This window comes from Callospermophilus lateralis, unplaced genomic scaffold, assembly GCF_048772815.1.
Source record: "Callospermophilus lateralis isolate mCalLat2 unplaced genomic scaffold, mCalLat2.hap1 Scaffold_96, whole genome shotgun sequence".
NCBI lineage: Eukaryota > Metazoa > Chordata > Mammalia > Rodentia > Sciuridae > Callospermophilus > Callospermophilus lateralis.
In genome coordinates this window covers 3,521,916-3,810,273 of record NW_027517776.1, presented here as the reverse complement: position 1 = coordinate 3,810,273, position 288,358 = coordinate 3,521,916, and the positions used below count along the sequence as shown (strand labels likewise).

Genomic DNA, 288,358 nt, shown 5'->3' with positions numbered 1-288,358 from the left:
TTATTTCTGGTCACTGATCTTAATACTGTGAATGTAGAAAGTGGAATAATAAGATTGAACAACCTAATTTTTCTCCTGTCTTGGTTTCTTAAATCTTTCTCAAGGAGAACTCACCTTCAAGTGAAAATATCTTTCAAAAAGTAGGAATCCCAATGGAGTGTTTGGGTTAGCTATGATATAAGGAAATAATTGTAAATTATTATCTTAAAACCCCTCTTGCTCAACAGTCATTTAAAATATTCAGACACATGCACACATACAAAAACAGGCCATTTTCAAAAGGAACATTATTTTGGAATAAATAAAGAACTAGTCAAAATATTGTTCAATAAAGAATTGTTTTCATGTCATATGACATTGATCAGAAAGAAAAATGGAGTAGGGTGAAGGGATGAATTACATGCAAACTATACCATTTGGATGCCACAGGTTCTCTATCCTGAGAGAGGGGGGAAAGAGAAAAAGTAAAAGCAATCTCATATCTCAGCTATACATACAGCACACCCATAGACTCTTATTTTAGAGTAAATCTAAGTTACATGTGATGTGAATAGCCATATGTAAAAGAGAAAGCAGACTCTCCTCATAAAAATGATAACAGAAAATAGGATAGAAGAAGGCACTTTCTCAACTATGGTACAGGAAGTTATACAGCTTTTGATGTAGAAGTTAATCTGAAGCCTGGAGTGGAAGACCCACATGCTGTGAGTAAAATGCACCTCTCAGTAGGCTCCTGAACCTAGGAAAAAATGCATGGTTAAATTAAGCTCTGATTTGTACCACACCTAATGGGAAAATCTAAGGTTAGATTAAGAAGTGTTTGATAACAGTTAACATTCAGGCAAAGGTTAACATAAGCAATGGGCAACATTGCCTGTAGTTTATATAATAATGAGTGATTTGAAGATTTTATCATTATCATGTGGGTGACCGCGCACGCGCGTGCGCACACACACACACACACACACACACACACATACACCATAAATAACCTAAAATATCTCAAGTCCAAGCTTACTCATATATTTAAAAATTAAAACATTGTTAATTAAGTCACTATTTTAACATTAATAGATCATCTAAAAATATTTGATAGTATTCAAGGTTGCTTAGATTATGGGAAAACATACAGTATCCTACACTTTTCTATTTTAAAATTCCCTTTAGAATTAGAGAGTATGATCAGTATTGGTAGCTCTCACAGTCTCTCATCTCTACTTCCCCCTATTATGAGAATGCTTTATATTTCAATGTACTTATTAAAGTACACTGCCAATTAGAAAATATAGAACATGTATATTATTTTGTTTTGCTCATTTATTAATGAAGAAATATTTATTTATTAATGCATAATAATAATTTTAAAATTCTCTTTTCTATTTTAAGCCCGAATAACCAACGATATGTGTTTAAACTGTTCAATCAGTAATTATCATCTATCACATGATTCTTAATTGATTTATGTCCTGGTATTAATTCCCTAAGGCTGCTGTGAAACAAACAGAAAACCAAACAAAAACAAAAAACTTATTGTTTTGGTACATTAAAAACAGGATTGTATTGTCCCATTGTTCTGAAAGCAAAAATTCTGTGTCTCCCTCTTTTTTCTTTTTTGGTACCAGGGATTGAATTCAGGAGCACTTGACCACTGTGCCACATCCACAGCCCTATTTTGTATTTTATTTAGAGACAGTGTCTCACTGAGTTGCTTAGTGCCTCCCTTTTGCTGAGGCTGGCTTTGGGCTCGCAATTCTATGATCTTAGCCTCCCAAACTGCTGGGATTACAGGTGTGTGCCATCATGCTGGCCTGTGCCTCCCTCTTAATTTGGCTCACAGATAGTGTTATCTGCCTGTTTGCATTGTCTTTTCTGTGTTTCTGTGTTTACCCTTTTTCTTTTACATAAGGATATCTGTTACACTGTATTAGGGCCAAGCCTAATAATCTGATCTTAATTTGAGCATCTTCAAAACTATTTCCAACTAATGTTATGTTCATAGGTATGGGGAACTGACACTTCAATAACTATATGTGGGATACATTTTAAACTGTAACAGTCCCTAAATTCAGGAGGAAAAAGACACTCCTATAAATGGCATCACTTACATCAAGTATTTTTTATTGAGGGAGTGGAAAATGGTAGGGAGTGGAAAGTTTTCCAAGATGAAAAAGAAACAGTAGCTGATATGTGAAGTTTGGAAAGAATGGCCTAGGTTGTAAGAAACCACAATACTGGCTAACAAGTTCCCTCACCTTTTGAATCACAGACAAATAGGGGATCCCATTCCTATTTTCGGATGGGAGATGCCTAATATATAATGATAGTGTATTTTGAGGAAAAGAATTACCATAACTAGCCTGTAATAGTCTAGAATTACAAGTGTTAATTCTATGAATTGGTGGCAAAAAAATTCCTAGCATTTTATTAAGCTGACTGAATCATACCATTTATCTATTTCATTAATTTATTTTGAGATCATATCCAGGATATCAGGTACAAGACACAAGGGCACAAAGACAAGTTAACCACCTTCTGTTCCCTCAAAAAGACTGTAATTGAGGTGACAGCCTTACCAGAACACCCATAGAGAGGAAGAATGGCAAAACAAAATGTCATCTTTGTGATGTAAAACATGGTATACTCTATATGGAAAAGGATCTAAGTTTAAAATGTATGTAGTAATAGTATTCTTTAATTTGCATGAACAACAGAGGTCACTTTAAGCAATAGCTCTGAAACTACTTTCCACTTGGGCACATATGCAAGATGCTTGTAGCATGCACAAAATATTCTTATGGACAAAGAAAACTTGTTAACAAAATTTTTTAAAATTATGGTAAAGATACTAAATAATTCAAAATCATTGCTGTATTAACATTCCTCAATGTCTCTGTACCAATTAAGTATAATGTCTCTTCTTCTCCCATAAAATAATATGTGAGTAATGTTACAGAAATAATGTTGACTTTACAATATCTTACAAAAAATTACTCATAAACTTTAATAATGTTCTATTTAGTATACATTGATTTTAGTGCAACTGACATAGACAAAGAGGAACATAAAGATGTCAGATGAGCTTCTCTGGCTTAGAGAGTATGAGCACTATTGATAGCTCTCAGTCTCTCATCTTTACCTCCCCCTTTTATGAGAATGCTTTATATTTCAATGTATTTATTAAAGTACACTGCCAATTAGAAAGTATAGAACATGTGTATTATTTTGTTTTGCTCATTCATAAATGAAGGAATATTTATTTATTAATGACTATATTCTGGATATTTAGTACATGCCCTTGAAGAATTACATGTTAGGGATAATAACAGAAGACAATTAGACAAACAGATGATAAAGATAATCTTGATTAGTATTAAAAGCTGTGGGAAAAAAAGAAAGAAATGAGATACAAAGAGTGAATAGTGGAGCAGATGGAAAGCTCTTTTAGAATGGAATCAAGGAAGGTATTGCTGAGAACATTTCGCCATGCTGCATCTGTGACAGAGCAACAAGAGAAGAAAACAGCCACAGCAAGCACAAATGGTATGAGGAAGTCAGGGATGGTGGCAAAACAAAGTATTCCAGATTCTTACCACATTTATAAGTAGAAAATGTATTTTTAAGAGGCACTTCCCCCTCATTTTTCCTTTTATTTAATTATATGCTGGATTATAAGATTTAATAACCATAAAGCACAGCCCATTAGTAACTGCTATAAAGGTTCAAACTCTAAGAATGAGCAAGTAAAAGAGCAATATTTTTAATATCATATTTAATTCAAAATACATGCTTATTTTGCCAGAAACACTTAATTGTGTTTACAGCTGTTAAATGGTACATCATCAGACGGCCAAATAGATGCTGTTTAGGGAAAACTTTAAACAAAATTATTTCCTAATGAAAAATTAGAACTCCTTTCCTAATGTGGTGAAATACTTAGAAGTAAAATTTTCCTAATTTTAAAGTGCTAGCCTGCATGAGGTCCTGGGTTCAATTCCCAGCACTGCAAAAGAAGAGGAGTTCTCATTTATTTTTCTGATTTTAAATGACACATTGAAATAAATAATTGGTGAGAGAAAATGTGTGTGTGTGTGTGTGTGTGTGTGTGTGTGTGTGTGTGCGCTCGCGCACGAGTGTGTGTGTATGAGCTGCTATAACCAAGTACCATAGACTGGGTGGTTTATAAATAACAGAAATTTATGTCTCACATTTCTGGCAAGTGGAATCCTGAGACAAGCATGCTAGTGTAGCTACAGGTTATGGTAGGGTTCTTTTATGGTTTGGGGGCTGATGATTTCTCCTATGTCCAAATATGGTGGAAACAGAATGACAGAGCTTTAGGTATCCTTTTATTACAGGTACTAATCTTATAATTAGGGCTCCACTTTCATGACCTCCCAACACCTTACATTCTAATACCATCACACTGGGGTTATGATTTCAACATACAAATTTGGGGGATACAAACATTCAGTACATTGCGGGGTTTGTGCGTGTGTATGTGTGTAAGTGAAAGTATGATTGTGGGGTTTATGTACTCATAAAAATTCAGCTGCCTTTGTTTTCAGGCATGGTATATTTCTTTTTACATGCAAGCTATTAATAGTGAGAATGCATATACCCATATTCTAGGTGCGTCTGGTAAAGGCATTTATTCATGTCTAACTTTCTGGCTTTTTATTCTTGTGGCTTTATTTCAAACCTGTAACCTCTATTATCAGTGTCTTGCTCCCTGCCTTGTCTCTCTCTTAGCTTCGTACTCTTGACTTCCAAAGTTGCCCATAACATCAGGCTTTCACAGCTTCCTCTGGTCTTGAAGGAGGAAACACTCAAATTTCTTTATCCACCACGGATTTCACTATGGACACTACAGAAATATATAAGATAATTAGAAACTATTTTGAAAATTTGTAATCTAGTAAAATAGAAAATATTGAAGACATTGACAAATTACTAGAGTCATAGGATTTACCCAAACTGAAGCAGGACTATATATACAAGTTAAGTAGCAGTTTCAAGGAATGAAATCAAAGATGCCATCAAAAGCCTACCAACCAAGAAAAGCCCAGGATCAGATGGATTCACAGCTGAGTTCTACAAGACATTTGAAGAAGAATACCAATATTTCTCAAATTATTCAATGAAACAGAAAAGAAGGGAACACTTCCAAACTTATTCTATGAGGCCAATCATCCTGATTCCAAAACCAGATGAAGACACATCAAGGAAAGAAAACTTCAGACCAATATCTCTAATGAACGTAAAAGCAAAAATTCTCACTAAAATTCTGGCAAACCGAATACAAAAACATATTAAAAATAGAGTAAACCATGATCAAGTGGGGTTCATCCCAGAGATGCAAGGTCAGGTTCAACATACGGGAATCATAAATGTAATTTATTACATGATTGGACTTAAAGATAAGAATCTCATGATCATATCAATAGATGCAGAAAAAGCATTCAACAAAATACATCACTCCTTCATGTTCAAAACACTAGAAAAACTAGGGATAATAGGAACATATCTCAACATTGTAAAAGCTATCTATGCTAAGCCCAAGGCCAACATTTTTCTAAATGGAGAAAAATTGAAAGCATTCCCTCTAAACACTAGAATAAGACAGGGATGCCCTCTTTCACCATTCTATTTAACAGTCTTTGAAACTCTAGCCAGAGCAATTAGACAGTTGAAAGAAATTAAAGGAATATGAATAGAAAAAAATAAACTATCACTATTTGCCAATGACACAGTTCTATACTTAGAGAATCCTTAATGTTTCAACAGAAAACTTCTAGAACTAATAAATGAATTCAGCAAAGTAGCAGGATATAAAATCAACACCCATAAATTAAAGGCATTTCTTTATATTAGTGACGAATCCTCTGAAAGAGAAATTAGGAAATTTACCCCATTCACAATAGCCTCAAAAACAAAACAAAACAAAAAAAAACCCCAAAAAACAAAAAACAAAATACTTGGGAATCAATGAAAGAAGTAAAAGACTTCTACAATGAAAAGTACATAACACTAAAGAAAGAAATTAAAGTAGAACTTAGAAGACAGAAAGATCTACCATGTTCTTGGATAGGCAGAATAAATATTGTCAAAATGACCATAGTACCAGAAGAACTATACAGATTTTTTGAAATTCCAAACAAAATCCCAATTATATTGCTCACAGCAATAGAAAAAACAGTAATTCATTTGGAAAAATAAGAGACCCAGAATAACTACAGCAATCCTTTACAAGAAGAGTGAAGCAGGTGGCATTACTATTCCAGACTTTATACTACAGAGCAATAGTAACAAATACAGCATGGTATTGGCACCAAAATAGACTTGTAGACCAATGGTACAGAATAGAAGACTCAGAGACAAATCCACATATATAAAGTTATCTCATACTAGACAAAGGCACCAAAAACCTACATTGGAGAAAAGATAGCCTCTTCACCAAATAGTGCTGGGCAAACTGGAAATTCATGTGCAGCAAAATGAAAGTAAGTCCTTGTCTCTCACCATGCACAAAACTCAACTCAAATTGGATTAAGGACCTAGGAATTAAACCAGAAATTCTGCACCTAATAGAAGAAAAAGTAGGTCCAATTCTTCATCATGTTGGATTAGGTCCTCAATTCCTTAACAAGACACCCAAAGCACATGAAATTAATTCAAGAATCAATAAATGGAATGGATTCAAACTGAAAAGTTTCTTCTTAGTAAAATAAACAATCAGTGAGGTGGACAGAGCCTACAGAACGGAGCAAATTTTTACCACATGCACATCAGATAAAGCACTGATCTCCAAGATATATAAAGAACTCAAAAAACTTAACACCAATAAAACAAGTAACCAATCAATAAATGGGCTAAAGAACTGAACAGACACTTCTCAGAAGAAGATATTCATTCAACCAACAATAATAAAAAAAAATGTTCAACATCTCCAGTAATCATGAAATAAACATCAAGAGTAGAGTAAGATTTCATTTCACTCCAATAAGAATGGCAGTTATTAACAATATAAGCAACAATAAGTGTTAAGGAGGATGTGGGGGGGAAAGACACACTCTTACATGGCTGGTGTGGCTGAAAATTGGTGCAACCAATCTGGAAAGCAGTATGGAGATTCCTTAGAAAACTTGGATTGGAAATGCCATTTGATCTAGCTATCCCACTCCTCAGTGTATACCCAAAGGACTGAAAAACAGTATACTATAATGATACAGCCACATCAATGTTTATAGCAGCTCAATTCACAATAGCTAAACTGTGGAACCAACCTAGATGCCCTTCTATAGATAAATGATGAAGAAAGTGGGGTATATATACACAATGGTATATTACTCAGCATTAAAAGAGAATAAAATCACGTCATTTGCAAGTTAATAAATGGATTTGGAGAATATCATGCTAAGTGAAGTAAGCCAATCTCAAAAAACCATTGGCCAGATGTTTTCTCTGATAAATGGATGCTGATTCTTAATGGGAGGAGGAGTGGGGGAGAGTGGAGAAGAGTTTGGGAGGAATGGAGAAACTTTGGATAGGCGAAGAGAAGGGAGGGAGCAAGGGCGCAGGGAAGATGGTAGAAAGATATGGACATCATTACCTTAGGTACACGTATGAAGACCCTAATGGTGTGACTCTGCTTTGAAATGAAAAATTGTGCTTTATTTGTGTACTATGAATAGAAATGCATTCTATCATGTATAACAAATTAGATCTAATAAATAAATTTTGAAAAAAATTCTTAACTCACTTAATACTTCTGTTGATCTTCTCTATTGTATACCAACCCTTTCTTCCTTTTTTTTCTTAAGGTTTTCATTTTTTATTTTGTTTATGTTTCCCCCACCCCCCCATCAGCTCATAAATCACTTGGATACAATTCTTATGCTGTTAAAAGAATTAAAAAGTAATAGTTTCTCTTTATCCCTTACTCTTAAACGAACTGGTGCATATTTACATATTGCTGTAAGCTTTCTTTTCTCATGGAACCCATTTCCCTTGTTATAGGAATGATTGTCTCAAAGACAGCTTTAACTAGATGAGTTTTCAGTGTTATGCTTTGTCTTCAGTCTATTTAACCTCATTGCTTCTCCAAAATCTGTGGTCACACTGACCTCCCTGGGTTTGCTTATGGTGCTATACTTGGGTTCTCTCACTTTCTCTTTTTGCTCCCTTTCCTCTCTCATCCATTGCTTCTCTTCTGTATATATTAAGTTTTCCTGGATAATTTCAGTTTTTCTTCACCACCTAGAGCCTTCTGATTTCAAACTTCATACTTTAACTAGACTTTCTTTTCAGCATCAAATATAAAGGTTCATCTTTCATTTACCAACTTTGATTTTTATATCTATATTTAATGAAAATGCCCATGATGGAAAATTTTAGGACTTTCACCTAAATCTGAAGCTTCTTAGACCATAAACTAGGCATTAGTGACCTCTGTATTTCTAATACAAAACAATACTATCTACTTCACAGTAAAGACTAAATGAATATTTGAACAAATTTAATATTCAACTCATAATATGTTGTGAATTTTAAAATGTAAAATATGCTATTTAGATTTTTGCTTAAGCCAGAAGGACACCGGTAGGCAGCATAAACTAAATAATAAACACTGAAAATTACATTTTTTACTGGAGGTAAATAAGAGAGAAAAAATTAGGATTCATGAATCCCAACAATGCCATTTGATCTAGCTATCCCACTCCTCAGTTTATACCCAGATTTCTGTAAAGACAAACTTCCCCTAATCATCTATTAAGTTATTAAAACTGGTCTCTGCTTATGTATTCTGTCTGCTTCTTCAGATCAATCCAAATTATCACAAAGATTCTTCTCTTTGAAATTATCCCTGAATAGGTTCTGACAACTATTACTCTGGTTTGGGTACAATCGCGAAAACATTTAGAACTCAGACATAGAAAAACTTGACTTTCACTTTAACTTCAGTAAAGCAAAAAAATAAAAACTTATACTTGTAGGTAAGTAATGGATATCCTAAAATCTCCATCATCGCTAAATTAACTCACTGTGTATTTACTGTGCAAAGAAAACCTCAGCTTGAGGCAGCTTGCTATAAAATGCAGGAAAAGTTAGTAGCCATAGACATCTGTTTTGAAAAGATATACCTCTGCTTCTTTTGAGTCTTACCAACAGAACTCATCCCATCTGGATCTAGTATGTCTTCTACAAGACTTCTGAAAATATTTTATAAACCTCTTCTGTTCGCTGAGGTCCCTAAAACCTAGAAATTCCAGGACGTTTGTCCTATTTTATAACTGAACTCAATAGTGAAAATGACTTTTAGATAGTCGACTGCATTAAAAAAGTTTTTTTAATTCATATGTTGTGCAATCTCTGTACCTAGTTTTCAAGAAAAAATATGGGCATTTTGGGGATTGCTTTGTAAATGTTGTATTTTCTTCTGTGAAAGTTCTGTAAAGGAGATTCTGTTGGGAGAAGAGAAGTTCCCAGAAAATGAAACAATGTCAAATACTTCTGTAAGCCTATGGTACATGGAAAAAGATTCTGGATTGGAAGTAACTGACAAAGAATTAAATAGAAAAATAAATGTTACATATATATATATATATATATATATATATATATATACACACACACACACACACACACACCCTTGATATTATTTATGTGAACTATAAATTTCTAAAAGATACTTCATTCATTTATTAGACAAATATTTATTGAACACCTACTCTGGGTTCCTAGAACCTCAAATGAAGGTAGTTACAAAAAATAGCAGTTACAAACTTAGATTTAAAGCTCTTTTTAGGCATGTTCCTCAATTATTAATAATTAGATGAGCATTCTGAACATCTGTATTCCTTATGTATTGTTATTTTCATATGAATTTTAAACAGTCAATATGATTTTACAAAAATTAAAAAGAAAACTTTACAAAGTCACTAAAAATAAACCATTTCAGATTTTCTGAATAAAATAGAAGGTAACCATACAAAACTAAAATGAAAATGTTGGCCCACGTGACACATAAACTCATTTATTGTGACAACAAAGGTATAGATTCCACACTTTGGGAAACACCTGTGACATGTAGCACTGCCTTGAAATGGTTTAATTTCCCAATCTTAACTGTTAGACTCTAAGCATCTTGATTTCAGAAATCATGTCTAATAATTTTTAAATTCACTTCTTAATAAAAAATGGATAATCAATAGCTTGAATTACAGAATATACATGCACAGATCCCTTCAGTTATACATACTCAAATTTTCTTTGAAGAGTAATTGCATCTTACTATGAAGAGATGATTTTAAATGAAAATCATCTAACATTTTATTTTTTAAAACCATGTATTCTAGGGGCTGGGGATGTGGCTCAAGCGGTAGCACGCTCGCCTGGCATGCATGCGGCCCTGGTTCGATCCTCAGCACCACATACAAAGAAAGATGTTGTGTCGGCCGAAAACTAAAAAAAATAAAACATTAAAAAAAATTCTCTGTCTCTCACTTTCTCTTTAAAACCATGTATTCTAAAGAAAGACTTTGCTTTTGATTTGGTAACATGCATATTTCATGGGCTGTACTTTGAACATTTAACCAAGAGATTCGATGTGATTACTTCAGTAACAATTCAATTTGAAATGTCAACTATGTTCAGCATTTAAAAATTAATAGCTAAATTCCTTTAAGGATCAGGGAAATTTTGTTCTGACTTAGAATAATTTTATAGCCTATGAATCTCCTTGTAGATTGTTTGCATGTTTTAAGCTATTCTGAATAATGTACTCTCTGTAAGGGCCCATTACTTCAAAGAATTTTGACAGCCATAGCTCAAGGTATTAATTTTCATACTAGATATATATTTCTATTGGCAGCATGTTTGTCAAGACAAAAATACACTTCACCCAAATTTTGAGCATGTACATTTTGAATAGGTTACAGTGGTATATAAATATTTTTCAAATGAGAATTTAATCAAGGCTTCATCCCCCCTCCCTTTTATTTGATTTCTGAGAAGAGAATGAGTCAGTGAAGTCAGAAATCTGAAGTAGCAGGCTTCAAACCAAAGTGGCTGGAAAAGGAGTCCAGGCAATGCTGTAGTTTTCTCCAGAAGCAAAGAAAAATTATAGCATTTCTGAGCAAAAGGGTGGGGAGCTTCATATGTAATATGAAAGTGTAAATAGGAAATCCACTGATAACATACTTGTTGGTATCAGAAGCACTTCTTACCTAAATGAGGTTGATGGAAACGTTATTACCTCTCAGTGGCATCAAGAAGAACAGTCAGAAATTCCCCTGGACTGTCACTACCATCTTAGCAAAACCTGAGATGATATGTTCAGTTATTCATCTGAGAAACTTTTCTTTAATATATTATTATTGACATACTACTCTGGGCTAGAAATTGGTGAAGTACTCAGAAAATAACATGGGGTAAACAGTTCCTATCCATGGGAAGCTTGCAGCTAAGTGGGCAATACAGACTCAATCAAACACTACTGCCCATTAATATGTACTTAGAGAATGAGATAAATGGTAGGAAGGGGAAACAGCTTTGAAAGAATATTTTGCAAGACAGAAATCCTGCAAGGATTGTTGAATGAGAGTTAGCTTCTCTGAAAATTTGACAGTACCACACCTTTAACATTTTATCATTTTATTTATAGTACTTACCATGACCTAGGTCACAGTAAAATCTGAAATTCATATTGCCACACATGGTTCTAAGGAACTGAGGATTCTGTATGAATTGATATTTAAAGGAAAACATAGTTAACTCCATAAACTCTCTTCCCAAGTTTTCTTCTCTATATAGTTCCAGAGTATATGCACAAAAAATAGCAGTTGAATATATATTTTCATAGGTGTTAGATACAGAGCCAATATCCTTTCACACATTAGAGAATATGGACTACGCTGTTTCTGAAGTCCTTGCCCCTTCCATATGTCTGTAAGCACCTAACTGCCTTTTTTCCTCCTACCCCATTTAAAATACCTCCAAGTACCCTGTAATCCATTTTGACAGTCATCAATTTATGAGCCCTCAACTCTAAACCCATCCTTTAATACTTGCTTTGTGAAAATAAAGCTGGTTTCCTTTTTCCTTGCCAGTTTGTGTAATGTTAAATTGTGTCAGCAGAGGGCGGTGGAAGGACACTGGAGGAGAAGGGTTTCTTTCTGGATTGGTGTTCTGGGCTCCTCCTTCAAAGTATGTAGCCTGTTCACTCCTGCTCTGTTTCCAGAATTTGATTCCGGAGGAGCAAGTGGCTAGTTCTGCAACATTCAGAGCTTTTTCAACACTTGGTTCCTATAGTACACAATCGTCAATAGCACCCAGCGTCTCCCTCATACTTCTTTCTGTAGTTACTTATCTCTTTGAAATTGGAGGGCCAATTTCTAGCAATTTACTGAGGGTAAATTTCTGGTCAGTTCCACTGTGTTAGCACCTCAGAAACTTCTGCCAGGCATTGATCATGAGCAAGACCTCTCCAGCAAGATCTAGATCTCAGCCCTGCTAGAATGGGGGATGAGATATGTCTTGGTCCTAGGCTTAGTGGCTGTGCTTTCTGCTAATACTTTTTCCTCTACAATTCTTTTAATACTTGGAAACACTCACCTTAATGATGTGTTGTTAAAGTCAAAATTCTTTATATTAACTTTTCACTGTCCATTGTACTGAGGAATCTTTGTTTCCTTATCAGATCTTGACTGATACAGCCATTAATGATATTTTAAATCCCAAACAAGGGCAGTGATATCACAACTATGGGATGTTTCATGTGCCACTTATATACTGGTATAGTTTCTGTTCAGTCTTTATGACATAACCAAGTCACTGGGATTCTTAATCCAGGTCTGGTCCTTGGAGAGTCCTCTCCACTCTCCAAGGACCAGACCTGAACTAGTGTTCTTTCTTCTCATTTTCATCCCAGTACAGTTTTGTCATGTTCTTACAATTTTCACATAATTGTTGCTTTACTCATTTACCTCCCAACCACAATAGGAGGCTCTTTAAGGTATATACACCCAGCACAGCATATATTTATAATGAGCATTTTAAAAATTGTTAAATAAATGAATGCTTGAGTGAATTAATGATCACTCTTTTCCTTCCTACTCCCTGTCTAATCTGGTCTCCTTTCAGGGTCTTGTCCTCTCATTTGACTTTCAGAGGCAGGGTATCCAAAGCTCATTCTTATTTCTTTTCTCCTTTCTCATCTCCCTGTTCTTCTCCCAGCTTTCTTTTTTCAATTCCCTCTTCCCATATAATGGTAGTTTTATTTCCATTTAAAACTAACTGTATAATGTGTTACAAGCATGTAATTCAATTATATCAGCATCCTAGAAACCAAGGGATGATCAGCTCTCTAGAATGTATGCATGTGTGTGTGTGGGGAGTGGTAAAGAAAATGGACCTACTAAAATAAGAGAATTTTTTTTTTCAGATTTGGATATGACAATTTGCTATGGCAGTATCATCTGTATCTGGCTCTCCAGTTCAATTCTTGCTCCTATTTCTTGCCATCCATCTCTATATCAAAAGATCTTTGTTCTGGGCTGAGAAAGGAATTTATATAGTTCCCACTCCTGCTCAATTCCTGTTTGATAGTTTCTACCTACCTCTTGTCATAGAGACAACATACCATATCCAATTCCTGTTATCACATTTCTTGATATTTAGATCTTATGATAAAAACTTTAGCTATTTATTCACCTAATTTTATAATTTCTAAGATTTTTGCATGTCTTCTCTTAATTGAAATTCCTATCTACCCCAGCCATCATTATCTACTTCTCTAATACAGGGTTTCTATTTTTGTGTTCATCAGCTAGGTTCTTGAGCTGGATGTTAGCCGCTTTAATAATGATGAATATTAATTAATGAATAATTTTGAATACATAATTCTCTATTAAAAGAAAATCTATTAATTAAAGAAGAAATTCATTGGACTTTATTCACCTGATATATGTGTTATATAGATCACTCACAAAATGAGCTTTTCAAATTCTAGTGCAACAGCACAATGTTAAATATCAGTTCTTATTTTACATCCATTTGATAAAATGATGAAATTATGTCACACATATAAATTCTGTTATCCTTGTTTCCTAAAATTATAGCCATGGAAGAAAATAAGGTGCTTAAGTTCATTAATTCTAATTGTAGGATCTATACCATACTGGTTATTTAATCTCAGATTTTTTTTTGTCTATAATAGGAGGATAACATCTAGTAGATGATTAAATTATACAATGAAAGTACTGAATTTAATGTTTTTGTTTTTACAGAAGAAGTGTTCAATGAATATTATTTCCTATTTTACTGTCAATACATTAAAAACTTTATGGTGTTTGAAAAATGAATTTCAACAATTATGCCTATTACTATCTAATTTTTTCATAAATTATTCTTAGGTACTTTTTTAATGAATCTAGGGCTGTATTCTTGGTCAGGAATAAATTCAACAATAAAGTCATTTGTGTGGAAATATGAGCCTATTTGTGATGACCTGATTGTTTTATTTTTCTCACAAATGCATGAGGTAAGAAATGAAAATCTTTCTTTGTTCCCACATAACAATATTCTTGATCAGGATATGAATGAAGTAATTTATTCAATTTAGAGCCTGAGAACATAAAGCCCTATAGTAGTGAAGCAACCTGTAGGAATTGCAAGGTGTTACACTTACCAAAATCTAGAACAATTATCTTGCCCATGAGAGAGGATTGTCCTAAGGGCGCTGAGGTTTGCTTTCCAATGAAAGCATTTAGAATGCAAGAGAAAGAAATGTGTGTTTCCTATGAGATAGCCGCTTTTATCTTGCATAGGCTATTATTATAAAGTCATTGGAGAAAAAAATTTGATTCTCAGATCAGGCTCAATGACTCTGAAAATTAGATACTTAGAGGTATATCTTTGCTTTCCTTTCTTCTAGGGTTTGACTCTTTGCTCCTACAGCCATGAAAACAATAGTTTTTTTTTTTTTTTTAATTCTCCTTTCACTATGCTTTTGTATATTTTATTTAAGACTTGTCTTTGTCCTTATCTCCTAGTCTTAGTGTTTGATCTAAAGACTCCACTGTTCAGGCAGAGATAATCCACCCCCACAACCCACCACCCCAGTCACAGAATGAAAAGCACAAGCTGTTGAGGTTAGCTTTCAGTTGAGATCAGAAAGACATTTTCCCTCCAGCATTATTCTGAGGCTTTTGTGTTTTTGAGAAATTGCTTCACATATGAAAATACGAAAATAATCTTACTCACAAAAGTCATAAGAAGACTTGCTCAAGAAACCTCAGTTAGATCACTCTTTAATTATTAGAATTGATTCACAGATCTCTAAATGATTTTTAAAAGTCCAGCTGCAGGCTAAAAATGATGAAGGGAAAATTCATTGTGATTTATTTGGCCCTTTATGAAGAGAAACTTAAGTTACTGTTTAATTAAAAATTATTTCTGAATATTTGAATACCTATATTGAAAATCATATACAATATACTCATACAAGTAACTAGTAGAAATTTTTTACTCTTACTCAGATTATATTCATATTTAATGTCTCAAGTAAAAGGCACATGTGAGTTTAATATATATGCTATATATTCATATATATGATATGTAAAAGTATGGATACCTTTATGTATGTATATGTATACAGCAATGTCTTTAAAAATAAAATCTATTTAATTTTGGAATAGCATTGATTGCCAATATCTTCTGCAATGTAACTGAATACTATAAATTATTTTCATTGCTTAGAACTAAAATGTGATGAAAATATTGTTTAAATTAAAATAGGAAATCTATGGAAAAGTCAAAATTATATTAATTTAGGAAAAATGAGAATGCAACATATAATAAGCCCAAGAAAAGTAAAAAACTAGGTAATTCATCTTCTTTTTGTATAGAAATAGAAACTTTAGTGCTTACCAATGATAAAGAAATAGTCTAAATTAAGGCTTCATTGCAAGAGGGCTCAATTCTCCTGTCTAGTCTAAGAAATAAGATAGGAAGTTCTTTCATGTCTGAAGTATACTAAGAAATTAAATATAACTCAACTACGTACAGCATTGAAAGTATCCTATTGTTACACATAGATTAGAAGTATGTCCCTTCTTAAAAAAAATAATAATAAACTGAAAGTTTTGGTAGGTGCTCCTATCAATGACTCTCAATTATCAATTCTCCTGATACTCTGATCTGTTTTCCTCTTGTTCAGTGACTCTGGGCTTGGTCAGATGGTTTTCTTTTACCAATGTGACATTATCCTTCATGACCTAAGAAGAGGCTTGAGTGACCTTTCACACTGGGGCATGCCCTCTTGAAATAAAATCACCACCTCGTAAAATCTCCTTGAGGAAAAATGAGATGCAGCCCTGGAGATCCCAGGCTCCCCAGCTGGGTACAACTCCCTTCAAGGCAACCTGCAGCTATGTGCAGCCACCTAATTGAGCCCTGTGAGAATAGCGACAGGCGGGGGACACAAGAGACTTCTCCTACCACCTCCTTCATTAGGTGGATAAGTTTAGTTATCAAAGGTTTCACTTTTAAACATGGGTATGTATCTGTAGAGCAAGATTAGGTGGGAAGACCGTTCAATGCATTTGTGATGAAGTATCCTTGGCTTCCACTATAAAGCAGAATCATACTTACATGACTATTCTTTTTCCTTTTTATTTATTTCTGGCCAATACGAGAGTACATTTGTTGACTGGTAACAGGAATGGGTCACATAACTTCCTGCAATTTCTTGGCAACAGACAAGGATGGTGATCACATATATCCTGTCTTTACACTATTTTCTCACATTTTCCCATTAGAAGTGTATAATTTATCTGAACCAAGCATGGTAGGACATGCCTGAAATTGCAGCTGAGGCATAAGGAATGCCAGGTTCAAGACCAGCTGAGGCATGAGGCTGAGGCATGAGGAATGCCAGGTTCAAGACCAGCCTCAGCTTTGTGAGACCCCATCTCAAAATAAAATTTTTTAAAAATGTGCTGGTAGTGTGGCTCACTAGTAGAGGGCCTCTAAGTTCAAACCATAGTACCAGCTACCCACAAAAAGTATATAATTTATCTATAAGAAGCGAGAGCATTGGTAGCAATAATTGTGGTAGTTGTAGTATCAGTCAAAAATAGCAGGTACTGTGTGTAATGTACTGTGATAAACTTCTTACTTTAATCATACTTTACAAATGTATGAAGAATTGAGGACTTTTAATATACCCATTTTTTTGGAAAAATTTAAACTCAAATGAGGATCCTGGGCTATAAACTAGGTCTGTTTAACTCTCCAGGCTAAGATCTCACCCACTGTCCTAAATACTTACACTATTTGATATTCATCTACACTACTGAAGCAGCACTCTGAAAGGCCGGGTCCAGCCCCAAGCAGTACTCTCTTTGTCAAGATATTAGAAGCAAAGTTTTATCTAGATGTGTTTCCACTTCTAGGAAAGGGCTACACAAAACAATTGTCAGAGCCCACAAGATGTAATGAGACTTATGACCACAAACATTTCCTGGAAGAGAGGGTCAAACTGGAAGAAACATTCCTCTCCTCTCTCATAACAGTGCTTCTCCTGCTCATGAGATGGGGAAGAAAGACATGGTTTGTAACAAAAATAAAAAAGGGCTGGGGATATAGCCTAGTAGTAAGAGCCCCTGAGTATATCCCCAGTATCTATGTATCTATCCATCGTTCCCTACCCTCTCCCTCTCCCTCTCTTTCTCTCTCTCTCTCTCTCTCTCTCTCTCTCTCCCTCTATCTCTCTCTCTCTCTCTTTCACACACACACACACACACACACACACACACACACACACACAATATTGGAATGCTGTACTGTTTACTCATTTAGTGAAATGAGTCATCATGAGATGAATGGCATTTCCTATAATTCTGGGTAAATCAGTGATCTTGATTTTCTATAAATAAGTATTAGAAAAACAATATTATGGATACAATAATATGAAATATCTTTTGCAGAAGAAAGTGTTAACAATAATAGGCAAATAATAACTACAGACTATGTAATGATAGAACATATTTTAAGTTGCAGAGAAAATTAAATAAATTTACAAATTAAAATACCATATTTTATTAAGGCAGATAAAAAATTTCCCAAATTAGAAATGTAAGACTGAATTTTCTATAGTAGCTTATACTTGCCTTTGGAAATAATTATATATATAATGTATATATTAACTATTCATAATAAATAATACATTAGACACATGTATATATGTCTAATATATAATATGTATACAATAGATGTATTATATATAATACATACATATACATATATACATGTAATACACACACACACACACACACATTTAAGAATAAATCAGGGCTAGGTAGTTGGCTCAGTGGTAGATAATTTGCCTAGTTTGCACAGGGCACTGGGTTCAACCCCCAGCAGTGCAAGCAATTAATAAATAATAAATAATAGGTGTGCTGAAGGAAAAATATAACTATTTATTCAAAAAAGTACATACATGATTTACCATTAGAAAAAAAATCATTTCCAAGTACTTTATAAGGAAATAGATGCCTGGAGGACAGTTTTTCCCCAACATTGCATTTTATCTAACAACCGCTCTGTTTTCTTAATGTCTCTTACCACACTCATGAACTCAGCTGTTCATTTTAGTGTCATTCAGCAAGCCCTTGTGTATTTCCAGATGAATCTAATTCCTGAAAGAGCATAAACCTTTCTAAAAATTAATGACCCAGGAAGAAGTCTTTCTATAAACAAACCATTTCTCCTCATGAATCTTAATTAGAAGAGGTTTTTAAGCTAAGATTTCCCAAGTTCCCTCTATGGATGAGGGATGTTCATTTATTCCTTGCTACTGTATCATAATACATTTGCAGCACTCTCAGGACTTAAATCAGGTAGGCTATATATAAGCTGCATTCTCAAACTTTGACGTGAATGAGAATCACTTTAGAAGTTTGTTATAAATTCATATCTCCAGTATGTATCTTCAGAGGCTCAGGTTCAGTATGTTTGGCTAAGGCAACACAGATCTCTCTGGCGCACATTATCCTTGAGTAATTTTCTGATTTGGTGCCTTTTAAGAGCAAGTCTGTAATAGTTTGTATGAGGGAAGTAAGTTAAATGTGTTGGTCAGTTCCCATTCAACTACTTAGAATCACATTAGTATATGTGATTCAGAGTAAGGTTTTGAAAAATACAACTAAGAAAAATCATCCTCATTATTTCCCACACAGGGAAAAAAAAGTAACCAAAATGAAGAAAAATGGAGAGAACAAAGAGATTTCCTTTGATATATAAAAACATATGGTCATAATGAGACTACTAAAAACAAATATTAGAGAATAGAACATTGCATTTCATCTGGCAAAGGGAGACACTTATTTCACTTTCATTTATTTTCCTTTTAAGAAATTTTATTAAGTTCACCATTATGGAATGATGTAAACTAGGACAATATAGTCACTGAACTGATTTAAATATCTTTTTAAATAAAAATAATCAATATTTACTTGTAAAGTCATTCTGTTAACTGGCACCAAGAGTTAATTTTTTTATTTTGAAAAATACACTGAATATGTCAATAAAAATCAATGAAAGAAATACTTCTTCTAATTAGTGTTTTTAAAAAAGCTGTTATTAAGAAAAAAGGAAATTCATGTCTGATTTTTGTCTGATACTCAGAATATTATTTAACCTATTTTATATGATACTGTTGATTTTATATATACTTAAAAATTTTAAATTTCATAATTGAGTAGATACTTTTATGTTTTTTTCCTATTATAATTTTGGACCGACCCATCAAGTTCCATCTAACCTAGTGAAACACAAGGACAGATCCAACTTTCTTTGGGTTCAAGATAAAGAGCTTTAAATGGGATTCAGGAAAATGAGGTGCCCTGAAGCTTAAGTTTGTGTCCCACAAGATAAATTTAACTTTGGAGTGATAGTGTTACCCCCACCCCATTCTAATAAATGTAAAATGTAAGGCACACTGTCTTACACTATTAGATTAGTGTAAGGTGTATAAATTTAAAGACATATGTGGAGGTGCACTGAGGTTCTTACAAATGCAGATTGTACAGGAAACACTGGTTCCTATTAAGACTGACTTTTGCCAGTATACCAATTCCAGGCTGCTAGGGACCTTATATTCTTGTATTACCCTTCTGGGCTCCTGGTTCCTCTCTGTAGTCTCCCTAGATTCCAAGTTTTTGGACTGCTTGGTCATCTACTTTAGTCAACTGATTTTGATCCTCTCCTTTAAGTCTTGCTGATTCTGGCTCACTCACTGGCTCAAAGTGCCAGACATGCTCCTGTTCATTGCTTTTGGTCACACAGTGATGTACAATTTCAACCTCCAAAACAAGTATCCAAGTGTCTACTCTGTTAGGAATCTGCACTTCACTGCAGTGCTCCACCCTTCATTTGTGCTCTGTATCCCATGACATTTACTCCCCAAAGAAGATGTTAACTTTCACAGATTCAACTTTAAAAGGCTTCATGATAGGGCTGGGGATGTGGCTCAAGTGGTGGGGTGTTCGCCTGGCATGCGTGCGGCCTGGGTTCGATCCTCAGCACCACATACAAACAAAGATGTGTCCGCCGAAAACTAAAAAAAAAAATTAAAAATTCTCTCTCTCTCTCTTAAAAAAAGGGGGGTACTTCCTGTGCTTTCAAACTTAAAGAAAAAAGGCGTCATGATAAAAAACTTTATTGCTTCATTCAGGGGCTACTGCAATACCCTACATAAGGTTCCGAATTAATCCCTTTGTTTTTAACTTTTTCATTATTATGGAAGGGTCAGGTAATACTTGATGCATTGTGGGTCATGTGTCTCTCTCTTTTGCAATTATTTCTGCTCTTGTAGTGCATCCTAAAGAATCTTAAGCAATACTTAGATGCATAAGTATGATTGTGTTCCAATAAAACATTATTTATCGTCATTTAAACTTTGTACAATTTCCATGTATTATTTTACCCAAACATTTAAAAAATGAATAAATCATTTATAGCTCTCCACTTTGTCAACCTTTGCTCCATACTCTCTTGTCCCCTACCACCAGGTTCACATTTCAAAATATTGTTTTCATTATAACCAAGAATTTGAGGCACTTCTCATTACTACTCATTACCCACCATGAAACAAATGGACCTTTTTCCTGGACAGTTTCCCTGGTTTCCATTCTAAATTATTATTATTTCTTTTGCAACATGTACCCTATGTTTCTGGTTTTTGCACTTGAAACTAATTTTACATTTACTTACTTCTTAGATCTGTCCTTATATCCAGCCCGCACAACAGTTTGCAGTGTATCCAGGTGGGCCTCCCTGGATAGAGATGACACTGTAGTGAATGTAATTTATAGGATTGCCCAGGCACTCTCCTAGGGTTTATTAAGTTTCTACTGGTGGAAACAAGATGCATTACTTGAAACCTTCTATAATTCCCCATTATTTTCAAATGAAATTCAAATAACAGACAGGAATTAAAGGAGTTTAATAATGGCTTCTGACACATTTTTTACTTTACCTTTTAATCAACCAATTCGATTAGCTTACTTAAAAGACCAAAACACCCATGTTCTTTCATCATTGACTATATTCAGTGATACATTATTTCACTTTACTCATTTAGTCAACTGATACTGAGTGGCCACTAACTTCCAGATTAAGACAGCTACAAAAAACACATTATAGGCTCTTTCCTCCAAGAACACATACACTATTGTGAGTCATACACTAAAAGAAAACACAAAAAGTCTTTGACAACTGCTACAAAGGAAGCTAAATTCTCAGAGTAAAGAGGCATGGAGGACTTTCTGTAGGATCATAACAGAAAATGGGCAAAATTTACCAGGCAAGAGATTGAAAAGAGGTATGTCAAGGCATTGTGAACACAAGATAGTTCAATGACATGAAGGAAGCATGTGGGGCAGGTATAGAAGACATGTAATTAACACAGTGTTAAAAGTGTACATTCTAGAGCCAGAGTGCTTGGATTCAAATGCCAATTTTGTCACTTAATTAGCTGTGCAGCATTAGGCAAGTCACTTTAGTTTAGTTTTCATCTGTATTAAATGGGAAGAATAATCACACTTATCCTGAAAGGTTCATGAGGATTCAATACATGTACACTTAGCACATAATAAAAAAATAAACATTGCATTATTTTAATTGCAATACTTCTCATCATCATGTTGGGCATTTCAAATAGATCAGCATGGCTAGTAGAGAATTAGATGGGGGAGCATTATGAATGGTCTTATAAATGGACTATCTGTTTGAAATATATCATCTAATGAGTTTGGGTATGAATGCCCCAGGAATCAGGGTGTATTCTGGAAAAGTTTTAACAGAATCTCTAAGGATGAGATCTAGGCATCATTAAAGCATTCCAATCAATGTTAACATTAAGTCCACAGTGAGAACCACTGAAGTAACTGGAAATGGTCTTTCTCCTGGAAGCTATTGTAGCACTTTTTGCATAACTTTGGGATATGATGTCAAATACTGAATAAGCTTTAAAAATACACATACCTGAATTCCATTCCTTGACTCTGGATTGTATAGAGTCAAGGGATATCAATTTTTACAAAGTATTCCAGGTTATTCTCATATAAGTGATATGCATATGAGCCTTTATATAAACATTGTGCATCACACATGACACATATAGTATCTTGCATTTTAATTTTTATGCAAAGTTTTATCTCCTCTGAAAAATAGCAAATTTCTCGCCACAGGAGTCAGGAATTAAGCACCAAAAAAATCCAAGCCAACCATAAACATATATACTACAATTCCTTACAGAGGAGAATTAATAGATATTTTTTTGTTCAATTTATTAAGGGAAAAAAGGGAGCTCTCTAATGACACTTTTCAAACTTTACATGTTCCAGTAGTTGCTTGTAAGATATTTTGTGAGCAAAAATAAAACCATTAAAACTACTTAGTAATAAATGGAAGAGTGATACACAGCTTATTAATCGGTTCACAAATTGCCTCTAGTAGGTATTGCCATTCTCAATTTTTACAATTCTCTGAGGGTCCTGACAAGCCTGTCTAAAATGGTATCATAGGACATGTTTCCTGGATAAACTTATGTGCTCTGACAAGATCCATATTTTCAATCAATAGAAGCCTCATTCACAAAGATTCTTCATACTAGGGCTAAGTAAATTCAAGTTCTATATTAGTACATAAATTTATTGAGTGAATTCCAAGGTTATGCTAAGAATCACATTTTTTTAAGTCTACTTCATTTTTAAAAAATCAGGCAGATATGTAACATTGATGTTTTCCTTGTAAAGTCTTCCACACAGGCAGTACTCAACAAAAGAGCAGCAATTCTTTAATTTTTTAAGTCTATGAGAAGTTATAAATAAGCAAACAAATAAATAAGGGAGTATATAAAAGGAAGCAGCTATCACAGGCAATATTTGTGCTCAATATAAGAAGCAGCAATCTCATAGTCATATCTTTTAGAATTGTGGAGCAATACAGAAATCATTAACTCTATTTCTTTACCCTTGCTTAAATCTCTACTTTAAAAAAAATCTTTTTTTTTTTGTGGAGACCTCTCCATTTTAGCTTACAAGTAATTTTTAATGTTTCTAAAGGCAATGCACACTCCGTTATGGGGAAACAGATTTCCTAGTATGCAAATGAAATTTTAACTTCCATGGTCTCTTGTAGGCTTAATGCTGACTGTGCCTTTTAACCTTCTGACACACATCTCAGCCCAAGAGTCACAAAGAGTCAAAGGGCCTATAGAAAGCTCCTGTCTGTGTACTAATTAGTAGACAGATTAGTTCTGGCATGTTTGCTTCTCATCTTTTGCTTCAAATTTCCTCCCTAGTCAAGACTACTATAACATGGATATTTGCATTTGTATCCAGAGTCTCTCTCCCCAGGTCTCATTTGGTTCTAACACTTATTTAGATGATTCTCACCCTGAATCTCTCACTGATGCTAGTGCCCAAACCTGAAGCAGGCTGCTTGGACATAATACCTGGTCAGTGTCCAGTGCCCGGGGCACTTCTCAACAAAAGGAAGATAAGCAATAGAATTATCTATTTTGTCTTCCAAAAATGTTCCAAGTATTTAAGGAAAGTTTATATATATATATATATATAAATTTTTTTTACCTCAACACTTTTAATTCCTGTGATGTTTTTAATAGTTTTTCACTAAGCACATTTTCCAAATAATGTGTACGCTATTCCATGAGGTCTGAATGCTGATGACTTGTAAACCTAATTACTAAATCTACTTAAAAATACTCTTTGTACTTAAAATTTAACGTGACCCCCAGCATTATTATCCTCACCTTATGGTTATATCACTTGTTTTCCATTATCTCTCTATTCAGGATTCATCAAATTAGCAGCAATACTTGCTCTAGGATAACGTTTTACTGCCCCCAGATACTTGCTCTAGTAACCTCCTAGCCATTTCCCTATCTTTACTTTGCTCCTTTGAAACTATTTTCAACATAGCAGTCACAGAGATCCTGTGAACATCCAAGTCAGATCACTACACTTCTTTGACACCTTCTCTCAATCACATATAAAAACCAAAGCCCTGGCACTGGGCTTACACAGGAGACTCTCCAGTTCTTCAGTGACCTTTTATCCCACCAACTCAATCCCCCAGCCCCACTGGTCCTGAACTTCTTCAACACGCTTCTGCTTCAGACATCTGTTTCTGATATTCCTTCTATCAGGAAAATCTTTCCAAGATACCTGGATACTGACTCTCTCAGCGCCCTCTCCTGTTCATTCAATTAACACAGTCAGCCCTTTTCTGGTCACTTTATCTAAAGTTGCACATTCCTAGGACCACACAAACACTTTCTTCACTTTTTCACTATTTGGGTCTCTCAATAGCATTTATTTTCTGACTTATTTTAAAATTGTATTTGTGGTTTCTGTCCACTATTCCTCTCTCCTTCCCACTATAAACAAGATTTTAAAAAACAGTGATATTTGCTTGATTTTCATCACTGTTTTATCTCTCATATATTTCAATCAATGAATATTCATCCAGTGATTTCCACATGTTCAAATATTGAAATTCTAATGATGTGATACGTCAGTTTTGCTTTCATCAATCCCACCTATTCCTAATGCCACAGCTCAGAATGATTTGATCTTTGCATGGGATTACCATCTTCCTCATCAAGTCTCTAATTCATTACATGATACATCCTGCTCCAAGAATAATCTTTACATTCAATTATGTACAATGTCATTGGTTAGAAAATAAAACCCAAACTCTTGAAGATGACATTCCAAATTATTTTAATGTGATTCCCAAGGTTCTGTGAAGGTCTCATGATTTCTCACCTCTGTGCTTTGCTCACATGCAGTTTTATTCACCTGCACTGACTCTCACTCCAGTCCCTGCTTATTAAGACCTATCCTTCCCTCAAGCCACTACTCAACTAGTATATTCTTAGTAAATTATTCCCCCAGCCAAAAATAAATTTATTCTCTCAACAGATTTGACCACAGCATAATTAGATATGCTTATCATAGATTTCTCATTAGTTTATGAGCTCATATCCTAGAATGTCAAAAAAATCTTCATCTTAGGCAGTCATTATACTTATTTTATTGAATTATTTATATGTCCCATATTTTCATTCTTCTTTATTTTAACAAAAATGCACTTTGTATCTTCATCAATGGTATTATTGATCAGAGAATTCCATTAAGTAGACATTGATTCAACAATACTGGACCTTCATTTGTAAATAGTGCCATCATAAATGATTATCAAATATCTCAGTGAAACTAACATGAACTATAGCATTTCTGCAGAAACTCATCAGATGGAAAATTTAGTTACTCAGATATGGTTCATTTTAAGTGAAATTATTTTCCCAGTAGTCATCATCTCTTTCAACTGAACTTATGAAAACCAAATACTTAATAATGCATCCTACTATTTTACAAATATTCAATTTCAAACACACTGCAATGCAGATTTAATTTCTGTAAGTAATCTGTACAGAGTTTTCCTATCTCTAGAATTCAGGCAAATGATATGTGCTACAAAATCCTTAAGTCATATTGTGGATGTTACTTTCACCTTTTTTCTGGTGTTTTATAACTTACAAATCTTCAGATATTAATTAAAATCAATATGATCAGTATTTTTCTTTGAAATTTGTCTAGGTCTCCTTTAAGAAATACATATGTGCCCTGTCATCATATCCTATGCAAATTAAAATCCAAGTCAATTAAAACCTACTATTAAAGTAATTTTACAATTGCTAATTTATCAATTTTTACAAGGCTTAAATATTCCTTTTTAATCAGAAAATAATTTGAGCATTTTTAAAATTTTATACTGGGTTTATCTATATTTTTGCCACTTATAACAATATTCTTTTGAGTATTTGACTAGCTTCTTTTCTAACTATAAAAAAAATCAAGAATGGTAAAGAAAAATGAAAATAAATGCAGGTCATAAGGCACAGTGCTGGTAGATAATTCCGAATCTATGGGCCTGGATAATGAAAATGAATCACAGAGAATACTGTTCTGAGTATTTATAAAAATTGTAACAAGGCAAAGTGATAGATATGTCAGTTTGATTGTGTTATTTATTTTGCATTGTATAATTAAATATCAAAACACCATCTTTTATACCCTACAAATACAAAATTTTTATTTGTGAATCATGTTTTAATATAGCTGGAATTTATTTTAGTTTTAAAAAGTAAGAGCTCTTATAGGTAAATGAACAAACAAATTTAGGTCAAAATGGATAAAACAAATTAGTGCTTTGAACCACTTACAAAAAGACTATCGGATAAATATTGACTGTGATTTTTGCTCTATGCTATTTATGGTAATTTGTCATTTTGTGATACTCCAAACCTTCCCCATCATATTGTAATTAGTTTTGGATGTAGCCATCTGGTAGGGAAATAATCTTAATTGAACTCCACAATATTACAAAATACCAGTATGTGATATTTTCTTTAAAATGATACATTTGAGAAAAGAACCTACATTGTTAACTACACAATGCTGAATATTATCATCAGTGCATGAGGCTTTATGGATCACTTGGAGTCATAGAAACAGTACAATATAATAAATTATTTGTATACACATTTAACTACAGAATTAAAACTGATTTATAGAATAGGAAATATTAATTTGTATCAATCACAACAGTTAGATTTCCACTGATTCAAAATGGATATAATTCTTCACAATAAAGGATTCTTCTGTATGTTTACTTATAGGAGAAAATTTCTTAGAATTTATAATGATTTGCCAATTTTTATGTTTACAAAGTTCTTAATACATGTTCTTTAATTTTTATAAAATATATGATATTTTGTATCCATGATCTTTATGTATAGGTTAATAATTATTTAAAAGTCAAGAGCTGTAAATCTGTTTAACACATGCATGTCCAGACTTTTTTCCCATCACAGAGTGTGTTTGGTTGTTAGATCCCCATTTTTTTATACTTTCTCCCTTCACACCTGCTTGCCTCCCTCCTTCCATCTTTTCTTCCTTCTTACTTTTATTCTTAAAAATTTATAATAGGCATCTTTATGTTAGAATGGGTTTCAAGGAACTGAGGTAATGGTAAGGACAGATACAAAACTATTCTTCATCACTTACCAGATGTTTCACCTTAACAAAGTTAAAGGATTAACCTTATCAGTTTTCTTCTGCAAAAATGGCTTTGAGATTACCTACCTTGCACAACTTGGAGGGTTAAATGCAATCATGTATGTAAAAATAAAAAGCACCATAATTGTCATATAAAATTTGATTAATCAAAAGTTAATTTCATATTCTTGCTCAGAGTTTTTGATTAATGACAATATAATTACATTCAACATGAAACATTACCAAGTCATGGTGTAAACAAAATGATGAATAAAGATAAAAAAAAGTAACTAAAGCTGTCTCTAAAGATAAGCCATGGATATTTGGCTGGAACCAAAAGGAAAATAGGACATTTCCAGATGAAAAAAAAAGGAAAGTATGACAGGTGTGGAAAGCAGAGTCTGCACTTGTGTGCAGCTGAAAACTCTACTGGAAAGAGTACATGATTGGAAGCTATGGTGCACTGGAGAAATAGGAAGAGATATTCTAGGAAAACAGTTTGTAAAGAACTATAAATGCCCTGTTAAGAAGCTTAGTTTTTGTTGAATATAAAGCTGAAATTTCCAATATCATATAGATTTTATAGCAAAAATGTTTGTTTTATACTCACTACATTTTAGATGTTTCTTATCTTAACTGGATATCAGAACATGCATTGGTTATTGAAGAGCTAGACAAGCAAAAAGGTCCTAACCAGAGTGTAGAAGTCATTCACAGTGGGAGGATGAAAAGTTAAGAAGGGATTCAGTTATGGAGCACTGTGCTGTACCTGCTGCTCTTTGGTACAAGTTAATATTTTCTTAATATTTGCTGAGAGTATCATTATGGAAATTCCACCATTCTCGTAAAAGTTTTCCAAGATTCCAGATACACAGAATAATCCATTTATGTTTTTCATGTACCATTATATTCCTTCTCTGGGATATACACGGCTTAACAAAGTTCCCAAAGGTGAGAACAGGCAACTTTGATTTGAGAATACCCAGCTGAAAGGCTGTCTCCACAAAGGGAGAGTCTGTCCACAGAGGCACTGCTCAAATATTACATCCACTCTCTAGTTCTGCATAGAATATAGGCCAGAACTAACTTGTATTTGGTTCACAAATTCCAGAAGATGATGAAACCACTGGGTCAATAAGACCATGGGGTTAATTCTATATAATTATGGATTTCAAAAACAAAGAATAACAGTACAGTCTTCTTTTCTTGGAGAAAAATAAGTTATAGCATTAAAAAAAAACAGAATACAAGATCACTGCCATGCTCATGTGACTGAGTAGTAGATGGGGGAAGTTGCTTCACTTTACCATTCTGCTGTTGCAGTTACCTTTCTGCTACCTCTGTCTGCTCTAAGCACTCACCTGCTGAGATCAAACTGGCAGATAGCTATTCTGCTAGGCTAAGTCTTCACACCAGGACCTAGACTGCCTGCTGCAGAGAATCTGAGTGGCAAGAGAGTTGTCGAGATTTTAGTTTGATCTGATTGTACACAGGGATGTATATCTGAACTTATTACTACAATTTGGATGTAGTTAAGTGTTCACCATTGTACTCAGAACATACTCTGAGATTCAAAAAGTGCAATGTCCCTGCTGCTGAGTAACTGCACCAGCTTCAAAGAGGAGGAAAGTATTTAATGCCAGAACCAAGGATATAGATCTACAAGGAGGCAAGCACGGAGGTGTGGCTTTCCAGCCTTGTGGAGCTCTGACACATGGAGATGTGTAATAAACATTAATAAGAGGCAAAATCTTCAATGGTGGGGCTGAGATAGTGTGAAATTTCAAGGAATGAGAGAGATTTAGATGAGAACTATACCGTGTTAGCTATTGTCACTATAAAAACAAAATCTGAGGTAAGAAAATACCTGAGTTAGCCAAATTATAAAGTGATAATGTTTATTTTGGCTCATAGTTTTGGAGTTTTTAGTCCACAATCCACTAGCTTCATCACTTTGGGCTTGTAGAGAGGCCACACATCCTAACAGGAGCACTAGTTGGAGCTAAACCACTCACCCCATGGCCAGGAAGCAAAAGAGAGCAAGGAGAGATCCCAGAATCTTCTTCAAGGGCACACAACCCAATGACTTAAAAGACCTCCCATGAGACCCCCCCTCTTCAAGGCTGTATCACCTGCCAAAAGCACAACCCTGGGTACCAAATCTTTAATACCTGGACAAGATCCAGACAGGAGCAAATATCAATTTAGTCAAAGAACTTAGACCTCTGATACTATACACCGGTTAACTATGACTTATCTATGGTTTCAAGGCCACTAAATTTGTCTCTCTGTTAGTAAGGAACCAACTCAGTGAATAAAAAGGCAAGCATCAGTACCAAAAGAGCAGTAATGGCTAATAGACTCCAACTTCTGAGTTTTCTACAAACCCTAGGCATTAAAACATAGAAATAAAGATGTGGAAGAATCAAGGAAGCTATTTGATTTCAAGTATTTAATGGTCAAGTGCCAAGTACACTACAAAAGCATGAGATGAATGCTGTAAAGAGAAGGGTATGTAATAAATATAAAACTACATGAGAACTGTGAGAAAGCTGGTCCAGTAGTCATTTCATCAACCTGGTTGTTTTTGACTTGGATTCTTGGTACAGAGGGAGGAAACAAAACTAAAGGTAGCATGCCAACACTTCTCAATCTTCTAAAGCAAAAATAGAAACAAGAAGCAATTGCCAAAGAAAGAAAAAGAGAAAATTATCTGAGTAAAGGTTGCTATAATTCCTGGGTGAACAAGTCCTTTTGTGTTACATTCCTCTCAAATGTGTCAGTCTTAAATTGTAAATACCATAGTTAACAATATATTTAGCAATGATATGAAGTTTTTTTGAATTCATAGGCACATATGAATCATAGGTAAGACAGAGAGAATGGTTAATGCAATTTCCCCACTTCATAGTAAACAACTGCATTGTTTCTTTGGTATTACTTATTATACAATAAATTCTTTCTTGAGGATTTGACATAGCCAAGGAACTAGATTATGTTTTTTTCAGGAATCATCTCGAGGGGTAATATGAATTCTTGGATCATTATAACTATGCTAAAATCAGTTTGGATTTATCAGAGAAAAGGAGTTGAAACAATAACATAAAAAACACTCCAAGGAGTTCAAATTCCTATAACATGAAGAATGTATAATAAGCTGTTCTATCCTTCAGAGCAATGGCCATGATAAATTAAAAATGGCTTAGGCACTTTAATCATAACCTATTTTCTTTTGTTTGTGTCTTACTTTAAGAGCCTATTTTGATGAAAATATTAGGTATAATGAGGTTCTTTTATTTTATGAAATATGATCTATATTTAGGATATTAAAGTCCATACAAAATTCCTATTGTAGATTTGCTTTCTGTATGAGTATATTTTCATTAATGTCTCTCTGTACTTGAGATGTGAATGGACAGTATCTGAAAATTACTTAAACTCAATAATGAGTTGAGAATGCTTAAATACACTACTTCAAGTACACATCAATAATTACGATAAATTTTTATCATTCTTAGAATCATAATTAGCAGATGTCCTACTGAAGTTATAGTTTGTCTAAAATAACAACCTGGTAGATCAAACTTTAGACTGCTTCATATTGTTTCTCTTTTCTGACTGTGTTTCTTCTTCATCTTCTTCTTTTCCTGAACATCATAGTAAAAGTTACCAGGGCTTCCGCTGAAACTGCAATTTGCTCAGTTCCCAATTACATTAGAAGGACTTCCTGCCTAACAGCTTGCTTCAAAGTATACCCTGGCTGCAATAAAACAGTCAAATCCAAAGTTGTAAACTTGTAGCAAACAGCTGCCTCATTTCTTCCTTAACTCTTTATACCACCTGTTACAAGTAAGTTTTACATAAACATGTATTTAAAATCCATCTAATCTCTTCAGGCTTATTGAAACTAAAAACTAAATGTAAAATACTAAAAACTGAGTAAATTTTGAAATGTAACAAAAATACACACACCATTAATAATAGTCAACTATTTCCAGTTCTTTAAAAAATGTTTTCATGACTCTCATATTCCATTCTAATTATTTCCCTTCTCCACAAATTCCATCTTCACTTCTTCATTCTTAAATCCATTTCAAACTGCTTGTGTCTCTACCACTCCACATATTTTATTTTAAGGTCATTTAATTCCTATAAATTTCAAATTCAATGATCTATTCCCAAACATTGTTTTAACAACATTATGCAGCATTCGATGTAGTAGAACATATGTAAGATTTTTTTTTCATTTTTCTCCATTCACCCTTTGACTCAGTTTGTCTCCTCCTCCTTCACTGACTCTTCCTTTTCATTCTTCTTCCTAAAGGCTTTTACTGGCCACCTTAAAGAAATATGTCTTAGGTAATTTTCTCTTTCTCCATACTCTCTCCCTAACTTTAGCACATTGATTTTCAAGTTTCAAAGATTATTTTTATGATGTTCACTCTTAGATAAATATTCTCAGTCCATCAACACAGTTATATACAACTCTTTTGAATGTCATAATACAATTTCACATCGAACATACCCACAATTAAATATTTTTTCTCCTAAAATCCGTTTTTTTTCACCAATTTTGCCATCATATCCTTGCTTTCTCCTTTTTTACTTGTGTTCAGTCCACCTCAGCACCCTGCTTTCTTCTACACACTTGATCATCTTCAAATACTCTTTCAGAAATATCTCTTCTCTTTATTGTCACTACCCTTGCTCTGTCCAATATGATCTCTCACCCAGTCTTTGACAATAATCTAACTTGTTTCCTTGTTTCCTTTTTTACTTCTGATAATTGATTTACTATCATCTCATCAGATCTCATTACTCCCAATTCCCTCCATTTAAAATCCTTCAGTGGTTTCTCATAGCAAGTAGAGCAAAATCCAAGTTCCCTAGTATGGCATATAATCAATTCTGTGTGCTCATACACTTTCTTGTCTTTCCAACTCCATCTCTTTCCACTTTCAACATGACTCATTGTTCTACTGGAACATTATTATATTGCAAAAGTCACATATAAAATTAAATGCAAAATATTAAATGAATAGTTCAGTGGAAAATTTCAGCAAATGGTTCAGTCCAGATTATAAATGTAAAACCACACTTTTTCTCAAGTTAATCCAGCTTTATGTTTACAAAGGGAATAAAATACAACTGAAAGATTTTTAAGTTGGGAGACAGAAACAAATGAGTTTTTTGCTAAAGATATATTTTGAAACTATATAATGAAATAACCATAAATATTAAAATGTGAAAATGCTCAAAACTCAGGAATTTTGTTTGTTGATTTTGTTATTATTTTTTTTTTTTCAGACAGAGTCTAAGTTGTTGAGGCTAGCATTGAAATTGTGATCCTTCTGCCTCAGCCTCCCAAGTTGCTGGGATTACAGGTGTGTACCACCACACCTGGTTTCAAAACTGAAGCTTTTAATGATTTTGCTGTATTAACTTTGACAAAATGACAATGAAATTAATAATAATGGAGATAATATTCGCTATTATCTATGTGGTGCTTATTATATGCTTGTCAATATGCTGAGTACTTTGAAAGCATTTTCATGTTTAACTCTCTTAATAACCTAGTAGAATAGACACTATTGTTATTTTATTTAAATAGATTAAAATGGTAAGCCATATCACTTTTGTCCTACCCAAGAACAAACAGCAAGTGAAATAATTGTATCAAACTAGGCCAGCCTAGTACTAGATTTTGTGTTATTATTTACTGTTACTGGTAAAATAAACTGATGTATTTCATTCTATACAAAATGATTTTATTGTAAGCTAAGTTTTTGAAAGAAAGAGAATAAAATCATCTCAATATCTCAGAAAATACTATGGTTTGAATGTTTACCTTCCAAAACTAAGGAGTTGCCAATGTGATAGAGTAAGAAGTGATTACACCCTGAGAGCACCTCCTTCACCAATGAGATTCAGGCCTATTAAAGAGAATTCAAGAATTGGAGGCTTGTTGCTTTCTGACTTCTACCTTTGGAGAGACAGGGTTCCTCCTTTCTAGAGGATGCACTCCTTATCAAACAACTCAAACTACTAGCAACCTGATTTTGAACTTCTCAGACCTTAGAACTGTAAAAATTTAATTTCTCTTCTTTATAAATTATCCAGTCTCCATTAAATTGTTATAGCAGCACAGACTAAGAAATAGATTTTTAAAATATTAATGATATAATTCACATTTTGATTTTTAAATTGCTCTAAAAATCTTTTGGGGTTATATTAACAAAATTATCATAAACTATATAGCTTACAAACAAAAGAAATTTGCTTTTCACATTTCTGGAATCTGAAGTTTCAAGATCAAAGTTCTAACAGATTTAGTGTATAAAGAGGACCTGTTTCCATGTTAATAGATGTCTATGTGCCTATAGTGTCTTCAAATGGCAGACAGTACAAAGGTACTGTCTGGGGTCTCTATTTTATTTTTATTTTTTATTATTAGTTTTACATGTTAGCAGAATGCATTTTGACATAGCATACATATATGGAGTATAATTTTTCATTCTTCTGGTTGTATATGATGTAGAATTACTTTGGTCCTGTAATTACAATCGTTGTGCAGTATGCCGATTTTAAGTCCTTCAGGTATAAACCAAGGAGTGGGATAGCTGGGTAAAATACTCTCTTTTATAAGAATACTAATCACACTCATGAAAAGTCTGTCTTCATCACCTTCATCACCTCCCAATACTACCACACTGAGAATGAAATTTCAAAATGAGGGAAAATGTTTGATTCCCAATATCCTAAAGAATGAAGTAAAAACAAGATTAAAACAAATATTATTCTATATTTCATTATAACAAATTAAAAAACAGTCTGATACATTATCCAGTGACCAAAGAATAAAACTGTTCATGTAACTCTAAAAGTTAATATCTGTCAACAAATATTCATCTTTATAGACAAGTGAAAATTTAAAGAAAATTATTTTAAAATATGGAATATGCCACAAAGAAATCTTGCTTTTTTAAAAAATACAACAGTCACTAGTGTGGCAATATGTAAAAACATGAATGTGTAACTGATGTGATTATGCAATCTGTATACAGGGTAAAAATGGGAGTTCATAACCCACTTAAATCAATGTATGAAATATGATATGTCAAGAGCTTTGTAATGTTTTGAACAACCAATAATAAAAAAATTAAATTAAAAAATTTAAAAAATTCTTTTTTTTTGTTCCAGGGATTGACCCAATGGGAGCCACATCCCTAGCCCATTTTTATTTTGAGATAGGTTTTTACTAAGTTGTTGAGGACCTCACTAAGTTGTAGTTACTTTTGAACTAGTGATCCTCCTCCCTCAGGCTCCCAAGTTGCTGAGATTATAGGCATGCATTGCCACATCCATTCTTGCAATTTTTATGGCTAAACTCTCAACTTTCCAAATAATGATAAAAATATCCTGTTTATAGCTCTAAGTCACAATTCATTTCTTTAAATCAATTCACTCTGTTTACAAAATGGGGTCTTGAGGGCTATAGTTACAAGGTATCTAGATACATGAGTCGAATATTGAATACCAAAGAATTTTTTAAAAAAGTAATACCTTTACTATAGAAGAACAGGAACATGCCCTATTTTGAAGTATACTTAGGGAGGTACAAAGAATAGAAACGATGAGAAAGGGGAGCCATGTACAAAGTCCAAATGTCTATAAGTTATGAATCAACAGAGATTGCGTTTCATCTGTGCATTTTTTACAAAAGAGAAATTTTATCTGCAAAGCCCCCTGGGATTGAATTGCTAAAAGGGTGCATGCCTTGGCACAAGAAAAAAGAAGAGGAAGGTAGTGAAAACCTGAGAGGAGCCAAAAATATCTAAAAATTATTGAATATTTGTGCCCTTCTTTAGGAGAAAACAGGGAAGCTTCTGACAAATAGAAGTTACCTTATATAAAGAATTATTTGCCTTATTTCTTTTTTAAAATATTTATTTTTAATTAGATGGACACAATATCTTTATTTTATTTTTATGTGGTGCTGAGGAACAAACCCAGTACCCCATGCATGCCAGGTGAGCACTCCACCACTGAGCCACATCCCCTACCCTATTTACCTTATTTATAATAGGATTCTGCTTTTTTCTAATATATGTTTATAAAAAAATCTCAAACTTAATTGAAAGGAAAATAAGGAATGGGGTGTTAAGTGAGTAGGATTTACATTTACTTTTAAATTGCTCTTAGAAATCTGGCATTATATTCTGAAAATATGATTGCATGTGAAAATATGGGTATAATTTTTATTTCTTTCAAAATAACCCTCAAACAGTACAATGGTAAAGGAAGTTTTTAAACTGTGGTTTGAGGAACCTTAGTTGCTTTGAAGTTTCAGAAAAGTTCAAAAGAAAATACAAAAGATCTTTCCATCTAATGGATTTACATATTCTAGTTACAGGAATAATTCAGTTAGAAATCTAAAATCAGTACTCAGTATGTGTGTGTGCATATTAGTTTTAGTAGACTGCCTTCAAAACAACTGGTATAGGCAGTCTACTAAAAATAATAGCTAAACCAGACAATTTTAAGCAATCAGCTAAAGAAAAAGACAAAAGAGCCATCTTCTCAGAAAGAACTATATTCTAAATGTTTTGAACAAAAATTATTGCTAGAAGTGACTTCAAGTAAGGATAATGCCTTTAAAACAACACATCTGATGATTCAGAATTTGAAAAAGATTTAATAGAAATTGAAATGTCATTTTAGAGAAAGGATAAATCAATTGGTCATTCCATATTAAATGATGTGCTCTTGGACAGTAAATGATTTTATATATTCATTCTCTAAATCAGGAAAATATTTAGGTTGTGATAAAGTACAGCAAAGGCACTGATGATTACAAATATTGTGAGGCTTCTCCCAAAAAACAAAAGCAGAGTTATTTTGCTCAGATCTGTCCACAATAAAACACCTCATTGAAGGTAAGAAAATGAAAAATTTATTGCTATAATCTCATGACATTTTTAACAGAAACACAAATTTAAAATTAAAAGATGGATTATAATTTTGGCAGTTGAGAAGAGAATGCTTAAATTAAAATTTGTTGAAAAGTATTTTGCTCCTAAAATGCCAATGTCTAAGAATCAGACTATAGATTTAGACTATAACCAGATTAAGGGATATAAAAAGGATTGTGGTCATCAGTAAGTTTAAAAATGAATTAAACAGACAAATAAACCCCTTGAAATCCAAAGTCTGAGTTCTTGTTTTTCTTTTGTTCAGAATAAAGCTTAGAAAGAATTATTTGATTTTTAAAACCATTATCAAGACAGAGATCTTTTTATAGAAAGATTTGAGATGAGCTCACATAGATTCTAAGTATAAGATGCCTTATCCTTTCCAAAGATGGCCTTGTTCAGAATGGCAGGAAAGTAGCAAATCCCGGAATGGTAGAGGGTAGATGAGACTCAGGGTGAACCAATGGGAGGTCACTTGAGGTGCTCCGATTCACAGGTATTGAGTTAGGTTACAGTAATATGTCCTACAGGTAAAGCTGATAACAATAATGATTCAAGTTAAATTTCTGCTCCTTAGCATAAATGTAGTCTAAGAGTAAATTTAGATTGAAAGGAGAAAAAAAAGAGATGTTATTGCACACTTTAATATTTGAACTAAAGTTTGATACCACCAAAGAATCCACTTTGAAATGAAGGTCTTCCTAAATATTGGTTTATATTATTTGGGGATATTCCAGTAGAATGTGTGTGTTCAAAAGTTTAGAAATTTTTGATGACCTTAGAAATGCACTGAAAATTGCTTATACAAAACTCTAATCAACTAATAACATTACCATCAGTAAACTTATATGATACCATTACTGCTATTCTTAGGTTATGGTTTATTATTTTTAAAAAATCTATTTGTTTAAAAACACAATCATTCCTTGTATTTCTTATATTTACTTGCTTCAAAACTCATGCAGTAAAATTATTGTTCATGTTCTTTTAAGTCAAATTTAATGAGATATGATTCATGTAAAATAAACTGCAGACAAATTAATCAGTGTAAATTTGATGAATTTTGATGAAAATATCATCACAATAGAGTTATAACATATTACCATCATCCTCAGGCATTTCTTTGCTTCTTTGCAATACATGCCTCCCAGCAGGCTCCACTCTAGGTAAACACTGGTCTCATTTCTATTAGAACACAATAGTTTGTTTACTAAAAATGATACATCAATTGGTATGTGTTCTTTTCTGCTTCATTATATATCCTTTTCTAGTTTCTCTCATTCAGCACCTTGATTTTTCAGAATTTAGTATCAGTATCTCTCATATAAATTATTTTAGCCCATTTTATTTTCTCATTTATCTTGAAATCAATTTAAAAATTGTCTTTAATAATATAAATTATTAAATATATCACATGGGATTTAAATTTCTATACAAATTAAGATTTTTTACTATATTAATAACTAAACAATGAGAGCTTATAAAAACAATAAAGAAAACACATTTTATTGAATTATCCATCACGTTTATATTATTTCAATATTTAACAAAGTAGATAAATATTTGTTGTATTTTCTTTCTACATTCAGTCAAAGTTGAAGTAGGATGCTTCATACATATTAAGGTTTTATTACTTTACAATTACTGGGTAAAACTGATGCAAATATTCACAACTAAAAAACAAATAAAAATGTTAAAATTTGTAAAGTAAAAAAATATAAAATTGATTTAGTTCTGTTATATCGCAACTAAAGTTATTTTATGAAATTGAGTTATATCATTTGTTTCTCACCTGTAAATATTTGCATCAATTTTATCCAATAGTTTAAAGGAAAAAAATATATTGGCTCAGACAAGCAAGCACTCACACTTAAGGACAAGGTTTCTATCAGTTCAAGAATTAAAATTATAAAAAAATGTGAAGTTCGTATTTAATTATGTTCTCTAATAATATAAGTAATTAATTGCTTGTGTGAATATCTGTAAGAAATATTATTTAATTAGTATTATTTTTAATAAAAAATTATTAGAATAATTTTTAATAAAAAATTATTGATCTTGAGTTCAAAGTCATCCTCAGCAACAGCAAGGCACTAAGCAACTTGGTGAGACCCTGTTTCTAGATAAAGTACAAAACAGGGCTGGGGATGTGTCTCAATGTTTGAGTGCCCCTGAGTTCAATTCCTGGTACCCCCCAAAAAGAAAAAAATATATTAGGAACTAAAATAAAATGGCATCTACATATAGCACATTCATAATTGTTTTTTTGGCTTTAATAAACTGAAAAATCATCATTTCATATTTTTAGCTCATTCATAAATAACATTTATTTAGGGTTTTAGTGTTCATGTTTTTTTTTCCCCTGCTGTTCTCAAATTCATGAGCTCAAGTTGTCCTTCTACCTCAGCCTCATAAGTAGCTGAGACTATAGGTATGTGCCATACTGCACTTTAGAAATGACTTTCACAAATATCAATGGCTTTTTTTTAACCAATAACAAACCTGCTGAGAAAGAAACTAGGAAAACAATTTCATTGACAATAGCTTAGAAAAAAATTAAGTAGCTAGGGATAAACTTAACTAAGAAAGTTAAAGAACTAAAGAGCCAGGCACAGTGGCACACTCCAGTAATCCCAGCAACCTGGGAGAATGAGGCAGTAGAGATCACAAATTTGAGAACAGCCCCAGTGATTTACCAAGGCCTGAGCAACTTAGTAAGACCCTGTCTCAAAATAAAAAATAAAATAAAAAGGGCTAGAGATATGGGTCATTGGTTAAGTACGCAGAGGTTCAATCTCCAGGACCCCCTCCCCAGAAAAAAAAAATGAAGGAAGAAACTGAAAAAGATACAAGAAAATGGAATCCAAAATCTAAAGGGCTTCAAAACTAATAGCATAAAAATGGTATATTACCAAAAGCAATCAACAAATTCAATGCAATTATTAGCAAGATACCAATGACATTATTCATAGAACTAGGAAAAAATAATTCTAAAATTCATATGGAAGCACAAAGGACCCAGAATAGCCAAACAATATTGAGCAAAAACAGCAATGTTGGAGGTATGACAATACTCAGTTTCAAAATAGATTACAGAGCCAAAGTAATAAAAATGGCATGGAACTGGCATAAAAACAGACATGCAAACCAATTGAATAGACTAGAAAGAAGAATCCACACAGTTATAGCCATCTGATTCTTGACAAACTAGCCGGAAACATGTTGGAGAAAAGATAGCCTACAAATTGTGATGAGAAAACTGGATATGCATATGTAGAAGACTGAAACTGAGGGCCTGGGGATGTGGCTCAGCTGTAGAGCACTCACCTAGCAGGTGCAGAGGTGCAGGGTACTGGATTCAATCCTCTGCACCACATAAAAATAAATAAATAAAATACTACATCCTTCTCTCTCACCATAAATTAAAATCAACTCAAAATGGATCAAAGGCCTAACTTTAAGATTGAAAATGTGAAACTGCTAGAACATGGAAGTACTTCCATATATTGACACAATGATCTCCTGAATAGGACTCCAATAGCTCAGGAAATAATAGCAAGAATTGACAAATTTAAAAAATTACACAGTAAACAACAGAGTGAAGAGACAGCCTACAAAAAGGGAGAGAAATCTCTGCTAGTTACTTTTATGGCAAAGGATTAGTTTCAAGAATGTAAAAAGGACTAAAAATATGAGCACCAAAAAGAAAAAAACAAACAAACAAACAAACAAAATACGAATAACCCAATCGATGAAAGGGCAAAGGAACTGAACAGACACTTCTCAAAAGAGGAAGCACAAATGTTCAATAACTTTAGCCATCACAGAGATGCAAGTCAAAACTACATTATCTTCCATCTCATCTAAGTCAGAATGGTGATCATCAGGAATACAAAAAAAAGAATAAATGCTGGAGAGGATGGCCAACAAAGGAACATTGTTGATAAGAATTCAAATTAGTACAGTCACTATGGAAATAAGTATGGAGAGTCCTCAAAAGCTAAAAATAGAACTACCATATGATCTACTTATATCTACTTATATCTCTCCTTCATACCTATCAAAGGAATTAAAGTCAGAACACCATTGAGACACCTACATACATACACATGTTTATTGCTTCACAATTCATAATAAACAAGTTATGAAATCAGTGTGTCTATTATGGTTTAGATATGAGGTGTCCCCCAAAAGCTCAGGGGTGAGAGAATGCAAGAAGATTTAAAGGTGAAGTTATTGGGTTATGAGAATTTTAACCTAATCACTGCATTAATCCTGATTGGCTTAACTTATAGGAAAGTATAAGTTAATAAAAAAGAAATAACATCATCTAGCCGTGTTGTTACAGAAATATAATCTGGTGTGTTTTCTGTTTGTTTATTTTTGCTTAGAGTGAAAAAGAAAGGATACTTGACAACCTTCTATTGTAGTATAATACAGATAATCTTTCTGAATGATTTAGGTAAGCACAATTGTACTTTTCTATTTTGATATTCATGGTTATCACACCACCTACTAAAGAAGGCTGATGGAAGAAGAGTATTTTTATTGAGGTCCTATTATTACCAGACACTATATACAGTATTTAATTTATATTGTTTTGTTTAATCCAATAGTCCTTTGGCAAGTATTATCTGCATCTGGCAAATGAGTAAACTGTTGTGTAAACTGGTTACGTTTTACAAATTCACCCATGGAATAAAATGCTGCAGTTTAGTTCTGCCCTCTTAGCTTTTACTTAATGACTAAACCAGTCTTCAGTTTTCCTCTTCCATGCAAATGAACCAGTTCCTTCAAATAATTTTTGATGGGTAAATCAAGCATTGTTATTCCTACCCTCAAATCCTATCTAACTTCTTTTTCCCCTCACTTTTAGAATAGCAAAATAAAACTAATCAAAGTTCCAAAATGATATTAAACACATTTAAAATGTTAGGCAGCAGAGAAGATTTAGCCAATGACAATTTTAATGGCAAAAATTCTAGACACCCAATTTTACTTCAGGATGTGGGAAACTGGAATAAGTGTGGAAAAAAAAATAAGACATTTGTGTCCATGTTGCAAATCATTCTTGATTAAGAACTATTAGAAACTGGTCATCAGCAAGATAAATTTTACTCCAACCACATACTAGGAGTTATAGTCACAAAGGGATGTTAATAAAAATAGACTTTCTTTAAAGGCGGTATACTTCTGGGACAGAATCTATATCCTCACAGTTCTAAGACAGGAACTGAGACCATTATAAAGCATTAGAAGGTTGGGTTTTGGTACATTAAACAAGTAACTGGATTCCTTTGTTTTCAGACAGAGGTTTCATTAACATGTTAATGTTTATTCATGCCAAATCTTAACAGAGTAAAAATAGCTAAAATTCTATTGAGAACAATATTCTTCAGGAAACATGAACATGGACACATGAAAAAAGGAGATATAAAGTTTTTCTATCCAGTTTCAAACCTCATATAAGAACTATATTTTTAATTAATTCTTCCATTAATCCCAAAACAAACTCCATTCCTCTTTTCCTCCTTTGTTGCACCCTTCCTCTGTCTTCTCTCTCTCTCTAGTAAAAATTTTAAGCTACTAGATTATAAAATTTGAAAAGAGTATAACATTTGGCATAACAATAGGGACTGCTTATAAAATCAAAGGTATTATGCTAAATCCTCTGTGTACATTACCTCATTTGTTCCTAATAACAACCTCAAGATTTATGTAATGGTATCTCCTCTTCATCATAGGGGCTGAACACTGCTCTATGAGTGGCAGAATTCAGCTTTGGATTCAGTCAACTTGTCTTCACAGCCTGCATACTTCCCCACCAAACTACACAACATCTTTTTAAAACTACTCATAGAGGCAGCCTTTCACACTATATCATAAATAACTCTTTAAATGGGTTTACTGTTTCACAAAATGCTTTCATTCTGCAGGGATTTAATAAACCAGAAATCTCATCACCAAATAGTGGCTTTGTGTTTGTTTTATTTTTAGGCAATATTTCAAATAAGACAAATTGGAATCAAGAGTCACTGAAAATATCTAACACTAAAATAGGAAGAAAAAATACCCTGGGAGCAATAAGACAGCAGCTTTGTGAATGTTAACTCTTGGTGGGCTGAGACTGTGCCAATGGGTTATCTTGGCTCATAGAAGATGCCAGTGAAATGAATCCTGTAAACATTCTTCTTGGTTTTCTGAGTTTGAAATTTTAAACTATATCTTCTATATTTAGATTCTAAATTTAGCTCCTCAAAGAAAAAAAAAAACAAATATCCATGTGTTCATTTCATGCATTGTTCAAACTCTCCATGTTTGAGATTGTAAAGTGTTCATCTTTAAGATTTTTTCCAAGTCAGTTAGATATAAAATATGCCAGGATTTTTGTGTCTGCTGTGAAAATAAAAAGTGATTTATTCAAATGCTTACAGCTGATAATCATTTAATGACAATTTTTTATATATGAAATCAAGCAAGCTGTAAAAGACCTTCTGATGACATGTTACCACCTCTTATCATAACTGAGAACAATAATTTATTTTGGTATCAGTGATCTCAAATAACTAATAATTTAAACATATAGCAAATACTTGTGTATTTTATCACTTGAAAGAAACCAGCATTAATTGAAAAATTAAGCTGTCTTCTCTAATCTAATGCTATTTCCACACTAGGTCTCAGAACAGTGAGATCAGCAGATGGGACCACAGATTATGTTTATTCCCATCTGGACTTTGATATGCAAATTATTGTTCTAAAAGAATGTGCAATAAACTGACCACCATATCTTCTCTTAAGAGACTTCTCTAAAAGATGGAAAGAAAGGACAGAGACTGAACTCTGAGAGGAATAAGCTTTGCCATTTTACTCTCTAATACAATGTACTAGAATGTAAAACATATCCTCCATTAAAATACATTTTAAAAATCAACTTCACGGTTTAAAGTATAAATGTTACAAAAATTCTGTGAAACTTACAGTTGATTGTCTACTCAGGGTGATATCTGATTGTATGCATAACAGAATTTTATAAAACTGTTCAAAAGAGAAAACAAAATTTCCCTATTTGAGGATTTGTATGTAAGTGAATACACATATACAATAAGTTTTTAAAAAACACTGTAAATTATTTTTAAGTCTAAAATTTTACTTCTAAAATTTACATAATATGAAATTGAAAAATATATTTTCCCTGACAATTGTTTTTTACTCTTATTAGCTTATATTATATCTAACATTTCACCACGTAAGTAGATACAGTAGTGATATCAGAATATGAAAAACAAATCATAAAAGACAAATTACAAAATGAAAGTAATATAAGAATGTAATGCCCAAAATCTAAATCAGGCTCTGGGAAATAAATTGTTAATTGAAAAAGTAGATATACAAGCATAACAAATTATAGTGTTGTCACCCATGTTGGCTCCTTCCTGTGATCCCAGCATTTTGGGAGTGAGGCAGGAAGGTCACAAGTTTGAGGCCAGCCTCATCAAATTTTGCAAGACCCTGTTTCAAAATAAAAAGTAAAAAAGGGGTAGGAATGTAACTCAGTGACAAATCTCTCCTGGGTTCAATCCCCACTACAAAAAAAAATGTGGAATTAGAACACTTAAAAAAATCAACATAGAAATTTTAAAAATTAAAGTTGTGAAAGGTATAAAATAGTAACAATAATTTAATCTCACAATATTTAAAAGTATGAATCATTTTACTAGCAAAATTAAAATAAAAAGGGTAAAAAGTAGAAAATGTTTTCATAAAAACACCCATTTTAGTTGAAATATGCACAACAATATATTGTGCTCTAACATAACAGCAATTTCAACAAACACCAAATTGAAGTTGATCATTTCTAGTAATCTACCAATTCACAAACTCCAATACCTGGGAAGAGATAACTTAAATTGTTCATCAAGTTTTGCCAGATTCAGTATCCCCAGTCAACAGAGCAATAAGGAACAATGAATGGACTTTGGAATAATGTGAGTACAATCTGGTGAAAGATCTTTGGAGTTGCCTAAAATGTCTGCCATAGTTTGGATATTGATGGTCCAAAGGCCTGTGTGTTAAAGGCTGAGTTGCTAGCTGTGGCACTACTGGGAGGTGGTAGAACCTTCAAAAGGCAGGGACTAGTGGAAAGAAGTTGGGTCATCTGGTGTGTGTCCTTGAAGGGCTCACTGGGCCTTGTCCCTAGCTCTTTTTGCTTTCTGGCTGCTATTAGGTGAACTGCCTCCTCTAACATGTACTACTGCCCATGTACTGTGCCACTACAAGTGCAAAGAAATGGCCAAAGGACCATGGATCAAACCTATAAAACAATGAGTGAAAATAAATCTTTCCTCATAACAAATCCATTATCTCAGGTAAATTAACACAATGTTTCCTTTGACTTGTTAAATTAGATTTCTCTTCTGAAACATTGATGGGTAAATGGACCAACTTATTGCTGCTTAGTCATGACACTGTTCAAAATAGATAGTTGGAAGTTCCCTTTATATCTATAAAGAAAATGAGCTCTGTGAGCACCCTGCCTTCCCACTGTATGCTGAATCAAGGCTATGAACTACCCTTGGGCCAGAAAGATAGGAATAAGGCTGAGGGGCTTAAGCTGACCTGCTAACATTCATTCAATCAGAAACCATTGGGAAAAGGTACCCCAGCAGCAGTATTTGTTGGATTTTAATGAAGAACAGAAAGATGAAATATATGGAGCTGAATTGTGACCTGCTTCTCCATGAAATGGGCACATCTTACATAATTCTCAGCAGAAAGCACATACACAAGATAATTAGGCACTGGAAGGTCAGGCAAATTGAGGACATCTGAAGTGATCATCAACTTGAGAAGCAGAAATAACCAGCAAAAAGACAACTGCAATCTCTCCGAATCAGTTCAAGACATTTGACCATTCCTGTCACATTAGAGAGGGAGCTGGCATAGAGGAGGCAGAGAAAAGAGATATCTCCAAGACCACCCATATCCAAGTACTCATGAAATTACAAGAGCTGTTATCACAGATGGGAAATGTCAAAAAAGCTTTGAGTAAAATTTGAAATTGACATTTTCAAATGAATAAGTAATAGAATAAACTAATAATGCCATAGCTGAAAAGTTGTGGCATTGGTCCAAGAAGAAGACAAGAAAGATGCTATTGAGGAAAAAGGGAAATCTCATAAGAACATAGCTGGGGCAATTATTGGAAAAATTTAAAATGCTATCCTATTAAAATAACAACATGTCATAATTCCTTAATACATCAGTTACTGTATTTTCTATACTCAGGATAACATTACTGTGTTCTGTCTTTCTGGATAATACCATGGAACAGAAAGCTCTGTTTTCTATTAAAGTCTGTGGCATACCCAGAAATGGTCATATCCATAAAGTAGCATATTGGACAACGCATTCATTCAAAACATGTTTTTCTCATTGCTTCATATGTGTCAAGCCCAATTCTGAGATAATAATCTTAATAATAGGCAAACAGAGTCAGACAGGTCCATGGTCCTGAAGAGCTACATAATTCTGGGAACAGACCATAGCTGAGGAAGAACTGTAGAAAGAGCTGTGTTATAAATAAGGTAAATAATGAAATGTTACGGGGTAGGTGGATCAATCTGTTCCAATAAATGCATGGAAAGCTCTTCTGGTAGTGACAGACGGAGAGAAGAACAAGTCAAGACAAGCTAAATTTCTTGAGACACAGATTCTGAACTGGCACACATTTATAACTTATATTCCATTTCATTTTCTGAAATACATAGGGGAGGCCAAAATCAAGGACTCAGGAAAAAAACTCCTGCCACTTCATGGAAAGGACTGCTAAGTTCAAAGGGAAACAATATAAACAACACAAAGAGGTTAATAACAGGGACCAAAAATTCAAATGAAGAATCCTGTATTCAAACATCTCTCCTATATTCAGACATCACACCAGTATTCACACATCCCTTAGACAATCACATGGGAACAAAGAAGGTCATTTCACTAAGAGAAAGTGATCAGTTCATCAAGAGAATGTGACAATCCTAAACATTTATGAACCTAACAACAGACTTTTCATAATACTATTGGGCTAAACACCAATCAGTGCCTAGGAAAGCTTGCAGAGTGACAAGAAGGTCTCTGAAAGACTGTGGTGATGAGGGAGATGTAGAAGGGTAGATAGCTGGCCACTTGGCTTATCTCCAGTCCCTGGGAGAGGCACTGAAGAGAGAGTGACCTTAGTTGTAAAGTAAAGGAATATGCTCATACAACATCTGAAGAAAGCCACCTGCACAGTGTGTATGCAACCTATCATATGAATACTCCCCCAGGTTGAAGGCAAGCATGGCCCCCCATTATATTCCAGCCCACCATCACCCAGGAGTGAGTAAGTAATGAAATGTCCAAGACCTTTTTGTTGAGTCCAACCAAGTTCTTTCTTTGGAATTTGAAAACAGTATCCTTGAAGCATTTGTAGCCTTTGGGTTGAACGATTACATGAAGCAAAAACAGAAATTCCAGCAAAGAGAATAGACTACCCAAAACTAACAAAAAACAGAACAAAATCAATCAGCTACTACCAGAAAAGTGATTCATAAAAGAAAAAAAGATCAATTAAAGGGATTCATTAAAATTAAGACTTGAAAATTTCTTAAGACAGGAAATAGAATGAGGAAAAATAAATTTAACTCCTAATTTTGATGAAGGAGTATGTCAAGAACTCTGAAATAATAATCATTCATATGTTTGTATAAATAAACTGAAAAAAAGTAATCAAAAATATTTAAAGGAACAACCCAATAAATATGACTAAAAAAAATTTAAAATGACCCTTTACCAAAAATGACAAATAAGCTCATGAAAATATATTTGACACCTTTAATCATTGGGGTAATTAAAATTGATAACATAATGAGAAGCCACTATAACCTTTCAGAATATTTAAAATAAAAAAGACAAACCACTGAGGATATGAATCCAATGAAACTCTCCTATTCTACTGATGAATATGTATAATGAACAATCACTAAAACAGTTTGGTATTTCCTTTAAAATGTAATTATACAAGGCTAGGGCTGTAGCTCAGTGGTAGCACACTTGGCCAGCATGTGTGAGGCCCTGGGTTCAATTCTTAGCACCACATATAAATAAATAAAATAAAGGTCTATCAACAACTTTAAAAAAAGTATTTAAAATGTAATTATACATTATAACCTATATGTTCAATTCTTTACCTGAAAGAAATCAAAATATATGTCCAATTGAAGAACTACATACAAATATCCTTAACAACCTTATTTGTAACAATCCCAAATGGAAAACTACCAAAATTTCCATCAACAAATAAACTGGTATCGAATCAATGTTCTATACTCAAATAAATAAAAATTGATTAATGAAATAAACAAACACATGAAAAATTTAAAAATAACTATGCTGAATCAAAGCAGTCGGGAAAAAGAGTATATAACCTTGTGATATAAGATTCTAGAAAATGTGAACCAATGTATAGACACTAATGTATAAAGCCACAGAGACTGACCATAGGGAATAGCAGGAGAAAGGAATTATTTGGGGACAACAAATATGTTCATCATCTCAATTGTGATAATGTGTTCAGAACTATAAACAAATGTTAGTGCTTATGAAATTACTACTTTAAAAGTACAGTTTAATTTATGTCATTATAATTTGCAGGGCCGTCATTAAAAAGCCTTAAATGTGTCTCAATTTTAACTAAATGTTTGGTACTTTAAAGAAAACAAATGTCTTATAATGTAAATAATTCTAGTAGAATTTTTGTAATCAGTTTAGTTCTTTTCTAAAATTGGGAAGTTCATATTAATTAGACAATTATCTCCTTGAGATGAAGAGTTTCTCTAAGAAAACTCAAGAAATTCTTGAACTGGGTATATAGCTCAGCGCTCAAGCACTTAGCTCTCCTTTGTTCATTTCCCAGCACCAAAACAAACAAAAGTACCTGGAGGTAAAATAGTTTTTATTCATTTAAAAAGTGGAGTGCCAAAAGAAAGCTCAAAAGGAAAATTCACTTCAATTGATAGAAATGAAATAGACTGGGAAGCTAATAACAATCTAAGAGGAATATTTTAAAGTATAGATTCTGTAGAAAATATGTATATTTAGAGAAAAGGCTTGGAATTCAATGTGAAAATTCAGATTTTTTAAAATTAAAACCATAAGTTCTGATTTAATATTGAAAGATATAGTACTTATTTGAAGTTATACTGAATTTTGCACAATTTGATTTCTATATAGATGACTATTTGACTATCTGAAGTATCAAATGTAAAAAGCCATATATAACGACAAAAGTGGGCAGAAATTATTAATGAGCCAGGTGCAAAAATTAAGACCCTTCACTTCTAAGATATTCTATTAAAAATTAGAAAATACAGCTATAAGATTTTACAACATATGTTTAATTATTTCTAATTCATTACTATTATACTATCACTTCATTAATGACCTCACAGGATTTCCTGTCCAATCACTGTGTTTATTAAATGAACCATCACAGGCAAAAACATCCTAGAGCACCAACACCTGCAATAAGCTGGTTAGTACAATACACATTCTCAATGTTTACTTCATTCACCATTTGGGGAATTATCATTGTACTTGAACAAAGTTGTTAGTTTTTCTTCAGAGAGAATGAACAATGGAAGAAAGAACAACCTGCATATCTGTGAAAAGCTTTAAGTATGCCAAGGAAAGGTAATAACTCAAGCCATTCTGAAATAAAACCTAACAGTGTTGAATTTCCTTAAATGTCTTCCCTTATTTGAAAAGTTTCACTTCCCACAGATTTTCTATCAGTGATGTTTTCCTGTTGCTAATAAAAATTTAAAACTACTGCTTTCTGTGAGATGGGTGAACATGGTAAAGGTCTTAGGGATTGGGGGTCACATGTAACTCCCGAGAAGCTGGGCTTCCTGGACACACGGCCATTCCCTCAAGCACCAACCTCACCAGTAGTGTCCTTTCCCGTCTGGAGCCCTTTCTATTCTACACCTAGTAACATACTTCTTTCAGTTATCACATATAAGCTCACAGGATTTCACACAGTTCATACTAATTAGTCATATATGAATATTTTTTAATATTAAATTGGAAGTGGTGGCATTTTTTCTTTTTTGCCTTTATAATAGTTTTGTAATTTTAAAAGCATCTTTATTTTGGCATTTGAAAAATGAACTAGATAGGTCCCAATGACTTTTTAAATTTAGAAGTGGAATTCCCAGTAATGCAAGCACTCCTGGATCCTTATATATTTGTTGGAAAAGATACAAATGTATATAATGTTTCTAAAGAAAAGTACCACTGTTGTTTTGTGGCCCTACTCAGAGAAAGAGTCGGAAAAATCATTTCAGGTTACTGCCTTAGCACTGATTTTTTCAATGCAGCATACATTTCCTTTGTTTTCTTTTAGTGAAGTTGTCAACTAATAAGACTTTCTTCTGATACCTTTGATGTATAATGCTAATTTCTTTTTTACATGAGCATTTGCTCCTAATTTTAATTAATAACTTCTTATGAAAAGGGAGTGAAAATGTTGACAAACATAAGTCAATAATTTGGTAATTTTTTTTATCTAATAACAAAATTTTTCTCAATAAACTTCAGTTTAATTATTTATCCTTGGAGAGTTCATGAGATCTACTAATGATATTGTATTAATTAGAATTAAATCTTTCATCTTGCTTATGAATATATATAAAAGGCAAATTCTGAAATGTTGACCATCTGGGAAAACAGTCAAGCTGCCACAAAAAAATTAAGATATTTTTCATGAAATACTACAATTCCATCGCCACTAGACAGTAAGTACACAAACACATTCATTGCTATTACATTAAGGAGAATTCTCTCAAAGTAGTACCACATTCTCCTTTCAGAATTCTTACATATTTTGGTCATTAGCCCTTTGAAGTAATATTCCTTTAAAAAGACATTCCAAATGTTGAACTCTCTTTAGCATTTCATTGTTGATATGATAATTATTAAATTATAAGCAGATCATTTAATTGTGTTTAGCATCTGTTTCAAAAATCATACTGCCTTCCAATGGAAGACAGATATCCATCATTAACATACATACACACACACACACACACACACACACACACAGACACACACACCAAAAAAAAAAAAGAAAGAAAGAAAGAAAAAAACCCTCAATGGAAGGAGGGATAAATCAAATAATCTACTCCATATCTATTAATATTTTGCATATGTATCCTAGGATATGTGGAATATTGGAAGAAAAGAAGAAAGAAAGGAGTTCTGTTTGAAGAACAAAGATTCAAATGGCAAATACCATAAGGTACACTTACACTTAGGAAGGAGATAATAATGTCCATAGTGAAATACTAAAAATTATTTTAAGATTAAATGTCAAATTAGTTTTCAAATCCTTAGTTATGATGAATTATTTGAATATCTGTATGTATATAATTTAATCATATATTTTATAATATATACATATAATATACATACATATTATATATTATATGTATAAATATATTCCTATAATAAAAGTAACTGCAAATTATTCAAATAGTATTGAATAGAATGGCATGTGTGTATTATTTTACAGGGACTATGTTAATTAGTAGTTTCCAGAGTATGATAAATATGCAATACATTTTTGCTACTTCTACGTCATACCTTAATAAACACTCTTTTTTACATTGCTGAAAGTTCAATATTATCTGAAGGTAGAAATAAAACCTGAAAACCTACTGAAAATCGAGTCTTTCGTTCACATAAATCCATTTTCTAGTAATTTTAAAGTAAAAGACAACCTAAATTTTAGTTATCATTTGCTTCTCTACATCCTTTATTACCAATTTTTAAGAAATGCATTTTTAGTGTTTAGCTTGGACAATAGTTAATATTTTGCTGAATGAAACAACAGCTAGTACTAAGGAGAATTTTCTGAAGTACTCCCTTAAGTCAGTAACACTATACCAACAACCCCCAAAGAAAAAATTTGTGCGCGTGCACACACACACACACACACACACATTTTAGATATATTTTATGAATATGTTCTTTTCTCTCAGATTCTCTTAATAGAATTTATCTTAAAAGATCAATATCTAATCCTTTATTAATTACTTTTGAAATTTTATTCCTTAAGCACAGATGCTTTAATAAAATGAATGAATAAAAAGATAGCTAACACCGAGGACAATATTTCCACTAGAGGTTTTATGCTATGTTTAATTGTTAAAAAAATAAAAAAAGTTACACATTAATACCTTCCTAAAACTAACACATTTGACCACCTCATTTGTATTTCCAGATACATAGCAAGAATCTGTAAGCGTATCTGTAAAGAAGCAGATAGCAAATATTTTATACTATGTTGGCCATAGAGTTTCCCACACAACTACTGAATTCTGCTATTTTATTTTCAAAGCCTGGAAAGATAACATGCAAACAAATGAACGTGGGTGTGTTCCCAAAAACCTTCACTTACAAAAATAGGCTGTGATTGGCAAGCAGGCTCTCAAAAGTTTCCTCTGATTGATCTTAATCCATAGTAAATACCTAGGTGATTGCTTCCTAATAAAACAAACAGATAAAGGATTAAATTTATGCCAACATTGTTTTATTATATTAGTAATGTTTCTTCTTGATTCTTTTAAGTTAATGTTTTGTCAGAGTTGTAAATGTCTATGAAAGCCTCAATTTGTATCCTACAAATCAGTATGTTGCCTCAGAGCTGTTTTACTGCAATGCTAAATCCTCTGTGGTATTTCTCTGCCTCTTAATAGATCCCTGAACTGCACTGGATACTAATATCCTACATTCTAAAGAAAGCTGCTTTAAACTATGAAGGCATCACCTCTGGGGCCCTACTAAGAGGTGGCAGCACTATCCCCACATCCAAATCACTATTGCTCCCCCAACCCAATCTTAATCTCTGTAAGTAGGATTCACTGAATTAATTAGCACATCTATTCTCTCTCCATTAATCATTGATCTCTATTTTACCATAGTTTAATTACTTCATATAATTTAACCTATTTTCCATTTCTACTTGGAACTATGAATATAGATTTCTCTTGAGGTGTTGATATTATACATTTCAAGTTTCCCTTGAATACATTTTAATTCAATTACTGAATTATTGTTCAGATATTTTTCCCTTTTTATTTTTCAACATTCTTCTACATTTCATTCCATTTTTATTTTGAATAAAATTTGGAGTCATTTCTGCTGATTTAGAAGCGGCAAAAACAGTAACAATTGAATGTGATTTGTTCATAACTCTCAATTAACATTTGTATCTTCCAAATATCTAAATTTCTCATCCAAGAACTCAATAACCTAATTATTTTACTCTTTTTTACATCACTAATAACAATTTTGTGATTCACTGCATTAGTTTGAATATGTTCATCCAGATTTTCTATAAAGAATATATATAATTTAACATTAAAGCAATATTTCATCAAGACCAAGTTATTCTATGAATCAAATATGGGTCAATTAAGAGAATACATTAATATATGACATATTCATGAATAGGTAAGTAGGGAAATTAAATGGTCATCTAAATAAAAATAAAGAAACTTATGATCAAATATGAAAACTATCAATAATTTGCCTCAGTAGTGTGTGTTATTTGCTATTTATTTTATAGGATAATTTTGAAAATTACATAATTAAATATAGAATTTCATATGCATGGCAAATTGGTTCACATTAACAATCTATAATTACATGGAATACACCTACATTCAATTAGACTTTAAAAAGAGTAGGCTCTTGGTCATAATGCAATTATTAAATTAATTGAGAATAAGCTCTTACATAATCCATTTATTGCAATTTCAAAGTTTAACAAATTAACTAATCTTTTTATACTTAATTGAATTAAAATAATTAGTCAACATTGATACAAAGAACATAGGCTTCTTTGGTTCATTTGGATACAAAATAGCCAATCCTGTATAGCAGCTAACTTCAGAGGAATATTAGAAGTAAGACAAAGAAATGAAGGGATATTAATCATTTTAAGAAAATGACCAAAAGTACTATGATTCTATTATAGAATTCTGTCCAAGACAATGGGTAATTATCTCTGTCCAACACAAAAGATTAACATCTTTCAAGAGATCTTCATGATTTTTTACTGTAGTTATTTTTAATATTATCAAATAATGGGAATTAATCATGCTTTTTCCTTGTCAACTGCTGAAGATAAAACAGATTTTATGCTCCCCAAGTTGCCATCAGTTGTTGCTATTCCATCCTTCTTTATGTGGTGATAGTCTTTGTAGAACAACAAGAAACTGGAAATCTCAATTCCTCTAAACTTATCACTGTACCATGGTTTTTCATGCTTTTAAAACTGAGATTACCTTTTCTAGTTATAGACTAACATTTGTAGTAATTCCATATTTATTGAGACTCATTCTCAAAACAGATGGTTTCTACTAAATTCAGATTGAAAATAGTAATCAGTTATCAAAATTTATTTTTCACACAAAATCATGATGGAAAATTATAAATAATAGTAAAAATTTTCCTTGTAAAGTACTACACACCAAAATAGAAGAAAAATCAAGTACAAAAATTTCTTCTTTAAAAGGCCACAGGCATAACTGAGAACACAAGAAATTTCTTAAAATTGTATTATGTCACTGTCTCAAAGAACTCTAAAATAAGAATCTCTCCCCATCACCATAATATATACTCTTATTTTATATACAATACATATTTATATATTTTATATGATATATATATATATGTATATATATATATATATACACACACACACACACACACACACACATATATTTACCTTCAGAATACTCTTCCAGAAAATAGTAGTAATTGTAGCTATAACCAAAATCAAAATGCTCTTTTTGCATAAAAGATACAATTTATCTTAAATAAACATTTAAAGTGTATTTATATCATATACCCTATTCTTAAACCCTGAACCACCTATCCCTTTTTCTCTATCAATTTTTACATTGGTTTTTATATACTCTATCACTGGAAATTTAAACTCTGTAGTTCTTCTAAGTATACTTCTATAGAGCTTAGATGTGAGAATATCCTAAAATAACTTATTCAATGTTCATATAGAATATATGCGAAGGCTCGCAAGGTTCCTGAGCAGAAACTTGAACAGGACGTTGGTGCCACGGCACCAGAGGAGCACAGCCTGGTCTCCCCAAGCCAATGTGATGACTTCCGAGGAAAAGTGGGTAGAGAAGGGAGCCGGCTTCCTGCTGGAGTGATTCAAGGATTCAGATTTCGCTAGCATCAAGAAACCTTCGGGAGGGGGTTGCTTTCCTGTTGCATCTTTGATATCGTTTCCTAGACTCTGCTCCATGATTTAACTTGAAATTCTGAAATGAAGATGGAAGAGGCAGTGGGAAAAGCTGAAGAACTCATTGAGTCTGAAGTCCCACCGAAAACATCTGAACAAGAGACAGCCAAGGAGGAAGATGGATCTGTAGAACTAGAATCTCAAGTTCAGAAAGATAGTGTAGCAGATTCTGCAGTTCTTTCTTCAATGCCTTGCTTGTTGATGGAACTGAGAAGAGACTCTTCTGAGTCTCAATTAGCATCCACAGAGAGTGACAAGCCGACAACTGGTCGAGTTTATGAGAGTGACTCCTCTAATCATTGCATGCTTTCCCCTTCCTCTAGTGGTCACCTGGCTGATTCAGATACATTGTCTTCTGCAGAAGAAAATGAACCCTCCCAGGCAGAAACAGCAGTGGAAGGAGACCCTTCTGGAGTGTCTGGTGCCACAGTTGGGCGTAAGTCTAAGCAATCCCGTTCTGAAAGTGAAACATCTACTATGGCTGCCAAGAAAAACCGGCAATCCAGTGATAAACAGAGTGGCGGAGTTGCCAAGGTTAAAGGTCATTGGAGCCAAAAGCATAAGGAGCGGTTCAGACTACTGAGGCAGAAACGGGAGGCTGCTGCGAGAAAGAAGTACAACTTGCTGCAGGACAGTAGTACCAGTGACAGTGACCTGACTTGTGACTCAAGTACAAGATGATGATGAAGAGGTTTCAGGGAGCAGCAAGACAATCACTGCAGAGATACCAGGTCACTTGGATCCAGGATTCCTAGCAAGTGACAAAACATCTGCTGGCAATGCACCACTTAATGAAGAAATTAATATTGCCTCTTCAGATAGTGAAGTAGAGATTGTGGGTGTTCAGGAACATGCGAGGTGTGTTCATCCTAGAGGGGGTGTGATTCAGAGTGTTTCTTCATGGAAACATGGCTCTGGCACACAGTATGTTAGCACCCGGCAAAAACAGTCATGGACTACTGTGACCCCCCCAGCAGACTTGGGCTTCACCAGCAGAAGTTGTTGATCTTACCTTGGATGAGGATAGCAGGCATAAATGCCTACTGTAATACAATGTCACTGTGTTTCCTCTGCACTGTTTCCTTCTACTTTCCACTTCCTCCTCTTCTTTGTGACACAGAAGTTCATTGTCATAGCTTCAGCTTCAGAAGCTGTTTGTGACATTTGTAGAATTGAAACTCATGGAAACCTCTCCACACCTTTTTTTTTTTAATTAAAAGAAGTCACTTAGGAAAATAACTAATCACAGAGAAAATAATTTCTTCTTTCCCTCAGTAGGAATATGAAAATGATGAATTTCATTAGATAACTTCATTTTACTTGGTGACTTTTAATCTTAGGAAAGTTGCTTTCCTTTTAGAATAATAGTTTAATTGCCAAGTAAAGTGTTTCAGTTTCTGAATCTTGTATTTATTTTTCTGTAAAATGAAATTAATATCTAGACTTGACCACTATCTGCCCACTTCATTGTCACTCCCACGTTAGGGCATTCGCACACGTATCACTCAGGTCCTTATTGGCACCTGATAGGGCATGTGTATTTTAAAATCTGTCCTTAAAAATAGAAGACAGAAGTATTACAAGTGTTTTGTTCTTTCAGCTTAAGTCTTCTGCCTTCTTTCCTGACTTTACTCCTGGTTGACTTCCTCACAATACAAATAATTGACATGCCCCTTTGTATTTCTAAATACTGTTAAGGTGACTTATTTAGTCTCCTTGCTGCAATAATTCATAATGTTCTAAAGAATGTCTCCTTTGGAGCAGAGGCATTGTGGATTGGTAACCATCAAGAGGTTTTCTGGGCATGTTGAGAGAGTATTGAGAGATCAGTGGGAAAGTCTTTTTTCTTTAACTTTTCCCCCTGATTTATTAAAATAATGGGAGAACTTAGAAAACTATTACCTAGAAAGTCTATGAAAAACTGTGGCTTCTGAGTCTTCAGGCGCTTGCAAGTCTTGAGAGAAAAGTACCTTCTTTCAAAGCTGATCTCTCCATAAGGCATGTATGACAACTGTTTCAGTACCTACGCTGAACTGGACCTGATATCATATTTGGGTTTTTTTTTCTCTACCTTCTAAAAAATATATATATATATCATAAGAAAAAACAAGACATAAGAAGTCAGTGCAAACCATATTAATGGCACTGTAAGTCTCACAGTATCAAAAAGTAATAATAGCAAAGGGTAGTTGAAACTTCAGGGAATTCAGGAAATGCCAGCATTGGAGTTTTGTGGCATTAGTTACTACCTTTTTTCCTATAACATGTAGATACTAGTGAATTATTTTAAAAGCAATACCTAGAGTTAGAACACTATGTATTGTGCACAGGGAGGTGTGAAGTAATATTGGCTCAGAAGACTTCACCTTTTGTTTTTCAGTGTTTTTGTTTGCTTCTTAAATTGTTTTTTGTTTCCATTGTTATGATATGAAGTTCCTATGCCCTTTGCTTTTTTCCCCAAATACCTTGGTAGCTCTTACTGATCATAAGACCATGAGATCTGCCATTTTCAGTTTCCATTCAGTGAACACACATTTACCAAGTGCCTGCTCTGCACCAAGCACTGTGCAGGGTGGGTGCATGGAAGCCCTGAGATGAATGAAGGCACGGCTTACATGTGCATGCATCATAGTCTGCCTGGCTCTACCTGCCTGGCCTTTTCTTCCTTTTTTTAAATATAAAGACAACTTTATTCCTTTACGCTACTTCCTGTTACTTGAGTTCTTCTGTATGCCCCTTTTTCTACAGAAATGTACTTCAGCATGTGTTCTTTGATTTTTCTATTAGCCTCTCATTTGATCTGGCCTCTGTTCTTCTCCAACTTTTGATTTTTTTCCAACCTACTTTTAATTGGTCAGGCCTTTAAGATCACGAACCTCCAATTCTAGCACCTCATGTATCATTCTTTCACATGGCTGTAATCCTATACAAAAACCAAAGACCCAGAGGCCAGAGCGAAACAGGACCTTCTGAAGATTTACTACTGGTGTATCCTTGGACCTTCACATCTTACTTTAGGATTAATTTATTGAATTTTACAGTTACACATTTTTTTTCTTGAATTAAAATACTAGACAAAGCAGAAATGTACAATTTCTGGTCTGTGTTTTCCAGGAAAATCATTGGGAAAAGAGTAGAGTGGAGTATATAACTTGAAGTTCTTGCAGCTTATTTTCCCCCCCAGTATCAGGTCACAGCCCCATTTTAAAGAATGTTTCTCGTATTATCTATTTTAATGTTAATAGTATGTTTTGTCCAGTTATTTCCCATGACACATTTTCTTTAGCCCCTAATAGTCATCCTCTAAGAAGAATACTTTCTGGTGTGCTTTGTGCACTGTGGATTGGGGAAGAAGTTGAACTGCAACCAAGCCCTTTTCTGACCTTTTGCTTTTACATTAGGTTGCAGTTTTTTCTCACTTGTTCTGTTTCCAGCTTCTTCATTACCTCTCCTGATCTACCAGAGCAGAGATTTAAGCATTAAGATGCAAAAAGGGAAAGGGAAGGGATGTTAGAGGCAGTGAGCTTTTCCCCCTACCTATTAGGTTGGGACTTTTCCACCTAACAACTAGAGGATGTTTCAGCTCTTCATTCATTGCTATTTCTAGAAGAGTGGAGATGTGGTTTCAGGCAAGGTATTAGTGATAAAATTCTTTGATACCCAACTCACGTTACATTTGAAATTTCTTTTAAAGGAATCATTTTCTTAACCAAACTTTTGCATTTGGTAATGTAAGTAGTTCTTTGTTCAAAGTAATATCTCTGTTACAGTCGTACAGCTGGGTCATAGATTGGCTGATCCCACCAACTTGGTTAAATTCTCTGCCCCTCCAATTTGAAAAAATAGACCAGCAATCTAGCTATTACATCATCATGACTGCCCTGTAATTTTAAATTGCTGCTTACCAGTAATTGTCTTTTCATTTTGATGGTGGGGCCAGACTGAGTGGACTTCAGTATTTACAATTGAGCATCCCATAAACTGTTTTTGTTGTTACCAGTTCCGAACACAAACCATATGATTTGATAATTTAGCCATTTGTTCATCTTTACTTTTGCAGATTAACACCATATATAACTTAAAATAATTGTGTTGCCTGCTTTTTTTATACCACGTACAAGGTTTTTGAAAAAGCTTGGGACACAGTTTTGTCTTTTAATCTTTTTGTTTTCATAAAGGCAAAGAACAGAGCCCCTAATCCCTGTTCTCCAGTATGTGTATATATAAAAATGATTGCACCCTAACCAAACTTCCTCATATTGTGCACTGTTTGTTTAAAATAATCACGTATTTTAGTCCAATGCTGTTGTAATTTTTCATTTTATTTAAAACACTACTTCTTATTATTTTAACAAATTTTAAAGGGTAGTGATCTTAAAAAAAATCACTGGATAACTAGGAAATATTTTTTTTGTTGTTTTATTTTAAAAAGAGTACAAGGTCATCGAACCTTTTACTCCCCTTACAGTGAACTCGAAATGTCAGCCATTGTATGGCTAGGAACCAATGCACTTAGCGATTAACAGATCTGATGTTGCTGGGGTGTGAGCATGGACTTGATGCAGTGACGACAAATCATTGTGTAGAAGTAATGTTTTCAAATGTGCAACTCTAGTTTTTAAAATAAAATTTGGTTCGTTACATTCATTATTTAGTTTTTGTTTCCATTTAGTATTTAATGGTTTTTGGAGAAAAAATAATAAAACAGTGTTATATATATATTTTTTGGTGCAAGATAAGATTTTCTGTTTTTTGAAATAAGTCTGTAGCATAAAGGTTAAACTATTTTAAGAGAAAATAAAATAGAGTGTATTTAAACAATGAAAAAAAAAGAATATATGCAATCCATCATACCACTGTAGTTTCAATGCTAGCTCTGAATATAGAGAAAAAACATATAACTTCAAATCAGCTCCTATATTTTATAATTATCATATTTTTTTAGTTATGTATGTGGGATTAGGCCCCAATTTCCTTAATAAGACTTCTTTGCCTCAAAAATTAAAAACAAGAATCAATAAATGGGATGGACTCACGAGAAAAAGTTTCTTCTCAACAACAAAAAAAAAAAACAATCTGTGGGGTGAATTGAGAACCTACATATTGGGAGCAAATATTTACCCCTCTCACATAAGATAGAGCACTAATCTCTAGGGTATATCAAGAACTCAAAAAACTAAACATAATAATAATAATAATAATAATAATAATAATAATAATAATAATAACTGAATAAATGGGTCAAGGACCTGAACAGACACTTACAAGAAGATGATATACAATCAGTCAACAAATATATGAAAAAAATGTTCATCATCACTAGAGAAATGCAAATCAAATCAAAACCACTCTTAAGATTTCATTTCACTCCAGTCAGAATGGCAGCTATTATGATGACAAACAACAATAAGTGTTGGCGAGAATGTGGGGTGGGGGAAAGGTACACTCATACACTGCAGGTGGGAGCAAATTGGTGCAGTCAACATGGAAAGCAGTATGGAGACTTCTTGGAAAATTGAGAATGGAACCAACATTTGACCGAGCTATCCCTCTCCTTGATCTGTTCCCAAAGGACTTAAAAACAGCATACTACAGGGACACAACCACACTAATGTTTATAGCAGCACAATTCACAATAGCTAAACTGTGGAACCAACCTAGATGCCCTTCAGTGGATGAATGGATAAAAAAGTGGCATATATACACAATGGAATATAACTCAGCAATAAAAGAGAATAAAATTATGGCATTTGCAGGTAAATGGATGGAGTTAGAGAAAATAAATCTAAGTGAATTAGCCAATCCCCCAAAAAACAAATGCTGAATGGTTTCTCTGATAAATAGAGGCTGATTCATAGTGGGGTAGGGAGAGGGAGAATGGGAGGAATAGACAAACTCTAGATAGGGAAGAGGGTGGGAGGGTATGGGAGGAGGTATGGGGTTAGAAATGATGGTGGATGTGATGGACATTATTATCCAAAGTACATGTATGAATGCATGAATTGGTGTAAATATACTTTGTTTACAACCAGAGATATGTGTAATAAGAATGGTAATGCATCCCACTGTCATATATAAATAAAAAAATTTAAAAAACTTTTTATATTAAATAAAATATTAAGAGAAAAAGGAACGTATAACTTCAAATCATCCCCTAAGTTTTATAATTATCATAATTTTATTAGTTATACAGGAATACATTATTAATTTTATTAGTATGATGATTATCATTTACTCTTTAATATGCACATATTTATTAAGTACAATATTTTACAATTATATTATACTGCATTTTTATAAAATTAAGACAGTTTTCTTTGGTAAAGGTTTGACATTAAACCTTCAATGCACAACAAAATATATTAGTGAGCAATTTACTCCAACTGTTCCCTGGTGCTATTTGTGGGTTGTACATGGAAATAATCACACTTTCTTCAAAAGACTTGAATCCTACTTATTGCTATGGAAAAGAGGTTAAATTTATAAAAATGACTTTTAATGTTTAATTAGGAATGTATATTCAATTCAGTTTGTGTTTTCATGGAACATTTATACATGTGTTAACTGCTTGTTGGATGATCAAAAAAGATAATTCTCTATTACCTGCACTGGATGGAGCTTAATATTGCTACTTGCACTCAGAACCTTTACCTTGTTAATTATATAACTTTTACAAGTGTGCTATCATGACTTTGTCAAGCTTATATAACACATGTATGCCAAGACTTTTAAGAAACAGTTGTGTCTTCTATGTGGTTATTTTAACATTCATTGGAAGGCCATAGATGATAATGGAGATAAAAAATGTATGCTTTGGAAACCAGGCACACCTGGAATTCTTATGTGAATGAAAAACAAACTTCTGTATATTAAGATTCTAGGATTTAGAATTTGATTTTGTTACCTGAGCTCTTAAGTAGTACCCTAACTCAAGTATTGAAAATACATATGGCTATGACCTTCAACTGACATGTAAAAAAAAACTTGAACTATGACATTAAGCTCAGTAATCAGGGGGCTAGCGATATAGTAAACTTAAGAGGAGGCTAAATAAATGCAAACCTCTATTATGTAATAATAATATTTTTGGAAAAATCTTGAGCTGGAAAGCAGGCTAAGAGTATGGTGTGTGTGTGTGTGTGTGTGTGTGTGTGTGTGTGTGTTTGTGTGTGTGTGTTTGTGTGTGTGTCTCTGTGTGTGTGTGTGTGTGTGTGTATAATGTTACTTGATATATGTTTAAGAAGATACTTTCAGGAAGAGAGGAGCCCAGGCAATAATTAGCTATGCTGCTAGTGGAAAGAAGAGCAAAAACAAAAACAAAAAAGGAAAACTGGAAAGAATTGAACATGAGTTGATTCAGGATGATAAAGAATGATTTTTTTTTTCAATATCAAACAGAAGAAAATAAGAAAAATAGTGTTTAAGATGACCCGAACTTAGCTGCATTAAGTTAAAGGAGGAGTTTGAGTAAAGCAGCAAATGGGTAAGTTAATAAATGGAGCACATCTAACAGCTATGGACTTGGTATGTGGATTCTGGCACATAGAATTGACAAATATATCAAAAGGATGCTATGAATTTTAGAAAATCTTACTGCCAACAAATCATGAGTCTAGACTAAAAGAGGCTACAGAGTAAAACAATTCGTGCATTCCAGAAATGGATGAGCATTACGATAAAAGCTGCTAGCCCTTCAATATATCAGAAATGGTTATGATGATTAAAAAAAAAAAAGCTCACAAAGTGGAGCCAGGAGACACTGAGGACAATGGATAATAGTGTACCACTGAATCAGCATTCAGAACCTCATAGTGCCTGCCCCATAGGGTCCATCATTTCTAAGGTGCAGTCACATCTGTGTGTTCCCCTTTTCCTCATTTGACTTATTTTTAATTCTACACATTTATGAGGTACAGTTTAATAGTTTAATACATGTATATATTATAAAATAATAAAATTAGGAAAATTAATATTTCCATCTCTATTAACATTTTTAAAAAAATTTAACATAATTTGGACATACTTGTGTAGCAAAATGTGATTATTTCAATACATTTAGTATGTACTGATCAAATCAATGTAATCAAGATTTCCATCTCCTTATCATTACTTTGTGTTTGAAGATATTGAGATCCACTCTAGTAGTTACACATAAAATATGTAAGTTTACTATGAATTGCAGACACCCCACTGTGCTGTAGAACATTAGAACTTCTTTCTAATTGTGTTTAGGTGCCTGTTACCAAAGTTTGCTTTATTCTTCTTCCCCCCATTCTTCCCTGCTTCTAGTAATCACTATTATATATTCCAAGTACTTTGTTTTTAAATATCCATATAGGAGAGAGAACATTGTGCGTTTACCTTCCTGTATCTCATTTAGTCACTTAACATAACCTCCAGCATTATTCCCCTTTCTTCCTGGGAATATTCTATTTTTTTTACACTATCATATATTTTATGTTAGTAATAGATGGCTTGTCATTTATTTGTGCATCCCCAGATGACAAGAAGACATATTTAAACCAGATAGATAAAACACTGCATTATCAGACATATGAAGATGAGTGTGTCCATTTTGTAAGAGAGTAGGCAGACTGCTTCAAAGATGAACAATTTTATAGAAAAATTTAGACTTTCTCATCCATGGTTGGAAACTATTGTTGAAAAGTGATAACTGAGCAGGGACATCATTTAAGAATATCCTACTCCCTATTTACAGCCAGGTTTGGTCATGTATTAATTCTTACTGTTGGTTTGTTATAGAAAGAAATCTGTATCTCTTCAAATACGAATTGATTAAAAGGAACGTGTGCTTCCTACAGTCTCTGAGCTGGACACAGACCACTTCCAAGCTCTCAGGGATAGCTGCTTTAAGAAATGCAAGAAGTCTGGTCCCCAAGTCACTGCATGAAGGGGAACTACCCACCTGTCAACCAGGATACTAATACAAATTCTTTGGTAAATTTCTTATGCCTCTTAAGTTTTTTCTGTATTTAAGGACTGGGCTGATGCAACTAATAAATCAACAAAGGAAAAGGAAAAAAAAGTAAAGAAAACAGAATGTGAAATTCCCAGACAAATTAGCCTATGTTAGAAATCCAAAGGACATTATAGACAAAAATGCTTAGAAATATGGTCAATATCCTCAATAAAAATGAGGAGATTAATTTTGACTCAAAATCTATTTCAATATGATTTGAAAATCTATCAGAAATAATATAAATCCATAAAAGAGAGAAAGGAATTACAAAACAGAGTATGCAGAGCAGAAACAATAAGAGAATCAAAAAAATTTAAAACCAATGAAGGTAAAAATGCCTCAATAGATACAATAAACTCTTATCTAGGTGCTGTCAAAAGTGAAAATTCATGAAAATTGGTACTGGGACTGAAATATTCAAAATAGAATTTCAAAGAGGATAGAGTGAAAGTGTTCAAAAAATCTTAATAAGAATTCTAGAAAAAACAGAAGAAAGCAATACCCCTCACACACACACACACACAAAAAAAAACCCACAATAAGCAGGAGGAAAAGTAAACACACATCTTGATAGATCATCCTGAAAATGAAGAACAGCAAATACAGATCCTACAGAAGATCTCAGGAGTAATAACTGTCAGGACAGCAGCACATCATTAAGCAGCACATTGTCATAGAAAAGGAGTACTTTTTTCAGAGTACTCAAGAAAAAACAATTCTAACCTAGTATTCTATGACCAAATAAGCAATCACTGAGCAGGGAAGGAAAACAAAGGGCTTTTTGTGCATGTGTTTTAGGAGGTGCAGATTGGATCCAGGGCCTAACAGGTGCTCCACCTCTGAGCTACACTCACAGCCCTAAAGATATTTTTAGATATCCATTAAAGAGCATATCCACTCATAGAATCCTGCCAAAAGAACTACCAAAGAATATACTTCAGTGAAAAGAAAAGGAGACATTCATAAAGGTGATGAGTTTAAAAAGTGTTAGTATGTCTTTGTGTAACTAAGTATTGACTCCACACAGCTAATAATGTGTGTGTGTGTGTGTGTGTGTGTGTTTTAAAGATAAAATAAAATTCTAGGCAATATTCACAAGGAAAGTCACAATTCCAGTGTGTTGCAAGGTAGTTCATGCTTGGAAAAAGAACAGATATTAGATCAATTTATCCCTTTCCAGAAATATATGTGCTCAAAATATTTTAAAATTTAAGCATAACCCCTATAAAACATAATTTATAGTTTTAAAGCCAGAAAAACAATATAGGGAGTAAAATTAATGTTAAATATTATTTAAATAAGTTCATAAATATTTTCATTTCAAGACAGTTTATATTTTGACCTATTTTTAAAATTGTGATAAAGAACAAAGAATAATGTAATTATTCACCTTTACTGTGTCTCACTTAGCAATAATTCCTTCTATTTTTAGATTCCTTTAAACTTCTTGATTTCATATTCTTCTCAAGTCAGAAGAAAGCCTGGAATTGCTTCATGACAAATCAGCTTTGTTTGGAATAGAAGTTCATATTGCAAGAGTTTATATTTACTATGTGAAAGCCTTTCGAAAACAAAAATACTATTTGGGCCAGTAAGTCTGCCCTTTTTTTTCTGATCCCAATCTCACCTTCCAGCTTTTCATCATATCCTCAAACCCCCTTATTTAATGCCAGCAAATCCTGGCCTCTCAAATGTCTTTATGCTTTCTGCTTCCACAGTCATCTTTGATAACATGATTAGACAGAAGATCATAAACTCAGAGTATAAATGTTTCTGAACTGCAGCAGAGGACTGTGCCACGAAGCCTTAATAACAACACTCTTCAGAAGATCAAATCAATAGCTAAGTCACTAAAGGCTTTGTATATCCCATTCACCTCTATGCACAATAATGCAATGGTCTGAAAAATGCCACCATCCTTTCCTCCTGAATTGTAAAGCAGCACTAGAAAGAAAATAAACAAATAAAAGCATGTTCTTCAAAAAAGCAAAGGTTTTGAAAAATTCTCAATGTCTTAGAACTATAATTTCCATAGCTAAATATTATTTAATCATATCATGTTATACTTAAAGAAAGTATACTTGTAGTATGTATGTATGCCCAACAGATATAAAACTCTAAACTTAAACTGACATTTCTTATTTAAAAAATTTTTTTTAGGTGATGCAGATAATTGTCAATTTTTATTTAACTCAAAGTAGAAATGCTACAACCTTAATGAGATTATCTTAAATTAATGTTCCAGAGGAGATTATTAGGGATTCATGTCACTTTAGGACTCAGAAAAGTGAACAAAAATTGCATTCAACTTTGCATGTCATATCCAGTCATTTCTTATATAGTCTTAAAATAATCTTAGATATGTAAAGTGAAAGACTATTTGATGTAAATTAGCATTTCCAATGCTAGTCCAATCAACTTCATTTTTAATTCAAATCCTTAACAAGAATTGACATTAAGTAAAATAAATAAGTTACAAATTATATGTCTAATATCAATATGCCCAGTATGACAGTTTCACTTAGGAACTTATGAAATAGAATTAAAATAGTTATCAAAAATAAATTGATTTGTAAGCCAAAATTATAATAATGCTTGTTAGGTACAATACAGTAACCTATATCCTTGCATTTTGTTTTAAATTTATCATATTTGCCATAATAAAGTTTCTATTTAAACTTGATTGATACTACAAGGATAAGAATACTTCTCATTTTGTGCTTCTAGAATTTGGATCTAGATGTGCCTTAATATTGGAGAAAGGCATCACTAATTCAAACATTCAGTGATATAATTCTTTAGGATACAATACAATAATGAATTATATAAACATGGTACTTATATATCATTCAGTAGATACAGATAATATAGATATATATGAATTTATTCAACTTTAAACCACCTTATTGTGTCTACTGCGTAGAGCTCTCAAATTAATTCAAGCAAATTATGAAAGTATACAAAGCTTCACTGTAAATTTTTTTATTTGTGATCTTTATCTGCAAAGTTCCACATAAATCTGTATTTTTTCCATTATTCTTGGTAGCCTAAATTTCAGAATGGATGTGTCAATTCTGTCCTAACAATAAGTATATTGGACTACAGAAAATAAACAACAGCTTGAAAGGGGTCTTAAATAATGTGTAACAGACCTCCATTATTTTGGGCTTGGCAGACAGGAAATACTAATACAAAGTAAGAGCACCACTGATTGGAAGAGAGAGGAAGAAAGGGAGAGAGGAAGGAAGGGGAGAATAGAGGAAAAAAGAAAGGAAAAACTCACAACAGCTCATAGGAGAAACATCTGAACTTCAATTCTCAGTCTAGGGTTGGTCACTACTGTAGGCCTCAGAAAAGGAAGCTCTGTTTTTTAGTAATTTAGTGCCCAGTCATAAAATGACAGATGACAGTACTTTCTAAGGCCTTCCAGATCTATAATACTGAAACCCTCCCTGAAAGGAGCTTTCTTGTTTCATAGATGAGGATAAACAGTGCAGGGAGCAGCTCCACCAGAAGCTAAACCTTTACTCAGGAGAGTCCACACTCAGTGCCACAGAAACATTCCCATCAACCAGTTTCCTACCCTTTATTACACAGGCAAGGTTGAAATACACCTCTTTTATCTGATAGCCAGGTTAAACAGGCAAATAAACAATTAGTAAAAACTATTAACATAGAGAAGAGAGCTGTTAACTCACTGAAAACCCAGACATAGGACATTTCTGCTACACTTCGGAGGATCAATAAAATGCCATTGCAGAAAAAGGAAGAAAAGGGCACCGAGCAGCTAAATAAAATATGAAAAAAAGGGACAGGAAAAGCACAGAAAAGTTTCAAAAATAATAAAAATAGAATAGCACACAGAATTATCCAAGGCTAGGAAAAGAACAGAACAGGGCCCAATTGTGAAGTCACTTGAATACTATTGGGAATAATCACTTTTAATATACATACCAATAAAGAAAAATACTAGAATAATTATCTGAAATAAAACACTCTAAAAGAGTATAATTAGGATGTAGACAGTAAGCAACCTTAGAACTTCAAAGATCCTAGATATAGAATTATAAGTGTATGAAGTCATTCTTAGACATCCAGCTCTGATAAATCTTCAAATAACTTTAGTTGTATTTAAGACCAAATAAGAACCACCCCATGAACCTAGTCCAGATATCCTGACTACAGAATTGTAAGCAAATAATTTGTACAGAACATAGGATGCTGTCACAAATAAAAAGTTTAAAAATGGGTCTCTATGTTAATCTCCAGGATATATTAAAAAAATTCAACACCAGAAAATAAATAACCTAATCAATAAATGTGCTAAGGAACTGAACAGACATTTCACAGAAGAAATACAATAGATCAACAACTATATGAAACAAAGTTTAACATCTCCAGGAATTAGAGAAATGCATATCAAAACTAAGATTTCATCTCACTCAAGTCAGAATGGCAATTATCAAGAACATGAGCAACAATAAATGTTGGCTAGGATGTGGGGGAAAAGGTAAACTCATACATTGCTCATGGGACTGCAAATAGTTGCAACCATAAAGAAAGCAGAAGGAGATTCCTCAGAAAACTTGAAATGGAACCTCCATTTGACTCAATTATCCCACTCCTTGGTTTATACCCAAAAGACTTAAAATCAGCATACTATACTGATGCAGCCACATCCATGTTTTTATCAGCTCAATTCACAATAGCTAAACTATGGAACCAACCTATATGACGTTCAACAGATGAATGGATAAAGAAAATATGGTATATATACACAATAGAATATTACAAAGCCTTAAGAATGAAATTATGGAATTTGTTGGTAAATGGATGGAGCTGGAGAATATCATGCTAAGTGAAGTAAGCCAATCCCAAAATACCAAAGGCCAAATGTTTTCTCTGATATGTGGATGCTAATTCACAATAAGGGGAATGGTGTGGTTAGGGCAAAATAGAGGTACTTTGGATTATGTAGAGAGGGAGTGAAGGGAGAAGGCGGGGTATAGATGTAGTAAGTATAGTAGAATGAATAAGACATCATTACTATATGTACATATATAATTACATGACCGGCATGATTCTACAACATGTACAACCAGAAGAATGAGAAATTACACTCCATTTATGCATTCTAACATCATGAGAAAGTAATTAGAACAAATAAAAAATTAGTCTCTGCATCCACTCAAATTCCCTTTTCTTTGCTAACAGCATGTCCTTATATTTAATTAAAACCATATGTGGTTATTTTCAGTCTTACAAAATAACAAATAGATACAAAAACTTATTTCAAACTTAGTAAGCCATGGACATAAAATTCAAGTTCAATCCTTATAGTTTCTGGCATATAGTACAAGAAGATGATGAACATTTATACTATCCCAACTCCCTCATATTTCTGAAACCAGGTAAATTAGAATAAAGATAACAAGACATGAAAATAGACATGCAGAAGCACTGGACAATCTGAGTATGTTTATCATTTGTCCAAAATCACCTTTGCCAGACAATAAAGAAATATTAGGGCATATACAAAGAATAAAATTTCACAAAACAAGCATGTCAAGTAAAAAGATATCTAGTCATCATGGTTGGTTACTTTAATCCTGTGGTCAATGCCATAAAAATACAAATATAGTAAAAGCTAATCACATAAATCCTTGGATTATTGAACAATTTTTAAAATATTTTTAAAATTTGATTATTTTTATCAATCAAAGCCTGTAACTTCTATGTACTTTAAAATGTGGCAAAACAGTATGGTTCCTTAGGTATATTTTATTCCAAGTTCTAATTGCCCTCCCATTCACTGAATAATTTTTCATATGTATAAAATATTTATTGTATTAAAAATATAGCAAAAAGTGTAAAGTATTTTATAAATCTATCCAAGATCATTTATGATTTATTTTTGCTCCATTATAAATCTTTGTTTTAGGTGAGTAAAAATTTTAGGTTCAATCTATATCGATAAATCTGAATGAAATATATTTGAGTGATTAAATAGTGGAAGAAGACTAGTTCATGCTTTATAAAATACACACTACTGACTTTTCATGCCAATATTAATGTTCTCCAACTATAAAACATGAGGATCACTGGAGCCTCTAGCAAACTTTTCAAGAATCAAGAACCCAAACATTTTATGAGTAGATAATTCCTTTGAAAGTTCATATATATTACCCATGACCCTTATATAAAAACAAGTATTTTTTTCCTTGTTTATTTTCTCTGAGTTTTTTAATGAATGTGAATATAGCATCAACCAAGATGTCAAAAAATTTAATATGGCACTGCCAGCAAACATCTGTATATAATTTATCTCTGAGAAGGAAATAACTCTAGTATGCTACAGTTTACCAAGAAAATAACTTTTTTTTCTATATATGTGTTTTGTTTTTGAGTACTACATACAAACATAATTGAATAGATGATCTTTATCAAGGGTATATAAAATCTTTATATAGATTCATTAATTAATAAACCCTCATAAGATATTTCATATAAAAAAGGAAAAATGTCTCTCTTTTAAAATTACAGGTCTTTCATTATCTAACCCTGTGTAATGCTAAACTTAACTAGCATTATGCAGTATTAATATATCCTAATACTTGGAACTTATACAAATACTGCTATTTTAATAAATAATTAATGTGTCATGTGGCTGGAAAGTGTACTTAATAATAACAAGGGATAAATTAATTTCTGAAAAGGTCAATACTCAACCTTCAACCTTCAAACACATAACACCTGTATAAACTAGCTTATTTTTTTAAAAAAAATAAAACATATGAATTACCCCTTTAAGTACACTTAAATACTATTCTTTTATTATAATTCAACATGAAAAATGCAATCATTTTTTAATGGTGTTTCAACATGACAGTGTCTCTAAACCACCAACACCGGGACATCAGGCAAATCCTATTTTGAATCCCCATTGGTTTTTATTACTGTGGTTGATTTTAGTATTCTTTATAAAAGTAGGTGAAAACCACAATACATAGTGTTTAACTCCTTTATCAAAATAAAAATGATATATTTTCCCAGGAAGAAAAAACAGATTATACATTTTTCAAATAGATAATAGGAGTCGATTTTTTCTGTAATTAGCTATTAGGAGCAGTATCAAAATGTTTACTATTTTCAAATTATTGTAGAACATGTTTACTTTTAAAAAATAATTAAATGCAAAATAAATTATTTAAATGTTCCTTACCATGGCAAGAACCCTCAATTTCTTCATATCCTGTACTGCAGATGCACCTTCCAAGAGGAACCAGTAAATCTCCATCTACTCCACAATATAGTTTAGGAGTATCACGCTTTTCAGCACTCTTCACACAAGAGCCCCGTACTTCGACCAAAGAGGAAGAGTCGACTCTTGGGATGGTATCAGGAAATATGGCCAAGTTTCGAACAGTGAAGGGACACTTTTTGTAGAAAACACGAACAGAGACCAGGGCAATGCATGCCCCAATGTCTTGAAATGACAGATAAAATCCCTTTCTTTCTATAGGCCCCACTTCACGAATTTCGGTGTTGAGTTTGAGGATGCGATCACCTAAATCCATCTGGGTAAATCAGCAGCAATTGTGTCAATCTTTATATACTGGCTTGGCTTTAATTTAATTGCATGGGACTCATCTGATTCCATATAATACAGATTAAAGGTTTCTTTGCAAGTCCCCAAGACCCAAGGGATGTTGTTACAATCCCTTAGTGTGAACTTCATTTCCACATAAATTTTCTGAGCTGCATCACGTGAGATCCAGTTTGTTCAAAGCCAGTTGTTTTGGTTTGGCTCCATTACATTGCAGACCTGGTAAGTATGAATAGGCCTATTGTGTTCATCCATTTCAGTGATGGCATCCCACTGTGAAAAGAAAAAAATTAAGTAATTATAAAATGATAATGGTGAAACGGAAACTTCCAAATGTTTTAACAAAAAGTGAATTGAAAGGATACAAATGAAGCTGTTCAAAGCAATAATGCAACAGCATTTTAATCATGAGCCTCTGGTTGAAAGGATGGTTTCTGCAATTGACCATCCCTGTATGAATCTTGCCTTCTTACATATTAACTGTATGACCTATAGCAACTTTATTTAATGTCTCTAATTTCCTTAAGTGTAAAATTAAACTTAATATTACCCATTTTATAGGACTGTTATAAAGTATATACTACTTAAATACATAAAGAGCAGTTTAATTATTTCCTGTAGCACTAAAGGAACATAAAGAAGCATTCATTATCTGATTAAAAAAAAAAGAAAAGAAAACAATGAGACCCACGATATATGCTCTCTGTTTTCCCCATCTGTCCTAATATCCAATTTGCCCCACATCACATCATGATGTTTTTTACAGTATTCAGTAAAATATTTACATGGTTCTTTGGGGTGATGTTTACATGGAGAAAAGGGCCAGAAAAATCACACAAGAAATATGAAACTACTCAAAGACAGTATATAATGATACTTAAAGTTGTGCATTATCCTTGATGTCAAATTTGTGAAAAAAAAAATGTTTCTTCAATCATTGACAGAAAAAAGATGAGGAGGAAGAGGAAAAAGAAAGGAAGAAAGAGAAATAAAGAAATTAGAATTGGACTCAATACCAAAGCAATTGATAAATTTCATCTTAACCAAGAAGAGAGAAAATACTTTTACATTAGATTTCTAAATTTGAATTTGATTTCCTAAAATAAGAAAATAAATTCAAGATTGGTACAACTGTAAAAGAATATGAAATTTACTAACATATCTGGAAATTGGGACCTGAGGCAAGAATATAAGTTTGAAGCCTTACATACAAAGTGTATAAATATTTTTAAATAGTAAATCATACTTTAAATAAGATGAAAATTTAAATTTTTATATTCTTACTTTGTAAAGACAACTTCCTAACAACCTCAGATACCAGGTAAATGCAAAATACTTGTATTTTTTAGAATAGCAAGGGAAGTATGTGGTGGTCCACAGAGGGCTTGCCTCTAATTTCAGTCAGTCCTACTGCTGTTCCATTCCTTGACTCTAGCTCCATACCAATCCATGAGGGCTTCACCATGTACATATGGTGGCCTATAAGCCTTCAGGTACAAGCTGTGCCCCTTTCCTGCTACCCAAAGCTGCCAACTTTGGTCTTCCATTCAGCTTGAGATGAGCAGAACAATGCACAGTATTTCCATTGGAGGATGGACCTCAAAAGGACATGGAGTTCCTGAATGAAACCTGAGCTTGAAAAAGAAATTATGGGGTCTTGACTATCTGTGGTCTTATGAAAGAGGATTTATGTGGCAAATCTCCTCATCCCTCAAGGTTAGAGCTTCATGAAGAGGAGTGAGGCCAGAGGAGAGAAAGGGCAAGATCATGAAAAGCTCTAGACACAGAGCATGGCCTTCCTTTTCTGGGTCTAAAGATGACAGGAAGATAAAGAGTACCCCAATTTGGAATTTGAAAATATTATAATTATTCTTTTTTAACATGCAGAGTTAAATATAATATTTAAAGAACCCAGTAGGTTCTTCCTCACTATTAGTCGGTTAATGTAAACATTTACTTCAAAACACTTTTAACTTCATAAAATATACTGTGAATTTTACAGGTCATGTGTTAATAATTAATAAATTTATTGTATGTGTCAAGTTCCATAAAAGTGTGAAAATGAGGATACAAGGCTTGTTCTCAGTGGAAATATTATTATATCTTTAAAATAAAAAAATAAGAAAATGTAACTGATAGCATAGGTTTGTTTATAAGTAACAATGGAATGGGATATATAATAAACATAGTATGTGCTCAAACGAGAACTTATTCATGAATTGGAGTGGTTTGGAAGGATTGGCAATGAAGAAGGCACTTGACATGCACCTTAAAGACTAAAACAATTCAGTAAGGCAGAGGGGAAGATGTTGAAGCTAATGTATAAAACTAATCTACATGCCTACACTTTGAGAAAACTTTAAGGTTGTACCACAGATATCTAATGGATTAAATTTCAAAATTTCATTCAAAACAAATACATAATTCATTTTCTATGTGTATAGATAAAGGTAGAAATTAGAGAAACATACAAATCAAACCACCATTAATTCTGTCATTAATTTGACAATTTTCTTCAGCTGCATTGAAGTCACTGAACCCAAAATATTCTAATTCCTTAATCTCCTGATACTAATTTTTTTTCAAATATATTTTATGTTGGAATAAAATAGTATACTCATTGGCTATAATTTGGATCTGAAATATCTCCACCATGTTAAAGACTTGATTGCTAATCTGTAGCACTTTGGGGAGACTGGCCTAATAGAAGGAAATTAGATCACTGGGAGAGTGTTCTGAAAGGAGATATTGGTTATACACACACACACACACATCCTCTCTTTTCCCTTCATGACTGCCATGAGGTGAGAAGCTCCTCTGCCACATGCTCATTCCATTATGTACTGTGCTGCCACAGACCCAAGGGCAATGATGTCAAGTGATCATGAACTGAAACCTCTGAAATAGTGAGCCAAAGTAAAACTTTCCTTCTTATAATTGGATTATCTCAGGTATTTGTCACAGTGAAAAAAAATCTAACACACCATTATATAAAAATTTGCTAAGATACAATGTAGAAAAAACTTAGTAAAGCAAACCATACATTTGCAAATCATTTCTGTTTTTATGGCCAACATAGGTAGAACAGAGATTCTTTTGTCTTGATTTTTTAAGCCCTTTCTTTAGATCACGTTGTGGATAGATGAATTATGAAGCGATAGAAAAGGTTAAAAACTTCAAATTTCATGATCAGTAAGAAGTTTTGCTTAAGCAAGAATTAGGTATAGTCCAAAGGACTATTTCTTTGGGCTACATGTTCATCTTGAATGTAATGACCTCTGAGGAAACTATACACTGAGTTTATACTCATTAAAGCTTTATACTCATTAAAGTAGCATAGAAAGGGCTGGGATGTAGCTCACTGGCAAAGCATTTGTCTTGTATTCACAAAGCCCTGGGTTCCACCCCCAGTTCCAAAAAAGACAAAAAAAAGTAGTAGTAGTAGTAGTAGCACAGATTTTCATACCTTAATGGTATTCATTTTCATGATATCAGTAAGGAATCCAAGGCTCCCAAGTTAAAGTAATTGCTCATTGCTGTACTTGTACTGACCATGAACTAGAACCAAGGCTTCTGGCTTGATTTTCCATAGTCTATGATGTTTTGGCATTTTATAAATCTTGCTGGAGAGAGTTGAGCAGATAAAAAAATTTCCCTCCCAGGGATAGATAATTCTTAGAGATTGCAAAGGACTGACCTGAAGTGAATCTTTTTTATGCCAAACAACCAACCCCAAGTCTAAATCCCCAAACACCCACTTATCTAACTCTCACACAGGCAGCCAATATTCCAATATTCCTCTTGTTCTAAATCATCCTAGGCTGGGTATGAGGCATTTAGAGACCGCTCTTAAAGTACAAATCCCACAGGAATTATTTAAACTAACCATGCTGAAGTGCCTACTATGCAGTACCTTACCTTGGAAATCTCATTAAAGACTTCTGGCCTGGAGTTTTGCCATCTACCATCTGACCAAAACCTCTATTGTCTTTCATGGCATGTACAGACTCCCTCTGTGGGACTCATGAGTATATAAATCTTCCAAAGCCATATTACTTTTCCTGCTATAGACACCGCAACTATATCATAACATATCCAACCGTAACTATATCATAACATATTCAACATACACATTCTTAAAATAAATAGTCATATGACTCTTAAAACATTCTTTCCCAGAAAGTCTCTGAAGGAAAACTCATTCTTGCTAAAGCAACAGTTTTCATTAAGGAAGATAGTTCACATGACAAAACTTGCACTCATCATTTATAATTCATATATCCACTCCTGTACCCAAAGAAAGCAACTCATAAAGAACTGCAAAAAAAAAAAAATTCTTTGTTCTACTTACACAGGCTGTAAGAATGAACATTGTTTACAAGATACTCTACTATGAAGAAGCTTCAATGACTTGGTTTTTTGGTTTTCTGAGCTTTTTTGTACATTATACGTTGGCTTATTGCTTTTATATTATGATATTGTTAGTCTTACATGAAAAATATGAAAAAAATTAAGAGCAAAAAGAATTCATGAAGGAGGAATCAGTAATCAGTATATTTTGCTTCAGTGCCTGCTATATAAAAGCAAACAGCTGATGGAATTGACCAATATAATAGCAGAACTAATGAGATGTTTGATTATTTTCATCCTATATTTTCAACATTTAGGCGGTTCATGTATATTTAAACAATTCACAGCTGGAAAATAAGTATATTTGTTTTACTAGGGGCAACAGCATTTACCCACTGGATACATACGACAGGGCATTTATCTTAGTGCTGAGCTTTGCCATTCCCATCTCAATTGAATATTTCTTAGAACTGACAGGAGTACAGAGTTCTAAATAGTCTGTAGTGCATTTATATCTGAGCGCTCTCTTTAAAAAAAAAATCTCTACCAACATATGAAGTTTTTGTTTCCATAACAAGTCAAATAAACTAGGCAAAAAACTGAATTACTTTTGAGAATAGAAAGTTAGAACAAGAAAATTAATATTTAAAGCAGAAATATCATTGAAGAATCAGACTGCTTTCTTTTCTCACAGATATTAAAATAAGTCAAACACATAGCCTTTGTAGGGAAGGAATGTTCAGATAATAAATTGATAAACTGGCCATATATCCAAGTCCTCATATAAATGTCTCAAATGTATATCTTCCTCCTTTTGAAAAATATTTAGAATGCAACAGGAATATAAATTTTATTCCATTGTAAACTTTGAAATTTTAAGATAAAAGCAGATAATTTCTCAAAATGAAATGAACTACTGCAAAGCTAATTAAATTTTCAAAGAAAGTGAAAGTCCTGAAAACTCACTTAAAGAACTAGCAAAGGAAAAGATCAATCACCCTCAGACTAATAGGTTTACCTCTGTATCCCTAGAAATACATGGTAGGGAGGAAAGTCATGCCCTGACTATCTGAGGACCATACACAGCTGCAGGGCTTGCTGATTCAAGGGAAATAAAAATAAAAATCTGTAAAAAGTAATGTTATATGTACTGATAGGAAGGAATGAGACAGAAAACACTCCAAAAACATTGGAGAAAGACATTGCTGTACAGAAGTACTTTGGTCTTTACCTCTGCCTCCTAAAGAATAAGTATTCAAATGTAGATCAAAACTTTTTTCTCCCTCTCCACTCTGTGCTTTAATAAAATTATTGATTCCTGAATTTATTTCTGCTGCAAACTGTAACAGATCCCAACTCATGCCAAAATGGAAAAAAAAAAGTTTGTGGAGAAATGTTTTTTTCTTATCTTTTTATTCCTCAAAATGTGGTTGTGATAAACATATAAAAGGGAAGCCATGCAGAGGAAAGACTACAACAAAGCACCATTTCAAAGATATGACTCCAAAAAAGTAAATGACCTTTCAAGTTGTCTAGTTTTACTGGCAGATGATTAATTAATAATGCAATAAAAGGAAATTATTCATTTTCCCCAATGAGCACTAATCTAAAGATAGGTTAAACTAAAACAAAACCAAACTCCTGATGAATCTTTAATTCCTTGTCAGGTTCCCTATGTAATTTTTTCCACAGTGTTTTGAGTCTATGACCTAACTAATTAGTCCCACAGATAACCAAGCTTATTAGAAAAAGGAGCAAGAGAGAAGTAAACCATCAAATTCATCCTAAGAAAAAGAATGGTTCAGAATGAAGAGAAGCTTTCATTTGGTAAAATGACGTCTATCTGATTTGTTCAGAACATTCTTCCTGCCCCTTGCATAAGAAAAATAAACTATAGTTATTGAACACACAGGCAGCTTATTATGTAACTCTGTGGTGGCTTAATTTTTTAAAGCATATACATCTAATATTTTCTATCAATGAAAAGCTTCTTAAAGGGCCTTCTTATTCTAATATGATATTTTCCTCACAACCACTTAAAAATTCATTTGAGACAATATACTGACATAAACTTAGAAAATTAGTGCCCTGAATACTGCTGCTAGGCACGTAGTTAATAACATAAATCTGTTTTTGCAGCAGAAAAGCGAAGGCTCTGCATTTAAATGATAACTAGTTTCAGAGAATAAAATGAGAAGCAAAATGTATCATGCGCAGATACATTTCTATTTCACTTTGGGCAAACATAAAACTTTTTTATTAGTACTACAAAGATATTTAATTTAAAAAGATATGAATTCGCTGGTATCTAGAAGACAACTGCTGAGACTGAGTAAGTTTTACAAATAAATTTATTACTTTTTGTGGATTATTCCTATTAATAGAACCAAAATATTATAGCAATGAGGATAATTTCCACTAAGAAGAAAAGATCATCCCATTAAAAACATCAAATATTCATGAAGATTAAATGTATGATAATAGAGTCCACCTTCTATATATCCAAAGATCTTAACTGGCATTATCAGAAGTCAAGAATTTACTGAACGAATGAATAAAAATTCTGCAAATACCATCTTTGAATATTTACAGCAATACTACAGTAAAGAGATGTCAAATATTCATCTAAATTATTCTGCCTTTATATTCAACAATACCTGAGGACCATGCTAGGTTTCATGGGACTTCAGAAATATAGAAAGCACAGAATAATTATCTCACAAGCCACATTTAATTTAATTCTTGAACTTATATACATTAGCATTTGTATGAAGCATTTTATCCTGGTTTTAGAGATGAAGTAACTTACCTGAAGAACGAATTAACTCACTTGAGATTTTAAAGAAAACACAAGACTAAACATCAAATGTATCTGAAAATTTATGCTGACCCATATGAAAGCTTTAAATTAAAATAAGTGTATGTAGAATGCTAGTTCTACAAAAGTAGAGACTTTGTGTTGTTCATCAATGCATCCCCATTACCAAGGGAATATTTACAAAGCTCACAGTAGGTTCTTAGTATTTGTTGAATATTCAGGTGAATAGCACGAGGCTTGAATTCTAAATTAATTCTCAATGCATCTACTAATGTGGAGACTTATTGTTTCTTAGGTCAAGATTCTAAATATCATACATGTAAAGAAATATGTAAGCTTTTAGCACTCTCCCAAACCAGAAATGTTATTTTAAAGATATCAGAATAATGTAACTGATTATAGATAATTCAGATGCCATGCCTTATCTGAAGCCTAGAAACAACAAATGGCTTTTGGGGCATTATGCTAATGCACAAGATTTTTAGTAGAAGAAAATTCAAGTTTAGAACTCTCCCTCTTTATATATCATATGTGTGTGTGTGTGTGTGTGTGTGTGTGTGTGTGTGTGTGTTTTCAAAATGGAGGTAAGCAAAGAAGGAGGACAGAAAAATTATTTTAGAACATATGTTTGCATTGGGAGAGATAGTGACCCGAGCAGGCCATATGCAATCAAGGCTGCTTGGCAAGTACCCTTTAATTGAGGACTATTTATAGATTCTGTCAAATCATCCATCTTTGCTCTAACTTTTAATTAAGTCCATCGTTCACAGCTGTAACTGTAATTAATTTTATATTTTAAGTAAAAGGTACAGTATTTAAATACATTAATTTATGAATTGTTAATTCTTGCAAATGTCAAGTATAAAATACTCAAACTGTACATATTAATGCAAATTGTGAGACACAAGTGTGATGTTCTATGCATGTTATAGAAGAAAATGATTACTAAAAGAGAAAATATTTAAATATATTAAATGCTGCTGAAAGGTGTAGTAAAATAAAGAGCTCAATGTATACTGCAATTATTAACAGAGAAGTTACTGGTGGCCAAGACAAGAAAACATTTGATGAAATGTTGCTATGGCATTCATCTTCATGCAGAAATCTGGAGAAGAGCTATTTCATATTGCAGACACATAATGAGTAAAATAATTAGTAGAGAATCTTTCAGGGTAAGATCATGATTCTCTATAAACCTTATTTGGTCAAATTTTGGGCCACTAATGTTGCCTTAACACTTCACAGTTATATTTTTTACTTGTTATTTTAAATACCTTAGATCTTCACAATTATATTAAAATTAAAACTTTAAGACTTCAGTCCCACTGGAATGACTTCTGGTAGGACAACCTTGTTCAACATTAGAATTCTACATATGAACTCTGTTTGTGATCACCTCAAACACAACAGAATGGTCAAATGGTAAAAGAGCAGCAATAATAAATAAAATTAAGCAAATGAGGATTTGCATAGAGCAGTGATGATAAAGAGGCACTGAACTGTCATTCAGAGGGGTATGTGATTAGGTCTCCAGACCTCAGGGGACACCTCTCTCCCAAAAGTGATAAGACTAACTAGATGTTACCTATTGGGCATGAATACATCCACTTAGATATTTGAAGATTTGGAAGCATACCACTTGAAATGACTATGCTTTCTTTATTCTCTGCAAACTGGGAAATGGGATTACGATATATGGGGATATGATGATATTGTTTTACCCAAAGCTAGAGTTGTATATATACTAATAACCAAAGATGTTACTGTTTATTTCATGGAAACACAGTAGGAAAGATCAGAGTAAATCATGTATTTTCCCACAACTTTTCATTTTGGCTTATCTGTTCACTTTTACATAATAGGTGGGAGAAAACAGAAAGAAACCCATTGTATGACATATAATTTTTCTGGAAATGAACTCAAGTTGCACTGTGTATACAGGAATACCCAAGCAGATCTGACAAACAGTCATACCCTGGAGAATTCTTTCCAATATATTTTGTTACAATTAATTGTAAATACTGGTAGAAAATTCCTCCAAAAAAAAAAGAAAGAAAAGAAGAAAACCTATTCCAGGAATGGGTTCTCAACAATGGAAAAGAGTAAGTCTTTACAAGCCCCAGAAATAGGTGAAGTTGGTAAAGATTTGTAGGAAATTAAAGCTTGTGCAAGAAAGGGAGTATCTGAGTTAAACTAATTTGACATATGCCTGTTGGTGTTTTATATGAGGATGATAAATTAATACAAGTATTACTAGATAAGTGCTTAACATATGAAGTATGTTATTAGGTTTTGCTCTTCTATTTCTAAGCAGCTTTCAGATTAGTCAAAAAAATTGCTTCTTAGTACTTAATCCTTTTTCATTGTCTTTGTTCTCTGACTTATCTTTTTTCTGTTCCTTTGTCTTGGTAAACCACTACTGGGAATGAAGTATTGCTAAATGGTGCTAAAGGTCACAAAGAGTTGGCTGGACAGTACTGTCTACCAGAAAGCACAGGCAAGGACAACCTTAACTCTCTCCGTACAAGGCTGTTTCTGTTTAGGTTAATGTGCTTTAGCTCAAACAGCATATTGAAGTCTGAATGACAGGGTGAAGATTTCCCATGACTCTTAATAAACAGAACAGAAAAAAAAGTAATCTGGGAATGTTTGCTTCCATTCTAAGTTCTCAGCTCTTCTGAGAATAAAATCTCTTTCATCTGAAATACTATTGTTGGTGTGTCCTCAGAATGCTAGTCTTCTGGAAGCTGCTTTAGCATTAGGACTGTGAGCAGGTCCCAGTCAGAACTAGAAATAGAAATAAGATCATCATGTTACGCCCTCTCCATTATACTATCTGGTAGTTGGCTTTTCTTTGCTGTGACTAAAATAACTGACAATAAAAACTCATAGAAGTTTATTTTGACTGATGGTTTTGGAGGTTTAGTCCATGGCTGGCTGATTTTGTTGCTCTGGGATTGAGATGAGGCAGAACAATATGGTGGAAGGGCATACCAAAAGAAAGCTGCAAAGCTCTTTGCAGCTGGAAAACAGAGTGTGTGTGTGAGCAAGCACAAGGAGCCAAGGACCTATTTCTTGCAGCCATGTCCTACCTGCCTGCAGTTCCCACTAGTAATGTATTATTCCACCAGAAGGATAAATCCTTTGATGAGGTTATAGTTTTCCTAATCTAACCATTTCACCTCTGACCTGTCCTCCATTGCCACATGAGTTTTTCAGGGAACTTTTTGTACACAAACCATAACACTACCCAATACTGTTCTCCAAACAGTCCTATAAACTACTTCAGTTTAATATTCCTAAGGCATAATTCTTAGCTAATCAAATTCTTTCTCTAAAGAAAATCAGGTTTACATATACTTCTTCAAATGGCATTTGATGCTGCATGAGCTGACTTCAGTTAAGTTTAATTTCACTTCTTCCATGAAGCAGATGCTGTCAGAGTTCTGCCCATTTCCTATAACTTTTCAGGATGTGCTAACATCAACTCTATGTATGAAGGCTGAACCCCTGAAAAACAAACAAAAAAAAAACTATAGAAGTTTTCTCCGTATACGTGACAGGTCAGCAGTGCTAAGAAATTAATACCCCTAGGGAAAAAATCATCAAAACATGATTAGTAGAATTTAGTGAATGAGACATGTTTTATACCATTTCCCTGAATGTCCTGGTGGAATTAAGCACCAATTATCTATGGTATCAAGCAGTTTTATAAAGTGCCCTTTAATGTTGACCTCATCTTCTTTCTGCATTACTTTCCTCCTCAATCCATGCCCCTAAATTTTCCAAACAAACTACCAAATTTTTGTTTCAGCACTAGCTTTTCAAGGACCTAGAACAAGACAGTGGGCATGAAAATGATTCCCAGAAGCAGGTACCCCAGTAACTGTATTACTCACTGTCCAAATGGCCAAGGACTCCACTGCTATGGAGTGGAATGAATGCTGCTATTCTGAAGCATCTCAACTGTCAACATTATTTCTGTGGTATAGTGGGATTTCATATAGGCAGAGGCTAACATTCGAGTAAGTAATATATTTAGGATTTGAGTGAGTTACACTCCAATAGCAAAGGTAATTTATAAGGACAATGGTCATTGTTAAGTGCTATCAATGCACTGAAGAAAGAACAACAACATACTCAACTGATCCAACCTCCAACTCGTGAAATATTCTGACACAGAAGGTGTTAATAATATCAGGTGGATATGCAGAACAAGATCAGGAGTTGACATCAATGAATCAAACTCTAGAGAAAGATGACTGTTTAGCCATGATGTATCTCCTGGAGTAAAGTCAGGATGGACAGGGAAGGATTTAAGTTCTAGATTGATTATAGATGGATACATTTGTATTTAAACACTGAGATTTTAGTGAAGTCTGTGTGTGTACAAATGTGACTCCCTCATTATTGCTAGACAATCAGCAGCCTTTCTTTGTCTGGGAGACATTCAAAAGCAACATCTCAGTCAGGTGTCTGGAAAAATGAAATATGCCCCATTAGAGCTGTCCCTTCCCTCCCAACTTAAGAGTTCAAAACCAATAATGAAGATCAATTTTGGGTATAAACCAAATATAGATATACACTGCCTTCATTGAAATGGAAGGGATTATTCATCTGAAGGACCAAAGGACCAAGACAATGTATTCAGGCAAGAACTGCAAAACCATGGATTTTAATGGATCTTGAGACTGTTGGGCAATAGAGGAAAGAAAGGCATATCACAGTGAGTTGAATGATATGTTACTATTCACTGAGGACTCTGGGTTAATGGAAGCTGGAGGTGGAGTTGGTATGATATACTATTTTATTAGGATACTTCTTCAAAGCATGTGGGAGGAGGAATGATGACCTAGAATCAAAAGGATAATATTTGTTCAAAGTTTAGATAAAGGGTTCAAAAGAGTCCAACAACAGAGTGCACAAGAGTGGGTTTATTACATAACACTAGGGAAGTGCCAGCTGACTATGTTCCTGTGCCTAACCCTTTCATAAAACAGGTAAGCCAGAGAAGGAAGAAAGGGAGGAAGGGAAGGAAGGAAAAGAAGGAAATAGGATATTGGGGGAGAAAAGTGCAAAGGAAAACACCTTCATCTTGAAAAACAGTCTTGGTTGTTCTTTACAGACCAGATTTGAAGGTTGTAGGGAGCGTTTGCTTATGAAAGTAGTTCCCCAGTGTCAATAGTAATGCTAGGATTTTGGAATATCAGAGGCCAGAAGGCAAGACTTAACCAGAAGAGGAAAGATGAGTGAAATTATTCTAAGTGCCAAAATAGGTGGCCAAGTTTCAGTGGCAAACTTAGGGATATGTGGCATTAGCTAATAGATTATTCTCAGGAATTAATCAGATGGGAAGCCAGAGAGGGTACTGCAGGACCTACAAAACCAAAGAATTTCAAGACTACATGCCATCACAGGCTGTCAGCTCTGACAATGAAAAAAATCACTATTCTAGACTACTTTCTGCAGTGCACCAGTTCTCATACCCCAAGCCCATTACCATAACACACACCTCAAAGTAGTCCTTCACCAAAAGACCCTAGGGGATTGGGTAACAATTATACTAGCTCACATGCCCTGAATGGCATAACTGAGACACCCCAAAGATATGATTGTCTTTGTGTCATTTTGTCAGTATCAGGTTCCAGGTTCTCTGCAAAGCATGTAACAGGGAAAAATGAAATCATCACTATAACATTTTTTGTTACTTTCTCTTTTTACCTATTCCTATAATTCTCTTACCCTAATATTTCTCTCTACATGTTCAAAGTTATTCACAGTTAAGGAAACTATATATAAAATAAAAACTTCCCTAATATTTCCAATCAAATATGAGTTTTGTTTGTGTGGATTTTTGGTTTCCCTTTCGATTTCCTGAGCAACATATTTATTACTGAAAAACATACTACATGGGACAACTGCACATCTACATGCAAAATATGAAGTCAAGACCTCTTTCTTATGTCATACACAAAAATTAATGCAAAGTGGTTTACAGACCTATGTGTAAAAGCCAAAACTATAAATATCTGAAAACACAGAAGTGAATCTTACTTTAGATTATTCAATGGTTTCTTAGTTATAAAACCAAAAAGAACTTAAAAAGAACAGATTAACTGTACTTCAAAATTAAAAACTTTTGTGCATTAAATGATACCCTACAGAAAGTAACAACCCAAAGCATTGGGGTACTATTTGTAAATTAAAGTTTGAGAATAAACTAGAAATTAAAATATGTAAGTGTCCTGTCAACTAAAAAACAAAAAGTAAATAAATTAAAAATGGGCCAAGTATTTGAATAGACATTTCTCCAAAGAAAATAGACAAATGGCTAATAAGCATATAAAAAGCTATCAGAATCATTTTCCATTAGAGAAGCCCAAACCAAAACTAAAGTATAAAACTACTCCAAACAAACTGGGATGCCTATAAACAAAATAACAGACAATAATATGTATTCATGAAAACATGGAGTAATGGGAACCCTCAAACATTACTATTGGGGATGTAAAGAGCCACAATCACTATAGAAAATGATCTGTCAGTTCTTTAAAAATGTTAAATATAATGTTACCATGTGACCCCTTAACTCCACTGCTAGGTATCTATACAAGAGAATTTAAAACATTTCCATATAAGAACTTATACATGAATATTTATAGCAGCATTCTTCATACTAGCCAAATGTTCAGACCCAAATATTCATCAACTGATGAATAGATAAATAAAATGTGGTATATTTACACAATTGAAGAGTATTTGTCAATTGGAAGGACTGCCAAATTATTCCTAATAAAAAGAAATATAGCAGTTTTATCCTATTTTATTTTTCCAAAATTCACCTTTTCTTGTCCATTTCTTTTGGAATTGACCAAACGGGTTGCTTTTATATTGTTGTGATGTTTCTAGTTCTTTTTTTACTCTAGTTTGGCTCTGATTTTGAGTGTCCCATAACTAAAGATGTACTGATTTACAATAAGAAACACAACTGCTACTTAGATTAGAATATACATACCATTCTGTATGGTTCACTTCTCTCCTGTAATAATAACAAATACAATTATCTCCTGGTCTATGTAGAGAATTGGTTATAGGACCCCCTGTGGATACCAAAATCTGTGGATGCCTAAGATTCTTCAACACAATGGAGAGGTATTTGCATATAACCTCTGCACATCCTCCTGTACACTTGAAATCATCTTTACATTACGGATAATACCTAATACAATATAAATACAACAAAATAGTTATTATACTATATTGTTTAGGGAACGACAGGAAAACTAAGTCTGTATGGCATATTCAACACAAATACATTTTTTTTCTGAATAAAATTTTTTTCTGAAAAATTGCACTTTTTCCATATGAAATAATGTTATAATGGTAAAGAAACTTTTTTTAAGTGAAATCATGTTGCTTTAAAAAAAAGAAGTAAAAATATCTTACAGCTGGATAATGCAAAAAAAAAAAAAAAAGAAATATAGCAACATGGATATACCTTGAAAATCTTATGCTAATTGGAAGAAGCCAGACACAAAAGACTGCATTTATTATATGTTTCCATTTATATAAAATGTAAAGAAGAGATAAATCCATAGAAACAGAAAACAAAAACAGTTAATTTTTTGCCTGAGGGTGGAAGTGGGGGTTGAGCAGGCACTCCTCATGAGCACAGAATTTCTCTCTAGGATGCTGAAAACACTTTTAAACTCTTTGTTGATGAATGCCCAGCTCTGTGAATATACAAAAACCTATTAATTGTATACTTTATACTGTGACTCTCATATGACATTAATTTTATCTTTATTAGTTATCTTTTTGAATTCAATGTTGCATAATGTTCACTCTTTTCCCTCTTGGACCTTATGTCTGTATTATTTAAGATGGTGTAGTTGAAAGCTGAACAATCTTAGGGAGAAAAAAATAATTGTCTTATTTCTGTAATATTTCTGGAAAAGAAGGAGACTGTCTCAGGGAAAAGTATATTCCAGAAGCCAACTCTTATGACACAGTCCAGGTTTCCATTGTTTATTTCTTGACTTTTGTCTCCCTTACAGTACATGGAGTTAATACACATGGATATAAATACAGCTACGCAACTCAGAGCTTAAATCCCTATTTTTTTTTCTTAAATTTGCACTTTAGAGTCACATACGATTGTAAATTATGGACCTGGTATATGAATAAAAACTGTGTGATCTGGGAGATTCATTTTGGTTCTCAACTGTTAATAAACTCAAAATATATTATATATAATACTTATAATCAAGAGTTTATTCTAATAATTTAATAACATGCGACATAGCATAATAGCTAATATGCATTTTATATTGAAAATATTGGTTCCTAAAATAAAGGATATTCATCCATGTTAATGAAGGAAAGTATGCTGGTAAGGTAATAGTCAGGAACCATTAGGTTAATATATAAGCCAATCAGATATTCCCTTTTAAAATATGAATTGAGAAACAGGAGATGGGAGGTGAGATATAAATGGGATTGCTAATAACTATTTGAAAGTAAATCTGAAAGTTTATTATATAGCATAATTATAAAGACAATGTGAATAATGTGGAAATTTAGCTGATGAAGAAACAGATGAGTGGGAATAACTAAAACTATAAATTCTTCCCACTTCTTGTTTTACTTCTTCATTCTCTTGGTATATGATTTCTCACTATCTGATTTATACCTAGACACCTCACTCTTCACTTAATTCCAAATTTATGTATACAGCAGCCTTTTTGACATACTTAGATATCTGCCTAATATGTATCATGAATAATGGGTGCAACAGATCTCTTGATTCTATCTACTCACATCCCCCCACCCAGCCAGTCGTATCCATTTTAGTAAACACAACCACAATCTGCCATAAAGCCAAGGCCAAAGTCTAAGAATAATACTTCATTTATTGTCCCCTCTTCAAATGTGGCATTTATTCAAGAGCTAAACACAGACATCATACATTCAATTTTCTCCATCTGTTTTGCTAATAATTTAAATGAAGCCATCACCATCTCTTGCTGGCACCATTGCAATCTCCATCCAATCAGTCTCCCTAAATCTCTTCTCATAATCAACTTAATAATCATAATAAAACAAGAATGACTTTCAATAATACAATTATTAGGATCTCATCAATAATGAAGACTGTAAATTTTATCAATAGAAATAACAAGCACTTCATAGTCATGGTTCACTAACACCCATACCTCTCTCCTACAAACAGTAATAATGCCATATAAATATCCAGTACAAGACAACTGAAATCATTCAATAAATATGTCACCATCAATATTAGTAATATTATTGATCAATGTTATTAATAGTATTTATTGAATAAATACAAAGACTTTGTAAGAAATGTTACCCATAATCCTCACAAAAATCTAATAAAGAAGGTACTAGTGTTATCCACAATTTACATTTAAGAAGACTGAGTCTTAAGGACATTGAGTCTTATATTCCAAATGCTGAAAACTTGCAAATAAACTGAAAATTAAAATCTAAAAGGGACCATGACAGTAGTGCATGGAGAATCCCAAATTCTAGGAGCAATTGAATCACATTATCTTGAAAGAGTGCAAACCTCCTAACTCTCACTCCCAAGACTTCAGGTTCTCTCTTGAAATAGTTGCTGTGAGGCATGACTTTACTACATTTTCTCTCTGTCTTGAGGTCCAATAGTTCAGTTTGGGGGGAAGATGTCATGTATGCGTGTCATTATTAGAAAAATTCTCTCTACTTAGGTTAAATAAAAATTCACAAAAGTAAACTTTTTCCAGGTGCCTTTTTTTTTAACTTAAAAGAACTATAATGTGACTTGGTTATTGACTCCCAGGGATTCCATTATTTTCAAGCCACCAGTCAGCATTATGATGACAGGCATTACCAGATGACTGAAATTTAATAACGCAAATTATACTGTTCACTCATAAGATTCTCCTAGGTTCTGATATATTCCGATTATAGACAATATAGTGAAACAGAAGAGTTTCATTGATAGTAAGCACACTTCTGCATATATGAAAGTATTTCCAAATATCAAAGACTCAATTTTGTATCTTCATTTGTTTTTAATATTCAAAATTGAAAGCGTCAGTGTCCAATATGTTAATGTCTTTAGCTATCTAGCATATTCAATGATATTTTTTCCTTTATTTATTACTCAACCTCTTAGATTCCCTCCCTTTTGGATCTTGTGTTCTGATCCACCATTGTCACTGCATTACTGTTATTCAAATTCCCTTCAATGACTCCTTATTAACATTCACTTATTTTTGTTTCCAAATACTCGGCATATTATTCCTGCCCTGTTCAGCATAATTTTGCTAACTCCAAAAGTTATTTATTTCATCAAAATTATATTTTTCTTATTACTGTGGTTCAGATATTCTGTACCTTTAATTTCCCACTCCTGTGTTGTGGTTTGTATATCTGGACAATTTTTTTTCACTTTTAATTAAATTTTATTTTAATACCTTTCTGATAAAAAGGACAATTCTTCTACCATATCAATGCATATAAAATGTGTCTTCTAATTTAATTCTAAACTCCGTAACTTGCTGTTTACATATATATTTTAGTTTCATTCAAATGTAACTATTTCCTTGTTATTAGAAACAAGGAAAATTCCATGTGAGTCTATTGGTTTTCATTAAAGAACCTGGAAAATCTGATGGTAGTGAGCTCTGAGGTAAGTGCATTATTTGTTTTCATTTCGAATCAATCTGTTCACCATTGTTTAGTAGATCGATGGGCCGTAGCTGTCTGGGCACAGTTATACTTTCTAATTCATTCATTAGAAGTATTTATTATCACCTGTGTGCCCTTTACTAGAGCAATTTCTTAATAAGCTTCTAAAAAGGGGGAGAATGTGAAAAGGAGGATTTTCTGCTAATTACCAATCTCTTAGCTGCTTCTCTATGTACATGGATTGTTACTTAAGAAAGTTTAGAAGATACTTGTGTAGAGATTCATACTTACTGAATAATGTTTTAAATTTTCTTTTCATGTTCTTTTTACGCTGTAGAACACTTTTCAGTTTAACAACCTCTGACACTGACCTGCTGATATATTTGCTCAGGAATGAAGAGGGCATGTTTACTCCATTCCCACTGAAATATGATTCACATAACTATGAAAAAGGATATGTTTTTAACATTTTTATTCCCTAGAGCTACCAGCAAATGATTCCTCTACTGATTTCTTCAAAGCATTTTTCATATCACACAAACCACAGTTTGTACTGCTCCTACTTGTGAGGATTGCTTTTCAACTGACAACTTATTTTTTTTTTTAATTTTTGTAATTGTTGATGGACTGAATGCCTTCGTTTTTATTTATTATTTTTATGTGGTGATAAGGATCAAACCCAGTGCCTCACACATGCTAGGCAAGTGCTCTGCCACTGAACTATAGCTCCAGCCCTGACAACTGTTTTTTAATTAAATGCATTCATCTGAAAAGTAATTAGCATAATGTATAAAAAGGTGGGAAATACTGGACTTACTGAAATGGATAAAAAACTGAGTTTTTGTTCATTATATATTTTTAAATCATTGAATTCCATCTGTGAAGTGAAAATATTTTTTCAATAAAAATTGTACAGACCCCTACTTTCAAAGTTCTGCCTGCTTCTCTGCATGTAAAAGCACAATGATTGTTTTAAAAATCACATTTTCCTTTTCACAATTAAATTTGAAATTTTCCAAAAATGAATTAAGAAAACACTAGGAGTATTGGTACAACTGAATATAAACAAACATAACTTGCACAATTTTTGTGAAAACTCTTCATGTATCAAAAATTGTTTTCCTTCTGCTTTCTTTGAAAATACACTTTACCAAATACAATAAATATTCCCTGCATAGGCAATAAAAAACCATAAATATTATGAATAAATATCAATAATATTCATATATAATATTGATATTAAAATACATAGAATTATGAATAAATGTAAGCAATATAAAAAGCACAAGGATATAAAAACTCTAACTGTAAAGACACATATGGTCCACTTTTTTTGGAGGGAACCCTGTCAGCACTCACCAGATTTATAATTTTGATATTCTTTGATATAGTATTTACATTATTAAAAATATATTCTATGAAATAAACCACAATAATGTACACTCAGTATTTCTTCTTGTGAAAAATTAGGACAAATGGAATATATAGAATAGGTAAATAGATAAATTACAGTTTTCCTACATTTATGACAATACTATCAATGTAAATATAGCTCACTAATCCTTCAAAACATTTAATAACACATTCAAAAAGTATTTAATAAAAACCTGCTTTTATCGATTTTTATGTTGGGTACACATCAGTTAAAATCTAAGACAAATTCTCTGCTTCCATGAAAATTTATTTGTAGATAGTTTAAATAAATATATATATATATATATATATATATATATATATATATATATAGGCACACACACACACAAATATATTTGTTGATAGACCTTTTTTTATTTATATGTGGTGCTGAGAATCAAACCCAGTGCCTCACACATGCCAGGTAAGTGCATTACCACTGAGCCACAGCCTCAGCCAGTGTAGATAGTCTGTTTAGAAAGAAATTAAAAAAAAATTACCAGTAGTAAAGTGCTAGAGAGAAAAATAAAGTGAGGTAAGATAGGGGTGAGTGAATGATGGAGGTGTTCTTTTATATGAGGTAATGGGAAGCACTTCTCTGATGTGGTGATATTTGAAACCTGACTCCAGTGCAAGCTAACAAGAGATCTCAAAGAACTCAAAAGGAAGAGGAAAAGGTAAGATCAAAGGGCACAAGTGAAGAGCAAACACAGTTTATTTGAGAAACAGCAAGGGGCCAGTGCACTAGAGATCAGCTTGCAAGGCTGGGCGTGGTAAGAAATGAGTTCAGAGAGCCTTGGGGAGTAAGATCACAAAGACTCTGGCGTGCTGTCAGGAGGATTGTGGCTTTCACTTACAGTAAGATTTCAAACCACTATAGGGTTTTGTCATGAAGAATGACAAGATCTGGCTTACATTTTAAGTAAGGGTCACTCTGGTTGCTATCTAGATAATTGGCTGAAGGAAGGAAGTGAGGAAGGGACACCAGTTAAGATGCTATTAAAATGGTGCAGGTGGAGGGAGACAGAGTCTGAATTAGGAGAGCTGCAGCAAGAGTAATGATTCCAGAGAGATTTTAAGGTCATCCTGACATGATTTGTTAATGGTTTGGATATGGTGTACAAGAGAAAAAGAGGAACTGTCAAGTGTGAGATAAATTAGCACATTCTGATATAGAAAGTAGTCTGTGATATATTGTCAGGTGAGATAAAAGACATCTGCAGAAAAAAATGTGTATATTGGGTACATTTTATTAAGAAAAAGAGATCTGGAAAGGTAGATATTAAGATTTAATGGCATAAAAATATGTATAATCACTCTATTTTTTATTTCTAAAATGGCCAAGAAAAATAAATGCCAACTTTTTCCTTCAAAAAATGGAGGCAGAAGGTGGAAATCTAAACATTTGACTCCACTGATTTTGATATTATTGAGTATGCTAGCATGTATTATCCATCTCATTAGTATTTGATTATGTTTTTATTTTTTGGTGGTACTGGGGGTTGAATCTAGGGTCTTGCACACCCAAGGCACTGTTCTACCAGAGTTTTACATCCCTGGCCCTCTACATAACTTTTAAAGCAATTGTAAAAGCCTAACTCACTGGAAGAAAAAAGAGATTAAAACATGGATGATGACTTTTTAAATTAGAAGTTAATGTAATTCAGATAAATGACTTGGAATTTTCAATACCATAAATACTAAATGAATCTCCAAATACAACTTTTCATTTGACAGTAATTTAATCATTGGATATATTAATCTTACCATCTTCATTTTTCTATGACATAGAAGCTAAGCTGTATTTCCAAATGTAATCTCACTTAAAATTAAAAAAGAAAAAGGACAGTTGATTAGTATACCAAGCAGCATGGGAAACCTATCAGCATATAGTACAGTGGAAAAACAGGCTATGGAATAAAATGTCCTGTATTCAAATATTTCCTATGACATTGGATAATAAATAAATTTAGAAAATCTACATGGTCTTTGTCAAGCACTGCACTGAGTGGTGCTTATCAGACCATTCAGAAGTATCACCCTCTTGGTTGGAGAGTGCAGAGGGATATACTTAATGATGACAGTCTCTTCCTGGTACACAATAAAACAAGAGGAAAAATTGCCAGTCTTGATGATAATAAAGGATTACATTTTCCAAGAACTCTGGCTATATAGTTTCTCTTTTTCTCTCTCTGTTTCAAGTACATTGCATTTTTCTAGACTGCTGAAAAACCATCTCAACCCTCTTTGACTTTATCAGTCCTCTTTGTCTCCTTTCTACCTTCCTTCCTAAAGACAGAGCTAGTTTCATCACCACCCCAAGTGATATTTTATCATAAACATCTTAACATCAGGGATTGTCTCTCAAATACCTAAATCCTCTTCAGCAAAAAAGTATGTGCATTTTTACCAACAGGCATTAGTAACAGAGTAGTTAATTAGAAGCATTTTGTAAATACTATACATTTACCAAAAATTCATCCTCATTAGAATAAAAGATAATGAAACTTCAAAGGTGTATTTTAATTTCTTTGTGTCCCAAGTATGAGATAAGGTATGCAGGAAAGGGGAACTGAATCAAATGAGAGATTAAAAAGTAATTCTGGGTAGTCAGGCACAGTGGTGCATGTCTGTAATCCTACTGGCTCAGGAAGCTGAGCAGGAAGATCACAAGTTAAAAGCCAACCCTAGCAACTTAGCAGCTAAGAGAAACTCTGTATCAAAAAAATAAACAAACAGGACTAGGGATGGTGCTCAGCAGTTAAGTGCCTCTGTGATCAACCCCGCAGCACACCAAAAAAAAAAAAAAGTGCTGGGTAGACAAATAGAAGTTACTGGACTTGTGTCATTTAGTTATAAGAGCATATAAGAGCAATATTGACCATGCTGGGGCAGGGAGAGGGGGACTAGCCTTCTGCCAGAGAATTTCTTAATTATTTATTCTGATAAAAGAGATTTGAGGGACTGGGGTTGTAGCTCAGTGTTAGAGCACTTGCCTTGGATGTGTGAGGCACTAGGTTGGATCCTCAGCACCACATAAACATAATAAACAAAATAAAGGTAAAAGAATTTGATCTTTAAAAAAAGAGAGAAATTTGAAACAGTGAATTAATTAAGGAATAAGTAACGAACTTTTTTTTCCACAATCATAACAATACTGCCAACATTGAATATCAGTTCTTCATTAAGTAAAAAGAAAACCAAAACATTCTCACTAAAATAGACTTCATAAACAAGAACAGTAAAAGAATGAAAAATAAAGCTGGGCTAAATTATAAGAAAATTATATCTAGCCAGTACCTCCTCTCTTAAATCACTAATTCTAACAGAAATCATTTCAGTGTTTAATAATGAAGAAGTAATTAGACATATTAGACATCAGTAGACAATTGTCAACATGGAGAATGACAGTTACAATGTCTAGGCAGCAATACAGACTACTTGTAAAGTAATAAAAAGTAGATAAAGTTGAACTTGGACATATAAACTAAAACAGTAATAATAAAAAATGACTTTACAGATCATAAGGTTAAAGAGTTGAGAAATAATTAGTGATTAAAGAGTAAGGAAATCTTAGATTACTATTCATGAATAATGATGATTTGTTTCTCTTCAACTTCCATTGTTCAGTTGTTTTACTTTTGAAATTCCAATTACCACAGTCATTTTTCCATGAACTAATATATCACAACTGAGAAAACGACACAGTCTTTGATTTCACAGAGCTACAACCTCATGAAGGAGTCAGCCACAACTCAGTGCGCCTCAGAACAGCAAGGGCAACAAAGGTTACCCTAGCGTTGCACACAGGGTACCATGGGAACATCAGTGATTATCTCTGCCTAAGCAGTCATAGGCTTTATAGATTAGGGCATAGAATCAGTATTCGAACTAAGGCAGGAATAGTTTTGAGCAAAGTAAGAACTAGAAACTAAGAGAATCAGTACTAGGTATAAATAAGCACATGAGAAATTATCACACAGGATGTAACAATAGTTGTTGTGGTTGAAACATAAAGCCAATGGGGAAATAAGGGACATAAAAAAATAAGCAAATAACAGGTTTCCATGAACCTTTAATATCTGCTAGTCACCATAACTTGGGATACTGACAAGTCATTGAAGGTTTTAAGACTATTCCCCTAAACAGAATTTCATTATTTAGAAGACATAATGATCCAAATCCATTTAATGTAGTGAACTCTACATGAACTATGGATTGTGAGTGATAATGATATGTCAATACAGATACATTGATCACTACAAATGTGCCACACTGGTGGGGAATTTTGAAGCCCTGGGGAAAGCTATGCAAGTGTGAGGTTAAGGGTTTATGGATACTGCACCTTCTGCTCCAGACTTCTGTGAATATATAACTGCTCTAAAAATACAGTCTCTTCTTTTAAAAAGGGAGAAAACCTGAAGATTTTTTTTACTGAGAACATGCTAATTTAGTATAGATTTGCCACATTTTCTCTTTTCTACATACACTTTGAAGACTGATAATATTTTCTAAATACCAAAACTAAAATGATTTTATTTGTCATATATCTGTTCTCTTTCACTTTTCTGTGGTGTTTAATCTTCTAATTTTATTGACAATTGCATACATATTTCATCATTTAATGATAGCTATAAATCTAGAATGACATTTATGTGCTATGCCAAATATTTTAAATTTATCATTTCACTTAACTCCTAAAAAAAAACCCATAAAGGTAAGCAATATTTTAGTCAGTTTACGGACTAGGAAAATAAGTATAAAATAAGTTGACATAGTTAAATGAACATGAGCAAAGTCAAACTCATCTATTTTTATTTTATAGAACTAGTAATATATGCTATTTATTTGAGTAAGCTTGGAACATATTAAATCTCCAAGACATAACTTAAGAAAATCTTCATTAACCTGAGTCAAATATAAATTAGCTGATAGTAATATTTCCCTGGCTGCACAATTCAGACAGTACAAGCATGGGTGAAAGGTACTTCATTTTAGGGAACCTGTTGGCTCTGACATCCATATTGGGCAGCACTGTCATATACAGGACTACTGGATGGGAAAGTAGATATGAAATAAGAAAAAAACACTTATGAGAATAATTTCATCAACACAGGGTAAAGATGATGGTACTTTGACTATGGATTGCAATAGTGGGGTTAAAGGTAATCTAATTCTGGGTTTATTTTAAAGCAATGTCACAGAAATGTGTTTTCTTGATTGATTGTACAGTCTTTGTAAAATGATCTCAATATACCTCAAATATTTTTTTATTAAGGAAGGGGATTATAGAATTTCTCTTTTGTGAAACCATGAAGACTGAGGAAAAAGCTGTTGAGATGGGTCAGTTTTGTATATACTGGATAAAGACATTCAGTTAAGGAATTCAGAGAAGCCAAGCCTGGAAATATACATCCAGCTTTCAAGTAACATGTTTAAATCCTTGAGAATGAATAAAGTCATGTGAAGGATATATGACAATATAAGGGTTGAAGTTTTTATTCCTGGAGGAGAAACCAGTCAAGGAAATGGAAAAGGTAGAAGGAAAAACAAAATAATGTCAGGGAAGCCATGGGACAGGGCTATTTTAAAGTAAAAGTAGTCAATATGTATGAAAAAGGCTACCCATGAATCAAATAAGAGGAAGGATAAATTAGACTTTTGAATTTGACCATGTGAGTGTTATAGATGATCCTGCATTATTTTGGTGCAGGAAAAAGTCAAGTAATATGGTTTTGTGAAAGAAGATGGTAAATATAGATGGTTCACTCATGGAGACAATATATAGACGATTTCTTAAGGAATTTTGTAAAGAAATGTATAGTGGTTGGAGGGGGATATGTATAGTAACATAATACATACAGGCTGGTGGTTGTAACACAATTTATGATACAGAGCACTATTGATATCAAGAATACATACCAGGAACTACATAATTCATGTCCTTTATATTTCAATAATGAGTCCGAAATCTTAAGTTTGATTTTATTGTTATCACCTTCAACTTCATTTCATTAGAAATTTTACATTTCCTTCTCCAGCAAAATGTAGGCTCCTAATCTGTCTTTCATTTATATTTAAATACCATTCTGTGTACATATACATCATGTATATATATATATATATATATATATATATATATATATATATATATATATATATATACACACAGACCCACATGTGTATAAACATAGAAGCACAAGATATATGTACACATACACACAAACACACACATATAAGTAGATATAGTCACTATTATAAGACCAAATGAACAGGTGAACCAAATTATCTTTTAGCCACCAAACTGTCTCTGAGACAATAAAATCTTTCTTAAAGCCTGCCTGCAGATTTGCTATATTCATTGGAAGCATGTGTTTGGGTCACTATTGCTTATTTTCAAGTCACTATCCTTGAAGCTGACCTATTTATGACCCATTATTCTTAATTGAAAAAATATGTTTAATGTACCAATTCAAATTATTGATGGAGTAAACAGGTGAAGCTATAAACCTATTACAAAATTGTGCTCATTGTTCCATTTTCCCTCTAACAATTACTGTTTTATTTCTATTAAATTTCAGTAATTCATACCACACTTACAGAATTTAGAGTAGTTATGTTTGTTACTTTATGATGAAAAGAATTTTACATTATTATTTATTATTATTATTTATTTTATGTTTAAATACATCTGATAAATGGACAAGTCAGTCTCACTGAGTGTGTACTAAATACAAGATATTGTTATCAGAATTTTAAAATATGATTTGGATCACCATTCTAGGTCTGTCTACACCAGCAGTGCTTAAACTACTAGAGCAGCCACATTTACCAACATTGCTTTAGATTTAAGGCAGATGGACTTTCAAAAGTCCTTGAATTAATAAACACAAACAGGTTTGAACTGGTGGCCTATTTTCAAACAAGTCAATAAAGCAAGTATTTATTTTTAAGGCTTGACTTTGAATATTTAGTTCTTCAACAAACTTTATAAATTATTAACACTTAAAATCAGCTTATTATGGCTTATGGGAGATAAAAATATAATCATATATTGAGATATGATTATGACTCTCAAAGGATTTATAATTTGATGCTAGGGAGAAAAGAATAACAACATGAATCCCCTTAAAACAATATTTATAATACAATGGAAATGTGATAAAGCTATTAATCAAGTATATTGATCATTGTATAATTTTCCTATTAAAAGTGTCCTAAACTTTAGAAGTACCACATTTTCATTAAGTAGATCTATAGATAATAGCATTTTAACATAGTTTTTACACACATGCAAAGATAACTCCCATTTTTTTGTGTACTTGTTGTTTCAGAATAAAAATATCAGGGTATATCCTATTGTCTTTCTTAGACCTTTATTTAAAAATTAACTGCATTCATTAGTTGTGAATTCATGTCTCTGTTGTCAAAATTTTTTGCCTTTTTCATGTTTATAAATTTATTTCTAGGCAATTACATCTTTAAAATATCCTAACTGTGCATCATAAATACATTATTTATACTTGTAATTATTGTATGCAACCACTATTCATAGAATGACTATCATTCCTTTTTATTTAACAGACTTCAATGTTTTGGTGATTCGCTCTATTTTCAAAAGAATAAAAAAATCTGAATTCAGGTCTTGAGATTAGTCTTAAGAGAAAATAAAATACTTTCAAACTCATTTTGCTAAATCCCTGACTTTATCTCCAGAGTCTATCCAAGCTTATCAAATGATCAACATGTGAATATTTATTACTTCTAAAATTTCACTTAAAAATCAAAAACATTACTATAAATTTCCTTGAACCTGAAGTATACAGAAAAGAGAACTATGGAAATTACCTACTGTCATTTAAATAATATACAAGAACTTGAAATATTTGAGAAAGATTTTATAATTTATAATTGAACATCATACTCTCATAATGAATTCTTAACAGCTTAACATTCTTTTCTAAAAGTTTGCATAAAACAAACACCTTATGTTTTTGATTAGCTAAATTTGCATGCTTTAAAATCATTACATTTAATACATATTTTTGAGAAGCCAAAAGTTTTCACTGATATTTAAAAAAAACCAAAAACCTTAAAGGTTAAGTTCAAGTTAAAATGTGGACTTTTTAATGTACTCAAATCTGGGGCCTAAAAATGACAAACTGCCATAGAAAATGAATCTTTCTACTTAAAAATATATTCTATACATGTATATTCTGTTTTCCTCGAAACTTTTCCAACCTGGCTCCTATGGAGCTGCAGCATGTACATCCAGAGGAGAAGTAACATCGGGGTCTGGTGAGGCGGTCTCTTCGGTGCCTTCTTGAATTTTCCCCCCTTTTAGCAGTGTTGAAAATAGGTCTGGAAAAGCATAGGAAAGCTATATCAAATTTTCCTTAGGAGGTTTTTTCCATACAGTTTTATCAATTTTGCATGGTGAAGGTGCTATATGGTATGACATTAAATATTCATTTTCACTAATGAGTCCTCCCATGTCAAATTAACAATATCCTCAAAATAAAGAAAATTACATTATATTAATTCAAATTAGGATATATTTGAAAATATGCATGTTTGAATTAAATAAAGGCATCCTTATAACTACACATACATATATACAGTTTCTAGGGAAAGCTGAACTATTTAGGATGGTATTTTAATACAAAATGAAATATGATGATTAAGGACAATCTGGGACTTTTTAAGGCTCTCTTTATAATCTGGACTTATTAAATATTATATGCTCTTAAACAAAAATATGAGATGAATTGTCTAATAAGAAGTATTCCCATGTGTACTACATAGAATATTTTAATATATATACACATATAAAGCTCATATGTGTGTGTGTGTGTGCTAATCCCAAATTAAAATATATCTAATTATATTTTGACCTTGATTAATAAAAGGTATTATAGAATCGTGTATGATCAATAATTTCTTCAAGTAAATATTAAAATTATTTATAACATAAAAATGTTTTTATTTTTCTACAATATTGATGTGACAAGTAGGTAAACAATTGATGATTCAATATATTCACAATATTTTTACTAAAATATACAAAAATGCTATTCATATGAGTACCATCTTTAGCTTTATTTAAAAATAACATGATAATACATATTTAAGGAAGAGAGTTTGCCGAAATAGTAACCATTAATCTAAATGCTCTCAGTGTTGTTGGATCATTACTACTTGCACAAGGCTTGAGTAAACATTGAAGAAATAACACTATTTGAATCCTTATATTATGAATGCAGTGCACAGAAATTGTAAATGATATCACTCCCTCATTTCTTTGGGGGGCTAGAATAATAAAAACAAGTAATAACAGTTTAAATTTTACAAAGCTACAAAGAAAGATACTAATTTAAAGCTATCATAGTTGAAGGACTTTTTACCGACCTATATTTTCATATTTAAGATTTACAATCCTTTACAAAAGGGACATCTGAAGTATGTGATTACTTTGTGTTACTGTTAAAAAGCACATGAAGAACATGAATTTTTACAAATATTTCTAAATCTACTTACACATGACTGACTACAGCATAGTCATACATAGAAAAAACATATAGCTACTCAATGTCTTTTATTTAATAAAATACAAATCTATCAGAGCTTATTATTTTATCTGATACATTTTTTCTGATTATTCTAAAAGTCTGTATTTGACTATTTAAAAGTCATGGTTAATAAAATAATAAGGTATGTTAAAAAATTAGTTTTTAAAAACAAATTATCACTGGTATAAGTGGTAATTTACAACTAAAATTAGGAATTACAAATGTGTTAGTGTAATTTCTTTAATAGTTTGTCAGAATAAAATTAAATCAAGATAGTCATTACAAATGAAAACTAAAAGCAGAAATGAGAATTATAATTGCAACCAAGGAAAATCTGACAGAAATTCATACTATCCTTCTGACTAATGAAGTTAAAAACTAAACAAAGTGAAGTTTCTACTTACAAACAGCTTTCTTTCTTGCTGAAATATGTGCAAATTTATTTCTCCTTGTAAATAAAACCCACTGAAACAGGAAAATGTATTGCACATTTTGAAAGAGAAACATTATCGATGGCATATTTTAGCATTAATAATAGAATATTATTGAGAATAATGGTGATTTAATAACAAAAAATTCTACAGTGAGGATGTCCACAAACATAATACTACAGATATTTAGAAAAAATAATTTAACACTAAACAATCAGAAAAAAACCTGCTGAACTGAAAATGTGGTCAAAGATAGGCCACTGTGACAAAAACCCTTCAAACTAAGGTCAGATGTCATAGAGAGTAGTTGTAACATAATCAAATGAAAGTTTTCCAATTCATTTATAAAATGAATTCTGTGTTAAAGACATCTTTTAAATCTGAAGCAGTCACAGTTCAAACAAAGAAAAACAGAAAGATTAGTTTGATTTAAAAAAGGGCTCTCATCAATTTCTGCCAATCATGTTGTCATTTTTCTTCAGGAAAGCAAAATTCAAAAGATTAAAAGGAGCATGCTATGAAAGAAAACCAACAAAAAGAACCAGGGAAAATTTTGTCACTGAAAAAAGAACAGTCCCTGAGAAAACTTTTCAGTTATAAGATATATAAACTAAGCACATTTTAGAGCTGATACTAATGATCACTTCATTTTACTTGACTTAAATACTGAATATATGTTCAACAAACATCAGGTACTTAAGTCCCCCAAAATAATATGTTGAAATGCAATGACCAATGTGGTGATTTTTGGAGATGGAACCTTTAGGAGGTAATTAGGTCATAAGGATTGACTCCCCCACCCCTCTGCCACCATACACACCACCATGAATGGAATCAGTCCCCTTAAAAAAAACACTCCTCAAATACTCTTGGCCTTTCCACAATGTGAGGGCACAGTAAAATAAAGAGCAATCTATGCATGAGGAACACACCCTCTCCAGTCACCGAATCTTCCTCTGCCTTAAATTTGAAGTTTCCAGGTCTTTAGAATTATTAAAAATAAACTTCTGTTTTTATGAGCCACCCAACCTATGATAATTTGCTATAGCATCTGAACAGACTAAGTAAGGTGCTATAATAGGAGGAAAATGACATATTAGCACATACATGGTTTTAGTATAATTATCTCAAATTAATAGACAGAACACATGCGTACTGATATCAGCAAATATTTAAAGACCATACATAAAATTGTTGCAGGCAATTTAAAGCAGCATTTTTTAAAAGAGTAGAAACTGCAGTTCAAAGGAAGGTGGAGTTTTCTAATCATACTGTTTCTTCAAATACAAAGATGAATAGACAAATGAAGCAAGAGAATGATAGCAAGCTCTTGAACATTAAGTGTTTCTATGGTATAAAACAAAGACTTACACAATTATCTGGCATTAAAGTGTTTTAAATTTACCAATGATGCTGGAAGGCAATGTGTGTCTTCTACTACAAGCTCATATCTGAAATTCTAACCGCATATATGGTGTTATTAGGAAGTAAAGCCCTTTTCTGGTAAATTAGATCATGAGGGTAGAGCCTTCACAAATGGGATTGGTGCCCTTATTATTGGACCTCAGAAAACTCTGTTAGAAAACTCAGAAGACGGCCCTCACCAAAACAGACCAAGCTCACAAGAATCTGATAATTCACCCTGATATCAGGTTTCAGCCTCCAAAAATATAAATAACCATCATTTAACAGCCATCAGGACTGTGTGCTTTTTATTAGAATCTAAGACAAATACCTACTGGGGTGATGTGCTACAATGCCCTAATGCCCCCATTTTTGGCAAAATATATCATGAAACATCTCTCTACAGTGAATATTTTGAATAATATTGATCTGGAGCTAAAAATAGTATATGTGACAATGGACAATGCTTGTGGTAGAAAAATAGCAAAATTTTCTGTCAAGTAGCTTATTTTCTTAGTTGGTTTGGTCTGCAATACCAAGTACCATAAACAGGTAGTTTAAGTAAAAAATGTTTTTGTTTCAATGTTATGAAAGATGAGAATTCCAAGAACAAGCTACTGGTAAACCCAGTCTCTGGTGAGGGCACTCTTGTTTGCTTACAGATGACCATTTTCTCATAACAACCAAGAACAGAGTGATAAAGTAAACTCTCTTCTTATAGTTATAAAACCCAGTCATGGGGACCCCATCCTGATGACTTAATTACCCCCCAAGGCCTCATCTTCTGATACCATCACACTGAAGATTACCATCACACTGAATTGGGGGGAATAACATTCCACCCATGGGTCCTGAAAATTGATGTCCTTTTTACATGTGAAGTACATTTGTTCCATTCTAATAGCCCCCCAAATTTTCTCTTGTTCCAGTATCAACTCTAAAGTCCAGCACCTCATCTAGATATTATCTAAATCAGATGCAGATAAAATTGGGTATTTTTCCTGAGGCAAATTCCTAGCTGTCAACTTGTGAAACAAAAGTTATATGTCTCCAAAATATATAATAGACATTCCCATTCACAAAGGGAGAAATAGGCAGGGAGCAGGAGGTGACATCCCAATCAAGTAAAAAACCTATTAAGCTCTGTGAGGTCCAAAGTCTTGAGAATAATCCTCTTTGGCTTCATGTTAAAACTTCTGGGGACTCAAGAGGATGGCAATGCCACCATTATGGCTCAGAAAATTCTGCCTACATGGTAGCTCTCTGTGATAGCCCTATCCATGTCTTAGGTCTCTGCTGGGCAAGGGTCATGCCCTCATATCTCCACGTAGCTTCTTTTAAGGCCATTTGTCCTACTGTGACCTAAATTATGGCCCTGATGATCTCTGAATTGCCTTTTGGGTTTTTCCTTTCCTTTTTCTTGAACAACAGAACATATTCTCAACCTTCTTCTATTCTATCCCACATTAGGCCCTAATGAGAATCTTTCCACTGGTACAATTCCATCTCTATTCCTGGCTTCTGGTGAGAAGCTGATTAAATCTGTTGTTCATACCCATACCAATTTCCTTACCCAATGGTCTCTCTGCCACATCTTTGGCATCCTCTTCTGATCATGTTGTCTTATTGTTTACATTATGGGCAGGCTGATAATTTTCCAAATCTTTTAAGTTCCAGTTGCATTTGCCTAACAATTCCAACTTCAATTCATTTCTTTCTATTCACATGTTCCTGTAAATAGTCAGAAGAAACCTTCAATAATTTACTTTGAAATCCACTCAGGAAAAGAAATAATAATAACTTGCACAATCTACCTTCCGCAATTAAATAAAATAGAAACAATTCATGTAAGTTACTTGCCACTTAATAATAGGGATTTTTTTTTGCCACTGACCAATAACATAGTTCTCATTTGTCTGAGACCTCGCAGAATAGCTTTATAGTCTATATTTCTACCAGCATTCTGTACATGATTATTTATGTATGCAACAAGGAAATAGGAGCTTTCTCTGTAGCAATTTTTTTTTGAAACTTCACCAAAATCAGTTTTAAAAATCCTTTTGTACAAATATTGGATTTTTCTAGTATGTTTTCATAAAACTTTTCTAGCCTCCACCCCATTACCTAGTTTCAAAGTCGTTTCCAAATTCTTAGGTATTTGTCACAGGATCATCCCATTTCTCAGTACCAATTTGTCTTCTTTCATGCAGTTATAATGGAATATTGGAGACCAGGTGGCTTAAAAAACAAACATGTTTCTCATAATTCTGAAGGCTTAATGTCCAGGATCAAGGAAGATATACTGTCAGGTGAAGGTATTTCTCTTTTTTTTAGATGGCCAGATTCTCCTTGTATTCTCACATGGCAAACAGGAAAAACGGGGGAGGGAAATTCTCTCATGTGTCTTCATATAAGAACACTAGACTCATTCATGACAACTCAGGACCCCAAAAAGGCCCTACTTCCAAATATCGTCTTATTGTGAATTAGGCCTCAACCTGTGAATTTGGGGGGAGGGGCACAATCCTTCAGTCTATAGCAGTTGCCACTACAAATTACCTGTATCTCTCAGGTAACCTAGAAATCCAAATCAGTGTACCTATTTTTGGCTTAATAGGCACAGCTAAAGCCAACTGGTATTGAGATGCTTTCAGAAGGTATAAACAAAGCTCAGTTCTTGAACCTGGGAAGGAATGGACACTAATCCACCCAACAACTACTCTACTGACCACTGGGAGTCATCTGATGAGAGTGCAGGATTCCCCTGAACCATGGGAATTTCCCACTCTAGGTACTATATCCCAGAGTCACAACCAAAACAAAACAAAACAAAACAAAATAATAATAATAAAATTAAAAATTAAAGTTCTTTTGACAGTGTGGAATGATAGTAAAAATATTTGGAACTAGGTAGGAAGGACAAAGTTAGAATAATGCAACAATAAAAATATCTCCATTTAATATTGGCAGAAGGTGAATGTAACTTAAAACCACGATAAGATGGCAACTGGTGGGCAGAGCACCTCAAATACAGACTCAAGAGTAAATTTTAAAGAATACATAAATTTTGTGGCTCTGTAGTTTTAAATGCTCTTATTAGATACTAGGTTTTCTTAAAGGATTGCTTAAAAATGAACTATACAGATGTTTTCAGCTTCTGATTATGGTGGATTCACTTATATTAGGCTAATGGTGAAAATTAACTCTGGGGCTGGGGTAGAATGAGAATATTTGAGAGAGACTTTAAGGAAGCAGAAATTAAAGGAGGTGATACCCTTGATGGATGAGATTTATGAATATTTGATAGTTTCGATTTCCTACTCTGCCCAATAAGCAATGAGGGTAAGCAGGTCTACAATGAAACATAGACTCAAGCTGAAAGGTGCAGCTTCAATAATCCTATATTGAGGAATCAGAGGTTGAATATTCTGGCTGTTAGAGCACTTGGAAAATAGGTTGGAGGGTAGGACTGTGAAATAGATGAATCCAAAAGCTGCATATCAGATCCACAATCCTCACCTGACTCAAGCTGTTGTGCTGAAGAGACTGAAAGCAGCACAGGGAAAGCAGCTGACAGCCTGAAAGAGCTCAAAAGATTTCAGCACCCCACTCTAAGGGAAATAAGAATTTGTAGTTTAAGCCCAATGAATTCACAAGGCTTTGTAAACTCTCCATCTTTCCACTGAAATGGCAGAAGAGCCATATTTTAGGAATAAAAACTTTCTCTTTAGATTAAAGGATTGTCTCTACAACCAAGAACAAATTAAAATAGAATGAAAATACCCTAACACAGTCTAAAGCCAAGCCTTCAAAGTACTATGTGAGCAAATTAATGCCCAGCTGAAAGAAAACACAAAAGATTTTGGAGGAAAGTAACATTCAGTCTGTCTAAAATATTCCTATTTCCAGTATAAAATAAAGAGTAACAAACAGGAAAATGTGACTCAGAATAAATAAAAAAAAATCTGTCAACTAAAACAAAGAGACAAACTAAATGTTGAAGTTAGTGAAAAGGACTTAAAGTAATCAGGATAAATCTGTTAAGGAATCCATTAGAAAAGATGGCCACAATGAATGAAGATAAGAAGAATTCAGTAAAAATATGAAAAGGGCAAAATAAAACAAAACCAAGAACTAAAAATAAATTCTGGAACAGAATAATGCATTAACTGAAAAATAAAATCTATTAGTTGAGATGAAAAATGTACTGGCAAAAAAAATTAATTAACCTCAAATACAGGCTAACAGAAACCATCCATATAGAAGTAGGAAAAGAAAAAAGAAAAAAATTGGAAAAAATAAAAAGAACCTCAGTGACCTGAGGCCAGAATGAAGATGACTTGCATACAGGTATATGAAATTTCAGTAAGAGAGGAAAGAGAAATTATGATGTATATATTATTTAAAAAAATAATTACCAAAATTTCTCTAAGTTTCATCAGAGAGAAATCCACAGATTTAGGAAGCTCAGCAAATTTAAAGCAGGATTTAAAAAAATACCATTGCTTCTATTTAAAAGTACAGTTTGGAGATTTTAATTACAGACATCACTTGCTTGTTCTAAAACCAAATTGAAAACTAGTATTAGTCATTTTTGAATGGTTAAAAAATGTATTAAAGTTATTGGAAGAGAAAATAGTTGCTAGATAATTAAGAGAATTGAACACTGGAAAATATTTCAGAATTGAAATCGAGTCTAAAGAACTAAAATCATCATCATCATCATCTTAGACTACTTCAGGAAGTATTGATATTATAATGGGCCAAATGAATTCCACGACGTGTCTTCATTTCTCTTTTTTTCCCTGTAAACTTATAAATACAATTTTGAAATATCATTGTTTGCATATGACATTCCTCTTTCAGGACTGCTGGTAGATACTACTCTGTTTTTGTTTTTGTTTTTTCCTTTCTGTGGAAAAGTGAAATGAAGATACGGAACCTGTCTCACAGGATGAAATGTTTCGCTAATGATGTTTAAAATTATACTGTAGCACAGAAGTTCAGAGACAAACACGAGAAATAACTAAAAAGAAAGTGTCATTCAGAAATTCTGAGAACTACTAAAAGGTATGATCAATTTATAAAAAGAAAATATCAATGATCAATTATCAAGCAAAGTATTAGATAAAGTAGATCAATCCACATTTAGTTTCTTAAAATCAATAATAAAAAAATATAAATCTTTTTTTTATTAAATATTTTTTATTGGTTGTTCAAAACATTACAAAGCTCATGGCATATCATCTTCCATACATTTGATTCAAGTGGGTTATCAGTTCCCATTTTTACCCCAAATACAAGTTGCAGAATCACATCGGTTACACATCCCCATTTTTACATAATACCATATTAAATCTTACATGATTGGTTGCAAGAACTAAGTATTTTAATTACGTGGGTACATCATCAGCAAATTTATTAACTGACCAAGGACAGTTCATTGCATAAAATGAAAATCATTCTCTAAAAGTCTAATACACATATTCTTACAATTTAAAACAATTTTACTGTCAAATTTTACATTATTAAAGAAAAAATACTAGTGAAAACTCTTACATGGAAGTATAGTTATTAATTTCTCAGAAAAACTAAGACTTGTGAGTTTTTTTAGCATTTACTTTGAGCAATGATATTAATCAAAAGTATTACAATTTGAAGATTATTTGGATTTAAATACAATACACTTGTAGGGCTTATTGAGGAAATTATTTTAAATTATTATTGGTGTTTATAGAGTTCTTGTGGATTGCTGCAGATATTTTGCAAAAGTTCTTTCTTTTAAAGTTATGTGCATGAATTCAGCTGTTTCCAGAAAACCAAACTGTCAAGAAAAGATTGTGTATGCATGTATGCATGTGTGTGTGTATGTGTGTGTGTGTGTGTGTGTGTGTGTGTGTGTGTGTGTGTGTTTCAAAGCTGGATGCATGGAAAAGGAGAATGCCATAGTTTTGTTGATATTTGCCAAAATCTCAGTAAATAATACAATTTTTGATGGAATAAATCTTCAATTTATGTTTTTTTTGTACTTTAAATTACTATACCACCTAAATTACTGCAATCTTTTCACCAATTGTAATAAAAATTTGTCACTGATACACTATAGTAACAAAGGAATTTCTAATAAATGAAAACTGTTGTCTGGTCATTTCATGTTATTTAAAATATCATCACACTGTCATTTATTATATGCCAAACATATTAAATACCCACATGTTTTGTCTGACTCCTGAATCTAAAAGTAGTTATGTTTCACATATTTAGCTTTCCTCCAATTTCAATTTAAAATTCACAGTCACAAAATTACTCTGAATCAATGTAATTTCATAACTCATAGTTTCTGTTTCAAGAAACTTTTATATGTCCTAAACTACCTCATGCTTTAATGATGATTCACAACTTGATTCTGAATCTTTCCTACTTTTCCACTTCTGGGAGAAGATGTTAATGAAATAGTACAAGAGTTTTATCATAACATAACTCATTTCATTTGTAAAACTTAGGAAATCAGAGGTGATTTATAAAAATTTTAAAAGCTAAACTATTTGCTATCTAGATATTTTTCCATGGCAAAATATTATAAAACTAAAATGTTTAAATTTTAATAAACATACTTAGCCTAAATATTAAATAGATATTGAATAATTAAGGTCTATAACTTTTGAAACTTAGAAATAAAATAATTAAATATATTATTAGTATAAAGATGTATTAAGGCAATTTAATTCCTTTTAAAATCTGCAGATTATTTTTATTGAATATTAATTTTTTTCACTATCTCCATTTTGTGTATTTAAGCAATGTAAACACAGTAAATACTAAGAAGATGTTCTCTCTTACTTGGCTTTTGTTAAATTAATAAAATGCAAATAGTAGGCTGAATTATTGATGGGAACTCTATGACATAATGATTTTTTAACATTTTATTTTAAAAATTTTTCACCAAAATAGTATATAGAAAGATATAAAGTTAAAGAAATTTAATTGCTTAGATTCAGTAATCACAAACGCCATATTTTTTTACCATTTGAAGCATTTTAAAGTAAATTTTAGATATCTTAACATTTAATTGTAACTATTGTAGTCAGATTTTTTGAAAAGAACCCTCCTACATAACCACATAACTATGTAACCACAATACTGTTTTCATAAGTAATAAAACTGACACTGATTCTTTAATTTTATCTAAATATACACTCTATTTTCAAATTCACTTGCATATCTATTCAAGGTGGACATTTTACATTTAATTGTCTCTACCAAATTTAAATCATTCCTTTCTGTGGATATTTCGCCTAGTGATTTTACCAATCTTTGTTAAATTAATTATTTCACTAGGTATTGAAAAATGGCAACATCTAATTTTATCATTCCCTCTGTTTTTAATTAGAAGTTTGTTTGTTTTTCTCTATGATGAAAATCTGTCCATCATGAACTAGAACCATCTGGCTCCTCAGAAATAAGAGTTCCTACAGGAAAATGAGGATAAATTATTCTTATCTTTACAAATTTTCAGAGTAAAGATTTATACAATAGACAACTTCAAAACTTAGGCCTTCTCCTGCCTCTCCATCCTACATCCCACCCCACCCCATGTGTAACATCAAACCAGATTCATGCATTTTAAAACACTTAACAAGTTACAATCAACTTTAGTCAATATTCTTTATGATGTTTAAATCTATAAATCTTGGCCAATAGAAGCCCCATCAAGCTACTTCTGCCTTATTACAAATACATATTCAGTGCAGTAAAACTTTGACTCTTAGTTGATTTCAAGATTATCAATTAACATTAACTTATCATTTTTTCAATTATTCTAGTTGAAGGGCTTCATGAAGATGCTGAGATATTAGTCTTTGCCAATTCATAACAATCAAATATCTTAACATATGCAGAAGAAAAGTAATGATTATTACAATGTACTACCTATAATTTTCTGAAAATTTTAGAATTTGAAAAATATTTAATCAAACATATGTATTAAAAATGCCATAATAAATACAAACAAAAACATGTTTTGTTGTTAACTAATCTGGTCCTCAGTAATTATTTTTTTACGATCTGAAAAAGAATAATATTGCCGATTTTCAATAATCATGTTTTTATTCACATTTAGAAACTAATGTTGTACTGATCAGGAAGGCAAAAAATAAAAAGAAATAACAAGGGTTGGGGTTTTTGCTCAGTAGTAAAGCACTTGCCTAGCAGTTCTGAGGCCCTGGTCTCTATTCTAAGCACCACATACAAATAAAATAAAGGTATTATATAAGAAAAATAAAAATTAATAAAAAGATATAACCACAACTGAGTTTTTGTTATATATATATATATTCTCCTATATATTTCTCTTCATAAAGTTATATGCAAAATCCTTAGTCCTAAAGTATAACATAACAGGGCTAACAAAACAAAAGGCACTATTATGGGATGAATCCATTAGAGATTGTAATTGACTTCCTTTACTTATTTCTTATAATTAATTGCCTTAAACAGTAATGGACCAGATCCACCCACACCAGCCTGCACAGGACCCAGGTTCACAGTAGGCTGGTTTCCAACCCTCCACCAGCAGACACCACCAGACCCAGCCTCCAGCACAGGACCACCCCTTCCAACCAGTAGACTACCAAGAGTGGTCAGGCCTGGCCTAGATCCACCCACACTGGCCTGTGTGGAACACAGGCTCACAGTAGGCCCAAGTCTTTTCCTTGATCAGTAGGGGCCCAACTTCCTGCACAGGACCATATCTTGGGACCAGCAGACTACCAAGGCAGCCCAGGCCCAGCCTAGATCTTCCCACTACAACTGGCACAGAACCCAGGCCCAGGGAAGGTCTGAGTTCACCTCCCTCCCCCCATCTGGGAACCTAAGCCTAACCCACTTTCATCTTGGGACACTGCAGTTACCACCATAGCCTTCCCCATGCAGTAGCTCCTTTTTGATATCAGACAGGGCCTAGAAGCAGCTGCATCTCAGAGCAGGCATCCCAAAGAGAGTGTTAGGCCCACCCTTCCGGCCCCATCTCTGTAAGACATTGCTTCCATCTTGGGGCACCTCAACAGTTATCTCCAGTTATCTCAGCTATTGCCGCCATCACCTTTAGTTGAAGTAGTATACCTTGAGGGACACCAGCAGGATCTGGTAGCCCAACATCAAGGTGAGGAACAGACAAACTGCATGGGTACTACAAGAATATAGGGTAGAAACTGTAATATCTCATATCCATACTGCAAGAAAGGAAGACACAGACAACATGAAAATACAAGAGAGGAAAGTTCCCCAACCAAATCAGGATACTATAATAACAGAACCCATGGACAGTGAAGTTGAAGAAATGTCAGAGAAGGAGTTCAGAAGGTTCATAATTAAAATGATCTGTGAATTAAAGAATGACCTAAATGAGCAAATACAGGCAAAAATAGATCCCCCAACAAAACAATAAGAGAGCAAACACAGGTAGCAAAAGATTACTTCGAGAGAGATAGAGACTCTGAAAACAAACCAAAAAAAAAAAAATAGAAACCAAATAAAAATCTCAACAGAAAGCATAACCAAATGACTAGATCACTTGAAAGAAAGAGGGTCACATAATGAAGACAAAGTATACAATCTGGAAAATAAAATTGATCACATAATGAAGAGAGTAAGAAACCATGAACAGAATATCCAAGAATTATTGGACAGCATCAAGAGACCAAATCTAAGAGTTATTGGAGTAGAGGAAGGCACAGAGTTTCAAACCAAAAGAACGCACAATCTCTTCAATGAGATAATATTAGAAAACTTCCCAAGCATGAAGAATGAATTGGAAAACCAAATACAAGAGGCTTACAGGAACCAAATGTACAAAATTACAACTGATCTACACCAAGGCACATTATAATGAAAATGCGTAGCATACAGAAGAAGGATAGACTCTTAAAGGCTGCAAGAGAGAAGAATCAGATTACATGTAGGGGGTGAACAATTCGTATCTCAGCAGATTTTTCAATCCAGACACTCAAAGCCAGGATATCATGGAACAACATATGCTAAGCTCTGAAAGAAAATAGATGCCATCCAAGAATCTTATATCCTGTAACACTTAGCTTTAGATTTGGTGATGAAATAAAAACCTTCCACAATAAGCAAAAGTCAAAAGAATTTACAACTGGAAAGCCTGCAATATAGAACATCCTATTCCAAGAAGAGAAAATGAAAAACAATGATGAAAATCAGCAGAGGGAGAGATTAAACTAAAGGAAAATCTAATCAGAGTAAAAACCAACTCACGTCAAATACCAAAATTAAACAAAAAGGGCTGGGAATACAAAGCATGTCTCAATAATAATGCTGAATGTTAATGGCCTAAACTTACCAATCAAAAGATGTAGGCTAGCAGATTGGATCCAAAAAAAAAAAAAGAACCCAACAATATGCTGTCTCCAAGAGATTCATCTCATAGGAAAAAGACATCCACAGACTGAAGGTAAAGGGTTGGTAAAAATCATAACACTCGCATGGGCTGTGGAAGCAAGCAAGGGTTTCCATCCTCATATCAAATAAAGTAGAGTTTGAGCTAAAGTCAATCAAAAGGGATAAAGAAGGACACTAATACTGCTTAAGTGAACCATATACCAACAAGACTTAACAATTATAAATATATATATGCCCCAAACAATTGAACATCTACGTTCATCAAACTCTTCAAGTTCAAGAGTCAAATAGACCAGCACACAATAATTTTGGGTGACTTTAACACACCTCTTTCATCACTAGATAGACCTTCCAAACAAAAAAGAAATTATAGAATTAAGTAATACAATCAATAACTTAGACTTAATTGACAGATGTAGAATATTTTATCCTTCAATGAGAGAATACACTTTCTTCTCAGCAGCACATGGATCCTTCTCTAAGAGAGCATATACTATGCCAAAGCAATTCTTAGCAATTAAAAAGTAGAGATATTATCGTGTATTCTATCAGATAATAATGAAATGAAATTAAAAATCAATGATAAAATAAGAAAAGCTACTCCAACACTGGGAGACTAAATAATATGTTACTGAATGAACACTGGCTTGCAGAAGATATTAAGGAGGAGATTTTTTTTAAAGGTTAATGAGAACACAGATAAAACATCAAAATCTCTGGGACACTATGAGGGCAGTACTAAGAGGAAAGTTCAATTAATGGAGTTCATTTCTTAAAAGAAGAAAAAGTCAACAAATAAATGACTATAAACATTACATCTCAAAGCCCTAGAGAAAAAGAAGAACAAATCAACACCAAAAGCAGAAGACAGAAAATAATTAAAATCAGAGCTGAAATCAATGAAATTGAAACAAAAGAAACAATTGGAAAATTGTGGTTCTTTGAAAAAATAAAATTTACGGACCCTTAGCTATGCTAACAAAGAGAAGGAGAGAGAAAACTCAAACTACAAACATACATGATGAAAAAGGAAATATCACAACAGCAACTACAGAAATACATAAGATAATTATAAATTATTTTGGAAACTTGTACTCCAATAAGATAGAAAATATCAAAGGCATCGACAAATTTCTAGTCATATAATTTTTCCAAATTGAACCAAGATGATATACACAATTTAAAGAGATCAATTTCAAGTGATGAAATAAAAGATGCCATCAGAAGCCCTACCAACCAAGAAAAGCCGAGGACCAAATGGAAACACAGCCGAGTTCTACAAGACCTTGAAAGAAGAACTAATACCAATATTCTTCAATTTATTTCAGGAAATAGAAAAAGAGGCAGCACTTCCAAACTCATTCTATGAGGCCAATATCACCCTCATCCCCAAACCAGGCAAAGACACATCAAAGAAAGTAAACTTCAGACCAACGTCTCTAATGAGCATGAATGCAAAAATTCTCAGTAAAATTCTGGCAAATTGAATACAAAACATATCAAAAATATTATGCACCACGATCAAGTGTGATTCATCCCAGGGATGCAAGGTTGGTTAACATAAGAAAATCAATAAATGTAATTCATCACATCAATAGACTTAAAGATAAGAATCATATGATTATCTTAATAGATGCAGAAAGAGCATTTGACAAAATACAGCACCACTTTATGTTCAAAACACTAGAAAAACTAGGGAAAACAGGAACATATCTCAACATCGTAAAGGCTATCTATGATAAGCCCCAGGCCAACATCATTCTAAATGAAGAAAATTTTAAGGCATCCCCTCTAAAAACTGGAACAAGATGAGCATGCCCTCTTTCACCACTTTTATTTAACATAGTTCTTGAAACACTGGTCAAAGCAATTAGACAAAAGAAATTAAAGAAATACACACAGGAAAAAACTCAAATTGGCATTATTTGCTGCTGATATGATTCTATATCTAGAAGACTCTAAAAGTTCCACCAGAAAACTTCCAGAAATAGTAAATGAATTTATCAAAGTAGCAGGATACAAAATCAACATCCATAAATCAAAGGCATTTCTGTATATCAGTGACAAATCCTCAGAAAGGGAAACGAGGAAAACTACCCCATTTACAATAACCTCAAAAATAAATAAATAAATAAAATACTTGGGAATCAACTTAACAAAAGAGGTGAAAGATCTATATAATGAAAATTACAGAATCCTAAAGAAAGAAATCAAAGAAGACCTTAGAAGAAAGATTTACCTTCCTCTTAGATAGGCAGAATTAATATTATCAAAATGACCAGACCACCAAAAGAACTGTACCTATTTAATGCAATCCCAATCAAAATCCCAATGACATTCCTCATAGAAATAAAAAAAACACTCATGAAATTTATCTGGAACAATTAGAAACCCAGAATAGCTAAAGCAATCCTTAGCAGGAAGAGTGAAGCAGGTGGCATCACTATACCAGACTTTAAACTATACTACAGAGCCACAGTAACAAAAACAGCATAGTATTGGCACCAAAAAAGACTGGTATACCAATGGTACAGAACAGAGGACACAGAGACTAACCCACCAAATTAAAATTATCTTATATTAGGCAAAGGTACCTAAAACATGCATTGAAGAAAAGATAGCCTCTTCAACAAATGGTGCTGGGAAAACTGAAAATCCATATGCAACAAAATGAAATTAAGCCCCTATCTCTCACCATGCACAAAAGTTTACTCAAATTGGATCAAGGACCTAGAAATTAAACCAGAGATCCTGTGCCTAATAGGAGAAAAAGTAAGCCCAACACTTCATCATGTTGGATTAGGCCATCACTTCCTTAACAAGACTCCTAAAGCCCAAGAAATTAAATCAATAATCAATAAATAGGATGAATTCAAACTGAAAAGTTTCTTCTTGGGAAAAAAAAAACAATCAGTGAGATAAGGAGAGAGCCTACATCTTCAGAGCAAATCTCTACCCTTCACATATCATACAGAGCACTAATCTCCAGGATATATAACTTAAGAAGCTAAGCACCAAAAAAATAAATAAATAACCCAATCAATAAATGGGCCAAGGACCTGAACAGACACTTCTCAGACGAGGATATGCAATCAATCAACAAATACATGAAAAAATTGCTCATCATCACTAGCAATTAGAGAAATGCAAATCAAAACTACTCTAAGATTTCATCTCAATCCAGTCAGAATGGCAGCTATTAAGAACACAAACAACAATAAGTGTTGGTGAGGATGTGGGGGAAAAGGTACAATCATACACTCCTGGTGGGCTACAAATTGGTGTAGTCAATATGGAAAGCAGTATGGAGATTTCTTGGAAAATTGGAAATGGAACCACAATTTGACCCAGCTCTCTCTCTCCTAGGTCTATATGTAAAGTACTTAAATACAGCATAATACTGGGACACAGCCACATCAATGTTTATAACAGCACAATTCACAATAGCTAAACTGTGGAACCAAACTAGATGCCCTTTCATAGAAAAATGAATTTTAAAATGTGGCTATATACACAATGGAATATTACTTGGCAATAAAAGAGAATAAAATCATGGCATTTGCAGGTAAATGAATGGAGTTAGAGAAGATAATGCCAAGTGAAGTTTGCCAATGCCAAAACACCAAATGCCAAATGTTTTCTCTGATAAAAGGAGGCTGATTCATTGTGTGGTAGGGAGGGGGAGCATGGGAGGATTAGAAAAACTCTAAGATAGGGCAAAGTGTTGGGAGGGAAACGGAGGGGATATGGGGTTAGAAATAATGGTGGAATATGATGGACATTATTATCCAAAGTACATGTATGAAGACATGAATTGGTATGAATATACTTTGAATACAGCCAGAGATATGAAAAATTATGCTCTGTATGTGTAGTAAGAATTGTAATGCATTTCACTGTCATGTATAGATAAAAGAAAAAGATTTATGGGTTGTAGTCAGGCACAGTGGTGCATGCCTGTAATCCCAGCAGCTCGGGGGACTGAGGTAAAAGGATCTCGAGTTCAAAGCCAGCCTCAGCAATTTAGGGAGGCGTTAAGCAAGTCAGTGAGACTACATCTCTAATAAAATATAAAGTAGGTATAGGAATGTGGCTCATTGGTCAAATGCCCCTGAGTTCAATCCCCTGTACTCCCAACCATTGAAAATAAAAACAAAAAAAGAATTATGGGTTGAGCTAGATATGTGGCTTAGTGATACAGCAGTTGCTTAACCTGCATGAGATCTTTCAATGAATTCTACCCAGCACCCTTCCACCACCAAAAAAAAAAAAAAAAAAAAGCTGAATTTAGTATCCTTTGGTAATCCATCAAATTCTGAAATAAATATAATTTTGTTCTTCTTAAAGTATACATAGAACAAATTATTTCTCTCCTCGCATGTCTGTAAATTATAATTATTTAAATATTTATTAGAGAAATAAAACAAATTTACTTAAGTCCCAGCTATTTTATAGAGGCATTTATTTAAATCAATGGAGTAGTTCCTTCCCTCCCAAAACACAAACATGCACACATGCATATATACACTTCCTAAAACTTGCAAACATACTAAAATATTGTGTGTTATAGACATACACATGCAATTAAGATAAATTTTCCTTAAAATTATAACTAAAATAATAACTAAAATACTAAGGAAATATTTATATATCAAAGATGATAATTATTTTATATGCAAATAAATTTGCTGGTTTGTTTGTTTTTGTATACAGAATTTAACTGGCCATAAGACGATCAACAACAATTTTAAAGAATCTTATGAAGAGCAGATTTTTGGCTCTAAGTGGCCAATCAATAAATCTATTGTGAATGCAGTCAATAAATACATGAAGGCATGTTTTCCTTTTGTTCAATATTTTTGGTACTTTCTCTTCACTACATTAAAGAGAATTTTATAAATTCTGTTCTGAATCACCTTTTTTTGTGGGGGTGGTGGTGCTAGGGATTGAACCCAGGGCCTGGAGCATGCTAATCAAGCACTCTACCACTGGGCTTCACTTCCATCCCCTGTTAATCACTTTTTGATGTATTTATTTAAATTTATTTTGAAATTTAAAACTGAACATCTTTTGTTGCAGGATGAGATGTCACTGACAGAACATTTACATAAATACAAAACAGTCTTACTAAATGTTTTTAAAATTTTTTTCTCCACCCACCATTTATGATGACCAGAAATGAAAAAACAAAAATAACTTCACTTGCCTTTTTTATTCACTGGATTTATAACAAGTATTATGAGCAAACTTTAAGAAATCTTTGCCAACCTCAAATCATATATTTTTTGTGTGTGTCTTAGTAGAATAAAACCTGAAACTATATATACTTCTGTCTAAAACTTAATTTTAATGATTATTTTATTAAAATACTAGGGTAACCAACAGGTAAGTGTTACAAATTCCAGGTGTACCCTCAGAAATATACATGTTTTGACACACTCCTTTTCTTCTTCTATAAAGTAAAATAATACTTTTGAACCAAACTGAGGAGAAGATCAAGTAAAAGAATCCAAACTGTATTTATGAGCACACAAAGGTTGAAGCAAAGTGATTTGTCAAGTGAAGAAATAGTAAGAAAAGTATTATTAGAGATGGACATACATTTCTTATCTGGCCAAAGGCATAGATTTTTTTAATATCTATGAAACTTTAAATAGTATTCAATACCAAGAAATTAGTATAGTCAATTATAATCCCTGCCTCAATTGACTGAAAAACGATGGTTTCGCTTATTGAAATAGACATAAATATATTTTTAAAATTCCCTAAAGCTAAATTAAATGAAGAAACTAAAAGAGTCATTTTTAAGCAGGAGACAACATTCCTTTATAGACAATGTTAATGTGCTTTTATGAATTTATGGAATTTATTATCCTATCACAAACTTTAATTGAATTCTTAAAACTTCTTTTATTATATATTTCATGTACAGACATGTAAATTCAATCCTTGCTCTCATACCTCAATCTATGAGCATATATTGTTCCCCAAAAGGTTTTCAAATTGAGAAGTTCATAACAAGTCATATTTTCCCTCATTTGTAGAATAGTATTTTAATATGGGATATTATTTATTGTTGATATTAGTGTAAAATTGCAAGATATTATAATCTAGCCATGAGTAGGACTTTTTCAATTACAAACTTATTAAACAATGACTATGTTCTATAATTGCCCATATTTTCTATAAATAACATAGCAAAGTAAATGAGAGGTATCTTAGATTTCACTCTATGTTAACTATGAAATTTGCCTTCTGGTAAGAAACTGTGGCATGAATATACTATCAAAGAAATACTTCATTTATGTATTTGGGTTCACTTTAAAAAGTTTATTCTGGAACACATTAAATTCATAATGTGTTTTAACATAATCCCTCAAAAAACCATTGTGTCTATTTCAGATACCTCAGCATCCAAGAATGTGAAATAAAATACTAAATCAAATGTAATATATTATGCTTTCACATCACTACAGTTGTTTTTGGTAGTCCTTAACATACAAGTTGAAATGCATGCATATTAATGAATAATATTTCTATGTAACTTAGTATATAATTAAATGTTAATAAAAATAGATTAAGGTAAAATATGATGAAAAATGGTAAGTAATTTTTAAGGCACAATTTGTAAAAATAAGAGAACTGTGTTTAACTTTAAACTACTAAATGATGTTTAAGATTTAAGAATGATAAACTTTATGCTTTCTTTACTACCAATTACACAAAATATTGTAGTCCCATTGATGCAAAAAAATATGATTAAATATCACATAGCTACAACATTTTTTTTCCATTAGGGTAGAAGTGAAAGTGCCTGACAAGAGTTTCTTCTGGTCATTTGCTTTATCAAATTCAAACATTAACCTTCATGAAGAGAATCTACACAAATGCTTTGTTTCAAAGTCGCTTTGAAAAGGGTTTCTAGGACATATTTTGTCTAATTTGTCCACAGATATATCTGGAACATCTGATATTTCTCTGTGTTTTATGCACATTGCAAGTCCATGTTCAAAGCGTGAAATGCATATTTATTTTCACTAAAACATCATGAAAGCCAACTACAAATTACCTTAAGTAAAATATGATTCAAACACAATTTCAAAAAGCTTTGTAAAGTAAGAAACCAAATTATAAAATTGACTGTACATAATTTTTAATGTGCTTCCTATTTTTATCTCTTTGCTGCCTTAAACAATGCCTTCCATCACTGAAAGTTCAGAGAATTCCACTATATGAAAAAAGTGGTTGCCGTCATATATTATACAGTAATACCTTCATATACTAGCTATAACTGATAGTACAAATTCTCCTAATTAATTACACCCCAGCTCTTAAGTCTTAAAGCTAAGAATTTAAATTATACCTTTTCATGTTTAAATAATATTAAACTACAAATATTTTACATTTGAATTTTTATTCAGTTGAAAAGGTAGGTCACTATTAGATTTTCCTTCAAGAACTATTTTAACCTCTAGCATATATGTAAATTTACTAATAACTTTTTATAAATTATAAACTTGTGTGCTCCAACATCTATATACCACAAATTTCAAGAATGATTGGGTCATTAAAACAATTGGGTGGGTCATGAGTGCCAAGGTGAGAGGAAAAGAAGTAAAATAACTAGATAAAGCAAACTATGATAGAACAAGGATAAGTATTTTTTTTATTTCAAAATAATAGGTCTGTGTGTGTGTGCACATATGCATGTGCACTGGTTTACAAAGGAAATAATATCTGCCTATGGAAAAATAAAATTTTAAGGATACTTTGAGGAAGAATAAAAGAGTTCTGTAGGAAAAAGAAGTTCTTTAGCTGTGATTATAGAATTAGAGCCTCTGAAGGCAACTATCATGATTCAAACACATCAGATCTCTCACTGTTCAGGAAATTACTTGGTACTAGACTACATGGATCAATTAGTAAAACAGACTGATTTCTAATTTTGCAAATTTCATTTGTCATTGGTGGCGTGAGGTCTCTGGTACATCTTGATTGCCAGGTATCTTGAACCTGCTGGCCTCCTTTTTTGAAGGTTATCATATGTTCTTCTCAGGCAATAACAAGTCCTTTCATCAGATGGTCTTCTGTGTGATCTGCCATATTAGATGTCATTTCCTACCTTTTGAGGATAGTTCCTTCAATCTCCTCTTACTCCACCCAGGAACCCCCATCCCTTCTGTCACTGCCTTTTCTATGAGTCGCTTCAAAACTTCTATATGTAACTTTTTTTTCCTTCAGTTTGTTCAGCAAGACCTTTATAAACCAACAACTAAGACAACAATACCATTCTGTTAATATTAACAAAAGTAGGAAAGATAATTTTAATTGTGAAGTCTAAAAGAGGAGTTCACAACTCCTTGAATTTATAATTATAAAGATTATCAATGATGCCGTCACTCACTCTTTCCATCAACAGATGAAATCTAGATTATCATTTCCCTCTATCTCCAGTTGTATACCTGTTCACAATGCTGATCACCTTCAAAAGTTTGTCTCAAGATTCTAAATCATCAGATAAATCAATTACTCCTTTTAGGTGCCCCTGGACCCAAGAAGCTCAAATATGTCCATACCTTTCTTCACCCATTCAGGAATATAAAGATGTTTACTTTCCATTTTTTTAAAGAATTCACTATTTTGTAAGCATTTTAGTGACTTTATTTATAGCATTTTAAATAGCAAATTATTAAAAGATGGACATATTTTAACGTAGAAATAGAAAGCACATGTAAATTTTTAATTAAAGGCCAGCATTTCACCACTTCACATCTCTAAAACCCTACAAACTATGCACAAACACATAGTAATGGTACCTACTACTCTTTCCCAGATTTTTTCCCCTCATCTGTTAAAAAACTGGGACAAAACATTAGATATTTCATAGAGTTCTTTTTCAAATTAAATATAGAAAATGCATAGGAACCGTATGTGGAACATAGTAAGTACCACAAGTATATGCGTATCTATAATATATACTGCTACTTCTGCAAATGATACTGTTACCAACCTCATGTAAGAGCTAAGGCAGCATAAAGAAAATATGTATTAGAATAAGACATATTTCTATTTAAATCCTGACTTCCTAAAAGAGATGCTGGTATTATAGAATTTTTTAATACTTCATTAAGCTGGTTTCCTTATTTAAAAAATGAGACTAAGAATAAAAAATTGATCATTTTGGTAAGAATTAAATTTGAATATATAGTTAGAATAGCAGATACATAATAAGTGTTCCTTACATTTATTCTGCACATTGCCTTCCATTCATGCAACATGTTATTCTCCCAGATTCTGCCAATAATTTCACAGCTTTTATTGGAGAACTGTGGTTTTCTTCTGGGATAGATGAATAACCTACAGTATTTCATGCATCACTAACATAAAATGTAAGCCTGTAACATGCAGCCTGTTACTAACCCTCAGATATAAATAATTAATATATATCAATAAAGTAATTCAAAATCTAAAACAAAATTAAACAAGTATTTGAATAATGTGACATTCCCCTTACTTTAAATATTATTGTTAGTTGCCATTGTTTAATTACATTTTTCATTTTCCTTTAAAGGTGACACCTTATTTCTTCAGTGATCTGCACTTTTCTTATTCTTTTAAAATTTTAATTTAGTTATACATGAGAGTAGAATTCATTTTGTTATAATTATACAAGCATGAAATATATCTTATTCTAATTAGTACCCCATTCTTATAGATGTACATTTTAAAAGCCTATGCCTTGATGTCTATGATTAATGAGCACTTACATATAATCATGGTGCACATATTTAAGTACTATTGACCAAAATGTTTTAAATCATCTGTCTAAATTTTGTTTTTTTCTAAACAATGACATCATTTTCCTTTTTATTTATTTATTATTTATTTACTTTGTGTGGTACTAGGGGTTGAACCCAGGGCCTGGAAACACAAGGCTAGTGCTCTACCAGTTAACTTCATGTGCCCAGATCTTATAATTATATGTAGATATATAATTATTCTTTGAGACAGGGTCTCCCTAAAGTAGCCCAGTTTGTCTTTGATGTGGTGTTCCTCCTACCTCAACTTTCCAAGTAGTTGGGATTACCGAAGTGAACTACCATGATGCCTCGCTTATTTTCCCCCTAATTTAAGTAAAAAATATGGATGTATAATTTTGCTAAAGTAAAACTTTACTTTCTTATTTTACCTTACTTATTCCTCCTCATCTCACAGAAGAATTTAGATGATTTTCAACACACGTTTAATTTGTTTCAGTAAAAAAGTATGGAGGGAACAAAAATCACAGTAGATAAATGGAGTAGGGTCTTCAGTCACCAAAATACTTTTTAAATGTGAATTGGATGTTACTTCCATGGAATAAAATCCACATTCTTTATGTGGCATACACAAAGTCTTTCAAAACTTAAGACTTTCAGTTCTAACCTTTCACTGTTTCTCCCTTCCTAAACCAACATGCACAGTAAACACTATGATGCTTCTTTCAGTCACTGGGCTTTCTCTTGCTTAAGTACTTGCCAAGATGTCTATTAAAACTCTGTATTTCCACTTTTTTTTTGCCTAGCTAAATCCTACTCACCCATTATGGCCTTCCATTGTGTGCTACATCTCATAAGATTTTCTTAACTTCTGTGGCTAGGACACACACCACTTCTATCTTTTTTTAGAGTATCTACTATTTTTCACATTAATACACTTAGGTATAATAATATTTAAATTTCCTGAAATATTGAAATTTCACTTTTCAGTAATCCCTTCAAGATGATAAATTTCATGATGGCAAGTCTATTGTTTTCACTGCTGAAAGGGAATTAGACCCTGATTTATTCAAAGTGTTTACTAATTTCATTCATTTCAACATGACAGGACCCTTCTGGGGCAAACAAATATTATACCATAATTATAGCATGATAATGAAGTTAAATGTATCCATATATTTAAATACATATAGATATATATGTAAAATATCTATCTATCTATCGATATCTATATCTATATCTATATCTATATCTATATATATCTATATATATATATATATATATATATATATATATATATATATATATATATATATATACATACACATATATTCATGAGAAACTAAATGAAGTCAGAAATAAAGACCTGGAAAAAGAGATTATCACAGTGATGATAAAGTTAAAAAGAAATAAAACTTATGAAAAGTGAATCTTAATATTTTAAGTGTATTTCATTTACTTATATTCTATTCCTAAATAATCTAAATTTATTTAAGATGGGTACAGTCTGGTTCATACTTCTTGAATTCTCCATTTATAAGGCACCAAATTGAGACATCCTATACATAAAGTAATATATCCTATAATAAAAGTAATATAAGGTAGAAAATGAATAATTTTAAGAAAATAATGTCAAAATATGAAAAAGCATTAAATATATGTTGAAACAGGTATATTAAATTTTTTTAAAAAATAGTTTAAATGCTTTTATTTTACTTTTCATTTGTTCTTATTAATTATATTTCAAAATACATTCTGCTTTCAAGTATATAAAGAATAGCATCTCATTCTTCTGGTTGTATATGATGTAGGATTACAATGGTCGTGTAATCATAGATGCACAAGGGAAAGTAATGTCCGATCCACTCTATTATCTTTCCTATTCCCATTGCCCCTCCCTTCCATTCATTCCCCTTTGTCTAATTCCAGGTATTTCTGTTCTTGCTGTTCCCCTTCCAATTTTGTGTTAGCATCCACTTATCAGAGAGAACATTTGGCCCTTGTTTTGGGGGGATTAGCTTATTTCACATAGCATGATATTCTCCAACTCCACCCACTTACCTAAATGCCATAATTTCACTTCTCTTTGTGGATGAGTCGTGCTCCATTGTGTATACATACCATGTTTTCTTTATCCTTTCATCTGTTGAAGGGCACCTAGGCTGGTTCCATATTTTAGCTACTGTGAATTGAGCTACTACAAACACTGATGTGGCTGCATCCCACTAGCAACCCAAGCAGATGATATGAACTGGGTTCAAAAAGAGATGGCTGCAACATTAAGCTTAAGAAAATGGGTAAAAAGCACAGGACACAGAGTAATTTTCATATTTAGGGTACGACAGCACTTTGACCTTAAGGGCCAGCTTCCGTGCTTAAAAAGGAGCACTGGAAAAGAGCTGCACCTGGTGGTCTACTTTTATAGGGAACTAACAAAGGAGTTTGGTAGGATGTTCTTTACCAAAAAAGGCAGGGGACAAGGTTTTAAGAGTGGAGTCTTGCTTCCTGATGTCAATCAATCTGTTGACCACAAGACATCTTGGCAAATCACACCATCTTGGGTGCTGTGTGGGGTCTTACGCCGAGCTTCAGATGGAGGCGCACCTGCACCATGCGATAATGCCAGGCCTATTCCCTCATATTCACAATAGCTCACACACACAGTCTATTCCCTCATATGCACAATAGCTCACACACACAGCCCATGGATGGCTCCTAACAACTGCATCAGTGCAGCATGCTAATTTAAAGTCCTTTGGTTATAAACCAAGGAGTGGGATAACTTCGTAAAATGGTGGTTTTATTCCAAGTTTTCTAAGGAATCTCCATACTTCAAAAGTGGTTGCATCAATTTGAAGTCCCACCAACAGTGTATGAGAGTCCTTTTTTCCCCACATCCTCACCAACATTTATTGTTGCTTATGTTCTTGATAATTGCCATTCTGACTAGAATGAGATGAAATCTCAGCATAGTTTTAATTTGCATTTTTCTGTTAGAGATGTTGAACATTTTTCATATATTTGTTGACCACTCATATTTCTTCTTCTGTGAAGCCTGTTCAGTTCCTTTGCCCATTTGTTGATTGGGTTATTTATTTATCTATTTATTTGGTGTTAGGTTTTTTGAGTTCTTTATATATCCTGGATATTAATGCTGTATCTGAGGTGCTGGTGGGCAAAGATTTTCTCCCATTCTGTACACTCCCTTTTCACATTCTTCATTGTTCCCTTTGCTGTGAAGAAGCATTTTAGTTTGATTCCATCCCATCTTCTGATTAATTTTACTTCTTACACTTTAGGTGTCTTGTTAAGGAAGTCCATTCCTAAGCTGACATGATGTAGATTTGGGTCTACTTTTTTCTTTTATTAAGCACAGGATCTCTGATCTAATGCCTAAATCTTTGACCCACTTTGAGTTGAGGGCAAGAGATAGGGGTTTAATTTTATTTACTGCACATGAATTTCCAGTTTTTCTAGCACCAGTTGTTGAAGAAGCTATCTTTTCTCCAATGTATGTTTTTGGCACCTTTGTCTAGTGTGACATAATTGTATTTATATGGGTTTGTCTCTGTGTCTTCTATTCTGTACTACTTGTCTAAATGCCTGTTTTGGTGCCATGAAAAATTAAAAATAGCTCACAAGCTCATAATAGCTTAAAAAATGGAGAATCATTCTAACAAAAGAGGTAAAAGACCTCTACAATGAAAACTAGAGAACATTCAAGAAAGAAATTGAAAAAGACCTTAGAAGACAGAAAAATCTCCCATGTTCTTGGATAAGGCAGAATTAACCTCATTAAAATGGCTGCATTATCAAAGGTGCCATACAGATTTAATGCAATTCCTATTAATATCCCAATGACATTCTTCATAGAACTCGAAAAAGGAATCATGAAATTCATTTGGAAAAATAAAAGACCCAGAATCACCAAAATGATCCTTAGCAAGAAAAATGAAGCAGAAGGCATCACAATACCAGACCTTAAATTATACTACAGTAATACATGTTCTAATTTTAACAGCAAAATTCTAGCTCAACACAGAGCCAGTCAATACTAGGCCATAGACTGACAACTCATTTTGTTTCATTGTTCCAGATGTGGGACACACATAAAAATTTAAGCATTTTATTGCTCATGATATACAATATAATTATATACTAAGAACAGAATTATAATATTAATATAATAATATACATAAGCTCATTTTCAAACTATTTTAATACAACTACATCGATTTTGTATAAATATTCACAGAAGGGGCTCAGCCGTAGAGCGCTTGCCTCGCATGTGAGAGGCCCTGGGTTCAATCCTCAGCACCACATAAATAAATAAAATAGAGATAACTATGTTAAAATACAACTAAAAAATAAATATTTAAATAAATATTCACAGAACTGTAAACTTGGGACTTAATGGATTAAATGGCATTGTATTAATTTTATTTTTAAATGTTCACTTTTTATTAAAGCATATTAAACATATCAAAAGTTATAAGTAATATAAAACAGGAAAGAATTTTCCCAGTACCATGTTTGAACAAATGTTAAACTTTGATTTTATTAATTCTATATTTTTGCTTCAAAAAATAAACTTTTACAAATACCACTAAAGGTCACATTTCCTGCTTTATTCCATGGACATATGCAAAAGTAACTGCTATCTTAAACTCAGTGTTCATTTTTCATATTTTATTACATATATTTATAATTTTTCTCTTAAAATATATTCTTAAAACTTAAAGCCTTCTATATTAAAAAAATACCATATTCTTACATTAAAGTGAGATTACCTGAGAGTGATTAGTTGGGACATTTTAGTGTCTCTGAATTAAAGAATTTTTGAACAAACACAAAAAAGCATTAATTTTCTGACCTTATAGGTAAGAAAGGTTTGAGTTTAATAATATATTCAACTTATTCCTGATTTTAATTTTTATGACTACCAATATGTACTCATTAGATTTAATGGAAAATTTATGAAATGGTAGCTAAATAATACAGCCAACCATATGTGTTGAATATTTATAAAGCTAACATTTTAATATAAGAGCTATCAGTGTTTTCCCCCAAAATACAGCTTGATCTTTCAGATAAAAGTTGAAATGTTACTATTATATTTTAAGCAAATATGTCAAAATAGAACAGTTCATAAAGCATTTGAAAGCACATGGTATTATGTAAAAATGTGGATGTGTAACCGATGTGATTCTGCAACTTGTAATTGGGGTAAAAATGGGAGTTTATAACCCACTTGAATCAAATGTATGAAAGATGATATCTCATGAGCTTTGTAATGTTTTGAACAACCAATAAAAAAAGAAAGAAAGCACAAAATATAAATGCAAGGAAAATAAAATATTATTTTAGCGAAAAATAATGTTCTTTCAGCTACCAATAATTGTTGTGCTACTAACTGTGGCCAGAATTCTGCATACATTGGTAAACAGGATAAACCTCATGGAGCTTACATTACTATGAAACATAGACAATTATCTAGTGTCAGCAAGAAAAGCATAAGGATAGGGGGTAGAGAAGAATAAATTGGGAAGTTTATTGTAGACAGATTGTGTATAGCCTTTTCCAAGGAGATGACAAAGGTTTGAGCAAACAAACTATTGAATAAAGTGGGAAAACTTTGGCAAGGGGCATCCAAACAGAAGAATAAGTTTAAAGTCAAGTTCAAAGAAAGAAAAAGGCAATGTGGTTTGTGCAGAGTGAAGAATGGAGGGAGTCACAAATGAGGGGTTGGAGAATTAGGCAGGGCACAGTCATTTAGAACCTTGAATGAAAGAGTAAGTCCTTTGAATTCTGTCCCAAGGGTCAAAAGAAGCTATTGGAGGTGTTATGTCAAATAGCCATATGATCAACATATAAAGGAATATTGTGCCTACTGGTGGCTGGGGCGAGGAGGTCAAGAAACAGGAGAGTGATCAATTATTAGACTACTGCTACACAAGGATGAAGATGATAGTCTTAAGATGTGAGATTGAAGCTGTATTTTGATCGTATAAAGGAACCAAGGCTGAATCCCAGATTCTCTGACAGAGCCATTAGGTAGATTATTTTTGTTGTTATTCTTGTTTATATATATATATATAGATAGATAGATAGATAGATAGATAGATATAGATATAGATAGATATAGATAGATATAGATAGATATATAGATAGATATATTATATATAACCAGAACAGAGTGCCCTCTCTAGCCCTATATAAGATATCTATCAACAATTTCTACTAATATACCAAGGACACACCCACTATATTTTTGAACAATGTGAAACATAAGAAGATAGTTCTTTAGATCCATATAAGATGGACTGGCTAGGGGGCTATGCAAACACAAACTACTAACACTACCAAATGAAAGGCAGAGGCTTATATTATATCTAGGCCAATGATCACACTGTGTGACTGAGGAAATATGTGCCCTCGATACACACAAGACTTGTTCAAGGTCAGGCACAAATTCAGTAGCAGAGACAACACCAACTCCTATCTACAGTTGTGTGTTAAGAAAGTTGTTGCTTTAGGTCAAAATGCTGCAGTTGCTCACATAATATAACTGTAATAACTGTAAAGTTATTCAGTTCTTGAGATTCATTATGTCTTCTGGTTTCATTCACTCATTTATACAGCATATATATTCAGTACCTTCAACATAAAATGAATGCCTAAGATGAAATACTTATGGTATTTTCAAATTATTTCATCTTTAATTTCAAAATGTATGAAGTAATTTATAGAGAAATCACAGTATTATGATCAGTTGCCACATATTCTTTTCGAAAAGAGACAACATATTAAAAAATTCAGTAGGTAAAACCACAGATTTACACTCCTTTATCACCAACACTTACGCATTTTACAGTTACTTTAACATCTCATATGTGGATATTGGCATTCCCAAAAGCCAATGAGAAGGAGATAGCAACAATAAAAATAAACCAGTTTTGAAAGATGCTTGAGAAATAAAACTCGTGTGTATTTTTCTTTACTTTTTCCAGAATTTATTTACTGCTTATCTTTACTTTAAAAACTATTTCAAAGATTAAGATTCTACTAGACTAGATTATAAAATGAAATATTATTGCAGTTTTCTTAATTATATGGGACATGGACCCAAATAACTGTCAACTATACTAATAATAATGGTTTAAAAATGAATTCCAAGTTTATATGAAATTTAGCTGTCTTGAAAAATCTCTTCGAACTACTTTTTAAGAGTTGAGTAAAGTAGCCAGTTAAATTACATGAAAAACACTGTATTTGCCATCAAAGATCTAAGTGTCTCCATCTCTGTATTTACTGCTGAAGCCACAAAGACTGTTTCTCACTAATCAAATCAATATAAGGAAAAGAAAATTTTAGCTCCTATTCTCCACTTTTCCCAACTGCTTCAATTACATTATGAAGTTCTGAAAACTATTTCTGGGCTCAGAGATTAATCCCAACAAAGTCATTCCCTTAAAATCAGATTAAGACAATCTTTTCATGTCAAAGAGCCTCCCAATCAACCCAAATTGCTTTTCCTTTCAAAGCCATCTACAGTTTTCAATAACAAGAACACACAGAAAATGGTTTTCTTTGTTCAAAAAATTTCAAAAGGAACTCAAATACTTAGTTCCTTCTATGTACAACAATCGTTTTACCCAACCAACTCCTGTACTGTGCTACCCCTAGATTCAACTGCACTACGCTCACTCAGTTAGCCACAGCTAGACACAATTCAGCACAAGAAATACAATATGAAATGAAAACTGATAAGTGTATTTTTTCATTTGTTTTCTATTTGCAATCTTACCCTGCTAATCTCAGATACAACTAATATAATCTATCCAAGTACATAAAATGTAAGAAGTATACAATATAAAATCCAAGCTTATGGAAAAGCTGTACAAGTTTTGTTTGTTATTCTCTATCACTGGTGAAACAGTATGACAAATATTTCAAGAAGTGTCCGAAAAACTTTGCAAAACTTTGACCGTTGAGTTTTACTTCTATAATACAGATAGAAAAGTGGGAACTAATTAAATAAATGAAGCTAAAGTGATCTTTGGCAAGAAACTATATTTTTAAAAAGTATTATGGACTCTTGGAAGACAAGTACAGGAAAGCTGACCTCACCCTATTCATTTGAATGGTACTGTGAACTATGATAATTTTTCAAAGTTGTGTATTTCCAGACACACTGTGAGCCATTTTGCTCCATTTACACAAAATACATGAGTTTGGGGAGAACTACTGGATAGCTTAAAAATAACAAAATAACCATTAGTTACCGGAAGTCAAGTTAAAATACGAACTATCTCCAAATCTTTTCTAAAACTTAATATCTTTCACAAAGTATGGAAGATAAAGACATTAAAATTATCACTGCCAACGTAAGATTCATGAAAAAGATGCAATGTCAATGCAATCAAAAAATAAAAACATGCAGCAATTATAAAACAACAGAAGACAAATATCAAATCAGGCTTTCTTCCTGGTTATCAGCAACAGGTAAAGGTATAGAAATAGCAGCTAGTCACCAGAAGTGAATAAATCCTAGTTTATAAGTTTTCCACAATTATGATGAACAGATAATCAGAAAAATCCAAAGAAATAAAAGTAAATTTTTAACACTTTTAATAATAATCAATGCATTGTAATAAAATATAAGATACTTAATTGACAACCTTAAAAAAACTTACAAAGAAATTATTGACCTGCATGCAAATAATTTTTCAAGATAGTGCTAAACACATCTTAATGTATAAAAAATGAAAATCAAAGACATGCCCATTATTTATAATTCTCCATTCCTTTGATTTCTGCAGATTCTTTCATGATGACCTTCCATAATATTTCACCAGGAATGTGAGACAAGTGATAAGAAATCATCATTTATAAATGCTAACGTTGAGGCCTACTTTTGATTATAAATGTTTCCTTAATACCAAATTACTTCTCCCAGATTCCGGAGATCATTTATTATTTGCAAACCTATTTCCAATAATCTTATCCTTAGAGATTCTTGTGTCCTTTCTCATAGCAAACTTTCCAATGTTCTGGTTACGCCTATTTATTTCCAGTGAGTCATATTCTGTACTAGTCATAAATTTTCAGAGAAAAATCTGATCTTAAAATTCTTTACCTCTTAACTCAACAGATACCCTAAGACACCTACTGTGAAATTCCACTGCTACTATGTAGTCTCATAAATCCCAGAAGGCAACATAAAATGTAAAGACGAAGAAGAAACTTTGTGGCTGGAAACTTTGGACAGAGGTACAAAGACACAGACATATTTTAAACAAGATCTGATAAGGCACCAAATACGTGGCACACAGGATGCCTGAACCTTAAAATATGAAGAGAGAGAGGCGGGGGCAGGGGGAGAAGAAAGCAGGGTATAAGGAATTTACCTCTCACTTCTCTCTTAAAAAGCATGCTGAGCAATTTTTAAATTTTGATAATTAAATCTGGATAATTAGATTTTTAAATAAAAGAATAAAACATCTTTTGAATAATTAATTGGTCTTCACACTGATTTATCAATATGATCTGTACTCAGTAGACCTATTAATTGAAATTTAATACAATGTAGCAAGACAATTTCTGTAGAAATTGTTGTCTTTATGATTTTGAGTTTAAATTATATGAAAGAGTTTATTTTAAACACTTGTAGCTAAATTCAGAATTTATTTCATTTGCAGTAAGACACAATATTTCATATGATTTTTAAATATGTATTTTTGCATTTAATTAAAAGAATTCAGGATGCTGTATACACAAGCACACACACACATATATACCCACACATATATATGGATCCATATATATCCATATAAAATATATATATGTTATATATATATAAAACATATATATATGTTATATATATATATATATTTTTTATATATAATATATACACACATATATGATGAATACATGTGTGCATACACACAAACATTTCTACATTGGTAACATACTTTATATACTTACAAAGTTAATAAACATAAATTATGAGATTTTGCAATGTACAGGTAAACTATGATAAAATATTTTGTTCTGATAGCCAATAAGTTAACTGTTTCAAAGACTTGTGTATGGAAAATTAGTACAAACTTCTCTAAATTCTACAGAAAACACCATTCTTGGCAAGTCCTAAAAAGCAAGACAAATTTGATAAGAATGATTAGCAGTCTTCTTAACTATAAGCTTTTTTTTTAACAAGTAATAAGGTTTTATACAAGTGACAAAACACAGGAGATATCTCACTTTAGGTACATTAACCACCCTAGAATTTAGTGCCATAAGATTATGAAAGAGTTTGGTTTAAACACTTATAACTTTTAGTTAAATTTATTATTTATTTTCTTTACAGTAAGACATGATAATATTTCATATGATTGTTTAAATATGTATTTTCACATAGAATTAGAAGAATTTAGGATTCTGCATGACTAAGCCAAGTGCCACAGAGTGCACAACTAAAGGTTCAGACTAAGAATTCTGACCATTAAAATTATAGCAACAAAAAAATCAAATGAAGAATATTTTAAATATTTTCCAGGTAAATTCAAAGCAAAGTTCTATACAAGTATACTTTTATTTACAGAGAAGAAGAGATCTTAAAAAAAACTTGAGTTTTTAAGTTATTAAAATTTTTTAGTTATTTAAGTTATTAAAACTTCAAGAGTTTTAAAGATATGTAAAGCTACTACAAAATATCAGAAATTTAGTGAAAATTTAGTTAAACTATTTGAATATCATAAATATGTTTAATGAAACATGTACTTTAAATTCTAAAGACATTTTTCTTTTTGCTCTTGGAAGATTTAAACTAGGCAATTAACATCTTTTTGTCCGTGTGTGTGTGTGTGTGTGTGTGTGTGTGTGTGTGTTGCTGGGGATTGAATCTGGGGCCTCACAGTATGAGATACTCTACCTCTAAGTCACACCCTTAGCCCTGGCAATTAGCATCTTAAAGGATACATCATATGTACATTTTGCATTCCCTTGCAAGATTCTCATAAATGCTAACAGCAGGGGGAAAAATAAGGCTCCTGTTGCCTTTATGATTGTATTTTCTTTGCAATACACAGAATGGTTACCAACATGAACAAGGACACTAGTTTTAATGCTCTTTGCTCATGTAGCCTATTTATAATTTCAATTTGACACATGAACCACAATCCTCTTCTCTTTAATAGATAATTTTCCACTTGCCAGAAGCTTCATGTTACCACCATTCTGTATATCAAAATTAGGTATTTATCATGATTCCAGCAGTGATGATATATCTACAGACTACTTCTATACCCCTTCAACACTACTTTCAAAGAGGGGTCCCCAAAATAATTGAACTCAGTGAGTAAGTTGTTATTAATGCAGTCTTTCAGAATTTTTAATCTAAATCTTCTGGTGGCTTACCTTAGGCATGCTTAATTTTTCAAGTGCTAATAAACCATAATACTTGCTCCATTCAAGTCAAATAGTCAATACTATCAAGGAATCGTTATAGCTTTGGATTCCTGTGCCATAAGGGAGAGATACACATACCCAAAGTGCTCCTCATTTTAAATTTTACAAGAATCTCCCAAATTGCTAGAGAAAACATGCTTTTATTTGGTTATCATCTGAATTTATTTCAATTAAGTTATATTCTTATTAGCATATACAGGATGAGTTAATTGCTCTTCAGTTTAAAAAGTATGCACTGCAAATATTTACCCAAATGGTTATAGGACAGTTTAACTTTTTTTTTTTTTGATAAATTAAGCTTGATGACTTCTTTTGTTGGTAAAATTAAAATGTCCCCATTCTGACATCTTTGAAAAAATCAATCCATAAAATATCTCCCTTCTCTAAGGAAAATCTCAAATTTGTTTTGGCATCCAAGGATCATCATAATATGTTATTAGAAATTATGTTAATCCTATACAAATGTAATATAGGAAAATCTTATACTAAAACCAGAGAATTATTGGACTTCAATAAAAATTTTCTTAGTTTTTTCCTTAATTTCTAATATTATAAAAATTTTATTGAAAATACTAAGCAGTAATGATCATAATTTTTAAAAAATTTCTTAATGAGCATGTTTTAAAGTTCCTAGGTCATAAAAAACACAACTTTCCCATTAAAATCAGAACAATCTTCTAATATTTAAATAAATATCAACTACCCCTTACCCCAGCTTATCTATTATAAATATATAAAATGCTGACTCATGTTTTTTCTCCTACAATCATCCAAACTTGATGGGCTTTGCTCTAGATGATACCTCTCCCAAGAATACTCTTTCACAAATATTCACAGGGCTCACCATTCAATTTTTTAATGTTTTTCTCAAATTCCTCATTGTTCTAACACTCTTATCTCTTTATTGATTTTTTCTTAGTGTTTCACCACTTAACATTAATTTACATATTTAATTATTTTCATTCCCTCCCTACTAACATGTAAATATCAGAGACAGAACCTTTGTTTGCTTTTGAGTCTCCATGTTTAAAATATATCTGGTGCATTATAGATACTCAAAATATACTTGACTAAATGAATACAGTAAGTACATGCAGCTGAAATTTTACATAGCCTAGTGTTGTCTCACTTCGAGTTAGGCTCTGTCTATGAGGTTAGGGAGGCAGGGGCAGTCCCACACTCTCAGCAGCACTGTGCTCACTGTCTCTGGCTCCAGGTAATGTGGCAGCTGCAACAGAGATGTGGATTCCAGCCATTCCAGTCCTTTTCAGGGTATTTTCCTATCTTTTCATTCTATTTCTCAGTTTCAATAGAATGCACTGATATATTAAATTATCAATATGTTTTGTGACACTGGCTTTATTATCCTTACTCTCATTGTAAGTCACAATGATACTGTTAGGTCCCCATACTTTATTTCCAAGTATAATACAAAAATAGTACATTTTATAATAGGTATCTCACAGAAATCAAAGATGATGTTTTGCAGAATGGACACATTAATGCATAAGGTCAGTGAAAACCAAATAGTTCATTATCCCACTATTTCTAAGATTGATTGTAAGGTGATTAACAGTGACTTGAAAATTCTTAAAAATCATTACTATAACTTGCAAAATTTTATGCAGTAAATGAAGCCAAGATCTTCTCTTTTCCATTCAATAGGACATTTGTTAACACCATCTCTCTTTTATACATAAGAACCAAAACACTACTATCCAGTTGGCAACACGGGAGGGATACTATCCCTTCATTGGGAGTTTAAGTTATAAATCATAGGGTTTTGTTTTTAGTATCTGCTATAATTCTAATAAATTTGCAGGTCCAAACATTTTACTTATTATAAAAGTATATAAATGTATATACTATCATCTGTAATGTTATTTACTTTAAGAAATAACAAAAACATAAAAGCCATCTTCTCCCAGAGTGCTTTAAATCCAACCCTGAATCCAGGATATAATTGGCTTCCCATAATAAAACAATTTAGAGGACACCAAATAATTTGTTTATGTTTGTGTGCATATTTTGCAAACATAATAATTCCAAAATTTTTATAGGCATTGTTTTTACAAAGGTTATGAGATACACATATATACATTTTGAAATAACTTTTTATTTAGCCAAACGTATATCATGACTATCCCTCACAAATCTGTACATATAAATCTATCAACCTCCCCTTTTTATGACAGTGAGCGTCCTTAAATGCTTGGACCTACTGCTGGTCACATTATTATACTAGGATTAACTTAGGGCCCAGGGCAGAGATTTTCAGAATCTTCTGGATGATGAATCTCATCAAATTGGCCCAAACTGACACTTACAGAAGGATTCAATCTCTTTGAGCATTAGCCTCTCTATGCAGGCTGCCTCCAATCACGCAATGTCACTACTTATGCACAGAAGTGATACAAGCTCTCTTCCACTCTGAACCAAATGTGGAGCCACAGCCAACATGTGAGTTGCCTTTAGAATAAAAGAGATAGGACCAACTTCCTATCACGTCATGAAACCAAATTTATATTCAAACTATGTCCTGTTATGTTCATATATGATTCAGAAAGAGGGAATTCATGGATATTCTAGTTATTTCCATTTTTTTCTCACACTGTAAAAATAGCTACAGGACTGACTGATGATGTCACTAAACCTTTGTGTTTTCAAATGTTTTCTCATGTCCTCCTCCTCATAACAAATTATTATTGTAAATCAGTCTTTGAGCAGATGCGATTGACAGAGATGAATTGGATGCTTAATCTCACTGGCACATGTCACAGCTTGTTCCTGTGACCAGGACATTCTATGTAAAGCTTCTTATTCAGTAACATTCTTAAGATAATGAGGAATTTCCAAAAGCAAACATATTTTTCCATGCCTGCCAGTACCATCAAATTCTCCGTTCCTCATAACCCCTATTTCTTTCCCATTTCCTACACTTTCGCATTCATTGTATTCACTAACTTCTTCCTTTTCCCTCTATTAACTATCTTACCTTTTACTTGAAGACTCAAAAATATATTACTGAAATATTTATCTCTTAAAATACCCTTTATTTTAAAGGAGACTCATATTCAATAAGATAACCTCATATAATTGAACTTAAAGTCATGTGAAACAGAGAATTTAAAAAATAATTTTCCTTTCTCCCCACAAGAGTTGTTACCTTGGCTAAAGGGGGAAAATTTTCTTTAATTTTTTAAAAAATTAAGCTATCCTTCAAAGTACTTTCAGTGATATTAATGATTTTCAGTACCAGTTAATTTTATCTGCAGTAATATAACTGAGATCAAAAAGACTTGCATGTAAGAAAAATATTTAATTCATTATATGTAGAATTTAATTAAGCACACAGCAACTTTTACATTTTCCTCCAAGTAACATAGGCAATTTCTCCCTTCTGTGGGATTTTACAAACAGATAACATCAATTTACACAGTCATACCACTGATTAGAACCTTTTTTTCTTGTTCGTTCACAAACTATGATGCATTGACCATGATTAAAAAAAGTTTATCTAGTCATTACTTTTCTCTGTTAAAGCATGTAATGGAAAAATATTATTCCAATAAAAGTTAGTAGATAATAAATAGATAGCAGAAATGAACATTCTGTTTACATGAATTATCCCAGAGTAATTAATAACAGTGCCCACTTCATTCTCAAAAGAAACAAGTTGGATAATAATTTGATTTCTCATGATTTGTAGTAGAGAATACACCAAAGCCTCATAATGGGAAATGTGTAAGATCACTAGTAATGACTGAGAAATTATTATGTATTTCCATATTTCAGAAACTTTTCAAATTTCATACAAGGGCTATTGGAGGCCATATCTAAGTTGTGAGTTAAGATTATTTCATCAACTTAGAGAAAAATTTGCAACATCTCTTTGTTTCCATTCTTCTGTGTCTTGTATTTAATAGCATTTCTTCAGACTTCACTAAAGGTGGCATCTACCATGACAATAGGACTAATGGTAATAATAAAATGCAGGACAGAAGACACAGAACAATTAATTACTTTACTAGCACATAAATAACTACTACTACTACTATTATTATTATTGTTTTTATTAATGCTTATGTGTTTAATTCTCCTTAGCTTTCCTTAATGAGTAAATCAGAGTATTAGGTGTTAACCTTGAAGAGACAGTGAATGAAAGTATTAACCTCATATTGAATCTGCTGATGTATTTGATTGTTACACTGCTATACTTTAAATCATAAATTTAAATTTTATATCACAATGAAAATTAATAATCTGACATATAGTGGTTGAAGAGTGTCACAGGAAACTTCATATCGGCCTAGAACCTGTAAATGTGACCTTATTTTTAAATAACAGTTTTTGCATATATAATCAAGTTAAGATTATAATAAATTAGAACAGATCCTAACTTTTATGAATACAGTTCTTTCAAGGCCACCTGAAAACTCCTACACACAGAGAGGGAATATTGCCATGAGAAGGTAGAGACAGAAGGTAGGATGATGATGTAGCTAAGTTAGGCAAAAGAAGCTAAATATTGCTGAAAACACCAAAAATTTGGAAGGAAAAAAAAAAGAATGGTCTCCTGGAGCCTTGAGACTAGCTTGGCCTTACCAATAACTTAATTTCATAGTTTTGGCTTTTAGAACTATGATATAAATTCCTGTTATATTAAAACAACGAGTTTCTGATACTTTGTCAAGGTAGCCACAGGAAATTAAGATATAGCATTATATAACAATTCCTGATTACTCATAATGAGTTATTAGAATTATCTACAAATTATACTTCTTACATGCATACACAAAGATTCATTGGTCATATACATTATTTAAATAAACAGTGGAAACCTAAGAATCCTTGGAAATTTTGAGAAAACCGACTCCTCAAATGAGAAATATGGTAGCTGGAATTAGTGGATAATGATGCTAAAGTTAAGAGCTTGAATGGCCCCCAAAGACTCATGTATTGAGGGCCAGATCCCCAGCCTGTGGCAGTACTAGAAGTTAGTGAAACTTTTAGGAGGTAGGACCTAGAAGAAGCAAGTTAGGTCCCTGTGGAAATGTCCTTGAGGGGGATATTAGAACACTACTAGCCCCCTTCTCTTTCTGTGCTTTCTGGTTGCCATGAGGTGAGCAGTTTCTTCTACCATGCTTTCACCATGTGTACTGCTAACAGTCCACCAGAAGCAAAAGGTCCTTTGATCATGGACTGAAATCTCTGACACCATGACCCAAGATAAATTTTTCATCCATGTATGTTAATTATCTCAGGCATTTTGTTAGAGTTACAGAAACCTGATTGATGCAGGAGGAAAGATTTCCAAAGCTGCAAAATTACCTCCTATTGTGTATGTTAAAACAGAGTTCTTCTATCAGTATTTTTTTTCTATTTCAACATAAATTTATTTCTTATAGTTAGCATGGCTCCCTATAACAATATTTAAATCACAATATAAATATTCAAAAGTAATTATGCAGGTAGAGTTCATTACTTTAATATTTTAAGTATATTTGGAATAATAAATATTAAAATGTAAATTTATTATATGTGTCATGGCTTGGGGAGTGTCCACCATCCCAAAGGACCATTTGCTAAAGGCTTGGTCCCCAGGGTAGTACTATGGGTAGGTTCTGTGGAACTTTAGGAGGTGGGAGGTCACTAGGTCACTGCATGGGGGGCATGCTTTTAAGGGGGATTAAGGTCCTTCTTTTGCTGTCTCCTGGCCCATGACAAATAGCTTATCCCACCATACATTCTCTACCATTGCCATCAGGTGTCTTCACAAGAGGCACAGCAGAATAGAGCCACCCAATCTTAGACTAACACTTCTAGAACTATGAGCCAAATTGCTAATAAGTTAATTCCCTCAGGTTATTTCATTACAGTAATGCACAGCTAAAAAATACAAAATGTAAGAACTAAACTTCATTTCCAGTAGTGTCCCATTTAAGGGTTAAATTTCAACTATGCATCATTGTTTTTCACAGATCTTTCCTTTTTTTAGCAATATGTACTTCAAAATAAAAAACAATGTGATTTCTTAAAATCCAAGTAATGTAAAACATGATAAAAATCAATATTTTCCTTTTTATTCATTTACAGGTAAAAATCTTAAGATTTTAGGATTTAACAATTAGGTTTTGAGAAATGCCTGGCACTAAGTAACAGTAGTAACTACTTCACTAATGAGATCTCATCATTCCATCATGCCCACTATACTTTCTGTGGTCAAAGAGAGAAATTATCAAATTAACATATCCTTAGATGCTAAGATATTCTGTGAAGATTTTTGTAATAGATTGATAATATTGATCAAAACACTCAAAAATACTTATGCATTTTGCAACCCATTTGGAAAAAATTTAAATAAAGGAAGTCATGAACTGAATTTTTATATTAGCACATCTCCCCATTTGTTTTGCTATTATCTCTATATGTGCAGCTATATTAGAGTTTCTGTTATCTTTGTTAACATCTACTCAGTGACAAATGACATATTTAGTTTCATACAGAATAACAGGCTGCAGGAAAGTATATTTTCAGGAGACTCAATCTGGACAGACTGCCTTTTCAAACAGAGAGTGAGTCTCATGGCTGAGTATACATAAAGATATATTTAAAAGTGAATACCATTCTTTCTGTTTCGAAACTGAAAAATGAAAAGAAAGAAACAAAGGGTAAGTATGTTAAGTAAGTACGGTAAGGTTTTAGTACCTACCTAGGTCTGCTTGAAAACAAATAAGATAGTCCTCAAATAGGTACTATAAGAAGAAATTTGGTCTTCTAATACACATAGCAAGATCACTATTTTGTATCAACAATCTTGTTAAATGGCATGTGTGCTGAACTGAAGCTTCATATGACACATCAAATAGGTTACTGGCATTGAATGCCAAATAATGTTTTAATAAAAATTTCATCAACAATGTGTTGGCAAGTGTGGATATCTTTGAGGGAATAGCAATAGTATATATTTCTAAACAACTTTCTTTTTTAATATTTCTTGATTACAAAAAAAAATTAAAATATTTTCATAATGATGTTTTTCCCTGAAAAGCTATAATGATATTTGGGGAAAGATATTTCAAGCTTGTGGTAGTTATTTAATGATAAAGCAGAAATGTTCACATTCTTTGCTTTTAAATATAATCTTGAGTGCTGTTTTGCAAAAGGGCTAGTTCTAAAATTTTAAACAAATGGCTTACACTATTCAATTCTAATGAATTAAAACTTTGCAAAAACTAGATAGACAATAGGCCCTCATATCCAAAAATTTCCCATCAAAGTGATACCATAATCCCCTGTTCCTATGCCCATTGCCCTTTCCAACAAATAATAAAACACAAAACTTGAAAATCATACAGACAGAATAAAAACAAAATAAGAAATCATAGAAGAAAAACTACACGAATGCAAAGCACTAAGAAGACTACATGCCACAGGCCTGCAGAGACTCTGGTATGAAAGCAAGACCAAGATTGGTAGCAGGGACTTTTAATTTTTCTGGCAGGCCAAAAACCACAAAAGTCACTCATGTGATACTGCAGATAGGGGCCAAGCTTACTGCTGGACATCTGACTTTATATGCCATTTCATTACTCACTTCAACACATTAAAAGAAGTTAAAAACAAACATTGTGTGCTTAGCAATCTGCAGTCTTAATTTGGCAGCAAGGAACTGAACCAACCTGAAGAAAGGAAGTAAAAGGCCAAAGAAGTGAATCAAATGAGTTAATAACCAAAACATAAAGTAAACATGGATGAAAATAATTTCATAATAAATATGAAAAGATTAATAAGCACATGTAAGATGCAAATAGTGACAATGACAGAAAAACCTCCTTAATGAAAATATAAAGGGGGGTACAGAATGATTTGAAGCAAAAAAAAAAGACATGACAGCAAAAAGAATCAGAGACATTAGAATACAATACTAATTATTTATCCTGATTTACCTGAGAGAGATAAGGAATTTAAAATCATGAAAGGGCACTTAAGAAATATAGGGACTAAAGAATTCAAACATTTATCTCATGGCACTCACAAGGGAATAATACTTGAGAGTTTTCTAGATGAGAAGAAAACAAGAAACAAGAAAACCCCTTGAGTCGTAAAATTAAAAGTGGATTCTGAGATTTGAGCTGACATTGCACTGACAAAAATGCCCACCAATTATTCCTTGAATTTCCTCCAAATCTGACTCCCCTTGATGTGAACTGACATACAGCTAGTTCTGGTCAATGCACTGTAAGAAATGATGTGTCAGGTTTGGGCCTAAGCATGGAGTAAATTGTGTGCATTCTCCTCCTCCTGTGATTTATCTTACACTTTAAAAAATGATCTGTGGCACAATTCATAATTTTTCTAGGACAACTGAAATATACCAGAACTCTGTCAGGCAAGCCAGACCTTATGGCTATCCAAACAATTAGTAAAGTGTTTACCAAGAGCAGGAATAAAAAAATAAATATAATCTTTTGGCTGTGCAGCTTTCTTTACTAGAGATTTATAATGTGGAAATTTCATAGTGCAATTTCTCACTGGTAAACATAAGGAAATTCCTTCTAATGTGCAATGGAAAGTACTGAATTTAAGGCAAGCATATAATTGAATTATATTAATAACACTACTAAGTGAGCTAATTCAATGATGGATTTAATTCTTGCTCCCCAAAACACTGTCTTTAAGAATGTATATTCAAAGCAACACACACACACACACACACACACACACACACACACACACACACACTCCTAGTTTTATGTTTTTACTTGAAAGACTTTAATTTCATTGAAATATTTTTATATACATTGCTTCTTAATTACGGGGGAGATGAAGACTATATTAAGCATTACATTTATAAGCCAATAGGTTTTGCTTTGCTGAAATAAAACAAAGTCAAACCCTTTTAAAAACCTATTTTGCTTACTATGGTACATTACTTCAAAATACTAATTGCATGGAAAACAGATTATAAAAACCCATTTAACATTTAACGCTGACCTGTGCTTTTTGAAAGCTTGACTGGCTAGTATAAATTCTCTAAAATTTGCAGTCCATCTATCAACCATTAAAGATCCATATGTTCTTCTTTTTATTCTCATCTTAATAACAAGGTGCAGGATTAATAACCTTCTGGGGTTAATATCTCCCACATGTGATTCAAATCATCAACTGCTCTAAACCAGTCATTCATTCTTTGAAAGTGTATTATGCCTTGATTGGTGTAGCTTAAATAGCTTATAAGCTTTTTTATAGTCTTTTTTATTTAATAGGTAAATATCTTTTTCCTTCCACCTTTAAACTCCCATTCTGGTGAGAAATTTGATAATGAGGCGATGAATTGGATTGTCTAGAATACAAATATAAAAGTTTATACATTAACTTTTCTACTTGTACTCAAAACAAATGAAAAGAACTCAGTTCAATTTTCACCTTTTTAAACAGCTGATTCTGTAGAAAGCAGTATATTATAATACCTCCAAAATTATCTTCATTCCAGAGATAACTGCAAAATACACCCTTTAAGCAATGTCCTATCTAAAATGGTGCCTCTGGTGAATCCACTTAGCTATTCAGCCAATTTTTAGGGAGCTTCCGCTATATGGTGGTTATTCTGCCTCCTAACTCACAGAAATAAAACAAAATATCATTCTAAGAACTCAGAATCCAGTAAGAGACAGACATTAGAACAGTGTGAGATAAATGCAATGACAGGAATGAATTTCAGGTGTTCCAAAAAAAAAGTTGTTTCCTAATTCCATCTTCAACAATGTAAAGATTTCCAGAAAAGGGGAAGAATCATTTGTGCCTTTAAAGACCAATAGGAGAAAGGGAGATCCAGAAGGTAGAGACTGAAAAAGGGAGAGATAAAAGAGGTTTTTCCAGACAGACTCAATAACATGATCCTTCATCCAGAAACAAGAAACAAATCTCATGGAAGAAACCCTCAGCTTCTGAATAGCTGGCAACAAGATGGTTCAAGATCAGAGGATGTTAGAAGATGAAGACAGAAAGGCATCTACAGGTTAAATGGTAGGTAGGAGGAGGTAGGACAGAGATATGGGTATAAAACATTCAATTTAGAAGATGAGTTCTACAAACAGGTTGAGGTATGTATTGAAAAGACTGGAGAAAGACAGCAAGTGATCAATTTAGGACACAACATGGCAATATGTAGAAGAAATAATTAACAGAGTAATAGATGAAACTGATGATACTTGAAGGAGTTTTAAGAGAATAAACAAGACATGGTAGCTAGATATGGGGGTCTAAGAAGAAACTGGTCACTTAAAATAGTAAATGATTATAAATCATCTAGTCTAACATGTTTTATCTGGTCTTTCACTAATGGTCTCCTAGAGTTTTGAATGTCTTTTTTTTGGATTAAGATGTAGACTCATTTATAAATGAAAAATATTATATTTTATTCTAGTTAAAATATTTATAAAACAATCTTAGATTTTATATTATAGAAACCCATATTTTAAAAATGAAAACTTCAAGGACTAGGGTATTGGCTCAGGGGTAGATTGCCCGCCTATTGCTTATGAGGCACTGGGTTCAATCCTCATCTCCACATATGATTAAATAATAAAATAAATATATTAAAAAATGAGAACTTCTCTTAGAAGTAGGAGACTTGAAGTGAAACTACTGAAGTAGTAATGCAAAAATAAAAAGAATTAAAAATCTACTATATGATGTAAGTTAAGGATATGTGGCTTAAAGCAGTTCATACCTTTTTAACAATGTATGTTTACAGGAAGAAATTTTCAGGACCATACATAAAATAATAGCAGAGATACCAGAGAAATGAAGTTTATAGATTTATACTTTCAGCTGACCAAAAAATGAGGCTAATGACATGTTCACAGATTCAGTGAACACTTCACATCTGATTTCCTAAATCACTATAAGCTGCTTTTTCATCACTTCTCTTCCTTATCATAGAATTAATCCCATCATTATCTAATACATGCTCTTTCAGCTAATGAAAATTAAGGCAGCAATTCATTTTCTTTGCAGATGATGCTTCACAGAAAGGAATACTCTTAGGAGAGAGAGAAGTGACATGAATCATGTAGTTGCTTAGATATTAAATATTTTAAAGTTCATCCACTCTAATAAACTATGCACATTCAATCACCTGTTTCCCACATTGCCTGTACACAGGAAAGGTTATTTACTCATTCATGAGTTGACAGCATAAGCCAGGGGCTCTGCCCTGTTCTCCTTGAGGAAATTCTACCTTCCATGGCTTTTCTTGTTTATTGGTCTGCCTCAAAATAGTTCCAGTAGCTCATTCCTGGTAATTATTATTTATTACTACTACCACTGGAAGTATTATAATCTGCATTTACAATCTGGCCTTCTAAATTAAGGGAATTCACTTTTTTAAAAACAATTGTCATTGTAGATGGACAGAACACCTTTATTTATTTTTATGAGGTGCTGCTGATGGAACCCAGTGCCTCACACATCCTAGGCAAGCCCTCTGCCACTGAGCTAAAGCCTCAGCCCAAGAACTCACTTTTTAAAAAAACTGACATGTAATGCTTGTATTGTACATACTTACACATTATAAAGTGATGATTCAATGCAAGTATACATTTTGTAAGGAGCAAATCAGAGAAAGAACTGGATTTGGAGATTCAGCAGCAACATAATTAGCTCAAGAGTTACTGACTACCCCAGTGTTTCTTTTTCTCATGGCTTTTCTTCTACCTTTACTTTGGTCTTACTACTGATGGCTGCCCTTTCACTGTTGCTCTTTTCTGTTCTAGAACTGTCATTTGCATGACTAGTTTATCAAAGTCCCTCTACTCTAACCCTTCCACATGTATCTTTCTGTACATCTTTACAGCAGAAGACTCTGTTTTCGATTTTCCTTGGGTGCTTAACATAGAAATCATGAATTGCTAACAAAATGAATCTAATTAGGTTAGCCATTTATGAAAATTCACATGTGAGAGGTGACAGGCAGCTCAGTGGTTGAGATGCCTTTATATGAGGTATCCATCTTTGTTCCAATAAGATGTGATTGATGCACTAGGGCATTATAGCACCAACTGGTACTGATAATCCTTAGCAAATATTTTGATTAGATAACTTACTTAGAAGATGGTTTGAGAGTGACAGACACTTTTATATTTCTAGTGTACTTATTACTGGATGGTATTTTTTTACTATATTTGTCTATATTTTATACTAAATTATAAATTATAGAAATAATAGGTGTGTAATAAAGTCATAGTTGCAATATATAAACACAAAGAGATAAAACTAAAAATGACACACCTATGAATTTTTTTTTTTAGTTTTTCAATGCAAACATGCAACAAATATCCTTATTCAACTCACTAAACAAATATGTATAGTAATTAACCATCCTTAGCTTTAAGATGCTTTCAAAGATGAATTAACCTTTCAGTACTTTTCTATAACCATGTATCATCAAACAAAATCTGTTTCAAACAACACTGCAACTATTTTCAGTCTTTGCTAGATCAGTTTTACAGATTTTTTTATACCCTGCACAGCATCAATGTCAATTATCAACCCATAGTTATAGGTATCTTATAATAGATAAGAGTTATAGATTTGGGATTGAGGTAACCCTGGTTTTAATTACTATTATTACAAACTTGGGCAGGTTTTGAAAATTGTCTCAGGGTCAGTTTTTTCATCTATAACATAGTGCTAAAAATATTTACACTACATCAATTTACAAAGATTAAACAAAAAATACTAAATATAAAAAAAATACCTCAGTGCAGTTCTTATTTTTGACTAACACCACATTAATAACTTAAATATTCTAGGGCAGAAATTTACATGGTTCTTTCTGTAAAGTCAGGAACTAAATTTCTTAGAGCTCCTGAGTGTGTCATGTTCTACTGCTTAGATTGTGTGCCACAGAAAAACTCCAAAGCCTTTCTGTATTTTTTTTAATTAGGAATAATGACAATAATTCCTGCATACAAAGTTCTAACAGTGATTTATTTTTTAAATTCAATGGACTTGAAAAATCAAGTTTACCACTACCAATAGTGATTGAAGTGCAGAGAAAGTGAAAAGAATTAGTGCCTTGAAATAAAAAAGGTCAGAAAAAATTAAGTGAAGTCACAATTCATGAAACTTTTAAGCAAATATTTTAGCCAATACATAATGATTTTGAGTGTCAAAAATACAATATTTTTTCTCAATTCAGCTTGTAAGCAGTTTAGAAGTTACTAAAGAATAAGTAAAAATGTCCAACATTTTCATGAAAATGTTCAACATCTTTAGCCATCAGGGAAATGCAAATCAAAACTACACTGAGATTCCACCTCACTCCCATCAGAATGGCAATCATCAAGAATACAAATAATAATAAATGCTGACAAGGAGGCAGGGGAATAGGAACTTTTACATACCCTTGGTGAAAATGTAAATTAGTACAACTACATGGAAATCAGTATGAAGGTTTTTCAAAATACTAAAAATAATTCTACTCTATGATCCAATTATGCCAAATCCTTGGTAAATACCAAAATAATTAAAGTTGGCATACTAAAGACAGATGTTAAGATACATGCATACCCATGTTCATCACAGCACAACAAATAGCCAAGTTATAGGATCAGCCTAGGTGTCTATCATCAGATGAATGGACAAATAAAATATGATTTTATACACACACACATGGGAGTTAGATTCATCTGTAAAGAATGAGATTTGGGCTGGGGATGTGGCTCAAGCGGTAATGTGCTTGCCTGGCATGCGTGGGGCGCTGGGTTAGATCCTCAGCACCACATAAAAATAAAATAAAGATGTTGTGTCCACTGAAAAATAAATATCAAAAAATTCTTTCTCTCTTCTACCTTTTTTTTTCAAAAAAAGAATGAGATTATGCCATTTGCAGGAAAATGGATGGAACTGGAGACCATCATGTAAATCAAAGTGAGCCAGACTCAGAAAGACAAGTGTCTTATGTTTCCTCTCATATACCTAAGCTAGTGGTGTGGGGTAGGGAGAACATCATTAAAGTAGAAGGGAAACCAATGGGTAGATGAAAGGAAGCAGTGAGAAGGAGGGGAGAGCAAAGGAGAGGTACTGGGAAGTGAAGTTCATCAAATTATGTTATACACATATATCAGTGTGCCTTAATGACCCCTCTATTCTATGTAATAAATATGAATAAATACAAAAAAAAATAGAAGTTACTTTTCCATTTTAATAGGTAAAAATCTGAATGAACTGAAAATTCAACTCTTATTAAAACAGAGAAATACAATCACAAGGCAATCCACTCCTCCCCAAATTGGAGAGACAATGGGTACAGAGAATCACAACCCAGAGAAGCAGAAACCTACCTATAGAAACTCTGTAGGAACCATTCTAGTTAAACCTAAACTTAATTGACAAATTTCTTGGAGTGTAGCATAAACAATTCTGATAGTTAAAACTCCAGAAGGATGTCCTTGCATATAGTGGGTAATATCAGGAAATCCGGAAAGCTCAGAAAACACTGAGAAGGATAGATGTCAGAAAACAAAACAAAACCCCTTACACCTAGGCACATAATAATGAAACTTCAAATAAACCAAAGATAAAAAAAAATATCTTGGAAAAAGCCAGTGAAATTGAACACCTTACTTATAGAGCAGCAAAGATAAAATTACATCTGACTGTCCAGAAATCATGCAAAAATAGTATAGAGTAAAATATGTAACGTTCAGCAATAAAACAAAGATTTGAAAACTAATAAATCTGAAAATATGTACCCTACAAAATGTCCCTCAAAAATAAAAAAGAAAAAGATTTTCTGACAAAAAAATTGAAAGGATTTGTTACTAGACACACTTTACAAAAAATGTTGATGAAGTTCTTCAGAAAGAAGGAAAACAAAGACACTCAGAAATCTTGAGCTACTTAAAGGAAGAGCAGAGGAAAATGTAACCTCAAAAACTTCCCTATCTTTCATAGCCCAATTTCCCTTTTCTCTTGCCCACAGGCGCCACAGGAGGTCTCCAGGCAATTCTGAGCTCACCAATGCTGATATGTGTCTCAAATAGGGACAAGCCCTCGAAAGGAGCAATCCCAAGAAGCAAAGGTGGCTTTCAGATCATGTTCCTTCAATCAGAATAAATAGAAGAGAATGCTTGGATACTCCACTTGACCCTCATCAAAAGGCTCAGCAGTCATCCAGCACAGATTGTTTATTTACAGGTTGCTCTTTCAAAATATATGAAAGTCATCAAACAACAACAACAACAACAAAATGTAAGAATTGCATGTAGTTCCTTAGTCCCTTCCCAGTGGGAATCCCAGGTTTATTCTTTTCCTATAGAGTTGCTTTCAAGTAATACTTTAAACTGAATAAACTGTCCTCCAGACTTATCTCTTGGGTAATTCCAATTCAACAACTTTTATGGGGCTTTTATCATACTAGCATCTCATAACTAAAGTTAGTGAGTCTGTATTTATACTCAGTATTTGCTTTGGCAATCCTTGGGTGTGAGGTTAAATTCGCCATATATCATCAAAATATGTTATACATAATGAGCTGAATGCACTTCTCAGATAAAGACCATGACTACCGTTAAGGCAGTAACTTTATAATGATCACAACCCCACCCAACCACCACCTCTACTACTCAGCACAATGGTTTCCCTATGATCTAGGTGCCATGAGTGACTATATTAATGAGCTAATATTTATATTTTATATATGTTTAGATAAAATGAAAATATAAAAGTACTTATTTAATAAAAAGCTGCAAAAAGTAATATTTTGTGGCTCTAGAGGAAAAAAATATGCAATACATTATGAAATTGTGATTCAGTAAAAAGTAAGAAAGTAAAAAGTCTATACAGAAATCTTCATTTCAAAATATTTAGGGTTCTTGCAATAACAATAGTAGTAGTAATAGTAGTAGTAATAATGTTAATGTTGATTATGAACAATATACTGTTAAAGTTCTTTACATATATTAAATTAGCTGATCATCACAATAATCTAATAAAATGAATACTATTATCATACCTTGCCCTTTGTATGGATGGAGATTAGAAATTATATAGCTTTGAGATGCTAACACTGAAATTTATTCATGAAACCTAATGCATTTTTTTTTTCAAATATGAAACAACATAATTAAAATCAACATGATGAACATTTAGAACATTACCACATAAGCTGTGAAGTTTCTTGGTGGAAAACCATTTAGATATATCAGTTTTGAAAATAGTAACAGTTCACTTTGACAATATAAATTATCACTAAAGTTCATATTTTCAGAATTCAAACATATGGTAGTTTGAAAACATTTCAATGAATTATCAATGAATCAAGATGCAATACTGAAGTCTTATACCATGATAAATTCATTCTTATATGAAATGTAGAAACTATAATATCAAATTAAAATTATTACTAGATACTACATTCTATAATATATATTCAGTGTTTGAAATTTCATAAACAATGATATTAGGAAATGATGCTCTTATTCGTGAAAAAAAAGTATGCTTTTACACAGGTTAATTATAATGTATGCTTTTTAATGATAGAATTCCTTAGTTACTAGGTTCACTTGTAGCAAATATGTAGACATAAATACCATGTGTTCCTATTTTCCTGAGATGATTAATTTTATATCAGCTTGAGTAGAGTCAGAGATACCTAGACAGCTGGTAAAACATTTCTGGGTGTGTCCCTGATGATTTTTCTTGAAGAGGTTAGCATTTGAATCAACAGAACAAGCAAAGCAGGTACTTCCTCACAAATATGGAACCCACTGAACAAAAAAGGCAGAGGAAATTATAATTTCTTCTTATATCTTGAGCTAGGACATCCATCTTCTCTTCTCCTGCCCTCACACACGGGAACTTATGGTTCTTGGGCCTTTGGACTTGATTTCATCAGTACACCCCTTTTTGTAAGCTTTATACCCAGTCCTTGAACTTGGAGAGAAACCCTTGTTTTCTCTGGTTCTTGAGCCTTTAGACTAAGACTGAGTAACATGACTGGCTTTGTTGTTTTCCAACTTGCAGACAACACATTTGGGGATATAGCCATCATAATCACATAAACCAGGTCCTATAGCAAGCCTCAATCCTGCTTGGGTCAGTGAAGTCTCTCCGCATCCTCTACCCCCAAAACATCTCCTTTTTGTTATGTTCCTCTGGAGGACTCTAATACACTAAGAATTTCAGGATAAAACCTCTAATATCAACTGACTATATCTAACAGATAAGATCATATAATTTGCATGATCCTTCATTATCCAAGCCCTAAATATTATCAAAGACACAAACACAAAAAATACATATAATGAATTTAAAACCAACATTTGACATATGAAAAAACAGATTTTTATCAATCTCTAATTTTCATCATTAAAATAAAATGCAAACTAACATCCAAAATACTTTTTATCTTAACATTAAATTTTTCTTAAGTTTTTGTTAAAGTTGAAATCATCTAATATTGAAATGCAAATTTGATTTTTAATGTTGGACAATTATATCTAATACCAGGACAACTACATAACAAAGATATGATCCACCATCAAACATTGAACATTAAAGACTAACTTTTAAAAGATAACTACCTCTTAGTAATCAAAAGAGTGAAAATAAATCAGAGACAAGAAAATATTTATTTTCTTGCTTAAAATATCACTATAAACATAAAAACAAATTACTATTTCAGATGAATTCATGGAGTACTTAAAAATCAAATTATTTCTATCAAGAACAGTAATTTGAAATTACAGATTAAATAAATATCTTAGGGAAATCTTCTTAAGAAATTTCTATTTATTATAATTATCAAGCTGTATTTAGGTATAATTACTCTTACTAAACAGTATGTATTAAAGAGCCAGCTGTCTTTTGAATTATAGAACCAAACTAAAAATATATAACTATTAAGTTTCAAGTAATATAAATTTAATTATCAAAGCTCAAAGAAAACAAGATTGGATTTTTAAATCATGAAATTCCTTTTTGTATTGTGAGAAGCCTTCTAATCTTCTGGTTCATAGCAGTTACTTCTCATTAGTTAGAATTAATATTAGGCCAAGATGCTCCAATATGACAGACTCACAGCTGTGTGATAATAAATGGGGTCTAAGCTGTAATGGATAGTAGGGGGTTTCAGTTACGACATTTAACCATGGGTCCTATTATAATAATTGTATTTTACCTTTGTTTATAAAATTATTTAGTGGCTAAAAGTAAACTGAGAAAGTAAAAACTTCAAAAGGAAAGAAGTCCATATGAGATGAGAGTTAACATTTCAATCAGAGTTTGGGAATCGATGGTCATTAAGCCTTAACACAGTGTTCTGTCCAATGTTTAGAATAATTCAAAATTTTTAAGAACTTTATTCTAGGAATTTATTCCATTCCTTATCTTTCAGTGTAATACAATAAGATGATAAGATTAAGGTCTTGCAATGTAGGGAAATCAATGAAAAAATGTGCACAAATTTAAATTTTTGAGCAGCATTAAAAAAGTGTTTTCACCCACATAAAATACAGGCATATATTTTGACTTTTATATTTTATTATGTTAAAATCCAGCTTCAAATATCATAATTTGAGGAAGGTCATGTCATTTATATTTAAAGCATCTTTCCAATTTTCCAAAGCCTATTTCATTTCCAAGGGCCTGCATTATTCTGTTAAGCAAAAGAAAACTTCAGTAATTTTTAAGTAAATTGAGAAAGGTTTTATTTTCACATTTACTTATTAGAATTGAAATACACACTATTAGATCAACTAAGACACTTAAATTCTGTCTTTTGCACTGTGGCTTTGCCTGTGATGACAGCTTTATTTCCCAATGCAACCCCCTACTACAAGGAGACAAATGAGTCTCAACAGTCTTGAAGCTTAACACTCATTAAGAATTGTATGAGAACTAATATATAAGAATTGATAAAAATACACATTAAGAACGTACGTTTAACAATCCCATGTTTTTTCTGGAGCCATTTTTTTGCCTAGACAGTGCCTTCTATTTTCTCTTCCAGACCATATGTGATTCCTTCACATTTTATTAAAAAAAAAAAGCTGATACAACACTTCTCATACCCAATTTTCTCTCACCAGAATTAATCATTCCCTTAATATTCTTTTACAAAACATTACACAAAACTATGTGAAGACACTTTCTTTGGCCTTCTGATTGTGCAGTATAATTTCTATAATGTAAGACTGCCTGAGGCTAGAAAAATCTGTTATTTAAGCACACTTAACAGGATGCATGGCACATAGAGCATAAAAAAGAAGTTGTTAAATTGAATTCTGGAAAATGGTTAAAAGAAAATAAACTATAAATTATATGTTGATACAAGCAAATGTTTCAGAAAACTAACATATTCTGTTTCCACTTTTGTAAGATATGAAGTCATTCACTCAAGACTATTCATCCCTTTTCCATGTTCACAAAATAGGGAAGCTCACCCCCTACTCCAATGATCATAGCAATTCTATTCACAGGCATACTGTGAATGTCTACTCCTATAACTATCAGCATAGCACTCCTGGTCATCTGGCTTCTTTAACTTAAAAATGGAGAAAAAAATAAAGACTTATGGAATTACTGATTAAATTTCTTTTATTTTATATACTACATTTTAGTATTTCATCTCAGTTCTGTTTCTTATATAGAAAGAAAGCTTTCAATTTAAAAAAGTTATTCCAAAGAAACACATAATTCACAGGAATAGTAGAATATGTTAGATAGAAATAATAGAAATACAAGATTTACTATCTACTAATAGAAATATTAGATATACTTTTTTATATTATCTAATCATCTTTTCCACACATGACATATTCATTAAACTACCTAAATTAGTGCCTGAAAAAGATAATAGTTAAAATTGTTCGTCCAAATTAGTCTGACTCAGTAAAACTAAGAACTCAAGAGTCTTATAAATCCAAATAAATATAATTTCAATTTTAATAAGTGACTAGAAATCATTGTTTAAATGTTTTATAGTAATAAATGGTTCCCACAGATCTTATAAGTCATTTAAGCTACATTGATGTCTAGATTATTTTCATTCTTGGCATTTTTAATAGTCTTTTTTCAAAGTTCTTCCTTCTTACTTATTAGTTCTCTTTTTTTTTTTTTTTTTTGAGTTATCTGTGCCTGGTCCATCTTTTTGGACCAGCAGTTTTATTTTTTTAATTTATTATTAGTTGTTCAAAACATTACATAGCTCTTGACATATCATATTTCATATATTTGATTCATTTTAGCCTATAAATAGCATTAAGTTTGATACTTACCAGTAATCTATCCTCCTTATTAGAAGATAATTTAAATTGTACATTTTCTTTAACACTGTTTTCTATCCATTTTACTTTTTCCCTTGAATTCCCTTGATCTTACCTTAAAATTTATATAGTTTCATCCACATATATTGTGAAATATATCCAGGAGCTTTTATATTCAAATAGTCCTACTGCTCTCAATTAGTAAATATAGGTTATTATTTGGGAGATAACCTAAAAGTATTATAGCCCATACTAATGATAACATTTTAACGTGGTTTTAGTTATTTACTTTTTAAAGTTTGAATCCACATGTTATTTTTCCCTCCACAGTCTAAATATGTTGGTCATGGACCTTTATCTTTACCTGTTAGAATCTTAGAAGAAATAAAAAGTAACTAGCTGTGAAATGACCATCCATAAGTGTCAATATTAGGATATATTTGGCTTAGGACTTTTGCTGAACTACCTCCTAGCTTTGTGACCTTGTGAATGTTATTTAATGCACCTGAGTCCTCAATTTCCACATGTACCAATGAGGATGAATTATATTTGATGTACAGGACTGATCTGAGTAAAGTGTTTTAAGGTGAAGTCTAGCATGTGGCAAATGTCCAATAAAACATAACCAACAAATACTTTCCTACTTCATTCTATTTATCTTTTCTATCTATTCATTTTCTATTTTACTCTTCTCGTCCCCCTATTCTTTCTCTCTTTCCTCTTGGTAATAGTTAAGTAGTGTCCCAACTGTAAATATTGTGTGTGTGTGTGTGTGTGTGTGTATGTGTATGTGTGTTTGTGTCTGTGTAAGTGTATCAAAGAAAAGAAATATGAATCAATTAGGTAAAGACTGCACATTTCTAAAAGGTCTTTCATGAAGATTTCATGCCTCTCCCTTAGCAGAGTCACCAGAAAGACACAAGTTTAGAGTCAGAAATATCTTAGTTTTATATTCCACCATTCACCATTTGGCTGTTAGTATTACAAAATTTGTTAGTGTTTTCTATTCCTCACTCTTTTTTAGGACTAGGATTCTCTGACAAGAAAATAAATATAGGACACACTTCAAAAGGCCATTGTGAAAACAAAATACGCTGAGGGCAGTGTCTGGAAAATAGAAAACCATGAGCTAAGTGGCTCCTTTCCTGACAATCCTGCCCTCTCTCTTCCATAACTCCCAAATCTACTTCATAATATCCAGAGAAAATTCATCACAAGACTGACAGCAGCAACTTCATTTATGATTCTCTAAGTCTCTGCATTACCAGTTTCCTCAAAAATGAAGCATGATCAAGCCGTACATAGACACTAGAACAAATTCATATCTTCTGTTCCTCATGTGATACCTGGCTTTGACTACATGAGGCCAAGAATAAAGTCTCTAATTGCTTTTTCTCATTTGTTTCAGAAAATGGAAAAAAGGGCTTTACACTACTTAATGTTTGGAAGTGTTTATAAGTCGTTTTGCATACTGTAGAAATTACATCTATGTATATATTTATACATTGTGAATATCTATATGATAGATAGATGTATATCTCTTATGATTATATGTATATAAGCATACACACACCTTGGAATGATATTCTAAAAGAAATGTTCATTCATTTTTTTCATTACTTAATGATAAACATGGTCCATTTAATACTTAATTAACTGATGTTATTAACTCAAAGTTTATTTAACCCAACACTGAAGTTTATTAATTTTCATGGAAGAGTATGATGACAAAAGCATAATTTTACTTTTACAGATATATTTCTCAGAAATGGACTGATGAGCATTTTATTGAAATAAAATGAAAATTGAAAAAATACAGAACATAAATCTATAAGAAATAGGATGATAAAGTGTTAATGCTAAGCTTTATGAGTTGAAAATATATATTTTAATGAAATAAAATGTCAAATTTCAACAGCAATATGTAAACATCCCCCCAAAAAATATCAACTTTTCCTTTCAAATTTAAATTTCAGATTTAGTGGTAGAAGCAATGAAAAACTTATGAACAAAGAATATCATGAATGCGAAAATACAGTTTCTATGAAAAAAATTAACTCAAGCATAGCTGAAACATTTGTTCCTATTATTGAATAGTTTAATTAAATAGAAAAATATCAAGTGAAAACTTCACAAACCACTTTTTTATATTAGCCTAATATCAACAAAAGATGTAGAAATTCACTGCAATTTGCCTCTGGCACTCATTTTCTGTGCCTCAGGCCCATGCATACTACCTGGCTGGGCCTGGCCCATGCTTGTTGACTGTACTCCAGCCAGCCCAGGTCGATGCTCTGCTGATGTGTCGGGACAGGGATGGGCTGCAGGCTGCAAGCTTGACATCTGAGAAGCCATCACCCCCACCTAGACTAGTTTTAGCAATTTCAAGGAACTATCCCAACTTTCTTGTGGGAATCATCATCTTCTCAAGAATTCACCAAGCAGGGTTAAGGGGACAGGTCAGGGGACAATGGAGCTAACAAATTGGACTCATTTAGACTGCATTGTTGCAATGCAGGGATTTTCTTTTCCTTAAAGTTCTCCATATTTGCTTTAAGTCCAGTGTGATGAACTTTGAGGAGACAGTTTGAAGTATAAGGAAGAATGCCCTCAGATACATTTGAGAAATCTTAAGGTGAGAGTGTTACTGATGAAAACTTAAATAAATATTCTAGCTTTATTTTCTCTTAGTTGACTTAAGACAATCACTAATTTTTGGAGGTCACACAAGTGGACAATACATTATCAGTCTCCCACAGCTTTGCTTTAGATCACACCTCTGGTGGGAGGATTAGGATGATAACAGCTTCCTAGGTTACTTCTCAGGGACTTAAAGGCTGCTGAGAGTGCTGGCTCTTCCACTTGAGCCTCCAGATATCCAGTGGGAGACTAGAAAGGAATGAAAAGTCTTGGCATGTCTGCTTTTAAATTGTGTTTTCTTCCTTTGCTGCTTCAAATTTTGAGTCAGCTGCTGCATGTGGACAGGCTGATCATTTGAGAAACATTTTTATGGAACTATTGTAACAGTGGTCCATTTTATGCTTTGAATATAGCCTTTGCTCCCCTGTCACTGTGACTTATTATTAAAAGGACATGTTTGTTTCCCTTTCTATCCTCTTCCCTAATCTCTCCCTCTCCCTAATCTTGGGGGGAACAGGATTATCTTTCTTCCTAGGCAGAATTATCTGTCTTTGAGCACACATCCACCAAAGGAATGAAGTAATTCAGACTTTTGGATGGCACCAGAAGATTTCAGAAACAATTATCTCTCAAATTAACAAGTGAATTACAACTGAACAGAGAACATGTGGAATGCAGCCTTTGAATCCTCTCTTTAAAAGTTCTCCCTTATGGGCAGAATCACAGTCTACAGGACAGGAGTTTCCTGTTTCTCCTTTGCTAGCAAAGCAATAAAACTTACTTTTTCTATTTCTCAAAACCATGTCCTTTTTTTGTTTTGTTTTGTTTTTGGATTGATATTGGGGACAAGGACTGAGCTTTCAGTAACACTATAGGGCAGCAACTTGACTTGGACTTGCCTAGTTTCTCTTTCCCCACTCCCCTTAAAGGCTTAAAGGCACCAGGATGGCTGTAGCTAGGACCATGAACAGACCCTAAACTTCATTATAATGTCATCTGACTACTAAATGACACACTCTGCAGCACTGGGACAGTTGAAAATCACCATGACAATGGCAGAAAAAAAAACCTTAAAAGGAGTGAAAATGTTCCTGGAAGATCTCCACCTATTCCAAGAAAAGACTAAATATTCCTCCCCTTTATAGCTTCTCTCTCTCTCCCTCATTATTCCTATCCCATATCCTAACTTCCCAATGCCATGGAGTGGAAAAGTTGATTTATGAGCAGAGTGCCTGCATCTCTCTTCCCTGTACTTTGGTCCTTGAATAAACTTGTGCTGTCAGAGCTCAGTGTTTGGTTCATTTTTTGGCTTTATGAACATAATGGACAAAGAATCCTGCCTTGGGGAATTCACCTGTATGGGTGAGCCAAAATTATTTGTAATAAAAGATGAGAGGCTGTGATTGTCAACATAAAAAGAAAGTTTTGAGAAAGAGGGACAAGGAGAAAAATAGGGAGAGAGAGATTAGTTGATTCAGAAGTGTTTGAAGTAAACTCCCTCTCCATGTCCAAAGTGAGATGTGGGAATAGGATACTGAAGTTTTCCTGAGCCAAGTGGATCCCCGGAGAGTGCCTAACATCAGGATAGACAGGAAGACAGAAGGCAGAAGAATAAGACCCAAGAACTGAAGGAGATAGGGGTGATGACTTTTCAGGGGAGATATTTACATCAGAGATTACAGAAAAGCTGAAAAAAAAGCCCACAGGCTCACCTGGAGAGAAGGCATCAACTTTGAATGTCCTCATGCAAGCCAGAGGGGCCAAATGTTAACGCCCCCCACACCCCGACCCCAGTACCAGTCTCTAATTCATCTTCTTTCTTGGCCCAGGCCTAGAAGAATTAGCAATAGCAGGCTTGCTAAAGAATGATGAAGTTCCACCATATCTTGCCCACCCACAACCAATTCCCATATGGGCTCCAAGTGCTAAGAAGCTGGGTGTGAGAGAATCTCAGTACTAGGTAAGAGCTTGGGATTTAGATCATTAGACTTCACTGAAGTTATTATTACCAGAATTAAGTGTTCTTGTGAATCAAAGTAACTGAAAAGCTATTTAACTTCACTGAGATTTCATTGAGGGACAAGGAAAGAATTGATCTACAGAGTGACTGTGAAGAGACAGTAAGAATAAAGAATCCAGTGACCTTGTAAACTCACACTATTCGGCTCATTCAACAAAATGATTATAAAGGTGTAAATGATTTAAATGTGGAGTCAGGGTCAAGATAATAGGAATGGAAAAGTAAAAATGAATCACACAGAAATTATGAGCAGCTATAGATGACAGGTGTTCAATGATGATACATCAGGAAATCACCTCATTTCATCTTTGCTACAGCACTATAGTATAAGAACCACTAACCCCATTTTAAAGAAGAGAAAACTGAGACAGAAATAATCTGCCTACAGCTACCCTGTTAAATGACCCTTTTTTCTTTTTTGAACCCTCTCTATGCTGCTAACTACTACATGGCACTGTAACTTGTTTTAAAAAATGAATCAACAGTATTTGCTGAAAAAAAAAAAGCAGATGTTAGGAATATCCGAGAAAGACAACCTCATGAGGACTCAGAGTTTTTGGTCTTGTATGGCTAAACAAACACAGGCATGGTGATGCACACCTGAAATCCCAGAGGCTCAGGAGGCTGAGGTAGGAAGATGGTGAGTTCAAAGCTAGGCTCAGCAATTATTGACACTTAAGCAACTCAGTGAGACACTGTCTCAAAATAAAATAAAAAAAGGGCTGGAGATATGGCTCAGGGTTAAACACTCCTAATGTTCAATCCCCTGGTCAAAAAAAAAAAAAAAGAAAGAAAGAAAAAGAAAAAGAAATGTGCAGGTGAATTCATGTAGAAGTGAAAATGAAATATTTGGTTTTAAACAATTTCTTCAAAGGCATTAAGATGCAGGTGTCCAATCATGGAAAAAAGTAGAACTAAAATGTATCATGGGCAGAGATTGAGGTATTTGGGTTCAAAACTTTCTTAGGAAAGTGATACAGACACTTCTGTCTTGCTTTGGTCTACATCCTCCCTCACCCATCTCTTGGATTATCCCAAATCTGTACACAGATACATCCATAAGCTTTTTTATTTTGTAATAAGTGTCTCTGTCACAATTTCTGTGTCTTAATCACCTTTTGTCACCACAGCCCAGCAGAGCATCTGGCATTTAGCAGGTATCAGTTATTACATATTGGATTAGTAAGGTAGTAATTGGATAAGTAAACCTAAAACACTAATTAGGGTGATCTCAATGAGGAATATCATAGAAAAGAGAGTATTGAAGACAGAATTTTGGAAACTTATTGACATGATTTACTTTTTTCCTTACACAACCCCTTTGGAAGTATCTCATGTTGTAAACCTCGGCAGAGCTATGGCTTGCTAGCACAACATTTTGTTAAGTGTGATATCCAGTGGGTATTTGTCATATTCTGTGACTTGGCATCTTTTTATCATTTTCCCTATATTTTAATTCCTTACATAAGAAGATATTTCTCATCCTTCCAGCCTTGGTGGCAGCTGGGATGAAGCTTCTGCTCTTGATTCAATGACTCAGACATGCTGAGCCAGACGGTAGTGATCAAGAGTGTTGTGTGGAGCCTGTGCTGCAGCTGTCCTTCAACAAGCAAAGACTACTGCAGTGGAGGGGATGGTTCTAGGGGCCACATCTTGGGCTTAGAGGTGAGAGAGCAAGCTGTGATGCTGGAAACACACCTGCAAGCCGTGCTGCAGGGTGGAAACTGTGATGCTGGAAACACATTCTGCAGAGTGGCTTAGGTCTGATGCCAGTCAACTTTTGGTCCTGAGAGGCCTTGCACATCCCTTGCTCCACTGTCTTTCATTCCCTTAATGCTTCACCTAGGGTGCCATGCAATGGTTAAGTAATTTTTTCCATTTCAAGTTCCAGAATCTTGAAATATATGGCCATTTTTATACAGACTAGGTGATTATTTATTAATAGTTAACCGTTCTTTTCTTAGACTCTACTATAACTGCTAGTGATGATGGGAATTGGGAATTAAGGACTTTAAAACATGGGAAATTTAGGATCAAAAATTATTTTACTTCATAAACATGTAAATAAATAATATTTGTTATTATATAAAATTTTGTTTGCTGTTTATTTTCATGTTGATGAGATGCATATAACTAATTTTGCATCCCTATGCAGACTAAAGGCTCTTTTGTTTTATATATAATTGTACATGAAAATATCTTAAACCTTGTTTTTTAATTGCGTAATTACATGTAGGTGTAATTCTGAGTCCTTCAACTTGGCCTGTTAAAATCAGTCTCTGAGTCCTTGTTTTCAGAAGCAAAGTGTTGTTTGCATACCTAACATATAAATAGCTTCGAATGAAATGAATGTATTTAACATACTTGCATATTTCATGTACTTGTATATTCCAAATAGAAATTTGACAAGCAATTTGTCAAAATACAGGCTTAACCTATTATAGCACTGCATAGATAACCTCTCTAGCCAAATGTTATTTATTCTTACATACATGGCTCCACCTTTTTTTTAAAGTGTTAGAAGTGCATATGTAGGCCCAATTTTCCTCACATTTTTTTTCTTTCCAAGTTTTATTGCAATAATGCCTTTTTTTTAAATCTCAGGAAAACAGTTACTACTTATATCCTTCAGAGAGTTATGTCTTTTAAAAAGCATTCCTAAGAGAAGTAGAGGAGTGACTTTTAACTGACTTAGGCATAACGCGTGTGTATGTGTGTGTGTGTGTGTGTGTGTGTGTGTGTGTTTGTATGGTACAAGAGTGTGCATAAAATAAATTTATGTTTGCGCTATGTATATAGTAAAATACTGGCATAAACTTTTAGTTTACTTTCATTAAAGAATTGTTGAGCTTGGTATTGTAGTACATACCTATAATCCCAGTGGCTTGGAGGCTAAGGCAGAAGGATTGGAAGTTTGAGGCCAGCCTCTTATTCTTAGTGAGACGCCAAGCAACTTAGTGAGCCCTTGTCTCAAAACAAAAAATAAAAAGTGCTAAGAAAATGGTCCAGTGGTAAAGTGCTCCTGAATTCAATCCCTGGTACAAAAAAAAATTGAAAATCATAAAACCATAACTTAGGCAGAGGTAGGATAGGGCTTTGAGCTTATTTAAACATGAATATTTTGTCTGACTATGCAAATCAGATGCTTTTTCTGTTCACACTACTCTATGCTTACACTACCACTTGCTTCCAGAGATGTTGCCTCCCTAAATCTCTGTTTTTAGGGAGGTTTGCTTGTCACTTAGGCATTCCTTCAAAGATTATGAATAAAGAGAGTGATGGTCTTTTGCTATTTTCTTGAAAGTGCTGATTTGGATAGGAATTTTAATTTTTTTTGACAAGTTCAAATTTTACTTTGATGAATATAGTATGCCCACAAATAAGCTTGGAGGTTGAATTAATACATTTTGACAGTGTTTCAATCTCATGAAACAAAAATCAATTACATAATTTATTAATTAAAAGCTGGTAATTTTCCTGTATATTAACCATATATATTTGCATTGTGATGTTATGTCCATTGAGTGCATTTCAATTTAAGTTAAAAAATTAGTGTTAAAATATTTTATTATAATCCACAGACCAAAACAATTATTTGAATTTCACATCAAAAAGAAGAACAGATCCTATATGTATATTAACTCATTCATTTAATCAAATTATTAATATTTATTTGAATCAAAAACTCTCACAAATCTCAGGGTCTCCAAGAGTGGATATTTTATTCAAAACATAAGCTGAAGAATGACATTAAAAGACCCCAAAGTGTCTTTCATTAGTTACTTTCTTCAAGCATATCTGGAATTTTTGTTGAAATCTTAGAAAATCTTAATTCACTAAACAGAAAGCTGTAACTTCCCCAACTCTCCCTCCCTTCAACTACCATTATGAAATATTCAAATGGAGAATGAGTGCTGGGAAGCACTTTCGGTTTTAAAGAAGTCAGTTCTATAGTCTGAATGCTTATTTTTTTACCTGGTTTCTCTCATTTTCTGCTTCCGTCTTCTGCCCTTGTGCAGTAGAATGATGGCATTATTTCCCACCTTTGGAATATCTATCATTTGAGTGTTGATCAGAAAGCAGATAATCCTTAGGGAGCAAGCCTAAATTTCATACTCTTGTGTTTATACATTCAAGTTCAACAGTCTTGGAAATTATTTTATAAATTTTCTATGTCCAACCTGTATAAATTTTGTAATACCATTTTTTTCATCATTTACTATTTTTATGACTATATTCAATATGATATTGCAAACAATTTGAATTGTATAGAGGCAGCTTCAAATTGGTGATTCCTTAACTACATTTTAAACATTGAAGTAGTTTGTCATCCTTAAAGAAATGAGAGACAATACAATTTCATAACCTAAATGGCCGTTTTTGTGTTCCCTAAACCTAGCCAAGTTAAGTGAAAAATTAGAGCAAGCCTAGGCTGAGAAGTGTAGATACATATCATCTCGATGGACATTGGTTTTCTCTCATGCACACTGGAAACCAAGGCAAGTGGGTGTTATCTGAAGAAAGCTACTTTCTTGCAATCATACCAGGTCAGTGACTCCTTGGGATACTGGTTGTCAGACAAGCAAACTATGCAAGCTAATGCTCATGATGTCCCTGCTTCTTCAGCGCAACATTTAAAGCCCTCTGTCAGTGGTGGCAGGCCAAGAAATGGGGGCACTGTGCAAAGAATACATGTCACTCATCCAGCTGGCTTCCACTGGACAAAATGCCATAAGGGAGAGGAGGCACCATTTGGCAAAGAACCTGGAGGGATCTGAGGTGCTGCTCAGGCTGTCACAATTGAACTCATCTTGATCTCTTGTAACCTTTCCACCATAAATCATCTCTCTCACATGCTGTTCTCAGGCATTTTCTTTGGCCCTTCAGCAACTTACTCCACTGCCCTGGCACAATGAGGCTATGGGTGTGACGGCTAGGTATTTTATCTACACAACCTCCTTCACTACTTCAGAAAGCCATAAGACACAGGTAAAATTTCCCTCAATTTACAATTGAAGCAGAAGATCCGAGTCAAAATTATTACCTTGTAATATTTCTGAATGTTTGAATTATTTGGAAATAAATTAAGTTGGTTTTTTATTAATTTTTCTTTCCAACAGAGTCTTATTTAAACATGAAAGCCAGTAAAAAGATATTCATTGAATCTTCATATATTCTAGAATAAGTAATTAATTGAAAACTAATATGTGATAATATAATCATTAAAGACTAAGAATCTTCATGGGTGATGGTCTAATTTGAATTCAATCATTAATTATTCTAAAGTATCAGATCACCAGTTAATTAATTATAAGTGTTCTCTTTTCTCCCCCAAATTTTGTGCTGTTTTAGAGTACCACAAAGGCCCTGCCGAAATTTTAACTTTGTGCATGTGTGTGTGCATGTGTGCTAAGATGGTAGTCTGCAATAAATTCACATGCATTGTTTTATCCAGTTAGGAAGAGAAGAACAATTGTTTCACAGAACAGGTAAAGGAAAAAGTATTATGGGAGAGGACATGTGAATAATAAAGCTATGAATGGCATTCTGCTTTTGTTTTGGGTAATGTTGGTGGCATCAAAAAGAGCAAGAGGAGCAGTGACTAATTTTACTTCCTAGTTCGTGGTTTCATCACACATCTCTTTGTTTGCTATTCTGTGACATCAGTGAATTATACTTCTGCACCTTTCCCTGGGTAATTACAGAGTAAATGTAAGTTAGATTATGAGAGCTATTATAATCTTGTCAGTATGTTTGGCTAAAGTCTTTTTATTTAATGTTTTTTTTCTGTGAAGAATTTTCAAAGGACTGCACCTTTAAAAATATTATTATTCACTGTTGACCTAAGAAAAACACCAAAATGGGGAAAATACCAAAAAAATATACTATTTGGAGACTAGTCTTTAAAAATTGAGAATTAAATAAAATTATTATTTTCATAGAACTTTGATGAGTAAAACTCATATAGTTTCACTAAGATTTGGGGCTGTCTTTGTTGATGATGTCAAAATGTAGATAATCCTATATTTGGATACCCAAATGCATATGAAGAAGTCAGGCCAAATTTGATTTGATATCACAATTGTTATTTATAATGTTTTGAAGTTGATCAAACATATTTTAAAGCTGAGCATCTCAGGTAATAACATAGACTGTAGTGTTATTCAGCTCAGCAAACAACTGTATTTATTAATCCTACTGATAGCCAAACACAGTGATAGGTTCTTGGAGAAGGGAAGTTTAGCACCTATCCAACAGGAATTTAAGATACAGGAGAACATCCAGGAGGGCAGAAAAAATCCACTTAAGCTAACTCAAGGAGTGATTAGATAAGAAATAAATTTCAAATAAATCTTCTCCAAGCCTGCTCAAATTGTTGCATAAATGTAGTACTTGCAACCGTGAACTCCCACCCCTACTTGGCTTCAATCAAAGTAGCGTGTTATATATGTTATCTGCTTTATTTGTTAGCTTTTCTAGTTAAGACCTTGAATCTAGAGTCATAGCTTAACTTCATGGCTTAACTTCATGGCATAACTATTGATTCCAATAGCAAATGTTGAATGTACTGAGTTTACATAAGAAGACTACAATTCTTTAAGTTCAATGGCAGGTATGGATTTCAACAGGAACATTTCTTTTACTCTGATATACAAAACAAAAGAATTAAACAAGAAACCAAAGGAGAATCACTGGTATCTAAATAATTTTGCACTATTGATAATTCTACATGAAAACAGTTTTAAGTTGTAAAAGTACTCAAAATACTCAATTAGTGCAATATCAACCCTACACACAAAGCTGCTGCTTAAAATTAACTGATGTGATTCTGCAATCTGTATTTGGGGTAAAAATGGGAGTTCATAATCGACTTGAATATAATGATATGTCAAGAGATTTGTAATATTTTGAACAACCAATAAAAAAAGAGAAAAAAATAATAATAATTTTAAAAAACCCAAAAGAACTAAGTTTTATGGATGTGGTTAGACTTTAATTGAACCTAGCTAAAAAATGTTCTTTAAGATAAAATTTTTTTCATTAAATTCTAGTTGTTTGTCTATACATTAAAAATAATAGTTTCTGCAAATTGGTGCAGCCAATAGGGAAAGCAGTATGAAGATTCTTTGGAAAACTTGGAATGGAATCACTATTTGACCCAGTTATCTTATTCCTTGGTTTATACCCAAAGGACTTAAAAACAGCATACTGCAGGAACACAACCACATCAATGTTTATAACACCACAATTCACAATAGCTAAATTGTGGAATCAACAATTTCTTTATCCATTCATCTACTGATGCCATTCAGTAGATGAATGGATAAAGAAACTGTGGTATATGTATACAAAATGGAATAACTCAGCATTAAGAGACTAAATTTATGGCATTTGCAGGTAAATAGATGGAGTTGAAGAATATGATGCTACGTGAAATAAGCCAGTCCTCAAAAAACAAATGTCAAATATTTTCTCTGATATAAGGATGCTGATTCATAATGGGGGTGGGAGGGAGCATGGGAGGAATAGATGAATTTCAGATAGGGCAAAGGGGAGGGAGGTAGGAAGTATGATGGAATGAGATGGACATCATTACCTTAAGTACATATATGAAGACCCGAATGGTGTGACTCTACTTTGTGTACAACAAGAGACATGAAAAATTGTGCTCTATATGTGTAGTATGAATTGAATTACATTCTTCTGTCATATATAATAAATTAGAATAAATAATAAAAAAAAGAATGGAAGCTCTACAGACATTAAGAGAGGCTGAAAACCTCGGATTTATATAAATGATGGTTTTAATAAAAGTGAATCAATTAGATAAAATAGATCAATTACATAAAATGTACCCTTTAGATAAATAAATTAAAAATGTAAATCAATCATTTATACATCTTTTACTCCCCACATATCATGGATTTCCTTTAAAAATTGGCCTGAGTGATAGGAAAGAAACAAATATCACATTTTCTTAGCCTATAACCATGTGTTAAACACAAGTTGTAGAGGCAGATAAATGTACCTGACAGTAACCTTGATAATCTGAAGACAATTTTGAGATAGATAAAGATAATAGTTTATGGCTATTTTTAATTGCTGTATTGTCCATATTCCATTCACATCTTATAATATTGAAATGAGATTTAAGTATTCCATGAGAAAATGGTTGGGATCAAAAGTAGGCAATGCAAGTTAAGTCAAAATGTAGAGATCATGAGGAGAAGAGTTCAGAAGAGGCAAAGCTAGGAGTTGAGAACACTGTGGTATGAAAGTAAGTTGGAGGAATTCTATAAAAGGACTGACATGTGCAAGAAAAACAGAATACTAGTGGGTAATGGGTGTCTGGCATTTTGAACTTCTGCTTAAAATTCTATTGCAGGTGGGGACTTAGAAAAACTATGTTTTGGGGTTAGAATTTTAAAAATAATTTTAGGACATATACCTTTAAAATGTCATAAAAATTTTGCATCCTCACTTCTGGAGATAATTTATTCAAATTATCAGTTGATTTAAAAATGGGCTAGGGAGGTAGAGAAATAGATTGATTTTTTTCAGCATGAATTGTGGGATTGTTATTAGGTTTAAGCGGTAGGATGTTGAAACAATATCAAACATCTAGAATATTTCTAAGTTAGTGGTTGCTATCAATTTCTTATTCTTTTTTCATTTTATCTATCTATCTATCTATCTATGTATCTATCTATCTATTTATTTATTTATTTATACAGACCATTAAGAAACCTGTACTTACTGTTCTTTGAGAAGGACTTTTCTGAACCATTTTCACTTTATGTTCATTTCTAGTGTTGTTAGATATTGACTCTAGAAATCATTATCACTTATTCTTAGAAATTTCTTGCTAAGTTGTCTATTCTTTTCTCTGTGCTTACAGTGATGAGAACATGGGACTGAAATTTGAAAAAGACAAAAAAATATATATTTCATAGTACTCCCTAAATTAATCTTATCATATTGTTAAAACAATCATTCTATATTATGACTTTCCTTACATACTCATCTACATATAATCTTATATTCTTTGATTTCTTAGGACCCAAGACAATATTAGAAGCATAGTAAGAACATGGTAAGTATTTGTTGACTAAATGAATAAATAAAATGGGTCTAGATTTCAGAAGCTGTCCATTGCAGCAAAGTGTGGGAAGAGAGTTTGAAATTTAATTTGTTCAAGTGAACTGAGTGATAGGAAAGAAACAACACATTATATATTATGATAATGAAATCCAGAATCTTGTTAACATATTAACACAAAGTCTAGTATATAATCAAACATCACTAGACATAAGAAGAAATTAGAATATGTCACTTATAGTCAAGAAAATCACAGTAGGTTGAAATTGATAAACTCACCCATGGGTGATGACGATCTTGGAATTAGTCAGAACTGATTTAAAATGCTATTACGCATATGTTCAAAGGCTTAAAGGAATATATAATTGTTATGCTAAAACAGATGGGGAATTTCAGAAGATATATGAATATTTTAAAAAATAAAAAGAAAATATAGAACTGTGAAGAACAATTATGAAAATAAAAAACTTATTGGATGAACTTACTTGTGAACTGGAGACACAGAAGAGAGGATCATTGAACATGAGGATAAATCAAAATACATTATCCAAACTGGTGAAGAGTAATTGTTAGAAAAATTAAACACAAATTCAGTAATAACAGAGACACAAGTAAAACTTAAACCAACATGATTTTAATACCATTTTTAGAACATGACACCAAACCACTTTTATAATACACACACTTACTTAGTATAAAAGAAACTTTCAACAACATAGACCGTAGTTTGGTTTCTAAGGTAAGGCTCAGTAACTTTCAAAAGATCAAAATTTTGCAACATTTTTTCTATCACCAAAACTAAGTAGAAATCAATAAGATACTTGAAACTTCTTTAAGTGCTGATGATTAAATAAAATATATAAATATAACTACATGAATAAGAAACTCAAAAAGAAAAATAGAAAAAGTTTCTAACTGAATTATAAACAGCATACCATAATATGTAGAGTTGCTAAAGTAAGACTTAAAGGAAAATTGTAGCATTTCATTAAATTTAAAATAAATTGTCTAAATTTCTACTTTAAGAACTTAAAAAGAAAAAAAGAAAATTAAGCTCCAAATAAGTGTATTAAAAGCAAATACATCAACTCTAGTGGGATCTAAAACTTTACAACATGAAAAATAATTGATAGTTTATTATAAGGTTAAGTGTCAACATAACTTATGCTAGCTAGTGCATTTTTGAGTGTATTGTACTCTGCTGTAACACTTGCCTTAGTAATACAAATTTGATTTAATATGTCAACACAATTGGTATATTGGGGATAATTTGAGCATAATACAAATATAAATTTTCACTTGTTGACATAAAGTTTTGTTCATGAAAAACAGTGATTACAAAAAACAGAACAAGCTGAACTGAGCTACATAGTAATGCATAAAAACATATATGCACCCTCTCAGTAATCTATCAGTTACCTCTTGATTCACTGATGTATTATGAGCAACATACATTCATATCTGGTATTATAAATTTTCTTTTAATTTTAAATAACTCTATGACACTTCAAAATAATTCACAAATGCAACTCTTTCAGTGCCCAGTTACACAAGTGAAACCAACTTCATCTTGTCCAGGGTAAAGTGTTAGAGTAGAATTAGTACTGTTAAGACATAAAATGGTTACAAAAGAAAACTTTTTCATAAGATTTCATTCTTTTTTTATTTCACTGAGGAAGTTCTTGAGTGTTGTAATCTTAATGCCATTTTCCCCATAAGTCCTGAGTTCTTTACTGAATAGTTTTCATAGCATGGAAAATTTTAAGAACACTAATGCCACATCATAGAATTACTGACCGCACTTATTCAACCATTTAATAGACATGACAAGTGACCATAAAAATACTGTTCAAAAGTCTTCAAAGAAACTTTATTCATACTAGTCAAACATTAAAAACAAAACCAAATGTTTATCTACAGGTTGATGCAATAAAGAAAGTGTGGTATGTTCATACAGAAATAACTAATCAGTGATAAAATGTTAACAAACTATTGATAAAATTCAATGACATGTATGGTTTTTACAGACATGATGGTGATTAAAAATGCTAGAAACAAAGTAGTATGTAAGGTATGATCCCATTTTCATGGATTTTTTAGCAGACAAAATTGATGTCTTGGGGAGATTGTATGGGAAGGGTGCTAAGGAATTTCCTGGAGTAATGGACATGATTCTATATTTATAAGTCATGTTAGTTACCTGGGAGTGTGAATTTGTTAAAACTCACTAAGTCAAAACAAAAAAAATAGATATGTACATTTTACATATTATCATTTTTATCCTCTCATAATAGGAATGAAATAAATTTTGAACTGTAGTTAAAAGGAATGGTTTTTGCAGTGGTAGAGTTTAGTAACACTGAAACTATTTCTATGTATCCTAGTATTGAATATGTTAGTAAATATTTTGAGAATGATGGAAATGAAGTTTTTCAGTGAAAAGGGACTGACAAAAATGAACATGTAGAAGATAAGAATGGAAACTGTGGTGTTGAGTTGGGATTTGATTTATCATTACAAACTACCTAAGTTGTGTATATGGTGTGGCCTATATTTAGAAAGAATAATAAAGCAAGGAGAATTGTAAATTATAACATTATCGAATTGGATCAACAGCTATCAGCTATGGGGAATTTCTTTGTACTATTAAGTGTAATTTCTGTCAGTTTGTATCAAACTTAAATTTGTATCTGTAAAATTGTATAAAAATTAAAAGTTATAAAACTAAGACCAGGAAAAAGAGACATAGAAATATATATTTTAATGCCAGTGATCTGTCATCAGAAGCCCGTGAGTTTCAAATAATAAATATTTGCTTAAAAGATTGAGTATGGTACATAGAACAAGAAAAACAAAGGACTGAGAAGATGAGAAGAGAATTTAGGTGGTTTTCTGGATGGCTATGAAACCCAGTGATGATGCTGTATAAAAGAATTTAATTTTCTATTTTATTTCCTATTGGGTATGATCTGTCCTAAGTAAAATCATTTGCTTTTCAAGAGTTTTCTATTAATCTTTTAATTGAAAACACATTCTTATTATTTATTTTTTGGTGTTACTTGGGATTGAACCCCAGGTATTAAGCGTGCTAGGCAGGCACTCTACCACCAAGCTATATTCCCGGCACTCATTCTGAATTACATTGAATATATGAGAATATAAACCTAAAACCCAGCTCATCAGTGTTGTCTGATCCTAGCAGATGACTCTGATTTAATATCTGCTTTTTAACTGCAGCCTCATATGGTTTGGAATCATAAATTCTCAGGGTTGAGAAAGACCTTAAAGGTTATCTTGTCCTCTTTATTCAGTGCTCAAATTTCCTGTTCACTTTTATTGCCAGGTAGAATATGTTAACATTTCTTCAAATATGTTATTTTGAAAAGTAAGATGATGTTTAGTGAAAAGAATGTTCTGTTTTTAATAGACTAAATGCACACACACATGCACCCTGAGGAAATAAATAGATATCTGCTCTTTCTTGAGAGCATATCCCACTCCCCTAGGAGAGCAGAACTCTATCAGTAGGGCAATATTTAGGTGAACCATTTGTAAGATTCCTCATAACACCACATTATGAATCACATGAATTTTTCTTGTTTGAAGAGTCTGTTCTGGGCAGGTTTTCTATTTGCTTCATATTAAAAAATCATGTTTTGAATAACCAATAAAAAAAATCTTCCAGCACATTATTATACTTCTGTCTAATTTTTATACTTCTGTTTTTAAATTCAAATAAAATTGTGCTGTCTTTCAATGTAACAGTTCACTTTCACAACATCAACCTGTTATGAAGACTGGGGTGCATTAGGGCATTGTTTTGAAAAAATTTGAAATCTCCAATATTTCATTATTTGTTAGATTTAGAACTTAAATTGTTTGGGAAATATTAATTAGAAATGAAAACATATTAATTGATAATGAAGGTTTGGGTGTCTGAGGTTGTTAGGGTATATTACACCCTCACTATTTATATAACTATTCTTTATTTTTTTCTCTTTTTGACTTAAACATGCCAAATCCAAACTCTTTGCTTTGTTTCAAAATATTAAAAGCAGCTAATGAGTACAAGACCACTGACCTCCTTAATGGCATTCAATTTCTTCCCCTGATATGTTTTTTTTATTGGTTGTTCAAAATATTACAAAGCTCTTGACATCTCATATTACATATATTAGATTCAAGTGGATTATGAACTCCCATTTTTACCCCAAATACAGATTGCAGAATCACATCGGTTACACATCCACATTTTTACATAATGCCCTATTAGTAACTGTTGTATCTGGAGAATGTCTTAACTGGCAATTCAAGTCCTAAATATTTTCATCCCGTACAAGAGCTTATCTTTTGTGTTTAAGACTTGCAATTCTTGTCATTCCTTGAAATACTGAAATCAGTTAAAGCCTAGATACACAAAGATATAAATTCTTTAATAACAAAAAGTGCTTATGTTGTTTTTTCAGGAACAGCCTGCAGAATTCACTCAAGGAAGATTTGAGGCTAGCTTCTCAAGAAAGGTCATGCGCAGAAGCAGCCCATGCGGTCAGAGAGCTGGGCATGCGCAGAAGCAGTCAGGTCATGTGGTCAGACAGTGTTTGCCCTCACAAACCCAACATTCACTGTGAAGAACCTACCTCCCTGGAAAAGAAACATAGCACCCCTTTCCTTCCTATAAATTCCCTAAATACCAGCCCATGGAGGAAATAGATCTGAATTTACAACTCTTTTCGTCCTTTTTGGTGCTCATTCAATAAAGCCTATTTTCTTTTTGCAAAAACCCAGTGCTCTGGTATTGACCTTTTGTGGCTTGGGAAGTACCATTTTCACACACTGTTTCCAGTTTCCCTAGTGTCATCCTTTTCCTAAGAAAGGAATAAAATAAGTCAACATTTACCTTTAAATAGTTACTGATTACTTAAAGTGCTATTTACTTTGGGGCACTGTGTTTTAATGAACCCAAAAGTTTAAAGTAAAGATATGCATTCTTTCATTTATCTGTTAGTAGATGGGGTAAGTAATATGGGGATCAGGCATCATCTTTTCCCTTCCAAACATAGAAATTGTTATTTACTCTGCCTTTACAATAAAGAAAACAAACAAAAAAACATAAGCCTTCTATAAGAAAATTTGCTTTAACAATTCATTAAAATTGGTACTTGGAGATGTCTAACTTAGATATTTCTCAGATAATTCTTTCAAAAATGAAGTTTGATATAATAAATGAATATTTTTATTAACATATCCGAATATTTCAGAAATACATGGAATAAAACATCTAAGTTTTATTCAAATCTGTGTACTGCACTCTCCCTCATGGATAATTTGATATTCAACTTTCGAGTACATTTTCAATGTACTTATTTGCATGAATTCTTTCACATATGCAATTATTTTAAAAATATGAATTGGGATATATTTTACATACAGCTCTGAAACTTGCCTTTTTATATAAAAGTCTCTCTTGGAGATCTATCCATGTTATTAAAACTTCAGAGTATTCCATATTAAGGATGTACATAAATCTTTTTAACAACTTCTCTGATACTGATGTTCAAATCCAGCAACCCATGGCCACCATAAACACACCTGCAGTCAAAAATAAATAAATAAATAGAAATGAAAAGTTAACCAAGCTCGCTACAGCTAAGGAGCTCAGCCTCTGTGGACCAACTTGAAATGGAGGGACAGGCTTTCATTCCTTAGTACCATTTTTTTTTTTTTGAAAATTGGAGAAAATAATTGTTTTTTCAAATTCGAAATGTTAATTCCTTTTTTGTTTAATCAAAAGTTTTTGTATCTGTTACAATGATAATACATTATTCGGTTTTTAGAATACGGTATTTATTTATACACATATGCATATACACATATACACACATATATGTATATATTTGAGTTACCTTATTATGTTACTAATTTTATATATCAATTTTTGTCTATTATTATTTTGTTTTTACTTCACTTTTTCCTTTTAGTAGGTGAATTGTTTACTTGATATATTAAATTCAATAACCTTGCTAGGCTATGTCTTAATAGTGATGATTAAGCATAAATATTTCTTTTTAAAAAAAATTGTTCTAATTAGTTACACATGCTTAGTAGGATGCTAGGAGAGGATTTTCCCTTTGACATGCACATTAAGTTCTACCTTTCTTTCAGAAAATATTTCTAGTATCGTTAAAATTTTTTTTTGGTTCCATTTTTGTTCTGTTCTGATTTGCACTTCATGGATCATTTGTGAATCTGGGTATATGTTCATGAGTTTACTAGCTTTCTAACCTAAGTTGATTGCAAATAGTGAAAGTTAAGTTCCTTTCTTTTTAATAAGCATATTAATTACTTTTTCAAGTTTTATTGTGTTTACTAAAAGGGCAACTAAGATAGTGAATTATAGCATTTATAATCTAAATTCTAGTACAGTTATTTTTTATGTCTTTCTATTTATTTATAAGGTAAAATTTTAAAAAATTAAGTTTGTTTTTCCGCTGGTAAATAAAAACATAAAAATTGCACATATTAATCGGGTACTATGTGATGTTTTTAATACAAGTTTAGTTTTGTTTTGTTTTACTTTCTTTTGTGTTTATTATTACCAAGTCTATTTAGGTTTTTATTCCTCCTGAAGATAAATTTTTGTTTTTGAAGCCAAGAATCTTTACCAGTTTATGGCTCAGAACTGATGCTGAATCAGCTTTTGGGGGACATAATGTTTCAATCTGTGTATTCAGGCCACCTTTTCTTTCTGGAAATTAAAATATATAACTTTTCCCTTTGTTCCATAATTTTCCTCTTTCTTACAAATCCTTGTTTATTTTGACTTTAGTTAGTTCACCTTTCATTCCTCACTGATATCCACCTTGTCTTCCTTTGCTGTGGTGCTTCAGTGAAATCTTCCTTTCTCTGATAGATTATTATTAACCCTTCCTTTTTTCCTTCATTTCTGATGTCGTATGTGTTTGCGTGTTTGTTTTTATTACTAGTGTTTCACTGTACTTTTTTTCTAAACACTTTTCAATCCTTCTGTGAACTATTCTTCCACTAAAAGGCCATTTATAATTTAAAATACTGATTTGTCATTCTATATCTGATCACAATTTTCATCTTTTCTATGGTAACACTTATTTGTGTGTGTGTTAATCATTTGAAATGTTGTTCTTGCATCAGTTATGATTTCCTCTACTGCTATGACAATAAAACTACTGTGTTGCTTCTTTTTAAAATTTTATTCATATTTGATTGTAGTGAATTTTTGGATCAGTAATTGTGGGAGAATCACTTGGGAGTCAAGTGAGAGCCTTGTTTCACGTGAGCAAAAATTTTTTCTGATTCAGAATTGAGCTGCATTTGAAGTCAGATTAGCTGTAAGTGTAAATTCTTTCTCAATTAGTTTGGCCATCCTTGAGGTCAAAAGCTAACAAGTAGAGATTCTTGCATTTGCTGACACACTACTCCCTGCAAAAGTGGCTTGCCTCTATAACTCCTTCTGCTGGGTCTTTTTGGCCTCCACTTCTCTGCATAGGTACAGAAAGTTTCTAGCCCCCAATCTGCTCTTACTTTGTAAGTAAGAGATTCCTGGATTTCTCCCATTAGTATTTGCCACCTATATCATAAAACTACACTTTATTAACTTTGTCTGGGATCTATAACCTTGACTTTTCTCTTTCAGCATCTTTCTGTACTTTTCTTTAATCTTCATTGTATTTGGAGTAACAAGTATTTTCTAGGTTAATGGAGATTGAAGTTTATCTTTGTATTTTCTTTACTTTACTTATCAATATCCAAAAGATAAAGGAAATCTGAATGAGTTATAATATTACATATATGTATATTTTCTAAAATTTAGTTTTTTAATTTCTGTCCTTTTTTATAAGGGCATAAACACCATCAGAAGGGCCTCCCCATCATGACCTCAAGTAAACCAAATTACTTCCTAACGACTCCATCTCTAAATACTAATCTTGAGAATTAAGACTTCAAAATGCAAATTTGAAGGGTAGGACTAAGGAGAAAAAATTCTGTCCATAGCATAGAGTTAAAGTAATTTTTTAATATTTTCATAGCTATTGATATTTTTCTTTTGAAAACTGACTTCTCAGGGGTTTTTTTATGGTCTTTTTTCTCACTTTCTGAAATAATATTTAAGTTCTTTTTATTAAGAATATTAGTACTTTTCTATCTATACTGCAATTTTTTTTTTCCATTTGCATCCTTACTTTTATTTATGTCTTCATTCATATTTTAAAACTCTGAGATATTTTCTTGGTCTTTTGTATCAGTTTTATGCTGAGATCAGTCATCATTGATGAAAATTAAATAGGTATACATCCACATTCACACAAATGTTTTTTTTTTTTTTTTTGCAGAGAAATTGTACCTTTCTTAAAAAAATACTTCATCTTTCAATCTATCTGAATTTATACATTATTAATTTTTACTTTAATATTTATTTAACCTAATGACTATGAGTTGTGCACAGAGTAAATTAGAAAAAGAAAATTCTCCCACCTCCATGGTTGTCTATTACTTAAGAATTATATAGTTTTTCCTTCTTTCTCTAGACTACAAAAACACATATTAGCAAGTGAAAAATCAAAAGTAAATAATTAACATTTACACCAAGAAGAAAAAAGTCTTTCATCTAAAAAATATTAGTTTTGGGATTTTTAATTTGATATTAATAATTTTAATGGTTCTCTCCTATAGGTCATTGGCATGTAAGTTCAAAACAAAGCACTCTAATAATTATTTTTCAACCTTGTTGGCACCATGCTGGTTTTCTGTACTGCATTTTTTGTCTTTCGTCATTGTCTATTCTGCTTCAGCAATTTTAGCAGAAGCATGTGGATAATCAGACTCACTGCCTTACCATTGATATTAATAGTACTTCTTATAGATGTGATGGGCTTGCTAAAGCTCTTCCATATACTGGTATAAATATTCAGTTTATATATTCTATATAGCACAGAACTAGCTTTAAAATATTCACCCAGCAAAACTGACTTCAAAAAGATATTGCATTCTGCTTTAGTGCAATCAGGAGGAGGAAATCCACAGTTAAAGATCAAACTTGCAAAACTCAAACACAATAGGACACTGAATGGGCAGCATTAAGATGGCACCCCAATTGAGAGTAGGTGCAGGAGGCTTTTAGCCCTGACAGTAAACTTGTGTTGACTTTGCTCAGAACCGACATTTTTATTTCATGAGTCTTCTGATGTGAATTTTCTTTTTCATTTTACTCCATTTAAATTAATAGAAATTCTTGCTGCGCTATGCCTGAGGCCTATTGTGTGTCTATGTTTAGTGGAGCTTAACCTGTGATTCCTTTAATTTATTTTATTTTTAATTTATAATGCTTGAGGATGTTACTGTTTATTAGTTTATTTTCATGGTTTCTAAGATTTTTGTGTGCATTCCCCTGAAGAATCATCCTTTCAGTAAGATGATGACTTATCTCCTTTAGTTGCAGGGATTTCTAGTGGTTTTGAGTGGCCGCATTGTCTGTTCAGCTTATTTGTAATTTTTCCACATATTTTGTACTGTAACCTGACCACCTTCTACTTTACTGCAGGAATTCTGCTTATCTGCTTAACCAGCCCAGTCACTGTGGTCTCAACACCTTTTGGATGATGTGTTGATCATTCTGTGACTGGATTACTTGAATTTTTTTTACCCTTCTCTATGTACCTGTTTTTTTGTTTTTTCCATTCATCACACAGTTTCTATTGCCTTTTCTTCTTTGGATTAATAAGTTCTAGTCATAAATCCTGGGCCCTTTTGACATTATAAATTAATTTATTTATTTGTTCTAATTTGTTATGCATGACATCAGAATGCATTTCAGTTCATAGTACAAAAATGGAGCACAATTTTTCATTTCTCTGGTTGTACACAAAGTACAATCATTTGTGTCTTCATACATGTTCCTAAGGTAATGATGTCCATCTCATTTCATCATCATTCCTGACCCCATGCAGCCTCCCTCCCACCTTCCCCTTTGTCCTATTCAAAGTACCTCCATTTCTCCCATGATTCCCTCAACCCCCATTATGGATCAGTATCCACTTATCAGAGAAAACATTCGGCCTTAGGTTTTTTGGGATTGGCTCAATTCACTTAGCATGATATTCTCCAGCTCCATCCATTTACCTGCACATGCCACAATTTTATTCTCTTTTAATGCTGAGTAATATTCTATTGTGTATGTGTGTGTGTATGTATGTATGTATGTGTGTGTGTGTGTGTATATATATATATCACAGTTTCTTTATCCATTCATTTATTGAGGGCATCTACATTGGTTCCACAATTTAGCTATTGTGAATTGTGCTGCTATAATCATTGATGTGACTGTGTCCCTCTAGTATGCTGTGTTTAAGTTCTTTGGTTATAAACCAAGGAGTGGGATAGCTGGGTCAAACAGTAGTTCAAGTCCAAGTTTTCTAAGAAATCTCCATATTGCTTTCCAGATTGTTTGCACCAATTGGCAGTCCCAACAGCAATGTAAGACTGTATCTTTCTCCCCACATCCTCACCAAACTTATTGTTGCTTGTATTCTTAATAACCGCCATTCTGACTGGAGTGAGATGTATCTTAGAGTAATTTTGATTTGCATTTCTCTAATTGCTAGATATTTTGGACATTTTTCATATATTTGTTGATTGATTGTATTGTTTCTTCTGAGAAGTGTCTGTTAGTTCCTTGGCCCATTTATTGATTGCACTCTTTGTTTTTTTGGTGTTTAGTTTTTTGAGTTCTTTATGTACCCTAGAGATTAGTGCTTTATCTGATGTGTGAGGAGTAAAGATTTTCTCCCAACCCGTAGGCTCTCTATTCACCTCACTAATTGTTTCTTTTGCTGAGAAGAAGCTTTTTAATTTGAATCCATCCCATTTATTGATTCTTGACATTAATTCTTACACCATAGGAGTCTTATTAAGGATGTTAGGGCCTAATCTGAAATAATGAAGATTTGGGCCTACTTTTTCTTCAAATATGCACAGTGTCTCTGGTTTAATTCCTAGGTCTTTGATTCACTTGGTGTTTTGTTTTGTGCATGGTGAGAGATAGGGGTTTTATTTCATTTTGTTGCATAAGGATTTCCTGTTTTCTCAGTGCCATTTATTGAAGAGGCTATCTTTTTTTCCAATGTATGTTTTTGGCATCTTTGTCTAATATAAGATAGTTGTAATTATGTGGGTTAGTCTCTGTGTCCTCTATTTTGTACATTGGTCTACCAGTCTATTTTGGTGCCAATATCATGCAGTTTTTGTTACTATTACTCTGTAGTATAGTTTAAGGTCTGGTATGGCGATGCAACCTGCTTTACTCTTCTTGCTAAGGATTGCGTTAGCTATTTTGGGTCTCTTATTTTTCCAGATGAATTTCATGACTGCTATTTCTATGAGGATTGTCATTGGGATTTTGATTGGAATTGCATTAAATCTGTATAGTGCTTTCAGTAGTATGGTAATTTTGACAATATTAATTCTGCCTATCCAAGAACAAGGGAGATCTCTCCATCTTTTAAGGTGTTCTTTAATTAATTTCTTTAGTGTTCTGTTGATTTCATTGTAGAGGTCTTTCACCTCTTTCATGAAGTTGATTTCTAAGTTTTTGTTTTTTTGAGGCTATTGTAAATGGGGTATTTCCTTAATTTCTCTTTCAGAGGATTCATTACTGATCTACAAAAATGCATTTGATTTATGGGTATTGATTTTTGCTGAATCCATTTATTAGTTCTAGGAGTTTTCTGGTAGAATTTTTCAGATGCTCTGAGTATAGAATCATATCGTAGGCAAATAGTAATAGTTTGAGTTCTTTTTTTCCTTTCCGTATCCCTTTCATTTCTTTTTTCTGTCTAATTGCTCTGGCTAGAATTTCAAGTACTATGTTAAATAGAAGTGGTTAAAGAGGGCATCTCTGTCTTTTTCCAGTTCTTAGAGGGAATGCTTTCAATTTTTCTCCATTTAGAGTGCTTTTGGCTTGGGGTTTAGCATAGATAACTTTTACAATATTGAGATATATTCTTATTATCCCTAGTTTTTCTAGTGTTTTGAACGTAAAAGGGTGATGTATTTTGTCAAATGCTTTTTCTGCATCTGTTGAGATGATTATATGATTATTTTCTTTTAAGTATATTGATTTTATAAATTACATTTATTAATTTCCATATGTTGAACTAACATTGCATCCTGGGGATGAACCCTGCCTGATCATGGTGCACTATCTTTTTAATATGTTTTTATATTTGATTTGCCAGAATTTTATTAAAAAATTTTGCATTTATGTTCATTAGAGATATTGGTCTGAAGTTTTCTTTTCTTTCTTTTTTCTTTCAAAGTTTTTCTTTCTTTGATGTGTCTTTGGTTTTGGAATCATGGTGATATTGACATCAATGAATGCGTTTGGAAGCCTTCCATTTTTTTCTATTTCATGGAATAATTTGAGGAGTATTGGTATTAGTTCTTCTTTGAAGGTCTTATAGACCTCAGGTGTTTATCCATCCAGTCCTGGGCTTTTCTTGGTTGGTTGCCTTCTCATGGTACTTTCTATTTCATTGATTAAAATTGATCTGTTTAATTTTTTGTATATTGTCCTGATTCAGTTTGGTTAAATTATATGACCCTAGAAATTTGTTGATGTCTTTGATATTTTCTATTTTATTGGAATATAAGTCTTCAAAATAATTTCTAATTATTTTCTGTATTCCTGTAGTGTCCATCATGATATTTCTTTTTTTTTATCATGGATTTTAGTAATTTGAGTTTTCTCTCTCCTTCTCTTTGTTAGCATGGCTAAGGGTTTATCAATTTTATTTATTTTTCAAAGAACCAACATTTTGTTTTGTCAATTCTTCCAATTGTTTCTTTTGTTTTAATTTTATTGATTTCAGCTCTAATTTTAATTATTTCCTGTTTTCTACTTCTTTTGAAGTTGATTTGTTCTTCTTTTTCTAGGGCTTTTAGATATAACATTAGTTCATTTATTTGTTGACTTTTTCTTCTTTTAAGGAACCAATTCCGTGCAAAAAACTTTTCTCTTAGTACTTCCTTCATAGTGTGCCAGAGATTTTGATATGTTGTATCATTTTTTTCATTTAACTATAAGAATTTCTTTATCTCCTCTTTGATGTCTCTGCAATCCATTATTCATTCAATAGCACATTTTTTTAGTCTCCACATGTTGGAGTAGCTTCTCTTTTTATCATTGATTTCTAATTTCATTCCATTTTACCCTGATAGAATGCAGGGTAGTATCTCTACTTTTTTGCATTTGCTAAGAGTTGCTTTGTAGTATAATATAAGATCTATCTTACAGAAGGATTTATGTACTGCTGATAAGAAAAATGTGTTCACAAAACTAGTTGATGGATGAAATATTCTATATATGTCTGTTAAGTCTAAGTTATTGATTATAATATTGAGTTCTATCATTTCTTTGCTTAGCTTTTGTTTGGAAGATCTATCTAGTGGTGAAAGAGGTGTGTTAAAGTACCTGGTATTATTGTGTTGGGGTCTATTTGACTCTTGAACTTGAGAAGAGTTTGTTTGATGAACATATATGCTCCATTGTTTGGGGCATGTATATTTATAATTATTATGACTTGTTGATGTATGGTTCCCTTTAGCAGTATGAATGTTCTTCTTTATCCCTCTTGATTAACTTTGGCTAGAAGTTTACTTTATTTGATATGAGGATGGAAACCCCTGCTTGCTTCCACATTCCATGTGAGTGGTATGTTGTTTCCCAACATTTCACCTCCAGTTTGTGGATGTCTTTTCCTGTAAGGTAAGTGTCTTGGAGGCAACATATAGTTGGGTCTTTTTTTTTTTTTAAATACAGTGTGCCCATCTGTCTTTTGATTTATGAATTTAGGCCATTAATATTCAGGGCCATTAACATTTAAGCCATTAATCATTGAGACATGAATGGTATTCCCAGTCATTTTTGTTTATTTTTGGTTTTTAACTTGATTTGGTTTCTCCTTTGATTGGTTTTTCCTTTAGCGTAATACCTCTCTTTGCTGATTTTCATTGTTGTTTTTCATTTCCTCCTCATGGAATTTTTTCTGAGGATATTCTATAGTGCAGACTTTCAGTTGTAAATTCTTTTAACTTTTGTTTATCATGGAAGGTTTTTATTTCATCATCAAATCTAAAGCTTAGTTTTACTGGATATAAGATTCTTGGTTGGAATCGATTTTCTTTCAGTGCTTAGTATATGTTATTCCGTGTTCTGTTGGCTTTGAAGGTCTGGGCTGAGAAATCTGCAGATATCATAATTAGTCTCCCTCCATGTGTAATATGATTCCTTTCTCTTGTGGCTTTTAAAATTCTCTCCTTATTCTGTATGCTAGGCATTTTCATAATAATTTGCCTTTGTGTAGATCTGTTGTGATTTTGTACATTTAGTTTCTTGTAAGTCTCTTGTATTTGATTTTCCATTTCATTCTTCATGTTTGGAAATTTTTCTGATATTATTTCATTGAACAAATTGTTCATTCTTTGGTTTGTAATTCTATGCCTTCCTCTATCCCAATAGTTCTTAAATTTTCTCTGTTCATGTTATACCATAATTCTTGAATGTTCTGCTCATGGTTTCTTACCATCTTCATTCTGTGGTCAACTTTATTTTCAAGATGATATATTTTGTTTTCATTGTCTGAAGTTCTGTTTTCCAAGTGATTTAATCTGTTGATGATGCTTTCTATTGAGTTTTTTATTTGGTTTATTGTTTCCTTCATTTCAAGAAGGCAGAATTCCTGGATATGGGGTATAGCCCTTGCAGGTCCCTGTTGGGAGACTGCACCCTCAGGATCTCTTTTGGGGCCTGCCTGTGTGATGTGGGTGCCTGGTCTTATCTCCTTATATTGCCTGTAGACCTCTCAATTCCTGGTCTCTACTTAAGCCTCTATACTGTATCTCACACCCTCCCTTTCTACTTTCCAATCAGAAACCTCTCTCTCTGGGAGGTCATGGAGGCTGTGCTCTGGTGCCGCAGTCTCTGGCTGGGCACAAATCACGAGTCTCCACACAGCTTGTAGATTCAAACAGCAATTCTTTATTCCCGAACTCACACCGGTCGTCTACAAACACGTTCTGGGGGAATCCACGTTCTCTGCCCAAATCTACTCTCTGCCCAAATCCACACTCTGCCCAAATCCACTCTCCTGGGCTTCTGTCTCCCAAAATATACTGTCTGATCCTAAGAACTCAAGAGGAACTCAGCAGCAGGATACGCCCTATTCTAAAGGGGGAACACCCTAATCTCCTATTATGCTAAACTGCCCTATTCTAAAGGGGGAACACCCTAATCTCCTATTATGCTAAACTGCCCTGGTCCTTGAGCAAGGTCACCTTTCAGAAGTCCTTCCACTAGACAGCATGGGAGTAAGCTGGCAAGGAGATTGTCATACCTACTTGGCTGATGGCTCCCAGCATCTCCCCCCTTCTGATTAATTAAACAACAAGTAATGTGGCTTAAGGACCATGCCTGGTAGGTTGTCCAGTTCAACATATGGCTCTTACCCATCATTGGAAAACTGACTTTAGGCGTCAGCCTCCTGTCTTAGGTTGATACCACTGCAACTGGATCATACCCGTCACTGACTACCGGTCCAGCATACAGCCATACTTGTGGATAGGTCTATGCACCAGTGGGGGGGTGAGGTTCTTTGCCTCACCTCTGTTGGCCCCCAAATTTGGCCTTGGTGCCAGTGGGGGAGTGAGGTTAATGTGGCTTAAGGACCGTGCCTGGTAGGTTGTCCAATTCAACATATGGTTCTTACCCGTCATCGGAAAACTGACCTTTAGGCAACTGACCTTTAGGCGTCAGCCTCCTGTCTTAGGTTGATACCACTGCAATTGGATCATACCCGTCACTGACTACCGGTCCAGCATATAGCCATTGACCCCCAAATTTTAGACCATCACTAGCAGAAGGGAGGAGGATACAGAAATGCCACGACACCAAGCCAATTGACAGTTCCTTTGGAAAAATTGCATCACTGGTGACACCTTCAGCAAAGATATGCCAGCATTACCACAATTAACATGTGGTGCACTGGCAAGGAAATAAAAATTGCATCACTGGTGACACCATCAGCAAAGATATGCCAGCATTACCACAATTTGCTGCACTAAACGATAGTTACATAGTCCAGGCAAGTTCTGTAAGCGGTTCAAAGTGGAGAAATCTATCAATATGTCCGTCTCCTCCCAAAGTCCGTTTCCTCCCAAAGTCAGTTGACTCCTTGATTGAGCATACTTGTTGAGTTATATTCATTGGGATGAAGATAGGAATTCTGGCACTGATGCTAAAAAGACATTATCCTGAAAAGAATTATTAAATATAATGAAAAGGAAAGGTTAAAGGAAACAAACAGATCTGTTAACCTCCTTAAAAAATAATCCTTAACAGCTGTTTACCTGATTTAAATTAGTAAACAAGCAGATCTGTTAACCACCTTTAAAAACAATCCTTAACAGCTGTTTACCTAATTTAAATTAAGCCATTTAAATCACGTGAATAAAAAAAAATAATTCGGATCCATTTTCTCATGAGCACTCCTCATATATGAAATACGCACACACAGACATACAACACAAAACACAAATGTGCAAACAAACGTACAACACATAAGATAATAATAAAGGCCTTGTAGCTTTACCTAGGTGAAATCTCCATTGCAATGTTTAAAAACTCTATAGTCAAAAAATAAAACTGATCAAAAAAAAAAAATTAACCTAGGTTTGTATGAGCTCAAAAAATAAAAATAGAGCCTTATGATGTGGAAAAATGCACTAATAAAATAGATATTGAAAAAAGCATCCTGGTTAATCACAGTCGCAGATGTAAGAATGGCCAAGCTGGAGTTCTGGATATCAGCTGTTATGGATTTGAGTCAAATCATCTTCTTTTCGATCTGTAGAAATCGTTTTGGTTAGTCTTTCTGGAATCCAAATCGGCTGCTGTTCTCCTGTGGAAAAACAAACAGAACCCCGACTCCAGAAAATCACTGGGTCAGGATCTTTCCATTGTCCTGTTAGAATATCTTTCCAAAGTACCTTAGGCTTATGAACATTTTTTGGATACATATGTCTTTCCGCAGCACTAAGTCCTGATGAATCCAAATTTAAAAAGTTCAGAGTAAAAAAGGTTATTTTAAGTTTATCTTTGGGGGATATATACCCCTTACCAATTCCCTCTTTTTGCTTTAATAAGCACGTTTTAATTCTATCTTGAATGTCTGTATCTAATAGTTGTCTTAGCTTTTTGCATTTTCTATCTGAAATCCGCAGCACTAAGTCCTGAAGAATCCAAATTTTAAAAGTTTAGAGTAAAAAGGGTTATTTTATCTTTGGGGGATATATACCCCTTTCCAATTTTTAAGATTAACTAGGCTTCGAATGATGCAATCTTTCCTCCATCATGAAGGCATCTTAACCACCTTCAATTTAACCTTTTAAAGCCTTACAATTATCATCTATATTGTACTTTTAAATGTACTTTTTCACCACCTACAGCTTCACTCTTTTAAACGAGGCTTAGACTCTGTTTAAATCTCTTAAAATTAGTTTACATGGCTGCCCTTCAACCAAAGGCCTTTTTTACTCCATTAAGAAGCTTTGTCTCAATCTGCCATGTACAAATACCTTTTTCTTTTTCTTCCTTTCTCAAACTTTTAAAGTAAGTCTAGTTTCCTCAAAATCTTTTTAAATGGCATTTTACAACTTTTTACTTTACCACACAGAGATTATCTCATCTAGAAACATTTTTTTTAACCTTTATATTAAAATATATTTCCACATCTTGAATCTTTTTATATCTCTTTTTTAACCATTAACCCTTTTTATAAATTCACATTCTGAAACAACCCTTATAAAATTTCCGATTTAGACAAATTACTCCACTTTAATAAGATGAAATACTTTCATGTTTTTTATGGTACTATAATACTGTAATTGAAACCCAACTGAAACTTCTTATACTTATTGTATATAAATTACACCTGATAGAATCTTAACACTTAGTAACCTTGTTTTAGCAAAGACACAGACCAAAGCAATATTAAACTTTTTTTTTCCATTCACCAATTTATGAAGACACACATAATGATTAAATATAGTACCTTATGGAACTTAATAAGTAAAGAGTACTTGATTTCATATTTAGTGGTTGATATTTTAACACTCTAGTTTTGTAAATTAATCAGATGTCTGTAAAAACCAAGATCTCAGACAAATGTAGTAAACAGAATTAGCCGTCTCTTTCTTGTTGAAGAAAAATCCTTCTACAGGATACCATGATGGTCCCATTGATATATTTAACAACTTTTCGTTTAAAAGCCATGAGCTACATTTTTGTATTGTATCAACATATGCCCTAGCTGTTCTTAGTCTTACTGGGGTGCCTTTTTTCTCTAACAATTTCTCTTCCTTGCTGTTGAACAACTTCAAACCTTGAGTCAACCATTTTCCCCAGTTTGCCTGAGAAAGTTCTAGGAACAGGCAACTTGAAACAAAAACAAAATAAATTAGAACAAGAACACATTGTTTTTTGAAATGCTCACCCATTCTTTCGCTCTCCTTCAGGGGCGAGTAATTTCACTTACCCCCAAGCTTCAGGCGTTCCGTGTACGAGCCACCAAATGCCGCAGTCTCTGGCTGGGCACAAATCACGAGTCTCCACACAGCTTGTAGATTCAAACAGCAATTCTTTATTCCCGAACTCACACCGGCCGTCTACAAACACGTTCTGGGGGAATCCACGTTCTCTGCCCAAATCCACTCTCTGCCCAAATCCACACTCTGCCCAAATCCACTCTCCTGGGCTTCTGTCTCCCAAAATATACTGTCTGACCCTAAGAACTCAAGAGGAACTCAGCAGCAGGATACGCCCTATTCTAAAGGGGGAACACCCTAATCTCCTATTATGCTAAACTGCCCTGGTCCTTGAGCAAGGTCACCTTTCAGAAGTCCTTCCACTAGACAGCATGGGAGTAAGCTGGCAAGGAGATTGTCATACCTACTTGGCTGATGGCTCCCAGCACTCTGGGGCTTGTGCATCTGCCATGGAGAGCTGTTTTGTACCGGGGCAGGACAGGACAAGTCTTTTTGAGCTATAGACTGGTCATGTAGCTGCAAGCACTGTGCCAGGTTAGTGGCTGACGGGTAGAGGGGAGTTGGGGGAATGTAGATACCTTGATATTGCTTCTAGATCCCAGCCAGTGTCCCAAGCTGGAGTTGCCCCAAGTAAAGATGGTGGTGGTGGTAGCAAGGATAATCCAAGTTGTTGACAAAAGTGTCCCAAGATGAAGCTGGCTGTTTTAAGAGATGGGGTGTTGGGTTGGCTGAATGGAGGCATTGAGCAGCATGTTTGGAGATGCAGCTCTGTGTCATGAGGTGTTGAGGCTGGCAGCTGTCTCTAGATCCTGTCCACTGTCCCCAGATGTTGGCAACTATGGTAGTGGTTGCGGTGTCCCAAGATGAAGGCGAGCAGGAGATGCCTGCGCTGGTAGACAGGGGTCCACAGGAGTGGAAGCCAGGGGTCCTGTGCAGGAGTGGTGGTCAGGGGTCCTGCCCTGGAGCACTAGCCAGGGGTCTTGAGCAGGTGCTGATGCCAGGGCTCCTGCTTGGCAAGGCAGCTGGGAGTCCTGTGTGGTCCACCTTGACTTAAGACTTTAGTGGCCCGTCTCAGTTCAGCATTTTAGGCCATTTTTAATTGCCTCTGAATTTAAGCAATGGGTCCCAATCTGAGAACATCAGAGTACTAGTATCTTCAATGATATTGGCAAGAGTCCTCATGGTATTTTTCAAAATTGTGAACATCTAGTGCAAATCATAAACTTCAATTCAGTACCTGCTGATCCAGTGTTTTCTTTTTACTTCTTAAAAACAGGAGATAAAAATTATGGCTTAATGTAATTTGGCAGAGAAAATATTCAGAGAATGAACATCAAACAGTGGGTGGAGAAGATATATATTAAGAGAATCCTTAACTACCTTTTGAAAATATTTATGTTACTTGATTTCCAGAGTCACAAATGGCACTCAGTTTTAACAGATTGAGTGGATTTTCATACATTGCCTATGGTGTTTGTTTATTTCCTTTCTAGCATTCTAGCAATATAATTTTTAAAACTTCAGTTTAATTTTTTAGGGGAGTCCTCAGGGGTACTAGACCACTGAGCCACATCCTCATCTCTATTTTTTTTTTTTATTTAGTGACAGGGTCTCACTGATTTGCTTAGCACCTTTCTTTTGCTGAGGCTGACTTTGAACTCAAGATCCTCCTGACTCAGCCTTCCGCACCATTGGGATTACAGGAGTGCACCACTGTGCCTGGCTTAATTTTTTAAAAAACTTTATTTTATTTTATTTTATTTTTTCAGGTGCCAGTGATTGAACTCAGGATGTTGCCTATGCAAGGAGAGCATGAACCCACATTCCAACCCTGCAATTTAGTTTTAAGCCTTCTTTAATTTTTCAAAGGAATTTACATACCCTTCTGGAGCACTCATGTCTGTCCCTTTGGCCAAGGTTGCTTATTAAAAGTCACTGTTGAGTTATACACATGTAGAATTCAGTCTCTGGGCCAAAGATATCCTGAATAATGTTGAGGATTTTAATAAGTAAAGATCAGACAAGGAGAACTAAGATTGACTGGGAGTTGATTGAAAAAATGAAGGAATGATCATGTCAAAATTTGTGAGCTATGTAAGAAGGTTCATGTTCTGATGAGTATTTATTCCAGCAACATTGCAAAGCTTGTATCTCCACTGCTGCTCCGGAACAGACCTTAATTGGTTTCGGGAGGTTATAGGTGACTGGCCCACCTAAAAGCCATTAGATGTCATGTTACAGATATTAGTTACATTTTTGTTCTTATTTGTTTCTCCTGTATATTCTCTTACATGAAATGTTCTTTTATTATAGTGTCGCAAGTCCCCTTTGGAAACTTGACGATTGTCCATCTGAAAGTCCCATGAATTTTTGATCTTTTCTTTTATAAAACCCATTGTTTGCCTTTTTCCTATAATACCTAGGGGAGTCCTGTCTTTTTTAACCCTACATTCCTTCAAGCTGCCTTAGTTGAAGGCACATGTTAAAAGCTTACAGAGTAAAATTTAGATAAATTATAGCTACCAACACTGAAAGTGGAGACAGACGAAGGCTCAACCCCACCCTTTTTCTCTAAAGTGGAGGTAAACAAAGTGACTTTCCTGTAGCAATCTAAAATGACTTCCCCCAGCCTTCATCTCTCCCAGGAAGGGCATCCAGCAGTTTGTGGTTTCTGCTTCTGTTTGCCCCCAAACTGGGGATTTCTCAGTACGACAGGTTTTGTTCCCCACTCTGCCATATGTGGCAAACCTTCTAAGACTTTTGCCAGTAACTGAAATATTGGGAAGCATGAGAGACAAATTAAGGGGAGTTGTTCAATAATGCTACTGAGTAGATACTGGAGGAAAGGCATTGCTTGAGATTATAAACTGTATGCATGTGTGCACACATGTGTGGGTGTTTGTATGCATATTCGTGGCTAATACAGATGGGAACAAAAAGCAAAGCCTTTCATAATATATCAACAAATGTGTCACCTGAGAGCTGAAAGAGCTTCTGGCACATCATAGTAGACTTGAGAAATAAATCACTCTAAAAGTGACTCTGTTTTTGTAAGCATTAAGTTAGACAAAAACTCAGAGTCTAAATCTGGAAAAATGTCAAAATTCCCAGAATTAAACATTGAAATTCAAGAACATGATTTATGCCAGGAAGAAACTTGGACCGTTATCACCAAATCTGGACAAAGCAGACCTCTGTGCCATAGATTATAAGGTAGATCTTGCCAAAGTGAATTAACTGGCTCAAAGTCTGTAAACAATTACATTTCCAGAGCACACACATATTTATAATGAAAAATTTCATTTGCTTTTAATATCAATACTGACAAATCAAGGAACTAACCCATGAACCAGAGAATATTTTGAAGACCTGTGGATAATGAGATTGTGTAAGCAATGGCTTGTATAACTAATTTAAAACAAGAAGGTCAGATATGAGTTTTGCTTCTTCATGTGCTTTCCTGATGATTCATTCTCTCAAGCCCTGGATCTTCATTCCTGAGTTCTAACTGGCATTTCCCCTGAGTAGTGGTGGGCTAATATTACTAACATGATATGCACCAATGCCACTCTGCCACTCACCATTCTCACCCCACGGTGTGGGTCTCCTTCCTGTCTTCTTGCTGATGATTTTCAATATTCGTTTTCAGCCATAGAAGCTCAAGGCCTCTGAGCTCTCTTTGATTTATCTCTCTCCTTTTCCCCATTACCTATGATTCATCTGGGGCTGTCAATTCTTCTCTCCACTGTCTCACACCACTTTTTCCTCTCGTACATTACCCCAGTCCTAGTTAACAGTCTTATTACTGCTTACCTAAACTACTGCTATAACTCTTCTTCTGCCTCCAGTCTTGCTTCTAATCTACTCATTCTGCATTCGGCTGCCAAATTAATCTTCCTAAAGCACAGCTTTGATTATGTCACCTCTGCTCAATAACCGTCAAATCCCTCTTCTTTGCCTACCAAATAAAGTTCAAACTTTCTAGCCTTTGACTTTATGATTTAGGCTTATTTTTATGGTTTTAGTATTAATATTTGTCTCTTTTGAAGCCAGCCAAACTTACAATTCAAAAATCCTTCAACTAAGCCTGAAAACTTCCTTTCACTAAAGATTTCAACAATTGTTTATTCCTACCTGGGGATAATTTTTAAAGTTCATTTCCTTTTAATTCCATTTGTTAACATCCTATTTGTTCTCTAATGATATATTTTGTTTCCCAGAATTAACTCGTGTTCAGATGAGTGCAGGAGGATTTACAAGTTAAGTTGAGGAATGAAAGATGAAACAAAAAAGAAGAAAGAAAGAAAGAAAGAAAGAAAGAAAGAAAGAAAGAAAGAAAGAAAGAAAGAAAGAAAGAAACAGGGAAGATGGGGCAAGGGAGATAGAAGTCAGGGTAGGAACATTTGAGAAGTTTGAGAACCCTAACTTTGAAACTGATCATCCAGGTCTTTGTGAAATGAGACTCATCAAGGTCATGTGATGGAAAATATTTGTTAGTCTAATTTCTAAGCATTCAGACATGGTATGTAAGCTTCTACACATGGTTTTGCTCTGGGTCTCATGAATGTCAGGGGCAGGTCTTTGTTTTACTCAAGAAACCTAATGCTGACTCCATTGTCTGTCATATCGCAGACCTCTATTATTTATTGAATATGAGAAGCAGTGTGATTCTTTCTCTTTGAAATTCTAGAAATTTTCTTTTATCTTTCTTGGGATGCTCATCTCAATCTCCAATAATTTCCTGGATTTTTTGAGTTTGGGTGTTTATACTATAAGCTCTGTGAAATAAGTTTGTATGATGCTGTGTTATCTTACATTAATTGAAGAGTAACAGAGGTTGATTTTTTTCCTTACTAGATGAATGACAGAAACTCAGAACATGATTTAGAACATACATAGGCTCATGAGATTTGAGAGCTGTGTGATAGTTTAGATGATAGGAAACTGACTCAAGAATAAATGACTTATTTAGAAATCCTGACCATTAGTTGTGTTCTAGTCAGCTTTTCCACTGCTATGACCAAAAGAACTGATGAGAGCAGTTACATGAAGAAGTTTATTTGCCTCATGGTTTTAGTGGTGTCAGTCCATAGACAGCCAACTCCATAGCTCTGGGCTTGAGGTGAGGCAGAACATCATGTTGGAAGAGTGTGGAGGAAGAAAACAGCTCAGGATGTGGCAACAAGAAAGCAGAGAGAATTCTGCTCATTAGGGACAAAATATAAACCCCAAAGTGCTACCATAGGGACCTATTTCCTCCAGCTACACCCTAACTGCTTATAGTTACCACCCAGTTAATTCTTTCAAGTGGATTAATGCACAGATTAGATTAACCCAATCATTTCACCTCTAAATATTCTTTCAATGTCTCACACATGAGTTTTTGGGAATACGTAATATCTAAACCATAACAAGTAGTAACTGTGGGGCTAGAACTCAACATTGTAATGCCTTCTCTCCAAGTATAGGCTATGTTAGAATAGAATATGCAAATATGTTAAGACAGACAGCATTAATACTATAGGTATCTGTAGCAGTATTCCCTTTCACTGATGCTTCAGTTAACTTGTGAAGTAGAATAAGCTCAGATAATGATGCTAGTTTTATAATCGCTGAAACTTTCTAAAGGGACTTCGTTTATGTAAAGCCATAATTGACACACATTGAAAATTTAGCCAGGTGTACACAATGTTGACATACAGTTTATCCAGAAGACAGAGGGATTATGTTGCTGTAGTTTTCTTGATAAAGATTTAGTAGTAATACTATTTAGAACACTCAATCTCTATATGTTTGTATAAGGCATTACTGTGAACAAATATTGTCAGGTCATAACTAGTTTCTACAACATTAAGCCACTTGAAAACGTTTACAACTCTAAAATCTGTATAAGTACATAAAGAACTGGCGTGCTTGCCCTTGGAGATACCTATACCTATATTTATCTGCATCTATATTATTTCTGTGTATTTTAGACTACCTCTCAAATAGGTAGGGGTAGAGAAAAGTAATATTTGAAATTGTAATGGTCTAGAAGAAGAATCTCAATACTGTTCCTATCACCTTGTCGTCTCTTACATAGTAAAATAAAAAGTAAAGCTGTATTTATTTTTCAAGTTATAAGCTAGAGAAAATCAGAGGGAAGTGTTTGGCAACACATGCACATTCATTTGTTAAGAAAATATTCAGTGAAAGATACTTGTGGTTAGAAGACATGATGTAGCAATCATCCCAAGAGAGGGTTCTCTTGGCATGTTGATATTTGTGAAAGCACTTAGCTTGAGAGTTAAATATATAAACTGAATTTTTACTTCCAATTCCTTTGTTCAGATATCTTGTTACCTTGATAATACTCATAGTTGAAAGAATGGGGGTAGGTGGTAGGGATACTTTTAAATCATATGAATAAGACTAGGAATGTCAATGTCAAGATATCACACCTGATTCGACACTTTGAAGTCATTTTTATACAGAAGGAGATTGTGAGGTTTGTTCATCTTGAACAGGGGGGATAACTTAGCTTTCTGATATTATTTTTGAGAGAGTGATGTTTAATTACAGCACACACCAATAAAAAAGAAAGAAATGAAATCAGATTATATAAAAGAGTGCTCACATTTATATTTGTGCTTTCAATCATTTGAACATGCAGCTTCTACAGAAATAGTATACCTAGGTTGTACTTAAGTACAAAGATTTTGAACTTGGTATGGCTTGAAATAAGGTCACTGAAATGTTTTGCTAGGATGGAAATGACAATAGAATTGATGCATTTCCAGGGTGTTTATTGCACACCTTGCAGAGATTGTGGCCTAGGGAAATAGAGCAATGCTCTTGAGGGATTCAGGGAAGCACTGCCACATACTGCTCTCGTCCCTGGAGCAGCAACCCTGTTTCCAGCTTGGCGACTGCTATCCTGAGGTCCCTCAGCTCAGCTTGCTATCTCAGGTATCAGACTGCGCACCTGCTGAGAAGTGGTTACAGGAGCCTCAGGAGGCTCCTGTGCAAATCCGGAGAAGTACTAATTGTGTTTCTTCCCATCTAACTTAGACACCTGCTTCCTTTTCACTTGACTGATCTTCACTTCTGCCTTGAGACTAATGGCTTAAGACTTGATCTCATGATTTTTTTTTTCTATTACCTTGCAGGTATTGTAATTAAATGATACCCTGGTATGTTATCTACCATACAGAAGAATTCAACATTGATGGTGGCTTCATTTTTGCCTCTGGTGTCAGGGTACCAAAAGACTTCTCAGTAGGGCAGAACTCAAAGAAGTTTATGTTGAGATGAAGCAGCACTCCATATTAATTTCTCAAAGTCCTGCTTTAATTTGGTGTTTCAGTTTAAAAAAAAATAGGTATTGCTATTAAATAGTGAATTATATAATTATACATATAATAACTTCACATACAATATGACAAAACATAGAAATTTAACAAGTGTTAAATGGCAACTTGGACACCTAGTTATGGCTATGCCTGTGATTGTTCTATCTGGCTCTAGATAGCTTGTGCTTGGTTATTTTCTCTTCTACTGATTAGATGTTTTACTTCATGCAAGTTAAGTTAACACATATGGGTCTTCCATCCTCAATTGTAAAATGGCAATAATAATGGTACTTATCTCATGGGCTTCCATGAGACTTAAAGCAGTTAACATATTTAAAACATTTTGAAAAAAAACTTGACATAGATATTGCTAAATAACCATTTTAATTGTTATTTTGTTCTATTTCCACCAATTACTTTTTAAAAATAATCTCTTCATGTGAATTATATTTTGATTATATTTTAATTTCACAATAATGTGAAGTGTTCTGGGCATATTATATTATGTTTTTCTAAACAATATTATAAAGGACTAGATAATTTCCCATTAAACATGGATATTATAACTTATTTAATCATTTTGTGCTTGCTGTAGAGCTAGGTTGTTTCCTGCACTTTGTTGTAATATGGAACTACTTGTGCTGAATGTTATGTACTCCAAAGAAGGGAGGCTGGTCAGTGAAACTTAAGCACATAATTAAGTTAAGACTTAAGCACATAATTAAGTTTAAATTCTGAGCCTTCCTTTTTTTATCAGAAAACTAAAAAATAAAAATTTTCATTGTCAACTTCTTAAATCTTAAATTCTTCTTAAATTTTAATGATTTTTCTAATATTGTTTTAAAGATTTGTAATGACCAATTTTGAGTTTATTTCATGGTCCTCTTTATTTCAACATCTGCTTTCTGGTTCCTGTTTTCATACAATTTTATTGCAAGGGCACCTCTTTATTAACTTAACAATTATTTCTTAAGTTTTCTTGTTAAATTTTTGATATACAGAGGTAAGTGAGACATGGCCTTTGTCATCAAAGAACTCTTAGTCTGCTGAGGGAGAGAGATGTTTATGTGGAGGAGGAAAGTGATAGGCTGTCTGCAATAGTAGGTCTGAAATTTGAACTTGTGTAGGCAAAGAGAGAGAAGATGGAAGATTTATTAGTTGATTTTCTGTTGCTATATCTGAGAAATATCTGAGGCTAGAAACTCTATGAAGAAAAGAGGTTTATCTAGCTCAGAGTTTAGGAGGCCCAAAGTGCAAGACCGGGTAACCTGTTTGCCATTTGATGAGACCCTCATGATGTGTGGCATCACCATGGCAGAAGCACAAACAGAAGATCATATGAAAAACAGGAAATGAGATACAAGGGCCAGGCCTGCTCTTTTTTATAACAATCATTCTCACAGGGAACTGATTCAGTGAGACCATCATTAATTCCTTCCAAAGGAATGAACCAATGACCTATTTCCTCTCATTAGACCCCACTTTAGAGACTCCACCACCTTCCAAATATGCTACACTGGAACCAAGCTTATAGCACATAAACCTTTGCAGGACCCACACTTAAACTATATCTACACCCAAGCAGATGGCATTACAAAAACAAGAAGATAGAATGTTCTAACCTTATGTTTTACACTGAAAACAGTAGTTTCTATTATCTTATATTGTATTTAGTAAAATCATTTTTGCTCATTCTGCCCAAATTATTTTGGCACACATTACATGTTCTGCTCTGAAGCTTGTAGGGATTATATGGTAATAGGTACTGTTATTAATCTTTTTCATTGACTGTGTAAATCAAAAGTGAAATCAGAACTAGCTGGCATCTTCATAAAATCTTTTGATATTAAGTTTTTGACTGGACCCTCAATCCCCCAACCTCTAAAAAGCTGGTTGTAACAAGCCCCTTATTTTCCCCATATCCTCAAATTCCACATGGAATCAAAAGGGATAAGCCATGCATGCATTCAAATGCAGATGCCCAATCTGTATGCTGGGTTTGGAAATTGGTTCTACTATTTTGTAGTGCTTTCTATGATTTTAATCCAGGATGGACAACATGCCACTCTTTCCCTCTAGTCCAATGTAAGATTGGCAGTTTCAGGAAATAAAAATATTGGATCCCTGGTGGCATTTGAATGTCAGATAAAAATGAATGATTTCTTTTAGAATGCACATGTACCCTGAACTATATGGGGCATACTTTATTGAAAAAAACATCATGGATTGAAATTTAAATTGAAATGCATAATTGCATTATACCAGTAACTCTAACTCAGTTCTTAGTGTAGAACTCATTTACAACCTCCACACCATGGATTCTTATTATTGATTCTAACTTCCAGGGTTTAAATCTTCATTGAAAGAGGATTCTCCCAAGTGGAAAGCAACACTGAGTACATCTGAGTAGGATCATGGCTAGGAGTGAGTAGAGTGACCACATATAGAGGAAAGTGCTCAAGTGCTCCTTGAGAAAGGGAAAGCTTTCCTAATTCATTCCTTCCACAGAAGCTCTATCTTTCTGCAAACTGTTTCTGAACCATGGGAAGTGGTGTAAACTAGTAGTATCATCAGGTATTATTATTTTCCAAGATTCTTTCACATTTTACAATTGAAAAATAAGCCAAAACAACCAGAGGGATGAAGCGAAAGGAAAGATAGCTCCCTAGAGTGCATTACTGCTAAGAAAGTGGAAAGTATCAGCCTTAAATATTCCTCTATGTAATACTGCCCAGCTAAAGTATAACATCTGGGCTTTAAAGGACTTAAGATGTAAGGAGACAGCATGGGTAAGTCCCCTGATATATTCATCTTGACCTCTTATCAGGTATAATTGTTGAGAAAAGTGGGAATCACAGCTATAAAGAGTCTTTGCTAGTGACAAGTTCCAGAGTGGCCTAAATCATAGAGGCAGAACTGTGTACCCAAGACCAAGAGAACAAAGTCAGACAGGAATCAAAGTATGGCAGTATATACCTGGGCAGTGGGTGGAGTTACCTGGCAAGAGAGGCTTTGCTTGCACATGACCTAACTTTAGGGTACAGATGGCCTGTTCGTTTCTGAAGAAATTTAAGCACAAAAAGAAGAAAGGCTGTATTCACCTAACACCCTGAACAAAGATTTAGAAGATGAAACCACAGGTGTTTTACTCAAAAGAACATGAGGGGAAGACTCGAGTCAGTTCAGTGTTTCATTTATTCCTCTTGAAAGTCTCTAGTCAAGGACATTACTAGACCTTTAAAAGATTTTATACAACATCCAGTGCTTAAAAGAAACTTTTCCCATTGCTTCTTTATATTCTTAGGTATTTATACTTAACATTAAACTTAACAGTTTTTAATATAGTATAAACTGTGCACTACGTGTCCTGAATGTAAATTTGCAAATACTTACACATTTTTATCAACAAAACACTTGAGTTTTTGATTTTTTTTGTATGTGGCTAAATAATTGGATGCTGGATTTTCATTTCTTGTCCAAAGAAAATTCTTAGCTAAGCAAAGACTATAAAAAATTATATAGTATATTTCTTCTAGATTTTGACAGAGGAAACAAAACTAAGGGTTAAAAACAGGGAATTATATATAAAAGGACTTGTAATACATATTGTGGACTGAATGTTTGTTAAATCTAAATAATTATTGTAAGCATACTGTTTATGCAAGTGTTTTAAAAATAGTACTTTGTCACTAACTTACAGTAATGTTTATGGGAAGTTGGGAAAAAGTAGGGAGTAATATAAGGGATGGAATCCAAAAAGGTATCTATGTTTTTGTTAATAATCAAGATATATAAATATAAGTATATTCATTAAAATTTTGAACTATATATCTTCCATACCCTTAAAACTTTAAATCAAGAATAAATATATCATGCAGTAAAATAGAAGGAAAGAATAAAAAAATAAAATAAAACATAATAACAGAACTCAATAGCAAGAATAAAAAGAAAGATGTCAAAATCTCATCTTCATTCTTACAGTATATCTGAAAATCTGTATTCTCAGTATTGAAACTTGGTAATCCATTTTCTCTAAAAGTCAAAGAGTAAAACTTTAGTCAAGTAAAGTTAACCACTTAGAAACTAAAAATATATATATATTTTCTTTTTTGTGGTGCTGAGGTAAAAATACTTTCTGAAAAAACTATTAGTAAAAAATGGAAATCAAAACAAGTCTTGTGACCTTTGACATCTGTTTTGAGTGTCACCCATTCAAGAAACAACTGTTAAAACTTTATGGAATTACTAATGGTCAGCTATAAGACAAATGAGCAAAAATCAATTGCTTTTCAAACCAGTGGCAATCATTGCAAGACATAATGGGAAGCATTGTTTATCCTCGGTAGCCACCCAAACCCCTCATCTATTATTTAAAAATAACCCTAACAAGAAAATGGTTAAGACCTATAGGGAGAACTTGATAAAACTTTACTGAGTGTGATAAAATATTTAGATGAATGGAGAGCTATACCATGTTTCTGAATGCAAAGCCTGAATAATGTAACTTTTCTTTCTAAATTAATGCATAGGCTTATAATGGGAGAAAATGCTCTTAGAAAATATTGACCTCTGTGTATTCCTTACTGCTTACATAATTTTGGTTCTACATATGCTTCTATTGTCAGATGGAATCATTAAGATTTTTCTGTGAATGTGTCTTGGGCAATATTACTGGATAATTATGGGACTTTTGGGAGACCTATTGGAACTTTCCTCTGCACTGCTCAGTTTAGCTGGATCTAAGGAGAAATGGAGGGAACACTGAACTGCCTGTTTGGAGAGACTCGCTACACATACTAAGATTTCCTAAAAAGAAAAATTAATGGTCATGAGAACCTCAGAGTAAAAGTCATTAAGACTGAGACACCATTTTTAATGATGTGTTACTTTGCTGCTTTATTCTTGGAAGCCTCTGTATACTAAGGAGGCTGGGGAAATGAGAATATAACAATACAGGGGAGCAGACTCCCACCTCTGGCTGCTCACACCTTTGTGTGATTTGCTTTCCCCCAGAGTGTGGGTGTGACTTTCTTCTGTAGGGGAGGAAGCTTCTGGGGTTATTCAGCTTGGGTCCCTTGAATTGAACTGACAGAAAACAGATTAACAAGAGAAAAATAAACAAAAGGATATTAAAATGTGTGTTGTGTACATACCTGGGAGTATTCAGAGATGAGTAAGTAACCAGAATTTGGGGTCAATATATCTAACTTTCTAGGGGAAAGAGAGGGGAAAGAGAGGGCATTTATGGTAAACTAAATGACTTTTGGAAATAAAAATATGGACTATCAGGAGAATAGATGGGAGATACAATTGTTGGTGACAACCTGGATATGGTATTAACTTTTCATTTCTGAGATAAAAGTTGTCCCTGGTGAAGGCATTTATAATTATTGAGTTCTTCCAGGAGGCTCTGCTCTTGGGCACAACGGACTTTAGGGCTCAAGTTTCTTTAACTCAAAATAACTTCTGTCAAATGGCATATTTTGAGGTGGCATGCTTGATTTCCTTCACTTCTAACCAATAGAATATGGTGAAAGTGATGATTTTATTCCCACCATAACATCATATAAGACTCTCCTTGCTAGCTCTCATTCATTCTCTTTCTGACTTGAAGAAGGAAGTGGCTTGTGAACTGCCTGTAGACAGGGCCACTTGGCAGGATCTACAGATGACCCGAGGCTGAACATGACCTCTTGCCAACAGCTGCCAAGAATTTGAAGCCCTTTGCTATGTAGTAGCAAGAAAACAAATTCTTCCAACAAACTGAGAGAGTGTCAGAGCTTATTTTCTCCAAGTCCAGCCTCCAGCTAAGACTGCAGCCTGCTGACACTGCGATCATAGCCCTGGGAGACCCAGAGCAGAGGACCAGTCAAGCTGTGTCTGAACTCCTGACCCATAGAAACCATCAGGTAGTGAATGTAGATAAAATTTGGTCACTAAGTTTCTGACAATTTGTTACACAACACAGAAAATGAACACAAACACTCATGCATTTAATTATTTAAAGATATTCATTGAGGGCCCTCTACAAGACTGAGTAAGTCAGAAATGCATGTTTGTTTAAAAATCAGTCAATGGACTGAGGGTATGGCTCAGAAATAGAGCATTTGCTTAACATGTTTGAGGCCCTGGGTTTAACCCCAAACCTGTAGTAGCCTGTAGTAGTAGTAGTAGTAGTAGTAGTAGTAGTAGTAGTAATGCAATTGTTAAATAAAGTATGACTCAAGTTGACATTCAAAAGCACACACTCAAAAAAGATTCATTGACTTTGAGAGATATTCACAAATTTGTTAAGTTGACAAAAAGCTGTATAAAATAAAAAATAAACTAAAAGAATATTCACCATGATAGAAAATATTATATCTGGACCTTGGGTTTATGAAAGACACTTATTTTATGTTTTACCTTTTCTGGAAAGTTCTGCTTTCAGAAAGTATTTTATGTGGACAGAAAATATCCTGTTGTTCATTGAATTTTGGTCACATGATAAGACCTGCATTTGGTTGGTAGGAAATCCTTGTCCCAATCCCCTTCGGAGAGGTGACCTAATAGTAACATTTTGGATAAGCTGGGAATCTGGCTGGTTGTTTGGGAAGGCAGGTTCTTCTGTAAGAAAAACTGTGTCTTTCACAGGTTACTGAGTGCTTTCTCTCTATTTTTCCCATGTAAAATTTTGTGATATTATCATAAATAGACTTGCCATACTAGGTTGTTAAAAAGATTAAATAAATTAATACAGTGCTTCCAAAAGCTTGACAAATAGTAACTAATAAAAGTTTTCATTCCTTTTTAAGAAATGACTCAAGAACTAAGAAAGATGAAGATTTTATTCCCTTTCCAACCAAATTCTTTCATATTTTTGTATATACTTAGAACTGATAAGTTCTGTATATTACCATGTTTGTATGTGTGTGTGTGTGTGTAAGTGTGTACACATGTGTATATATAACTTCATATATAAGTCAAATGATGCAAGGTATATATTCTGAGAGTACTAGGAGAATCTAGCTATTGCCATACTTCATCTTTTGACATTTATTTGACATTTACTTTCTCTTCTTTTTTCCCCCTTAATATAATAGAATAATAAAGCTTTGAAGCTGGGGGAACCATGGACATTATCTAGTCTATTCTTTGTGGTTTTCTATTTCTATTTCATGAGAATGACTGGTGACATAACTGGGGGAATGTTAACACTAAAATCCTCAGAAATGTCTGTTTTTTTTTTATTTCAGAAATATCTGTTAGAATTAATTGTCTAATTCTCTGTCCGTCTTGTTCTTCTTCCCTCTTACCCTCTGTGTCTCCTCCCTTTCTCTCAGTATACTCACAGTGAATATTTATGCATGTGTTTGTTTTCCATTTCTTTAGTTACAAGCTCACTTATCAACAGTGTCAAAGCATTTCCTTTCTTGGCTTCTTCCTGAAGGAAATGTTTATTATGAATTTTTAAAATCCACAACCAAAATAGGATTTCATAAAAGAAGTGCTGACAGAAACTTATTTATTCTCTTGAGAATGCAACACTGTGCATAATAAACATTTAGTAAATTGTTAAACAGCATATGATGAAATGTTAACATAAATAAAAGAGAGTACTTAAATGAATTTTCATTCCTTTTGTTTTCCCCTTGCTGAGCTACAGAGTCATTTCAATAAATAAAAAGAAAATAGTGGTAGAAGCATGAGCAAAATTCACAGAAAACCATAAGTCCATCCCCTGCTCTGGTTCTTTCTCTGTCTTCATGCTTTTTTGTTTGTAAGAGCTTGTTTTTTTTTTCAGTGAACAACAATGACAACACCATTATAACAAGAATAACAACAACAGTGACAATAAAAGGTGGTTCCAGAAGAAAAGTGAAGTTTAGAACAGTTTTTAATAGGCACTCTGCAAATTTGTGGGCAATTTTAACTACTTAAGGAATCTCCTCATTCATGGGGATAATAAATAATCAGACAGCCAGGAGTCTGTTTTATGAGCAAGGTCATTAAATATAACTCCAGTGAAAGTTTTACTGGAAAAGGAAACCAGTGGGTACCACTTGGCACACTGACACATTCAATGTAAAATATAGTTGAAGTGTTATTATAGATGAAGCAGGAATGGGCTTTTACAATTAACTAAGTGCTCAAAATATTTGAAAACTGTCCTTTAGAATTATATTATAAAAATCCCATGGGTAAAATTCTGCACAGATTTCAAAAAGAATATGTTCATGAGAAGGATATTTGTAGAATTTTCAGAATAATAAGCTGCTGTCTTGCCAAACAAGACTATCTGGTTTGAAAATCTACTATAAATACCTCTTGGGAACCAGCATTCAACTTTTGTAAATGTTGTAATTTCCTCCTTTTTTGAGAGTTTTCTTAGTGAGAATGGAGTGTTCGTGCTATGGACTTACTAGAATTTTCTTTTGTATGTTTATATATGAGTTCAACTGCCTGTGCATGTGTATAAATTTCCATTCGTGTATTTGAACGTATTTTATTCTTAGATTTTGTGGTTTGGCTTAGAGTCCAGTGGTGACCAATCTAAGCTTTCAGTGGTGGATGGTTTTGGATCTCATTTTCAGAAAATGCTGGGATGTTCTTTCTGCCTCCAAATCTTCAATTTGGAATTTGATGGAGTGCCTTTTCCTTCATTTGCTGCTGGGGAGGATTTTATGATTATTAAATTCTGAGACATGTCTCTATATAGTTTCTGAAATTGCCTCTACTAACATTTTTTTTTTAAATGAAAAAGGTTGATAAATTCTGGGGTATAGGTGAGATGAAGGAGAAAACATTTCATGTCTTTTGGAAAACATCCAAATATGGGAAATGGATCTTAATGCAGCGTCAATGAGATACCCACATAACTGCTCCACAGGTCCTGCTGGGTAGTATACTTCCACATTGTTCTTAGGTCCTTTTTTGCAGTCAGAGGCCAACAGCAATTTCTCAGAGGCAAAATAGGACTTTTCTTTTCCCCTCAAATTTCATATAAAGGATCATTTTTCCCTCTTGATGTTTATGTGCAAGATTATTGCCTGTTGTGCATTGCTCTTTTCCACTGCTCTGAGCTGGCAGGGCTTCCATCACACAGACAGGAGGGAATCGTGCATTATGGAGGTGGTAGCATGAGACTAGAGAGCAGAATGCAGTCTTTACCACATGTTCACTATAGGAAATTGAAGGTGCTATATGACTTATTTGTGGTTTTATCACATCTATCAACACTGTGTAAGTATGCATGTGTGTGTGTGTGTATGTATAACAAAATGTATATGCAAAGTTCCTGGTAAATAGCCCCAAATACTATACACTAATTTTCTGTATCCTTTCCTTTTTCTGAAATTTTTCATTTTTCTATTCTAAAAGTGATTTTTAGACCTGAATCATTTTTTCAATATAAATTCTTAAAATTTATTTTGATAATTGATATGTATTTATATATTGCTTTCAAACAGCAAAATACTCTTTATATCTTTTAAAAAAGTAGAGTATTGGTCTCAATTTTCCTTTGACATAAGACAACTGCCCAATATGCCATAAGAGGGCACTAAGAACATTGGGGAGATTTCCTATAATGTGGTTTAGTGTCTCTGAACTATAAATGTTACATCTTGATCAATGAAATGTCCTTTATTTCTCAGGAAACATCTTTGATAAACTATATTTCCACTTTCATATAAATTACAAGAAATAACAGAAAAGGAAAATAAGAAAAGAAAGGGAAAAATTATAATTTTCCAAAAAGGCTCAAGGGAAAAAAAAAGACATACTTCATGACTAGAGAAGGAAGAAGAGTATGTTTGGATTAGACAGCTCAGTTGTAAGAGTAATTCACAAGCAAATATTCTGAACAGAAGGCTGTCAGTGAGCAAAAGATACATAAGGTATGGTAAGTAGGAACAGGACTGCAGATCTATCACTTACAATTTAGTAGGGTAATAACAACCCTGTATTCTTCTTTGAAATATTTAAAATATGTATAAAATAGATCTCTGGGTGTCATTCTGCTTTAACACAGTTCTGAAAATTGAGGTTGATATGCATCTAGAGGTTTTATTTACTGATGGTTTGACATATGCTATTTTGGTTGTTGCTATTTCAAAAATTTAAGCCTATTTCTCTGGAATCTAAACATATTTGGCATGTCTTCTTTATATGCAGATAGTGATCATTTGATAAACATTTTTGTTTGTGTTTACACGTTCTTATTTTGCTTAGCTACTTTAGTGCAGTCTGAAGTTAGTTTCCCTATTCAAGAGAGACTGTTAAAGATTTATCAGTTATAATTAACAGAGATTTAAAAATACATTTTCGCACAGACTCCAGTGACTGAATATTTAGTAAGAGAGTCAAGAAAACCCAAATTGTTTAGTGGTGAAAGTGTACTGACTTCAGTAAATAATAGTCTTCATAAATTGAGGACTTGGTTTTATTTTTTTCCCCCTTAAATTCTTAGAGACAAGAACAAGGATAGCTACACAGCAATAAAGACTATTTGTTAAATAAATATGATGATCATACTTACATAATCTTCTTTATAATATAAAAGATACACTAATTAGAATTAGAAACATATAATATTACTACTTCTTTTGAAAATGAAGCTCAGAAACTTAAGATGATTTTCTCCAGATCACACAGAAAAGCTCAACATAAGCCTATCTGCTACTCAAAAAGTACCACCAAGCTGATCTTGGTGGAATAGACTTTCCAGAAATCTGAACAGCTGATTTTAAGAGGAACTGAACATTATCTTTAGGGAGAATCCACCAAGGAAAAGGAAACCAGATTTGATACTTATAGCCTTGGAAAGTCCTTAAACTGGATTTTGAGTCCAGAGTGATTCTACTTTGAATCTGCTCCCAGCCTATGCTCATGATTCATGGGAAAATATGAGAAGTGAAATATAATGATTCACTGAAACGTATGTAAAAACCTTAAGGATGTGGCAGAGTGACTTTGGGTTATTGTCTGTCAGTAGTATATACAATATTATATAGACTTGTTTCATTCAAATTATTGCTATCCCACCATGACTTTAATTCCTAAATATTATAGAATGTAAATATATAATACACCCAACATATGCCATGATTAACTCCCAATTGTAAAAAAAATACATAGATTAAGAATCTGATAAAATATAGGATCAAATATATTTAGTGATTTATTGACATAAACGTCACAGTGCTTCTGTAGAGGATCTAGTGGACATTTTTTCAATTTTAGAGAGACTGATTAAATATTGATTATAAATTATTGTAAAATAATATGTAAAGACATGTGCATGCATATAGATATTTTGTAGCAAAAGTTGAATATCAATAAATACAATTGTTAAATTGTCTAGATTATAATTTCAATAGGATTTTTGCAAATCCATCCATTTGTTTCACAATATAATTAATTTGACTTAAAATATGGTATTATTATTCACTATTTAGTAAAAATAAAATTCTGAGAAAGAATCATACTATAGGGATACTGCCACATCAATGATCATAGCAGCACAATTCACAATAGCTAGACTGTGGAACCAACCTAGATGCCCTTCAATAGATGAATGGATAAAAAAAATGTGGCATCTATACACAATGGAGTATTATGCAGCACTAAAAAATGACAAAATTATGGAATTTGCAGGGAAATGGATGGCATTAGAGCAGATTATGCTAAGTGAAGCTAGCCAATCCTTAAAAAACAAATGCCAAATGTCTTCTTTGATTTAAGGAGAGCAACTAAGAACTGAGCAGGGGGAAAGAGCATGAGGAAAAGATTAACATTAAACAGAGATGAGTGATGGGAGGGAAAGGGAGAGAGAAGGAAAATTGCATGGAAATGGAAGGAAACCCTCATCGTTATACGAAATCACATATATGAGGTTGTGAGGGGAAGCAGGGGGAAGGGAGAGAACTGAACAACAACAGATGAGGTAGAGAGGGAAGATGGGAGGGGAGGGGAGGGGGGATAGTAGGGGATAGGAAAGGCAGCAGAATACAACAGTCACTAATATGGCATTATGTAAACATTGTGAATGTGTAACTGATGTGATTCTGCAATTTGTATTTGGGGTAAATATGGAAGTGCATAACTCACTTGAATCAAATGTATGAAAGATGAAAAAAATAAAATAAAATTAAAAAAAAATTATTTAAGGGGAGGTAAGGACAGGAGGTGGTAAATTACCAACAGCTGTAACATATTTAATTTCTAAAAATAAAACCAACATTGCCTTTTAAATACAAAATTAAAGACAACCCTTTGAAAACTAAAAAAAAAAAACCCCAAAATTACATAATAATATTTTGCTCGTTTTATTGTTAAGTGATTTTTTAATAAAATTTGTATTTTTCCAATTTCCATAAGTCCATAGAGTTTTAAATATGGTTTAAAAATTGTTAAAGCAAGCACATTTTGGTGGGATTGGAAAACAATTTTTAAATAATGTCAAAATAGTCCTATCTAATACAAATTAGCTTGTATATTGTGGCCCTAAGTTATACAGCTATTTGTGTGTGTGTGTGTGTGTGTGTGGTGCTGGGGATTGAACCCAGGGCCTTGTGCATGCAAGACAAGCACTCTACCAACTGAGCTATATCCATAACCCCTATATAACTTTTTGAAATGCTGTCATTGGTGTATTCTCTTTTAGTATTGAAGAAAGTATTTTTCAAATATATGTGTGGAGACTTAGGAAATACTTGATTCTCTCTTTACATCCTCAAAACATGGGCTAAAGGGACTATTTATAGAAAAGAGTTTGACGCTGTTCCCCTCATAGGTTAAATTAGGCAAATGAGAATAGGCAAGTGAGAAGGTAGGGGGAAAATGTACTGAAATATAGACCCTTTCAGTGAACTAAATTACTGTTAAGTAGGGAGGGGTATACTCATGTAGCTACTTGGTACTTCTCAGGGACAGATGCATTATTTTTATTAGAACTCTACTGATACTGCATTAATGAGTCATTCCTACATATACATAGCAGATGTAGCTTCAAAAGTTGGGCTGTAGAAATACGTGACACATTCACTAAAAAATCTCTCTACTATGGGTTCATCCTGCCTCTATAACTGTTGTGGAGTAGGAAATTTTATTCTAATGGAAACTGTGTACCAAAACCTCTTTTCCTTATCTCTTCATTTTTAAAATGGGCAGATTTATATTCCTCCTGAATATAAGTTTTGTGAGCCAGGATGTCAAGACCTCATAATTACAAAGTCTCATTACTATATCGTCTTCAACAGCTGTGGTAGCTTTAATTACTAAATCTTCCCTTTATAAATCCAAGTCATTCCTTTATCTTTATTAACCTTTTCCCTAAAGCTTGGATCCCCATCATTAACACATTTTTTTTAAATGCCAAGATATGCTCAGCATTAGGTAAAAAGAGTGCATATATAATTCTAGTTAAGTATATGTTAAAATATTCCAATATTAGAATTTTATTATGAAGTAGCTAATCAAATTCCTTGCTGTTTGTACATGGATCTGGCATTCTATCAATGAATCACATTTTACATTGTCAATCAACAGTCTGCCCCTAGATGGATTTGACAAAAGATGCAACCGAGGGAAGATTCTTGACTGGCAGCAGAGAAATTGCCCAGAACCAAAACAGAAACCCCACTGTTATTTGAAATGTAACTGCCAGAAATTGATTTGGTTGTCACTGGTATTCCCCCTCAGGGCAGAGCTTCATAACTAAATTTATATTTTAAAGAGCCAATATTAGAAAGCCAGGAAACACTGAATTTAGTCTCTTAATTATGTCTTAATGCTGGTAAAGCCATGTTATGCTCTGGGGAGGGGGGGTGGCAATATCAATTTTACTCTAGAGAAAAAGGTAAAATAGTTGCTAGTAAAAGCAGTTGAAGTACAAATATAAAAGTAGGGGATCTATTTTTAAATGTGCAAATGATAGCAAATATTAAATTAAAGGTATATTTTACATGGGCAAATATATCATATATGAAATTCTCAAGAGCTCAGTGAAAAACTATAGGTCTGTAAGTGAAATAAAAGAAACCGTATCATTAACATGATCTTTCTGAAAGACTACTAAACAAATTATCAGCAGACAAGATGTTGAGTCATGGGCAAGATAATGGTAGTCAAATTGTTTAAATGGGAATTGTTGATTTAGTTTGTATAGAATTGTAAGAATAATTAGAGGGATTCATTTAAGCTCCCTTGACTAGCATCATTCTGGGTGTATTAACTTAACATTCTTTCCTTGCCTCTGTGAAGCATTACAGTCACACGCAGGGGTCCATAGTTAAGGCAGGGGGTAGAAAGAGTCACAGTAGGTTGGAAAAGCTCATGATCCATTTCCGTAGCTTAGCCTGGGGTAAAGCATAGCTAACCTTTGAGATACCACAGAGGAAATTCAGAAGCAGAATGATTTTCCTCAGAAAGGAGAAAATGGCAGAAGGTTTCCCACCCTGTTTTTAGGTCATTCCTTGAGAATGTGTTTATAAAATGATATGAGGAACATGCATGAACAGTTTGGGAAATAGGGAAAGAAATAGAATGACAACTCTCCGGAACAATATATTAGGTAATTTTCATAACATTAGGGCACACACCACAAACATTACTGGTATGGATTATGGATTTCAATTTAAATCAATAGCCTGTTTCCCTAACAGCTATTTTTCAATGGAAGTTGTACATACGAGCAACCTTTTCCCCATGTTTTGTCTTCTTGTTGCTCTCTACTTACTTTTTCATTTGAATACCACCTTTTTCAGCCAAACAAAAATCTTGCAATCCACTCCATTGTGCTACAAGTATTGAAAAAATTCCACTTCTGCAAAGTCCTTATAACAGAAGAGAAAAAACGTGAGTTGGAGAAACAGATATTGTCCAGCACTCCAGGGCTTTAGAGAATTTAATGTGCCTTGTGTTTGGTGAGGCTGTCTGCCAGCAGCCCTGAGCATCCCTGCCCATTCTTGCTGAGTGTGTCAGATTATAAGGCTTATGCTTCCACATAGGTGACTGAGCAGGTCAAAGGGATCCAAGCGTGACCACTAGGTAACTCAATCGCTGAATAAGGTTACTAATTTGCTTCTTGTACCCAAACTCTTAGGGTTTTGGACCTTGGTTTCTCTTTAATACAGTTTTTTACTTATGCAGGCATTGTCTGGTTCTTTTGGTTAGCCTGTGGAAAGTGAAGCTGGGAACGCTGACCCAATGGGGCTATTGCTTCTATCAGTAATACAACCATCTTTCATTCAAGAGTCCTGGGTATTTTCTCAGCATTTGTGTTAATTTTCTGCCTCCAGAACAAATACTAGAGACTGGGAAATTTATGAAAAGAAAGGAAGGAAGGACAAAAGGATGAAAAGAAAAAAGCAAGGAAGGAAGGAAGGAAGATAAATGAATTTGTTTCTCATAGTTTTGGAGGCAAGAAACTCCAATATCGACTTGCTGATATCTGGTGAGGACCTTTGTGCTGAATTATAACTTGGGGGAAGGAAAAGCAACCCAGGTGAGATTCAAAGAGAGGGAGACAGGGAGAGAGTATTTTAGTTAAATTTTTGTCACTGTGATCAAAAGACCTGACAAGAACAATTTCAGAGGAGGAAAAGCTTATTTGGTACCCATAAATGACTGGTTTCATTGCTCGGGGGGGGGGGGGGTCCAAGGTGACACAGAACATCATGGTGGAAAAGGGTAGAGGAGGAAAGCAGTTTGGGACATGGAAACAAAGGAGCAGAAATAGAGCTGTGTTGATCAGGGGCAAAATGTATGCCCCAAAGGTATGCATCAGGGACCCACATCCTCCAATCCTATTGCCTGCCTTTACTATCAAGTTAATACTTATCAGGTGATTAATGCACTGATTAGATTAAAGTTCTCATAACCCCATCATTTCACCTCTGAATTTTCTTGCATTGTCTCACACATGAGCTTTTGGAGGTCACCTCAAATCTAAACCATAATAGAGAGAACATGTGAAAGAGTGTTAGCCAGGGAACACATGCAAGAGAGAGCTTACTTTTCGTAACAAAGCCATTCTAAGATATCAGCGCTAATCCATGCATAGGGGTACAGCCCTTATGACATAATCATGTTTTAAAAATCCCACTAATGTCATAGTGACAATGAATTTCAACATGAATTTTTGAGGAAGAATTTTAACCACAGTTGCATCCCTGAAACTGTGAAGTTTTTAGCTTGCAAGAAGAGTAAAATCCAGATTCTTTCCAGATCTTAAAACCACAGGTATTCAAAGGTGAAATTTAAAAAAAAAATTATTAGAAGAGGATAGCCTGATTCAGATGTATAAATTTTGGAGTTATTTCCGTATTTGTGGGAATAATGTGATTGCTTAAGGAAATAGTAGAGTCAAAAGAGAAGTTTGCTTATGTTTCGATTTTGAGTTCCTCCAATAAGCAAAGGTTTGGTAGAGAAGTATGAGCTTGGAGAAAGAGAAAGGCTGTAAAGAAATAAGGTAAAACAGTAGATCATAGTCTCTTAGAAGCCAAGAGAAGGGGATCTTTGAAGGAAATCATGTATTCTCAACATTGTTGAGAATTCAAGGAGTATGAGGTTAGAAATGATCACCCAATCAAATAAGAAGAGGAAAGATAAAGAATGTTACTAGAGAGAGCACTGAGTAAGTTTATTAAACTATTAGGGAGGAATCTAATTTACACGTAGTGCCTGGGTACACAAAGGGAATAATTTAGAGTGTATGTTTTTGTAAACTCCTCCAGAGGAGGAGTTGGGATGGGTTTGGATGAATACTTTGAAAGCACCTGAATGCCTTTCTGTAGAGGAGGAATCACTTTCCCATTATTACTACAGAAAGAAAAGAAAACAATGTGTAGATATTGTAGCAATTAATATTTGTTAGCAGAAAGATAAAATTTCTGATGATTTTTTTTTCTCAGATTAAAGAGTAAAAATGTGTATCAACATATCCTGGATCTTAAGTTTAGAATCAGAGAAACTTTAAAAATAACAAGAGAGTCAAATAGAAAATTAGAGTAGTGTGGTCTAGCAGTATTGATAGCCCTTTGCAAGATCATGGATTTGTTATAAAAATTCATAGTGACTCTGTTTAGTACATTTGGCTTTTAAGGTGGAGAAATTTAGCATGTAGCTGGGAATAACCTGGGCAGTGATTTTTTTTTTTTTGCAATGAGATCACCTGGGTGATATTTGAAAATCCTGATGGCCAGGTCACACTTTAGACCAATGAAATAGGAATGTTTGCAGATGAGACCCAGAAATCCATAGTTTCATAGCTTTCTAGGTGATTCTGTGGGAAACCAAAGTTGAAAACCACTGATGGAAATTGAAAACAGGTAAAGAAGTTTAAAGGAAAGAGGCATTGGGAAATTACACTTCCTGTCAAGTCACACTGGAAGCTGTGGGCTGATCCAGGTGGACGCCTACAGAATCTCTACCTTCCACATGCCTTCTACAGATAGGGAGCATCAACCAGCGAGGCTGTTTCAAATAAACAAAACAAGGGATTCAGTTTAACGTTTTTTTTTGGTCATAAAGCAAACAAGCAAATCACTTAAAAAACAAATGTGTGATGCCCTCCAAAGTGCTCTAGAGTAATTTATGATTCTTTATTTCTTTTTCTATTGAATTAATATGTTTTGTTTAATTTAATTAATTAATTAATTAATTAATTAATGTGTTTGTTTGTAACAGTGGAATGCATTACCATTCTTATTACATATATAGAGAGCACAGTTTTTCATATCTCTGGTTATAATTTATAGTTCTAAGAAGTATGTCATTCTGGTATCACAACTGAGCATAACTTGACTAGAAAGTTTCTTTTTCTGTAGCATATAAACTGAATAAACAAGCGCTTCATGCTTCATTCTGTAAATCACTTGATAATATTGTATTTTGAGAAATTTGATCCAGAAACACCTGTGGTAATGTGAAACACATTAACCCTCATTCATCTTGCTTGGAACACTTTGAAATCATCAGATTGTATTTACTTAGCGTTAGATACTGGCAGCATAGAATAAATACCAGTTTTAACTTGTTGCATGAGTACAATTATGTCAATCTAACTTTATGTAAATATCAGAAGAATAATTTAATCTGTAAGTGAGTTTTTCATTAAAATATTATCAATATGGTCTCCATTTTAAAGAAAAATTATAAGCTCTGATAATGTAATAATATAATTTATTTATTTACTTATTTATTTATTTTGTGGTCCTATAGATGGAACCTAAGGCCTCATGAATGCCAGGCAAGTACTCTACCACTCAGCTACTGTCCTTGTCCTTGATTATATTTTTAATTAGGCTGATAATAATTACTTTTTGCTTCAAACCTTATTGTTGCAAATTTTAAAAGAGTATTGTTCTAATTTTCTGCTTTATAAGTATAATGTAGTAAACAAATAATCTAAAATCTTTTTGACTATGTAAATCTCCTATAGCACCTGAACATTATAATTCAGAATACCCATTTATTTTAATATTAGAAAGACAGAGCACTGAGAGAACTTGGTCCTAACCACAAACTATATCTAAAATTTCATTTTGCTTTGTTTTTTTTGTAATGAATATAAAAAGTTATGATTCTATTTATTTTCCTATCATTTAAGAAGCAGGACAATTCTACTGTCAGGGATGAACCCAAGAGAAATGAAAACATGTCCACACAAAAACTTGTACTCTAATGTTATAACATCTTTCTGATAATGCAAAAATGGGAACAAGTCAAATGTTCATCAATTAATCATTTGATAAACAAACAAAATAAGGTGTATCCACACAATGGGATGTTATTTGTTTTAAAAAAATGGAGGGGGGAAGTACCAATGTATGCAACAAGATGGATAAACCTTGAAAACACATTAAATGAAAAAAAATTAAAAAGCTAGTTACAAGAAATAGCATGTTTTGTGTTTCTAGTTATATGGAATATCCAAAATATGGAACTCCAGAGAAACTGAAAGTAGATTAATGGATTCCTAGGCCTAGGCATTGGGAATTGAGAGAAAATAGGGAGTGACTGCTAATGGGTATAAGATTTCTTTTGGGGATGATAAAAATGATCTAAAATTAGATACTGAAGATTGTTGCTAACACCATGAATATGCAAAAAAAAAATTGAATTATACCATTTGAAAGGGCAAATTTTATTATATAAAAATAACATCTCAATAAAGCTATTCTTAATAAAGAGGCACACAGTTTTAAAAATTATCAAGGATTCTTGTTAATTTAAGTTTAATTTTATGTAAATGCACTTTCTTCTACATCTTTTGCTTGTTTTAGCTAGAATGGATTGCAGTTCTCCTCAAAAGATGATTTTTTTAAAACATTCTTTGACGTGCTCCTCCTAAATTTGCTTCTGACTCATGTGTTCTTCAGTCCTTTAGCTTTTCTCTATCAATAGCTTCATTCTTGTGAATCACTTTTCTAAAATTTCTGTTTCTGTCTTCTTTTTAAAAATAGCCCTCTGGAGCTGCTGTAAATGGGTTAGTGATAACATTTCTGAAATTTTTATTATACAACTCTTAGTTTGCTATTGTAAGTACTGTATTTTCCAGGTTTCTCTATAAATAAGTATTTCTCTCATCTTTCACACTTGAAATATATTTTGAGGAATCTGTGTCTTTACTACAGGATAAGCATAATACCCTGAAAGAACCTATTCCAATGGAAATAACCAAGTTAAAGATGCTGAATTCCAAATTTAAGATTAAATGCAAATGGCTCATTAAAAAGCAAATTCTTCATTTAGAGTGATTCAATGGGATGGGACTCAAGATATTCAATCTGGTTAAATTTAACATACTGAAAAATCTTATTCAGAAATATTCAGTGGACCCAGAGCAATGTTAGATCAATATGCTTCTACTTTTAAATTTCTGTGCTAGTGATTTCTTTGTGTCTGCTGTTCTCTTCAGTGGAAAGTCTTCATTCATCTTAATCTTTTTACACCATTTTCTAGAAAATTCAGAATCAAATTTCACATTACCCAAGAGGCCCACTGATAAACACACCTTCATGATGTCTGATTATACACTATTTAAATAGAGAAGCACACTATTTGTGGGTTGAACATTTAAGCATCAAAATATTTACTTGGTAATGTTATTCCATGAGTATATACTTATCTTATAATTAGATTTCAAGTTTGCAGTGGCATGTCTATGAATTTTGTTTGTACACATTTCATACAGCATAGGATAAAGTGGTTAATATATAGATAGTGGATTATTTATGAAGACACATAAAAATGGTATGTAAAAACAATACATGTTTAACATGATATATTTTGTCTCCCCACTTTCTGGTTATGTCCTCAGTATTTTCCTTGTAACTACTTCTTTCTACTAATAGTACCAAACAAGATATTGAGGAAGTGTAAAGGGAGATTGGAGACAAAATGGTATGTGGCCGTTAAAAGGATTTTCTCTGTGTAATCATAATCTACTTTGTGAACAACTGAGGGTGAGAGAGAATCAATTAAAATATGAATTTAAGCTTTGACAATATCAAAATTATCTTTATTAAGTGCAGTTTTATTATTTTGGAAGTGACAGAAAGTGCAACAGAGTCTGTTAGGGGGAAAAATAATCTATAGGAAATTCCTACTTCTAAGGTTTGGAGAAAAATGTTGAGGCACGGCTGTGTTGTGGGTTTTGTAGCATTCCAAACTCACATAACATTTTATCCCTTTGAAACTGATGTGAAGGAAGTGGAGAGAGTGGAATCCCTGGTGAGCATATTTGATGGATCCTACTATCCCCACTACTAAAACTGCTCCATTTTTATTCATTGAATACTTACTGTATGCTCCACACATTTCTAGGTGTCAGGGTTAGTACAATGTTTTTCATTCTTTTTGTCTCTAGTTTTGAAGAAATTTGTTATAATTAATTCTTGAAAGTAGCCAGCTATTGTGAAACAAGTTCAGTGTTATAAGAGTAGCTAAGATTTAGTGAAGCAGAGTTTATATTTTTACAACCAAGAAAAAAAAATGTGATGAGATGATGTGCTTTAGGTTATCTATGTCATATTTTTTTCCAGGAATTTTTAGGGTATAATCCTTATCACATTTGACGACGACTGTCCTTAGATCATGCTCTGGCTTTCTTTTAAAAGGCTTTCTTTCCTCTGACTTATTTCTTCAAGGACCTTATCATATTGCACATTAACACGTCATTCTCCATGTGTTTTGTTCACAGCATTTCAACATTATGACCTCTGTGTCTCTTCCATGTCTCCCCACTGTTATCCACTATTCTGTGGTGGGCCAATTTAAATTTTCCACTAAACGCTCTTAGTTGAGTTACCTTTAAACACTGTTACCTTTTATTTTCTACAGTTTGATATTTTGTAATTTAAAAGTCTAAAAACGTATTTTCTAAGAAACTGTGATAGTACACGGATGTCTTCTTTTCCATGCTCACAAAACTGCGTTTTGACATGCATACATCTCCTAGTCCAAGCTCACAGTGTGTTTACTTTGCATGACGGACGGTCTCCTGCACATTTCCTGTCATCTGCCTTGGTGTTTATAGTTGCTCCATCTTTAATAAACTACTCCAGTGAAACCTTCCAGTTCCTTTTCTCTGCTTCCTTCTATTCCCGTTACATTCCCTGGCTTCGGCAATAGGGATCCACAGTTAAAAATTAGAGATTGTAGATCCAGATTTTGTTCTATTAACAAGAAACCCCTAGTTAACCAACATTTCAGTGGTGACCAAGATTCGTTTTCATATTTATCTTTTAAAGGACATTGGCTATTGAGCTATTGAGCCAATTCTTGGTGTGCTGGAGATTTTTTTCCCATTCAGTTCATGGAGTTCTCCCATGTCACAATTTGTTTCCTTCTATCTTAAGGAGGTGCCAAAATCTAATTGGAAGAGATTCTAACTACCTGTTCTAGGGGAAAAACAGAATGGACCAGCGATTTTAAAAATATTCAAAATGTATTTTTAATGTGTTAAGCAAACAGACATATATATGATAAAATATATAAATTATATATACATATATAGAATAAAAAAAAATTCAGGATTCTTTAAAATATGTTTTCCTTAAGAGATTTCCAACCTAGCGCCATACAGATATGTTTTCACTTTGGTTTTAAAGGCTGAAATGACAGTGCTCAATGAATAAAAATCAAAAGTAAATTCCACAATCAGGAGGCCTACTTGCTGCAAGCCCTTGTTCCATAGGACTCGAGATTATACCCTGGGCAAACTAATAGCCTACTGATTTCAACCTCACTGAGTGACAGGAGACCCATGGTGACAAAAGATCTAAAAATATACTGGGATTTGGCCATTAAAAGCCTTATCAGCAAGTAACAAAAATCAACAGAGCATTAGGATTGCCAATGCAGGGATTTAAAAAGGTTCCTAGCAAGGGAATATTACTAACCATCCTGATAATCTGTTGACATACAACGCTGGCTGCCTCTGTCACCACTTTCTGGCTGAGAGCTTAGGTGATGAAAGGCAGAGTGGGCAGAGGTGGGGTGTCAGCATTAATCCTGACAGTCTCCTCGCCATGCTGAGGCATGTGCTGAGGAGACATGGGCTCTACATCTGTCTCAAAGTTCAGCAGTTGCTCTGAGGTCAGCAGGTCATTAGATTAGCATCCTTCTGAAAGAAAGTTGCATATATTTCCATATTCTCTATAGCATCTCAATAACTGGTCATTGATTTTAATACTGTGAATAATAATTAGAGCCAAATCATGTTCTATCAGTACAGTAAGTTTTTAGTTTCTTTTGTTCCTGAAGTGCCTCTTGGTACAAAAAATTAAGAAAACAGTCCATTAAATATTAACAGTCACTATTTTGGGATTTGTACTGTTCTCACTGAAGAGTTATAAAAATGATGTGTCAGAATATATCTGAATAGCACTAGTAATTGTTGGCAAGTACAGTGTTTCCTGTTTGCAATTCTGTCTGTCATCTGATGGTTCTTCAGAGTGGCACATCAAAGGTGTTCATGAATTGACAAATGAGCACATTGGGAGTTGTCTTCTACTGCAGCCTGTCCATGGAGGGAGTTAAGAATTAGAGATGGTTTTCTATTCATTTTCCTAGGGCAAGCATATTCCTAAATCCTTCTCAGATATAGAGATTTCAAACAATGTATTTAGTTAAAGAAATAGAAAACAGGATTTTCCACCTGATACTGAGAGCAAGATACTCAGGTGGAAGGCTGGAAAATAGGGCGAGAGAGAAAGAACTATTGACAGTGGGCAAGATGTATAAGCCAAGAGTCAAATGGAGTTGATGCTACTGGTAAGATAAAATATAAACCATAGTGAGAAAGTGAGCCATCCAGCAATATGGCTGCTTCTGAACTCAAGTAACCAGCATATGTCATCAGCCTACATCATCAGAACCAATGGATGAACAAATTAATAAAAGTTTTTATGTTACTTCTCCAGGCAAACTAGTCAGCAATTATTTCTAAAGATAGCTTTATAAATACCAAGATGGAAATTCTTGCCACATAACTCTGTGTGTGTGTGTGTGTGTATTTGTTTGTTTAAGGTATTTATAATAGCTCCATCAATGACTATCAAGAATCTGGCCAGGAGTTGTCCGTCTATGTGCGCTAACAGCTGAATGTGGAGAAGCTATTAGTATTAAATCAAGAAGTAGGTAAGGTGAGGGAGTGGGGAAATGGTCAAAGGACATACAATTGTATTTAGTATGAATAAGTTTAGGAGATTTTTTGTACATCCTGATAGCCATTGTTAATAACAATACAATGTTCACTTAAAAGTTGCTAAGAGTAGATTGTTCTTGCCATGAAAATTTAAATATGTAAATTAATGCCCATGTTAAGTTGCTTGATTTCTCCACTTCACAGTATATATGTATATAAAAATTGTACAATAATTATACACAGTTTTTACTTTTTAATTTTAAAAAGTTAAACACCAAGAAATAATCCCACACAAAATGAATAAAATACACATGATGATTTCTTGATAGCTCTAAAGGAATGGGAACAAAATATTAATCTGATATGTTTCCCATTCCCACATTACAGCCTCTATCCCCTCACATTAAAATAATTCTTTTATTTCTTAGTTTTCATATCCCTTGCTATAGCATCCGCTTATCTTATTCTGTGTTCTAGAGCACAAGCTACTGTGAATTGGTGGAATGATGACCCACAGCAGCTCAGTTTACAGAGGTAACAAAGAAAGGTGCAATTAAGATGCCTACTCTGTTATTAGTGATGATGCAATGAAGTCTGAAATTGCTAAAAGCTATGGTATAAACTTAATTGCTCTTCATAATTTTTGTTTGCTTGCTCCCCATGCTTAGTTACTAATTGTATTAGTTTATTTTGCTAACGACAGATTGCCGGATGCTGAGTACTTTACAAAGGAAAAGGGTTTATTGAGTTCAGTCTTGGAGGCTAGAAATCCAAGATTGGGTGGCCTCATCTGGTTAACCTTCTGATAAGGGATCCCTGTCTGTTACAACATGGCATAAAAGTGGAAAGGAAATGACTGCATAGAAAAGGAACAGAACACACAATGTTCCTTTGCTTCATTACAACTCACTGTCTCAGTGCTAATCTAGTTCCTTAAGAACTAGAACTCCCATAAGATGTTAATACATTCATAGCTGGACTCCCTATGGCATAATTACCTTCCACCATGCCACGCCTCTTAAAGGTTCCACCACCTCTCAGCATTGCTACACTGGGTACCATTCTTCCAGCACATGAACCTTTGGGGGACACACTCAAATCTTAGGACTAGTGAAGAGAAAAACTCATTTTATGGACAGAGACTATGCTCAACCACACTACATCAGAAGAAGTGCTTGGAATAGAGATTCTACAAGATGTATTTTAGATTTATATCCTATGATTCTTCAGCTGGTCCTGAAAAATATATGCATTATTCAAAAGAAACACAGGGGGAATATGGTGGAAAATAACTATTTTTTAAAATAAGCCCACTTCAATGGTATATATTTTCACCTTTGAAAAAGTCTCTTTTCTAAGGGCTTTAAAATCAAAGATGAGTACATCCTTCAGAATGTTTTGCTTTATGCTAAGAATGTTACATAGCCAAATTCCTAAGATGAAAGCTGTTTTCTTAAAAAAAAAATAAATGAAAGAGCAGACCTCAGCATTTACTATATCTGGAAAATAACATATACAGTACATTCAACTCAGTTAAATGTCTGTGAGTGTAAAAATAACTTTCCCTCAGAGTATTGGATAAAAATGCAAAAAAAAATCAGTTTGACTCTGAATAGTAAATGTATCCAACAATCTTTAAAGACTTTGTATTCATCAAATACCGTTCTAAGCACAGACATGAATGGCAAATATTCTTATGATCTTTCAGTGGTGGCTCAGGAGTTTTTTGGATCACTCTCTCAAGCTGTGACACACCACCAAGGTCAATGATTCAATAGAAAACATTCTTAAGCAGTCAATTATGGAGGGTTTGACTCTAAGCCTGTGTTTCCCAAAAACAGCCAAACACATGTTCACATGTTTGGATGATAATAAGCCGGTGCAGAGAAGGGAAAGCATTAGATTCTTAATGAGAGCTTCATATCAGCTCTGTCAACTTTCCATCCACCCTTTTATATATATATATATATATATATATATATATATATATATATATATATATATATATATATAAAATTTACTGGAGAAATTAAGTTACATTGATATTTGAAAACCTAATAGTGCTACCTCTCTACATAGTGCTAACTCTCTACATGTGAGTTCTATAAGATTTGAGAGTAATGAATGACATTACCAAATGTGACAAAAGGCAACCTGAGGATGGATAAGGGTAAGTATTCAGATTACTAATTCTACAAATAACTTTGACCTTCAAAAATATCATTTGCATTTAATACAGATATCTAGTTAGAAGAATATGGGTAGAGAGGGAGTATAGTGGTAATTGTTGCATATTCGTGAAAAAGACTTATTTTTAGTAGACCCGGTATTAGAACCCCGCCCTCAATTTATTTTATGGACAAAATATCAACAGATATATGAAGAAATCAAATCTATTTGTATAAAATATGTTTGAGAAATGCTTAAAGGAGAAAGGGAAATAAATACCTATTCATTTCAGTAAATACATGTTGTATATATTATAGGAAAAATATATTCAATCACTTCTATATTCTGTCTTTTATTATTGTTTCCCTAGAGACTTGGAGACTGAGAATGATGCTGTTATTTTGTGATGATGTTTTGTGTTCACACTTGAACTGCACATTTCCAGTCATATATGTAAAACAACTGGGCACAGGTTCCTGGGAACAGTGGATCCCAGCTTTCCAAAATCCATAATTTTTTATTTATGAAGAAATAAAGAGATTCAAGATTTTCTAACTTTCTTAAGGACTGCCTTTTTTTCCCATAAAATCTGAATCTGGTTACTAAAATAAAGTTAAATTTAGAAAAATGTAATACCAGAAGAGTAATGGGGAGAGGACATATCTCCACCTTAGGAGTGTGTGTGTGTGTGTGTGTGTGTGTGTGTGTGTGCATTTGAATGTGCACATGTGTATGTGTGTGCAGGTGTGTTTGTAGAGAAAATAGTGGAGATTATTTCCTTCTCACTCAGTTCTCCCCTTGGTTAGAAATGATTTTGAACCACCATCAATGAATTTCAGCATGAAAGAAAAACTTGATGGTGAAATCTATTTTTGAGAAAATGGCATTATATAATATGTCATTTTTTTTTTGGCAGGGGTTACCAGGGATTGAACTCAGGGGCACTCGACCACTGAACCACATCCTCAGCCCTATTTTGTATTTTATTTACAGAGAGGATCTCACTGAGTTGCTTAGCACCTCACTGTTGGTTAGGCTGGCTTTGAACTCTTGATCCTCCTGTCTCAGGCTCCTGAGTCTCTGGGATTGTAGGCTTGGGCCACTTCAGCAGGTGATATGTCAAATTATTAATTGAAGGCACTGGTGGAGGTGGGGAAATGTATGTATGTGTGGATAGAGTAAATCAGTCTTATGACTTTTCATGTTCTTTTCCCCAGTACCATATGTTATGACATCATCCCCTACAACATAAGTACATTTTGAGTAGCTTGGAATAGCATGACAAACTTGAGAGTTAAAAACTCAAAAACTATTATCTCATTCCATCTCAGAAACTAGACTTCAGATTTGTAGATCTTTTGTCTAGTCTCCCCTTTCTTTTTTTAGGAAACAATCAGAGACTTGAAATGTGAAATGATTTGATTGAGATCAATTTATTGAGTTCCTGACATACTCTGTAAACTGGCCCTATGCATTACTGTTCTACCTTGAAAAATAATGAATACAACAAGCATTGCATAGTAATTTTAGTGGAATTAAAAATTATAAGAGGATTACCAATTGACATATGGTCCCAGCAAAATAAATAAGAAACTTTTAAATTTTAGTATTTGATTCTTAATGAAATCTGTGTATCTGTTCAGCAAAACATCCACCATTATTTTGAAAATCTATCTGTAGCCCACTTACTGGAGAAATTAGATCACATTAATATTTGAAAAACAGTGCTGTCCCCTCTCTATATGTGATTAGGGTATATATGAAATTCCTTTTATATGTGGTTATTCCACATTATAAAAACAAATTTATTTTGATAATTCATTCTATAATTTACCACTTGAAGGTAGATTGTTTTGTGTTAACTGGCATAATCAATTATTGTATTATATAGAGCCAAATCTTTAAACCATAAAGTTCATCTATTTGTGACTTGATTATTATGGTCAAAACAATTACATTGGTTGATGCAGTGAAAATGAGATTATGGAGGATGTTTAGAGTGGATGTCTACTTCAAAAACTATACACTGTATGCATTATGATATCACAGATTCATGGCCTAAAGCAACGTAATCCAGTCATTTCCTGATTTTATATGTCATTGGGTTTTATGATGACCTCCAAAGGAAGAAGAGCTTGTCTTTCTTGTAAGGTAGCCCATGGTTAGATGAATATTATATGAATACGTTGTGTTAGAAGTTACCATATTTTCTGCTAAAGTGGTCTTATAAAATGATCCTCCTGGCCATACATACATATGTTGATGAATTAAATGACACACTGCCAGTTCATATTTCATACTTCATATTTGTGAAATGGATTTGTGTTGTTTGTGAATTCACATAACATTGTAAATATGTATGAAAATATCCATATGCAATTATTTTCTTTTTAAAATCTAAACAGCTTATTTCTTTTCAATTTACCCTTTCTGTGGAAGAAAATGATTACAGGCCTCCTTGAAATCACTTGACCTATTTTTTCTTTTATGTTTTTTTTTTTTCTCTCACAAGGCTATTGCTGCTCATTCCATCAAAAGTTAATTTCTGGATAAATTTTTAGTTTTCCCTGGGTCTTCTGTTCAAAGTCCTGAAAAAAAATCCTTAAGGTAAAAATGAACATCAATCCAGAATTCTCAACTACTTTCTGTATTACTTATTTATTTATCATCTTTCCAGCCAGTCAGCTTTCTTGATTTTGTTGAGATGTCTTTCTGTCTAAATCTTTACTCTAAACGTGTACAGGAATCTGCCCCTTGTCATGGTTTCACTTTTGGTTGCCTGTGGTTAACTATGGTTTAGAAATATTAAATTAAAATTTCCAGAAATTAAAAATTCTTAAGTTTCAAAATACATGCCATTCTGAGTAACAGGATGAAATATCCATCTCAGATACGGATAATCCCTTTGTTCAGTGTATCCATGCTGTATACACTACATACCCATTAGGCATTTAGTAACCATCTAAGTTATCATATTACTTTTTGTGTTATTTTATTGCTTGTGTTCAAGTAACACTATTTTACTTAATAATGACTGCAAAACAAAAATGTAGTAATTAGTAACTAAAACTAAAATGTTTTAGTTTCACTAAAACGTAGTGAAATTTGGGTATGTGAAAGAAAAGCAAAGTGCTTTCTTAAAGTGTAATTTCATAAAATTATCACCATAATAAGGGTATGAACTACATAATAATTTGAGACAGAACATTCACATAGCTTTTATTATACTATATTGTTATAATTGTTCTTTTATATTATTATTGTTAATATCTTACTGTTGTCTATAACTTTATCATAAGTAGGTATGCATGTATAGGAAAAAAAACATGATTTCAGCACCCCCTTGAGGTCTTGGAATGTGTTCTTTGTATGTGTGTGGGCACACACACACACACACACACACACACACACATATATATATGAATACATATATCATAAATGGTTAACAAATACCATTCATTAATAGGACTATATATATTACAGACAATTTGAAAAGTATTTGACATAATGAAGCATTTTATTGTTAAGATTTTTATTTTCCCAACTTTAGTGTTGAAAATAGTATATATTTTTTACATCAGATCTTCTGTGATAGATAATAATTGATAAATAAGTATTCTGTTCTATAGCACTATGCAGGCAATTAGGACAGATAAGACATATTTGTATATATCTTTAAAATAAAAAATAATTTGTATTCCTTTTAGTTATACATAACATTAGGATTCATTTTGACACAATTTAAAAAGCATGGAATATAATTTGCTCTAATTCAGTACCCAGTATTTCCCCTTTCCCTCCCCTCCTCTTTCTTTCAGTTCCCTTTCCTCTACTCTACCAATTTTTCCTGCTATTTATGTCTAATTTTAAGTAAAGTATCATCATGGGGCATCTGTAACATAATAAATTGACAGTTTTAGGTGATAAAAGGCTAGAGAAATTTTTGATGATTGTCTTAGCTTTTGGGAGAATATTTTCAGCCTTGCTATGGCAAATCATGTTATTTAAGTTCTTTTCCCACCAACCAGAATATGTGCTTAAATATTTATGTTGTGTATAAGGAAGGACTTTGTGAGATTTCTCAACATCATATTTACAATTACAGTAAATGCTCACATAACACTTACCATATGCCAAACCTAAACTCTTCACCTAAATAAACTCATTTAATCCCAAAGACAACCCTGTGAGGGAAGAACTATTATTATCCTCATTTACTGTTAAGGAAACGGAGGAACAGAGAGATTAAATAACTAACCCATGGCTTCTACAACTTGTAAGCTATGCAGCCTAGATAAGAATTGAGGAAAGTCAACCCAGAATCCTGCTCTTCACCCATTTTCTAATAGTTAATAAAATATTTGCCTTTGATTATCATTGAAATTCTCTTAGGTACACATTATACCCCTTTTTCCTTTGTATGTGGTCAAGGATGCTCAGGTTTAGGAATATATAATAGTGTGTCCATGATTGTAAACAGATCACTCACCCGGTCGATGGAAGAACTGAAATCCCAGGTGTGCCTTGTCAACAGCAGAGGGTCATTGAAGTTTAGTGAAAAATAAAAACACATTTGCCAAAGATGGTTCAGCTAATTCATTCTGCTCCCTTAAGACAGGAGTCAATATAAATAATGTACTTCCTCTCTCTTAATATGCTATGGAGAGCTTGCAAATTCAGTTTTAGAGATAATAGGGTCTACTGCTTGTGTGACTCTGAAGAGTAACTCCATTCAAGGTTGGGGTTAGGAGAATAAATGGCATTGTGACTGAGTATGAAAATCCCACCTAGTCTTGTAGAATTTCTGGGATTCTTCCCTCCAATTTTTTTTCCATTTTCTTTCCTGTAATATGAATTAAGAGGTGGCCTCATATTTCTTACAATCTTTATGCTTATTTATGTATTTTAAAGATTAAATTTGCTAACTCGTGATTCTTGATTCTATTCTAGTTTTTGCCTCAGTTGTATTTGACTAGTTCTTGACAACTTGTAATTACAGTATTTGGGTATAATGCTCTGAGTTTGCACTGTGTTCATATTGTGGGTTTATATTCATTTCTAAGTTTACCATTTATCTTCTAAATGCTGTTAGAAATCGCAGAAATACCTTAAGAATAACTTGAAGTAAACAAAGAAATTGAAATCTTCTTAGGTACAAATTATTATAAATAAAGCATTTATTTCCATTTTATATTAGTATCTCTGACACTACACACTTGCCATAAACTCCATGCTCTGTCACCTGGAAAGACAACAAAGGAGACTAAGCAGGCAACTTCCTTGAGGCCAAATTGAGCAGAAGTATCAATGGACATTCCACAGAAGCTCTTTCTTCATACATGATTTTTTTTCCAATAGTGCAATGCAATTTTTTCTACCTTTAAAGTGTGGGGAGGAAATATAGTAAACTAAATGTCAGTTTTTTCCTTCTCCACTTATTACTGAATAAAATGGCTTTTCACTACTTTACAGATATGATGTATTTGCAGGTGTGATGATTATATATATATATATATATATATATATATATATATATATATATATATATATATATATTCCAAAGAATCTCTGTAAAGCCTTTTTAAAATCACTAAAAGAACCCATTAGGATGCTTATGTTTACCAACCAGCAATCAAAAATGCTAATGTTCAAAGGGCCAGGAAAAGAAAATTTAATTCATGAAATCTCATGTATTAAAGGAAATCATGTTTTTTTTTTTTGGTAGATTTTTTAAATGTAGCTTATTCTCAGTTTTTAAACTTTTAATAGCATGATTCTTTTTTAAATTAGCATTTTTGTAAAGAAATATTGAGGTTCTTTCGTAAGGCAAGAGGGATTTGATAGATTTAACAAACATTTAAATAAAACGCAGTTTTTGTTATTTCAACTTAACCAGAAAGTTTTCACACAACAAAATACTCTATGTGCAGTGAAGATTGATATAAGCTGAATGATCAAGGTGCTGAGAGAAGAGAACCTAATTTACTCAGAAATGGGGAAATAATAATAATATTCTCAATCTGGAAATTTAGTGCAACACTTTGTTGAATTGATCAAAAATACTGCATTGAAGAATTACATTTTTTTATTGAATTAATACAGTAACTGATTGGCCAGCTATATATAAACTAATATAACCACACCAACCAAATTAACATCTCATAATTTTATGCATAGATTGAAAGATTTGGTTTTCTTGAGTGAAACCATAAAAATATGTCATTAGCACAAATCAAAATGGGGTTCCCATTTTCACCTCTTGTGTAATATTACATGTATTCATTGAGGCTCTCTATTCTATTCCTCAATGCTAGTCTCGAAAAAGATGATTATATATGTTGAGTATAAACTTCACACACAAACACCAGAGACGTTTGAAGCTTAAGTCAATAAATATATATGCAATTGTTTTTTTTTTTTTTTTGCAATTGTTTTTTATCAATGAGTAAAGTAAAGTAACTTTGAGTCTATTTTGGGTGGGTACAAGGATGCTTATGCCTGGGTCCAAGTTCATGTATCAACCACAGGCTGATCATAATATTTTTGGGGTCTGGTGGCACTTGAAGAAATAATAGCTACATAGTGAAATGGGAGCTTGACTTCTGTATTTTTCTCTTGTTTTCCTGGCCACTGGTGTGATTTAAAATTATTCAAATATTATTGAAGTTGTTCAAGAATGGGCAAAACTGTATTGCTTATAGTTCAAACAGACAAGTAAGGCTTGTGGCCACATGAATGGCTGCAGCAAAGATTGCCAAAAGGAGCATTGTTGTGCAGAAACAGTCTCAGATTCACTTGCTGTTGACTGCAGAAAGCTTGAAAAAACCAAAAGTAAATCAAAGTAGGTTTGGTTTCACACACCATTTAGGAACATGCTTTAGATGACAGATAACAGAATTTTGAGGGGAGGCAGGTGGGAAGAAGACCTATGAATAATTAAAATTTTAACCTCAAGTATAGAGTGGGCAAGATGCTATAATTTTCTTTTCTTTTCTTGGACTCCTGTGTTTTTTTCTCCCTTCTTTCTTTCCCTCCCCGCCCCCATTGTCTTTTGTGCATCCCACATTCCCTTTTCTGCTATGGAAAAGTCACAGTTCAGGTGCAGCAGGGTCCAAATCATCTAAAGCAAATCAGGCCAGAGATAGGCTGATAATGAAGGCCAAAAAATGTGCTTGCTTTTTACCAGTGAATCATCAGTGGGACAATGGAGTCTAAAGATTCTATTAGCATTACAGAAGCTCTCAGGAAGCAATCGACTTTTTCTCTCAAAAATTTTCACTCTAGTATTATAGAACCTTGATTATTAATTGAGGCTGATGTGGCTGAAGCTCAGCATGGTGAGATATATTTCTTCTTTTTTAAGGTTTCTTTTTGGTTTGTTTTCTTGTGAAGAATTTTTGCAACAGGTATTTTATTCTACTTCCAGTGTCTCTCTTATGTACTTGGAATTCTTTTTCATCAAACCATGTAGCAAATAATTATGGAAAGCCTATTCTTGTCAGACATTGGTCTGGGTATTAGGCCAAGAGCAGATAAAACAGTTAAAAAATGTGTGTGTGTGTGTGTGTGTGTGTGTGTGTATTATGTTTTCCATATAAACTTTAATTATACTCTGTATACATATTTGAAAACACATTTTCAGAGTGCCCAATTTTTGCCATATGATTTCTAGTTATATAAAAATGTCCAACTCAATTAAGGAAATGTATATCTCATTCTTCCTTATAAAGGTCCCTAAAATTAAATTGTTTGAAATTTTGATATTTTACAAAATAAAAGACTATTTTTATATTACAATAAAGTAGTTAGATACTCTGGATATATATGACATATAACCTGACATGTTTCTACTAAATAGACCAAAAAAAACAGTATTGTGTTTCCAGTACTGGACAGAGTTTCACCTCCTTGATCTCTGCCTCCCAGCAGCTTAGAGAGGGACACAAAGCAAGCAAGACCGATTGTCTGAGAGTCACTCACGTTGAATAGTGCATGATTGATGACTGTCTTTGTATCATTGAAATTGGAGAAAGAAGCAAGAAAACGAAGAAGGGAGTGATAATATGGATGTGTTACCTTGGTTGAAAGAAAAATGGCAGCAGTAAACAGGTCTTAAATGTCCTATTCTGTTGGTCATATTATGGTCCTTGACCTCTTCCCTCATATTTATGAACTGTCATTTGTACATTTCCATATGATATAACAAATGGTTGTGGGCATGAATACAGAGAAAGCAATTATTTCAGGTTTTTCTCATGCTGAATTGAGCAGGGACTTTTTAGTTTGAATATGTAGCTCTATAGTGGGGTATGCAATAGGGTGAAGGGCAGGAATGAAGTTAGCCAGGGATTTCTTCTCAAAACCTAAGGTGATTCTCAGGAGCCAGGGATGCTACAAGAACCTTTTTTTTCTAGCAGAAGTAAGAAAGGAATATTTCAGCTGAACTAAACTTGAGGGAAGTAGCTTGCAATGGAATTTCTCATTGTAGTTGAGCACATACACCCACAAACACATAAACACAACACACAGGCCCATACTTTCTTTTTTTTCTTTTTTTCTTTTCTTTTTTTTTTATTGGTTGTTGAAAGGTCCATACTTTCTTTATTCCAACCTGGCTATTTTTGCAATGAGGTTTTGTAGTGAATGGTTGTTGATTCTGCTATCCCAGTGTTCATTCCTTCTTCTTGATTCAGATTCTGAGTTGCTTTGGGGGAGCTCTTGTATTTTAATGGTGCTGAACTTTGTTCTTCCTGCCTTTCTTTCAGCACTTGCTGTGGGCACACGATTCGCATTGAATTAGTCATTACATTCCATGCCCACTGGACATGATGGTTAAGGGATAAATATGTACCCCTGAACTGGCCAAAGAGACAAAATTCTGGAACTTGTTTTATTTACTCAAAATAAAGAAATTTTTCCTGATAGAATTTTTAAGATGATACAAACAAAGCTGCTAGAAACCCCCAAATATATAAAAGTACACGAGAATAAGGCTTTCTAGAAGGAAGTAGAGCAGAGAAAGGGGATAATATTAACATCTTGAGTCTAATGGAGAACCTGAATCAAGCAATGCCTGAAGCTATTTACATCTGCATCTTTTTATTATGTGAACCTTTTAATTCCACACTTTCCCCTTCTAAGTTAGAGTGAGTTGTGTATGGATGGTTTTCCTCCTTGGTTTACCAGTTGCTATTGAGAAATCAGTATATACTTCTTTAAATAATTTCTTACTTACATCCAATAAAGTGTTCTGAAAAATAACTTATCCCTCAGGAAAATATGTTACCACCAAGGAAAAGTAAAGTTCACAAGAAGAGTCTGAGAATACAAAAATATTTATTCACTTTTCAGTTGTCTAAGGCCAACTTACCTTTTATCTTCCTTATATGACATAGAAAGAAGAAATAGTTACCTGAAGATATTCGATATTCTAAAAGCACCTTTTACCTCTTTTCCTCTTTTTGTCCTGTACCCAGTGTTTCCTATAATACTGCTCTTAGGATGTCTCTCTCTCAAACACATTACTAAAAACAAAACCCATTGTCTTTCCTCCAAATGCTTCCTCTTTTTTTTTTCCTCATCTTAGTTTGAGATTCCAGCATTTAGCCCCTTACCAAACTAGAAATGGTGGAGTCAAGCTTGATAGTTTCTGTTCTTATCACTCTTTAGCTCAGAGTGCTAAGACAAAATACTGCAGATTGTGTGGATTAAACAACAAATTTTTGTTTCTCATAATTCTGGTAACTGGAAAGTACAAGACCAAGGTGCCTACAGATTCAGTTCCTGGTAAGATCCCTCTTCTTGACCTTCAGGAAGGGTGCCTCTCTCTTTCTTCTTCTTTTGCTTTGTACCAGGGAATGAATCCAGGGCCACTCAACCATGAAACCACATCCCCAGTCCTTTTTATTTTTCCATTTTTAGACAAGTCTCACTCTCTGCTCAGGGCCTTGTTACACTGCTGAGGCTGGCTTTGAACTTGTGATCCTCATGCTTCAGCCTCCAAGCCCTTGGAATTACAGGTGTGTGCTTCCAGCCAGAAAGTCTCTTCTTTCTCGTGTTAGGTCCTGAATGGGGTATGGGAGCATTCTAGGCTTCTTTTATTTCCTTCTCCCTTTTTCCTGTAAGGATATCGATCCCATCATGTAGACCTTCCCCTCATGATCTCATCTAAACCTAATAACCTCCAAAAAGGCACCACCTCCCTGAATTGTTACATTGAGGGTTCAGCTACAGCATTTGAATTTTGGCTAGACAAAAACTTCAGTTCATGACACCTACCCTACAAACATCAAACACAGCCTTCCATCATCCAGGGTTGTAGCTGATGCAACATGAATGGATTTTATTTTTTTCTTTCTTCAGAGATTTTATTTATTTATTTATTTATTTATTTATTTTTGCATTACAATTCTTAATACACCATTATACCATAATTTATCATATCTCTGTTTATATATAAGGTATGTTGACACCAAATTCACATCTTCATACACGTATTTGTATAATGATGAGGGTCTCCTTTCACCATCCATGCAATTCCCCTTCTCTCTCTCTTTCCTTCCCACCCCTATTCCCTACCTAGAGGTAATCTTCCTCCTTTGCTCTTTCTCCCAACCCCATTTTGAGTCACCACCCTTATATCAGAGAAGATATTTGGCATTTGTTTTTTTAGGATTGGTTAACCTCACTTAGCATAATCTTCTCTAATGCCATCCATTTCCCTGAAAATATGATGATCTTATTCTTTTTTATTGCTGAGTAATATTCCATTGTGTATAAATGCCACTTTTTTTATCCATTCATCCACTGAAGGACATCTAGGTTGGCTCCACAGTTTAGCTATTGTGAATTGTGCTGCTATAAACATTGATGTGGCTGTGTCCCTGTAATATGCTGTTTTTAGGTCCTTTGGGTATAGTCTGAGAAGAGAAACAGCTGGGTCAAATGGTGGTTCCATTCCCAGTTTTGCAAGGAATCCCCATACTGCTTTCCAAATTGGCTGCACCAATTTGCTGTCCCACCAGCAGTGTATGAGTGTACCTTTTTCCCTGCATCCTCGCTAGCACTTGTTGTTGTTTGTCTTCATTATGGCTGCCACTCTTACTGGAGTGAGATGGTATCTTAGACTAGTTTTAATTTGCATTTATCTGATTGCTAGAGATGATGAGCATTTTTTTTTTGGATATTTGTTGATTGATTGTATATACTCTTCTGAGAAGTGTCTGTTCAGGTCCTTGGGCCATTTATTGATTGGATTATTTATTTATTTATTTATTTTTTGGTGCTTATCTTGTTGAGCTCTTTATATACCCTAGAGATTAGAACTCTATCTGATGTCTGAGGGGTAAAAATTTGTTCCCAGGACGTAGGCTCTCTATTCACCTCACATATTATTTCTTTTGCTGAAAAAAAACTTTTTAGTTTGAATCCATCCCATTTGTTGTTTCTTGGTTTTAATTCTTGTACTATAGGCGTCTTATTTCTTATCTCTATCTTTGTGACCACTACTCTAAAGCAAAACTTCATCATCTCTAATCTCTATAATCGTAATAAACTCTAGTTTGGTTTCATCACCAGAAAAATTTCATGAAAATCTATTCTCTAGATTAAAGCCATTGTAATCTATCTTAACTACAACTCTAATCATGCTAGTCCCTTGCTTAAAATTATTCTGTGGACTTTATCAATTTCTTAGCAATATATATTAGACTCTCATTGGATTGATGTGTGTCTATCTATACAGTTTCATATGGTTCCATTGTGTAGTTTACATTTTGGGTCTTTACAACTATGATGTTCTTACTATTCAAACATAAACACACACACACACACACACACACACACACACACACACACACACACAGATTTTTTTTCAAATAAAACCAGAGAGGAAGGCCTTCCTTTTTATGGTCCTCTAATTGTTTAGGTATACTGTTATGGTTTGGATATGATTTGTCCTCCAAAAGCTCCTATGTTAATGCAGGATTACTCAGAAGTAAAATGATCGGATTATGAGAGCTGTGACCTAATTAATGTATCCTAGTTTGAATGGTCAGAATCAGAGGTGACTGTAGTCAGGTGAGGGCATGGCTTAGCAGAGGTAAGTCACTGGAGATGTGACCTGGAAGTGTTCATATTCCCTGCGCCCTCCTTCCCCTTCCCTTTCTCTGTTTCCAGAGTGAAAAAAGATGAGAATCTATCCATTACTTGTCCTTCTGCCATGATGTTCTGTCTTACCTTGTGCCTGAAGCAATGGAGATGGCCCAGAATTGACTGAATCTCTGAAAGTGTAAGCAAAAACAAATTTTCCTTTCTCTAGGTTGTCTTGTCAAGAATGTGGGTAACATCGACCCAAAGCTGACGAATAAACATTTTTTTTTCATTTTATTTAACACTCTCTGTATTGAATATTTGAATTTTGTTATGTGACTATTTTTCCCTACAGTATTCCATGCTCCATAAAGACAGGATGCATATCTTACTTTAATATTTATCCCAGTGTCTGGCAACCTGGTAAAAATAACCACTTACTGAAATGAACAGGATCCCTAAGACTTCAAAATCTAAATTATCATATAAATTAATTATATATGTTAATCATTTAGTTTCTCTCTTAAATGGTTGAACTTAATTAACTTTAAATGAATCTTATGGATTGATGATTATTAAGTTAAAGTATGAGAGAAGATCAAGTTTGACCTTTAACTGAAACATTACTCAGGATTTGGAAAATCTGAATTGTAAGAAAGATATCAAATTCATAGGTAAACATTAATAAGTGGATGAATTAACAGATATTCAAGATAAAAGAAAAGTAAAAATCTTAGTAAGAAGGGTTGTTATAGCACAGGATATGTTTTTATAAAGTACTTCTGAGTCTCTTTTTATTTATACTCATGCTTCTCCTTCAAATAATATTTTTCAAAGCCAGAAAAAAATTTGGAACCATAAAAATCTTCATCACCCCTTTTATACTATTCTTTGCCCTCATATCTAAAACACTTTATAAAAACATGTGATGGTATTGGGACAGAAAAGCAAAGTGGATAGAAGAAATGACTCTATCTAGAGTTTGTCTATTCCTCCCATGCTTCCCATCCCTACCCCATTATGAGTCAGTTACCTTATATCAGAGAAAACATTTGGCATTTGTTTTTTGGGGGATTGACTAACTTCACTTAGCATTATCTTCTCCAATGCCATCCATTTACCTGCAAATGGCATGATTTTATTCTCTTTTATTGCTGAGTAATATTCCATTATATATATTTCACATTCATATATAATTTTTATATATATTATATATATAATTTTCACATTTATATATAATTTATAAATATAATATATTTATATATATTATATATAATATTCCATTATATATATTTCACATATATACACATTCCATGTTTATTTTCACATTTTTTTAATCCATTCATCCACTGAAGGGCATCTAGGTTGGTTCCACAGTTTAGCTATTGTGAATTGTGCTGCTATCAACATTGATGTGACTGTGTCCCTGTAGTGTGCTGTTTTTAATTCCTTTGGGTATAGACTGAGGAGAGGGATAGCTGGGTCAAATGGTGGTTCCATTCCCAGTTTTCCAAGGAATCTCCATACTACTTTCCATCTTGGCTGCAGCAATTTGCACTCCCCATAGTACATGTATGAAGACATGAATTGGTGTGAACATACTTTATATACAAACAGAGATATGAAAAATTGTGCTCTATATATGTAATAAGTATTGTAATGCATTCTTCTGTAATGTATTGAAAAAATGAAATCAATTAATAAAAAAAGAAATAACTCTGGAGCCAGATCAATTCTGACTCTTCTCAGTTCCATTAACTACAGTGAATTCTTAATTTTGAAAAGCTTTGATTTCCCCATCTACAAACTTGAGTAAAAACAATACAAACCTCCTAGAGATTATGTGATGATAAAATAATATAATACAATTGGGATGTTTATTGTGGCCCATGGTAAATGGTATTTCTAATAAGGGTTCCATGGTTAAAAGTCATATCAATTTAAAAAATCATGACTAATCAAGTTAAACAAGTTTCTTTACAGTATGATTTTTCAAGACTTTTAATGTCCTGAAGTATATCTAAATATGCATGATATTCTAACATATGTTGGATTTCTAAGGAGGGCAATGGATTTTGTCACATTTTCCAGGCTCATGTGACAATAGTTCCATTTTATTATGGTTCAAATCTGAAATTGCTGTATTATGCAGCTCACTTATATAAATGCTACTTTAGGTGAATATTACTAAATTAAGAAAGAATGAGAATTTAAAAGACAAAATTACAGGGAGTGAAGACAGAAAGGAAAAAAAAAACAAAGGTGCAGTAACTTGCTTAGAGCAAATAAATTTATTAATAAACTTTTATACTATTCTAACATACTATTTTTATTCTCAGGCCAGCTAAAATCATGAGGTTTCTAAAGTTCATCACAAACTTACCATCACAGTAATATTTATTCTTTGCAGAAATTATAAGTAAACAACCAACTGCTCAAAGGTAAATATTGAAATCATCATTGGTGGACCATATATTATTAAACACTTTTTTTGCAATGAAATCCTTAACTAATTTAGCCATCTTTATTTCACTTATCTCTTTCTATTTCACTTATCTCTTTCTATATCTAATATATATATATATATATATATATATATATATATATATATATATATATACAAATTAATTTTTAAGGGATATTAATGCCTTTTGAAAAGAAACAATCATTCCTAATGCATATTAGAATGGCAAAGAGACCTTTTTACCATAATGAAATGTTGGCTTAAAGCATATGCCAATAGGCTGCTTTTATTTGTTAGCTCTGTGATTTTGATAATGCCCTTGTATTTTCTATGATCTACACATTTTATAAAGCTTTATTAAAGGGCAAGACTGAAACATAGAATATTGGCTACTGAGTTGCAATTTAACAATCTCATATAACAAAGGAATTTGATGGAAATATAAAGCTAGTCATTTTTATGAACCACATTATTTGAGTTTAAATTATATCATGAGGGTGTTTAAAACTAGAATTACATTAAAATTATTAATATTTGCCATAGCTACTGCTTTGACCATTAAGCCAAGATAAGCAAGGGCTATTTTATTTTACTATTTAGCAAATGTTTATGGACAACTTAATAAGGGCAAGGTACAATTTTAGGAGGTGTGAATGATATATGGATTAGTAAGATTCAGGAAAGATAAGAAAACTATAAAAAGTGTACTAAATCTAAAAATTATGTGGAAACATAAGAATGGTACTTGTATGGTACTTCATAAAAGAAGAGAACCATTTTCTCAGAAGAATCAAAAAACATGATTTTCAAAGAGTATTGGAAGAATACAAAAAAGTCTGAAAATTGGAGACAGTGAAGAGGGATCTCTTAAACCCAGGCATTAGTTTACCTGGTTAGAGACAAATTGTGTGCACTGCAGAGAGAGACAGGTAGTCTTCTCAGAATTATACTTTTTTCATCTCAGATTTCATAAAATGATATTTTGAGAAATCTCAAAAAATGACTGTGTTTTATATTTTAAGCCCATCAATAATGACACCAAAAATAGCTTGTGGGGTTTTATCCCTTCTATCTTTATCTTGAACCCCAAACCCATTCCAACAAAGAAAGAGATTATAGTTTAAAACTGATATGTTTGCTATACAAGTAAAACTTCCAGATGAATGTTCTAGTTCCACCTTTCAGCCTTATTTTTAGAATGTTCCATGTTGAAATTTGGAAGCCATTATTGGGCACAAGGCTACTTTCTAACAGTGAAACTCATATGAAGTAAATAATATTAGCCATCTGTAGAAGCTTTCAATCTACATGATTTGGAAACATACAAGTCGAATCAGAATCTGGGGCACATAAAAAGAAAACAATTAGCCATGAATCCTTTGAATGGAATCCTGGCAGCTGCAGTCTAAGCCTGCTTAGAAATTAAGGTGGACCCAGTGCCTGCTGCCTCTGTGTTCCCATGGTCCCTGGTTAGGCAAAAATCAGCCCATATTGAAACAATTTGGTTTCATTTTATTCAATAACAATAATTGCCTCAAAAGCAAGGAATGTCTTATTTTTCTATATACTTTAGGGTGGGCCTCTCTGCTAACTGCCTAGCCCTTGATCTATAAGTGTCTTCTAAGAAGAAGGCATTTATTTTTGGTTAAAATATAATATTTATAACGTATTGAAATATGAAAAGGCCTACTGTTAAGTATCTTTTATGTCTTACCTCATTTTATCCTCGAGTTAGTTACCTTCATTATTCCTAATGCCGTTGTCACAGTCATATTCCTGTTAATCAAACTGGGGTTCTAACTCCAGAAAAAAAAATCTTTGCCTCTTTTCAGATAATTAGGCTCTGAAAACTTCCAGTGATGAGAAACTCACCCCTCTAGGACACAAATTGTTAGACACTTGAACCTACATACGTGGACTCCATTTTGACCAACTTCTAATTATCATTAACCATTTGGGAAAAAAAAAAGAAACTGATCCCTTCCCCTATACAATCCTTTTAATCTGACTTCTAAAAGTTTTCTTTTCTTCTGAATAAGGAGTTTCAATTTCTTCAATGTCATTTTACATATCATAGTTTGTAAGGATAGAGTTTTGCAATATATTTTTTTAAAACAACATTATATACTTGTGCAGGAGCACATAATTACATAGTTTGATCAAATGCAAATCCATCTGTTTAGAATTGTAGCTCCACTGTGTAAAAATTTTAGTCTAATTGCTCAAGAACTTTAGGTCCATCTCATGAGAATTTTAGTTCCTTTTTTTTTAAAGTTTACAACTATTTACAAAATTTAATTCATTTAAAATGGATATATAAATTTTATCTTAAAGAGTTGTTGTGAAGAACAAATTAAAACTGAATAAACTTTGAAAATATAATTCATTATATGCATTCCTATATTATTAGTATTTCTTCAAATTTGATTATGCTATGAAAGCTTTAAATATATTTTTCTTGGCTGTTTGTCTTCTGACTTTATTCATTGCAATCTTCCATTTTCTGCTGTAGTATTATTTTTAAGAATATTTCTATTGATTCTTTTAAAAATAGGAAAATTAAAAATTGATAATGGGACAGATTCATTATTTCTTTTACATATCTGGAGGCATAATTACTAAAAACATGTTTTGGAGGGTAATCAATGTGGTTAAAAGTAAATGAGGAAGAAACAGATTAAAGTCTTGAAATATGGTTGCCAAGTGTGTCCAAAATAAAATTAAACAAAACCCCTATTATTTTCCTACAACAGTCATTTAACTAAAAAAAAATTAAACTCATATTTGAAGTCAGTCATTTGTCACTGTTGTAGCAACAGGAACTCAAGTATTTCATGTTCTAATGTCTAATTAATTCCTTGTAGACATGACCTATTTCATAAAAATGTCTCTATTATTACAATATACATTTAATCATTATCTTTTTTTTAACCAAAGAGAGTTTAGTAAGATGTATTTGCTGCTTCATGACAAATGAAATGAATAGAGAACTTATGAATGCAGACCTTAAGACAAATATGGCCATATTTGTCTTCTGTACTCAAGTCTTTTGTATGCTCTACTAATATAACACTGCTTTCAACAGAAGTATGCATCATAGCATAAATCTAGCATGGTCCATTGGTTCAGCAGCACTTGACAGCCTTTGCTTTTCTCTGAAAGTTTTTCCATGACACTGAATTAAGAACGATGGCATTTCTTAGATGTATCAGTTTTTACTGTCTCTTGCTTTATTTCTAATGGAATTAAAGATAACTCAAATAATTTAAAACTCAAAAAAGCATGTTCAGCTCTAAAGAACAAAATCTCTAAGATAAGTTTGCTGTAACAATGTAAAGGAAGTTTTCATGTTCAGTGGGAACTTCAAATCTCTCTCAGAATTACTGAGCAAGTCTCTTTCAGATCACTTCTTATTCATTAAAATACAGGGAAAATAACATTTTAAGTGATGGCAGATTTCAACCCTTCTTAGATATTTATTCATGCCTTCAGTGGCTTTAATGGATCACTGGAAACAGATTGCTGCAAAGAAAATATACTATGAACAATCAATGAGGATCTATTGTATATTTATAGACAACTCTAAAGTTTTTTTAAACATACTAATTCCTATAGGATACATTTATTCTCAGAAGAACATTTTGATTTTTTATTAAAATATTTTCAAATATTCCCTTTATTTCCACTACAATTTTCAAAAAAAGTCCTCTGATTTGTGACAATTATATTTTGCAATTCATTATGTATGATAAGCACTGATGTTATTGTCGCCTCAAAGATATTCTGTCATTAAAGCTATTTTTCTTAAACCTTACCAAAAAGGAGGCACAGCTAGACTTCTGGCCTATGCTAAAACAGAAAATGCTGACAAGTTGTTAATCGTTCCAACAACTTTCTTGTGGATTGTGTCCATCCCTAATCTTTGGTTTTATACAAATGTTCAAATACATTACCTCCAGTTGTTTGCAGTTTCATTTTAAAAAACATTTTGTTTTTCCTCTTATCACAAAGACTACTTTTGAATCTTTTGAATCTCCTACCAAACAAGTCTGTTGCACCTCAGCTATTTTTGCTTTGCTCTGGATAGGTGTTTATTCATAGCATCCAAAAAATAGTCATCTCAGCTAGAATGGGGTAAAGCCTACTTACAAGGAAGAGGATATATTTTTAATAATTTTCTTTTTAGGTCAAGAATCCATGGGGTTTATATTCCTAACTAGACCATGATATTTTTGTCTGTAATTTTTAATTATTTAATCTTTTTATATCAACTTCATTTATTTTTAGTTGACAATGATGATCAGGCAAAATAAATAAATAAATAAACAAACAAACAAATAAATAAATGGAAATCTTAGGCAGAATAATGAGAAATTTGTTTTGGAAAACAATACATCATTTAATTGTGAAAATTGTAATATTCCAGGCTGGGCTTATTCATTAAATTATTAAAACAAGGGGCTCCGGCTATAGCTCATCATATGTGAGGCACTAGGTTCAATCCTTAGCACCACATAAAAATAAACAAATAAAGGCATGCTGTCCATCTACAACTACAAAAAAAATTTTAAAAAATCTTAAAACAGCAATTTTCTCATTTACAAGGCAGAAGTTAGTATTATTCCCTCAGGTTTTAGGATTATTAACTGATAATGTTGATGGTAAAGGGAAATATCTGTTCATTTCCTTCTAAATTTTGCCACTTTGTTATTTAAAGTGAAGTTTGTATTCTAACCCAAAGATGATAGTGATATAAGCATTAAAGATTTTATTCTCAGTTCTTAATCCTAACCACAAATCCTAAATTTCAGGAAAGTTGTTTTGTGTTCTTGAAGTACTGTCAATGAAAGCACATTATCTCAATTTCCACTCTTAAAGTGGGGCTGAGAAAATAGTTTAAAAGAAACAAAGGAAATATTTAAGTTCAGACACTGTTTCTGTGTTGTTGGTAAAGCACAATCCCTAAAGTGTAGGCCAGGAGCAGTAAGAAATCAGGTCTTTTGATGCAAGTAGGCCAAGGTCTTGCCAGGTTTCAGAGAGAATACTGGAGATTTAATTGGAAAAATTTGAAATCTGAAATGTTTCAGAGAATTTGCTAAGAATACTCATCTTAGATAATATTTTTAATTTCACGTATCTTAAGCTCTGAATTTTTTTTCAGTTTCTTTGCTGAAACAATTTGAATTGTTCACTTAAAAGACAAAGTATATATTGACATCAACCAGCCACAAGAGGGAAGTCTTGGCTATTGTAGAAGTAAGGTACATCTAGGGAGGGGTATATTTTTGCTGAAAAAAAAATTAAAAAAAAATAAAAGAAAAAAAGGATTTTTATCTTTGTTTGTTTGTTTGTTTTTTGGTATAGCATGATGTTAAACCTTCTAAATAGAATTATTTGTAGGTCTGGCACATTATTGGACTTTTTGCAAATGTGGAGTGGTACTTTTGTGTCTTTCCCAAAACTTAAATAATTTACTGTCTATGAAATACAACATAAATTTCTGAATTTTAACATACATATATATTTATACTACTGCTTATATATCTATATTTTAAGGGCACAGTTCAATTTACAAAAGTAATTATTATCTGGTTCTTTGAATTATACACTGTGTGATATCTATTAATTAATCTCTGTTATTTGTGGCATCTTTGGGATGACATCTGACTATATTTTATTCTACTTAAGAGTTCTTATATAATTATGAGATCTATAATTTCAGATATACATTAGTCAAGAAATAAATAAAAGGCTAAAACAAAAAATAAGATCAGCTATTAAGCTAAATAGCAACTCATGGTGAAAACCTTGAAGTGGGTATTGGGCCTTGGAATTGCATATGTTAATTGAAAGGTATTCCGTTGAAAGTTTTTGTTTGGATTCAAAATTAGGTTGTTTCTGTTTGGATTCATTATTGCTCACCAAATAATTAGCCTTGCATGGTGTGATTTTACAACACAATTAATATATTACCTAATAAATAGAATGTTCTAGCCATCTGTGTTAGAAAATGAAGAACAGAACTCTTAAATTCCAAGTCTGTTTTTTAATAACTCTACTGGTGACACATGCAACAAGCTTAATATCTCTACCATCCTAAAAAGTAGGCAACTTGGTGTGTTAGGTTTCTCATTGGAGAAAAAGCAGTAAAATTCAATGAAAATTTTAAGTATGTATATCTATATCTATATCTATCTATCTATCTATCTATCTATATATAGATAGATAGATATATCACATATGTTATGTAATAGTAATATAACATATTACAAAGGCATTTAGTGAGTATGGGACATATATACGTGAACTGCCCTATTTTTTTCATACTCCTCCCTATACCCATTTAAGTCAGTGTGCTTTGAGTATATGATGAATGTATAGTAAATTATATACTTCAACTGATTAGAGGGAATTTGTCCTTAGTCTAATTTCTAACAACTTTTTCAAGTTTGTTAGTGATATGTTAACCTAAATAAATAAATGGTGTATTTTGTTTAGATTTGATATCATATCTAAGAGTATTTTTATGCTCTAAGTTGAAAATTGTAAGATTATTAGGTTAAACAATACCTTTTGTAATATAATTGTATATAATATACTGAATATATTATAATAATTTTGTATATTTAAATTGTGTTCTAGCTACAATCTTATTCAGTATTGATACTGATTTGACTTTTTTTTTGCTCAGTTTAACAAACTGTGAAATGTGTATATTTTATTTGCAAAAACTCTATTGATTTCCATTTTGAATGGAATAAATTCTATTGTCAGAACTTTTTTTGGAGCACACAATTAGAAATTGCTCATGTTCTGGGGAATCTTCAGAGCAAGATAGACTCTGTTATGTTTTCTTTCTATTTGGATGGACTGCTTACAAATAGTCCCATTGTGATTAGACATTTATTTTACAATGCAGAATCTATATGGGAGTCATTCTTAACATGTCTCCAAAGTTGGTTTTCATCATCAATCAAGAATATAGAGTTAAAGAAAGAGTATTCAGAGAAGACATAGAATGTTTAAACATAGTTCCAATGTGCCTGGCAGAGAAAAATGCTTTTATAAAAGATGTGTTTTGTTTTGAACAGTATGTGAGACCAGGTATGAGTCCACATTCGCATATTTATCTTTGTTTTAGGCTTCCAAACTTGGAGTTAAGTCATGTTTAATAGTAGAGCAGGAAACAACATTAATACAAGATATATTACAGCCATCTACATGTAAGGCAGGCAGAATTTCAGCTTTCATGCTACATACATAAAGAATTAGTGAACAGAACAAAGGGACTTCAATTTCCAAATTATTATTTAGAGAGAGACAATAAGACGGACTAAAACCGGTCTTATTTTTTCCTTATTCTATATTTCATGAATATAGAATATTACATGAGCATATTGCATGAATATGCAGTTCTTCAGTGGACCTTGTTAAATTATTATTCTGAAATAAATGTATTTCCTTATCAAACATAAATCAAAGATCCTTTCTTCAGTGTCTAATGATGTATGTTTTAATATCATATAATAATATTCTAATTGATTTTATTAGAAAGCAAATACCTTTTAAAATTTATAATAGTTATTATTTTAATTGTACTTATTTGAGGGAAGACAAATGATTATTTTGAGTTTCACTAACCTCTAGTGGTTCTCTTTCTACCAATACATTTGGTGTAGTATGGGACACTCTTTATCTTTTATTACCATTTGTAACAGAGTTTGTTTTCCTTCGGAAGTATCATTGGTGGTCTCGGATCCTCTTTCCAAATTTCCATCTTCTTCAATAAAGAGGTTATTAGTTGATTAAAACATATTTCATTTTAAAACCAGGCTTCAGCTTCTTACATATATTAAAAAAAATATTTATGCTAAGGATAGTTAAAAGTTTCAAGCCATAACATCCCTCTGTTTTTACAAAGTTACCACATACTCCAATCAACCAATGTACTAGCAATGGCATTAGAATAATACTTGTGTATTGGTAAATGAGTTTTATTAGATAAATGAGTAAAAATTTCCAGAAATATTTACTATTACTTTATTCTAGGGCTTTACAGATTTGAATAGTCTTACCAATAAATTGAGGAGATCTAACCATTTGCAGAGCTTACTGTCCTGACCAGAATTGTAAAAGGTTGTTTCCAGGCAACACCAAGAATAGGAGAATTATATTGGGTTGGGGTTCTTTTTCCCATTTCACTAATGTCTCTTTATGTTCTTATGAGACACATATTGTCATCATGCTGTTATAATTCAATACATCAGGCATTAGCCAGAAGGAAAAGAAATTTTACTCTAATTTTCTCTTCTTTTAAAAGTTGTCAGCTTCTGAATCCTTTCTGTGGCTTGGTTAGTCTGCTCACAAAGTCTTCTTTGGAAGCTGCACTCTAACTAAAAGCTATCTTCTTAGTCTCTTTGATCTCTGGCCACCACAGTTTGAATACATAGTCTTAGTTCAACCAATCAGATGCTCTTGACAAAAATGTAACAGAGCTAGAGTTATTTTTCTCATTTGAAAAAGCTAATCCTGACCAGCTTTAGAACAAAAGGTTATATAATTCATCATCACTTAATTCCAGCTAGAATGATTGGGGACACTGTAAATAGTCATGCCGTGACAAAGAGCACAAACCAAGAGCATCCTAGGCAAACTGGAACATGTGGTCATGTGGTCACCCTACCTGAATGGCTACATAAATGATTAGCTGACATCAGTTTAAAATATTACTCACCTGGCAGAATTTGGATTTCACTTCATGACTCTTGGTTTGAAAGACATACAACATTTGAAGAAATTAATCCCTATTGGGAATGGGACAATCATCAAGATTGATATTTTAGAACAGTGGCCTCTCATAAACTCTTTCAAATCACATGAAGGAGATTGCTTACCAAAATGACTTATAAGGCTCATTCAGGGGGTAGGGAAATTCCAAAGAGTGCCTTTTTTTTTTCTTCTCCTCTCTCCAGAAATAATGAGGCTTTGCTTAGCCCACTTACTCTGCTAGTCACCACGTTTCCAGGGTGACATGGCACTGTTTCCTGAGGATTCCTTCTTCACCCGGCTGCAAAACTGATCATCTGGTGAATAGGTAATTATGGGCTGAACTAGGAACCATGCCGGGCTGTGAATGTCTAGAAACCACATAGAGTTTGCATTGTAACTAATGAATACTCCCTTGCCTAATATAACCCAACCTAATTACCCATAAAGCTTCGGGTAATTTTCACTTGACCCTAAACTTTGTACATTTAGCTGCTTCTCTACCCAATACTGAATGATAACTCAACAAGAGAGTATTGAGCGTGAAGAGGAAAGGTTGTTCCCTCTGCAATATATCATTATGCTGCATGGTATTTTAATCAGAGAAAGTCAGTTGTTTCAGTAGCTCTCATTTACTTACCTAATTATTGGTTGTCATTTGGAGAAGAGCCAGTCCCAGAAAAAGTACTTCAAATATTTTTTGCCATTTGTATCTCTTGCATTTTTTCATCAATTCCCTTGTACAAGTTGTGTCAGAATCTACTACAAGTGGGGTGCGGGGTGGGGGCAGGAAGGATAGTGAGGTCACTGAATGAGCAAAGCAGTTGAATGTGTCTCCTTGGACTGTGAATTTCAGGACAATGACTCTTATTTCTGCTCCCTAGCACCAAATGCCAGGCCTACAGCATAGGACAGTGCTCAATAAATATTTAATTGTTTCCATGTTCACAAGCTTTGTGATTATTCCAAATTGATACAAAGGACAACACTTAAGGTATCTGGAGAGAATATTTTGATTCTATCATTCATAAATAAAATAGACTATGAAGGTTATTTTTAAATTTTTAATTTCCTGATAGAAAGTTCAGATACTATGGAGAGTCTGATTATGAGCACAGTGCACTAAATAATGAGAATTTTCAATAGGAAGGCAGCTTACAAATTGTGCTCTGCAATATCCAGTATGGATAAGATTTTCACAATATTATCCTCAGCAAAAATCCCAGCACCATGGAAATCATCCTAAAATCCACACCAAGAGGAAAAAAGAAAAGATCTACATCAACACCATATTCAATGGAGATAAAGATTCTAATCAGTCCAATACTACTGACCACTTGATCAACAAAGTGATGGAATTAATAATGCAAACTCAGTGCACTATCCTAATGCTTGCTAATGTTGATGGTGAATGTGAAGCAGTTATCCAAAAAGGTGAACAGGGAGAACTCTGAAAATGCCTTTCCTTTTATATACATTGTTAGTATTTTGTTTTGTAAAAATATAATCCATTTACTCCTTCATATTCCCAGTGGAATTATAAGATAGGGGTCACTACATTAAGGAATTGCTCTGTAACTGAAAGTCAGATGTATTTGTGCCAGTTTTTGATTGGAATGGTGACAATATGCGAGAATCCAACTTCTACAATGCTTAGCATAAAGGGTATGAAGTCATCCACAATGCTTCTGAAACTACACTGTTTAAAGCGTGGACTTCATCTTACTACTGACTCATCTGGTTGAAGAGCTCCTGATCTGCTCTTCCAGGATTACTAAAAAAAAAAATGATAGCATTGATATTGGAAAAGGGGTCACATAAAGACCTCCCTTCTAAAACTAGGCATGATGGAGCATATGGCTTTATTCAATGCTGTGACTGAAAAAGCCCATTGAAGTGAAATTTGATGCACAGAATGAAGCCTTGAATGATAACAGCGTAAATAATCAATGCCAGGAACTCTCATAGAAGTTCTCTGCTGTAGCGATGTTGCTGGTGTTGGGAATAACCACCCACCATAGAAGGCTCTGGTTTTTCTTACTGACCACTATCCTGAACTATCCAGACCACAGTGTGCTGACCATGCACCCATGTTGAATTATCACGCTCCTCACGTTGCCAGAAATTTACTGGGATGAAACAAAAGACTGATTCCCTGCTTCTGATATTCAGAAGTGGTGATGGTGATCCTGATCCTCATGCATCAGGCAGTCTCCTATGTGTATAAATCAACTCCAACTGGTCTTGCTTAGTCATTTGTGATGTATTATATGAGGCTTTATCTTCAAGATTTTTTGAGACATTTGATAAGAAGGCTATGGGAGTTTTCCAAGAAAATTTCAAAGGCTAGATAAATGAATAAAAAGTGCTTCAGGAGGAAAGACACACTTTTTATTTATTTTTTTATTTTTATTAATTTTAAAATTTGTTTTAATTAGTTATACATCAAAGTAGAATGCATTTATGCACTTTGACATATCAAACATAGATGGGATATATTTCCTCGCTTTTCTGAGTGTACATGTTGCAGAATCATATTGGTCATGTAGTTACATATAAAGTAATAATGTCTCTTTAATTCTTCTATCTTTCCTATCCCCACATACCCTCCCTTCTCCTCCCTTTACTTCCCTCTATAAATTTTAAGGTAATGCTATTCTTCTCTAGTGCTTCCCACCTTATTGTGAATTAGTGTATGCATATTAGAGAAAACATTTGGCCTTTGGTTGTTTGGAATTGGCTTATTTTGCTTAGCATGATATTCTCCAACTCTACCCATTTATTGGCAAATGCCATAATTTCACTCTTCTTTAAAGCTGAGTAATATTCCATTGAGTATATATACCACATTTTCTTTATCCATTCATCTCTTGAAAGACACCTAAGTCAGTTCCATAGTTTAGTTATTGTGAATTGAGCTGCTATAAACATTGTAGTGGCTACATTACTGTTGTATGTTGATTTTAAGTCCTTTGAGTATAAACTGAGGAGTGGGATTGCTGAGTCAAATAGTGGTTCCATTCCCAGTTCTCTGAGGAATCTGCATACTGCTTTCCATTTGTTCTAATTAGTTATACATATCAATAGAATGCACCCTGATGCATTATACATAGAGTATAACTTGTCATTTATTCTTGTTGTACATGATATAGGATCACATGAGTCATATAATCATATATGCACATAAGTTCATAATATCTGATTCATTCTATTATTCTTCCTATATTCATACCCCCCTCCTCTCCCTACAGTACCCTCTGCCCAATCCAAAGTACCTCCATTTTCCCTACAACCCCCACCCCTTTTTTATAAATAGCATCCGATTATCAGAGAAAACATTTGGCCTTTTGGGATCTTATTTCACTTAGTATGATATCTTCAGTTCCATCCATTTACAGGCAAATGTCATAATTTCATTTTTCTTTAAGGCTGAGTAATATACAATTGTGTATATATATCACATTTTCTTTATCCATTTATTTGTTTAAGGGTACCTCAGTTGGTTCCATAGTTTAGCTATTGTGAATTGAATTGAGCTGCTATACTCATTGATGTGGCTGTGCCACTTTAGTGTGGTGATTTTAAGTCCCTTGGGTATACGCTGAGGAATGGGATAGCTGGGTCAAATGGTTGTTTCCAAGGTTTTTGTGGAGTCTTCATACTGCTTTCCATAGTGTCTGCACTGATTTGAAGTCCCATCAGCAGTGGATGAGTGTACCATTTCCCCCACATTCTTGCCAGCATTTATTATTTTCTGTATTCTGGATAATTGCCATTCTGAGTGGAATGAGATGAAAATCTTAGAGCAGTTTTGATTTGCATTTCTCTAATTGCTAGAGATGTTGAACATTTCTTCATATATTTGTTTTAGAGAAACCTTTATTTGATGTTTGCAGCAGCTTTATTTATTTGTTTATTTATTAATTATTTTAGTGCTGGAGATTGAACCCAGAAACACTCAACCATTGAGCTCCACCCTCAACGCTTCTCATTTTTTATTTTGAGATAGGATCTACCTAAGTTGTCCAGAATGTCTTTGGACTTGTGTTCTTCCTGTCTCACCCCCAAGGTCACTAATATTACAGGTGTGTGTCACCATGCTGGCTGGTTATCAGACTATGTTAAGTAGAAAAAAGAATCCAAAATCCTGATAACAAATGTTAAGATCATTAAAAATATAATATGATTTTTAATTTATTATAAAGTTACTTTAAATTTATACACAAGAACATAAAGTAGTCTATGTTAATGAGATACCATGTAATATTTTAATGTGTGTATATATTGCATAATGTTTAAATCAGATTAAGCATATTTATCTTCTCCAGCATTTATCATTTCCTTAGGTGAAAACTTCCTGAACCCTTTCTTTCAGCTTTTTAAAATGTACAGTCTATTATTGTTATCTACAGTTATCCTAAAATGCAATAGCACATCAGAACTTCTTGCTCCCATCTAATGGCAACTGAAGGAACTATAGATGGACCCTTCCCCATTCTTCCCTGACCCTTTATTAGTGTGACTTTTTATATGCACCAATTATGACATTGATGAGAACAGCAGAAAAGAATAAACTTCTGATTGCATGCCTGCTCAGTGACTTTTGTGTAATGTGTTAAATGTTTCCATCCACTTTATAAGGAAGAAAGTACAAAATCACAAACCTCACACCAGAAATATCATCATAACCCATGTTTGCTGACATCCCAGTAGGGAAAGTGTGCTGAGGAGTCAGCAATTTAACAGCCAGGGGACTGGATTACTCTCCTTTTTCTGCAGTTGCTCTGTGTGGGTCAGGACTGCGGTCTGTGGATAAGGTAAGGGACAGGGGAAGAGAAAGGAAAATCACATAGAGCTGTCTAGGTTATGAATGGTGTGGTGGAAAACAAGAAATGTTTGTCTCTAAGGACTTGTAATCTGACACCTGTCAAGAACACTAAATTCTTTTTTTAAGAATAAAATGGGGCTAAATTGACCTCTTGTCTTGGAGGTTCCTGAAGGGAAGAAGAGAATAAAAATGTGGAACTGTTGGAGTTAAGAGCTTAAGTCATTCTGCAATATCTTGCTGAGCACAGAGTCCTGGGGGTTATGGCATCACTTTTTTCCTGATGGTAAAAATCCTGTGAGGTTAATAAGAACTAAAAGCCTTGACAGGTCACTTTTTTGATAGAGTTTCCATATACCTTTTAAGCAGTTTGTACATGTAAATTTTAAAGAAGGTGTTATTATCCAATAAAGATAGCTAAGAGCAAAACAGCAAAAAATATCTTGTCAGTGACAACTAAAAGAAAAAACAAGAGGGTAAGATTCAAATAATATAGAATTATGACTTGCAAAACAAAAAGCAAAATATGTCATTGCGCTTATTAGTTTAAAATAAATTAATGTCTTTAAGTGCCAAACTATTCTGGTAAAACACAAGAAATACCATAAATGTGCTTATGGTCAGGTAGGGTGTCATGGTTTGAATATGAGGTGTCCCCTAAAAGCTCCTACGTTAATGCAGGAATGTTTGAAGGTGAAATGATTGGATTGTGAGACTTGTAGCCTAGATAGTTCATCTTAGCTTGAATGGTCTGACTGAGAAACAGATGTAGGCAGGTAGGGCATGGTGGGGAAGGTATATTACTGGGGCATACCCTGAAAGAGTTCATCCATCTTCCCTGCAGACCCCCTCCTCTTCCCCTCTCTGTGCTTCCTGGCTACAGTGAGTTGAGGTGAGCAAGGATCCTCCACCACACCCTTCCACCATGCTATTTTGTCTCACCTTGTGCTCAGAGCAATGGAGTTAGCCCACCATGGACTGAAATCATGAGCCAAACTAAATTTTACTTCCCCTAAGTTGTCACAGTGTCAAAAAGGTGACTAACACACAGGGAAAACAAATATTAATAAAGGATCACAAAAGAAAATGTGCAACTCCCACTCTAATAATAACTGCAAAGACATGGTAACTGGATCTTGGCTATCATATTCATGGGAAATGTCAGTTTAATTAGAAAGGTCAAGAGAGGCAACTTTGAAGAGTGATGGTAAGGGATGAGGTTCAGTTTCTAAGTGTGGTTAATGAGATAAAGAACTGGGGGAAGGTAACTGAAGATAATATTGCAAGACACAGTTAATACTACCTGTAATGTTCGTGAGAATAAATATACATCAGCATTAAATGAGAAAAAAAATTGAGAGTCAACATTTTTCAATTTTTTGTTCATAAATTGGTTACTGTAGTTTTGCTAAGGACATTATACAATCATATATTTGCTAACACTGGAGAGGACAGAATATACATGAAAATTAAAGGTAATGTTTGTAAAGGCTTAAGTACATGGTACCCTTATCTGAATTATGCAACAACTTGTGGATTTGATTTAACATGCCAATGTTTAGTAAACAGGAAGATATTATCCTTAATATCTGGAATTTTAAAATATAAGATATTAAAATGGAATTGACATAAGAAAATATATATGAAATATTTCCCTCAAATGGAATATAAAATGTCTTATTATATACTTGTTAGGTTATATCAAAATAATTTCTGCTGTCATGTATAACTAAAAAAATAGAAATATATAGTATATAGTATAGATGTAGTATAATATTAAAATGGAATATAAATTCTAATTTTTAAAAAGACAACTAGACCAGAGAAAAAATAATTTAGTTCAATGACTAAATTGGACATTGTCTATGAAGATCCTAATAGGTTATACAAATGAAAGGATGAAAAAAAAATAAACTGACAACTCTGAAAGAAACTGAGGCAGGATCCTTACTTTCTTTGGCATTACTTTTATGTAACAGTGCACTCAACCACACAGTCAACTGTCCAAGTCAGAAACATGGCCCCGAATATTTACCCTGTTTTTAATTTTCATTCCATTAGTAATAAAATTCTCCCAATATTACTCTCATGAAAGCTCTAAATTCCATCAAACATCTCCATTACCAATCCCACTGTTTTACTTTAGGTTCTCCTTATTTCCTGTATGTGCTCTTTAGTGCTTCATTCCTTACTACAGTATTCCTCAAATTAATTTCCCATACTGTGATTGGTTTACTGCTTGGATAATAATACTCAAGTGTTTTAATTCCATGCTTCTATCTTATCTATAGAACACAATTCAATTTCTTTAGTGAGGCTATAGCTTGAACTTTGCTTATCTTTTTAAGTTTACAGCTTGCTATACCTGGAAAACATGGCTCCTATGGTTTCTGGAGAAAGGTAAGAAAGAATATGCAGATTGTTCACTTGCTTTTATCTAATCTGGATTTAGGTGACATATCATTCCCTCTCACATTCTATAGATGAAAATAAATTGCATGAGCTTGATCCATATCTAGATGCAATATGGTGTTCACTGAAACATTTCATTTTACTAGTTTCACAGCTATCCCCCATTTCCTAGTTTAGCAATACCCTGTGAAATCAAATGTTTTGGTGAGAACATGATTAATATCTATCCCAACACCATAGTTTTATTTAGTAGGCAATGAAAAATTCCTTTTTAGGTACTGGAACATATATATTTACTTGGTGAGCATATTTTTCCTATAAATAAATAATCCAATATAATATGAAAATGATTTTTAAAATCCCAGTATTATAGAAGAATTTAAAAGGAATAATTTAATGAAATGTTTACTGGCATGACTAAGATGACTTGAAAACTCTGGTGGAGATAATCTTGTCAGCAGGATAAGAGATAGTTAGATCTGTTGAAAAAGAATATCTCTCTGTTGGTGGATACTTAAGTTGACTCCTTATCTTGGCTGCAATGAATAATGTGTAATATACATGGGAGTGCAGATGTCTTTTTTGACATACTTTTATTTCCTTCAAACATATACCCAGTAGTGGAATTATTAGATCATGTGGCAGTTTTATTATTATTTTTTGTGTTACTGAGGATTGCACTTGGGCCTTTGCACTCAAATGATCTACCTCTGAAATACATCCCCAGCCTCTATTTTTGTTTAATTTTTACTATATTCTCCGGAGGTAGTACTAATTTATACTTCTACCAACAGTGTGTAACAGTTTCCTTTACTCCAGATTCTTTCCAATATTTAAACATTTCTCTTTTTTATAATAACCATGATAATAAATATGAATTGATGTCTCTTTTTAGTTTAAATTTGCTTTTCCCTGATTAGTGAAGAACAAGTACCACCAACCATGGTCTGTATAAACATCGAGAGGTTTTAAGTAGTATCAAGGCTTCTCTTGGTACCTGATACTATTCTACATGCACTGGTCTACTCCAGGAATCTATAAGAGGAACTCCTTTTATTCTATGAAAATCGGCAGTAAAAAGTACAATGAAATTCAATTAGTGGTAAAAGAATTTTCAGACACACATACACATGTGCACATATAGAAATGAAAAAGAAAACTGAGATACTAAGTAAATTAGACTGATATTATCCATAAAAGTTATGGAAAGTAAAAAGGGGGAATATGATAGCTGGATATATTAGAAATAAATATGTGTATTGAAATAGAAATAAATATGGTACTGAATGTTAATACCAATTTGCCTTGTATATTCTCAGAAGAGCTGGCCATGATCAAAAGAAACATGGGTTTACTAAAATAAGACATATCTAATTAACTTTATTTTTTATTTGGCTAGGTTCCTAGATATACAGATCATATGATATTAAAGAGAAAAAATACAGCTTTATTATGATTTTGACAGTTTTTCTATTGTCTCTGGAGAAGATGAGGAATATATACCTGAGGTGGTATATTATAAGGACTTAAAATAGGCACAATTAAACATTTATGTTAGGAGAATGAAATAAGGTTCTACGAGGTTTAGTTTCCAGTCCCGCACTAATCAATGTTTTAATTAATTATTAGAATGAAGATATGAAAAGCAGAGTTTGTCTAATCTACTGATGGAAGGGAAATTCAGTGAATTAAATATTTATTAGGTACATATTATTCCTCTCTGGCATGTGCACAAAGAAAAAGCCAATAGATTGACTGCATGTGAAGGTTGTCAAGAAATTTTACATTATTATAAACTCAATATAAGCATGTAAGTGATTGTTCAAACAAGAAAATACAACTTGAACTTACTAAGCAAAAGCCAGTAAAACATAAGGATAAGGAGGGTGGACTATTGGTTCAGAGCAAATAAGATTTTATATGGTCTCTATTCCTTCTTAATGGAATATAGGCAATCTAATTTCCCTTGAGCCTCAGTTTTCCAATTCCTAAAATGGACCAAGGTTTACCTTTTATGTTTATTTGTGATACATAAATAAAATGAACCAATTAAAGTGCTAAGCACTTTTCATAAAACAAGGTTATCACTCAGTAAATATTTGCAATTATTATTAGTTATACAGTCCAAGAGACACATGTATTCCAGCAAAAGTTCCTAGACTTGTATTTCTGTCTTGGCTCTTTTGTTTGCTGACCTTGGCACTTTCAACCTGTGTCTAGGTCTTTATTTTTAGTTTTTAGTGTTTCATTTTACTAAGGGCATAGAAAAATAGACTATGTTCCGAGAAAGGACTCTGAGATGGCAATAGATTTGGAAACCAGGCAATAAAGGAAGTATATAAAAATATGCAAATTTATTAATTAATGTCTTTCTTTGTTCCAAAGTTGTTTTAAATTGCTGTTAAAAATGCCTACAGTGCAATAGTATAAAAATGGCTAAAGAAGTTGAGACAAAGAGGAAATAATAAAGCAAAACAGGATTAATAAATGAATCTCAGTTGCATTAACAGAGGAAGAGGGGAAGATTTAAGACTAGAATAGCACATAATTGTCATTAGAAATTGCTTCCTTTACTCTGATTTTTACCTCCTCACTTTCCAACTCAGTTGCTCAGCTGCTCCCACAGCAATCATCAATTGACCCCACTGAGGCATCACGTTCTTTAACCCCACAACTTAAACCCATCAGATTTGTCTCTTTGTTTTCCTATTCTTTAGTTGATTTTGTGGTTCATATTATAATCGCTTATCACTTTTTCTGTCAGTCATTCTGTTAAGCCAAAGGAAAGCCCTACATAAACCACAGTACTTTTTCTTTCCTCAGGTTTCAAAGCCACATTCTGAGCCGCCCATGAAATCAATGAGTGTTGAATTGAGTCTGCTAGTCTTTTTTTTTTTAAACTTGACATTTCCTATTTAACTATCTCCTACCTACTTATCTGTTATTAAAGTTCCTTTCCCTACTCACTCCTAATTTACTCTTAAATTCCTCATCTCATTACTACCTATCTGTTAAGATATCTCCTCCTGGAATTTCATTGTCCTTCTATTAAAGTCCAATTTCTTTATGTATGTTCTGAATTCCTTCTCTTCTATCATTTTGGAGAAGTCATGCTTACAGCTAGATGGAATTCCAGTGCATCATAGACTCTCTTTGCATAGGATAGTTCCATCTTCATTAAGCAATCTTTAGTGCCTATATATATATATATATATAAATTCTTCACTGAATTTTCAGTTATTTTTTCTTTTCTAGAAATCTTTTCAATGGTTGAAATTCTCTAAAGTGAGACACACTCTTCTTTGGTTATAACTCATGTGTCATCCTTCTGTTCAGATTCTATTTTCACCACTATTTCCAAAGTCACCAAGAGTCTCTCATATTGCCAAATCTCATAAACATTTCCCTCCTGTCATCTCAATAACATTTGGCAAATTAGATCACTCCTTCTATTCTGGAATGTCATAATAATGCCTATGTTATACTATTTTTATGAATTTATCACCTTCTCACAATTGATCTTTCTCGTTTTCTTTTACTGGTTCTGCTTTTTACTAAACTCCCATATTTTAATATAGTCCAAAGCTTAATCTTGATTCCCTATTTGCCTTTCTCTATATGTTTTCACTAAGAGATTATATAAATATCCATGCCATTAAGTAGCATGTATCTATTTTGGCAACTTGGCATGTTTTTATCTTTGGCATATATATTATCTATAAAATTTAGTTATTTATGTGGTTGCCTCCTGACATCTCCAGTTGAACATCTCAAAGCAAAGAAAACTTAATTGTTCTAAATTTGAACTGACCATTTTCACTTTCAATGATAACTTTTAAAACATCTTCCTATGTCATTTGGTCAGGAAAAGGCACCAATCTACTCAGGGACTACTCCAGCAGTATTTCCACTGATTCCATCTCCAAATTAAATCTTTAATTTGCCCACAATCTCCCTAGCTAGTTTTGATGTTAGTTAACTTCACATTTCTGAGAACAAAATTCCTGAAAAGTACAACTTACAGGAAGAAAGTGTGTTTGGGGCCTCATAGTTTCAGTGGATCAGTTCATGAGTCAGTTAACTCCATCGCTCTAGGCCTGAGGTGAGGCATCATTGCAGAGAGACAAAACAAAGAAATAAATAAATAGAGGAGCCAGGGGCAAGATATAGTTCAAGGATATACCTCCAGTGTGACCTATCTGCTGCAAGTTTCCATCCAGTAGTCCATTCAATTTCATTAAATGGATTAATCCACTGATGGGGTTAAAGATTTCATAATCCAATCATTTAACCTCTAAATATCGCTGCATTGCCCAACACACGATCTTTTCAGGGGACATTAGACATCCAAACTGTGACATTCTGTTCCTGGCCCTGCCCCTGGTTCATGTGTATTTGACGATGCAAAATATATTTTGTACATCGCCAAGAGTCCACATATCCTCCAAGAGTTCCAGCACAGTTCAAAAGTTCAAGTCCAAAGTCTTCTCCAAGACCCAAGATAAACTCTAGGTTGTCAGCTCCTATAAAAATCAAAATCAAGTTACATGCATCTCATTTACACTGGCATAGAATAAACAGTGGCATTCAAAAGGGAGGAATAGGGGCACAGGAAGAAAGTACAGGACCAAAACAAGATTGAAACCTACCTGTGTAAACGTGTCCTATAGCTTCATATTTGGCATCTGGAACTCTTGAAAGTAACTTTCAATCCTCAAAGGACTTGTGGATCTTGATCTTGCTGGCTGCAGGCTACATGGACACAGTCTCTTGGCCAGGTTTCTCTCCTTGCTAGTAGCTTGGCCCGTGTTCCTGGGATTTCTTAATTATAGGGTTTCCATCGGAGCCTTGATCTTCTTACAGCTTCATGTAATGCTCTGTCAGGGACTTTTCACAGGGATTAGAATACACTTTGCCTGACTTTTTCCTTCGTGAAAATCTTTGTGATTTCCTGGACCCGTTATCCTGCACTACAGAATCAGCACTACATGAACAATATCAATATTGGTTCCCTTGGACCATAGCTTCAGTCGCTTGTCAGTGTCTGGGAAGCTGAGCACTGTGAAATGAATCCTGGGAAAACCACTTCCAAGGCACCCATGTGTGAGCAGAATACCCCCAAGGTCTCCTGGAAGAATTTCACTTTGACAGCCCTTGAGATTGCAATGGGTAAGGTCTTGCTAATTCCTGAGATGCCCTCAAGTCATATTTCCTATTTTCTCTGTGCAAATTACTTAGTTTCTCTTTAGTGGCAATAATGTCTTTGGCAAACACAGCTCCCTTGGCCCTAACTTTACATGGGCTTTTCTGGCCAAACTGCAAAATTTTAAAATACTTCTCTGATTCCTGCTCTGTTCTCACTGTAAACATGGCTAAAAAGCTCCCAGCATTACCAATGCCACTTCCTGAATGCTGCATTAGCTTGAAATTTCCTCCATAGGATTAATTAGTTCTATCTTCTTTAAATTCAGCCTTACAGGATATCTTAGGACATAAACAAAATGTAGACTATTATTTTGCCAGAATGTAACAGTTCCAGTTAGAATGAGTTCCTCATTCTAAGTCTAGAATGAGTCTTAATTGCCCTCTAAGATCTCATGAACATAGCCTTTACCGTCAACATTCTCATTGGCATTCTGTTTTTCTGAAGTCCCACGAAAATTGGCCATTCATCTCTGCTGATAACATTCTGAGTCTTCTCCAGCCTGCATTTCCAAACTTTTCTAAAAATTTTCCACACACTAATTCCAAATTCTTATGAACTACTTTGTCAAGTATGTTATAAAACATGACACCATTTCTTGTTGCCAATGTGTTAGTCAGCTTTGCATTGTTGTGATGAACAACTTAGAGGATGAATAGTTTGTTTTGGGCTCACAGTTTCAGAGGTTCAGTCCACAGTCCAGCTAGCTCCACTGCTCTGGGTCAGAGATGAGAATAAAAGGTGGCAGAAGGGTGTGGTAGAGAGAGAACATGAGGAACCCAAGACAACATATAGTCCAAGAACATACCCCAGTGACCTACCTCCTCTGGTCATGCTCCACCTGCTTACACTTCTGCACAATAGTCCATTGAAATGATGAGTTCATCATCAAATTGATTAATCCACTGATGAGGTTGTAGCTCTCAATCTAATAATTTCACATCTGAACATTGCTGCATTGCCTAATATATGAGCTTTTGGAGGGACATTAAAGATCCAGACCATAACAGCCACTAAATTTGTTACTAAGGGTATTTCTGAAATCTTTTCCACACTTGTCACTTTTAATCTATTTTCCATAGTCAGAGTGATCTTTGATAAATGCATATCCTAGTCCAGCCTGACATGTTGCAACTGACTTCCTTACCCTTAGAATACATTAATTGTTTATTATACTTTATTTCTTTCTGGAGTTTTAACTGACATGCAAAGTTATTTTTACTTTAATTTTTTGACCATTTAATGACATTGATTCATTCCTACTTTTTCCAAGATCCCTTGTAGATTCTTTATTCTATTTTTCTACCTTCAGTATAACTCTAATCTCTTAAAGAGGTTTTCCTCAACACAGTGTCTAAATCAGACTTCAACTTTTAATCTCCTTTTTTCTCTATTATAGCATTTAAGTAGTTCCATGAGTAGCACTTATCTCAAATTCTTTATTTATGACTAAAGTATTTTTTATTAAAACTAGTTTCTAATTTTATTTAAGTTTAGAAGCAGAGGCTGTAATTAAGACATTATCTTTCTTATTTACTGCTATATTTAAACAATCTAGTATTATAATTTGAGATCAAAATATATTTGATGAAAGAATAGTTGAATAAATGCATTGATGTGCTCAGGAGAAGCTAGACTGTGTTGTAGTTCCAAATGACTATCACATACCATTAACTACCCAAAGGCTTGTTTTTTTTCTCATATTGCTAAAATTCCCCTCAACATGTTTTTCATTCCAGGAATTCACTGTAGCAGTAAGTACTGAGCTCATCCCATGGTAGAGAGATGGGAGAATTGAAAACCACAAGCTACATCCATCTCTTGAAGCTTCTGTTTGAAAGTGACATATTCACTTTCATGCACATTTTGCTGGTCAAATAAAGTCAAATGACTTCTTCAAAGTTAGAGTTGATACTTTATAGTCACTCTTCAGGGAAGGTAAAATAGAATCAGGATCCCAGGGAGAGGTTATGAATATTTTAAATAATAATACAATCTCTCATTATATGCTGCTGACCACGAATTGATGGTGGTTTCCCACAAAGCCAGGTTAAGAAGCATTCTGAAATTAGGTCTATATTCAGTAAGAAAGATGGCTTGTTTAATATGTTCATGACACAGGGGAATGTCGTATGTTTGCTATGTATTTGTAGTCTCTGACATATTTGTAATATTACTGTTGCAAAAAAGGACTACCAGGTAGATGAAGCATTGAACTGAAATAATACATTAGAATTGAGTTCTTAAGGAGAATAAACTTTAGTTAGCTAGTTTAATCTAGCAAACAAAAAGTATTGTACCATTAAAAGCTTTTTAAAAAGCTACCATATGTTTTGAAAAAGATAATTTTTAAGGCATTAAAATATTCACACACTAGTTGTATGTTAAGCTATCAGCAAATCTGAAATTCTCACTCTGAGTGCCAATTACTTCATATTTTATTCTAATTTTAAGAGTCTACAAATCCATCTTCTAGAATAAAGAGTATGGGACACTTGAAGTGAGATCTAGATTCTACTATTGAGTTGGAAATAATTGGTTCCATTTTTGCCATACACAAAGAGAGGACTTTGGGGCTATAAAATCTTCAATGATTTGTTTTGCTATAAAACTGAGGTTTTTGTTTTTTGTTAAATAGTTACTAAGTATCTATTCTCTATGTAGTATTGTTCTATGTTCTAACAATATGTAAAAGTTCCTGAAAACTATGTCCTACCTTTGATAATCAACATAGCAAAGAAAATGAGAATCTATATAAGCGTATTAGCAGATTTCCATTAATTGGACAAAGGACCAAGATAAGAAATTATAAAGAAAAAAGGTTTATTGTTTTATTTTGACTCACAGTTTCAAAAAATTCAGACTGTCATTGGTTGACCCCATTTTTGGGGAGTTGAATAACACGTCTGGTGTCAGGAACAACACATCATCAAAGGAATTCATGACATAGCAAAACAGCTCAACTTATACCAGCCAGGGAGGGAAAAGGGGAGCAGAAGAGGGGGTTCCATAGTCCCCTTCAAGGCTGTACTCCCAGTGACTTGAAGACCTCATCTCATGTCCCACCTCTTCAATATTTCAGTATTTCCTAATTGTGCCATGGGCTGGGACTAAGCCTTTAACAAATGGGTATTTGGGGATAATTCCAGATATGAAGTGTAGTAGTAAGTATTCAGTAAGTATGTGCAAAAAAGATCAAAACTGTAATAGTCAATGAGATATTCTAGTGGAGAAACAACAAGATATGAAAAATGGTCTTTGAAAAATGAGTAGAGTTTTGTCAGACAAAGATATAAGGAACAGAAGATAAAAGGAATATTCCATCAAGTGTATGATCTAAAATATTTGATTCAAGATGGTAGATTAAAAGTATGTTTTTACTCAACCTTCAACTTTATTGAAAGGGAAAAAAGCTGTAGCACAAAAATTAAGCTAATGAGTCTGGAAAATGAGGAGAAGAATTATTAGATAGAGTACTGTTAAGGTTTACTTAGAACACAGGAAGTTGATGAGATAGGATTGAAATATCAGGTTAAAGAAAATTTCCATGTAAAACACTTGTGAGAAAATGTTATGGCAAAGGTTAGGTAATACTCATGAACAAGTTCAGCAGAGTCACCATCTGAATATTCCCTCCTAAGCACACAGCATATGACTTCCATGTATACCCTCAGATGACATTAATCTTGGGAAAGTTATATTTACAAATACACATGTTGATAATGGGTCTGTAAAATGGAAAGTGGCTGTTAGAAAGTATTCTTCCAATAGCAATGTGAAAAAATAATTATGATTCTGGATGACTTTGAAAAAATTATTTTTATGGAAGATTTGTTAAATCTGTATACTAAAACACATACATTTGAACATGTGTTTTAAAATTTAAAGGTAACTTATAGAAAAGATCAATAAGGTCTGTAAATTTCAAATTGTGAGGAGAAAAAATGGGAATAAGTGAAAAAAATAAAAACTATCTTATCACATCAAAAAAAGAGACTCTCAAATTGAGTAAAATAAATATATGAAATTAAGCTATACTGTTATTACTAAAGCTAGCTCTAAAAGAAAACAAAAACAATTGAAAATAAGAGATTGAAAAGATATACATACATATACATTAAAGTTTTTAAAAGTGGAAAATAATGTTAATTTTAATAAAGAGCAAAATAAAACATGGAAATATGTTTTAAATTGGAAAATAATCTTAGAAGATGAGAAAAGAAGAGAATGAAATAATAAATAGCATAATTGATGTTATAAACCTATTTCTCATCAATAAACATATTCCTAAAGCAAGCTTGAGATGGGAGCTTCAGTTTTAGTTTTTCATAGCTCTTCACCGTATGTATCACTGGGAAAATTCAAAATAGACTACGTTCTCTAAATGCAAACCATTAGCTTTATTCTGCGCTTAGCAAAAGACTTTCCATTGATGTGTTCTCATGTTATTCTGGACTTGGAGAAAGGGTATGTATGTCACCAAACTGGAACATCTTCAAAATATTTTAAAACAGTTTTGAATCAGCTTTCATGATACACACTAATGTTAGACTCAAACAAAACCTTATATGAGACATCACACTACTATATGTGTTTATTTGCACACTAAATTATGCATTCTTCTCAAATACCATAGAACATGAAACATAAGATCATAAAAATATGACATAAAGATAAAAAATTACAGATAAACTAATTACCATTAAGATAAGTCATTTTAGCTACTTTCTCTAATCATGACACAAATAAATACATATTAATTTAATTAATAATAAAAGGAAAAATGGTACCTTGAACTTGAGTATGTGTACATGAATTAATGTCCTTCTGAGAAATAGTTAAGTAAAGGGAAAATCAAAGTAGATATTAAAGTCTATTAAAATGTATTCTTATGTATTATATTTCAAAATTTAAAAAGATGATATTTAGAGCAAAATGTCTTACTTCAATGCATTTATTAAATAATTGATGTTACAAATAAATAAAATAAACTTCAATTTTGCGAAGATGAAAATGGACCAGCAAGTGAAAACTTACTGGCAATAAAAACTTGTATTGAGTCCTAAATGTAGTTGGAATCAAAAATGTATTCATTAATTTCTAAGCATAGGGGTGAAAAGCCAATGTATATGTGGCATCAAAGTCAAAGAAGAAGGAAAGATGAGCTTGGGGCAGGAGGTTTGGTGCCAATCATTTACAGGATCTTTTAGTCTGAGCTACCAAGTTTCAGTTTATTCTGAGAGTACGGGGAGAATTTTAAGCCATAAATGCTGCAGTTTTATTTATTGCTGTGTGAGGGTAAGTTAATGTGAATCAAGAACAGTGAGCAGGCAATTGAGTAGTTGAGAACAGGAACTGATGGGGAAATAATGTGCCAACAGCACAATACAAGTGCACAGTTCCAAGGTGTATTTGGAGGTAGAGGAAAGAATAGTTTCTGATGGATTACCTGAAGGAAAAGGGATGAGAGGAGAAGTTAGTATGACTGAGATGAGAATGTGTTTAGAAAGTCAGACCTTTGTTGTCTTCATATGTTGATGACCCCTAACGATACAGACATTTCAATGTCAAGTAGCTTTTGAAAACATGAATCTGGATTATAGTGAACAGAATCAGACAAGATACTATAGTTATAGTACTATATATATAGTATCCACAAATCCATTCATTTATCAATATCTAATACATGTTGATAAATGAATGGATTTGTGGATACCTTTCTTCATGATGGCCATAGATAAGGAGAAGTGTTTTATAAACACTAGAAAACTAACCAGAAATTTGCCACTTGGTCTGTTGTGTAACGATTTTGACATACAGAACTTATCTTCTCTGGATTTTTTTTTCTGAGAGAATTACACTTATTAAAAGCCACAACCAAACAGGAGATGAAGTGCTGCTTTAAAAAGTACTTCATAACATTTTACTTAAAGTTTGTTATGTTTTAATTTCTTTGATTTTCCTGTTGCTCTTCTGTTATGGAGTGGCTGGCTAGACCTAAACAACCTTAGAGTTAGAGCTGTGATGGAGGCTGGATTGCAGAACCTGGCTTAAGCCATGAGATGCAAACACAACCTATTTAATTTCACTTCTGAATATAAAATGGGTGCTGCCTGGTCCCATAGGGTCATTCATAAGAAAGTGGTTGTAGGATGGTAAGAACATAACAATTGCTTCGGTAAAAAACCTGCCTAGTTGTCTTACAACCTGAATACTGCTTGTGGCTCATGACACCTAAGGAATTAGTAACAAAACATGCTCCCAAACAGTATCTCAGGTACTGACTGCTCAGATCAGTAATTCTTCTCTCCTTGGGAAAGACTCAATCAAGGGTATGAGCTGAGGTCTGGAAACAAGAGGACAGGGGTTGGAGGAGACCCCTTTTCTCTGTGTACAATCTTTTAAAAAGGTGTTTTTGTGGCTCCATAATAAAAGAGCAGCAAGAGAATCAAAGAAATTAAAACACAACCAATTTCAAGTAAAATGCTAGGAAGTACTTTTTAAAGCAATGTATAATTAACCTGTCAAATGCTTTACCTCACACATTATTCAGACAAACAACTGAGAAATATTCCACCGACAATGGAATGTAAACTACCCTGTTGGGAAGGACTACTTGAGACTGTACTTTTAATGTTCTACCTGTATTATGTAGTTTTTGTTGTGACAAATCCTCAATATATAAGAAATATGAATAGCATTTGTAGCTACATTAGCATAGTTAAAATTACAAGGATTATCAATCCCTATTCTTTATGACATGTGTTTATTATCATCTTTTTTTATGAAGATAAAGCTACCTTTAAAAAATGATAAAGTTAACTCTGTAGCACACTAGTATGTACTGGAAAGGAGAGGGGGGGAGCAATGGAACTCTTTTTCTGACCAACAAGAGATTCTCCTTATATTTGTGATTTTCATTTTTGAGACTGTTAGAAGAAGCTTCAAAATGAAATCTGAACTGCAATCAACTGATATAAAATCATTTTAGGGCAAAAAGACACGTGTTGAGCAGAATCTTATATACACAAATATTCTCATGCAAGCAATTCTCTGAAGACATCATGAATGTCTCTTTGTGATCTGCCTATTACATTCTGGTCTCATTTAATCTTTCCTTAAATATCTTATGTCCCAAAGTATATTACTCACAGATCTTCCTGATCTGGCCACTCTGCATTTAATATTCTGAATGAGCCTCCTAAGACTATCTCATAGAGGCCTAGAATACCTTCCTTGACCTCAAAACCACCCTCAAAGTCCATTTTATTAGTATGTATTCTAGTCATTCACAAAGATTCAGATGCTGAGGCATCATCTCTCAGGGGAAGCCACCCCAAACCTCTACAGTCTGAATTTGGAGTCCTATAATATACACAATATGCTTTCTTCATTTATCCTAAGCATCAGCATCACATGGTAGAACTAACTTCAGTTCATTTTGTCTTCTTTACTCATCCACTTTTGGGTAAGAATCATATCTAGATTCTGATAGAAACTAACACAGGGTTTGTTACATGGTAAGTACTCAGAAAATATAGAATGAATGAGTGAATGAATGAACAAACCAATGAACAAAGAGTTTTTATAAAAACTCTTTTTTTTTCTAATGTGTTCATCTTAGAAAAATGGAATGTAGAAATCTGGTTATAAAAATATTTAGAATGAAGGCCTTAAATAGTATCTATATTCACATGACAATTTTAATTATATAAAATTTATATAATTTCAAAAAATTCTGGAACTGGTTATATTTTGATAATATCATTTAGCTAGATGGTAAATAAATAAAAGTTTTAGTTTATTGTCTACTTGAGTGGAAACTTCTTTCAAATTATTTGTTTTTTCGAATGATATCAGAAAAAATCAAAACATGCATTTAAAAAATGTTCATTATTATCACCTAGATAAAATACTCTTTTCATAGAACACATGCAGTTGTCAAACAGAATTGTATTCTTCAGTTTGTGCCAATTATCTTTCAACTTATGAAGCAACTCCTTTTGCTGTTGATTTTATTGTCCTGATGGTTTGTTTTTCTTTTCTGGGTTTCTAGAGCTAGAAACATAATTATCATCCTAATTGCTACGCATTTTCTCTCTACAGACACACACACACACACACACACACACACACACACACACAAACACACACGCAGAAAGAAAGAATTTTAATGAAAATTGTATCTTCTATGTATATTTGCGTATCTTCTTCTCTTTATGTTCTCTTCTCCATATACAGCAACTAGTCTATTTCCCATGTGTGTATATTGAAATTGCCCCTACAGTAGGTGCAAATGTACCTGTTGTTAGTACTATTTCTATCATTGACTGGCTGGGTTACCGTAGGTAGTCAATGAACTTTCTGAATCTCTCATCTAGAAATTAGGGATGATAATAATGATCACAATATTACAAGAAATCCTATGAAGACCCAATTATATAAATTATATTATTGTAACATTTTATAAATGCACTACTTTTAATAACACAAAACATGAAACTACTGCCTGTTGATGTATCTTCAACAGTGCTGCTTTTTTGCTGGAACAAAGATAAATTAGCTAACATCAGTTTCTTTCTTGCCACTGAGTACTTTGGGGGCAAAGATGAGCTTTCAGTACTATATATCTATGTCTTTCCTCTTCTTTTATGTTTTTACTTTATTCTCTCTTCTCTAAAATATGAAGGGAAATTTTATTGCTTTTTCCAAGCACATCTGCATCAAGTTCAGAACTTTGGGTCTAAGGACAGCTACCAGCTTTCTTTTCTTCACTTGAAATAAAAGTGTTCAAGAAAAAGCACTTAAATTGCAAATGATTGTGATTACTCTCTATCCTCTGTTCTTATTTTCCCATAGAAATATATCTGTAAAAATTCATTAGAACTGTTTTTTTTTCTTTCTTTTTTTTTTGGTTGATGAAAAAAAATACCAAATCTAGGAAGACAAGATTGCTGAATTAAACTCTTCATTTTATTATTCAGCTGATTGCTGGCTAATTCAACATGACTTTTGTTTGTTTTGTTTTTGGTGTACAGTCAGTACATGAGAAAAAAAGGTGGAAATTATGTGAACAGATGTTTTGGCAAAGATGAACTGTTTAATGGTATACTTCTCTAGATAATTATACTAATTCTCTAACCCACATTTTTAATATGTAGATATTGTCCCAGAGAAGTCTGCATGAAACAAGCATTTGTGAGTTGTTCTGAAATGCTTTGTTTAGTTTTTTTTTTTCTTATACCATTCTATCTGGCAAAAAATCAAAGTGAAATTAAAAACATACATGGCAGCAACATAAAGATCCAATATTGAATGTCCTTAGGACTTAACAAAAAGTAGCACTAACTTCTAGTCTGTGAAACTGGGATGGGCATCAGGATGTTTGAAAATCCACTAAAGTTCATGAGGCTTAAATAGAATGCTTCTGTTCTGAGCTATCTCCCCACAATTTCTTAGGAGGTCTTATTCAAGTGATTCCAAAATGATTAAATTGTTCTTCCACAAATCTATACCTGCAGTTTATATACTTCTTCTCTCAAAATAGCAATTTTTGGTCAGGCCTGAGAGTTTAGCTTTGTTTCCTATGTATATCTCATGTTAACCAATGAATTATTTGGGTTTACACTATAATATAATAATATATTCTTCTTATATGAAGGTAGAACAAAATGAGTGGAGTTAATAGTATTTACTATTTTTTTTTCATTGATAGTGACAGGAAAATTTCTAACAAGTAGTTTTCCAGTCACACAAATAGTAGCACACAGATCAATAAGCATCATGCAATTTGAATATTGAATTCACCCTTTGAAATGGCCTTAGAAAGTTAGCTCATTGATGTGGGAAAGCTTTAATTGTAGTTGCCATTAGGTGAACACAAAATCCAAATGTCAAAAGCTCCTTTGCAATTAGGAGAGCAATGAAGTTAAAATAGCCATGGTCATCAAAGTGCTGAGTTCAGGAAATTCCAGGAAATCACAAGAGTCCTTTGAAAACTCAAGAGCAGTTGGGTCAACATTAGCATACATTGTGTGAATAAAGGGCTGCTTTTATTCACTGTTATGTTCCATTTTTAAAAAAATGTAAAGATATATTTCAATTAAAGTGCCAAGATGATAATGCCTAAGAACATTTGAATGGCTTCTCTAATATGCAAGATTAAAATCAGTTAACAGAGCTAAGTAGGCAGTTTAAGAGTCTAGATTTGAGGCTAGGATGTCAGGGGTGAGGCTATCAAATACATACATAAATCATGAACTTCTGTGTCTGCAGGTTTCATAGCACTGTAGAGCTTAAATCTGTGATAAAAAAATGAGCAAAAAGAATAATGGCATAATTTAAATTGCTGAGGAGTATAATTTTGCATTCAGGTGGTTAGTCTAGAGTGGTGGAAGGAGAAGAATTGGGTGATAAAATTTTGACCTGAAATTTTAAAACTGATTGTCACTCTGAAGATACATAACTTACTCTCAATTATAATCACTTTTCATGTAGTGGAAACTCAAGAAATGTTTGTGAAGTTATTTGTAATAATGATAATAATCACCACTAAAATTGCTCTTCTTTCTTGGGTGCGATGCTGTCTAAGGCTTTGTTCTAAATGCTTCTTATATGTTGACCCATTTAATCCTCACAAAACTATACAAAGCAGATTTATTACTGCCCACATGTTAGAGATGAAGAAATTTAATGAGTGAAGACTACAACACTATTAAGTGATGAAGGTCTAAATAATTCTAAGACTGTCCTCCTCAGCATTTCCCCCTAAGATTCTCCTCTGAATATTAAAGTGTTTGTGTTGTGTTTGCTTGTTTGTTTGTTTATATTCACTGCTCTCAGTTTCTAATTTTGGGTGTGGATAACTGAGCACATTTTTTTCTATTAAGTTTTAATTTTGATAATACTAATTTCAATTACTCTTTACAGTTGTAAGCTATGACTGGGTGGCATTTTTATTTTGCCACATTAATTAGTATAATTTCTGTCTTATAACCATTTGTCATAAAAATCTATCCATTTTAAGGACAACATTACCTTCTCTTTTATGAATTTGCTTGGTAAATTTGAGGAGAGAATACAAGCTTTTTTTTTTTTTTAATGCACTACTCTTTCATGTAGAGCAAGAAACCGAACAAAAGATGGACACTTACCTTGAACAATAAAGCAGCACAGTACATGCTGTATATATGTAGTCAACAAAATAGAGAAATAATGCATTCAAGTATGAGGTAATTGTTCTTCAGTAAACCAAAAGAAAATGCTTCCAGTTTCCTTAGTGATTAAGAAGTTGCTGTGTCAAAAGGCTGATGATGTTATATACCGGATAGAGTAGTAAGTAGTAATTAATACTCAGGGTCTGTATACTGAGGCTCATTGTGTGTGGAGCCCAGCATCAAAGCTTGGACAGATTACCAGCACTTGACGGAATTGACGGAATGCAGCAAGATGTGGGAGAGTGTTTGCCTTCTGATGTGGCCACAGTTTATATTCAGCACTAATTGCTAATATTTGTCATTTCACAGTTTATTGATTGGTTGGTCTTTCTTGCTTATTAAGATATGAGTTGCCAAGTATTTGCCAATACACTCAGTTGTTGAAAGTTAAAAAGAAATACTCTGAGAAAATTGAAGAAAAAAGTAGCTCACAATTATAACTGCGTCTCATTATCCAGAAATTGGGTCTGTGATTTCCAATGATTGTGCTTTCCTGTGCTATGTTGTTTTTGTTGGGGCTTTGTATGTGGTGCCTTGAAACTCCATGTGAATTCAATAGCTAACTTAACCTTTCTTTTATTTTTCAGTCCTAGTATTTCTTTACTATTTGATCTGGCTATTTCCTGGTGGCACTACTTCAGTGCTGTTCCCCACAGCAAGCATTTATTGTGAGTCCATTATGTATATGGTGCTGTGTGCCAGGTGTTCTATTGCTTTGACTTTTCCCCCTCCCAAAATCAGAGGTCCTTGATTCTTGAAACCATGTTGTGAACCCTGCTTATTTCTTTTTATCTATGTCATCAAATTAAAAAGCTTTTAAAATTAAAAAAATCTCCTATTTCACCTTTGTGCCAGAAATTTGCCTTGTAACAATGTGTTCTGAATTCATCATGTGATGATAAGACTATCCATGGTTTAATGCTTTTGCCCCTGCACTACCAATAACCCCAAAGATTAATCCTAAGATGCAGACCATATTTAAATCTGAATAATTTCTTTTCCATAGGAAAACATCAACATCAATCCTGCTGTATCCTACAATTCTGTTTATTTCAGTTAACACAAGAAGTCTAAGTCTTATCTTCATTGTATTTTGTATGTCTTCTAATTTGTCTCCAGATCTGATCACCCCCCACCCCCCGTCTCGACTCATCCAACTCTTTCACTATCTTCTCTGAAACTCATATTGTATTAGTTTGCCAGACAGACAATAACAAAGCATCATAAAGAAAATAACTTAAACATCAAAAATTTGTTTTATTCTCAATTATGTAGGCTAGGCATCTGAAATTCACTTGTCTCCAGGATTGGTTTCTTGTAAGGCCTCTCACCTTGTAGAGGGCTGTCTCCCTCCTGTGTCTGCACATGGTCTTTTCTCTGTAATACCTTGTCAATAGTCTCTCCTCTTAAAAGGACACAATATTATTGGATTCTGGTCTGCTATAATGACTTCCTTTTAACTTAATTATTCCTTACAAAACCCTCTCACCAAAGACAATCACATTAAGGTACTGGGAGTCAGAATTTCAAGATGTATATCGTTGGGGACAAAAGTGAGTCCATAACACATAGTTTCTTCTTTAAATATTCCTTTTACATATTTCTATTATTCAAATATAGGTTTGTCCTGTTTTCTATGAGTGTTTTATGCTCTTTTGTTTTTAAATAATAACAGTGGCTATGGTACACCTTGTTGTGCACCTTGTAGACCACAGAAATGGAGGTGGAGTGGTTGTCTTCCTTTCCATGGTCATAACCTAGAACTTAGGATTCCCCCAATTTTAACTCCATCAATGCTGCAATTTTACAACCTACACAATTTGATGACCCACATTCTAGCCATTTCACACCAATTGAGATCACTGATTAATCCTATTGTTTTTCCACTGTGTACATGCTCTATCTCTTCCTTAAAAAAAAAAAAAACTCAGCATAGCTTCCCTTTCTGTTATATCAATCTGACTAACCTCCAATTAATCTTAATTCCTAAAATTAAGATCAGCTGTCTTCTGACCATTCAACAGCATTTCAGAAGATTAACTAATCTGGATGTGCATTCCACTTTGGGAATAGCAATGTTTCAAATTAATGATTCTAATTTGAGGTGGTCCTTGTGACAGTAAAGTATTTCTACTTTATTTGTCTAGTCACTTCCCTTTTCCACTGAGTTGATATTTTTAAACCTTTCATTTTCACCTTAATCCTCCTACAATCTTTCCCTTGACCTTTCGTTATGCTGATTTTTTTGATTGAGAAAAGTAGATGGTAGACAAAGAAGTGTGTAATAAAGGGAATCATATGCTCCTCCCTACCTCAAAGATATGCAGAGTCTAAACTCTGAAACCCAAGAATATTATTTGCTAGGGAGAAAATGCAAACATGATCAAGATAAGGATCTTGAGATGTTGAGGTTGATGGGGTGCTATGGTTTGGCTATGAGGTGCCCACCAAAAAACTCCTGTGTTAATGCAGGAATGTTCAGAGATGAAATGATTAGATTATGAGAGATACAGCTTAATCCATGTATTAATCCATTTGATGGATTATAATTCAAAAAGACTACCATACTGTGTGGTGACCATAGGCAGGTAGGGTGTGGCTGGAGGAAGTAGGTTACTGGTGACATAATTTTGTGATTTATATTTAATCCCTAGAACTTCAATCTCTCTCTCCCTGCTTTCTGGCTTCCACCAACTGAGTAGCTCTCTTCCACTATTCCTTCTGTCCTGATATTCTTTCTCCCCTTGGTCCCAGAATGATGGAGTCAACTGACCACGGACTTGACCTCTGAAACTGAATCAAAATATACTGTTCCTCCTCTAGTTTATTTTTTTCACAGCAACCAAAAGATGAATAACACACTGTGGTTATCATGTGGGCCCTATGAACTCAGGAGCCTTATAAAAGCAGTCAGAATCAGATTTTCAGAAATTTGACAATGGAAGGAGAAGGTAGAGTGATGACAACAATTATAGTGATGTGAGGAAGGACCCATGAGCCATGGGGTTCAGGCAGACCTGTCAATATCTTGATTTTGGACATCTGATCTTCAGAACTGAAAGATAATAAATTTGTATTGTTTTAAGCAACAAAATTTGTGCTAACTCTTCATAGTCGCAATTGGAGACTAATCCATATTCTCTTTGTCTTTTTTTCCTCAGGCCTACTCAGTACCACACATCAGCCCTCAAATCATTTTTCTCTCTTCTTTCCTTCTGTCTATGGCCCATACTTTCCTTGAGTAGGATTTGATCACCTACTACCTACTGTAAGATCCTTATTTTCATAGGTTATCCTTCTGTTTTCTAACTCCTCAAACTTTCTCTAACATCATTCATATGAGCATGCAAATATGTCACAATATTATCTGTTTAAAGCAAAATTCTATTACTTTAATTTCTATATAATACAGTTCATCAAAAGAGTAGTCTATGAACACTGTTTCATGGTTTTCCCTTCTATTTTTTATGATTGCTCTCCAAAAGGTTTTCATGTTTACACTCTCTTCCCATCAGCTCTTCTCAAAGCTGCCAAAATTTTTCAGTTCTGTTTCTGAACTCTAAATTTTTGTTAGTCATATTACTCAGCCTATGGATAGCAGTTGATCTTTTGTTATCTCTTCTTTTGATCACCTTTTTTACTTACAGCCATATATTCCTTCCCAGTGCTTGGTTCAGGCCTCAGTTCTTGGTTATTCTCTCCTACTTTTTCTCCTTTTTACCTCTTTTCATGCTTCCTCTTTGCAATGATTTGGATGTGAGGTGTCCCCCCCAGAGCTCACAGGTGAGACAATGCAAGAAGTTTCAGAGGAGAAATGATTGGGTTATAGCCTTAACCAAATAAATAAACTGGTCCCTGATGGGATTAACTGAGTAGTAACTGTAGGTAAGTGGGGTGTGGCTGAAGGAAGCGGTTAATTGGGGATGTGGCTATAGGGTATGTATTTTGTATCTGGAGAGTGGAGTCTCTATTTCTGCTCTCTAATCACCATGTAAGCTGCTTCCCTCTGCCACACTCCTTTGCCATTATGTTCTGCCTCACCTTGAGACCTGAGGAATGGAGCTGGCCTTCTCTGGACTAAAACCTCTGAAACCATGAGTCCTCAAATAAGCTCTTTCTCCTCTGTATTGTGCTAATTGGGTCCTTTAGACACTGCAGTGAAAAAGCTGACTGAAACACTGTTCTTTTTCTTTATCTGTGGTATTTCTGTATAGTTTACCCCTAATAGTGATGTTCAAAGAAAATTATTGCAGCCCATAGGTAGGGGAGACTTGAGAAATATTCCTGGTGATTGGAAAAGTTGCAACTGATTTTGAGAATGCTGGATCAGGAATTCCAGACTTCACAGAACAATGGATCACAAAGAATTGCCCTACAGCTTAGTAATGTCAGAATGTCTCACTTATTATTCATTCTAGTGACAGGACTGATCAGAATTACCTAAGCCTGGAACATGTCTTCATTTTAAATAAAAGACAACAATTTTTGTAGGATTTTTAGTACATATTAAACTTCTATGGAATTTTTCTACAATGTGTATTGAGGTTAGACAGCCCAGTATTTTATTTTGTTTTTGAACCTTTATGAAGAAATAATCAGAGTATAAATGATAACGCTGCTGAGATTTTAAGAGACTTGTATAACATGCCTGAATTTTTAGCAAATTTTACATTTCAATGATTCATGTTATTGGTGATTCTAACATATATTCAAATATACTTGTTAGTTTTTATTTCTAGGTGTTTTATCAAAACACAAAGTTCATTAAGTATAGCCATGCTTGACCATTTGGTATTGGAATGTAAGGTAAAATAATACCATAAATTCAGTTCTTTTTATTTCTTCTTTACATTTATTAGGGCATTGTAGATTTCTTAAATTATGTGTATGGTGGGCTATTTTATGGAATTTTTCTTTTAGGGTAATAAAATGTTTCTTAAAAATGGGTTATAATATGAGATGTCATGATGGGTTAAAGTCACAGTCAGAGATGATCTCACATGCCCTTAGCTTGAAAAATGTTCCATATCTTATTGATTAATTTTTCTTTTTCTCTATCTACGTTCACCTAGAGTCATGCTTTCAAGTGCCTACTTAACATTTCCATTTAGGTTTCTAGCAGATGTCACAAATGGGAAGCCTTATATTTAATACCTCTGTCTGAACTTTTGTCTTCTCCAACTACCCCATCTATAAAAGAACTCCACCATTGATCCAGTTTCTCAAGCAAAACACCTAGAATTCATCCTTTATCCATACTGTCAGTGCCCAAGACCACCACTCTGCAGGTTCTGATCTTTGCACCTCCTATTCACTCCTCCTCCAAGTTCTTTAACATACCTTTTGAGGCAGTAGTAATTTTCTTCTCCCTTTACCCTCCATTTGGCATTCTTTCTTCCATGTGTTAGTAAGTTTTTCATCACTGTGACCAAAATACTTGATAAAGATAACTTAAAGGAGGAAATTTTCACTTTGGCTCATGGTTTTAGAGGTTTAGTTGATCTTGACAGTTCCACCTCTTTGGGCCTAAGATGAGGCAAAACATCATGGTAGAAAGTTCATGGAAGAACATCTGCTCAGCTCATGGTGGGGTCAAGAAACACAGTGAGGGAAGGATGAAAAGCCACTAGTAAGATAAATGTTTCCAGGGCACATTCCCAGTGACCTACCTCTTCTAGCCATGCCCCACCTTCCTGTAGTTACCACCCAGTCCATTTGAACTAGGATGGACTAATTAGGTCACAATCCTATCATTTCCTCTCTGAATATTCCTTCATTAACACAGGAGCTTTGGGTGGGGGGAGATACCTCATATCCAAACCACAACATGGAACCTGAAGTTTGGATGTGATAGGATAATCCCCACATCCTTTTTTGAATACAGAATTAAGCAAGAAAGAAAATTCAAAAAACCTTTTAATAGTGCAATTAAAATTAGGGAATTGAAAATAAAACTCTTAGTATTATAAGGAATTAGAGATGGGCTAAGAGGCTAATCATCTTCTTCTGTAAATTGTCCAATTAGAATCTCAACTTTCTAATGACAATTTCCTTTCTCCCTTCTGTCCATCTTGCTCCTTTGTCACTACCTCCATTTTCCTCTCTCCCTTCCAATCTTCCATGTATTCTTCCCATTCTTCTTATCTGAAATCTTCCTTCAGTTACATCTAGTACATTAAACAAACTAACCAATCAAACCATGGAGATTGAAAAAAAATAGTGACCTGCTTTTATGTGAAGAAGATAAGACAGGGACTAGAGTGGAAGTAGAAATTCTTTTATTCTTTCATTAAATAAATACTTATTGAGCTAGATATTATTCTTGTTATTAGAGATGAGTAAGTAACCACACACTATTTGTTCTTTAAAGAGTTAACAGATACTAAAACAATCCAGAAAATGATAATTTTCTCTAGAAATTGGAGTATCTGGCAAGGGGAACATTGGGGAATTAGAGCACCTGGTAAGATGGAGTTGGTAGAGTACCTCTCTGAGAGGTGACTTTGAGTAGAGACCTGACTGATAAGAAGCTATCTGTATAAACCTCAGAAAAAAAAATTGATAAGCACAAAGGCCAAACTAGGTGTATTTCAGGAAGAGTATGGACATTACTGGACATGGTGTATTGAAGAAGAAAATTGCAGGAAACATTCCAGTCCACAAATTATGTTGGCTCTTTTCGGATTTGGCAAAAAATTTGGACTTAATTATATATGTAACCAGAAACTCAGATAGTTTTAAGAGGAGCAGTATATAGTTTATGCTTAAAAAATGATCTGACCTCTGTGCTAACAATAAATGATAAAGAAACACTAATTACCACAGGGAAATTGGTAAGCATGCTACCATGACAGTCACTGAGAAGAGATGGTGTTTTTGTTCTAAAGGCATTATGTAATGAGAGACCTTCTGGATTGACAAGACTGTAGAGGAAGAGGAAATGGGAAAGGCAGCACATAGAGTCTGGGGAGAGGAGAAGAGAGAGACAGTGCATGAAGCCTGGGGAGGTATTAGGGATAAATTGCTAATTCTGCACTTTAAGAATCAGAAGCAGGAGGAATTGTCAATGTGATAACCTCCTCTACTCAAGTGGATTTCATATGAATTAAAACTTCATATAAATTAAAGTTAAAAATAAATATATATTTTTTTACCTTCTCTGGACCCTATCCTTCAATAATAATGGACTATTCAATCTGATGTTAGTAGGTTACTTTTACAGTACATTTGTCAGAAATGTTTGGAATGCTAAACAGTTGGTTCTGGTCACTATAATATGGCACATGGGGTATGTGTTCTTTTAAGAGTTTTATGAAATCTTGATTGCAATAAGTCAGTTCAGACCTATTCTAACTTGTATGGGAATAGACTGGATCTTAGCAAAATTCCCCATACCTATCCCGTGAGTTAATGTGTGTCCATATCATCAAATAAAGGTCAAATGACACATCCAGTCAGTTTCCAATTAGGCTCAGTTGTCAGACTCCTGATGGGAAACCCGTGCTTTGGGATTAAATTTGCACTGCTTTGATTTATCTATTTTTTTCCAGTGTTGCAGAATTGAAGGGAGGATGGCAAGGAAGTGTTACAAATTAGGAATTGAAATCTCTTTCTCCATTCATGAGATGTAAGTATAAAAATGAGAAAAAAAATGACTGAGAACTCATTTGCATGACTGCAGGCATTTTAGGAAATGTTTAAGGAGGATTACCTTTCACAGATTAAAGATTTGAAGACCAGATAAAAGAAATGTTTATGAATGGCATTATAGTTGACCCTTGAACAACTTGGTGTTCAGGGTGCTAGCTTCTCTACACCTTACATCTGCACAGTTAAAAATCTGCACGTATCTTTAAAAAAAATTTAAAGGCTTGTTAAAACACACACTTCAAAGTTTTTTAAAAAAATTTTCTGAAGAAAATTAAGTTGTGAACTTAGTTACAAATTAAAATGAATTTCTTGAAACTATCAACTTCACAAGATATGAAACAACTTAAAAACACTTAAAGTAGTATTTTGTAAAACCAGTTTTTTTTCTAATGCATTTATCATTATCAAAGGAAACATTTTTAGGTAATAATAATAAAAGCTCCATGCTACATAGACAATGTAGATGGTTCTAGTTGTCTGGTAAATGAGGAAGCAGCAAGTACTTGAGGTCTTCAGTTCCAATCTTTTGTTCACTTCTTACTGTCAGAATTTCATATATATTTCTTCTTGTAGGATGACTGGATAATGTAATGGTAGAGATGGCAATCTGACATCTCCTCAGTCCTTCAGTGTTCTGCTAAGACTCTATAGCAAACAAATTCTCAGTTGGTGGATTGGATGTTTTTCCCTCTACCATTAGTAGTTTGGAGTTTCCTGAGTTTATGCATTGGTGACTGAGGTTGCCATGGTATGGTTATTGAGATGGCTGCTGATCTTGGTTCTAAGATCCTCCATTTTCCTTATTTTCATCATTGCTGTTCTCTGTAGACCATCTTTGATGAGAAGGGCTCCTGAAATCTCATGGTTCATTGGTCTACCTGCTTTTCTGCACCCTGCTTTTCAGGAATTTCTATTATTTCTCCCTACACAGGAAGATTTTCTAATTCTGGGGTCAGCATCCACAGAGTCTCTGCAGGTATCAGGTGGGAACTTGCACCTGCAGTAGGATCAGTGTTGGGGGGGATGGCATTCTGAGTTCTCTCCTACTTTTCCCTCCACTCATACCCTTCTGGCAATTCTGCTGGTAATCACAGAGGACTCTGGACCCTGGATGACATCTATCTGTTGCATATTTACTTCTTTGAACTGAAACTTCATCAGGACCTGCAAAATTTGTCACCTCCACACCCTTTTCTCCATCAACATCTTCAAACTCCACGGTCTCTGCACTTGAAAAGGTACTTCTTGGGGTTAATTTTCCTTTATGAAAGTCTAGTATGCAAGTATTTCTCTCATGGTATCATTTTTGTTGATGAAACTATATTCATTTCTTGTATTGAAACATACTACTGTAAAGGTAAACTTTCTAAGCTGATTCTAAGCCACAGAGCCAGAGTTAAAGTGTAAAAGACCAGACATTGTGAAGTTTCTAGGCTACAAGGCTTGGGTTAAAGAATAAAAGACTAAGTATTGTTACAATTCCTCCGCTACCTCCGGAACCTGTAATCTCTGTAGCTGTTAGAACAATACCCGGACTGCCCAGTAAATATTCTCACTGACTCCTCCGGTTGTCTAATAACCTGGGGTTCTGTGGAGCTGGCACGTAGGCATTACAGGACCTAAACCAATCAGTTTGAATGTGCACCCTGCTTAGAAGTGACCAATCACCCCCGTTCAATCTGTTCCCGCCAACAAATGTGCTAATCAGGTCTCAGAGTTGTTGTTCAATTTTCCCGTGCCTCATGATGATTTGTTCTGATGTATGCAAAGCCCCCCGCCCTTTTCAAAAAGTGTACTTAAGCTCTGCCTGACCTCTGCTCGGAGCTCTGGGCTGCTCTATCTTCCTGAGTGAGCCTGGAGCCTCAGCATGCTGAATCAATAAAACCCCTTCTGCCAATTGCATGGAGCCGGTCTCTTGTGGTCTCTCCCTCCAACGCTTCGCCGGACCCTTACACTACTGTCCCCAGAACCTTCCTTGGTACATATAGCATTTTTGTCAGTTCCACTCAAGCTTCCTCTTCTCCATCAGTGTCTGTGATACTAGACATCAATAGTAGTATGGCTGGAAATTTTAGCTTTCTGTTGGGTCTAGTCTGGCTACTCAAGTGGGATAATGGTGACTTAGGCCTTCTGAGCAGTGGTGGCTTCCCCTGGGGTGTTTTGGTGACTAGGCCCGCAGGTGCCAGGATGCTCTGTGTTCTCTGTCATCCTGTCTCTGATCACTACTGACAAAACTTCGAATATCAGTATTGACTCCCCATAGCTTAACTACTAATAGTGTGTGTTAACCAGAAGCCTTAGATAATAGTTGATTAACATGTTTTGTTTTTTTATATATATATATTACATATGGTGAAAATATGTGAGAACCGTAAGAGAGCACTTTTTAACTGTGACGTGCAATTTGCTGGAGAGAGGAGCTGCTCATGCCTTGCCGATTAACACCACATGGTGTTTCTAGCAGATACTGGCAGCACATGAGCTCACCACAATAGCAATAGGAGGTATCTACAAAATTATTACAGAAGTGTAGTATGCACTACAGTTAATTTTATACAATGATGATTTTAATGCCATATCTTTAAGTTTGTTTACATTTCTCTCCACTGTGAATAGTACCATCCATAGTACATGAGATTTGAAGAATTTTAACTTTTTATGTTAGATTTATGTACCTTTTATGGAAGCAAATAGATTAAAAACTAGACTGCTACTTACACACATTTTATGTTGCTTACTTTATAGCAATTTTTTCTTAACTTTTTCAATATTTATAGGCTATACAGTTTGCAATTTTTTGTAATTGTCACAAATTGAGAGAGAGAGAGAAATCCACAGGTAAATGGGCCCACACAGTTCAAACCTGTGTTAACTGGTTTCTCAAGTTTATTTCTAAGGTCTCTGGAAAGTAGACTATGAGTTTCATATAGAGTTGCAGTCACTTAAACACAGGGCATAGACAGAATTAAATGTGCTTATTTATCTGGTGGAGAAAGAGCTGTTTTTAGTGTTGGATCTGATTATTTCCAGATGTTCATTTCTAAGGAAGATTAAGAAGATGGAATTCCTTTGTTTAGTTTATTATTTTTTCTATTTAGAATATTTTCAAGTTCAGCATCTCTAAAAATCACCACTTTTCAGAGAAGTTAATGAAAAAGTAATTAGGAATAAAGACTATTGAGTGATGTGGTGTGGTTGGTATGAGCATTTCAAGAAGGAATTCAGAGAAGCATAAGAAATGACTCCTTAGAGTTTTAGGCCAGTGTGAGAAGATAGTACTGAGACATTTTATTGCCTTTTGATCATGATGTGGTCCTAGATTTACAACCTCTGGAGTAATTGATCAAGCAGGAGCTGGATAGATGTGTCTACTGAGCAGACATTTGGAGTTTTCAGGAAAAGTTAGAAAATGCATCCCAGTTTAATTTGTGAATTCCAACAAATATTGACACCAGTTTGGAAGGACTTTGAGGTGTAATGGTATCAGGGAGGGGAAAAGAACCTCAGAATGTTTACTTGTCACAATTCAACAGCCAGCTATGATTGCATTAATTAAACTAGTGCTATAGTGTTATATTCTGGACATTTTTGAGGACTTCATGTGGAAAGAATACCATTTTACGTGTAAAATAAAGTGATTGCCTTACTTATGTTCCCTTGTCAGTCAGGATGAATTAAAACTGATGATTACTAATCTTGGTGATTACAATTGGTATTTTTTGTTTCTAGCAATTAACATAGGGAATATGCATACTACTGACCCCATGTTCATCAATGAATAACCTTCTAGTGAGGCACTGAGAGTCATCTGGGAAGGCTAAGAGGATAACAGCTAGCAATTACACTAAAAAAATGATAGTGGCCCTGGCTTATGAAGCCACAGTCCCTTATTGATGTTTTTTGATAGCGACAGATTGGCAAAGAGCCTACAGGTCAATTTGTAGGTGCAGATAGTAATGAATAGGGAGAAGCAGGTTCTTCAGGTAAAAATCAAACCTTTCTGAGGTGTGAGAGAACAGGTCTGCCCTGGGCATAATACATATTTTCACATGTTAGTGGGATATAGTATAAAGCAGTGATGCTCAACCTGGGGCAATTTTGCTAGCCACCATCCCCATCAAGAGGACATTTGACAATGCCTGCAGACATTTTTCATTGTTACAACTTGGATATGGTACGTAGCGGTCAAGGGTGCTATTAATCATACTATATGCAGAGAAGTCCCTCCTTCCAAACATGTCAAACAGTTCTGAGGCTGAAGAACTGGTTATAAATATTATGCTCTATAAATTTTGAAGGTGGTTACTATCCTTACATATACCCCCCAAATAATAGCAATAATAAAAGGTGTTATTATGAAATAATGGGGAAAAAAACACATCTTAGAGTACTTTGAAACATCTTTCATTTGCTCCAGATGAGAAAAGTGTTTCTATTTACCAAAGCAGAAAGAAGTAGAAAGCATTACCTAACCAAAAATAGCATATTTAGAGGCAAGAAAACTATGTAATTCTAGGAATTTTGTTTTGGAACTGTACGGTAAATATCTATGAAAAATACTTGTGGTTATGGATCATTTGACTCATTATTTCTAGTGTATCTCTCTGTTAAGCATTTGACAAAGTAATTAATAACTCATTTTCTTATAATTGGCCTAAGTTTTAGTTATTTTAAATAAACCATAAAACAGATATTTAAGAAACCAGAAAGCAAACAATCAGTGGATCATTTGTTGTTAGGACATTATTAGTGTTCGCTCGTGGAGCCAAGAATTGATAGTGTAGACATCCAATCATAACTCACATCATTTGAGGCAGTTTCAAAATCAGGTTTCTTGTTTTCTGATGATGATAGTAAACAAAAACCTTCATACATTTAGGCAAAAAAAAAATTCTCAGAGAAACTTTATAAGATTCATGTGTTCCATTTGATTTAATAAAATGATATCAATCTTTCTGAGAAACGTATGCAACAATATTCTGGGAGCTCACCTGAGAATTAGAGTTAAATCTTATAATTGGATATTTTCATTTTTTTCCCAAGATATTGGGGAAAATCATTCAATATATTGTATCAGTTAAGGAGCCATTTCTTTCAAAATTCTGAGCACACCTAGAATCCCAAAGCCCATAATTTGAATTTGGTTATTGTGGTGAATATTTTTCTCCTTTTTTTTTTTTTGACTACATAAATACGTTCATAGCAATGGGGAGATTTATCTAACATGTCTGATAGATACTGTCAGTTATCTTGAATAAAACTCACCTTTTTCTAAAAAGTTCTAATCTTTTAGAAACAAGAAACAGGTTAGTCACTCCATCAAGAATACTTTTACAATGTTTTCCTGAACCATGTATACAAAGTCTATATAAATAGTGTCGACTGATTCCTCTGCATATATTTTAATATTTGGGTGAAAGCTCTGGATAAAGTTACATTTCTATTTTGACCTAGGACAAAGAAATGAATAGAAGTGGAGTGGGCCTCCAGATGGAGCTAAACTAAAGGAAAGCATCCAGAGGCTTACTGGTTGCTAGATACCTTAGGTCTTAGAAACATTAGTGCCCTCAGATGTGGTGCCAGGAGCTCTAAGCTTGTGAAGGCCTTCATAGTACTATAAGTTAGCAGACCCTTGAGAGGACACCATATTTGAAAACTGAAAATAGGAGCCCTACAAATGATAAAGTGCATCTGGAGACTGCAGTTATCAGAAGAGAGCATGTCAAGATTCTTCTACATCCTGAGGAAAGGTGGGAAGAAGTTTTCGCCTACAGTGCCAGGTTCTGGGCCAAGCGGGAGCATATCTCTGAATCCTAGTAAAGAGTGAATAGCAATAAAATCAATGAAGAGGAGGCACCTCTCAAGGCCTGCAAGATTTACAACCTTCCTCTCTCATTACCCATTCAGAAGCAGATGAAAGGAACTGAGAAGGAAAGTTGAGCCAGTCCCCATCCTTCTTTCCTGGGTGGTGGGGGTAGGGGGATGTCTATGCCTTATAGGGTGAAATCAGGATTAAGTAAAGGCCAAAGTCTTAGAGTGGAGTCCATGGGTAAAGATATGGGAGTAAAACTGAAATATGTGTAGGAAATAGGTTTCTCAATGTTTGGTTATGATTCACATTGGAGATTTCAAGGTTTGGGGGGTACTTGGAGATAAGGCTCAGTTCCTTGCTTCCTTACATTGAGCTGCAAACCAAAGAAGTGAACACATTTGGGGGTAAGGAAGATAAGTTCTTTTTAGTCATATTGAATCTGATGATCTTAAAGTACCAGATATCCAGATAGAGATTCCTGGAGGACAATGGAAAATGTATATCTGATTATGAGGGGAAAGTTCTGGTCTTCAGATACACTACAGATAATGACTGAAGCCTTATGGATGGATGTTTTCCTAGAGATGATGTAAGTATGAAATGCATATAAAGCAGAGGATTTGAGAAATAGTAGCCTTTTAAGCTGGAGCAGAAAGAGAAACTGGTAATAAACCTAAGAAGATCAGAGGGACAAAAACAAGAAGATGATACTTCAGGGTCATGAATATGCAGGAAAGAAGGTAGTTCAGTAAGCAAAGAGTAACTCACTAGTTTCAGATGATGCTTAAAAGTCAAGTAAGGTCAAGATGAAGTGTCCATATGATCTGTCAAAATCATTGCTAGCTTTCAAGAGAAACATTTTCGTAGAATGGTGAGACCAGATTACTGAATGTAAAGTGCCAAAGAGGAGACTGTGTGCATGCACAACTTAAGAGGAGTTTACGGTCAAGAGAAACACAGAAAGACAGCAAACCAATGGAAAGGAACGTTGGGCCAAGACAAATGATTTAAAAAAAATAGATAACTTAATGGACTAAATGTTTATGGAAAAGAACCAAGAGAATGAAATATTTATTATGACTTTGGAGAAAGGATAGAAATCAGGTAGATTAAGTTGTCATAGTTAGCAAAAACATGGCAAAAGCAAACAAACAAGGCAAAAAACTACAAGGCCTGGATAAACTTGAATATCAGATAATCAATGAATAGTTTTTTAGAGTAAGTATATATATATTCCAAAAATTTGCAGGGATATTATGTATGTGTGTATCTTAAATACAAAGTTAAATGGGAATTCTGCATTTTATCAACCCTAAGAGATCTCAATCACTGGTAAAAGATTAAATCAGACACATTTTCCATTATAACAAGATAAAGCTTAAACTTAGGTATTTATGAAGGAATTCTAGTTTTGTATAAATCTATATATCTATCTAGAGATAAATACATTATATAGTTATATTTATGTAGATATAGATGGATATTGTGTGTGTGTGTGTGTGTGTGTGTGTGTGTGTATGAAAGAGACAGAGAAGTGAGAAACAGATCACCAGCTAGGTGAAAGCATAGATTTGGGGAAATGTGGATGGTTTGAAATAACTTGTAGAAAGTAGGTGAAGGATTTGATTAGGACAATATAGAATTATTTCCAAGCACATTGAGAGCCTCATTGACATCAGAGACCTTAAATTGATAAAGGTACCAATCCATGCAGGTTCATGCCACTAATCTCCTGAAGAAGTTCAATTGCCAAATGAAGTTGCCAATACTGAGAAGGGGCTGATGGAACTGCTGGACCTTGTAATCTGGGCTAGAAAGAGTGGAAAGAGGAAATTGAGCAGTTAAAGAAATGAATCTGGCATGAAGATGAAATGAAAACTAAAGAAGAATAACTGAACTAATGAGCTGAAAAGAAGCTATATTAGTCAGCTCTGCATTACTACAATGAAATATCTAAGGCAGGTTACTTATGAGTAAAAGATTTGTTTAGCTCATAGTTGAGGAGATTCAAAGTCCAAACAGTTCACCTCAGGGTTGGCATGGGCTAGCACTTGATGGTATCACATCATGGCAAATGGAAAGTGGCAGTGGTGGGTTTCCCCTGTCAGAATCAAGCATATAATTACATCTTGAACAAGGATTAGAGAGAGGAAGAGGAGAATAAAATAGAGAGCCACCATGGTCTTATAATCCCTTTTGAGTCCATTCCCCCAATTACCTAAGGACCTCCCATTAGGCCTCATCTTTTGAAGGTCCACAGTCTCTCCCATACCACCATTATTGGGGACCAATCTTTTATATATGGACCTTTGGGGGACACTTAATATCCAAACCAAAGCAGAAACTTGAATATGGGAGTTGGATGTCTGAATTTAACTTCTCCAAGGCAAACGTATTCTAGATATTGATGAATTTAAGTTTGGAGTCATAAGAACAGAAACTGAAGAGAAAGGAAAATAAAACTTACTAGAGATGATAAGGTAAAAACTAAAAAGGTATTAGATAATAAAAAAATGAAAGCAAGCAACAAGTGCCTCATAACTGGAATGGTAGGGTATTACAATGAGGGTGAATGAACAGTGTATTTCTTAATGCATTGCTAGCTATTGTAACATAATAGTGTCTTAAAATAAAAATTATTTATTACAAAAAAAATTTTGTTTTGTGCTTATGTAACACTCCCAGTTGTCAGATGTACTGACTGTCTCTCTTCCAAGAAGCAATTTAGGGATACTGTTTTTCTAGTTATGACTCTACTGCCATCTTATCAGGTGATCCCCAAGGTTCCCTCCAGTAGCCTGCAAGGAAGGGAAAGAAAAATCTCTTAAAAGATTGCACATCAGGGGTTTTTATGGGCCAGAACTAGAAGGAGCACTCATAATTATTTTCTTTTTTAACATTTCTTTGACCAGATTGCAGTCACATGGTCACACCCAAGTACAAGGGTTGCTAAGTCACACAGTAACTGTGGCCAAGAATAAATGAAAGCAGGTTTTCATGAACAGGTATCTGACCTCTGCTATGAATAGCTTCCACTTGGGAGTGACTCAGGACCAGAAGAGTCCTGAGTCAAGAAGAGAACATTTTTTGTTTAAGGCAAGATGTTAAATAAAATTTTCAGTGAAACCAGAGTTCTGAGTACAAAAGTCAGAGAAGGAGAGGAAAATTGTGAAGCAAGATTAGGAGAGAGGAATTATTGAATCAGAGTATGGAATGGCATAAATATCTGGAGATATTTATGTGGTGGTCTGAGTAAACAGGATATAAGATCATGTTTGCTCACAAGATTTTCAAAGGATTAATCAATGTTCTCTTAGACTTGGGCATTGTTTTCAGAAACAGAGCACTCTGAGCATAGGGATTTTTTGTCAGTAACCTGTTCTTCTGACCCTCAAGTTACTGTGGCACTGAATGTAAGTTTATTTTATTTAATTTTTTTCAAATTTATTTTTTTATTCACTTTTTGGTACTGGGGATTGGACCGAGTGGCACTTTACCACTGAGATATATTTAGAGTCCCCAGCTTTTTTTATTTCTTATTTTGAGACAGGGTCTGGCTAAATTTCTGAGACTGGCCTTGAACTTTGAATCTTCCTGCCTCAATTTCCTGAGTTGCTGGGATTACAGGCTTGTGTCAACATACCTGTTCTAAATCCAAATTTAAAAGCCTAGGATCTATGATTAAGAAACACTGTTCCATGCTTCACCATATAATCCATTATTTTTCATTTTCTTGTTAATGTATTCTGTTGTACTCTACTACATTTATGACATTTTGAATGGCAGGTTATTATGTTGTTCTCCTTTTCAGATATATTTATATATGTACATATACATATACATATATGTACATATATGTATATGTCTTTTAGAAACATCTTATTATGTAAATAAACAATTTATAGTTAATAAAATATGATACTTGTGGCTATTTCCATAAAAATGGGCATCAGGCCCTCTCAGAGTTAGAAATATAACTTCCTATTGTAATTTTGTTCCAATTAGAATATAAGATATGAGCACCATTATTTCAAATTACGGTCTTTTTCCAGGAATTTAATCTATAATAAATTTGAAAACTACCTATAGAGGATAATATGTTCATAAAATACTGTTATAAAGATGGCAAAAATTTAACTCAATATGAGACAAATTTTTAGTAGTACTTATGTTAGAGGGTCTTAGTTGATTAAGAAAAGAAGTTCTCAATTGTTTATTTTGTTTTTAAGAGGAAAAGCTTCAAAGACATGTACTACATTATTTTGAAATAAAATTACACCATAACATTCTTGAGAAATTAAAAAAATATACATATACAATCATTTATTAATACATTTGTTTTCTCATCAGTCATTAAGCACTACTATACATGTGGTCCTATCCACATTTAAGGCTGTTTGAGCTTTTAATAATTTAGCTATGGAAAACAAAGTACTAGAGAACAATAGCAAACCATAAATCAAAACAAAATAAAAAGAAAAAAGAAAGAAAGAAAACATATTAATAATATTTATAGGTACATATCTCCTATATTTTTAATGAACAGTAACTAAAAACTTATTCCCCAAATATTTATGTCAACTTCTTCATTTACTTATTCCTCCCAATCTCTTTTTGAACTTACATAATTTAATTTTAACAACTAAGCATAGTTGACTTCAGTAAATTTCTGGTTGGACTTGGTTATTACTTCTTTGTAATAGCTGGTCTTCATGATCTATATATTACCTCCACATATTATGATTCCATAAATATTTATTTAAAGAAAGGAAGCAAGATACAGGGAACAGTCTTGCCTATATTTCCAGAAAACCTACACTTCAATCAATCCCATACATATATTTTTAATATCATAATAAAAGGACTAATAGAATAGAAGCTGTAGAGAAAACGAGAGATTATATATAGTGAAAGGGTAGTTAAATATTGAATTACTCATTCATTAGGAGAATAAAATGAATACCATTCTTGTAAGACACACATAGGAAGAAAAGATCAATCTTACAAAAAAATAGTACAAGCTGGAGCTGATCCTTTGTCTGCTTCTGTTTAATTGACTTAAAACCAGCACAAATCAGAATAATTAGAAGAGGCTAAGAAGCTAAAGCCCTTCTTAGCTGGCTTGCATTATACACAATATTGTCAGAGAACCACATAAATAGCTGAGGAAGCACATCGTCCCTGTTGGAAGGCCTCAAGAATGGGAAGTGTCTGGGAACAATAAATCACCAAGCAGAGCTAAGGCAGCAAGTGAAGAGAAGAAAGCAGAGCAGAGCAGGGTGGCATTTGCCCTGAGACACAAATACAGGGAGAGAGAATCAGAGAGCAATGTCAAACAGCAGATGATTATAAATGTAACCATTCAACTTAAATCTAGGACATTGTAAGGAAAAGTTGGTGGATAATGAATTGATTTGATGAAATAATAGGTTCATTTCTATACAGATTTAATTTAAAGATGTAATTCCTATTTCTGTAGATAAATATATGGCAACAAAATTTTCTTTTCAAATATTTTAAGCAGTGTTTCTAAACTTTTTTCATACAGTTGCTTTTAATGTAGAAGAGAAAGAATGAAAATCTTGTAGGAGTGAGAGAGAAATTCTAAGCAATTCACTGTTAAATTTCTTTGAAAGTTTCCTTTTGCAAATTCAGGTGAATCATGGAGGAACCTTCAGTCTCTTAATTAATGTGTAAATTTGCCAAATGGTAGCTGGTGGCATACTTTGGAGGAAAGAGCACCAGACAAAAAACAAGAAGATGCAGATTTTATTATTGATTCTGCTATTAACAAACTATTTCCCTTAATAAACACACTTCAATTTCTCCTAATCTAGCTTCTTCATCAATAGAATGGAATAATCCATCTTCTCTCATACAATTTAGACCATGTGCAATGTCTATTTAAGTTCATTGTTTATTTTTAAATCAGGGTTCCTTGCTTCCTTCCTTCCTTCCTTCCTTCCTTCCTTCCTTCCTTCCTTCCTTTCTTTCTTTTCTTGCATTTATGTTATGGGGATCTTTATAAAGTTTGAGTATTATCCTTTTATCAGTTTTATGACTTGAAAATATTTCCTCTCATTTTTCTAGGTGCTATTTTAATTATCTTGATTTAGTTGTTGTTGTGCATTTTCAAGTGTGATGTGGTACTGTGTGGCTATTTTCTTTTTCATTGCCTGTGCTTTTGTTGTCAAGAAATTATTTTCAAATCCAGTGTTATGAAGCTTTTTCCTGTTTTCTTTTAAAATTTTTCTGATATGCATATTTTTGGTCCACTCTAAAGCCCATGTTGTGAGCCATTAAAAAGGGTGGCAATTCAATTGAAGGTGGTGGCTACAGGGAGGGCCTTTGGGAGGTAAACAGGATTACATAAAGTTATCAGAGTAGACCCTTGTGATAGAATACTAGTGGTTTCATTTTTTTATCATTTAAATTTTTTCTTTGTAAGTTTTAATTCATCCATTTTGAATAAGAGATAGTTTGCATTCAACATATACTCAAAGGACTTTTGAGTAAATAACAGGGAAAGACAAGAATGGCAAAATTATGACAGCTGCTATCCACAGACTTGGTGGCTTTATTAGAAGAGAGAGAGGGAGACTAGAGGATGCACATATGTATTGCACTGTTTCTTACCATGTGATGCTTTGTGCTGCATTAGGATGCAGCCAGCAAGAAGATCATCACTAGATGTAGCCCCTTGACCTTGGATCTTCAAAACTGAGCCAGAATAAATTTCTTTTCTTTGTAACTTACCAAGTTCATGATATTGTGTAATTAACAACTGAAAATGAATTAAGATATTGTTGTATAATTTTAGGTCTTATGTTTTGGCTTTAATTCATTTTGAGTTATTTTGTGTAAGATCTAAATAAGGGTTTTAATTTTATCTTTTGCAGATGACGTTTTTTCAGAAGGGTACCAACTAAGAGAGCAATATAAAACATAGCTATCTGTGCTCAATGTTGGGAGAAGAATGAGTGGATTGATATGGATGTTGCATGAGTACATGTTCTTTCAATGCCTTTTTACACTGCTCAGCCTGGGAGATTTTAGACCATTTACTTGGTGACCAAATATAGTCAAACTTCATATTAAGTCCAGCTCAGAGATTTACCCTTCTTCTTAGTACTCGCTCAAAATGCTATCATTTAATTTATAGGTACAGTTGCATAATGTATCATGACTCTTTTCTTCTCCCTGTTCTGAGATTTGCCTAATAGCTCTGTGCTTGTTAACTGAGCAGATTTTCTCCACTCCCTTTTATCTCCAAACTTGACCACCCATTTCTATGTCTTTTTGCAAATAATACCCATTGAGTGATACCTTCCTGTCTAAGTATTTGAACTCTGTTCCCTTTCACCATAACACTTCAGATTTCCATTCCGATGTTATTTTTTTCTCTTTGGTATGCATCAACATCTCATATACCATGTATTTTATTTTCTTGACTATTTCTTGTCTTCCCTCTTAGATAGTTTTTGTTTTCTTCACTACTGCATCCTCAGCAAATAAAACATTGGTTCTTACATACTTAACACTCAATACAAAAATATTTGTTGGGTAAGTATGTTGTTAATGAGAGGGGTATTTTAATCCTCTTGTTACTTTTGATTTAAAATCAAATCAAATCTCATATCTTACAAGACTATGATGTGTCCCATCAACAGCTTTCAATATTCTTATGGATTTATTTTAGGCTCAAATATCATGCGATTTAGATTTAAATATATTAGCATTTAAAAACTTCATTACTCAGGATTCTTCATGATATAAATTTGGATCTGAATAAAGCGAACTGTATGCTACATCTATGTTTAGGTACAATAAGATTATTAAGTTTTAATTTATATGTGTCTCTAAAATGCATATTAACTAATAAATCACTACAAGTATACATACATCAATAATATAAGGCAATGATTAAATATCTGCTTGGCAGACCCTGCATGGTGAAGGAATTAGAGCATGGTGTGCTTTTATAGGATCAAGGATAGGTAAAAACCAGCTCTCCTTTGGTCCTGCTGAAACATAGGTGGGTGTTCTTTAATCTATGATGGAGTTTTGTCCCATCACATTAGCCTATAGTTCAGCAAAATTCTATAACACAAAGTCTATTTTATAATAAAGTGTGGCATATCTCTGGTAACTTATTGAACACCAAATGGAAAAAGAACACTGGCTACACAGTACACTGTGTATATCAGTTGTTTCTT

At 33.4% G+C, this 288,358-nt stretch overlaps 2 pseudogenes; one reads left to right on the top strand and one right to left on the bottom strand.

Moving 5' to 3' along the window:
* The first annotated feature begins 55,013 nt into the window (after positions 1-55,013).
* Positions 55,014-56,038, top strand: LOC143410888 (protein ARK2N pseudogene; annotated as a pseudogene).
* A 9,753-nt stretch (positions 56,039-65,791) lies between these two features.
* Positions 65,792-255,930, bottom strand: LOC143641326 (ephrin type-A receptor 6-like; annotated as a pseudogene).
* Positions 255,931-288,358: the final 32,428 nt, after the last annotated feature.